The following is a 246,539-nucleotide window of genomic DNA, read 5'->3' as shown; positions in this document are numbered from 1 at the left end:
GCACACACATGCGTGCGAAACACCAGTGAAGCCACAGAGAACGGGCAAAGGGAGTTTCATGGTTCTCTGCTGCTTCACCTCCAGAAATTTTTCCACATCAGAATAAGAAAAACTCCCTGGTGCCTGGGAGGAGACGAGCTGGGTAATGAAATCCTGCTCTCCAGCAGCTCCTTTGAGCTGCTCATCAGCACCGTGCCATCTCCAGCGCTAATTGCTGCTTTCTTCAGTCTTTAACTAAATGAAGGCATTTTGAAGCCAGCAGGTAGAGTTGTACATATCACAGGGATCACCAGCCTTACTCCAAACTCAAGCAGACCCTACACCCTTCTCCCCACGAGCAAAAGCACTTGCAGTGGGAGGCTGGTGTCTCTCCATAAAGCCTGGAGCCAATTTGCACACGTGTGTGCTACTGGCTGTGCTCGCTGCCTCTCACCACCACTAAGGTTGTCCCTGCCGCCACCGAGTCACCAGCACGGCCCAAGCATGGGGCCAAAGCTGATGGAGAGGCCCCAAGTCAGCTCTGGGCGAGGCCCCATCCCTCGGGAGAGGTGGGACGGCTCCGCAAAACGTTTGCCATGCAAAGCCCCCTGGAAAGGAAAAACCCCAACCAACACCACCCTCCTCCAAACGGAGAAGCAGCCTTTGAAGGGTGGCTCATTTAAAAATAACGCTGTATACAGCTCAGCTTCCAGATCAAAGTCTGTGGCTCTGAGAAAAAAAAAAAAATCATTTTTTTTCTTTCCATAAGAGAACCAACCTCACATGCAGCTGCACTAGCTAGTAAGCTCTTCTGCTAGTAGAGTGTTTGTGGGGGTTTGTCGTTTTTTTTAGCACCTCTCTGAAGCTTTAACAACTAGTACAGACAACAAGCAGTTTATGAAGCTGTCCCTGGGGAGGGGATGAAGCATACACTATGCAGCCATGGCAAAGAGAGAACAGTCTTTACAAAAAAACCCACAAAACAAAACCAACACAAAACAAACAAAAAATCTAAATCCATGACTGAATGACAGAGTTGCTGGAGCCAGCCGTCCTTCTCCAGCACGTTGGCCCCAGGCAAGGTTCCTGCCACAGCTGCCATCTCCAGGTCTGATTTATCCTCCATCCCTTGCACTCTTCACATCCCAGCACGTCTCTCAGCACACTTAAGTATTTTAACATCAGACAGCTTTTGACTGCAAGAAGGTAAATGGGACCAAGGGATGGAGTGGCGAGCTGGGACAGCTCTGCGCTGTGTTTACAGGGGCCAGGCCCTGGGAACAGCAGAGGTGACTCAGGCTCAAAGGCTCGTGTGAGCTAGAGGCGTTCCCCCCGTGCCCTGTTCCTGGGAACACAAGGAAAGCGGGGGGCTCTCACACCAGCTTTTAACAAGTTACGTGTCCTCCTGGCCTTGCATGATCCAACATAACCACTGGCACCCCCACCCCCACGGCTGCCCGTAACTAGCTGCCAAATCCCATTATAAATTTCTGTCTAAATCAGTCGTGTTGACTGCAGTTATGCAAAATATCCCTCAGGAAAACGGCCCCGGTGTGCTCACAGCCAGACCAGGCTGTTCTGACTCTACAGAGAGATTATTGATCTAGCATGGAGCCAGGGAAGGACACCTACACCTCTCACTCCAACTGCTCAAGGCTCTTACAAGTGGAACTTTGAAGAAAAACAGGCATTTTTTGTGCACCACTCCATAGCTAAGTACAATGAAAGCCATCGAAAGCAAAGCATTAGGGAGGCAGCAGAGATCTAGCTATTTTCCTCCTGCAAGCACCATAATTACAGGAGCTAGAGAAGAGGCAGGAGCAACTCTGGAGCAAACACAAGAGGCGCCAGGCAGCCCAGGGGAACAGGGGAGGAATCACAGGGCGTTTGCAAAGATCTGACTGCGGAACAGGGCTGCGCAAACAGAAAGGGTATTTGGCTACGGACAGCTTCAGCGTGAGCATAACTCTCCCAGTTTCCTCTGGGGAAGCTCAACACTCAAGCTAAGACACGAACCCTACCGCAGGCCTTCAGGTTGCACTGCTTTTATCCCAGCTGCTCTCTTACAAGTCGCTCAGCCCCACGCTCGGATAACCGCCCTTCGGTACGCACGCATCAGCTGTTTTCTCAGGAGCACGTACGCAGAGCAAGGCTGCTGTGAGGGACTGTCGCAAACACATTTCCACCTCTGAGTGGCCGAGCCGAGCTGTTCCAACCCACTGACCTCCCATTAGCTCTGCACGCATGCAGACAACAAGTACGGGCCCTCAGCTTTCACAGCCTACTTCTCGCTCATGCCTGGCTCCACATACCCCATAAACACACCCACGTAAGGTTTCTTAAATTCAACACAACTCCAAAAACCACTGCAAAGGATGGTGGAGTCCTCCAGCTTCTGCACAAAGAGGTTTGGCTGAAGCAGGGTATCCCACGCATTCCCACTCAGGGTTCACGCTCTTCAGGACGCGGACGCAGAAAAGCTGAATGACCTGTCAAGCGGTGGTGCGGGAGCAACAGCTCCTCGGAACTCACTCAAAACAAGTGTCTTCCATCAGCACCTCTGCATTTGTAGGAGGCTGGCTGGTTCTTCTCCCAGTGGCGGTTTGAGGAAGGGGCTGGTTGGGTAGAGCAGAAATTGCTTAATGGAATAGGAACAATTATGAATGGCACAAGCCGAAATAAAAAAAAATGCATTCAGAGTGTCTTTAATCATGTAACACTAAAACTTCTTTACAGTGTCATGGCAATCTACACTTCACCATCTGCTTGATTTTTGTTCTGCCCCCATTTCTCAAATACAGCATAAAAATGACATTTTAAAACAGAACACATGGCTGTTTCTACAAGACTTCACTGCTTCAAGTGAGTATTTTTTGCCTGTTAGTCTTGTATAAACTTCTTAGATCACCAGAATTCTTTCTTTCCATACGAATTTTAAAAGATAAAGCTCTCTCCTCCCTACCCTCAGACCTTCATGACATTACTATGTGTGTCTTCTGGTTTAGGACGGCAGCTGTTCTTCCAGGCTCAGTATGCACCCCAGAAATGGAAAGTTGGGGGGGAAAAAAATATATATATAATGAGTTATTTTAGGAGTATCTGAGCATATTAAAGTTGAGAGGCTAGCTAGAAAGATTATATTTGGGGCAGAAGGATGCATCAAGCATCCATCAGGGCTTTGGAAGATACTCTGCACTACATTACACACGGAGGGATTTTGTTATGGACCATCAAAGAAACTGTTGCTACGGAAGACAGAAGAGACGATCTTTCCAGTGGAATTAATAGTGCCTTCGCTATCCGAGCTGGACTCCGAATCACTGCTTCCCGAGTAGGCGCCCAGGCCAGGCAGGATCCCGATGCACACAGCTGCTGAGGGGCAGTGGACTGTGGAGCCTCCCACTGAGCTGCTCCCCAAGGGAACGCAGGATGGTTTTTCTGGAAGAAAGGTACCCCAGTCAAAATTGAGAACACCGGAAAGGGCTTTTCTTCAGCTCAGGAAATGCCGCGTGTCGTTCACCTGCTATTGCCACATCAGCAGCCGATGATTGCAGGATTTAATTAAAGCATAAGGCAGCTTTATGCTGCAATAAAGCTATTCTGACAGGAAGGACTTGCTACCTCAGGGGATTTTTTTTTTTTTTCCTCATCACTAGCTTAAGCCCAGCTCTGTGCTGGCATTACAGATTTTTATTCTAAAGTTGTCAGTTTGATGCTTGTCAAATACTAAACCCACTAAATAAGAATAAATAGCTCTGCTTTGTGTAATTGAATATTTTTTTGTGATATAACAGCATAGTTGGGGAAAAGTTTTATTCCATCGCTCTGCTAGTCAACGTCTCCTATCTTCCACGGCCAATTAATTATTTCCAGCGTTCTGAAAGTTAACTGAACAGAAGGAGATTCAGGAAGCGCCTTGGGTTGTCATTACACAATTGCAGCTCACCCTGCTCATGTCAGAGTATCTTGACAGCAAGTCAATTGCAGCCCTGACAGCTAAGACTGAAATGCAACTTCATTTTTCTTCTAGTTCCCCATAATTTTCCAAAACAAATTGGTTTCAGGATGGACAAGATCACAGCACAAAAAGCTAAGGGTGGAGGTATACAAATATATCAAATGCTGCGGTGAAGAGGAAAGGGATGATGAGTTTGCCACGTCTCCTCTTGACAGGACAAGCACTAGGCTCGAAATGCAGCTCTGGAGGCTCCTCCTATTAGTTATCAGGTAAAACTCTTTAAGGGTAAAATTAGAATATACTGCCTAAGGAGGGTGCACGATCGCTATATGTGGAGATTTCAGAGCAGCTTAGACAAACATCTGTCGGGAACAGTTTAGGCAGGGAACAGAGTGACAACCTGTAGAGGCCCCCTCCAGCTCTATTTTCTATGCAGGCTGTCAGCGCCTATAGTTACCATTTCTGCTGTTTTAAGAGAACACAGTGACCGCAGTCTGTGCTGTCTTGCATAATGGAGGAGCAGAAAAGCAAATCCTCTATCAGACTGAACAGCAAGTCAGTTGCTGTTCAGGTGAGAGACAGACTGCTTCCCACACGCAGAAATCAGGACATACCTTGATTCTTTTCGTCATGATCAGTGTCTAGTTTCAACCTCTTCACACTGTTACCACCATCTGAACTGTGGAAAAAATAAGAAAGTGTCTTGTTCCTCATAAGCAACCACCTAATTACTGTGAAATTAGAGTCACATCTTTGCCCCAAATGCTACAGTGAATGTCGGCAGGGTCCCCTGATGACCATCAGCACTTCTGACTGCTGTTAACTGGGGCTCCTCGGGGACATACAGGATCCTGGAAAAGATCAACACCTACACTGCAAGTATCACCCGTTAACCTGGGAAACGGAAACATGCCTCTGGCAGTGCAGGTCAGACCTCTTACACAGTAACCCCGACCTGCCTCCTCAGCTGGAAGCACCCCGCAGAGCACCAGGAACAACTGCCCGAGCTTCAGCCACCCCACACACCACCAGGCTTGCACATGTGGATGATTACCACGCCTGATGGCGCAACATTGGTGTCTTTCCCCTTCCAGGGTTTCCTTCCCCTCCTTCGAGCACCTAGAGAGCCTGTTCTAAAATATCTAGAAATCTTGCACCCAGTAAGAAGCCCAGTAGGTTTTACAGCCATTCACACATAGCCGTAGTGTCTGAACTGAAAAAAGAAAGGGGTCAGTTTTGGGTTCAAAGTGGTGCTTGGGGAAAGGAGCGTCACTTGGCCTTCTGACTCTTCACAACTTCTATAGCTCTTCCTTGTCACTGCTCAGTTTCTTTTCCTCCCTCTTGCATGTTCCCAATCCTAAGCCATCCACGTAAACAAATGCTTCCCAGCTTCAGCTGTGATGAACTGAAGGGATGAAGTATGAGCATTTTTATGCATTAACTCTTTTCTGTCCCTGTCAGAACACACAGTACAGATGAAAGGTTATTCTGCGTGGGGAGGCTTTAATAGTAATACATCCTTTACAGGAAACTACAAAGCTCAGAGAACAGATGTTGAACTCACGCTACGCTTGGTTTTGGCCAGTTTGCAATAAAAGATAAGACAGCAAAAATAGAAGACCGCAAAGCAGATCAGCGATGGCACTGACATGTCAGTTAAGATGCTCTCTTCAAAAAGATGCCATCTGCAGACTTCAGATCTGCCATTAAGCACATGCCAGCTCCTTCTCTGTGTCCTACTGGGTTAACTGCTAGTAGTTACAAGAAAACAACCCCCACATTGTTGGCTGCTTGGTATCAGTTCAGGATTCTTCTTCTCTGCCCTCCAAAAACCCAAACAACTACCCAACCCCCCCCACATCAGGTGGTGGAAGCACTTACTTCAGTTTCCAGACATGCAATTACTGCTGTACTGGGAACTAAACATCACCCTACCAGATAAGCTTCTAAAATAATCTCTCGTTCTCTGGGACAGATTCAGAAACACGGACTGAATTTCTAGATGTCAGTAATCATCTTAAGTATTAGACGACTCATCTGTGGGAAAGGAGTCTGGTCCCACATGCCTCGCTCCTCCATAACCTGCAGCACACCAGCAGCTGCGTTTGCACGCCGAGATCAAAATAGCAAACTGATCACAAACCCAGGTGCCATCTCCCCGGGATGGACAGGGTGTTGATGTGTCGCTGCAAATCAGCGAGGAACGAGGGGAGTTTGCCTGATGCCCTCAGGATCAAATCGGTATGCAAAGCTCTTGTCTCGTTACCTCTGTCTTCCCCACGCTGCCCCCAGTAGCAATTAAAACAACCCATTTTAGACACAGATAAAATCGGCTGGTAAATTATGCAAACTGGAATGAAATCACACAAGTGAGGTGACACTGATATCTACAAATAGAGATGTAAAATAGATTCCCTCTAGATCCCCGAGCAGGATTGCCCAAGCCTGGCAGTCTAGAACGAAGAGCCTACCCACTTACTTTACACACGCTTATCTATTTGAATTGCTTCATGTTTTTCCCACAGTTTGCAAGAGCCTATAAAACAAGGCTGGTCTTTTCTTATACCTCCCCCCTCTTTTCTTTAGGGCTAAGGTTCACGCCTCACTCTCTGGAGGCAGTTTTGGCCTGCCTCCCTTTACACTGCTAACCGGGTTCCGTTCCTCGTGAATTTATAGAGGTGTGAAACTAACCTTCTGTGTTTCACAGCTCCTGCCAACAGCTTTGCCTGAGAGAATTTGTTCTTGTTTTCCACTGACTTCATGGGCAATTTCTTCTCAGTTTCCTTCTTTGGGTCCATACTGACTCCCACTTTGGTGAGAGTGCTGTGAATTAAGGGTTAAGGATCAACCGGGAAGGAATGGAGAGAACAGACACTTCCTCTCTGATATATTTAGCCAGCTCTGCTGACAGCAGCGACCAAAGTTCATTCACATATTCTATCAAAATAAACTTATTTGTAATGACATATAGCTGGCACCTTTGACCAAGACAGAAGAGACTTCACCCGCAGGGTTCGGAGCTCTCAGGTATCAATACCAGGTCTCCCTGTAAAGACATCCAGGCAGCAGACGAGGAGCTGCTTTTCTGAAGTCAGAAAGGCACAACACACAACACATCCAGCACCCATAAACGTACCCATCGTCCTGCCTTTTTCTGAAGGTCTTTGAAAGGTAAAAGGTCAAACTGGATGAAACCCAAAACCAAAAGGAAAAAGGCAATGCAGTACTTTCCCCCTTCTACGGGGATCGACACATTTGTAATACAAATTTGCTGTTTCAACCCCTAATCCTTACCAAAAAACCAAGTAGCAGTACGTGGGCTCACTTCCACTCCTCAAACCCTCCTTTTTGCTGAGCCCAGCAGGCTTCAGCCGCCTACTAGAGCAAAACAGTTCAATTTTCTGTTTTAGTATTTATCGCTCTAACTTTTCAGCTCACCTCTTTGTAAGGGCCACAAGGCTATTACTGCTGGTTTGAACACCAGCCCCAAGAGGAGACAGACCTGACTGGGGTCCAACATTCACCCAAAAAGACTGCAACTACACAGAAAAACTACATAGCTTAAAACACTATTAGCAAGGTGGGAGGCAGCTGAAACCTTTAATGAGGTGGAGAAGCTTAAGCAGGTTCTCAGACAGGATAAGGAGGAGCTTGGTCTGTTATTAAGACACACACACACACTCTGCACACAGACTAAACCATCTCCTGCTGTGGCAGGATCTAGTCCTGTCCCTGGTAACGGTTAATGTCCAGCTGTACCTGATGAAGCGAGGTCCACCAGAGATCCTGTTTGTTAATGAGGTGCCAGTGGGGTCACAAAAGCTTCTGCAAAACTATTAAACTGCACATAGCAAAGGCAAATCAACCCAATTTAAAAGGGTATTTGTTTATAAACCTAAATCTAGCTTTCTAGCAGCTTCTCTCTGACTACAACTCCACTGATCAGGAGACACAACCTCAAGCTGCAGCTTCACAGGCTCACAGTTATTGCAGATAACTAGTGGATAGTGAATTTCACATTAATGGACAGTATCTTTGGAGTCATAGGGGTTTTTCCCCTCTGAACACCTCCAAATCAAAACCTCTTACACCTTCCTTTGAAGTGACACACTCAAAGTCTCCAATCACTTTACAATTAGGAGTGCTCAGATGCCATGCCTATATGATTTTCATCAAGGATACAGCAGTAACCCAGGCTGCTCCCTACCTCAACTGAAAGTCTTCTCAGCCAAAACCAGACTGTTCAAGCCTATTTATTTTTTAGGATGGCACAGGAGTGCCATCCTGTGGCTATCAGAAGCAACCAGAAAGCTCGTTGTGTTGAACACACTCTGATGTCGCAACACACGATTTCACACACTTGTGTACAATTTAGGTTCATTTAGGTTACCTTGTTATATTCTAATACCACACTACAAAAGCCTGGCTGAGGAATACAGCACTTTTCTTTAAGGAGATACCAAATGACAGGCTTTTCAGTGCCACCCAGGATGCCAGTCTCCTAACACTCCTCAACTACCAGAGACAGAGCACGTTTTTAAACAGGTTTTATGTGTACAGCTGTCATTAGCAAATGTAATGCTATTCCTAGCCAGGAAGTGTCCCCTCTCAGGAAGACTGTATTAGAAATAAACCTCTCAATCTTAAATGTCAACAGCATTAAAAAAGCTGTCCTGCAGGAAAGCCTGCTCCTTGGAGGGGGGACTTGTCATACATTTACATAGGATTTAAGAGAAGAGAATGTTGCTCTTGAACACTTCTCAGAACTGGCTTAAAAAAAACTATCTGTAAATCTTTAATCACTGTCACAGCAGCGGGGTCTGGGTAGGGTGAGGAGCAAAAGAAACTAGTTGTTCATGTAGGAGGAAGTAAAATTCCTATGCATCCATGCATAGGAATTTCTTACGCACAAGAGCACATTAAAATATTCCAAGGCATGTTTATCCTCAAGATACATGTTTTCATGATTGTTCAGCCTAAAAAATGAAAAAAGAAAAAAAAGCTCTGTACTTGAATATTGACATAGGTTTTACCATGAAATTAATGCCTCTGGGTAGATTAAATTGGATGTTATAGCAGGAAAAAGACCAAATAATCAAACTCACTGGGTTGACATTCCTCTCATTAGTTTGGAAAAGCACTTGATTCAGTACCTATAGATCCAGCATGTTTACCTAGTACCCATTGTTTTTTGTCACTGTAGCAATAAACCATTAGTAACAACACGCAAATGCAAAAAACAGTCCTTGAATTTTAAAAGAATATCACCAAAAATTTCAAACACAGATGAGCGATTCTACAAGTTACTCTGAGGTTGCTTGAAATATTATGGTTAAATAAATAAGAAAACCTCAATTAAAAAAAGGAACTGAAATGGGCAGAACTTCTCAGTTTTTCGTGAGATGAGGTGACTATAAAACATTTTCACTCCACCTCATCAGCAATAAGTTCTATAGTTTAATTTACAGCAAAACTTCAGATACAGAGCCAGACTAAGACTGCAAAGCGTGATGTTAGATGTGCCTGTATGACTTGCAGAAGCCCAGATCGGTAAATTCAGAGATCAGGGTGTTGCGTGGCTAATTCAAGACAATGTAAGAGTCCCTCCGGGCAAGTATGGTTCATCCCTGGCGTATGTGACCTAACTAGAGCTGTCAGCTGCTTCCACAGCACAATCTTATACTGCACATCCCTGCATCAGCCAGACCCACAAGCAACCATCACAAAAACTAAATATATCCCACTCACAAAAGCTAAATATATCCCACGAACATCCTATTATTATATCCAACAGATCTGAAAAATATTCCAAATCCATCAGCCAACTACAGCCTAATTCTGAAGTAAAAATAAATAATGCATCAGTATTGCTTTTTCATAAACGCATTACTCAGATAACTTAGATGCTCTTCACAGAAGACACACTGTAAGTTGTAAATCATTAACTAACACAAGGTAATGCAGATCTTTGTGGCATTAGTGCTATTCAGCTTTATTTGCTGACTGGTTTTGGTCACCTCCTTGTGTCCACAAACTCTTTCATTTATACTAAAGCATCCTTGAGAACTTGTGCTTTGTTGATTGATGACTTAACAGCAATGGTTTTCATTAGGAGGCAAAGAAACCATCAGATTTTGCACAGATTCAGTAAACCTCAAAAAACCCCAACGTTTAGCTAAGCACCAAAATCCTCAAATCATTCCAGCCTCCCTTGACTGGCAACAATTAGAGAGAAAAAGCATCCTACATCATTTTCTAGCACATCTTCATGAAGAGTTGGTGTTCAACAGCAAAGCCAAACTGTCCTGCTCTTAGTTCTGCCTAAGAGTCTGCATTACCCCCAGCAGCTGCGTTCCCATGGGCACTGACTTCCCAGGAGAATGTCAGCACATCTGCACAGCTGGTTGACTGAATTTCTCATCCTGCAGTTATCAGCAAGGAAGAAAGCAGCTAATAATTCAAGAATAACAGAGAGAACAATTCAAACATTATTTCGAACAGGTACATTAAAGCCAGTAAATTTACAGTTAAAAACCAAACAACAACATTTACTTTCCAATAGAGGACAAAGGCAAAAGATTAGAAGTAAAAGGTTGTTTTTCTTTTATGTTCTCTTTCTCTTTTTAGCTATGGTATTTCATGCCCTCAATAACAGAAAAAACCCTACTCCAAACCCAACTCAAAAAAAACCCCAAACAATGGGGAAGGGGAGAAGGAAAGAAAAATACTGAAGACGTGGGGTTGGAGGAAGAAATCAGACATCACAGTGGGAGATCCAATAACAACATTAAAAGCTACCACTGCACATGTTCTGTAAAGCAGCTTTACAGAAAGAGTGCCAGTAGCAGCTACATGTCCAGTCTCTTAACCTCCTCTACATAACCACCAGCCATTTTAATATAAAGGATATTCTGTATTCATTTAGTTCTTTCAGCTCTTCTTCTCTTCGTTGCTTTTCTAGTAGCTCTTGCTGCCGAGAAACCTCATCAAGGAAATGCGTCTCATCTTCATCTAAGCCTCTTACCATATTTTCTGAATGGAAAAGAACGCACACTGATAAGCTAAAACCACTCAAGGAGTAGCCACTTATTTTGTATTACTTCACCAGAAAATGTTCTGAGAGAATGGTGATTTCAAACTGCCCCACAGACACAGGCAAGCGCCCACATCTAATGTATGACACTTCTAATACTGCCGAGGTAGAACAGCGTGCACGGAGTCACTGGGAACGTCGGGAGTAGAGCCCTGGGTGACTGAGTGAACTCCAGCAGTCACGCTGATGTGCCGAGTAAAGGGTACAAAGCAAACTCCACAAGCTGTCTGCTAGATTCCGTAATGAAGGAGTGAAAATACTTCCCAGTTAATGATACCGGATGCTAACAAGCCGAAAGTCTTACACACTCAAGCACACAAACTACAACAAAGTAACACAGTTTGAACACAACGCTATTACTACAGAGGAAAGCAAGACACAATTCATGGGAAGCCATGAAATGCTATTGGACTTGCTGGTATAATTACGGAGAATCGACCAAGCAGTTTTTCTGCAGTTCTGAAATGCCATTTGGAACAGGTTACACAAAACAAGGAATAACCAGATATATTTGTGATACTATATATCCACATATATATCTGACATATTTGTTGTTTCAGTTTCAGGTACCAAGTTTAAGCCTGTCTCTTCAGAATCTGCTCTGAAACCAAGCAATAACTGGAAAAAAACGACATTACTTCTCCCCATAAATCTTGCCTCAAAATAGGAAGCACATTTTCTTAAAGCAAACAATTAGTAACTTATCTGAGATTAACATCTGTTTAAAAAAAAAAAAAAGGAAAAGTAGAAGCAAGACAATTCTTAACTTCCAAATAAAATTATTTCTAAACATGCTACCCTACTTTAAGGAAAGTACACACCAGTACAGTAGGAAGGTATTTTATTTTCTGTTCTGCTATGTTCAATGTCTCTCAATCAAATGTTTTATTTAGAAAGGTAAGGTTTTTTTTTTTTAGGATGATCAAGACTTGCTGTTCATAGTCATCCTCAGAAATCTTAACCCAAACATCACCTTTAGTCTTCATTAGAGTTTAACTCCCTAAGAGGATTTTTTAGGCTTTTACATGAGGTGGCCTTTTTTTTTTTTTTTAAAGTCTTCACCCACATAGTCAAGTCCTACTCACTTTAATGGCAAGCTGAGCAACCCATTCACAATGATAATTGGCAAGCTTCTATCTAACCAAAAAGCTCCAGAAATCAATTATTATTTGAGATAACTTTTTAAAGGCTGAGCCCTACCCTTTCCAACTACAAGAAAGCAGAGCTCATTCGTAAATCTTTAAACAGTAACTTGTAGCATTCACTACTAGTGCTGAAGGCCCCCTTGAACAGCCAGCAAAAGCAGTGAAACTGTGGACACTTCTTGAAGCGAGTGACATGAATTAATTTCATTCTCCACCCGCCTGATCCGCAAACTAAGAGAAGCGGCCGTAGAGATCCTTACGGCTGACATTACTGGGATTCCCTACTAAACCGTCGGCAGTAGGTTTTGTGCTCCAGGTTAGCAGTCTCTGTTACCCCACAAGGATTGCCTCAAAAGCAGCAGTTGGTTTACTTCTCGGTTACTCCCTCTCAGCGATGCTTCTCACTCCAGTACTTGGTTTACAAGTTTCCTGAACTCAAGGGAAGATGTTGCAGATCTAATATAAGGCAGCAAGGGTAACAATGTAGACAGTTATTAGAAGCCTTTCCCATCTGGGTTAACAGCAGTCACTTTTCTGGTGGCTACCTGGACAAGAGTTGCTTAGTCTCATCACCAAAGATGACTCGGATCAGAAGTTTACTGAAGTAAACTGGAAACTCTCCAGCTGGAAAAAATCCTGTAGGTACAGATGGAGACTAACGCATTAATGTTGCTATCTGTACTTTCCACTTTTCAGCACTAAAAATACAAGCGAAATTTAAGAGACAGAAAATAGCTTCCACTTATCCTTAGCTTGGTTACCAAAATCGTTCAGAAAGAAAATTCTTAAAGTTGCATTTTAGAGAATACTAGTATTATTTTTCATTTTAAATGCTATAACATTCTACTAAAGTTATTTTACTTTGAAGAAGAAGACATTCTTGCAATGCTGAATAACCCAGCAGAAAAAAGAACTGCTAGTCTGTATACTGTTTTTTATCTACACAAAAGCTTTAGAGTAACTAAGTTTGTGTGCTTATGCAAACGCAATTCTTCACAAGTCCCATCATCAGTTCTGACTGATCAGAATGACAACGCACTAACCTCGCTTTCTACTCCTCCAAAATTCCCATGGATATTAAAAAATACTTACCAACATTTTAAGGCAAATTCAAGCATACTAAGGGACAAATCTTGTCACAAGTGTCAAATTAGGTTGAACTTTGATGAGGTAAACTAGCGGTCCACAGCCCACCCAAGACTGATCTTTAGTTAGTCAGTTCCTCCCACTTACCTGCTCCCAAAGAAATTTGGCTACAGGAACGATTCTAAGACAACGTACTACAAAACGGGAAAAGCAATCATGGCAAACAGCAACACACGCGATAGCATCTGCAGGGCAGGGAGCTGTTATCTAACGGAACTCAAAGATCGTGCCATAGTTAAAAGTAAAACATAGTTTTGTTGCGTGTTTCTAGACAGAATTGAGTTACGTGAACTGAAGCTTAAAGAATGCAACAGTCTGAGGGTGAGGCTTCCAGCTAAAGAACCAAAATTGATCAGAACCCACCTTAAAATGGAGTCCCACAGTATCATCCTCACTTCTCTTTAGATAGAGCCCATAGCTCCCTTTTTCCCAAAATGGCTGACTAATAATTTTCTAGTTCTCATTATCATCTTTGCACTCAGCAGCACATATACAGGTTGATACAATGCAAAGGATTTTTCTATAAAACCAGAAATTCAAATGTCAGTAGAAATTAGGTTTCCATCTCATTAGAAGAGCTAAGTATCTACTTTTTGAATCAACTCCTGTATGTTTACTTCTTCCAAATAGTAATCTTGAGCCTCAAATCATTTTTGTGTCAATTAATTACAGCTTGGAAATGTCACAGCTGATAGAACGGGATTTCTTTTTATTGATTCAGATAGGATGGTCTTGTGTTAAACCACGAGTTCAAGAGCCACAAAACCATGTGACATTTCCACTTTTCCATGGATTGGTATCAGGGTTTTTTTTTTATTTAACATGCAAAATAGGCCTAGTATTCCACACTTTACAGGAATTCAGCTTTAACTGCAAGCAACTTTGAGTTTCACATGTGTGCAGCACTGTCTCGGTGCCCACAACAATACGCTCTCTGCGGGAACATCTACCATCCTTGAAAAAGACAAGATTTCAATAATACTTTTCTGAAGTTTGTTTATCTCTCAGAGAGGCAGACAAGACACACAGATATGTCCCTTCGCCAGATGTTGTATACAGCTGTTGCACACGACACTTTGCTGGGTTTCGGTTCAAAATAGTAACCATTGGTGCTTACTGAATTTGAATTGCTCCTCAAACTCCTGCTGCTTCTTTTCTCTCTGTTCCTGAAGTCTTTCATACAACGAACGTGGGTCATATGCCTCCTCCGGGCATTCTGAAAGGAAGGAACAAATCAGGAAATGAGACCACATGTTAGAAATACTAAATATCCAACAGTTCTTAGTTCCTTCATGTAAAAACCTTTTGAACTTGCAGAATACAAGCTACTACTTTTTAGTTCTGTTTTCCATGAAAGTGAAACATTGTCCAGTCTCTTTCCTATAATCATCCCATACCTTCTGGATCCTCAGGTTTTCGGACCTTTTCCCATTCCTCTTGCCTTCTCTTTCGTCGCTCCTCTAGCTCCGATTCAGACACAAACCTCTTGTTAATCACAAGGTCAGCAGTACCATCTCCCCCATCCATCGTGGAACAGCCCGTCCTAAAAACACAATATGAAAGACATCAGGGGCCTGATTTCACTTGTCAGTGCATGAGACATTACTACACATCCTGAAAAACAGACCCACAGCACTTATAACTTCAGTTCTCTAAAGACCACTACACAGCAAGTACTAATTGAGATACCTACTCACTCCGTAACTCTCAAGACTAACAGCAGCATCTATTACTCGTTCTTTACTCTTTTTCATAATTATGTCTTCCCTATTGTTTGTTTGCCTCAGGCTCGTTTTCTAAGAGTCATATTTTAACGGAATTTTCTCCACCGCACTAGATTTACCTTGCTTAAATAATTAAATAAATAAAAATACATTTTTAAAAAAACCCCACACCTATTCTGACATCCTTTTATTTCAGTTCTTACAGCTCTCTGCTCTGGAGATAGGAGGATTTGACACTTTGCCTTCACCTTACCCAGGTTCTTTTCACCCATCCTGTGAAGTCTTGAGAAAGCTTGCCCATTTTCAATGATTTTAATACATCTTTTTGTAAGTGCTTAACAGTAATATTTCAGAAACTAATCTCTCTAACCTTCAAAAGCATCCTGCACCTCTTTGCAGCTCTGGGGAGATCTAGGCTTGGACAGACTATGCTGGGGGGCTGTCTGTCAGTTCAAAAGGTGAGTGAAAGGGAGAATTCCCTTGGGCTAAAACAGGGCTGGGATTAGAAAACAGGAGCAGCCCCTCCTCACACAGTGCACCCGCCCTCTGCTTCAAGAGAGCCGAATATTTGAGTACTGGCCCGGTACACATTTCAATACTAGGTGCAGGGTGGAGATGCTCCAAGGTGTCATCCTAAGAAGGCAACTCCTGGTCTTGACACCTGTAAGCCCAGGATAAAACAACTGCTTGTGCTAGTCTTATCTGGCTTCTTTCAAGGTTTATTCTGCCAGCTCCATACTAGAGAACGAGGCATTAATGCCTATTTTTGTTTCTTACATCAAGCAGGTATACACAAGTACAACAAACACACCATCGACAGCTATCCATTTAAAGTCATGGTAACCTCATGCTTTTTTCTAGTTTCTTCTTATTTCCTTGGTATAACTTCAGCAAGGGAGGAGGAAGGGATGCAGTAACCCAAATAACAGAAGGAACCACTCCTGCAGGAAGCAGAGTCCTGAAATTCTTACAAAAGCTAACGCTTTTGTGGGGTATTGTTTGTAATACAAATGACAAACAGAGGTCTTCGGAGAAATCCAGCTCAGAGCACTGGACAAATCTTTGTTATAGTAGGATGCATTCTTAAGGTGGGAATTATCAAGAGAAGACAAGAGAAAAGGATTCTCTTAAGAAGTGGGGAAAGAAAGGGTAGACCAAGGGCTAGAGATTTTATCTTTTTTTTTTTTTTAATTTTTCTTTTCTTTGTTTCTTTTTTAGTATTTAACAGAAATCCACCCTAAGAGGAGTCTGCTTTCCAGAAAGCGCCGAACACCTGCCTTTTAGAGCGTCATTTCTGAAGGTGGTTCGAGCTGGAAACCTATGGAGAAGATGAAAACTGTGTCTCCCTCCTGAATACAGGTATAATCACAAGGCCAGCCTTCCAACCCAGCTGCTTCATAAACAAGATAACCTGGTTCTCCACCTGTGTCATTGCAACCTGTCCATTTAGAGAGGAAACAAAAAGTTCCAACGCAACGGTGACAGTCATAAAAACAGAGAGAGGGATTCAGCAAGGGCGCAGGATCACTAAAGCTTTCAACTGCAAACCACCTGCCTTCTGGTCCACCCAGCTCACTCAGACAATGTATTTTAAGATACCTGAAGTGGATTAAGGTTTAATTATGACTTAACGTGCAGCTACAGACTTTTCCCTACAATCCTGGAGACTGGTGTCTGATGAAACGCATTTCAGCAAATAACAACTTTACTGACAACTGCATCCAAAACGCGTACAAAAGCGGGGGCGGGAATAAAAGTCAAGCAGCATTGCATTTAAGTACATTTGCACTTAGAAAATTGGTTAATCTTGCTGTAGTCTTTGCCCTCAAACACACACAAAATCTTCCAGGCCAGACAAAACACATGCGATTGGAAGCAGCCCCCTGTTCACCTATTTTTTGTCATGCCAGTGAGTGATACGCCGCCGTCACCGTAAGTGGCAGCAGCACGTCACAGCTGTAAACGGCGCCTTTTGGTACGACCAGCTGGTAACATTCTCAGGACCAGAAAAATAAATCTCCCCAGCCCTTCCCTAGGCTGGAAGGGGATCTAGAGCAGCGACGACGCCTTCGGTACCGGCGCGCAGCTCCCAGCACGCCCAAACCTCCGTTAAGCGACGGCCCCTCCACCCAGCGCCGCTATAAGCTGGGGCCGCACTCCCGCGCCTCTGCGGCACGGCCGGTGAAGCGCTGCGCACCGGGCCTGGAGCCTCCCCGCAGCCGGAGGCGAAGAGCCGCTCCCCACCACGGCGGGGTCAGGCTGAAACCCGCCACCGGCAGCCGGTACCCGCTACTGACGGTGCCCGAGTGCGCTCGGAGCGGCTGAGCCTCCCGGGCACCGGGCTGGGCCGGGGCCTGCTCCCAGCCCGCGCCGCCGAGCCCTCGCCCTCCCCGCCACCCCGTCTCTCTGCCCTCCCTCACCTACTGGCTCCGGGAGCGGCCCCCCCCCCCCGCGGTGCGGCCTCCGGCCCGGCCCGCCGCGCTCACAGGGCCCGGGCCTCTCCGCCGCTACACGCGAAGGGCCCCGCACCGCAGCCACGGCCGCTCTTCCCCGCCGAGCCCCCGAGCCCCGCCGCAGACCTCCGCGCCCCGCGGGGCTCAGGCCACCGCCGCCAGCAGCACGTACCGCGGCCGCCGGCCCGTCACAGCGAGAAGCGCAGCCCGGCCCAGAGCGCCGCCATTGATCCCTCTCGCAGGCCCGCCCCGGTTCGTTCGCCGCACCGATCGCCCCGCCCCTTCCGCTCGCAAGCGCCAACCGAGTGAGCTCTTCCTTTAGGCGACCCTTCCCCCCCCCCAACAGCCAATCCCCGCTGCTCTTACGGAAGGCAGAGGAGCGCGCGGAACGGCCGCGCGCATGACAGGCGCGCGAGAGAGTTGGCTGCCAGGCGACGTCAGGGCGGCCCCGCGCCGCGATTGGGCGAAGCGCTCGGGCCGGGGCCGAGGCCGGGGGCGGGGCGGGTCGCCCGGGAGACGGCGGGGGGCGGGGCCAGGCGGGGCGGGGCGGGGCCGGTCGGTGTGTGGCCTCCATCTTTCCGCCGGGCGCCGCCGCGGCACAAAGGAGCGGCGCCGCCGGGGCGGGGGGGGGTGCGGGCCCCGCGGCGGTCCCGGGGCTGCTGGCGGGAGGTAAGGCAGGGCATAGGCGGGGCGGGCACCGCCATCGGGCAGCGCCCGGAGGGGCGGGCGGGTGGCGCGGGGCCGGGGCGGAGCGGGACGGGCACCGGGCTGGTGCTGAGGGGAAGGGGACAGCGCCGAGGCTGGGCTCCGGCGGCGGTGGCGGGCCCGCTGCGCCCGGGGCCTTGGGTCGCGCAGGGGAGGGCGCGGTGCTCACCCCGACCCCACCCTCCGCTTCCCCGGGAGCCAGGCGTGCCGCCGGGGCAGGGTCCCGGCTCGGGGGGAGGGCCGGGGGGCTGCCCGGGTGCGGGGCCGGCCTGAGGCAGCGGCCCGCGGGTGCTGCCCTGGCTTCGGGGGAACGCGCCGCCTCGCCGGGGTCACCCGTAACCCCCCCGGGGGCTGGGGGGGGGCAACCAGCGGAACCAGGCGGGGTGGCCACGGCCCGGCCCGGCCCCGCTTGCCTTGTGCCCGCCCGGGTGCTCCCGGCGCTGCGCATGGATGGAAGCCCCGGAGCTGGTGAGAGCTGGGCTGGGGTGCGAAGTTAGGAGTTCGCGAAAGAAAGCGGCAAAACTTGGAACGAAACGGGGCGGGGGGGGGGGGGTGCAGGGGTCGGGCACCCCGAGCCCGCCCTGTCCGGGGCCGTGACAAGTTTGTAACGGCGCGTCCCGGGTGCCGGGGGATCCTCCTGGTACTCGTATGACTTGCAAAACGAGGGCTTGGCTACAGCGGGATGGTGCGGGTTGGCTTTTGGGAGGCAGGGGACAAGATGGCATGGTGCTCTGGGACCTCCTGGCAGCTCAGAAAGGCTCGGGAGGATTTCCTTGAGCCCTTGAATATTTTTATATTAATGTAAAATGTCAGAATCCTGAAAACTGTTTACCGCTCTCGCTGTAAAAAATATTTCTGCGGAGCAAGCGTTCTTTCTTTTACGGAGAAAATATGAAGCTGTGGAGCGAGCTACCAAATGCAATTCTTTATCTCGATCTTTTGTTTTGCGTACTTGGGCAGTAGATTAGGCAGTGGCACCTTTCCTGGCAGCATGCTGCCCAACGCTACGGTACTGCTGCGCTTAGTTCAGCGCTTGTAAAGCGGGTTTCGCTGTTCGTATTATACTGATATCAAGCATGCATTTGTCTCTTAAGCCCTGTGATTCTGTCCTGCCGATCACTGTTTCTATCTTGCATATCTTCATTTTTCCCTTTTTTTTTTTTTTTGCTCTTTCTTATCCTCTGTCGTACAGCAGTAGGTACAGTGTCCCTTCTGGGTAGAGTCTTAATGGACATCCCGAGAATGACTGACTGTAGTCGTCTTGGTTTTCATTTTCTGTTTTGTTATTTCAAAATCTTGCTCCGAATCTCTCGGTATCCACCCCGAGCCCAGAGTTCATCTTGGTGCTCAGCCTGCGTTTATCAGTATTTCTCACGCGGTGGAACTTTGGTCCATGGGCAAGCATGGACGCAAGAGCTGCCTTTTCTCTTCTAAATTTATTCAGCCTTCTAGATACTGCATTGTTTTCTGAATGCTGATGTGTTTGCTGGGGTTTTTTCTCTTTTATGTCTGTGTCAGTATTTGTTTTCTTCAAGATAAGCAAGAGATATTTTTTTTTTTCTGCTTAGCACTAGTTTTGCCTCAGGTTTTTAATTTTTCTGTCCTTTGTCTTGCAGTGAATCCATTTGTTTGGTTTGGATTTTTTTCTCACGCTGGTCCTTAGTTCAGTTCTTCTGCTTCACTCATGATTTTCTCTACATCCACCAGTGGTATGAGGTTATTGCCATGTAGAGACTTAGATACATTGTGTACTCTGACTCTTCCCCTGTTTGCTTCTCAGTATTTAACCCTTTGCTATTTCCCTGCTACACTAGACAAATCTCTTGGCGGTTCTCATCACCTACGAGCCATCCGAAATACTCTCGCGTATCTTGTCTCCTCTTGGGAATCCTGTGTTGGACTGTGGATTTCTGGAGGACTGTGCATTCTCAAAACTTGTCATATCACTTTAAGAGTCTAGGATGCTGTTAAATGTATTTTTCTTTTGCATTTATCCAAATGCAAAGAATTGATCTGTTCTTTGCTCTGGTCTAAATCCGGCCCATTTTTCTGCAAGTGCTTTTGCATGTGTCTTTGTTCTCTGCCGAAGCCCACTCAGCAAAAGAGGTCCTTTCTCCTGCTGGCACCCGTTCCCGTGTCCCTTCCTTTAGGACATTACTGTTACTGTTTTGTGCCCCAATCTCTGCTGTTTGTTCTCATTTATAAGTCTGGTTGAATAGGTTGTGTATTTCTCCTGGTGTGTTCTTTTTCAGATGCGTGAGGCACAACAGTAGCTACGTGATCGCTTCTTGTCTCTCCCTACTTCATCCAAACAGTCTCTCGAGGTTCCTGCTAACTCTAAAAGTTTTCAGCATCAGCTCTCCATCACTTGTGTAGGAAGCTCCTCCAGGATATTTAATGCCGTGTTATGCATCGCGCACGGCTCTTGTCATTACTCTTGCTTTTGCTGATGGTTTATTAGCTTAGCCTCGGTTATTTACCTACTCTTAGATTGCTTATACATCTAATTCAGCTAGTCCACACGCCTCCCTTATCTTAGCTGTCATATCAGTATGTGCTCCCAGGTAGGTGGGGTTATTGGTTTCCTTGAAGTCTTTAATTTTCCTTTTCATTTAGCTTCAGCCTCTTATACGTGGAGTTTGACTACAACACTTTACGTTAGCCACTCCGGTATCCTACTCTCTGGCTTCTTAATTCAGTGATCGCTCAGTGTCTCCCTTAATCTCACAGTTATCTTGTTCTGTGCCTTTCTTAATGCTCATTTTTTCTCTTGGAAGGGATGCGATGGTTTTCTGCACAACTTCTCAGTGCTTTTCCTTGGTATGTTTTCAGTATTTTCACATCGGAGCTCTTGGCTTTCAGCAGGTTTCATTTGCTGTGAGCCTCCTGGATGGGCTGGAATAGATTACTTACAGTATTTTGGTTCCTTCCTATAAAGTAGGACATCTCTCATACTCTGTCAGGTGATGTCAAAGTCCATTTCCCTCAAGCTTTTTGCTTGTTTGTTAAAATTAAGGAATAGAAGGGAGCTATTTAGTAGCCTAAGCAGTAAGTTAGTGATAAAGGTGGCGATTTTGTCATGGAATGCTTACTGGCCTGTTACTCTTTAGGCTTCTTTGTTCAAATTTCCTTTCACATCAGCATCTCCCCTAGCTGATAACGTATTGTATTTTGAAATGTCTCCTATTGGTCTCTAAGTCACTCAGATGTGTGGTGGTATCCTCACAAAATGGAGCAGAGCCCGTCACGTGCACCGTTAGGTTTCCCTCTTGACGCAGAGGCAGCCAGCTCAAATGCTGTCACCTTGTAGTAACTGGAAGGCAAGCTAGCGTGATGAAGCTCATCCCGTTCTGCTCCGCTGTCGGTATGGTGTGCTCAGCATTTTAAACTGTTTGGTTTTGGGGTGGGTTTTTTTTCCTCTCCTGAGCTTATGATTGCTCAGTGGACTTTGAATTTATTCCTTGCTTTAAAGTAGCACAGGCAGAGGTGCTGTGCCGGCATTTGTTGTCTTTCAGGTATCTCGTTAGAACTGTGTTGTGTCATTTTGTGCTTTGCATTTCCTCGTGTCCTGACAATACATTTTTGTTTTCCCTTCCCGCTTGGTATGCGGTGACTGTAAGGTTGGCATGGCGTGGCAGTGCCTGCATGTCTTTGTTTCCTCTTCTATTCATCATCATGTCGCTGAGGTCTAATATAAGTCAAATATTCATGCATGATTCACTAGGTTGTGTGACTGACCAACGCATCATGATCTCTTCAGCTGTGTTTGCGGTGGTCGGGTGCCCTGATCTACCACTGTTGTGGCCAACTTGTGCTTCAGACCTTTACCCAGCTCTGCCATGGGAACTTTGTCTATTTGGTGGGTTTTGCCCATTCGGTAGGGATGCTCGCTGGTTCAAAGTCTGGGCTCGTCATTTATTAATGTGTATTTATTGCCTAGGGTTCAGTGAGTCGCTGTGATCAGTCACAAGAAATCCATCCTTATCCTGATACATCTGTCCCTTGGAGAATTAGTGGTTTCTAAGCATGCAAAGCACTTGCAACTGTAGTTATTTTTCTCCCTTTTTAAGGCTTTTTTTGCTATAGGAAGTGCTTCACTTTTGCTTTAAGCTTCTGAATATCTGAGTGTTTTGCTGGACATGAGGAAAAGGACCCGAGTTGAGGACATCTTGATTTGAAGAATTGGCGTGGCTTCTTGGATTGCTTGCTTCAGTGCGTGTGCACAAACTGGTAGGAATCTAGATTGAATCATAGGTTAGAGGACAGTCGGTGAACTACATGCCAGGAGGCTGTGCCACTCATCTGTATTTTATACCTTTCTGGAGACAGTGGGACGTGCTAGAAAGTGATCTCAAAAAAAAAAAAAATCCAGCAGATATACTGATGTTCTTTTTTTTTATTCGTAAAAGTAAGGCTATCTGGTGGCGTGGAGAAGGCTGAGAATTCTTCACTGCTTTTAAAAACATTCACCTAATGGTGAATGAAGAATAATGTGTGTGTTTGCACTCAAACGCTGGTCACCCTAGAGTGAAAGATTTATTAAAAAAAAAAAAAAATTGAACAATGGGTGACTTCTCTCTTTAGAGCTTTTACCCCTCTGGAACTTTTTGTGAAGTAGTATCTAAATATAATTATCAAAAGAGTTTAATCTTGATTCTCCTGAAATTCCTCACAAAGTTATTTGGGAGAAGCCCCAGGTGACTGTGACTCTGTGTTCCTGATATTACAGGTTCCTGAAAGCTTTTTAAATTGTTCTTAAGCTTTCCACCTCTCTTGATGTGCAGCCATAACAAACTAGAATGGGTACGTGCTCTCATTTAAACCATTTTTAGACCGCCTTGTGAAACACGTACACGCCTGTCTCTGTGCCATGTCCTAACCCAGCTGCGCTGGTCTGAATTATCTCTCTGTCAGCCAGTCCCCTTCCTCTCCTTGGCCATGGAGCTCCAAAACCCACTGACCAACTTCCTCTGAGTTTCTTCATACAGGTGGATGCCTTAAAACACTATAAAAAAAATAAAATACTACAGCTCAGTGGTAGGAGCAGGATACCTGTGAGACCCAGAGTCCCCAGCTGTGCTGCTGACAGAAGTACTCGTTACACGTGGTCACCTACTCAACACCAGGATCTCTCCTGCAGCGTGTTTTCGTGTAGCAGGGCAGACAGGAAAGGTCCGCAAGGCAGAACCAGAAGAGACAAATGGGGAGAAATGAAGTTGGGGGGGTTTTGTTTGTTTTTTCCTCTTTAATAGGTGAGATAAGGGGTTCCAGTGCCCTGCCCAGAGCCGCACACCGAGTTCTTTAGACTTCAGCTCTGGAAGCCCCGCACTGGGGATCATGCTTCCCGTGAGTGCCTGAGGCAGGTTTGCTAACCTAGTGACCTACATGTTATATTTGACTCCGATGGCAGTCTTCTGAGCAGCTGTTGTATCCGTTTACCAGGGGAAAGAGAATCAGAAGGACATCTCTTGCAGTCCCGAACTGAGGCTAGCAAAGAAGAAGCTGCTGGCTTTCCATGGGTGGCAAGGAAGGTCACGAAACTGGCTCTTGGCTACAGGCACCAAAAGATCGGACCATTCTCCGATGCTGTTTGAATTAACAACAAGTGGAACTTTCTTCAGCCTGTTTCCTGCTGTGCTGTTAGGTTTTTCGTGTTTGAGATGATAACCAGTGTCACGAAATGACAAATTTGGTGAGGCTGAGAATGGGAGGGTCTAGACATCGTCTGCTCTGTGCTTTGCTCTCCGAGGCAGTTGTCAGACAGCCGACAACGCGAGCTTCCAACTGAGGCATCGCTGAATTTTTCAGCAATGTTATCAAAATCTTTCACACATCCAAAACTGTTTTCAGTGTATTGTATGCATTCATAATAGCTTAGTCATGCCATCTAGCTGGGCTCCTTTCCGTGGTCTACAGCAGGAGGCTGCTCTGCCTTCTACAGAGTAGTTCTGTACCTAACCTTCCTTTGAAAATGAGCCCAGCTCTGACAAACTGGAGAAACAAAAGCACTAAGATTAGTTGACAGACAAGAAAAAGCACGACTCCGGGATTTCACCATTTGGGCTCTGTTATACAAAGGCAGTGGTTTGCTGACAAGAATCTGCCCCTGCTTCCTGCAGTCCCTGCTTGTAGCGTCTTTCCATCGCCCCCGCTGCGGTCACTCAGGTGCCTCTGTGCTAGCCTAGATCTGGTTCCCATCGCAGGACTGTACTGTGTGCCTGTTTGAGCTGCTCGGTCTCTTGATTCGTCCCTCAAAATGCTTCTGTAGTTTATCTTTTGTTAATGTATGAGGTGCTTTAAACTACGTATGTGTTACTGCAGTTTACTACAATGAGTTGATCTCCCTGTAATTTAGGAGAACTCTTTCGTTAGTTTCTGGATAGTAATACAGGTAAAGCCCTATCCTTTCAAAAATGGGCTATTATTAAATTTACTAGAAAAAGCTTTATAAAAAAAATGCATTGTGGGGTTTTTTTTTGTGTTGCTTCTTTGCAATTCTGCTCCTCTGCTTGGTACCCAAAGAGTCCACACTTTCCTCCCAGTACTCTCTCTTCTGGAATTTCTTGGTCCTTGTTTTTTTCTTTTCCCAGTTTTGAATCCTGGTATCTTGAATGTTTTTTGTCAAAATTCAGCGAATTTGTTTATTGTCCATAACGTCTGTAACTTTCAGGGCCACAAGGAAGATTAACTTGCATTAACCGAAGGATTTATTTATAAGCCTCTGAATGAATGTCTGTGCCAAAACCTAACATGGTATAGCTAATCAATTCTATTTCGTGTGCTTGTATCCCTTCAGTTTGTAGGATTAGTGTTCCCTGCCATCTGCGGGGCGTTATCCTTATCTTCCTGCCGCTTCTGAAGCAGTGCGTTACACTCTGCTCCTTGGGCAACGGCTGAGCTCGTTCAGCTCTGCCACGTCAGCCTGCTGGAGGCAAGTCTTGTTCAGCTTCCCCCGGAGCTGTCAGATACCACTATCTCTTAAAAAAGATCATTATCTCAGATGCGTATTCATCTGCCTGAAAGCATGGCTTTGTCTCTGAAAAGAAACGTAATGACTTGTCTGTAGTTTGGGGAGGAGGGAATGGGGAAGTCCTGTTCCGCTGACTGATACCTGCGTTGCATGGGTGGTTTAGACGTTTAAAGCGTTAAAGCGGAGCTGAGGTTTTCTGAAGGTCACGGTACAAAGGACAGTTCCACCAAAATGCTCATGAGATGAGAAATGATGACCTCTGAGATGGGGAAACTAGGAGGTGGTAAATGCTTTGGTTTCTCTTTCAGAAAGAGCTGTAGCAGAACAGTCTGTGATGCTTGAGGAGCCCTGAGCGCTGGTGTCGCTGCGTCCAGAAGAAAGGGAAAACCTGGGCAGGGCAGGTGTCTCTTTACCAGGCCTACTTCAGAGACACTAGTTTAAGTGAGAAAGTGAAAAAACACTTTAAATCCATGTTGCAACTTCAGTCTTCCTCTACCAGCTTAAAAATAGACTTAAGAGAAGTAAAAATGCAAAGTAGTCCAATGTTCAGGTGACTATAAAATCTGACTTTCATAGTCAGTCTACAGAAAAAGAAACTACTGTGGTGGTAGTTAGTATCTGCTTCTTCTTTCTCCCTTGACTATTATCACATCAAGGCGAAGAAGAGATCAGATCCTTCAACTTCTCCATGTTTCTGACAAAGCTAGAATTACCCAGAGAAAACTACAGGGTTAAAGCCCGTTTTTTTTTGTGTAAGCCCTGCACAACCCTGGGGGTTTTCACTGAGAAGCGCTTGGGCAGAAGCTGGAAAGTTTGGAAACGTGATCAGTCCCTCTTGCTTTCTGTGAAGCAGGCACACTCAAGGTCAATCTGCTTCCAGTTTAGGGTGCTCTTACTACAGCGAGAAAGCAAACGACCGTGGCAACGGCTTTGTCCTGCGGATGATGACACACTGCATGCCAGTAAATGCTGTTTCCCATTGAGTTTTGACACTAGTCTTAACCCTCCGGGATATTTTTTAAGAAAATAGAGTTGAATTAGGGGTTTGCTTCAGATTACACAAGATAATGTTTGGTTACAACATGCAAAAGAACTAGCACAGCATTTACTGGCTCCTTCTGAAGCCTGCGGTCCACTTCTTGCGTGTGCTGCGTGGTGGCCACGCTGGACACCAAGTAGCTCTTTCTCTTTAGTTGCACAAGTTGTACAGTTGGGAGGTTGACCTCAGGTCTCAATGCGATCTCCTGAGAAAGTCTCAATTTCACGTTATAATTGTATTTAATTTACTGGAAATTCTTGGGTTTCATCACCTACCCCGATCATTTCAAAGCCGATACCCTCTCCATCTTACAAGAGCTTGTAGTTGCAAACAGGCTTCTTCCCTCTCTTATTCCTGTATCAAAGTTGATTATCTTGCAGCAATTCATAGCTGTTTCCTCCTTGTGGTAGTTTGAACTTTTCATCCAACTGCCACCACAAGTATTTCCATCTCTTCCTTTTTAGGAGCATCATTTCTTTGGGAAAGAAATGCTGAGGAAATATTTCTAATTATTTTATCTCCTTAATAGGAAGCTGCTGCCCAAAACTCTCAGTTTTGCATTCGAAAAACTGAAATTCGAAAAACTGTCAACTTTACAGTGTGGTTTGCTGACTGAGCTCCCATGTTACTCTGCTCTTGAGAGGAGAAATCGCTGGTCTTACTCTTGTACCAGTGGCAGAAACTGGAAAAGTGGTTCTAGCAGCTGAAACCCTCTCTACTCACTTATGTGCATGAGGGTTTTTTGTTTGCCTGGCAATGCACTCCATTTCATAGAAAGGAGAGGCATTTTCCATCATGAGACAGTATTATGGTTGGCTGTAACTGAATATTTGAGGGGATGAATCACCGACTCTCGGGCTGCGTATTGCAGAGAAAATGAGCCTAATGCCACTTGGAGCTGACTTCTCCATTGGCGTGCTCCATCGGGTGATCGAGAGGAGGCCTCCCTTGGGGAGGCCGGGCATCCGCGCTGCCAGGCAGGTGCAGGTCCACTCCAATAGCATTCGTCTCAATGGCTGATGATTTCAGCTTTCCCACTTGGACTTCCCGCTGCGGCAGGTTGGTCACTCTGTGCGGCGTGCAGCTCCTTCGTGCGTCCGCACGCGTGCTTGGGCCAGCCAGGAGAGCAGCTTTGCTGTGGTGGGGATGGTGGAGGAGCGCGGGGACACGGGAGGCTGCCGCCGCAGGGCTCCGGGGGTGCCCTCGCTGGCCTCCTCCGCAGGGAAAGCGTCCAGCTCAGATGACCGTGGTGATGGCTTTGTCCTGAAGATGCCAGTAAATGCTGTTTCCCATCGAGTTTTGACACTAGTCTTAACCCTCTGGGATCCGGGGCGGCCGTTCGGCGAGTGTCCCGCAGGTGCTCTCTGGTGTGAAGAAGGTGGTGTCGCACACTGCCGTTCTCTGCTGTTCCTGCAGGATCTGTTCAGAGAGAGATGTATCGGTGCCAGGTACTTCTTATAGAAGAAAAACTTAGATTTTGATCTTATGTTTGGCAATTTCCTAGTCCTGCATCCCAAAGTAACGTTCAATGGTCAGAATTCAGAGTAAATGGACAGTCCTGCCTGTCGAAAAGCCGGTACGGGCTGCTGCCTTTGCCATTTCTTGCACTTAAAAATGTGCGGTCAAGCTCTTATTAAAATACCATTTCAAAGTAAAGTAAAAGTGTTATCACTTTTATAAATCTGGCTGCTGTTGTGAACAGCTTTCATAGTTTTATCACTTCCTAAATTTGCCAAAAAATATTCCTTGGGCAAGTGCAAAGCTGATGGGATGGGGCTTTCAGGCACACATTGCAGTGTAGCTGAATGACACAAAATGGAGCTAATCGTGGGGAAAAGCGGTCACAGCTTTTAACATGGAGGACCTGTTTTCTTTCCATCCTGTAGCTTAGCTCGTGCTGGTGTTTTCGTGCACAGTTGCTTCATCTGAAGGCTTTCAGTTCTACTTTGACTTGCACTAGTTGTTTAAGAAAATGGTGTTTGCACCGTGTCATTGTAGCCCTGACGGGAGGCAATGGGTTTCTGTTCTAGCTGCCTTCCAGGGAAACTTGTTCTTTCTCTCCTGCTGGTGCTTAGGTGAATCTTAGCCGTTAGCTCATAACGTATTTGGGTTAAAGTGTGTTTTGAGGTGATATTAGAACACAAAAGGTAAAAGTCACACGCCATACTAAATTCTCCAATAGCATAATTTTTAAGAAAACCAGTACACTTTGGTTAACGATTGGTCACGGCCTTATAATGGAAGACTGCTAAATTTTAAAAGCGGTTGCAGAGACTTAGCTGCGTAACTACTGAAACAGAATTCAAATGGATTATGAAAGATTAGTTCTTTTCCTTCGCTGTGTTTTAACAGCAAAACAAGCGTGCAGCCTTTGTCTCGGGAGACGGAGCTATCTCGGGCGAGCGCACTGGGAGAGAGCCTCTTTGTCTGTGATCGTACGCTTGCGGGTATGCCCAGCCGTAAGTATCTGCTGCCAGGTGGGACAGGAGGCTTTTCTTGGGCTATCCCGATACTGCTGTTGTGATATGCTTGTTCTGCTCCTTGAATTTTCTTCTTCTTTTAGACAAAGTTTTTTTTAAAAAAAACAAACCTTTCTCTTTTATTCGCACAATATTTGCAAGTGGTTTTGGGATTAAACCCCCCATATTTTTGTGTCCAGGTTTTGCTAAGAGCAGGGATTTGCAAAAATTAGGCTTGAGGTTAAATTTTAAAATTTCTTTGCATCTCTGAATGCAGAGATTGTTACCTCGTATTGAAACAATAATATATTTCACCTTTCATGGTGTACAAAGTGCTTTTGGTTTTGTGTGTTGGTTGTGTCACTGAGGTCTCCGAGTTTGGACAGAAGCAGAATTGATCACTCTCCTTGCTTGCAGCTCCCCTCTCTGCTGTATTTCCCCGTTCCATCCTGCAGCTGACCTGAAGTTTGATATCTCCGTCCTCTTCACCTCAGCAGTGAGAGCGAGGGAGTCAGGACAGCCACTGGCAGCCTAATGCTAAAGTCATGGTTCATTATAACATTGTAAAGCTGTCCTTAAATACGCCAGCTCAAATGCAATCTAATACATCACTGGTTTAAACTATTTTTCTGAAAAAGCTTTTCCTTTGCACTCCAGACGCTCTCTTCATGCATTCATGCTCTGTCCAGACAAGCTGGTTTGCGAGGCGGATCCGTAGCGATCTCTTCTACCTTATGTTCCTAATTATTGAGCCTGTCAGTTTGTTTGGGGCTTGACAATGAACTCTTTGTACGTGACAGTAAGCGGCAGCCAAGCGAACGCTGTCAAACTCGGCTCTTTAGTAAATAAGGGGAGTTTATCCTGTCATTTCTCTTTTCCCTTTATCTAATCAACTTTTATAGTGTACTTGCTTTTATTTTCAGCTGTCCCTACTTGAGGGTGATCTGGAGCAGATATTATTGCTTCCCTTCTTCCTCCTGTAAGCAGTAATTTGAGGGGAGGAGTCGGTTGCTGCTCTGCACTTGGTGCTATGGGCTCTGGAATACCAAGGCTGTAAAGACAGCTTGGGTTTTCTGTAGCTGTGTCTAGTCCTAAACCTAGTAGATGGCAAAATGGTTTTTGAAGCCGTGAGAGAACTTCCCCCGTAAAGGCTGAATTTGGCTGAAAATAACAGCCTGGCTTGACGGCATGGCGGGTGTAGGGAGGAGGTGGCGTATGGCTGCCTTGGAGGCAGTTTCCCAATGAATTGTTCTTTCTTTTCCATCTGTCTTCAGGGACCCTTCGGCATAGTTCCCAAAAGTGAAAGCAGAGTCACCCGTCATGACTCACTGCCCACGATAAAGGCTTAGAGTCCTGCTCTTCCCGATACAGCTGCATCTGTGCCCTGAAGAAGTGCAGTCCACTTCTGCTACAGCGCTTTGAGAAGCCCAGCTATTCCTGAACCAAACACACTTGAGGGTGAGTTGACCATAATCGTTCGGTTTTAATCATGCTTTAAGTTGTCAACCAGGAAAATCTAGGTTTCAATAATCAGTTTTAATCTTGACTTATGTCTATTTTTGTTCCCTTAGGTAGGTTCTAACTCATTGCTAATCCCTAAAATACAACTTTTCCATACTCCTTTTGATGACAAGGTAGATTCACTCTCTTAACGTTTTCGTAAGCTACAGAACAGCTTAATTCAGATTCTAAATCTGTAACAGTTTTAGTATTGAGTATTATGTTACTAAAATGCCCTTAAATGATAGGGTTTCATAAATACATGCATATTTTTTCCCTTAGGAAGACATGTTTTGCATTTAACATAACTAGCTCTTTTTTTTTAAAGAAAAAAACCCAACAAAAATAACTCCAAAATTCAACAACTGTCTCCCACACCCTTTGAAAATCATTTGAACCAGTTGTGATCTTACAGAATTCTGTTTAAGATCTGTGCAATCTGTATTGGCACCCTCACATCTGCTTTTGACTTGCTGACAGAGATGCTAACAGCTATACTGGCTGAGATGGAAGGACTCCAGAGCCTGGTGTCCCACCTCGTGTTCTGGTCAAACTGCTTAGAGAGTCAGGCAAGTGTGTCGTGATGCTGAAACCCTTTTAATGATTTGTGGTTTAGGAATTTCTTCAAGAAGTCAAGATCTTGTATTTTTCTGTAATTAATATCCCTTGAGGGACTTTTTTTTTTTTTTCCCCCTAGTTAGCCTTCAGTTAATTTCTTAATACTGAACTTTTCACTGTCCTAAAAGAAGATAAGGTACCTCAAACTGCAGAAGAGTCTGTGAGAGCTCGTTTGCGGTGCTTTTCTGGTGACAACTGTACACACAGAGACTTGCTCGTATGGCCAGTGCCTGGCTTCCCAAATAATGTTGTTACCACATGGCAGCCAGCAATTGCACGGCTGCCACTTGGCTTCCATGGTGTGGCTTCGTATACGAAAGGCGGTCACTGTCTTTGACTTTCTTTTAATTTTATGGTGCTACACATTAGCTGTTAAATAGATTATTTAATAATTGTAGAATAGTAATAACCTGTTACAGGATGTTCACCGTAATTTCTAGCTTAAATGCTAAACTTCATTCTTAAGAGAATAACATGAGTTTAGTCTTAAGTTATTTATTCTAGCATGCTTGAAGTGCATGAGTAGTGAAATGCTGTCTTTTGTAGGGCTTTATTTTAGTGAGACTTTATATAATGTTCTATAGAAATATACCCCGTGGCTTGAAAAATAACTTGTAACGAGGCAGGGGTTTGAAACCTTTTGTTCTTGCTAGCATTCTCAGTTCAGTGATTCTGTCCTACAATCCCACTTACTAATGGGCCTGTATTTGATCCAAACCATTTGAATCAAGAACAAAAGAATGGCTGAAACAGTCTTGGTTCCTAAAAAGGGAAGAGTGGCTTGACGCTAGATCCAAACAAGCACACAACCTGCACAGCAAACACCCCTTTCAAAATCCCAGTTAGATTTATAGGCATTAAAATGGTGTCTGTAATTCCTGTTTATTTCAGGGTTGGTACTTGATGCTTCTTGGGTGAGAATCCAGTTGATGTGGGCACATTCCAAAAAGATGTGTTTATGTGCAGATGGACTAAACACTCGGTTCACTGTCTAAATCTAATATTGTAGAGTCTGTCTGGAAATGATACTGAATATTCCTGATGTGAAATGAGAACCTTAAACATGCAGCCTTTACTTGGGTAGCTTGAGCAGTGTGTCTCTGTGTAGGGTAAAGAACAAATGAAACTGTTAATACTTACCACTTAGAGGGTAGCAGTGTGCTAGATTTAGGGACAAAGTTGTTCCTCTGCATCCAAAACCCATAGAAGAGCTGGAAAATAATAGGTAGTGTAGAAAGGAAGAGTGTGTGGGCAGGAGCTACTCACCCAGTGAACTTCCTACTCCTCCTCTTCCTTCCTCTCCCCTCCCTGCAACAGACTTCAGGTACAAACCTTACATTTCCGAGGTGCTTTATCCACCAAGACTGATTCTGTTTTCTAAAATAGGAATTCTGTTATTCATTAGAAGTAGTAACACTGACTCTTGTTTTGGGTTTGCTTTTTCAGACCTCCTTCTGGATGACCCATGTGTATTATAACCGATTATATCGGAAACTAAGTCTCCAACTTCCTATTCATTCCAGCTGGTAGCAACGCTTATAATGCAAAAAAATCACAATTCAGGATCACACAAACACTACTCTTAAAACTTTCTAGATGATTGTAGTTGCTTTGGTTGTGTTCTATGCTAGCAGAAGCCTTTTTCAAGGTTTACTGTTGACTCTAGAGCACCACATTCCCCGCTTACTGGGAGCCTTGGGGGCTAGCAATATGGGAAACTCGTGTGTTTGCCGTGATGACAGCGGAGCAGAAGACAACGTGGAATCTCGGAGTCGGCAAACGGAGAACAGTAGAGTACACGTACCTGAAGCAAGAAGCCACCCAAGGGACCCTGTCCGTCCGCCCAGGAGGGGTCGAGGGCCTCACGAACCAAGAAGGAAAAAACAGAATGTGGATGGGCTAGTACTTGACACACTGGCTGTAATTCGGACATTAGTAGATAAGTAAGTACCTCCTCAAGGAATCATTCAACATGAATGAAAATGTTCTTGTCTTCTCTCAAACTGTGACTCCATCCTCTCACCGATCTACACCTGACCCTCCCTGAAGCAGCCGCGTGTTTCCATCTGGAGGCTTAGGAGAGGAGCACCTTTCCTAGGTAATAGAAGTAGCTCCTGAATGCCCAGGTACAGACTCTTCCAGGAGCTGAGGAGCTTTCTCACAGTTCCTGTATGGGCCTACACCCAGGTGGGATGAGGAGTGTGCTCAGTATTTCTTACCTGGCATAGATACCCAGTTTAGGAAGCAGTGAATGCTCCAGAGTTTGGGAACTTTCATCCTAAAAATTGGTTGTTGTATAAGACTTCTGTTTTCAGGCTGTATTTACTGCTTTGGAAATGGTTAAGCAAAACGGAGAGCTTTGATCTTTGTTAGCTTGTATAAACAGACTGAGGTTTTCTTTCCAGTTATAAGTCTGACTACTTTTTAAAGACTGCATGTTGTGACTGTTCAACTCATGATCCCAGTATTGCATTCCTTGCATGCTCAAAGCATCCATTAAGGGTGTGGGGGATATTTATGGATTCATCCTTATTTTTATAGTTTTGTGTTGCTTTCTACAAAGCTTTAAAAGGACCTTCAAAATGATGCGTTAAGTTAGCTCATCCCCTTTTGGGCTACGAGTTGGAAAGGCCAAATCAGAAAGAAAAATGCTATTGTAGCATCACAGCTGGGGTTGAGTGGTGGATGAGGCTCAGGATAAGTGACCCTTGATTCATATACCTGCATCATTACTCTGGAATGTGCCTGCAGAGCAGGAGTTTGCCTTCCTGCTGTAAAATACTTTAAATGGAAGTACCTGGACATATATATTTATTTATTTTCTGAACATTTAAATCTAAGGGGTTTTTTTAACAGGTTTTATTTTGTGGTCTGTCTTCAAATCATTAAATTAAGATCATGGCAATTTTTTTTTGAGTCTCTCCCTAATCGCACATGCCTTCCCCTTTCCCCTAAGTTCAGCTTCTTAAGCTGTTTCACAATGCTTTTGTGCATAGTTGATCCTGTTCCTGTGGGTCTTGCAATCAGTTTTGTAATCATGTAAGCACTTTCCTATGCTACTGAGGGACACTAAGCAGAGTTATTTCGCTGGTGCTGGAATCCTCTTTCTGACAAATTCCTGAAAGCGACTGTATTTTTTTTTTAATACAGATTCCAGTGAAATACTTTCTTAGGCTCACATAATCACACAGGTTGGAAGAGGACCTCTTGACGTTCATCCACTCCAGCCTCCCGCTTAAAACCAAGTCTAGCAGGAGGCTCAGGGCCTTATACAGTCAAGTGTTGAACATCTTCAGAACATATAGATTCTCCACCTCTTTGGGTCCCTGGTCCACTGTTTGACCACCTCCATGGCTTAAATAAGTAAATATTTTTAAAAGTTGGAATTTCCCATGTTCCAACACATCCCTGTTGCCTCTTGTCCTGCTGCTGTACACCTCCGAGAAAAGCCCAGCTCTTTCCGCCCTTTACCATTCCGTAGTTGCAGACAGCAATGTGATTTCTCCCCCTTTCCACTACCCCCCCTTAAGGATGAACAAACCAATTTCTCTTGCTTCTGCTTCTATGCCGCGTTCTCCGGCCCTCAACCATCTTGGAAGCTCTCGGCTAGACACGCTCCCCTATAGCAATGTCTGTCTTGTCCTGGAGAGCCCAGAAGTGGGCTGGACTGGTATACTGGTTTCCTTGTTTGATATTAAGGCAGTCAGTAAGACACAGCTGGTTTTATAACACAACTACTATGTATTACAAGTTGTTGCAGATAAGACAAAGACCTACGGCTATGAATAACAGAGGGGTCTGTTCACGAGGCAAGCTATCTAAATGTGTCTGGAAAAAAGTGTGTAAGGAGTCTTTCTCCTAGACTGAAGCTAATGATAGCCCTTTTTAGATAAATAGGAACGCTCACTTGGGAAAAAAAGTAAAATCCATGTCTGGAAACCACAGGTTTCAGTGTGAGTGAGAGACTGTATGAATAAGTATGTTCCATTATTGCCTGTTCCCCTGAAGCCTAATTTGCAGTTTTGAAAATAACACAACTAAAGGAGATGGTAGGGAAGCTGACAAATCTCTTTAAGTCAAAAAATGTGCAAGAATAAAGTCAAACTAAAATGAAACCACGTAAGTAAGAGGTCACAAATACAGACTTCAGTGTGATAGTACAACCTGGAAAAGGAAAGATAGCAATCTAAAGAATGGAAAGCAAAACTTTTTCTGACAATTTTTTTTCCAAATTCTGTACTAGAAGTTAATGGATGGGGACACCGAGATGGATTGTAAATTAAGTTGCTATACTGTGATCTGCAATGAACAGTTGCTTTCCCTCTTTGATGTTTGTTTGGGGTTTCTTGTTTATGGGTTGTTTGGGGGGGGGTTTTGTTTGTTTTTTATCAAATCCCAAAGTTCAGACCTAAAACATACCTGACAACTGCTTTTTCCTCCCATACCTAGAGATAACTCCTTTCTAGAAGGACAGGAGTTAAGTTTCATTTCCTAGCTTCAGAAGAATACTTACTGATTTTTTGAGTTTATATGAAGTGCTGCCTTACAAATTAAGAAATTAGCAAAATGACTGCTTTGTTCCTAAATGAGGAAGGTGGGGATGTTTGGAAATGAAGTAGTTAAAATGGGAAATCGGTGGGACAGGACCGTCCTTTGCTCAGTGCCCGTACTGCTAACGCCTCCTACCCCTGGCAGAATCAGAAATCCGGCTGCGAAAAACTTCCTCCTCCTTTATTGTAGCCTTTACTTGTACTTAGTGGTTTTTTGGTGTTTTTTTTTTCTTCTTTAAGTCTTTACATCCTTTCTCTTGAGGTAATTCTGCTTGCATCATTGCACTACTTTTTCCTGCGGGGGAGATTAGTTTCTAGAAAGGCAAAGAGATGGGGAGGGGGGGAGGTGAGGAGGGAATATTTGTTTCCAATGTTGTGGCAATATAAAAATGTGTTTAAACTTCAGCATTTTCTTGTGTAAATATTTGAGTGTTAATTTTTTTTGTAAGAAAATAATGTATTTTAATCATATATCTTTAGTCAAAACTGAGTTTTTCCTCTTCTTTTATAATTAATCCCTCCAAATTAGGTAGCTTTATTATCTGCATGATTAATTGGTGTTGAAACTTTCTAAAAATTCATCTGTATTTAGCTTTTCTGGTTTCATTTCAGGATTGTGTGATAGAAATGGAGTGTGGCGCGTATCATTGTAAGCCTGGGGTTAGTTCACAATGCCTCCGTAGCGCTGAATAAAGCATTTAGGACGTGCTGCTGCACCAGCTTTTTCTGGATCTGGAGACGGTTACTGAGTAGGATTTGGAGACCTTATTTTAGGTGCTCTCCATGGCAGTGCCCGCTCAGATGAACAGATACGCACTGGTCTTGCCATCGCTCCAGCAAACTAGATTGGGGAACTGATTTAATTGAACTTTGTATGTTTTTCACATTGGAAACGGAATTGGGTTAAATATCGTCTGTTAAACTGCCTTAACTATTTCTTACGGCTCTTGTTAATGAGTGTGAAGTCTGTGATGGTGTTAGGTGGCTTGCTTTTCAGTTTTGTGGGGATTTTTAATGTATTTATATACTTAACAGAGAATTTCTAGGGGAAAAAAAGCATGTTTAAGCTGTGTCCCTTGTGCACTGCTCTTGGTTCGCATCATGACCTCGGACATATAGTCTCTTGTTACGTACTCTGAGGAACCTCACTAATGAAGAGCACTAAGCCTAAGCATTATGTTTAGCTTTTAGACATGCAGATATGGATCACCATTTCATTTATCAGCTATTGTAGATGTGCAGATGTTGACTTTAAGCCAGAAAAAGGCTGAAATCCCATCTGTGTCTCAGATCTGAAAACAGCATTAGCAGTCTGCAGCCTACGTGACTCCCTTTTGCTAAATACTTACTAGATGCATTTTCTGTGTGTTATCATTTTATTTGGTGTGTTATGTTGATAGTTGTGCATAAATTTTGACCTGTGTAATATCTCTTTCAGTGACCAGGAGCCTCCTTATTCAATGATCACGTTGCATGAAATGGCAGAAACAGGTATCAAGGCACTGTGTTGGGCGTTTCAGTTGTGACTCCAAAGCAAAAAAAAACCCTTTTCTTTGCGAAAAAAAACACGTACTAGCAGTATGCGTACAACCTGCTGTAGCGCTAGGGATGTGGGATCCAAAACACAGTTCTGCCCTTCAGAAGCTTCACTGGGCTCATTTGCCTCAGTCTTTTGAACTCTGTTGAACTTCCTACGTGAACTCTCCAGGAGCAGCCAACGGGTGGCTGCAAACACATTGTAATGGCGTTAAACTGTAAGCCACAGAGAATGTCCATCTGCAGTAAGGCAGAAACAATCCATGTGTGTATGTAGACATGGTTTAAATCCATGTGCTCCACTGTTGGCAAACAGCACATACTTTTTGTCTTGGCTTTTGCTATCCTTAGACCTCTGCTTGATTGATGTAGTTGTTCCAACCTCATCCCTAAGGAGTCCTGCAAGATGAGCCGTGTTTGTGCCAGGGCTGGTTTGTCTGTGTTCTCCCAGCTCAAGACCTCCACCAAATTTCTGGTTTAGGTGAATTTTGGTCTCTCTTAGTAGAGTTGGTATTGATCTTAGGAAATTTATTTCTATATCAAAATAAATTAATCAACCTGATGAGATATTACAGCAATTCAGTAAAATGGTTTTTTGGGGGTACATGCTAACAAAACTCAAACCCCAATATGTTACTGATATTTACTTGTCATTGTTGAAGGGAGCGCTAAGTCTCTTCGACCTCCCTCGCTCCCTCACCTGTATGCAGATACAGGCTCCATCTTTAGTTTCACTGTTAAGGGAACTAATTTCTTGTCAATCCAAACCTGTCTACTTTATCAGTAGTTTAACATCTTGGGTAGGTTATTGTTTACTTGCAAGTAGAAGCCCTTGTCTAGTCATTAATCAGTGAGAGTAGTTCCATCGGAAAGCAAACTTTCTTTAGACCACCAGGCATGGCACAAGCTCATGCAGTTCCTCTGAGATCTGTGTTTCTCAAGGGAACTCAAGAAGAGTGCTCTGATTCTGGCTAAAAGAAACACTTCTTTAGTGTCATCGTGGATGCAGCATTTAACACTTAAGAGTTGACATTGGACTCTGAACTCCTGAGTATCACAAAGTGCTTGTCCGTACTGGTCATGAGTGTCCCTTCCTGATACTAGTGGGAACTGAAAGATGCTCTGCCCTGGGCAAGAGTGTTCTCCAAGCAGTAGAGGTGTTCACTATTACCCAAGCTGCTGTAAACTTTTCTCCTTGAATTTAAACTTCTAAACTATGGCATGCTAAGACATTGATCTAAAAAGTAGACTGTTGGGATTTTTTTTTCCTTTTTCCGAGTGTCTGTAAACTCACTGGGTAATTTTGAGGAGTTTTCAACTTGTGGCTGTATTTTGACCGCTTCAGAATTGCAGTGTTAATTCTGAGTGTTACTTCTGTTTTGTGGTTGGCAGATGAAGGCTGGTTGGAAGTTGTCCAATCTTTAATTAGAGTTATTCCATTAGAAGATCCTCTGGGACCAGCTGTTATAACGCTACTACTCGATGAATGTCCACTGCCAACAAAAGTGAGTCTGAACCGTGTGTATTTATCTGTGGCTGAGTTTCAGTTCCTCAGGGTTGCCACACCCAGGAGAACTTCTGGGTGGGTTTGGACAGTGATGCAAGACTCTGTTAGCTGTTCTGAAAATGGGTGTAACTTGTAACTTTGAGTAATTTGTGGTGGCTTGGTATCTAATTGCTATTTAATGCTAGAAGTACTGGCGGGGTTGGGGGGGAGGGAAATAAAAGCTACATCTAGCCCGTGGGGAAGAACGAGAGACCTTTGGTCTTGAGCTGCCGTTCTTGCTGCCCTCTCCTGCCCCGCGGTGCGCGCACGCTGTGCGGTGAGGGTGTACAGGTGCTGCAAAATCGGTACAAGCGCTGCCATCTTGTTCTGGAGTTGTGAAAGCTGCGCATCTACACGTCACTACTGAATTTGTTCCTGCCCTGCGCATAAGGAATGCAATGCAAGCGGGCGTGTTAAACAAATTACGTTTGTTAACTATGAAATATCTAGGTACAGTTTTTGCAAACTTGAAATTCTTTTTTATTTTTTTTTTTTTTTACTGATCACTAATCTGTTTTTTGGCTGGAAAGATGACCCGAGGTGTTCATACTCTGTTGGTGTTGGTACGGGTGTCTCAGTGAGAGCCTCAAGTGCTTCAAGATGCTAACCTTTAAATGTAGTGATTGTACAGAGAACTTGTCTGTCTTCAAATGCTTGTCATGATCTCATTTCATCAGAAATGGATGATGACATTGCATCTTTCACTTATCAATCTACTTCTCATGCTGCCAATTTTCATTTTCAATTTGCATCGTTAGGGATATACATAAAAAGCTGGTGGCTTTTTGTTTTCTGTAAATGTGTGGGTGGCTGGAGAGCTAATCAAGCTCGCTAACTACCTGAAGTGGTTTTTCTTCCTCTAGGCTATTGATTAAAGTTATCTGAGACTGCTGAACAAGTTAAATGTTATATGATGGCTCTCTCAGACTGCAAAATTATTTTGAAAACAAAGCTGTGACTAGAATCTTTGCCTGCTTTGAAAAAGAAACCAGGAAATGGAGACCACTGTGAATGCTCCATGGGAAGGGTGATTTTGTATTTTTTTTTTATTCAGCTGTACAATGTACTTGGCAATCAAATGATTTGGTTTTTTTGAAAAGCCACATCACTTTTATTTAGGTACTTTAATTTTAAGGAGTTAGCTATGAAATAATTGACCTTAAGACAAAAAGAATAAGATGCCTGTTTCTAGGGTGCACAGAGGGGTTTTTTTCCCCGCGCAATCTCCTTAATTCACAAGGAGCTGCAGTTGTGGGATCTGCGGGTCACGTGCAGCCTAGTAAAACGTTTGCTGCTGTTCATTTTCTTTCTATTCAGGGTAAGTTTAAATTTTTGGTCTTAAGGGTTCTAACTCAGTGCCCTACTTCTGTGACGGCTGGAGAACAGCAGCAGGCTGTATTTCATTTTCTGTTATTGTAGGCTATGAAGGCCATAAAGTTAAAATGGCAGTGCAGTAAACTGTTTATTCTACAAAGTATTTAACTCAAAATAGTTGATCTCTGTGACGGTTCTAATAATGGCTAAAAGCAGTATCAGAGTATGTCAAGAGTCTAATTTTAGTGAGGCTTTTCCATTCCAAGTCCGGCTCAGTTATCCTTTCTTCTTTCTCTAGTCTTCCCCCTTAGTGTCAGTCCTGTTCATCAGTTCTGGTTTCATGGCTTTTCTTTTGGGAACGTGGAACTTTTCAGCAGTATCTCTGCACAACCTCAGACTCAGTGCAGTAAGCTGGTTTGAGTGTGGCTCAGAACACAATTCAAAAAAAGTATCTATTCAGTTTGAGCAGTACTCATTTTTTTTCTCCAAATGGCCTGCTGATGACTTCAACAGGAGGAGTTCTTCTATTTTAATTAGATTCTAGCCTCAGATTATGCAGTTTCAATCTGAACCAGCTGAAACTTTCATGAAGTCTGGAAAGTTGAGGGGCATTTGGAACTCTGCAGGGTGGGGTTCTCTCTGGGGGTAACTTGTTCTGGCTCTAGATTAACCCCTGACTCCTCTGAAAATGGACAGCCTGCTTTAGATCTATCTTGAATTTTATCCGTACTGTACTGCCTGAATGAAGCAAGCCAAAGCACTGCATTTTAGATTTATTACCCTCATCGGTTACTTTCTAAATTAATGTGACTACAGAAAGCCATTTCTGCTCTCAAGAATATCGCTTATGACATCATGTAAAGCTGACAGCATCCTAAATTTATGATGGAGATGTGGGCTCTTTTTTTTGGGGCACATCTATTTAGTCCTGAATTCTGAAGTCTAAACTAGCCCTTTTGTTTGGGAAAGGGTGTGAGTTTAGGACACTGGAAACAGATTAAATGGCAGTAGTGCCATGTGTGCTGATTGGTATTTGCCTTTGTCTACTATTCAAGTTCTTATTGCTATATTCACTTGTGTACATCCAGAAGTGTCCCGAATTGTTGATCACAACAATGACCAGCAATCTGGTAGTAATTTTAAAGTTAGAAATCTTGGGTATGTTGAACTTTTCTTCCCATCCGTTCTTTATTTTCTTCTTATCTTAAAAGATAGCCGTGCTGTCTGTAATAGGATGCTTACTTTAGTAATACAGTGTAAAAATAATTTCTCAACTTCTATTGGGTTGGGGGGAAACTGTGTCTGTCTGTAATGCTGAAAAGATTTCTGATTTTCTTCTTTTTTTTCTGTTTCAGGATGCATTACAAAAGTTAACAGAAATATTAAACTTAAGTGGAGCTGCTGCTTGCCAGGATGCTTGTCACCCAGCCAAACACCGGAATACAACTGCAGTACTGGGCTGCTTAGCAGAGAAGTTAGCAGGTAAAGTCGTGGGATTCTTCTGAAAGCTTGCGTTTGCTTACTGAAGCACCTTCTGCTTTAGCGCCCATGATGCAGACTAGTTCAGAAATGTTTTCTTAGAACTGAATAATGTTCTGCATCGAGGGGAGACCTTATGCGACAGAATCTACTGCTTGATTAAAACGTTGAACGCTCGCTAGCTTGGGGCTGAATGAGCCATTCACAATCCCAGTTACTTAAAAAGATAAATCCTTCTGATGCGTGGTTAGTGATTGTGGATCAGTGTTTGTTTATGGAATGCTGCCTTAGCACTGGTAAGCAGTCTTTTTCTCTAGACCTACTCTGCGTGTCTGTTACTGAGAACACGTAGTTCTTTAGCCAGTAGGCATGAGTATCAAATTAGTACTCTTGGAGGCTGTATTAGAAACAAAAAAGAAAGATGCTCTTTCCACTAAACATGTATTGTTCTATTGTAGTTAGCTGAAAAGATTCTCTCTTCTGTGTTACTTAACAGAAAACTGCTGGGATTCTATTTTAAGGTGACTTTCGGTATAGAACTTCTTATTCCCTGTCACTTCTAGTACCCTGCTGGAAATTGTTGATTAAGTTTCTTTCCTGCTGATGGTCATTTTGTGTCTAGTTTTTTGCTACTTTTTTGCAAGTGGACAGGAAAAGGAGGAAAAAGAGATTGTCCGGTATCATCTGATGATTATTAAAAAATAGTTTCAATATTTCTGTCAAAAAAAGTAAAGAACAAGGGCAGGAAGCATTTTTGTACTTACCCCCTGTTACACTCAGTCAAAATGAGATCCTGTATCTACTTTTGTCCTGGTGGTCATGGAACAAAGCGTTCTCACTGGATCAGCTCAGGCAGCAAATCACATAACGCTGTGCTGGAACCCTTTGCAGTTTGTAGATGCCGGAGGTTGGTTCCCTTGTATCTCTCTCGATTCAGCAGACAGTATTTCGGGGCTTCCCCCCCCCCCCAAATTGGCTGTTTGCCATGGTGCTGCTGCTGCAACTTGTGTAATTAATTATCAAGTAGGCTATATTTGATGCTCAGTTTTGCTTATTTTGGGCTACTGATAAATGGAGCTGGTCTCTGTACTTTGACTCTGGAGGTAAAGGGGAGCCAGTCTCTTTTTGGAAGTAATGAGCACGAAAATTGCTAAGCAGAGGCCGATGGAGTCTTACTTCAAAAACTCAGAAGAGTGGCTAGAACTCTGTACCCATTTACAGGAGGCAAACTGAATATGTTTGTAACTTGGCAGTAATTGTGTAATCATTAAACGTGTAGCAAATATTTGACTGGGACCAATGATAATTATTCTCTCTTACAGTTCTGCTTTGCTGCAAAGTTCTTAGATGTTCTGTAATTTGTTGCCTTGTGTTTAAAAGTTCTGTGCGATGAAGAGTGAGTGGTTGTTCCCTTGGATGGATCTAATTTTTAATATTCTTGTAGGTCCTGCAAGCATAGGCTTACTCAGCCCGGGCATATTGGAATATTTACTTCACAGCTTGGTAAGTGTCTTCGATCTCTTTGTGTGTATCCATACATAGCAATTATAATGTAACTTATTTTTTTATTATTATTGTGAAACATTAAAGTTGTGTTTGGTAAGAGAGCCTGTGGAATCTCCATCCTTGGAGATAATCAGAAGTCAGTAGGACAGGGCATTCTGCAGCCTGGTCTGCTCGAACCGGCTCTCGACAGGAGGGTGGCCTAGATGACCTGTGGAGGTCTCTTGCAACCTATAGCATTCTGTGACAGATTAACAGCTTTTCCTGTCCGTCTGTGCCGGGTATTCCTTAAATAACTTTTTCTTACTGCCCATGTTTAGAACTTCCAGTCCCATCCGACGGTGATGCTTTTTGCACTAATAGCACTGGAGAAGTTTGCACAAACGAGTAAGTATTAACCTGATGCTGCTCTTACCATTCACACTGTGGCTTCTGCTGCTTGATTGTCACTTGCTTCATCTGATAGCACATGTGAGCATGAGAGACTGGATTGGTGGGAACACATATATAGAAGAGAAATGTTTGTCCGTTTACAGGCAAGAAGAATATTTATTGCTTTAGTGACATCCCTCTATCCCTCAAAATCCTTGAGATACTTGCTGAGACTCAGTGCAGTCCTTCCCAGTTAGAAACTGCTGTAGAAGGACTTATGACATGAGGCCTTTGTCACTGAAATAAATCTGTAGTAGAGGTGGTGAACAGCTATGATTGGGTGTTAGCAGGCAGGGAAAAATATTTATTGCTTTAATGACACCCCCACCCACAAACCCTTAAGAGATTTGCTGAAACTCAGCCCTCCTCAGCTTAGAGATTGGTACATAAAGACTTGTGACACGAGGTCTTTGTTACTTGAAATAAACCTGTACTAGAGAGATGGAGAACAGCCATGATATAATAGTCGTGGTGGTGCAGCTCCATGCTGAGAAGTGGTATATCTGAGCGCTAAGGTAATTCCATGTCTGCTTGGGGAAATGGTTTCATGCTGTTTGTGATGCTGAGGTTTAAAGGGGGGGTGTGTGTAGTTCTACTGTATTTGTAGAATGTTACTATTTTTAACTAAACTTATCCCTTGTTTATAGCAATTATTCTTTTTTGCTTTTAAATTGCAGGTGAAAATAAAATGACAGTTTCTGAATCGTGCATTAGCGACCAACTGATCTTGCTGGAGAAATGGACAGATAATCCAGACTACTTAAAACGCCAGGTTGGCTTCTGTGCCCAGTGGAGTTTAGACAATCTGTGTAGGTATAACGAAGGGATGGATTCATTTAATATTAATCACTTCTCCAATGCGACAGAGGACTAGTTTGTGTTTTGTTTTGTATAACCACTTATTGTAAATACGTCTGGCTGCATTTGTAGTCACTTTTCTTTAAAAAAAAAAAAAAGGCAAATAAATCCAGTATAGTTGCATGGAAAGGAAATTTTGGCAAGGAAAATATTTGTGAAAGGAATTGGTTTGTACAATGAAAATTCTTTTTTGCACCGTATTTCCTGTAACCCATGCTTCAGCAGATGTGCTGAGTAGCTAAATAGTGCAGCTCTGTCTGTGGAACAGCTGGATGACTGACACATCCTGGTGACACTGTGACCGTACCCCAGTACTGCACTGTCTCAAAGAATTGCTAAAGACCTTTTAAAGTAAAAATACGGTCTTGTGATCAAAGTGAAGTGTTTGACAAAGCGCTTTACCAGATCTATCCTTTTGGATGACTAAAGATCATTAAATTCGCTTGTTTAGTTGTGATTTCGAGGGTGCTGCAACTCTTGTAGTTTCTAATGCCAGTTTTGGATAAATTGGGCAAAACGTCTTGGACTTTATGGGGCTTTAACCAGCTGATGGAAGGCCAATGTCAGTTGTGTTCTGTAAACATCTGCAGAAGTGTTGTAGAGCCTTTGGGATAGATGAACGGTCCTAAGATAAGATCTCTGATTTGTAAAGTAACGTGCACGTGTCAGCAATTTGACACCTGGCAAGATAAAGGCTTCTGATCCTCCCGTGTAAAAAGGGGATGCAGGGAGAAAGCTGCTCTGGCTCAGTTCAAGTTCATCACCTACCTGAAAACGAGAGGGTAAAAACCTTTAAATCCCTGTTTTCCCCTTCTGCTGCCTCCCCCCAAAATCTTTTCCACTGTGGTGAATCAGAAAAACTGCCCAACTGAACACATAAAAGTAATGGTAAATCCTGAAACAGTGGCATCTTGGTATGAACTTTGGATGCCTTATCTTTGCCTCTCGGGTTTCCTGGAAGTAGTAATTAGACTGTAGGAGCTCTAGTCAGAGGTATAGGCTGTGCTCTGCTGTTTAAAGGATATTTAACACACAGCGTATTGGAAGTGATGCTGTTTTCACACAGACAAAATGCCAATATTTCATTCAGTTATACCAAAAATTAACTGGATCCTAGAGAGATTGATTACCACTGTGTGAACTGTTTAGAATAACATTTTGCTGCAGCAGTGACTGAAACTAGTTTTATTTTGCAGTTTTAAAAGAAGGCAGGCAGTTTACGTATGAGAAGGTTGACTTGACCAACATTAGGGCTATGCTGAACAGTAACGACGTCAGTGAATACCTGAAGATCTCGCCACATGGATTAGAGGTAGGATATCATTTCATGATTTCAGCCTAAAAAGGACTCTGAATAAAAAGGCAGGTTTTAACTATTTTTGTTTGCTACTTGCTCCTGTGATTTCCTGGAATGCATCAAAGTTCTCTGCCAGCTTTGTATGGAAAACTTGCTTTGTCAGAGGGTTGTAACATCGCTACACTGATCTCAGTTGTAGAAATGTTCACAGTACAGTAACACCTGTATCTGTGCCCCAAAATTTCAGAGAAGTGAGGAGGATGCTGAAGAGTCAGCTGGCTTGTGACTGAAATTGTTCACAAAGTTTAATTTCTATTGTTTGCCCCGTCTAGTCTTGAAAAGCCCATAGCAGTAAGATTTTTGTCTCTGCCATGTGTTTTGGTTTTTTTCTTTGTTACTTTTTCTGAAAACTTGTTTGACTACTTACAGATTAATTTTCATGTGACATGAAATACCTCTGTGTCCTTCATACCAGGAGTCAGCTAATAACTGATGACTTAGGTTTTCCCAGCTTGGTTGTCCTAGTCTTTAAATCTTTAAATTGACTTTGTCAACTCTCTCCCTTTTTTTTTTTTCCTTCTCTTTTTTTTTTCCTGTGGCTTACCACTGAACAATTTTCAGTCTTGCCTACTTGCTAGTTTTTGTGACAATTACTGCTATAGAGAGAGGTCACTTTCTGCCTTAAGTGCCTCTAAAATTATGATGGTATATTCTTATATGCAGGAAACTTGATCCAGGGAAGAAAGGGACTTGTTTGAATGCTAAACTTAAATCTGGTTTGGTTTTGGTAGGCTCGATGTGATGCCTCATCCTTTGAAAGCGTTAGATGTACGTTCTGTGTCGATTCTGGAGTTTGGTACTATGAAGTTACAGTCGTTACTTCAGGAGTGATGCAGATAGGATGGGCTACCAAAGACAGCAAATTTCTCAATCATGTGAGTACATGTAATGTCATCTAGCTGATGACGTAACTTCAGCATTTTTCTACTTACGACACCTATGAAAATAGCTGTGGTTATTCTGTGCTAGTAACTGAGCATTTACATATTTCCTTCAATTTTTCTGTACCTTTTGTGAAGTTATTTCTCCGCATTTAGCGGTACAAGAAAAGGCCGTAGTCATTGCTATGGACTGACGCTGTTTGCACAAGTCATGCGTAGCAGCTAGCAGTGACAGCTTGTAATCTACTTGCTGTTGTCTGGAACCTACAGGGAAATGGCTTATTTCTTGTGGCTTAGTCTCCTGGAAGTTCTTTAGATAACAGCAGTGGTTACTGTCTGTTGTTTTGGTGAAGTAAACAATTGCTCGCTGGGAACCAGCAGATTATCATGCACTCAATTTTACACAGGTCACCAAGCAGCCATTTGATTACCCTCTTTAACATACTTTCCTATTAAATTAACTTTCATAAGGGGAATAATTATTTAAATTGACTCTGGGTTAGCATGGTATCATTGGATCTGCTGGTGGCAGCAATACGGTATGGTTTGGGTATGTGAAAGCTGCTTTTTTAATTAAAAATCAGGATTACAAAAAGATTAAGCCCTCTACCTTCTTGCCTTTATGCTGATAATACAGAATAAGTATGCTGTCTTATTTTATAGTTTGCTTTGCTCTCCCTCTCATCCAGATAACTTGGTATCTAATTGTTAATTCTAAGTATTATTCTTCCTACTTTCTACTTTGAAAATTAGGAACTTATTAGCATTAAAGCAAAATGTGCCATGTGCACGCAAAGTCCAAACCTAAAGTCAAAGAATAATCTCAAATGTTAGTACAGATGTAACTAGGACTTTTTACATCTTCATGGTAACTCTGTATGGCTGTTACATGCATGCTGTAGTATATTTGCTTGGCATTTCCATAATATTAAGCAAGCGTAATGATTACTACCCAAAAAACTTGCCTGCTTCAGCCTAGAGAGGACTTTCCGTGTTATCAGCCCTCCAAACTTCCATTAAAGTTCATTAAAATGCAAGCTAGAATTTTAGTACAAGGGGCATGTATGGCCAGAATGGAAATACAGCGCTGGGATTTTAAGTTGACACTTCTACTGGCTGAGCTGGAGTAAGTAGTAACTTAGCCTTACTTTATTGTTGGAATTGCATGGCTTTCTGTTCCTACTTGGAATTTAATTTAGGAGAAGAAGAATATGTGTTTAATGTAGAGATAAGCAGTTAAAACTGCTCATTTCTGAGTCAAATGCAGAAGCTAATGTGAAGATAGATAGGCCAAACACATAGAGTCTTAGAATCATAGAATCATTTTGGTTGGAAAAGACCCTTCAGATCATCATGTAGAACTGTTAACCCTGGCACTGCCAAGCCCACCACTAACCCATGTCCCCAAGCACCACATCTACACGTCTTTGAAATCCCTCCAGGGACGGGGACTCCACCACTTCCCTGGGCAGCCTGGTCCAGGGCTTGACAACCCTTTGGGTGAAGACATTTTTCCTAATCTCCAATCTAAACCTTCCCTGGCACAACTTGAGGCCGTTTCCTCTTGTCCTGTCGCTTGTTACTTGGGAGAACAGAGTGACCCCAACCTCGTTAAAGTAACTGTGAGTAAATATTGATGGTGGGGGCTATGAGAGAAATACAACAAGGAGATGAAACAAACATCAGTGGCGAGACCCCAACAGGACTGGGAGAGTAGCTTTTCTCACCATTTAACTTAAGTCTTGCTTTCTTCTAATTATTCACGTAAATAGCGTTGTTGTCTGCTGGTGTATAACATCCATGTATCTCTACAGCACAGCCAAAGTCCAGTCCCACATTTCTAATGTGGAATTGCAAGGGTGATTTCAATTAAAAAATAACCAACCAACCAACCACGCAAAAATACCACACAGACGTGTCCTGAGCACAGGCATTGTAGACATTCAGGGTAATGGAAACTGTTTGAAATAAAAGGCCATGTGTCTGCCTCTAGACTGTTAAGAGGTTTAAAAGCTTTTTCCCACTTACTGTTAAGGAGCTTGGTGTACATGCATTTTTCTATCTGTGCTTCCTGTACGAGGTTTGAAAGTCGGAGATGTCGCATCTCTGAGCAGGATGATTTTCTGTTGGTATGATTGTTTTGCTGGTGGCTAAATGCTACTGGTGTCTAAGTTCATTGGGTGTCTACCTGAAATACAAGATACTATCTTCTGGGTACGTCACAAACACAGAGTAGCCATATGCTCTTTATTGACAGCATGTGTAACAAAAAGCCTAGTCCTAAATATGACATTAAACACCCATTAGCTGGGCTTAGCTTTAATTTGGGGCTTGTGTAATCAGATGCTGTCTAGTATTTGCACTCCAGACAAACCATGCTGAGCACAAACAAGTTATCGTCCATAAGGTTTTTGGGTTTCATGCTTGGGTTCTGCTACAACAGATTCTTCTTCCAGCCTGAAACTTTCAGGTTGGCATTTGTCTTGGACGTTGGGACTATCACTTGATGACCTTTTCACAAACTGAGGGAGGCTGGCACTCAGAGGGACACAGCATACAACAAGTTCAGCAAAGGGACTGTGGGCTGTTCTCTTTGTGTACTGTATGTTCTGGTGGCACTTGGTATCTTGGGGGGAAGGTATTACGAGTCTGGTACTGAGGATTCGAGATAAGGGAGTGGTTACACTTCTGTGTTGACTTTTTAAGATGAAAAAAGTTAACTCTTTGGGTACTAGCCTTCTGGGGTTTTTCAAAATATTTTAATAGGAGTGATTTGAGCTCACAGAGAATGAAAAACACTTTGGAGACACTATCCCCTTCTTCGGCCCTCCTCACCCCAGCAAATTCCTTTTGATGTGAAAATGAAACTAAGACTAGTTTGAAAAAATTATCTTCACGGGGGTGGGAGAAACTCTTTGTGCTCTTGGATGAAAGGTTTAGTTGAATAAACTTTAGCCCTTCCGTGTGAGGAATGGCTGCAGACTGACATGCTTTTCTTTTCCTAAAGGAAGGTTATGGCATCGGGGACGATGAATACTCTTGTGCATACGATGGCTGCCGGCAGCTGATTTGGTATAACGCCAGAAGTAAACCACATTCCCATCCCTGTTGGAAAGAAGGTATTCGGTCATCTTCTGCTGTTTATATGAGCTGGATTTCTGCATTGGATTTTTTCCTTTTGCAGGTGTCTAGAAAACAGTTTGTTAGTAGGTGCGAACAGAGCAGTTACTGCTTTATCCTGATGATAGTAGCAAAGGTTTAATAATTATTGTGCCTTTACTAGTATTTACAATGGTTTAAATGTACAAAGAGGGCACCACACTCTTGTTCCACAATCTGTGTGAAGAGAATCTTGTTGGTTGAATGCTTTTTCTTTTCATAGGCAGAGTACAAATCATAGCACCAACTAAAGTTGCTGGACATTGAATCATAAAACTTTTTTCCAGAACAGGGTTGAAATCTTCCTTTCTGGGTTGAAAGAGTTATTTCAGAGAAGGGAAAAAACCTTGATCTCTGAATTAGACTCTTTTTTTCTTTTTTTTCTTTTTCTTTTTTTTTTTTTTTTTTAAGGAGGAATTGCACTGTCTTGGTTGCTGTCCAAACAGTTATCCAAGAATTTAAAGTTCTGTTCTTGATCTCAGCTTTGAAATCTTGGTAGGAGTCTGTGCATGCCATGCTTGTGTGAACTGTGCCACTTTCTCTTCTGTTAAAAATTTCTCCCATGGATGACTAAATTAAAACACCTCTTAAAAATAAATAGCACGAGCATATTAGAAACTTAGACTGTAGGAAGTACGTGTCCCGAGGGTATCTTCAACGGATGTAAAATAGCCAAGGAGAGACAGAATGCAGCTCTTCTCTGGCTGTGGCAAATACTCTGCAATACTTCTACAACTTGGTAGCATTAATGCTGTGGCAGACTAAACTATTTAAATTTTTTACTATTTTGTCCTGGTTTTTTTTCTTTAGTTACTGTTTGTATCAGTGTTTCTTCCTTTATGCTTTTGCAGACAGTTCTTTTAAGTGAGACAACTTCTAGTGAGACATGATACTTAAAACAGTAGCTGTTTCAGCTGTTGGCATTTAACAGAACTGAAATCTTTAAATTATCTTTGTTTTGCATGTAAGGAGACACAATAGGATTTCTACTAGACTTGCAAGAAAAGAAAATGATCTTCTATTTAAATGGCAACCAGCTTCCTGCCGAGAAGCAAGTCTTTTCGTCTGCTGTGTGAGTATGCGCTCATTTGGAAGGACAGTGACCTGTGTGGATAATTGTTTTAATTACATGAAGTGTTTCCCGTTTGAGAAGTACATTCATATTTGCTCACCTGAAGCCATCATTAAGCGGGTTTCCCAATTGAAAGTTGCTTAGAAATGAGTGAGAAGGATGTCATTTTACAGGTGGATTTCAGGGTCCAAAATAAAATAAATACTTTGGACCTTCCAAGGGTAGGTTCAACTCGATGTTTTCTACTGTCACACTAGCACAGCGTTGAAGTAGAATGAGGCTGTAGCAAAGATGAACAGATTTCTAGTAGTGCTTGAGGAATTTTTGATCTTTTGAAAAATAAAGGCTCAGTTCTGTAAATGCTGAAGAGTTCCTATTAACTTACTGCCGTTCACTGGGGCCAGCTCCTGTAGGACCATATTGAATGTTCAGGGGAAGACATTGCTTGGTAGCATTACAGAAAGGTGTTAGGCTTATTTTGCCAACTCTGTTAAAATTCACACATGGCTCATTCGTCTGACTCTCATGGAGAAGTTCAGCCTTCTAGTTCTGAAAAGATAAGCCAGTGTGATACTTGAGAAAGAAGCTTCCTATGCAGCTTAATTAAATGTTACAGTACTTTGTAAATTAATACTACTGTGCTAATAATTTCATTCATGTTTTCTCCTCAAAATGAAGTTCAAGATGCAAGCAAAGAGTAGTTCAGTTGAAAGAGCTGCAGAGTATCTTTGTATTCAGCTCGCAGTGCTCTGTTCTTCATGTGGAGTATGTCATTTATATACTCAACAGATTCTGTTAGTTGGTTAGAACTTAGGGCATTACTCAACGCGGGCCCTTTCAGTAAATAAAACTGAAAGAGGTGGTAGTTGTGGTGTTTTTACAAGGTGTGTGTGTGCAGACAAGCCAGCTGTCCTGAGATAATCCTGCAAGGGTGAGGAGGAACAGATGGGCGTTGTGCTAAGCGAGCTCAGACCTGGGTTCATCCTGCACGGTCCCACACAACAAGCGTACAAGAGTTGCACGTTCCCCAGATTTGTGCCCGCTCAAATAAAGCAGTGGGAGCGGTGGGCATGGATGTGCCCCTTGCTGTTGGTACTGCTCCTCACAACGCTACTGAACAGCACTCGTTTGGAAGAAGACGACTTCTCCAGCGCTGAAGGAGATACCTGAGCTGATCACTGTAAAGAGGATCAGGTTGTAGGCTGTTCAGATGTATGTATCTGCTCTTAGCCTAAGTGTGACTAATCCTAGTTGTAGAGTAGACAGCTTTTATTGGCTGACTCAGTAGTAAATTCGGATAAGCCCTGATAGTAAATGCAGAAGTTGAGAACTAAACAAGGAACCTATGTGCAGCTGAAACTGGATGTGTCAGAGGTTTTTCTCCCGATCAGCTGTAGAACACTCCTATTGAAGGAACTTGCCTCTGTTTCAGGGTATATTTCTGTTTGGTAATGGTGTAACACGTCTGGAAAGTTGTTTGTTGTTTAAACCATTCTAAAATGTCTGTTGTCCATCATATTGCAGATCTGGCTTTTTTGCTGCAGCTAGTTTCATGTCCTATCAACAATGTGAGTTCAACTTCGGGGCAAAACCTTTCAAGTACCCACCGTCAATGAAGTTTAGTACCTTTAATGATTATGCCTTTCTGACAGCGGAAGAGAAAATCATTTTGCCCAGGTAATCCTCCTGTCTAGTTTGAGTGTGTTTGCATATGAAGAAATAAAATGCTTCACTTCTGAGTTGCATAGTCTGATGTTGTACTGGGCAAAGTAATATTTTATGGGGTCACACCTCCATAGGTGCCTTTCAGAAAAGGGTTAGACCATAGGCTCCGGTGCAACTTCATGTATGTACATTAAGCGATGTACAACCAAAATCCATTAAATTAAAATATTTTTGCAATATTAAGCTAAATTAAAATTAACTAGTACTGCACAGTGAACTGTTTTTAGTATAAGTGCCTCCTGCCACCTAATGATTAGGTTTTGGTTGAGGGAGGTATAGTCTTAATTAAAAAAAGATGTCTTATTTAAAATTGACCTAATTTGTGATGTTGGCTGCATGGAGGTACTGAATGATTGTAAGACTGGAAGCTGTCCTTCTTTTCTGATCCAGAAGAAAATTTCCCCATTTGTGAATGACAGTACCAACAAAAGTTATTCACACTTTAGAAGTGCTTTCCCACCTAAATATAAATCAAGCCAGATAGAAACAGGTTTGGATACATTTTTCCTTAACTTACCAAACTTCTGGCAGGAATGAAAACTAATAGCTTTTCTGCTTTAGGTCATTAGTAATAACGTAATTTACTGAAACGTGAATAGTAACAGTATGCAGTGTAATCTGGGGATATATAGCCTGCCCCAGATTCGCAGCTTTGTCTAAAGATGTCCCTTGAGTCGTGCTGATGGATGTGGCTGGAATAATCTTTTCTGGGGGTGTTGTTGGAGGTGGGTGCCCCTGGCTATAATAAAATTGAGAGATGGGTTTTGAATTATCTCGCTGTTCGATCAAGTGAATTAGGTACTTAAGTATCTGGTGTTTAAAAAGCAAACAAAGAAATACCTTACTCCTGGATCAGTGTCACACATTGGCAAAGTTTGAGGTTTGCGATATTGTGTTTATGCAGAGAAAATCAGATGCAACTTGCAAGACCCTTTTGTATTTATATATTGCCAGAGTAATTTACACCTGCTTGTAACTGCAGGTGCTTTAAGTGAGTGTCTGATCTACCCCCTTCAGATGACGGGTTAGTTATCATTGCTCAGCCCCCTTTTCAAATCAAGTCTTCTCCTGTCTTATTAATAAATGTCGTGCACTTGAGGGCTTTTGCCATCTTTTGCTGATGATCAGATGTGACTGTTACTGATGTCACTCTGGCACTACTCTTGCAATGTTTAACCAGGAGCTGTTGTTTGCTTGTGCCAAAAGGTGTAGGGGGAAACTGGGGGAAACTGGTTTCCTGTTGATGTCTGACTGGAGAAACTTGGTCTCCTGCGTTACAGCCTGTTTAACGTGTGATGACACTGAAAGGCTCTGTTCAGACGTGGGTGCTGCTGCAGTCTGAACTGTTCAGAAACAATAAGCCAATCCTAAATTAAAAGATAGCTTTAATCTGAAAAGCGATAGGAAAAAGGGCCTGAGTGGAACCTAATTGTCCATCATAGGAGTTACCAGGTGTTGGGGCATAGTCTCGGGTAGCCATGTCACCCTGCCATTGAACAGTTTTGTCGTGTAGTGCATGTGTTCCAAATTTGAAATGTCTTATTTCATCAAATGGGGGATTTTTTTCCATTTACTCTCCCTTGTAGCAGTTGTCATACCAGGCTGTCAATTTTACTTTCAATTTCTATTCCTTTACACTCAGTTACAGCATTATAGGGTTTCTGAATTTTGTTGATACGTAGGTTTCTGTGGTTTATTAGGTTTTTCCTTAACTCTTAAAAGTACACAGATACTAAAGAGCAATTTTTTTGAAGTGTTCAGCTGTGGGAGCTAGAAGAATTGTAATCTAACAGCCTCTTTGTCCCCTTCTGTCAGACTAGAATAGGGAGTCGAAGGCTGTTTTGAACATCTCTGGATGTGTTAAGCCTTTTTTTTGTGGGAAGTTACAACTGATGTTTTTCAGCAGTAGTATTGAGTAGCATAGGCAAGTGTTGCATTGGACTTGATGGAATACTCAGAATAGTTATGAGTCTATCATTTTTTGAGTCAAACTAATGTGTGTGGGGGGGGTCTCTCTTTCTTCAGACACAGACGCCTGGCTTTGTTGAAGCAAGTGAGCATCCGAGAGAACTGCTGCACGCTTTGCTGTGATGAAGTAGCAGACACAGAACTCAGGCCGTGCGGACACAGGTAAAACCTTAAAAAAACCCCAGAACAAACCCAAACCAAAAGAAACAGGAAAATGTGTTTGACACTCAGCTTAGGTGAGACCAGATGCAGTCCCTGCGTATCTTAATTGACTCCACAGCATAACAGAAATAAGCCTTCCTTGTAAGGACGTGGCAGAGGTTAAGCACAGTATTCCCACCATTCCCCTCAGCCTAGACCTGGGCAGATTTAATCCCTAGTGATGTGTGTGTGTTTGTGGTCGGGGAAGTACTGTGCTACCAAGTCTTAATTCCCTGATATCAAAGGTTTTACTGATGAGTACTTGTTTAGTACTGGTGCTCTGAAATCCAGATCGCATGAGGAGGGCAGAAAATTCATTATAGACTCAAATACTCATTAAATGTTCAACAAATGGATTGTCTCAAGTCACAAATTCATCTAAAAGCTAAAATTGGGTCAGCAGTCAGAGTAATACCATAATAGCACTTCCCTGCATTTAAGCAGCCTACTAGGAATTTAATCCAGTCAAGTCTGGTTCCTTAGTGTTTCGAGCGCTCGTGGAAGCAGTCTTGCCATGGGTCTGGATGCTGCAAAGATAGAAAGGCAAGAGACGTGCCCAGTGTGCCCTGACAAGAAGCAGAAACGGCTTCACACTGGGCACTGCTGTTCTCCAGATCGGAGAAGTGTCAAGATTAAGAAAAGCGTCCAAGTGTAATCCTGACCAACTGCACTAGCAGTTTCAGGTCTGTGAGATGCTGAGCTCCTCTCAAAGCCTGTGGATCTGCAACACCTGACCTGCAATTCCTAATCTCCATGCTGAAAGACCTAGCCTGCTAGAAACACAGTCAAGATAACTAAACTGCTTAGTGCTGGGATTTTTTCCATTTAGTTTTTCATGCTGTATATGCAGGCTTTAACAGATTTCTCTTCTCCTTCAGTGACCTGTGCATGGAGTGTGCCTTGCAACTGGAGACCTGCCCTTTGTGTCGACAGGAAATCCAAACCCGAGTCAGACAGATCTCTCACATTTCATGACACAGGTGGAGAAATACCACAGACTTGTTTTTAACAAACTCCAACCAATACCGAAAGGGGAAAGCATCTCTAACAAATCTTTACGCACATAGAACCATAGCCACGGCCAGATTTCATGCTAAACTGTAATCTGTTTATAATTAAGCTATTTCAAGTTGCCAGCGATGAGAACCAGTTTCAACAGTAAGGAGAGCTGGTAGGTCAGCGTGCTATGGCTATTGGTTCCTCCAAGCAAGACCATAGGAGAGTGTCTCTCTTCTGCCCCCTTTCCTTCTCGCCTGTCGCAAGTGCTGAAAAAGTTTGCACTGGAAATATGCGTACAATGCATTTTAGAAAAGAAGAGAAAAGAAATTTCTCCTAAAACAGGGCTGTTCTGTCTTGTGCTCAAGAGTCTCGATTTTTGGCAGAAGTCAGTACTAAAAAGAGAATGCCAATTTTTCCTGTTTGATGTAGCCTCCTGCTGGTCAGAGACTCTGTATCTTCCGACAGTGGATATTAAACTGCTCAAAGACTTAATCTGTACACGGACTGATTTGAAAAGACAGTGTGGAGACTGTAGAGAAACTCACATGTTTTAATAACTTGGTGATTCCAAAGAATGTTCTGATTTGTTTTTAACCGTTAAAAGATCGGTGGTATTTTCAAGTACATAATGTTTCTGATGCTTTTAACTTCAGTACCCACATTTTTTTTGTGAGGATATAATTTTCAGGAGGTATTCTTAACTAATTATTATGCTGGACTGGAATTAATTTGATATTCTGGGTATTTTTTAAGGTATCATCAAGCATCTTTTTTAATCAGTGTTGTTTTTGAAAGTTATGTTCACTTTGGAAATATTGAGCTATCTTAAAAGATTGGAGGAGAATTTTGGGCCAGTTTATTTAAAAAAAAATGTTATTTGGATAGCAAGTTCAGTCTTACTCTGTAACTCTTGAAAAATGCACCTTGCTTGCCATGTGTCAGTCCTGCTCTGAGCAGGTTTGGGGTCACACTTCATATTTGTGGTAGGAATCATACAGTGGGAATCTCTGTTCCAGTTTAATTACACGTTTGTGACGTTTGTGTGTTAGGATGCATTTCAGCAGGCAGCTTTTGACTGTTTTACTAGGTTTCTACAAGGAATCAGGGTTCACAGCTGGTGTCAGAGTAGCACAAAAATCAGTGGAGTTATGCTTATTTTGCACCAACTGAGGATATGACTCAGTCTCTTCCAAGACTTGTACAGGTTGCTTTTTTAAATTATCTGCCTCTATAGTAGAACTTTACTAATTCACACACAACTTACACCAAAAACATCCCACTTCTTGGCAGTGATTCAGCAGCAGAGGCTGCTGTAGTGAATTCTCATGCTGCAATGTATCTTATTTTTAAAATTGTTCATTATCTTATTGTACTATCAAGTATTAACAAAGCAGAGCTGAAGCTGCTTCTTCCTACTGAGCACTCCTGCTTCCTGCTGACTTAATGAGGAGCCGAGAGCTCTGCACACAGGTCCCAGCATCAAGCTCTCTAGCAGCTCCTTTTGCCTTCTGCCTTGGCTAACTTGAGGGTGCTGAATTTCATCCAGAGATTTAAAAAAAAAAAAAGTGTCTCCATTGAACCTCTGGAGTACAGTGTGTGAATTAGGGAAGTTCTGTCCATCGTTTTTCTTGTTGACTTTTTTCCAAATACAGACTGAATCCCAAAATGGAGTGCTGGTTAGTCTTTTTGCTAAAATTTGAATGCTCTTCCACCTTGGACGCCTGTTTTGATTAAAATCAGACTGGCAAATCTGTGCTGGGGGGACCTCGCTCCCTTGCTGACTGTACGCTACCATGTTTTGCTGTACTCCACGTTGCCAGTCAGGGCCGAGTCCCTCCCTGCTCGGTGCTGAAGGAGCAAACATAACACCATCACTGCCACGAGGATCTTAGACTCTCAGAATCACTTGAAATGAAGTTTTAAATGCTTCCAAATGCAATGATGCAAAGATACAAACCATACTTAGGAAAGAAGTGGGACAGAACCATTTTGAACTCTGCCTTAATAGATTCTAGTAACTTCAGGGCTTTGGTTTCCCTGGCCAGGATTAACTGAGGTAAAATTTTCAGAAGTGCCTAGGACTCCTGATTTGTATCAACTGCTGTATGAGATTAAGCTCTTAAGACCCGGGTCCACAAAGGCTTCTAGGTGTCTGGTGTCCCACTGAAACGGAGGTGACCCAAGAGCTTTTGTGGACACGGGACTAAGTGCCTGTGTTCTTTGTTGAAAAGATGTGAATGCTTTGGAAAATTTTGCCCCAGACCGTCTTCCATGCAGCTGGTGCTGGGCAGAGGAAGCCGATGGCGCCAGCGAAGGGAGCTGTGTTGCAGAGAACTGTCCTGTTCATTTCACAAAAGGGAAAGACTATACAATTCGACTGGCTTCCTGCTGAAATCCATGACGATGGGGGCATCTTTGTAAAGCTCGATCCTCCGTGAGCGGCGCAGTGCCCGCCTAGGTCCCTGCACGCCCAGAAGCCTCTGGGGCAGCGGAGGGGAGGCAGTGGCTCTGCAGGCCCTCAGGCGGGGAAGTGAGTTGTAGCAAATTTGTCCGTTCAACAATAAAAACCTCTTGAAGGCTATTGGTTGTTCTTTAATTCTTTCGCTTCTGTTGGGAGCCGGGGTTCGAACCGTTTCGGTGCTGGAGGGTGAGGCAGGCGGCACAAGAACACGAAGTCAGCTCTGAGGCGTGCCTGGCTTCCCTGTCCGCTGTGAGGGGAAAACCTGCTCTAGTAACGGCGGGGGGTTGCTGCGTGGCTCCTAACGAGGCACACGATCTATGTTTTGTTTTTCTTTCCTCCCGAGGACAGCCTCCTGCTGCCCGGACACCAGGCTCTGCCCAGGCCGCCGGGGCCAGCCCTACGCCAAGCCCGACGGCCCACCATGGCGGCGGGCACCGCCTTCCCGCCCGGCGCGTTCTCATTGGCCCTTCAGGCTGTGGGCGGGCTCTCCACGGCCGTCCCTGCTTTCCGATTGGCTGCGGGTGGGGCGGAAGGAAGGAAGCGTTTCCCAGGAGACAGCCGGGCCGGAGGGGAAGGGGCGCGTGTCGGGGAGGCGCCGCTGGCTGCCGGGCTCGGTAGGTGCGGGGCGGCCCGGACCCTGCGCCCCTCTCCGCGGCCGGTGACACGGGCCAGACGCCCGCCTTCCTCGGGAAGGGGGGGGGGGGATTGACGAGGGCCGGTCTCCTGGGTTCCATTCGGGGCGGGAAGATGACGGCTCGGTCGCCTGGGTCTCTCTGAGGAGGGGCAGGGCTGGGGGCTTCGCCCTCCTCAGGGGCCGGGACTGAGAAGGGGGAGGCGGGGGTCACGCTCATCCCCCCTCTGTACTACAGAGTTGGCTCCCACCCTGGCGGGCTGCCCTCAGGGCTGGCCTTGGGTGTCGCCCAGGACGGGTGGCGGGGCAGGGTGTCCCCAGCACGCACCCAGGGGGCCGCCGGCCCGTCCTCAGTGGCCATGGGTGCTGTGTGGTGGGTCAGCAGGGCACAGGTCCCGTGTGATGGGTCAGCAGCTGCTCACAGCCGCGGGCCTGGCCCGTGGGGCGGCTGTCCAAAGTCTGGCCCGCGAGCTCTCCGGGACACACTGGACCAGGGTGGCATCTTCATCTTACCTGGCTTTGTTTTCTTGTGTCTTTATAATAGTCGGTCATAGATGCTTCAGGAGAAAGGATGTAAAGGCCACCTTTGCAGGGTTTTGCAGGTGTGTGTAGTTTTGAGCCTGCAAATAAAGATAATAAACGATTTTTAAAATAATCTACATTGCAGCATGAGAACTCATTGCAGCAGCCTCCGCTGTTGAATCACTGCAGGTGTGTACAGCTTTGAGCTTGTTCTCTGAGTCTGCAGAGAAAGTTCCCTGAGAGTCTGGGTTATTACAGAAAAGAAGTAGCAGTAACTTCGGAAGAATGTGATTTTGAAATTCCTACGTTTAGAAATTAAAAGGTTCTCCCCTGATTTGCTGTTTGAAAAGCGTATGGTAAAACAATTGCATTTGTATTAATGCCAAGTCGCACATTATTCCTTAGTGTTTTGTCCTAAAAGAAGAAATAACCACTAACAGCAGCAGTATAGCAGATTGCCTCTCCATGGTCTGGTTATGCCATAATGATGGAGACATCTGACGAAGAAAACTTTGGTGTGGCCGTGTAAGTACACTACGTTCTAGTCATACTTTTGATAAACTATTTCCTAGTTAAAATATTTTAACAGGAATATAATTACAAGAATGAATTTACACCACTTATTAACAGATTGTGCCTCTTAGGAGAACAAGGGTGCAGAACGCAAAGCTCCAGGAGGAAATAACATCATTTCAGAGTTTAGATGAAGTCAAACTAAATATGAACGGGAGTGTTGATCTCCTGGAGGGTGGGAAGGCTCTGCAGAGGGATCTGGACAGCCTGGATCAATGGGCCGAGGCCAACTGTATGAGGTTCAACAAGGCTCAGCGCCAGGTCCTGCACTTGGGTCACAACAACCCCAGGCAACACTACAGGCCTCAGGAAGAGTGGCTGGAAAGGAGCTGGGGGTGTTGGCCGACAGCCAACACGAATACGAGCCAGCAGTGTGCCCAGGTGGCCAAGAAGGCCAACAGCACCCTGGCTTGTATCAGGAATGGTGTGGCCAGCAGGACCAGGGCAGTGACCGTCCCCCTGTACTCAGCACTGGTGAGGCCACACCTCGAGTGCTGCATTCAGCTTTGGGCCCATCACTACCAGAAGGACATTGAGGTGCTGGAGCGTGGCCAGAGAAGGGCAACCAAGTGGTGAAGGGTCTGGAGCACAAGTCTGATGGGAGCAGCTGAGGGAGCTGGGGTTGTTTAGCCTGGAGAAGAGGAGGCTGAGGGGAGACCTGATGGCTCTCTGCAACTCCCTGAAAGGAGGGTGTAGCCAGGTGGGGGTCGGTCTCTTCTCCCAAGTAACAAGCGACAGGACAAGAGGAAACGGCCTCAAGTTGTGCCAGGGAAGGTTTAGATTGGAGATTAGGAAAAATGTCTTCACCCAAAGGGTTGTCAAGCCCTGGACCAGGCTGCCCAGGGAAGTGGTGGAGTCCCCGTCCCTGGAGGGATTTCAAAGACGTGTAGATGTGGTGCTTGGGGACATGGGTTAGTGGTGGGCTTGGCAGTGCCAGGGTTACAGTTCTACACGATGATCTGAAGGGTCTTTTCCAACCAAAACGATTCTATGATTCTATAACTGCGATGAGCATTGCACCAGATACCTCTTGCTGAGTAATCAAAATAAACATTACCTATGTAATAAAAATTGGGGGGGGGGGTGTTAATTTTAAATTCAAAATTTCTCTTTCCTTTTCAAGACCATATGTTGTCACGAATTGTAAGAGGAGATTATCTCTCTGCGTTTGAATACGCTCCTTCTAGATGTGTGAGACTTTTTACAGGTGCCTTCAACCAAATTGTACACAGGTAGATACTAGGACGCTGCTTCACCCCACATTTGTCTGGCATACTCTTCTCCTAAAGCTTGTGTGCCGGTGCCTCTGTTGGTCTAGTTCGTAGATTTGGTTTGTTTGTGATGTTCTGCGGACTGAAGGGCCATGGGCTCCCTGGGCTTCAGCAGCACGGGTAGTGCTGGCCTAGGCTAGGCACGACGAGGAAACAGAGGCTTAAACCGCCGGATGGGTGAGCGTGTGCTGCTTCGTGTGTGTAGGTGCAAGGTGTGGTGTATAGAGAGATGGAATTGCTGTTATTTTGAAATGGTTAAAATTCCACTATTTGCCTTACAGGCTTAAAACAGGGTGTAAATTAATACTTTAATTTTTCTGTTGCTGTTAGAATAAGCTATAAAACTAGTAGTGGCACTTATTTTGGGGGGAAAGAAAGAGTGGCAATTATCCATAGCGAAGTCTCCTGCCCTTGCATGTGAATGGAAAGCGATGAGCCCTATTGCCTGAAGTGGTTAAGTGTGATGCTTGGGGTTTGTAATGCTTCCACTGTGCGGTGCCAGCTCCTCTCCTGGCAGTGTCCTGCCCTCTGTGGAAGAGCACACTTTTCCAGTCCCTTGGCTCAGCTTTGCTCCTCTCCCAAGGCTTAACAGATCAGAAATGTTGCTAGAACATCACTTGGTGATCAGACACCTTTTTAAAACAAGTATCTTTTCATTTTTCCTGATCAGAATGAGCTCTATGGCTCATTATAATTAAACTGTCAGTTAAACTGTTGTTGGATTACTTTCACTGGACTGTTATTCAGTAGCAAAGTAACTTTAATGAGTTTTTTAAAACTTAGTCTGTGAAAGCGTTCTGCTCTGGTTACTAAAGAGAAATTTGAAAGAGGAATAGGCATTTAATTTTATTTAAATTTAAATGATGCTTTTGATGATCAAAGCTGATTTTTTTTCTTAAAGACAAATGTCCTATGAGGTTTGTTTCCCTCATGTGTGAGAAAACCGTGTCTTCCATCTGCTGGAGAATATAGGAAGAGCTCATCCCCCACTAAAGATGAGCTCTGAATGCCAAGGTCAAGGAGATCCTGCGGTTTATTTGTTGTGTGTGAACAGGCTGCACAATAATAAATTTAGGAGAGGGATCCAGCGTCCTGAAATGCTGGTACCAAAGGTTTCCTCACTGGATGACTTCAGATCCACAATGGTGTTTGATATTTGCTCATGATAGAATGACTTTAGGAGATGATGCCATTTATTTGTAGCATGCAGGGATGTTTCTTGCATGAGAAAAATACTGACATTTCTTCAGTTACATAATACTTGTGTATACATTGAGTTTAAGTGGTTCCACAAGAGACAGTATTTTAAAATATTCTCTAGAGTGGCAAGAGTTCTGTGATCACCATGTAGAGTTCCACAGGGAAGAGAGCAGAAGAAAACCTCGTGGCAGCAGCTGGGATTTGTGGGTTGGAAAATGCTTAATTTGCTGTTCTAATTACACTCTTTACATCCTTCTGCACCAGGACTGGAATTACCTTGACAGTAATGCCAGTAAAACAACATTTATTTTTTTTTTCAATTAGGCACCTTACTGGGGGGGGAAATACAGTAGAGGCCTGATGAGAATCCCCATGAAGCAGTATTACTGTCAGCATCCTGGATTAGTTTGTAGGTTGAAACTAGGAAATTATCCACTTACCTTGTAATTACTGGGCTTATTTGTGCTTAGGCTTTTGTTAACACTTTAATTTTAACTTTTATTTCTGCTGTGGTTGAAATGTGTATTTATGCGGTACCGTCTTTCCTTTCAGCTCCTCCCCTTCTGATGCAGAGTTTGATGCAGTTGTTGGGTATCTGGAGGATATTATAATGGGTAAGCTCTGCAAGCAGTTAGAGACAGCAGGATGGGTGCTAAACATATTGCAAACTGCTGTTCTGTTAGCAGACATACAGAGCCAAAACAGCCCCTGCCTGCTTCATGGAAGCTTTCCTTCCTCTGTTCCATGACCCCAAACCTGGTAGCGTAGTAAAACTATGCACAAAAGTCTTTTGTGTGCTGTTCGCACAACAGTGTGCATATGAGTCTTAAAAATTATTCCCTGTACCACTGCAATGCACTCCTTCATAGACAAACACTAAAGACGTTTGTAAATCTCACATAGAAATCAAAGCTCTCTGGAATTTTTATACCCTTTTATAAAGGGGATATGAGACACTGTGAGAGGAGCCTTCCCTTCCCCAGCTCTGCCTCAACCTCTCCTATCCTGCTTCTCATTTTCTTAGGAGCTGCCATGCTTTGAGCAGGCAATTTGCTGTAGTGCCTAGCTGTTGCGACTGCAGGCACCCTTTGTAACCTGCAATATAAAGCGCCCGTGCTGCAGTTTAAGCGTGTTGTTCCTTGTCCTGCCTCTGCTGAACACAGAGAACAGTTTATTTCCTCTGTTTCTGCAGCAACATTGCATAACTGGAGGTGGCTGTCATCACGTCTCGCCGCTTTTCACTTTTTGAGACTATCCTGAGTGATTTTGTAGCGTGTAACTTGTACGTATGCATGCATACAGTTGTAACGTGGCAGCAGGAATGTCAAATGGCGCCGATCTCATTGTGTGAGCTTAGGCAATAAAAGGTGCTAAATTCTCAGGACTGTAATTTTAACTGAGAAGTCAGTGTGTGCAAGGAGTTAGTTTACAAGATGCCAAAAGAGAATTCATGCTAATTGGCCCTCAGCTGCTTCATAAGAACAGCATTTAATCTTTTTGACCACGTCCTTCCCAAAGAGATGCAGATTCTGCAGCCTCTGTTGGCTGGTGATGTATTTGAATCTGGAGAAATGCCAGCAGAACTAATTTTGAGTGTGTGAGGGTTTAGAAAGCTGAGAGTGGTGTATTTTAACGCCGTGTGTAAGTAAACTTTATACCTTGTCTGTTGAATTCAGTGGTGAGCTACCACATTCATTTTTATTCTTGTTTCCTTCGACAACTGGAAAAAAATTCTTCAGCAATTTAATCTGGGAATTTCACTAATAGTTTTTAATACAAGGGGAAAAAATATTTTGAATTCTTGTAGGGAAGAGGTATTCACTTTATGAAAAAATACAGATGTTTTGCAGACTTGAGATCCTGAACAAAAAGGAGTTCAGAATAAATAACCTTATTAATAAAACATAAAGTCTGTGGACTTTTTTGCTAATACTAAGTGTAAATGAAACTTAGAATAAGTAATTGTAGACCTTGCTAGGTGGACGTGTTCATCCCATCCCATTCTGACTGCGGGGCTGCTGTCGGAGTGCAGGCTGATGTGGGCATCGCATCACATCACATCCCTTAACTGAAGAGGCGCTGTCTCAGCCTCTGTCTTCTCACAGATGGGTCAGGAGCGGTGGCCCAGCAGCAGCTGCCGACTGCACGTGTGCAGCGCTCCGTGGTTACAGCAGGGGAGCAGAGGGCGAGTGAATGTGGGGTTTGTGTTACAAAAAGAATGACTAAACTCCTAACTGTATGATGTGTTTTTGTTGTGGCCCAGATGATGATTTCCAGTTAATACAGAGGACTTTTATGGAGAAGCACTACCAGGAGTTCGATGACTCAGAAGAAAACAAGCTCATCTATACTTCTATTTTTAATGAATATGTAAGACACTTTTTCCTATTTTTCATATGTATTGTTTGTTTGTTTGTTTGTTTTTTTTAATTAAGCCAGGAGCAGGTCCTGTAATCCTCCCTTTATAAAATACTGGGTTTATGGAGCAGAGCCAACATACAGCCTGCTGTACTGCCTGCTGTCTTTTTCTGAAGCACAGTCATCATCTGTGAGCAAGAAAGATATTTTCTGGACCTCTAGGTTCCTTTCTCCTTGTTTCACCTGAAAACTTCTATAGATGTTTTGGAAGTTGTGTAACTCCCTTGAATAGAAATTTAGCCTATTGCTGTAGTAAATAGTGTGTTTAACATGTGTGCGTATCAAAGTCTGTTCTTTTCCAGTTGTATTATTTCGTGTATTGGACACTTTTGTTGAACACAATTACGTTCTTCATGCGAAGCATAATTAGGAAACTATACTAGCTTACTGGACAATACCATTACATGAGTTAAAAATAATTTGTAACTAGATACAAATAGTCAGTGTTTGTTCTCACCAATATTCCCAGCAAAAATGTTCAGCTCTGTGCCTCAGTGGTGATGTGAATACTTGAACTAAGGAAACTGCAGTTGTTTGCCCAGTAGGACAACAGAAAGTGTCTGTAAGGAAGATGCGCTGTTTTGAAATCTGCTCCTGACATTTGTCATGATGTTATAGGGGTGGTTGGTTTGGTTTGTTTCAGATCTCTTTAGTAGAGAAATACATCGAAGAAAAGTTGCTTGATCGGATTCCTGGTTTTAATATGACTGCTTTCACAATGTCATTGCAGTAAGTCTCTGCTTTGCTTTTGTTTGGGGGGCGGCTTGTGTGCCTCTCCATTAATTCTTTTTATCTAGATTAAAGCTAAAGTTTGACAGCTGTCTCTTTAGAAAGAGGTTCCTCTTTAATTATTGAAAAAAAAAAAAAAAAAGTGTTCACGCAGGTAGTGACTGACCACTTTTCTTGCCTTCAGCATGTCCTGCTACTCTAAATTTCTGAACTGTCATGCTGAAATATTTTGGGTTTTAAGGGGTAGGAAGAGAAATCAGAATGAGAACACTGGAGGGTTTTCATAATCATTATCACTTTGAAACCAGACCCTTAAAAGCTTAGGTCTGGTTTATCCTTTCCAGGCTCTGTGTTAGACACTTAAGTAGCCTGGCAGTCGTTCAAGAGTCGTGTGACAAAATGCCTTTATTGCGATTCTCGTACAAAGCTTTCAGAGAAGAGTTTGGTTTGTCTTAAGCTTTTTCATTTGGTCACTTTAACTTAACCAACTTCATGAAGAGATCACTTTTGAAAGATCACTGGTTTTTTCCCTTGAATAAGAAAATCAAGTGTAATTGGGAGCTGAATATCTTAAAATATTTGAATCAATTTAATTTTTAACTTTTTTTTAAAAAAGACATTGGGACGTTACTATGAATGCACATAGTACGCTTAGAAAATAGACTGTTTAAGGTAAAGCTCCTTTTGATAAGAATTAAATAATTAAAAAAAAAACCCCAAAACCAAATCTTGATGATTAAGAAAATCTTGTTGAAATATGCTCATATGGGAGCACAGAGTCTTTCTTCCAAAATGTTCTCATCAAAAGTCCCCTACCAAGTATCGTCAGTGCAGCCCCTCATTCGTGAGGAATGTGTACGAGCATTCTGTGCCTCTCCTCAACCTTTCTCACCTTCCAAGGGACCCTCTAGCTGTTGCAGTGCTCAAGATAAATAGAGATAAATGCCACTTTACTGTTACTTCTGTGACTTAAAGGTCAGTTTCTATGTCTGGTTTTCAAGGACTGATGTGTACTCTTAGGTCTTGGGTTTAGATAAATGTAATATATTAATGTACCTGGATTAGAACTACTGCAAAGTAGTGTTTGGCTGAAGTTTTGCTTTATGATAGACATTTGTGTTTAAATTTTGATATTGTTCTACTTGTCCCAGTATCCTTTTTGACCTCATACCATTTTAAAATAAAGAATTTTTCCCACACAATTTTCTAATTGCCCAACTTTTCTCTCTATAGACAGCACAAAGAGGAAATGGCAGGTGATATATTTGATATGCTTCTCACATTTACTGACTTTCTGGCTTTCAAAGAAATGTTCTTGGATTACAGAGCTGTAAGTATGTCACGTTGTTTATTTTCACTGGCATAATGGCTGTTGGTTTTGTGTAGCTCTGCCTGAGAGTACCAAAGGCAGTGTTACTACAGTAGGTAGCAGCATTTATTCAAAGGCTGTACAGGGTTGAAAGGAAAACAACTTCACTGAGTGGCTATTTAAACTCAAAATGCATATTTAATAATTTCTAGAAAACATGAATGAAGCTGGCATATGGAGCAGTTCTTCCAAAACACACGCTTTCTGCATCTTTGAATGTTGGTTTCCACCTGAACACAAGGGAACACATTTTCTCTGGGTGGGTCCCAGAACCCAGGCACAAGGTTGCCCAGAGAGGTTGTGGAGTCTCCATCCTCAGAGATACTCAGAAGGTCCTGAGTGGGGAGTCGGACCAGAGATCCCTCTTCCCACCTTGAGCATTCTGTGATTCCATGATACGGGTCTGTTTGTTTGGGGTTTTTTCTGCAGCCAATCCAAAAATAGCTTTTTAAGCTTATTCCATTTGTATTTCTCCTCCTCTCTATCTGGGCTGGAGAAACAAACAAACAAAAGTATTAAGGTTTTTGGATGAAACACGTGTAAACGTTCTCCAGTGTCTGTCCAGTCACATTTTAGAAAGGAGCAAAAGAGTCAAAATTGTTGCCACAATTATGTCCTCTGCCACCTCCCCCCACCCCTTTAAGTTTTATGAAAATAGGGGCAGGTTGAGGAGAAAGAGACAATCCACGTCTCAGAGGCAGGAACAGTTTCAGTTGAGGTTTGCACCTTGGGTTCACCTGAGGCAAGCCACAGAAGTTAGTTTTCTTTGTTCGTTCCTTGGGTCCTGGGTGAGCCTGCTGCTGGCCGTTCTTGACCAGAGGGAAACAAGGCTCTGCTCTGACCTCAACTACAGCCGGCAGAGCAACAGCAACCTTACTCTGCCATTTCCTGCACAATCTCTTCTTGAAGTTTGAGTTCACCTACAGATACAAATAGGAGAAAATAAATGCTCTACTAGGCATTTTCAAGGCTCGCAGCAAGCTGCGTGCAATTATTGATGCTCAGGTAACATGTAGTTTTATATTAATTTGATGTAACAAACAGAATATTAATTATCTGTTTCATTTTTTGAAGTACTTATTCCAAAACAGCATTGAGTCAAGGATTTCTTTGTCTTCCATTTTTCTAGGAAAAAGAAGGTCGAAGTCTGGATTTAAGCAGCGGGTTAGTGGTGACTTCATTAAACAAATCATCAATATCCTCCTCCTAGAACAGCTTGTGCACTATTTTCCTTCTCCAGAGGAGTGCTGCTGCTTCCATTTGGACATTAAAGGTCATGAGAATCAAGGTGCTTTCACACGATGAAAACTCACTCACCTGCAGAGGCCTGATCCGAGAAACGTCTTTGTGAGTTCTGGTTGCTGTTTGGTGACCACAGAAGATGACAATTTCAACTCTACCGGAGTAATTGTTTTTAAGAACTACACAGTATTTGCACACCAGCCTAACTGTTGCACAGGCTGAGAAGCCCAGCAGACTGAGAGGACAGTAAATAGGGCTGTGCGCAGGTTGTTTGGGTTGGTGTCTTCACCATCTCCCCAAAACACAGAACTTTTTGGAATCAAGATGACAGTGTAAAAAGAGTATGTCCTTCCAGCTCCTGGAAGGACAGGTGTGAATGCGTAACCTCCGAGTTCCTCCCCATCAATGTGTTGTTGTTTGGGTTTGTTGGTTTTTTTAAATACTTTAATATGATTTTAAGTGCTACAGCTTTCTAACGGAAGAATATGCTTTGATATGTAGATGTTCTACCATAAGATTGCCTCTCAGCTCTGACAGTTGATACGTTAGCGTGTAAATCTGTTTGCTCTCTGGCTTTTGTAAGTCTAATCCTTAACATGCAAACTTCTCTGATTCACTTTTGTTCAGGCCCCAGCTATTCCATGTTGGGAAAAATAACCATGATGACCTGAAATCTGTCCTGCGAATGCAATTTCTGACTTTTTTTTTTCGACAGAGGCACGGCTGCGTTAGTTCTAGGAGTACAAGCTGGATGGTAGGTTGGGCAGAGACGTGTTTACCACCATGTCATTTACAGCACGCCGTTAAACTGTTAGCGACGTGAGTGCAGCAATGCATTTTTCCAGCATCCGTTGAAAAAAACGGAGTGACGTGGTGGTGCAACTGTAGCCATAAGGCTGTGCATCTCTGTTGGCGGTTGGAATTAAACAGGCTGGTGAGCAGAACCCTGGGCTCTGTCCTGCCGCAGGGCAGATGCCCTTCCACAGCAGTGAAGGTGTTGATCGATGGCCATCACCTGATGAGAACCTACCCCAGACAAAGCAAAAATATGGCCAGGTCAGGACAAATTTGTGTTTGTGGACAAGAAATGTCTTACAAGAACAAAGGAGATGAAATCCTGTTGCTATTGATGTCTAGCAGTGATTTCAACAGTACTGGGGTTTTGTTCTTCAGCTGAAATAGTTTTTGGAGACTAGTGAAGACTCCTAGCCGTGCAGGCAAAAATCAGCAATACTTGTACTACAAAACATGAGAAAATCAAACAGCACAGACCATAACAGCTTTTTAAAGGCTGGCTAGCAATGCTAAGTGTAGTGCCCTAGTATTGTCACTCTGTATACCAAATTTATGAGTGCTGCAGTAGTTGGTCACATTAGGTTTCTAGTATGTCGTGCTCATGGCTCTGCAGTTTTTTGTCTGCAATTATTCTAGTGTGTTGAAATCTCCTTCGTAAGTGCACACATCCAGATACATACACACACGCTAGCCTTTAAAATAAAAACAACCCGAATCTACCCCTTCAGAATAAACATTGGGTTGTGTTTTTACTACAGACTCGATGCAGCTCCCCTGCCCTGTGATTCCTGAGGTTAACATCGGAGGAATACAAGGCTTAAATCTGGTTGGGTTTCCGACGTCAGTGTGTGGGCTGCAGTTCTTCCGTTAACTCCTTACCTCTTTTATAACGGTCACTTTTTCATGTCGGGAACAGATTTTATCAAGTTTTAAAAGAATCCTGTTGATGTATTTTTATTGTTGAGCTAAAATAATTATTTGCAGCTAAAACTAAAAATATCCCGGTCATTTTTATTTTTTTTTAACTGAAAAAAAGGTTTCATTCTTTAACAATTGTTTCAATTAATTACTGAAAGTAATGGCCATATAAGTGAATACCGCAGGCAGTTATATTCTGAAGGGAGTTCTGTTGTATTTTAAGCAAGGTCTCCTGTCATTTCAGACACTACAAGGCATGGTTGGGGATGAATTCTTATTTTGACAGGGAACCGTATCTCGGTGTTTCCTGCAACGCCTTTCTGCCTCTGTGCCGCTCCCGTCTGTGTTTTCTGTGGGCTGCAGTTCCGAGAACTCATCCCCAGTTCGATGCATTTTCCATCAGGCAAAGGGGCTTTTTAAAGAGATTAAATTTCTCTATGTAATGGACTGTCGGTGTGCAAGGCTGACTTCATGTCATAACGCATGAAGAGGTTAATTTTCTTACTGATTTATATGTGTGTATATATAGAGATAGTTGTGGAAACGTGGCCCACCCTTTAGCTCCCTGAAAGCCAAAGGCAGGTCGGCCAGGGCCCGCCGTGTTTGCCCGCTTTTCAGTTCACACCTTCCATTATCGCACTTCACTTTCCTGAGCCTCTGCAGACAAGCTGCTAAACCTTTTCCCCTGCAGACCATGCCGTAAATTTTCCAGCATAGCTCGCTGTGCACCAGCTCTCCTGTGTAGAAATATCCGGAAATAAATTGAACTTGTTTCATGTATTTTTATTAGCTTGTGCGAGGAGGGTGCGACGGGCAAAGCTGCTGTGTCTGGCTGGGATTGGATTCTAGTTCTGACAACTGCCAGCCCGTGTCCCCAAGAAATAAAAGGTGCATTTATCATCTGCAGCGTGGTGCTGTGTTCTCCCGAGGGGCTGACCCTCGGTGTGTTCCCAGAGCATTTGCAGACGTAGCTTTTGAAGACTAATGGGCAAAATCGACTTGCCGGTTAATAGGCGTTCCTGTTAACTCCATGGCGTGTGCGGAGGAGGGAGGACCTCAAAGCCTTGGCACCTCTCTCGCGTGCCTGCAGTTTTGGATGTGTGCTCTGTGTAAAGCAAAGCACGGTGAACCCTGTGGACGAACCCCAGCGGGAAGGGACAGTCCCCTCTGCTCCGCTCCGTGCCGTACATAACACCTCCTCCCAGGACACATTGTTTTATTGACAGACTTCAGTGCTGGATTTAGGAAGATTTTTATTTAAAGCATAAAATTTGTGCTTCACGTTTTTAGAAATCAAGACAAGAATAGTTTAGACTTTTTCCTTTGCTTAGCCTACATCCTCCAGCTATGCTGCTGGTTATGTATCGCGTTATTAATTGCAATTACTTACACTGTAGCTACGAATGAGCAGAGACAGGAGCCTGGGCTTGGTTTAGTAAATTTTAGTGCTGGAGTGTGCCGGATTGGCTGAGCCCCCTCAGTGGAGCTGCTCCACTGGATGAACCCCAAGGACGAGTCCGTGTCCTCCCGGCGAGGCTGTCAGTGGCAGCGCCGGTGGGTTTGTGCTGTGGGTACGTCAGCTGGAAGCATCACCAGAGACCACAGAGCAGCGTCCACGCGACCCGGCGCTGACCATCGCTGCCAGCACGGGCTGGGCCACGAACGAGACCTGGTGGCGTGCGAGGCTCCGAGCCACCAAGCCTGGCGTGAGCTGACCCAGGGCGGCCGACAGCTTGTGCTTCGCTCTCCGCTCCTTACACGTGGTCACTCACCTGGCTGGTGGCCGCGTTGCTGCCGAGCCCTTTCCAGGCGCGGAAGCTGAAGAAGGTGCTCACCCCGTAGGCGATCATCGCAAGGCAGGCGAAGAACTGGAAGAGGAGCACACCCTGCGTGTGAGCACGGCGGCTGCCCTGGCCCCGCAGCCCTCGCCTGCCCGACGCTACTTACGGACGCCGCGGCTCTCCGGTTGTAGTCCCACTGCCGCCAGGACGTAGGCTGGACAGCAGCCGCACATGTTACGAAGGCGGTGACGTACAGGACGGTCGCTGCAGCGTTGAAGATCATCAGCTGGGGAAGGCAAAGAGGACGTGATGAGGTCTGGGCTCAGACTCGTGCATGCTGGGATGAGGCTGTTTCACGTTCCTCTCTCTTCCCCAGGAGAACTGGAGGAAAAGGCTCTGGCCCCCCCACGCTGGGAGCAAACCTCAGGTTAACATCTCATTAAATGCACCCCAGGTTGTGCTGACAGGTCTCTGGTTGACACCACGACCGCAGCAGTGACGCGGTGGCTGTAACTTTCTGGACTGTTTCCCTGTTTTGAAAATGTTCCAAGCAATTGAGGGGCAGAATGAAACAATGTCATTGTGCCAAGTGCAGGGGACTTTGTTCCATCAGCCCAGGAGAGCCTGAAGCCCTGGTCCTCTCCAAGCATCTCCCCAGGATGTTTCCCCACTTGGGACCCCCCCCCTTGCTCCCTCTCAGCTACGTACCACAAGGGGCCAGGGGATCACGTAGAACTTCAGCTGAAGCTGCAGGAGGTAAGTCATGAAGAAAAGGAGCGTTACTATCCAGAAGAAGATGGACACGAACATCACCCAGCCGTATGCCGCGTGGAGGTGGTACGTTGTGTCGGCGATGAGAGCCCACACCAGTAAGCCGAGCACCTGTGGGGTGAAACGGGGAAGGCGTTCAGATGATGGTTCTGCAGGTGGGACGCAGAGCGTCACCCACGAGCCCGGGCTCACCGGCACCTATGGCACTTGGGTCACCCTGGCTCCGGCAAAGCAGGGACACGCGAGAGCCGGTACAGGGATGTCCTGCCAGGCGGGACGGGTGAAACCTGGGCATCCTCGCCACCAAAGTCCCTTCTCAACCAAGAAGTCCCCGTGCCCAGGGCCAGTCTGTGCCAGTGCTGGCTCAGTGTTAGGACCTCTCATGGGCTGGATGAGAGCTGGACCTGTGGGGGCTCCTGGGGGCCCAGCTCAGCCTTGGTCTCCCCCAGGTGCAGTACCAAAAAAAAAAAAACCCCAAAAAAACTTCTGTTTGGTTAGGTCCAGTCAGGTCTGGTCTGGCTGACACCTCCTGTGTATACAGCTTCCAGGGCTCACCTTTCACCGCTAAGCAGGTTTAACTGCGTAGTAATTGTGGCATCGCGTGCCTGCAGAGTGATCCACAGAAACAACAGGTAGGCGAGTCTGTTCCTGCGTCTGCTCAAGGAGGACTAAGCAGCGCCAGGGCAGAGCTGTTTTCTCCCCTCCCGCAGGGCAGCGGCAGGGAGCAGGTTTCTGCCCTCGGCTCCCTGGCAGGCGGCGATGGAAGAGCCCAGCCCAGGTGCTGTTGCATTTATTCTGATTTTTTTTCTTTCCCCTCCCTGTGCTGTGTCCACCCCTGATCTTTGGACTCTGGAGAAGATGCTGCCCTGCTTCACCCGCAGCGATGGATCCAGGGAGCAGCCGCCTTCACCATCCCCTCCCTGAGGAACTCCCTGGAGCAGCAAGTTTGTGGGTATTTTTTTACTTAGAAAGCCCCTAACCCATGATGGAGCACACAGAGGATGAGACACCAGCACATAGCGATGGGGCCTGGAAAGGGAAGGCTGTTGCAAAGCAAATGGCGCTTTCTGTGATTTGCCCTGTTTGTTCTGCAGCCTCAACCGCAGCCCAGCACCGAGGCACAGAGCCGGGGCTCCGGCTGCCAGCAGGGTGCTGGTGGGCTCTGCTTCACCATCCTTCATCACCTCCCAGCTGGACCAGAGCAACGTAGGGAGCAAGGAGGCTCCAGCCCTACACCCTCCACATTCCCAGCACGACCAAACGTCCCAGGGAGATGCCCATGGCAAGGCGGGGGTGAGAGCATGTGCCCCAGCTGCAGTCGTGACGTGCTCTGGTTCCCAGCTGGGGTTGGGATCTCTCTGGGCAGAGCCAGGTGAAGCCGCTGGCACCGTCCGGCTCCTGCGCTCACCTCCGCTTTGGCGGGGAACCACAGGGTTGTCTCCCACCGGTGGGGAGGAGAAGGGCTCTTTGGAAAGCCGCTCTGCCCTTGCAGAAGCCTGTGTCGCTTATTGTCACAGAAGAAACACAAAGGCCTTTGTCCTACCCAAGTACAACGCCCTGGCGCTCGGCTGCCCCGACAATGCCTCCTTGTCTGTCACATCCATTCCTAGCGCTCGTGATCACAAAATATGTGTTGGGGAGAAACATGTATAGGAAAAAAAAAACAAACAGTGAGCTCCAGGGGCGGGAGGCGGCATGTGTGAGCTGCCCTGCTCTGGCTGCAGGGGGGGAGAAAAGCAGGAGCCCTCGGGGGAGAGGTTTTGGGGGGGTCTCGGTGGACAGGAGCTGGGTGAGCATGTTTAAGGGGACGGCCCCAGCAACAGGCTGGAGAGGTGGAACCAAGTGTGGGGCTGAAGGGTCCCTTCCGCTGATCTCTGTTCCATCTCGCTTTCCTGATGCTCCTGCGAGACACCCCTGGCAGCATCCTTCCCCCACCCTTCCCTGGGCGTTTGTTCCCTTGTCACAACCAGGGGTCAAAGTCCGGAGCAAGCAGCCAGGTGTACCCAGCTGCTTCACAACGGCTGCTCAGGGTACGTCCCGCTGCCGCCCCCCCAGCGCTGCCCGGGGGAGAGGGCACAGGCAGCGGGGCAGCACCGTGGGCAAACACTGGGGCAGGTCACACGTGGCCCCGAACACAGCCGAACTCCCACTTCTACGTGCGCACATTGCGCTCAAGGTCCCGGGTCCCAGGAGAGAGCAGCAGCAGCAGTTTATTCTGCAGTTCTCTGCTATGCTGAAGCAATGGAGAGGTGATGCTGTTGCTGGTTTTGACAGCGCAAAGACCCTCGGGCTTGTCTGAGAGCGGCCGCCAAAGCCTGACAGCTGGGGAGGACAATGTGGAGGGCTGGAAGTGCCCGGGGAACGTGAGAGTCCTGCAGGCGTCCCAGGAGCAGCCCCAACACACCTCGTTTGGGGTCACCGTGCTTCATACAGCTCCTCTGGACCCTGCCAGGGGCTGTGGGTGCCAGGATGGGACCCACTGGCTCGTGCCCCGTGGGGATGCCCGTGTGGAGGATGCCCGTGTGGATCGGGCCATGCCCGGTGCTGGGTACTGCCGGGCCTTGAGCCCAGTTACAACCAGCAAAGGGCGTGAGGACAAGCAGCCAAGTTTTCCTCCGGCTTTAGAGAGGGAAGGAGGAGAGAGCGGGGCTGCGGTGGCTCAGGGTTAGGGGTTACCGGGGGTTGGAGAGCGAGGATGGGGCAGGGATGGCAGCCGAAGGGAAACCTGTTCCCAGCCAGGGCAAGGAGGAAAAGCGTTCAGAGCGGGTGATGCGCCCGGACGGCCGCTCCCGCAGCCGAGCCCCCCCGTCCCCGGTGCCCCCTCCCCGGTACTCACGAACTGGGCGACCATCAGCCCCCCGAGCGGCGAACGGAGGAAGGCGCCGTCCAGGGCGGGCAGGGCGGCGGCGGAGCCCGGGGAGCCGCTCCGGGTCCGTGCGGTGCCGGGCAGCCCCGCCATGCCGCGGGCACCGGCCCCGGCCCCGGGACGCCTCCCGCCCCTCCCCGGGCGGAGCGCGGCGCCGGCCCCGCCGCCTCCCACGGCCGTCGCGAGTGGGTCCTGCCCATCCCCACGCACCGGGCCGAGCCCCCGCAGCTGCCCCAGCCCCCCCCCCCCCCCCCCCCGAAGGATGCCGCGGTCCCTCCTGCACCGCCCGCCGCCCCAGTACGGCCCCGTCTCCCTCGTACCGGGGGGCCCAGCACCGGAGCCCGGCGCTGCAGGGGAGGCCCCACGGGTGGCAGGACCCCCTCCCTGCCCCCCGGCAGTGCTCTGCCTGAGGCAGCCCGGACACCGCTCCCGCTCAGCCCGGTGCCCGCCAGCCCCCCCGGGACCTTCTCGCGGTCCCCAGCGTGTCCCGGTGCCCGGGGTTGTTCCTCCCCGGGGGCAGGACTTCGCACGACTCCTTGTTGAATCCTGCAAGCATAGAACGGTTTGGGTTGGAAGGGACCTTTCGAGGTCACCTAGTCCAACTCCCCCTGCAATGAGCAGGGACATCTTCAACTAGGGCAGGTCGCTCAGAGCCCCATCCAGCCTGACCTGGAATTTTTCCAGGGATGGGGCGTCCACCACCTCTCTGGGCAACCTGTGCCAGTGCCTCACCACCCTCACCTTCAGGACGTTCCTGCCGGTCCGTATCTCCAGCCTGCCCAGGTCCCTCTGGATGGCAGCACGACCCTCTGGAGTATCAGCCGCTCCTCCCACTTCGGGGCCATCCTGGGGGTCACCCTGCCGAGGGTGCGCCCTGCCCCATCATCCCGGTCTCCGATGAAGATGTGCAACAGGACCGGCCCCAGAACCGACCCCTGGCGCACACCGCAGGGGGCCGGGCTCCAGCTCGAGTTCGTGCCCGGAGAGCAGCAGCTCGTCTGGGAGGATTTATGGGAGATGGTGTCCAAGGCCCTGCAGAAGTCCAGGTAGACAATATCTGCTGCTTTCCCTTCGTCTGCCAGGCCGATAATCTCATCGTAGAAGTTTATCAGGTCTCCTTCCCCGGGAGAAGCCGTGCTGGCTGCTCCTGGTGATTTCACCTGCCCGGGGATGGTTCCCGGGGGTTCCCCCGCCTTCCCGGGGGTGGCGGCGAGGCTGACCGGCCCGTAGGTCCCCGGCTGCCCTTTGGAAGGCAGGACTGACACCCGCTTTCCCTCGGGCACCTCTGCCGGGTCACCGGGACCGCTCCGGGACGATCGCGCACGACCTGGCGGTGGCACCGGCCGGGCGCCGGGGGAAGGCGGCGGCGAGCGGCCGCTGCCGCGGCAGGTCAGGATGGCCGAGCGGTCTAAGGCGCTGCGTTCAGGTCGCAGTCTCCCCTGGAGGCGTGGGTTCGAATCCCACTTCTGACAGCTCCCTTTTGCGCCACCCGGCGACTGCTTTTTGCTGGGGGGCGGGAGCCGATTTAAAAAAAAAACAACCCCACCCCACAACAAACCAACTTCCCCCCCAACCCACTGCAATGAATTACTAATTAACTTTAATTAAAGGTAGAAGGCGAGTGTACCGCAAAAGAGTTGCAAGTTGTCAGAAGTGGGATTCGAACCCACGCCTCCAGGGGAGACTGCGACCTGAACGCAGCGCCTTAGACCGCTCGGCCATCCTGACAGCGCTGAACGCCGTTGTCCGCCCCGCGCTACAGCACCCACCGCCGCCGCCGGTACTGCCCCGGCCCGGCCCGCTCTGCCCCGCTGCCGCCGCCGCCCCCGAGGGTGTCGTGGGCCGGGGGCGCGGGGCCGGGCACCCCCGGTTGGGCTCCCCGGGGCTCCCCCTCGGTGGTTCCGTGGCCGCCGGGGGCCGACGCCAACCTCCTGCCAGGCCGGGGAGAGGGGCCGGCGGCCCTCCTGCTCGCAGCGGTGCCGCTCGGAGGTGTTTGTAGCTCACTCCGTACCCGGGCGATTGGGACACATTCTCCACGGGCAAAAAAACCTCCCAAAGACATAAACTTGCTGTCGCTGCCCCGGCCGAGTCTCACAACCCCCGCTCCCCACACAGGAGAGAAACCGCCGCGGCCGTGCCCTGGGGAGCAGCGCAGCCGCCCACCAGCCGCCACCATCGCTCCCGCGTCCCGAAGAAACACCCGGGGAAGCCCCGCCGGGAACGGCCCGCAGCCCCGGCCAGCGCCGGGCACCTCTGTGCTCCGGGGCCCGGGGGGAACCGGGGAGGGCCGCGGCCCGGCCGGCACAATGGTGGGAAGCGGGAGGCAGCGTCCCACGCTGGGCCGGCACCGGCAGCGTGAGGAGAAAGGAAGGCCGCGCCCCTTCCCGCGTACACCTGCTCGTTTATTTATCCCAGAAGGTGTCACCGAAATTCGGGAATAAGAGAAAACTCCTTAACATCGATTTAGCACGAAGAAACAGGCGTTTCCTTTGATTGCAGCGCTGGGTGTCAGGAGGAGAGTTCCTCACCTCAGGCACACCTAATGCTGGTTCTCTTGTCATATTTATACACAAGTGTTACAAAGATTACAAAGGGGTACACTCCCCGTTACAATAATTAGTTCATATTTCTTCACCTAGTATGCAAACTAGAAGGCCTGCTCAGTTCCTTTCTCCGCCTCTCTCTTTTGCGTAGGTGGGATAATTCGGGTGGGGGGCTCGTGGGTGGGTGGTCATGGGGACCCTGGCCCAAATTACCTTTCCCCTAGTTTCTCAGTATTTCGGTGTTGGCAATTGTTTGCTATACGCCTCAGGAAGATAAGGATGTTGCTGGAGGCAATTAATGTCCTCCCTTTCTGCAAAGTCTGTCCATAAGGACCTTGAAGTGTCTTGTAGCTGCTCCTTTTTCTCATGAGGTGTAGCAGGGGCTCATTCTACAAATCGTTAGCCTTCTACCTAAAGTAACAATGAATAGTTTCTTATCGCATATAATGCAAGTAGGCCTTTGTTACAGGCCTATCTTCTTGGCTACAAAGGGACCAGAAGTAGCCGACAGTGTCCCTCTGAGGACGCGGTGGAGACGACTCTTCGCTACGCGGGCCAGTTGCAGAGAAGTCGGCACCTGCATTTCTCCACAGAAAAACACGAATCCTCCCAGCACCTCTCGGCAGCTCCTGCTGCTTCTCCCGAGTATATTCAATATTGGGTTTATACGAAATGTGGTATTACGTATTCTGGAGTAGGGAGGACTGCCAGGACATCTGGTGTGCGGAACCAGACCGTGCCGGGATGGGAGGTGGCACCTGGTTGTGGCTGCGTGTTCCAGGCAGAGCTGCTGCAGCTGGAACCCCCCCAGCCGCTGCTGAGCCCCGGAGGGTGACGCAGGGCCCGGGTCTGGCCACCGGGCACGCACGGCCCCGGGCTTGATTTAAGCCTTTTCTAGAAATGGCTTTTGCTTGAAATACTGTAGCTGGCAGTTTGGGGAAAAGATCTGTACTGAGCCTGCCAGCAGCTTCCTACCCTGCCTGCCCATGGGAATGGCTCGGAGGAGGGCTCAGAGGAATTGTTCTTGGTCATCTTTGCATGAGCTGTCGCTATGAAAGCAAGCTGGGAGAGCAGCCAGATGAGGGAAAAGTGAATGGGGGGCAGAAAGGGAAAAAGCCACATCCAGAGCGACATAAACAGCCAGCAGACAAAGCTATTTTTTTAACTTTTTGGTCATTCCATTGTCCTGCGGTGAAAGTCCCAGCAGCCTCCTAGCAGAGATGTTTATCTGCATCCACATGCTGCATCTCAGCGACCAGGAAATGATACAGCAGCACTGAAATCATCTCCTCCACGTGGCCCCTTGAGATGTGGGTCCAGCTCCTGTGTGGGATCCGCAGGAGCCTGGGACCTCCACGGGCTGGGCTTGGCCCAGGAGGTCCCTCGCCTGCCTCCGGAGGCGTCTGGGGCCCGCAGGGATGTCGGCGTTTGGGAGCCCCGGTCCACCCATATTGGCTCCGAGTTACTGGCACCCAGTTAGGGGATCTCCACGCGGAGACGCTTTGGCGGGGCAGAGGGCTAATTAACTCTGGGGCGGAAGCAGCAATTTTGAACGTGGGTGCTTCAGCCAAGGAAGTAATAACCGCCGCATGATGGCATTGTCTGCTGCAGGAAGAGGCAGAGGCCCTTCCAGCTCAGGGAAACTCCGCAGAAGCATTCCCAGGGGACAGATTGGGGTGCGAGCGGGACTCTTTCAAAGAGTAGGAAAGGATGCGTGTCCCTTCCTCGGGACACTGTCACCTTCGGGCCGGCGGGGTCAGTGGGGGGCCCTGGCTGCAGGGCAGGAGCTGGGGGCACCTCGGGTGTTTGGTGGTGTTGTTACCGGCCATCCGGTGAGCGCCCAGGGGAAGCGGCGCATTCTTTGCCGGTGGGGAGCTTTCCTCTGGGCGGATGCGGGCCGGCGGTGGCCGGGGGCTCACAGGGGCCGGCTGCAGCACTGCCCTGCACCCCTCCCGCAGGGAGCCTTTGCTCTAGCGCTTTGCCAGTGCTGCCCCATCCCCTGTGCCACAGCTCTGGGGCCCTTGGGGGGGGGTCTTGCTGCAGTCGGGCTGTTCCCTAAATTTCATCCTGCTGGCCCGGAGCAGGTGAAGCTGTGGTGCTCCAGAGGTGTGGGCCAGGCTGGACGTGGAGGACACCCGTAGGGTCCAGCGCAGTGAGAAGGGCACGGGCACATCAGCCCTTGCAGCAGATGGTTTGTGTTGTTTTAGCACACGGGTGTGAGCAGCGCTGCTGTCAGTCACAAGCCCGGGTTTGAGATCAGCTCTGTCCAGGAGGGGGATTTGTTCCCCTTTTTGGATCCCAGACATGCCTCATCTCTGCTTTCTTCACTTCTCCCCTGCTGCCTCCTTGGGTTGATGTGAGGAACCATGGCCCAGAGCAGGAATCTCCCTTATCCTTACCCCCAGAAACCCCTTTGTTAGCTGTCCCCAACACCAAAATGCTAATGGCCAGCACCTGTAGCCTGTTGCTCTGTTAGGAGGTGAAGCACTGCACTGACCCTAAAAGGACACCCCACAGCCACCACAGCTAATTGGGAGCCCAAGGAGCTTTTGCATCAGGTGGTGGGGCAGGCGTGATGCTCCCAGGAGGAAAGTTTGGGTAAGGCAAAAGCGTGTTTTCCTGGGACCAAGCTAATGAGGGAGCAGGTCACTAGTGGGGTTACGACCAAAACCCAGCGGGAGCGTGGAGGATCTGGGCAGAAGCAGAGGAGAAGGAGACACCCTGTCCTTACAATGTGGGGTGCGGAAAAGCTGAGGTGGGAGAGAGGGAAGGGGTCTGGTGACTCCCTGGTCTCTGTGGAGCCAGCAAGGCTTGAAAAGGGTGAAGAGCCTGGGCAGGGAACCTGTGTCTGGGTTTGTGTCCCTGCCCAGCCCCTGTGTTTATTACTGTTAGTTCATTTAACGGCTTGTTGGGTGCTGGGAGCCCTGTGGGCTCCCGGGGGAGCTGTTTGCTGCCACTCACGTCTGTCCCAGGCAGCCATGGGGAGCTCGGTGCATGGCCGAGGCCTGGCAGAAAGAGCCGCCTGAATGAGCGGGGTGACAGCTCTGCTCTGGAGCGCCGTGATGTCCCGGTTCTGTAGGACACTGTCAGGGATCTGAAAGCTCGTGGTGCGGGAGGGCTCAGCGCAGCGCAGGGGGTGCCAGCGGCCCCAGCGCAGCCATGTCTGGCAGGTCCGAGTGCTGCACTGGAAGCTCCTCTTGCCCTTTGGGGCTGGCACGAGGTGCCGCCGGCTCTCACCGAGACACCGTTGGGGGTCAGCCCCAGCAGCACCACTGCAGAGGGGTTTTTCTGGGCCTCTGCTTCACCCGCCGTCATGGCTTAATGATAAGGTCATGTCAAACTGGTCCCGCAGCCGCTGTTGGAAGGCACACACACAGCCTTCTCCTGCCCTGAGGAGACGGGAAGAGGTGAGCCCTTCCGAGAAGGCAATGAAGAGAGCTGCTTCTGGTAAGCTCCTTTCTTGGACGCTGGCAGCATTCGTGTGTAAACATGTTGGATGGAGAAGTGGGAATGTGGAGAGGGGATGACTGTGCTGGCCCACGCGTGCTGTTGGATGGTCCTGAAGGGCTGGATCTGCGACAGGCAGGATGTCCCTGCGCCCCTGAGCGAAGGGCTGGGGCCAGGACCTGGCCATCCCGGCCAGGAGAAGGACTCCACGCAGGACGGGGGTGTTGCTGGCACAGGCGCTTGCTGCTGCTGCGGGAGGGAGGGAGGGATGGGGGGGGGTGACTGGGGCTGCTGCAAAGAGGCTGGGGCCTGGCCCTGGGTCTGGCAGAGGTGAAAGTGGCCCTGGTAGGACCCTTTTGCAGGATGCGAAGGAGAGGAGACCCCCCGCCCCCGTACCACCCTGGGGTGATGCACGGCACAACCAAGAGAGCCTGGCACCAGCTCCTGCAGCAGCTGTGGTCTCCTGCGGCACACGGAGGTTTCTGTCGTGCCCACCCTGACCAGACCTGCTGCCGCTCTCCCCTCTCTTCCCTGCAGTGCAGTGGTGAGAGACCACCAGTGGTGGGGATGGTCGGGTACTCCTGCATCATGCCAGCTCTGTGGAACTGTTGCCTTCGGGGCCTGCAGCTTTGCAGAAGGATTGCAACATCAGGATGTCTCCCCAGCTCGGCGGGGACTGGGCAGGACCAGGGCCCCGACGTGCTCAGGCAAGCCCGCTGTGGAGGAGTCCTGGCACGCTCCTTTCCCTTATCTGCAAAGCTGCCCCAATTTCATCTGTGCCGTCCAGGCACGTCTCCCCAGAGGAACCTTCCCCGTCCCCTGTCCTAGGGAAGAGCTTGCGCCCGGTAGCTGCGCTGCTCTGCGGGGGACAAGTGACTCTTCTCTGTTTAGAAAGAGCTTAACTGTGTTGCAGGCTAAACAGCTCTGTGTTTGTTTCTTTGCACGAGATGTTTTCAACCAACTTAAATCTTGTTTATTGGAGCAGCCGTTGCAGTCCTTGGGAGTCTCCACGGGACAGTTGCAGGATGAGTTGTCCTCAGTTCTGGCTGCTCCGGCTGCCGAGGAGAGGCACCGATTCCTGTATGCGCCTTTCCGCGTAATGTCCCACCGGGATCAGCCACCAGCTTGCAGCTCAGATCGGGGGGAAAAGCCGCATCCCGCAGCCCGGCTGGCTTGGGATTGATGGACTGGATGCTGACTGGTAGCTGTGGGCCGCCTCACTGTGAAAAACATGGAGCATTGGCGCTTTGCACTGCGCGCTGGAGCTCAGATTTGTTCATATTCACAGGGAAGGAAGAAACCATTGTGTTCAGAGAAGTGAAAGCCTGTGTAATGTCCTCTGCTATTTTCGAGAACATTTTCTACTTAAAGCAGTTTCCTAAAAACACAAGCCCTGCACTGGTTGATACTTCCCAAATAGGAGTAGTTCCATCTCCTGCAGAGACGCTGGCTGCAGACAGCCCCAGACATGTGGTCCTCATTTCCTGCCTTTTTCTTTAATGTGACAAAGTTCAAAGTCGTGCAGGGCCGAATAGATTTTTCTGGGTCCCTGGTCAGTTAATTCTCTCCCTTATTTACACTAACAGCTCAAGAGCTCTGCATTAAGCACAGGCTGAGGGCATCTCCACAATGAGAGGCCACCTTTGGCTCTAAGGAACCATCTCCTCTGTCTGGCACTGGTTGCCTTGGCCAGGAGAGAGGATGTTGGGTTGGTTCTGGACCACTCTGGGCCATTCCGCCCAGTGCCATGTCATTGGAAAAGCCATCGGGATTTCTCCAGATTGAAGTCTGGGAATCTGGTCCCACACGTTGGGGACCGGTGGCATGCGCTGGCCTCATCGGCGGTACATGCACCACCAGTCTCCCACGTCCTGGCTCACAGACCTTGCTGCACATGCACTCCTCCTCAAGAGAAGCTGGAGGAGCCCGTTTCTGGTGGGTGTGGAAGCTCTGCCACAGTGGTGGTGCTTGAGCTGCATCGAGCCTCGAGCTCATGGGCTGCGGTAAAGGGGGATGGTGTCAGAGCGGCGGCCAAGCTGCCAGTCCCACCGAGAGGTGGATGTAGCGCAAGGATGAGCTGCCACAAGGCAGCTTGCAGCTGGGAGCATTAGTGGGGGGGGAAAGAGAATCTCACCATGTGTCTGGAGTTGGAGTCCTGGGTCAGCCTGTCTCTGCTGCAGCATCAAGACCAGCTGGGTCTTCCCAAAAGCTAAGTGTCCCTGCTGCCTCTTTGCAGCAAGCCTTTGGGACAGAGATCATGGACACCATTGTGGACAGCAAAGGATGCTGTTACTACTTGCTACCAGGGGTGCTGGGCTTCCCTGCTCCAGGAAGACCAACTCCTGAGGTCTTGGAGTTCCTGAACAGTCCATGCAGTGGAAGTCATCAGCATTCTCATCTGATTAGCTCTGGCATCTCTTTCTTCCAGGTAAGGTACAGCCTCCTAGGTCTCACTGACTTTTCCTTTTTCTCCAGTCACCACCTGATTTCCAGGAACAGTAACAAGGAGCTCATAGTCCTTCTTGCACGAGGAACCAGGAGTAGCCAAGGATCTGAAATTTCCAGCATGGAAAGTCCCTGTAGGAGACAAGCCATGTTCTGGGGGTGTTTTCTATTTGTTTACGACGTAGCCCTTGTTCTCTTTGCATATTTTTTTGCACATTGCCTTTTGGGATCATGTTGCTTTTCGCTTTCAGGAACAATTCTCCTGGCATTACTCATACATTCCTTCCACGTGCACAGACCTTGACCTTGTGCATAGCTGGAGCACCAGCCTGTGAACAGCCCTGACAAAGCTGCAGTGGGTGCAAAATGTTGGAGCTGCTTTCATGTCTCTCAAGATGGGATCTGGCCCTTTGGCTAGCGGTTTGGAGCAATAAGCCAAGCTCCTGGCTAATGGTTGCCAGTGAGCATCTAAAGGTTGGGGTATGGCATCAGACCAGGCTTCTGATCATGCCTTGTGCTGGCACCAACATCCAGTCCACACCAGACCTTGCTCTCCCTTTCTCCGCAGCACAGCCAGCTTTAAGTAGCAGGACATCCATCCTGTCTGTCCTTAGAGCAGAGCAGGAGCTGGAGCCACACGGCCCCGACTCCAACCTCAACACCGAGCTGTCTGGTGCGAGCTACAGAGCCTTTTTGCAAATGCTGAGGAGCAAACCTGGAGCTGCGTTGGATGGCCCAGCAGTGCAGAGTGCCCTGTGCTCCCTCTGCCCACACTCCACAGCAGCTGCACGGACCTACATTTGCTCATGTGTTTTCCTTGTCCATGTTTCAGGTCAGCCTAAGGGCCTTCATCATTCATACTACAGTAATAGGGGGGAAAAAAGCCCAACCCTTTCCCTAGTATCTTCTGCTTTTCTTTGGAGCTACACCACCCCTTCGCAGAGCCTTTGAATGCTAAGGGCAACCTTGAGAAGCTTCCTTCCAGTCCTCCTAAGAAAGAATGGGGAAGGACTGTGATGAGCTGCCCCAGCCCGTGGTCTTCACTGGAAAGATGTGATGTTCACGGTGGGCTTTCTTCCTCCTTGGTCTTGGTCTGCTTGGTTTCATTTTCATACATTTTCTTAGCACAGTCTGTGCTCCCTGGTTCCCAGCTACTCAGTTTTTCTGCTCTTTGTTTCCTTGAAGGCTGGTTGTCCCTGACTCGCAGGGTTGCACACTCCATTGCTTGGGCGCTGTGATTTGTGTTTATGGATCAGGATGGCTGGTGTCCTCCTCCACATCGCAATTTAATCTACCATCCCAGACCTGCCCTGAATAACTACCTGCTATTCCTAGAAACTAAACCAAAACTAAATCAAATTAAGACAACAGCAATTGCCTAGACACCTTCTATCGTAACTAAAGAATCTAAAATCAGCTGAAGCCAAGATGAGCCCAGAGAAGTCCTGAGACCCTTCACTGTCAGATCAATACAACACAGATTCACAGACTGGTCGGGGTTGGCAGGGACCTCTGGAGATCATCTCGTCCAGCCCCCTGCTAGAGCAGCATCACCCACAGCAGGTCACACAGGACGGCGTCCAGGTGGGTTTGGAATCTCTCCAGAGAAGGAGACTCCACCACCTCTCTGGGCAGCCTGTCCCAGGGCTCGGTCACCCTCAGAGGGAAGAAGTTTTTCTTCATGTTCAGATGGAACTTCCCATGTTCCAGCTTGTGCCCGTTGCCCCTTGTCCCGTCACTGGGCACCACTGAGAAGAGTCTGGCCCCTTCCTCTAGACACCCACCCTTCAGATATTGATAAGTGTTGATGAGATCCCCTCTCAGCCTTCTCTTCCCCAGACTAACCAGCCCCAGCTCTCTCAGCCTTTCCTCATACCAGAGATGCTCCAGGCCCCTCCTCATCCTCACAGCCCTCGGCTGGACTCTCTCCAGCAGTTCCCTGTCTGTCTGGAACTGGGGAGCCCAGACCTGGACACAGAACTCCAGATGTGGCCTCACCAGGGCAGAGCAGAGGTTACAGCAGAAATATCTCCTGGGCTACAGCAGGTCCTCTGACTTTGGTTTTTTCAGTGCTGCAAGACCTAAAAGAAGTACAGTAGGCAGCTGGCACTGGCGTGCTGGAGGGGCAGATGTGCAATGGGACGGGAGGGGGGCGTAGGGAGTGACAATGCCAGCCCAGGTCTGTCACTGATCGTTGGAGCTGCCCACTGCCATCGCAGCTAGTTGCTGTGCCTTTGCGTCCTGCTTTCGGTGGGAACTGCAGGGCTTGCTGATGGCTTAGACTCACGCCGCCGCTGGCACCCGAAGTTTTGCTGTGTCCCACCAAGCCACACTGAGGCTGCAGCTGCCCTCCACCCTCGTGCTGCGGGGTGTCCTTCTGCAGATCCCACCGCCGAATCCAGCTGCCGAGCTCACTGGGACAAGGGGAGGGCTCTGAGAATCTCCTGGAAGAGTCGCCTACCAGGTAAAATCACCACCAGCCCAGTCCGCGCAGAAAAAGCGGCTGCATTACCCTGCCAAAGCGCTGTTTGTGCCTTAAAACACCACCACCTGTGGCAGGTCGTGCCTTTGGCAAACAAAGCCCTCGCCCTCGTGTTTTACGTGCGTGCTGGAGCCCTTGCCCAGTTTTACCCATCGCTGGCAGCAAAGCCTTTGCAGAAGCAGGAGAACCTGTTTCTTCAGGGCAGATGTGGGCGCGTGTGGGCTGTGCCATCGCTCCCAGCAGCCAGGGTGCCCAGGCGCCTCGGGCAATGCCAGTTCCTGGAATAAAAGTTTCCTGTAAGGCTCTGCCCAGCCCGAGATATCAGGGTTTGGGGAAGGGGCCAGAAAACATCCCAACAGATGCAACAAGTTCTGTTCTGGCTGGATCAGACAGACTATTTCAAGGTCTTAATTTTTATTTATTTTATAGGTTGAAATAGGTTTTATCTTCTATTACAATATAAGCAAAGGCTGAAGTTACAGTCTGGGAGTTTCACCAAATGTTTTAAAAATGCACCATATGGAAACCTGGGGATTTTCACTCTTTAGGAGTAAAATCCCAACTGGAACTGCTGGAATTTCCCACAGCAGAGAGAAGCCACGTTTCCACGAGCCCTCAGAAAACTCTGGGGAAAAGATTTCGAGGGCAGCCACGCTGCCTGAGTCTTGGTCTTATCTTTATCTTTCAGATGAGGGAGTTGACAGTGGAAAAATGTTATTCTGCTGGGATCCCAGATGAAAGAGAAAGTAAGGGTGCAGGATATGACCGCTCTGTTGTTGTGTCCACACCAGAGCTGGCTTTGTGCTGGTGGGAAAGCCCCCCCAGCCAGGCTGGTTGCTTGCAGCTCTGGGGGCCTCGTGCTCCTGCTCTCAGCATCAGCAAGAGCCCGACGGCCGAGACCCTGCCGTATATCGAAGTCAGGGCTGTAGTCACAAGCACCCGCCACAGACAGCGTGCCCGGGGAACGAGGAGCTGCCTGGGGAGACTGCGGGGTCCCTGCTCACCCCTCGCCTTGGTGATGCTCCCAAGAGCCAGCCTGGCGTGAGCTCACCGACCTAGCTGATGAACTGGTAATCCTGATTGATTAGCAAATTCCACCTCTTTTGGCCTAATGACCAACGCTGCTGCTATGAGATGGCTGCCAAAAGGGAAGGGAATATCTGCTCTTGCATTTGGGGTAAATAATGAGGTTATCGTGTAATGGGGAGCTGTGGGCTGGAGGTGGGGAGGGCTTTACAAGCCTAAGGACAGTGGTGCCTGAGCACAGGCCGTCTGGCTGAGACACGCATCGGTGGGAGAGGAGGATGGAGCAGCCCACTCCTGAAAGTCCCCGCCTGTCAAGGAGGCAGGAGCTGCCCTGCATGCACTTAGGAAAGCTGATCTAAGTGTAGCTGGGGAATTCCAGGAGCCATCTAGCTCAGGAGCAGGCAGTATTCCCTCCCCTGTCCCGCTCCTTTCTCCGCCTCCTGTCGTCACCGAGACGGATGCAGGGGAGATGAATAACAGCTGAAAACCCGTCTTGGGGCTTCATAATCCTGGAATGACCTGCAGCAGCTGTGTTGCTCCAGAGGATGCCATAAGCAGTCGGGAGCAGGAAATACTGCCTGTAATCCTTCCCTGCGTTCCCTTCCTACTGCCGACCACGGGACCATGAAGGCCCTTTGTCTCCAGGTCCTGTTTGTGCTGAGGACGTTGTGCCTGGTGACCCTGGCTGAAGGTGAGCCACAGCTCCGCTTCCCACCCCCTGGGCTCCCCAGGGGAGCAGCCGGGATCACGCCCGGGGCTGGTGAGCTGTGCGGGGGGAGGCAGGCGGTGCCGGATGGGGCTATGAGCACCGAGAGACCTTCGTGGGCTGTGGGAGATCTCGTAGGAGTTTCTGATGATCCGTAGTAGAAAAGAAGCGTAATGTGCTTCTTTTCCCCTTTTTTCACATCCCCTAGGGGCATGCCGTGGGGGCAGACCGCAGTCTGTCCAAGGATGGATGTCTGTCCGCACAGGCTCCCTCCCATCGCTGCGAGGCTGGGGGGGGGGTGCTGTCGCCTGCAGCTCTAGTACCTGTGCAGTGTGCGTGCGTGCATGTGTGTGTGCGTGTGTGCACAGGTGGGACACGCTCTCCTGTTCGCTGGGCAAAGATCTTTGCCTGCTCCAGGGTGGTGCTGAGCGGGGCCGGAGGACGGGCAGGAGGTGGGTGCAGCTCTCCCCGGGGCTGTGCACACATCAGTGATCGCTGCCCAAGATAGTAATTAAGCAGGGCGGATTGCCAGGCTGGCAGCCAACATCTCAGCAGCGCAGGTAAAGCTGGACTTTGCCCAGGATGAAGGGACGATCTGTTCGCACCATGGGAAGGGAGAGGGGCAAGGAGCCCTAAAGATCTGTGCCTGGTGCTGCCGGGTGGGAGGAGTGAGGAGAGCAAGACGGGGATGGAGCTTCTTCCTCCCCTTCACACCTCCGGGCAGGTTCTCGCCTGAGTAAAGCGAGCAGCAGGGATGCCGGGCTGCTCACCCTGCCGTTTGAACCTGCTGCCTGCTCCGGCACTGCCTGGCTCCGCTCGCCGGCGGCCAGGAATCCATCTCCTCTGGCTGGCTCTGCAGAGAGAAAGGCTGGTGGTGCTCCCTGCCAGGGTCTCCTGAGGAGACAAATAGGTGCTGCTCCCAGGAGCGGTGCCTCCAAGGAGTGGTGGTCCCAGGTGGGTAAACTCGCAGATCCCAGGTGTCCCGGAGGTCCCTTTGGCAAAGATTCAGATGCAGCTCGGAGAAGCGGAGCTGTGTGCCCCAGAGGAGGGGGAGCACCAGGGCTGGCTCCCTGCGACACCACTCTCTCCTTGGAGGGTGCTTTCCAAGCTCCTCCACTCTGGGAAAAACATGCCCTGAGCTCAGCTCATTGCAAACCATTTATTTGTGATGCCAATAACTGGAAAATCAGTTGATAATTATCAGAGAGCCCTTGGGAGCAGTCCCTGCCCACTCCCTGCCAACCACCTCCCCGACTGTCCGCAGGGATGGATCTGGCCCTCTTGTGCAGTGCCTGCTTGGCTGAACAGTGCTCCTGAAAGTGGGGGACACCAGCAGTATATCCTGTGGCTAATGAGAGTTAATTGGGAAGTCGGTCATTCCTGAGTGGGTATTCTTGTCCCTACAGTGCCACAGACGATGTTATTCTGTGAACAAAGAGTTTTGCTTTAGCATTATAGAGACTGGAGATTGAAATGTGCTGCTGTATAGGGGCCACAGGAGCATTTGCTTGGGATTTCTGTGCAAGCCTGGGTTTCCCCAGTAAATGGATCAAAAGAGTTGAGGGCGTTCCTGGCGCGATGCTCGTTCTTGCACCGGGCGGCTGGATCATTCCCAACTGAACTGCATCAAATTCATCTGTGAATCTGAGACAACATTTTGTAGACACTGCATGATCTAATTCAGACTGCAGCTCCTTTCTTCACAGGGGGCCTCGGGTGAATCAGGGCTTGTTTTTTTAAGCCTTGCCCCCTGGGACATCAGAAACAAATTGCCAGGCTGCGTTGTGCAACTTGTTTCTCCTCCTCTCACTTGGCAAGCGCCTGTTGTTGGAGGCCGGAGGTCGGTGCAGGAATGAAGGGTCCCCAGTAGTGTGACTGGCTTTGACCCCTGAAGGGGTCAAGTGGGGGTTTATATTTGCACTTAGCAAAATGAAAACTGTATTTTCCGGTGGAAATGGAAAAGAGATGTTTGGTGAGAAACTGTGCTGTGGCGCTGGGCTGCTGAGACATCTACAGGAGCAATGTGTCATTCACCAAAAGCTTCTTTCTCTGCACCCTTTCTCTGAGTCCAAGCGGTGTTCAGAGACCACGTACCAGCAAACAGAGGCTTCCCTGGAGAGGAAGTCCCACAGGAGGAGGAGATATGTCTGACCCAGATAAGGAGAGGACAGGCATCCTGCCCTCTGGTCTGCGCTGCCTGCACTAAGAGCCCCTTGGTGATGGTTGCAGCAGGTCTTTTGGGGGTGAAGAAATGTGTCTTCTGGGTACCGTGCTGAGAGCAGTCCTCCTGTGACCCGAAGGGGAGAGGACCTGCAGGTCCAGGTGCACAAAGGACCTCCAGCCGGTGCCTGCCCATCCTGTAAGGCAAGCTGCAGCGGTGTCCCAAGAACCCTGCAATATTCACACGGCTTTTTTTTGCTGGTTTTTGGATATCATCTTATTGCCTGTTTGGGTGGTACAAATAATCGTGGCCCTGATGGGATTTGTCTTCACCTCATTTTAGCAGGGACCGGAAACTTTCATGGCAAGCTTTGGGCTCCTCTTCCCCAGAGAGGGGGAAAAAGAAACAGTCCCAGTTTTTATAGTACCTAATAAGAAGCCAACATTTAATATGTTGAAACTTTTATTTCAGCTCAACCCAAAGCACTTCTGAAGTGTTCAACCGAGTGCAGGAGTTTTACATCTGAGATAGCAGCGAAGCGGATAAGGAGTTACCGGTGGACCGAACCCCAGTGTGCCAAACAAGCTGTCATGTAAGCACTGCCCCACTGCTCCCCCTCCGCCGCCGTGCGCCCTCCGGCACGCACTGCGGTGAGCCATGCCCTGTCGGCAAATGCCTCTGCTTTGGAGCAAGGAGCAGTCGAAGCAGAGCCAACGCTGGTATTGGTTTGAAGGGTGGGTGGGGTTTTTTTCCCCTGTTTAAAGACCAGCAACCTCCAAGTGAGACCGGGGGCTCGCGCGCGGAGCGAGACAGGGATAAATGGACGGGGAGGGGTACAGGCGGACGCACTTGTGGGCAGAACGGGGCAGCGGAAGCACACAGGGCCAGAGCTCGCGTGTTTCTGTGAAAGCACGTGTTACCTCTGGGGACAGATCCAGACTTGTGAGCTTGTCTGGAGATGGGAAAAGCTCCATCTTTTTCCCCAGGATAATTGTTGTTTTCACCTTACCCTGAAGATGAGGCACCATCAAGACCACTTAATTGCAGCTCAGGAGGTGCCGAAATAAATAATCCATCCATCCAACCCAGTGGTGGCTTGAGAGAGTCGGTGCTGCTGTCTGCATGCCTTCCCTATCAGGCTGACCATCTGCACCAGTGTTTTCTTTATCCAGTAAGCGATCCCTTTTTATTTTCAGATTTATTACTCTGAAGTCCTTGGAGATGTGTGCAGATCCAGAGGCAGAGTGGGTGAAGAAGATTGTAAAGAAACTGGACCAGAAAAAGGCCACAGCCTGCCCACTGCCTCCTGGTGCCGCTTCAGCAGTGGCACCAGAAGAACCTGGTGTTTTTCAGAAACATGTTGGTCTTACAGTAACAGCTTCCTCTCAAGCCACTGCTCCGACTAGTTTCTTCCCAGGGACTGGCACAACAGTTTTGGAGAGAATACGTGTTCCTGCTGCCAGGACGGAGGCGTCCAGCAAGTCCCCAGCAGTCACACAGGACACCACCCAGCTCCATGCAGGACTGTCCCCCGTGATGTGGGAAGTTGCTGCCCACTCTGAAGTCACTCCAGAAGCAAACAGAGACTCCTTAAAATCTCCTGCACCTTCAAAAACTTTTGGAGCAGGCATAGTCTCCAGCCAGCCCACCCCATATCCCACGGCTCTTGCGCATGGCTTTGACAGTGCCGTAGGATCTACAGAAGAACCTGTAGGACATACTGCAAATGCTACGGCTGGTGTTCGAGTCATGACTTCTCCTAGCTCAAATTCAGACCCCACGGCCAGTACTAAAGGATCAGACCATCCTGTACTTCTGAAAAATGAATCCCTGGACCCTACAAGTGCAACAGCCAATGCACCAGATGCTGCTCCTAAGAGTTTTAGCTCAGATCTCCCCTCCATCCTGGGCAGCATGGAGATCGCCACAATCCCGGCCTCACCAGTTCCTCCAAAGAATACTTCGGTTTCTACTCCAAACTCCACAAACGCCACAGACAAAGGTCCTTCTGTCCATACCGACAAGGTCATCGGTTCCTTTGCAGATGCTTTTGGTACTAGAACATTTGGTTATTCATTGCTTGTAGGAAAGCAAGAGCCTTCTGATACGTTAGTTTTTACTAGTCAGGCGTTCTCAGGCCAAGCCGGAGAGCAGGTGACTAAAGAAAGACCAAGTGATCAGCCGCTTCCCACCTTCCTGTCAAGATCTCAAATGCTCTTTGTCATCCCATTTTCTGTGGTAGGTGGTCTGCTGGCTTGCAGTATTGCTGTTGTATGGCTATATCTAAAATCTGGTGTCAAAACAGGAGAAATGTCCAGAGAAATGGTACAGGGCTTGCTCTACCAGAAGGGGGGACATCAAAATGATGTCTATCCGATGGAAGTAATCTGAATGCTTTATGGCCTGGACATTTTCGGTCTAAACTACATGTGTGTTGCTGCAGGAAAGCTAAGTTTATGCTAAACTAGTGATCAGCAGAAAGCAAGGCAGGGAATAAAAATACCAGAGAAAACTGGGGTTTTGGGGTTTTTGGGGGTTTTTCGGTTTTGTTTTTGTTTCTTTTTTTTTTTTTCCCCCAGAGCTGAACATTCAAAAATATATCTATCTAACACGTCATTGATCAATGATGGTATTTTGGTAAGACATGAGAGGCTTTTTTTCTTCTGGCACTGTTACAAACAAAGGCTGTTGCTGTTCTAGAGCTGCTTGGTGGCTCTTTGCCAGCTGGTGGGCAGAAGTGAATTTCCAAATTGCTGTTGGGAATTTTTCTGCATTTCATCATAGCCCAGCCGAAAAGCCACCCACTCAGCCACGCTCCGGGACTCAAGCTCAACCACGCTGAGCAATCTTAACACCAAAACCACACAATTTGCACTTAAATTCTCTGCTGCTTCTTTCTTTCCAGTTCAGGTCGCTACTCTGTCAGACCAAGACTGACGCTGGTGGTCAGCTGGGTGCCGGTTCCCCCTGGGCTGATCAAATACCCCATTTACTCTTGCCGGAGACACAAGGGGTAGTCTAGCTTTTCAGACAGAGGTGACGAAAACTGCATCTGATAAGGGGACTGAAGGTCATTGCTACAGATTTCTCCTTCAGAGGAGCAGGCAACCCACAATCTATCTCCTCCTTGAAATCAGGCCACCTTTATCTCCAACAGCTATGGGCATTTCCTCTTGCAGATTTAGTCTGAGACCTGGTTCTTGGCAAATCAACTGCAATAAAATCCTTCTGCCAGCTGATACGCCCTGTGTCTGGCTGCGTCCAGTGCCGGGGCAGGACAATGTGGATGAGCCTTTGCGAACAGGAGAAAAGGAGAAGTCACCCAATGATTTTGCTGTTCCTGTGATAACATTGGAGGGGTTTTGCTGTTCTCTGCAAGCACAAAACCCAGGAGCTACTCTCCTGGAGGAGCTAAATGCAATTCTGGATTTAGTCATATAGGAATTATGCCACCACAGCAGACATACCATCCTTCTGGTCCCATATTCTCTGTAGAAATCCACAAAAAAAGCATAAAATTCCTGTTCATGTCCTACACTGCAGCTGCATTTTAGTTTTTCCTTTTTTTTGGATAGCACTGACCACTAGGCTATTAAAGCACTGTAACAGCACCAGGTTTTTTTTTTAAACCCAAATTGGTCTTGATTTTTATACATCTAGATGTTGCTGTATGTAAGCCTTACCTTTTCTCTCTGGTCAGTTCCTGAAAGCCTTTGTTAAACATTGACTCCAGCATGAATTTTGCTGGAGCATGCAAAGGTCTTCATGATACGACGCTCTGTAGGTAGAGATACATGTCAAGGGTCAGATCCTCCTTTAACCAACCTCAGTGGATCAGATCCTCGAGTATAAATATGCACGTAGAAAAAAAAGAAAGCAAAACAACCTAATAAGCAAAAATGATGGGCCAGCTGTAAAGCAGAGCTAGAAGAAGGCAGCTTATTAGATCCATCAGATTGCACCTTCAGCATCCATCCAGCCCTGGAGGTGGAGAGGATAGACTGCAATGGTGTTTGGTTTCTGCCATCTTTCAGTCCCTCATTTCTGCGTATTGTTGACTTGAGAGAGGGGAGCCAGGGATTCATCTCGGGCTTTGCAAGTACGGAATGCAATCAGATTAATTGTAATTAGGAATTTGGGGTGAAACCCCACCTTGTGCAGCAGCACTCCTGTGCAGCCCAGCTGTGTAACACTGGCTGGGGTTGATTTAAGCTGAAGGAGAGGAGATTGAGATGAAATGAGATATGGGGAAGAAATCCTTCCCTGTGAGGGTGCTGAGGCCCTGGCACAGGGTGCCCAGAGAAGCTGTGGCTGCCCCTGGCTCCCTGGCAGTGTTCAAGGCCAGGCTGGATGGGGCTTTGGGCAACCTGGGCTAGTGGAGGGTGTCCCTGCCCATGGCAGGGGGTGGAACTGGATGGGCTCTGAGGTCCCTCCTGACCCAAACCAGTCTGGGATTTACCTGGGGGGGGTAAATGAGGACCTGTCAGCACCACCTCCCCATCCACCCCGCTCGTGCACAACTGGGGTTTGTAGCCTCACAATTCGTAGGATGGTGTGCTATGGTATTATTGTTATATGAAACACTAGAAATGTTATTTTTGTAGTAAAATTATGTAGCCATTTTGATGCATGTAATGTCCTGTCCTTGCTACTGGAGCTAGGTTGCTCTCCAGGCACTACAGCAAATGGAGCAGATGCTTGTCTGGCTACGGGTGAAGTCCTTGGCCTGGAGCGATGCTGGGGAGATGAACGTGCACCAGGCAGATGTGATCACTTTGAGTTCCACCATGGTATTTGTAAGGACACCGGTTTCACCTCCACAACTGGCTCCCACCGCCTTCCATCTGCTGTGGTCATGCTGGCAGGAGGAGCTGCTCCTCCAGCCTGGATCCGTCCTTGTGCTCGCCTTGCTCCCCGTCCTGTTCCCAGGCCGCGCGCCTGCACCCCTCATGGGGGGCAATTAAAACCCAGGGCAGGGCCGGTGTGTGTGTGGGGGGGGGGGGTCGCTGTTCCTCCTTGCTTTACGCTGCATGATGGGCAGCCGGGGGGGCACAAGGTGAGTGCCGGTGCTGAAGGACGGAGCCCATGGGTGTCACCGGTCCCTGGGGCTTAAAATGTCATTTGCTGTAGAGCACAGTCGCTGTTACAAGGCTGATTCATTTGTGTATCGAGTATATACGAGTGTGTGCGTGAGATATATGTTCTGTACCTTTTTTTAGAAGTAAAAGTAATAAAGTCCTTATGTTAAACCTCTGGTCCTTGGGGCGTTCAGCCCAGGGTGGGGTGACCGAGGCCGGTCCCCGCAGAGCTGGGGAGGTGAACGTGCGTGGTTAAGCACGGCGGGGGTGTCCCAGCATCGCCGAGGGATGGCAAAGCTGGCACTGCTGATGCGGCTGGGCTGTAGCTCCACCCCTTCACTGTTTATGGGCTTCGATCTTGCGAACAATTTGCAAAGAATATTTTTTTCTCACAGTGAGTCACATTTCCCGTCCTGCTAAGGTGATCCTGGGAAAAAAAAAACAAAACAGCCGGGTTTTTGTTTTGTTTAAGCAAAGCCACAATCAAAGAAGAACCCACAGGAAACAAAGGAGTCTGTAAGGGAGCAAGAAGCCAAGGGCTGAGCTAGGACCTCTCCCACCTCAGCCAGGCTTTGGGCTGCTCTCGCCTGCTCCTCTCGTGCTGGGGAGGAGAGGTGGGAAAGGCAAAGCAACGCCACAGCCAGTGCCCAGGGACTCGCCCGGAGTGGGAGCTGGAAGGAGCAAGAGGGTCAGGGATGATGACCTCCTCTGCGTCCCAGGAGCCCTCGTGCTCCGGCACCGCCGGTGTGCTGGGAAGACGGTGAGGTCTGTGAAAACATCCCCCAGATGAATCACCAGGCCAGAAAGATCAATTTTGAGATAAGCAGCTCTGTGAAAAGAAAAGCACTTTTTTCTTCTTTTCTTTTCTGCTCTCTGTTATGGGGAGGGGGCGGGCGAGGGAGGGGAGGGCTGTGTAAACAAGTCAGCCCTCAACAAGATGAATCATTTCCGACACGCAGAGCGAGCCCAGGCAGCAGCGTGGGGCCGTTCAGGGGCTGCGGCCCCGGAGCACCAAGGGAGCTTTTGGATGCCCGGTCCCTCAGCCGGCTGCTGGCACACGCTCGCTGGCTTTGCTGCTGCTCCCTGGCTTCTCTGTGTCTGACAGTGCAGGGAAAGACCTTGTGCGAAGGATGTCCAACCGTGTCCATCTTCCTGTGTGAGAAGCTGAAAAGTCCTTGATTGCTGGGCAACAGCTAAAAGATTAGTGTGTTATCAACATTATTCTCATCCTAAATCCAAACCACAGCACTGTACCACCTGCTGGGAAGAAAATTAACTCTATCCCTGCCGAAACCAGCGTGCTCCACCTGGAGGTCCATGGGCTGCCTCAGATGTAGATTTTTGGCTCAGGAGAAAACTGATGCCAAGTCTGTCATGCTTAGGTGGCACAAGGCTTGCAAGGTGGGACCTGGTGTGCAAGACACATGCTTCTGCCTCGAGGTTTCCCCCCAACAGGAGACAGGGAGCCCATGGTCATGGTGGGCCCCTTCTTGGCCCTTGCTGACCCATGACTTTGGTTTCCAATTCTACGTCAGTGCAAACCATCTCCACCGCTTCGTTAGCCAGCTGATTGACCTTATAAGAACAAGGAGTCACTGGGACTCCATGCAGGCTCACCTCCATGCCTTCACATCCCCACGGGATCCATCAGATGGCCTTGAGGGCACTAACTGGCCTTAATAACCCTGACCAACTTCACATGCAGATAGACTCACACACCACACCACCCCCCCACCCCCCCACACCTAAGGCCCAGAAGCCCCATTTAAGCTCAGGTTTGAGCCTCTAGTCCCTGCTTTGGTTGTGTTGTAAGAGTGCTGGTCTGAAGTCCTGGCTCTGTCCCTCTGTCCTGGTTTTGGCAGGGATAGAGTTAATTTTCTTCCCAGCAGGTGGTACAGCGCTGTGGTTTGGATTTAGGATGAGAATAATGTTGATAACACACTGATCTTTTAGCTGTTGCCCAGCAATCAAGGACTTTTCAGCTTCTCACACTGCCCTGCCAAGGGGAAGGCAGGAAGTGGGGAGGGGACACGGCCAGGACAGCTGACCCAGACGGCCAAAGGGATAGTCCATACCATATGACGTCATGCTCCGTATAGAACTGGGGGTGGGCTGAGAGGCACAGCAGCTGGGGGCCTGGCATGGCGTCGATTTTGGAGTGATGGCGTTTGTTTTCCCCAGTCACCGTTGCGCGCGGTGGAGCCCGGCTTTCCTGGGGGTGGCTGAACACCTGCCTGCCGTGGGACGTGGCGAGTGAATCCCTTGTTTTGCTTTGCTTGTGCATGTGGGCTGGGGTCTTGTTTGACTTGGGGGTCATTGGCTTCAGGTGGGAAGTTGTGCTGTTCATCACTTGTTTTGTATTTATTTTTATTATTATTATTTTCCTTTTTGTGTGTGTCCTATCAAACTGACTTTATCTCAACCCATGAGTTCTCTCACTTTCACTCTTCCGACTTTCTCCCCCGTCCCACCAGCGGGCAGTGAGCCAGCGGCTGCGTGGTGCTTAGTTGTCAGCTGGGGCTAAACCACAATACCCTGTCTCTTGGATACACCTTGGACCTACACTGTGGGTATCTTCTCACTTGGATGGATGGACTCTTTGGTGTTGTAGCCCTGTCCCCATCTCCTGCTGCTGAACAGACACCCCCTAACCCTCCCAAATGGATCCCGCGTCTGGTTCCTCACTTTGGTGTGGCTGGGACCACTGATGGACCCTGTTACCAGCACCCCCATGCTCAGACCCTGTAGGACCTCACCTCACTGGTGAGGACACTGCCAGTGCTGGGCTCGCCCTTGGCTCCTGGCTTGTCCCCTCTCCCTGGGACCTGCCTGGACCTGGCACTGAGAGACCTCTGCCATTGTCTTCTCCAAGCCCTGAATTCTCTCCAGGGTGATGTGTGAGGAGCACAGTTATTCCTGACACTGCTGTCTCCATCCTCTCTGGTTTGACATTTGGATTGTGACTTACGAAATGTCTGTCCCTGCTCGGTGTGGTGGTTTTTCTATGAAATGTTGCATAAGCACGCTTATGCTTGGGGCAGCCTCTGGTCAAGCTAACGTACCACTACACTTTTCATAATGCTGACTGAGCAGAATGGAGGATGTCCCCTTGGCTGTTTTGGCTCCCTGATTGCGCAGCCGCAGTTCTGCTGTGTGGCTGTGGTTCTTCCATGCTTTGCATTTGCTTAAGCTCTGCTTTTATGAGGATTGCGTCCATGTTCACGTCACTGGAAGGGCTGCTCATGTAGCTGAAGTCACCCCTGGGTAAACACAGACGCTGTCAGGACTCTCCGGGGTCTTACCTCTTCAGTGACCATCTTGGGTGATGGAGGAAGTTTCATTTCTGAAGCACCCTTGAATTCTGCCAGGTAAGCTACAAGGCCACAAAGCAAACAATAATTAAAAAAAAAAGAAAGAAAGGAGAGGAGCCCCCCAAGGAGGGATGTGATGTCAGCCTGCCAACTCAGACCATAGCTGGCACAAACACTTTTTTTAATTACAATATCTAGGCACCTTGATGTATCTTTATCACATTCTTTCAACTGAATTTATTTTCCTGATTGCTGGGGTTTGTCCTGATCAAAAACTAAGGAACAAGTACATTCATAACGCGTTCTGCTGCCTCCTTAGAGTTATCAGGACTAAGTCTGTTCAGAATTAAATCACTAAGATTTCAGCTGAAATTGCTTCCATGTCTTACTGTTTTTCTGTCATCACAGCTTTGCTTTAACAGCTGAGCTGAAGCAGCTCTCCACTGCTGCCTTTAACTCCAGGAGCTCAAAAAAGGAGGCTGAAGTCCTCACCAAGCACCGGTTCCTGGGCTGGTACCTGACACAGGAGCCTCTCCAGCGCAGAGTCTCCCTTGGGAGCAGCAGCTCCTCCTGACACCCCAGATCCATCCTTCACTTAACCTTGCGACAGCTGGTCAACCTCACTGGAGAAAAATGGGAAAAATACCTCCTTTACAGTGCATTGCAGTGCCAGAAAACTGGCATCACATACTTTTTTTTTTTTTTTCCCCTCTCCCTTAGCAAAGTGGCAGCTTCCAGTTTCTGATCCAGGCGCGTCCACCCCTGACTCTCTGCTTGGCCAGCATGGTGAGGGCTCCCTGCCTGGCCGCTCCGCATTCCTGCTCGATCCCCTGGGCCGGTGGGTGAGCTCGCCCAGCGACTCAGTGCAGATAATCCTTGGGGAAGGGCTCCTGGACACATCCTTCCTGCAGCCTCCGTGTCTCGTGATGCCAGGCAGGACTTACCGCACAGGATGTGGCTTGGATCGCCACCTTCCAGTACTTGGTGGTCCCCAGTGTCCAGCGGTAGGAAGCAGGCTGTGGAAGAGGCTCTCGTTTTCCTCTTTTTAAAGTGTCTTTCCAGGCTATAGGACCTGGGACGGTCATGCCTGGAGTCGCAGGGTGAGCGCTGGCTCCGGGAAGGACTGAGAGTGTTGCCTTGGGTTTGTGATTGTATCCCGAGTCAACCAGAGCTTCAAAATGGACCCGGGGACACCCTTGACTGAGCACCCCAAAGAAATGTGGAGGGGCTTTACACTCAGAAAGGTTTCAGCAGAAGGAAAACTAGAAGGGTTCATATTGTAAATGGAGAAGACTCAAAGTGACCGGATAGAAAAGAAGGGAAAATCTTATTCCTCACCCTCCCACCGCCTCCGTGGGGATGGGTTTCAGGCACTGGGTGATGCTCAGCCACCCCTCTCCCGCCTTGGCAGCCCAGCCGCTTTCACAACGCAGAGCCCGTCCTCTCCCGAGCAGCACCGGGAGCGTGTGGCGGTGTTTTCCAGCAGAGTGGGGTGGGCTCAGCTATTCGCCAAGACCCCATTTCCAAGCGTGGGGCTTGTTCTGCCCAGCTCCTGCCTCCCCACAGTGGCACGTTTTCTGGCAAACGCTGCACCTGAGGTGGGCCCAAGCTCCCTCCCTCCCTCCTCTTGCAGAATCAAGAGGATGCTGTTTATTTTTTCATGTAAACAAGTAAATTCTCCAGAGCACATTCAAATTAAAAGGGAACTTGTGCCAGCAGTGGGACTTTCCAGAACTCCTTGTTTAATGACTGCACATCAGCTTTTCCCTTCTCAAAAAATAGAAGAATAAATATCAAAGGGTCTCCAGGGAGTTGTGCATCATCTGGCTGCGATAGCGATGTCTCAAAAACTTGACAAAGGGGAAGCAGAGCATCCGAGGCCATGTCCTGTCCATCCAGTCTCTTTCCTGACCCTGGCTGCTGGGTGCCCCTGTGCTTGTTCAGCCACTGGCACTATGTGCTGCCCACCCGAAGCACCCCGTGTAGCTGAGGAGGAGTTGGGTGAAGCCCCAGGTCAGGGGGAGACATGCCATGGACTTGCGGCAAGGCCATGCCTATCATCCCCAAAATCCTTCTGTGTTGCTCAGGGTCCAGCTATTGGATGGTGGCTTTGCCCCAGGGTGGTTAGGGCAGGCCATGGCTGCAGGGGAACCTGTGTTCCCCCAGCTTGAGGACATCTGCCATGGGTATGACAGCATCATGCCACCTGCACTTGGGGGTCCTGCTCCTATGCAAGACAAAAATGCATCAAGAGCAGCGATGTGGCCCATGCCCTCAGCTCAGCGTTGCCAGCTTGGCTGCAGCTCGCAGAGTATCATGGCCTCCAAAAGGCTGTCTGCTGGGACGATCTCCATGGGATGGGAGGCTGCTCTGGTCCCAGCAGCCATGGCCCAGTTGGGGGGAGGCTCCTGGAGAGGCATGCAAGTCTGCAGGAAGGGAGCCTGGGGCAGAGCAGAGGTGGGGAGGTGGCTGAGAAAGGAAGGGAGCACCCACAAAGCTGTGAGAGAAAGGAAAGATGCTTTTGGAGATCAGCAAAAAGGCACGAGGAGTTTGTTACAGCCCAGGGAGACACTGAGTCGCTGGGTTGAACGCACGCAGGAAGGAATGGCACTGTCCTTAGGCGTTGTGGGACCTGTTTAGAAAAGCTTTATTTTTAGTCCTCTGGCAGCTACACAGCAAGGGTGGCCTGATGCCAGGTCCTCCTGGGCCAAGTCATGCTTCCGAGACGTGGGAACTCCATCTCTCCACAAAAGCTGAGCCAAAGCAAAACAGCTACAGGGTCTGAGTACGTACCTTAATCATTCCTCCAAGGCTGGGAATGGCCTTGGCATACCCTGCCTGGGCTCCTTCTTGAACCATCATCATCAGGAGATGTTTCTCCTGCAGCTGGGGTTGAGGAGACCTGGGCATGACCAGAGCGCTTAGCGCTGGGCGGTTTTCTCCCAAGTTTTTTAAAAGATACCCAGGGATGAGGCAGTCCCAGGCATAATGTCCTGCTCCAAAGGAGCAGAGGGTGGCTGGAGGGCGGCAATGTGAAGATGGGCTTGAGGTGGCCCCTTGGGTAGCTCACAGAGGATGAGGGGGGATTGTGGTGCCCCAGGGATCTGCACGGGACTCTGCTGCTCCATGCATTCATTTACAGCCTGGAAAAAAAGAGGGAATGGGGGAAGGATAAGTTCAAGGCAGGGGCTGGGCACGATTGGCAAGGACCTGCAGAAGGGTCTGGTGAGGAAGAGGGAATCAAACACATTGGGGAGAAGCTGTCCCCAGGTTAACACCGAGAGGCTGATCCCCATCTGCAACACTTTGCTGCAGGCTTCAAGGCTGCAAAGGGATGGAAGATGTTGGAAGAAATACCCAAGAACTTTGATCGTCAACTTTTCCTTCCACTTCTGGGTCTGATTCGGCCTCCTGCCCGACCCTGAAGCCAAGGGACTAAGCCAGCCTCATCTGCATGGGAGGGCTCAACTGCACCCCCTTCCTCTTTCACTCCATGCTTCCCAGCTATAAACAGGGACTTTTTTTTGGTGGAAAACTTGTGCTCCTCTCCTTAGGAACGGCATGAAATATGATGCAATTTCTGACAGTATTTGACATCCTGCAGCTTTCAGGCTGCAGTGGGCTGGTGGCAGCAGCAATCACTGCCTTTCTGCTTAATGCTCGCCAGTGAGTTCACAAGCCATCCAACCATCTCCGGCATGTTTATGTTGTGTCTGGGGCTAAGTGACTTTACAAAGCCAGGCTTTGCCTTTCCTATTGCTGCAAATCCCGTCTCCGTGGGTTTGGGAGCCCTCGAGTTCACGCCTCTGCGGAGGAGGATTTCACTTCCCTCGTGTGGCTTTCCCACAGACCCCTCTCTATAACGCAGAAGTTGCTGAGGTCTGCTCAGTCTTTCTAGGTATCATCTTGGTCAGTAACCCTGGAGGTCACATGTGATATGGAAAGCCCCTTGGCGGAAGAAAACATACAGGGCTTTCACTTGAATTTGGTCGAAATTCTTTGGAAAAGGGCTAATGTGGGGAGGGGGGTGAGAGGATAAATTGCTGCACCTCTTTGCCTGAGCTCACAGTTGAGCTCCTCCGAAGAGGCAGAGCAGCCTGCAAGGAAGAGCCCTCACACAGCCACCATGCTCACTGCAAGGGCCGTCCTGGTGCTCGCGATGCTCCTCATCCTCTCCCCACGCTATGATACAGGTAAGGCACCTCATGGGTCACCGCTTAGGGGCATCCCGCTGGGGAGGTCAGGCAAGAAACCCTGGTGTGGAGCGGGGATGGTGCTGCTGGCAGGAGGAAGAACCCCTGGTCAGGGCAGGGCTGCACGGTCGGGGCGCAGGGAAGGATGGAGACTGGTCCAGGGGCTGGGTGGCTTTGGCAAAATGGCTGCAGGGTGCTGGCCGATAACCTGGAGCTGCCTCCTGCCCCGGGATGGAAGGAGAGCACCCGGGGCTCCTCATGGCAGCATCTGCAGAACTTGGGGGATGGTCCTCCTTGGGGAAGGTCTTAAAGCCTGCTTTCCAAAACCAGAGTTCATGGTCTCTCTTTCTCTTCTCCAGCCCCTTACACCCCGGTCGAGTGCTGCTTCAGTTACGTAAAGTCCCGTCTCCGGATGGCTAACCTGAAGGATTTCCACACAAGTCCCAAGGAGTGTTCTTCTCCAGCAGTTGTGTAAGTCCCAGTAATTTCCCCACTGCTGTGCTATCATCTCCTGGGCCACCACAGGTTCAGTTTGTCCATCCCATCTGGGAACAGGACCGGGCCTGGTCTGCGTGGCCTCCACAGGTGGCTGTGTTCCAGAGGGGAGGACATGACTGGCCACTTCTACAGGGCGGAGTTAAGGACATGAGTCCACTGCAGCTCCTGAAGCCTCTGCCCAGGCTCTAGAGGCATTGGGCTGCTGTAGGACACCACGTCCAGCATGCAGGATCGAAGGGAAGGGAGGATGGCACGGACACAAGTGCAATTATAGCTGTCATTTCTCAACAAGCTTCACCTTTTATCTCGGCAGGTTTGAGACCAGGAATGGGACCAAGGTCTGTGCAAAGCCAGAGGTGACTTGGGTGGAGAAAGCAGTTGAGATGCTTCAAAAAAGGAAAGGACTTAATGCCCCATGATGTAGAGCGGGTGCCCTGGTTCAGGCTACCCAACGTCCTGGTGGGAAGGACGGTTTATAGTCATCCTCCTGGAAAGGCCTGCGGAGGTCCCCAGTGTCGGGGGGATGGCACTGACTCCCCAGAGCCCTGCATCACGTCGTCCAGCTGGGCATCAGCTCCCAGGGTGCTGCCGGCCCTGCCAGCATCTGCCTGCTGAGCACAACTGCAAAATAAAGGTTTACTTCATGTGGTATTGGAGAGTGGTGTCCTTTCTTCTCCTGACCCCAGCAGCGGTGCTGCTGCCAGCTGGTCGAGGCGTGGGGCTGGCCAAGGGATGGGGTGGGATGGGGGGGGTCTTCCCACTGCCTCCCGAAACCTCGTGGGTCTCGCTGGGGTGGGCAGGGAGGGGGATGGGAGGTGCTGCATGGATGCTCTGGGAGTTTGGGTACTTGCTTCAAGGGGACCAAAAGGGGCTGAAGATATGTCTGAGGGCATTTGGGTGCAAAACTGCCATCAGTTTTGGGCTTAGAGCTTGTCCCTTGCATTGCCCCGTGCATGCCATGCCTGAGCACAGCCACGTCTTCCCAGGACTTTAGTGTATCTGAGCTGGGCAGGTGGAACAGATGGGTTGCTGAAGCAGATGAGGGATTCACCCACGTGCAGCTGTGGAAATCCCCTCCATGCCCGGGGCACGGGGAGCTCACCAGTGATCCCTGCCAGGGTTTTGGGAGGGGAGGAGGCTCAGAAGGGCGAAAGTGAGGAAAATTTGTGGGTTGAGATAAAGACAGTTTAATAGGTAAAGCAAAAGCTGTGCAAACAAGCAAAGCAAACGAAGGGATTCATTCACCCCTGTGCCAGCAGGTCTCTGCCGGGAGCTGATGCCGGGAAAGGTGGATGGAGGACCAGGACAGAGGTGAGGCCTCGCTCGGCCCTGGCTCCCCCAGGTGATGGGATGCTCGTTGCTCTGGACTGCTGGGCACGCTGCGCTCACCCCTGCGCGGTGCCGGCTGGGCGTCCCCATCCAGCCGGAGCCCCAGGGTCTGGGCTGCATCCGTGCCACAGCTCTCAGGAGAGGGCACCAAGACCAAGAAAACAGGGTGTCTCCGTGGTCTGAAGGTTCCTGAAGAGTAAAGGCAACAGTTTAAAAGGCTTCCTTCAATCTGAAATACCTCCTGGTGCCCCCCAGAGATCTCCACCTGCCTCCTGGTGCCCAGGAGACCTCTGGATCCCAGACCCACATGGGCCGGCCCAGCCCCACAGACATCCCACCTCTGATGCCCTCCAAGCAGGGTCCGTGGGACCGGAGAATGAACACCGCAGGGGGACTTGGGACCCCAGGGCAGCCTTTGTACTTGTATATTCAAGAGTTGGTTTTCCTCTGCTTTAATTTCTTTCTCTCCCGTGCATTTGCATTGCTGTCAGCTTTATCTCTTGCTTAGTAATTGCCCACTGCTTAGGCACATAATCTCAGCACAGCCAGCAACAAACTCAACAGACATGTACCTTTACTATTATAGCCAGTGTGTGTGTGTATATATATATATATTTGAACAACATTTTGAGTACATTTCCAAACCATCCACCAATGTCTGGTGTCCAACCCCACCCATAAAAAGGGTTGGGTTTTTTGGTTTGGGTGTTGTTTTTTTTTTTTCCATTTTATGAAAAGTCTTTAAGTGGCTTTGGATTGTCATCACGTCTGTGTCTATTCTTTTGTCTTGGTCTACACAGAAACAACAACTAGTTTCGATGAGAGCACAAGTCCCTCCTTTGGCCTCTAATATCTAATGCTAATTGGTTTTGTATCACCATTTGTGATTTAGATTTGTCCTTTGTAAAGTCTTTTTACTATCTACCATAGCATTTGTAATAAATAATTTCCCTCGATGCATTTACTGTCACCTTTTCTAATGCTATTGTTCCAGCCATGGCAAGGAGGCTCTGGTGAATTTATGAAAGTTGGTTGTTGTTATAGTTTTGCCTTTTCCTTTTTGGCCATGGTTGTTGGTGATGAAGGCTTCCACCAGAGGAGGGTTTTGGTGGCGTCAGTGCCAGGGACCAGCATCCCCAGCATGCGAGTGCCTTGTGCTCTTCCAGCTTCTTTGCATTTATCATATGCAGAGGATTCACATACCATGTTAAACTATTAATTTTCATGATCACTCACTAAAAAAATGACACGTTGCATGAGTCAGACAATATTTCCCATCTCTACATTGGTTGTTTTTTCTGTGCCTAGCCATTTTAATTTCTAAAGTTGGGTTTTTTCTTAATCAAAAAAAAAGTTCTATTGGAACAATTATAAATTATAGCGAGGTTGCAGTTGGTCTGGACACCAATAAAATCAGAAAAGCCTTAAAAGGGAGTGCAGAGCTCGGCACATAAGGTTTTCTGTGTGAGGAGATGTTGGCTGGAAAAAGCCATTAGCTCAGTTCTTCCTTAACTGCAGCCTTTTGCTTTTAACCCGCATTGAGGAAGTGGTGTGACCTGGTGGCTCGTTGGGCTGGAGGGTCTGTACGTCGGGGATGAGGTAGGAGCTGCAAAAGGGAAGGTGGGAGAGCCGGGGGCGATGCAGAGGCTGTAGAAGGGGGCTCGGGGGTTGTGTATCGCGTTTTGTTCCTCCAGAGCCCTTTCCTGGGGAACACGGCACTAGAAACTAGCGGTGCCATGCCCAGCTCTCTGCATGGCCACCCTGCCACCATGCCAGGCCACCAGACCCGATGTCCTGCAGACCACATCTTCCAAACCAGAGTTGTCAGCACATTTGTTGTATTTCCTTCTCCTTTCTCCTTCCAGAGAAGTCACACAAACATGAGCCAGTCTTCAAGGAAGTCTATTTCCACCTTTCTCCTCTCAGAAGCCCTGGCTTGCCCCATCCCCAAGCCACAGCCAGGTCACGGCTGCTGCTCCCACTCAGTGTCAGCCCACGCGGGTTCCCATCAGGTCCTCACCACCCCTTGCACGCAGACCACAGCTGCATCTTGCCTTCCTGGGAGCAGATCTCTGCATGGAAGCTGGGCTGATGTCCACCACCATGCCATGGTGCTGCCATCGGGGTCTGTGCCACCCGTCCCTCCTGCCCTCGGGGTCCTCTCTGGGGACTGGGATGAATTTCTTGGGGTTCTGGTAGGGTTTCTCCCGTCTCCCTGCAGAAATGACCTGTCTGTGCACTGATGACCTGTCTGATGATCACAAGCCCCCATCCCTCTGACCTTCTTTCTTCAATCCCATCACCAGAGTGGCAGAGGCAATGCTTGGGATCAGACCCAGACTCTCCTCAGACACTCTGCTGCTGTTGCCCCATTTCTTTACCTTCTATAAAGTCCCCTGAACCCACCAAAACCATCTTTGCTCCTGGGTCCCTCCTGGCTCTGTCCAATGCGTCTTCTCCTGCCTGAGAACACATGTCCCATCCCGTCCCACCCCACCCCATCCTATCCCATCCCATCCCATCCCACCCCATCCCATCCCATCAAGTGCTTCAGCAGGTCACTGCCTAACCCAGGGCCAGGGTGGTTGGGCAGGCCGGTCTGGGGAGGACTCATTAGTCACTCGCCTTTCATGACCCAGACAAACGAACTAAACCCGTTAATGACCTGTTCCTGCTCAGAGATTTTGGGTTGTCTCTTCTGTTAAAAATAAACAGGCAAGCATTAAACTTGATGTCTTGCATTCACAGAAAGTTGCTTTTATTCTGCTTTCCTGGGTAGATTTCTGTTCCCCCAAAGCTTCCTGGAAGCCCCTTGCAGCCTCGTGGCTGGGCCTTCTGCAGAAAGCAGAAGTGGCTTCCTTGCTCCTTGGCCTCTTCTATCTGCTGCTGGACGTGCCCCCCAAAATAAACAACAGAAATCCCCACATCGCTGGGAAGAGGCTTCGTAGAACAGGTCTGAAATGTTTGGAAAAGTGGTTCAAGTGGGTGGTGTCAGAGGATAAATTATGGCGCAGGGAGAGGTAAAGCCACAGACACCGGGCAGGGTGGCACGAAGCAGGACGGAGGAAGAGCCCCGACGCAGCCACCATGCTCGCTGCAAGGACAGTCCTGCTGCTCGTACTTATCTTCACCTCCTCCCTGCACTGTGCCACAGGTAAGGCACCTCCAGGGCCACCGCTGCGGGTCGGGGCTCAGGTCCCCACTGGGGACGGTGCCGCTGGCAGGAGGAGAAACCCCCTGGCCGGGGCAGGGCTGCACGTCCCGGGGTGCAGGGAAGGGGGGAGAGGGGGGAGAGGGCACCGGGCGGCCTCAGCAAAGCCGGCTGCAGGGTGGTGGGGTGGGGTGAGCCGTGTCCTTGCGAAACAGTGAGGTTGCTCTGCAGAGGAGACCTCAGGGGCGTTGGGCAGATTTGCAGGAGCTTGGAGGAGACTCTGGCCAGCGGTGCCCAGGTCTCAGCTGGATGAGCAAATGCTCGGGGCAGGGATGGGGGGAGCACGTGCAGCTGTTTGGAGCCTCCCAAAACACCTCGCAAGTTGTGCCCCCCCCCACCTTGGCAACCCCCCCCCCCAAACCTCGTCCCCAGACCGAGCACCCTGACCTCACCGTGCACTTCGGCAGCTGCAGCGGTGCGGGCTGCGGGGTGCTGGTCCCACGCCGTTCCCCTCCCCAACTCTGTCCACGTTTCCCAGTCCTGCGCTTGCTGGCACGAAGGGAAACGAATCCCCGGTGCGGGATGCTGGAGGAGCTGCTGAGAAGCTCCATGTCCTCTCTCCTACCTCCGATGTCCTGCCGTGTCACTGTCCGGCGATGCCGTTAGTTGCAAAATGCTGCCAAGGGTGTTCACAGTGTCCCTCCCTTCCCTTCCCAGCCTACTCATCGCCCACTGAATGCTGCTTCGAGTATGCGCAGAAACCCGTCCGACACGTGCAGAGCTTCTACGAGACGCCCAGGGACTGCTCCTTGCCTGCAGTTGTGTGAGTACCCCGAGGGTTTGCCTCCCACCCCGGCACGGCTGCACGGTCACCCCCATCCTGTCCTGCCCCACAGACAGCCCGGTCCCAAGGGGGGAGCACATGCCGGGGGGGGCTGTGGTGGGAAAGTAGCTGAGTTGGGGTGGGCAGAGGGGGGGAAAGCAGGGTTTGGTGCTTTCTGCCAATGCCAGGGGTCTGGCACAGGCTGCTGGAGATGGCTCCAAGCCTTCATCCAGGATGGGGCTGCACACAGGGAGGGGAGGGAAGAGCTCGTGGTTCATGTTTTCACTCTCTTTCCTCACTTTCTCACTGCAGGATTGTGACTGCCACTAGCGTCACGATCTGCGCTGACCCCAAGAAGCTCTGGGTGAAGAAAGCCATGAAAAAGCTTCAAAGGAAAAAATGAAATCCTCCTCCTGCCATCCACCATCCCACTCACCCATCCAATCCTCCCATCTCTGGAGGGAGCAGACGGCACTCGTGACACTTCTCCAAAGGGTCCTGTGGTCGTGGGTGCCATCACTGCAGGTGGAGCCAGCCCATACCCCGGCGGGACACAGCGGCATGGACCAGCCGGGCACCGAGTCCGTCCCAGCGTCACTGCTCTGCCAGGCTGTGCCCAGCGGAGAAAATATTTATAATAAAGACTCATTTCCACAAGCTGCTCTTTGAGTTTTTCCTGGTTCTTCAGCCCCAGGGGCAGATCCTTCAAGCCCAGGGCATGGTGTGACCAAAAACCCCCTTTGCCATGGGCACGTGTCTCTCCAGGCTCTGAGCAAACTGCCAGGTCACAGCGTGATTCATTGGGAATGTGATAGTGGGACCAGGTCTTGACCCATAGGTTAAGGCCACCCATCGGTGAGATTACCTTTAACCATAGGTAAGCCTATACGTCCTTGTCCTTACAGCAGGCGCTCAGCCCCACAGGCTTTGCAGGAATTCCAGAATCAGGTGGTTGAGAGTGGAGGGTTCAGGGAGAAGACACTGATCTGCCAAATCCAATTGCCTTGCCAGCTTCCAACTATGCTGGTGGCCACGGCAAAATAAACGAGGGAGGTGAAAAACAGTGTCTGCCGTGCCGGGAGGGTGAGGAACAGGCTCACACCAGGCTGATGGTCCCTCATCTCATGGGAGAGGTGCAAAGCAGACAGGGGAAACCCTCAGAAAGGTGAAGGCAAGAAGTGTGTGCGTGCCACGGACTGATCCTCAACCTAAAGCTTCATCAGTGCTTCGTCGCGATTAGAAAACAGGGCAGGGCTGTATTTTGTAGGATACTGAATGCGGGCAGGGGACGGGAAAAAGCATCACCTATTTTTGCCCATGAATCACTCAGTATCATGGGATGAAGCAGTGGTGGAGAGGAAAGCTGAAGCAGGATCAGATTTTGGGGGACAAACATCTCATGGGTTGTGCTTGGCTGTTGATAGACACAAAGTTTTAGGTTACACCTTCGCAGCACGTAACACCAGGGACTGATGGCTGGTTTATGTTCTGAAAGAAAAAACGGGTGTGCAAGTAGCCATGCAAGGTGGTAAGCTCATGGACAGACACCCCTGGCCTGTATTGCAGAGACGCTTTAAACATCTTACTTACTCAGCAGCCTTCCCCAATCGTTCAAATTTGAGGGTTCCAAAGATTATTTCTCCCCATATTGTTTTTTAAACACCACTGAAAATCAAAATCACATAGGCTCACAACCAGAACATGACAAGTGGACGACACGATGCTCAAGGACAAAAAGCAATTCTTGCCACGGTGCACAGTGAATCTGGACAGTTTTGACCTGCAAAAAGAGCCGCGCTGACGAGACGTGAAAGGTGTTAGAGGATGCTGCTGCCAAAAGGAGGTGAGGAAGGCCAGCAGATCATTGGGGAATGTTAGGGGATGACACGTCGCACCCTCTGTGAGAAAAGTGGTGGTGGAAATGTGGGACAAATGCGTCTGCCCACGTTACAGAGCAGCCCCTGATGAAAAGAAATGATGATGATGGTTTTGCTAGTCTCATTAGCAAAATAAACCGACGCTCCACCGGGCACGCCAATGTTGTTCTCGAGGATTTTACCACGATGGCCTGTTCTGGGCAGTGGGGAACGGAGTTGAGGTGATGTTCAGGATTCATCCAGACCCCAGGTTCCCCCGCTCGGGGACGTGAGCTGCCAGGTGGGAACGTTACCCAACGCGTGGCATCAGGACCCACGATGCAGGAGGTGCTCCAGGCCAAAAAGACGACGATTAGTCATTTCCAGGCTCTGCCCTAGGGGTTCGGTCACAAGCGTGCAGCAGAAGTGCCCCTTTTTCGCTGTTTCTGGCAGGGCTTAGCAACGGTGGGAGAAGCAATTTTGTAGAAAGTTTTGCAGAACAGCCATCACGTGTCACACCGAAAAAATCTTACAGCAGAAAAATCTATAGGTGTTGGCAGCTGCTGCATCGTGGACTTCCCATAACTACCCCTTATCAAAGCTGGGTAGGGCTTACCTGGAAGTCTTACCAATAATTGCTTATTTCCTTCTTATTGTAGGTGAGGCAGCAATTCCCGAGCCAAGAGCTGCCCCGACTGCCGAGGGACGCGGCGACGGCAGGGACGCGGCGATGGCAGGGACATGCTGAGGGCAGGGACGTGGTGAGGGCAGGGACGTGGCAAGGGCAGGGACACGACATGGGCAGGGACCTGCTGGCGCCTGCTCACCCCTGGACGGGGAAAACTCAAAGTGGAGCCAGCTCATCCTTGTTGGGGAGCGCCCAGCTCCTCCCGCCGGGTCCCAGGGCTGATGCCCCCCGAGCCGTGGGGCGTTGCTGCCCACCCGGCGTCCTGCCCGACGGCTGCCCACGGGGCAGGCAGCCCCCGCTCCGGCAGGGCCGGACCCCATCCCGTGTCGGAGAGGACACGAGCTGCCGCCTTCCCCAGCGAGCAGAGACCGACAAAGCACACGGCTCCACGCTAGCTCTTGCACATGGATGTGTATTTTAATAAAAATAATTCTGTCAATATACAGCAGAACGTCGATTTTCTTTACCATATTTCCAGTATATTTTCATAGGCTTTTTCTCAGTTAAAATCCCCCCCCCTTCCCCTTTTTGAAGTTTTCATGCGAAGCGTCAGGTAACTTAATTCACAAATACTAAGCTTAGACCGAACCAATGTGCACAATTTGTGTAATGTCCGCGTAGCCGATGTTGTACCAAAGAGGAGAAACCCAAACCGCCCCCCCCGCCCCCCCCGAAGGCGAGGAGGAGTCTGGAGCGGCAGAGGGGGACGGACGGGGCTGTCGCAGCCCAGCGGCGGCCGTTCCTCCGGGACTGGGTGGAAACCTGCAAAGCCCTCGCACCCCACGCTCCAGCTGAGCGTTTCATACCTGAGTTTTGAGCAACCAGCAGGAGCCGGTGAACTGCGCGGTGGGCAGGTCCCGGGGTCTGCACCGCCGAACGCGCCGCGTGCAAGAGCTTCAGGTGCCGGCGGCCGCCTCCTGCCTCCCCTGGCTGCAGAGCCATGAAGAGCGTGCACAGGTAGGACCGAGAGAAAAAAATCCCAATCGAACGCGTGCGCAGAGTCCTTGGTCTGGAAGAGTCACCACGAGTCACCACACTTGTATTTTTAAAAATTTCTTTAAAATTCAGATTATCCCCAGAGCTGCTGCTGCTTCTCCTTTCTCCAAGTTTGAGCTTGTGAGAAGCCCAGCCTGCAAAAACCCTGCGCTCCCTCCCGGGGGAAGGACGCGGGTAAAGCCCCCCCGAGCAAAGGGGTCAGAGCACGAGCCTGGACCCAAGTGGAGCGACCACAGAGAAGGTGGCTGCCTGGCCAGGGGAGGGTCAACAAGGAGCAGAGGTCCGCACAGCCTCCAGGAATGATTCTGCGGCGATGCGAGTGTAAATCCCACACGGGACTCGGCTTCCTGCGAGCAGGAGACAGCTAAACCTCCCTCTCGGAAATAAAACAGCTGGTAGGACACGTGCTCCTCAAGCCTGGATGAACCTCAGCTTGCCAGGCGCTGCTGCAGGCTCTGAGCTCTGGTGTGGGGCGCAGGGAGAGGGACAGACATGCCACGTTCACTCATCCATCACCCACCACTCTCGGTGCAGGGAAGGATGGTGGACAGCAGCTGGTGCTTCCTTGGGAAGAGGCCTCCAGGCTCTCAACCCGCTCCCCTTTCCTCCCCACATCTGCTGTAGCCCCAACACTTCCTGCAGCTCTCCGATCTACACAGATGAGACATGGCTCAGCTTTTGGCTCCGAGCACGAGCTGCTGGCCTGCAGTTCCCTCCATCACTCATTGTCCTGGGGCAGCAGAAGGGTCCCAGCAGCACACAGCATGTGGTCCCTGCCACATCCCCCTTCAGCCCTTTTGCAGAAACATCTAGGGAGAGAGGAGGTACCAACGCCAGCTCTCTACAGGAGACCTACTCCCCTCCGGATCCACCTCTCAGGCTGCTCTAACACAGGGCAGGGTTTGAAGGAAGCTGCTCCTTCCGCAAAGGGAACTCTTGGGTGGACCAGGACCACCTTTCCAAGGAACGTTGTTCCTTCCCTCATGCTGTGACCAGCTCCATGGGGTCTCACTGCGCCCAGGACTGCACCCTGCTTCTTCAGGGCAAGAACTTCCCAACACCGTGTGGTGCACCACGCAGGTCGATGGCATTTACGCACCGCTACGTAGCCTGGCTCTCACGGTTCACCTTCTCAATCAACCCCACGATGGCAGAAGGAACTCTGAAACTGGCACCTAAGCACCACGTGCCACGTGGGTGTTACGGTACCAAGGCACAGCAGCATCACAGCGATCCAACGAGGTTTGCTTTGCTGGAGAAGGGGACGGTTCACCACGCCTGATGCCTAAGGAGGAAAATGATAAATCCAGTCCCCAGAGCTAGTTACAGCGGCTCTGCTTGTTCCAGTTGTTCAAGGGAGCCTGAAGAACAAAGCTATTTAAAGAACGGTAAAGATGCCTTAATAAGACTGCGTGAAAAATAAGGACACGGCTTGAGGTTGAGATGTCACTGTAAAAACCCAGAAGGCAGAAGGAAGCAGATGGGAAAATCCTAGGCGTGCGCAGCCGCGAGGAGCGACACTCCCGGCGGGGCCTGATCCCCACACCAGTCACAGCTGCGTCTCCCGGGGTCCAAATCAGGTCGGCAGCAGCACGGCGAGCACCACCAGGATGTCGGAAATAGAACGGGGCTATCGTACCGACAGCCACACCTCTTCCACGTGTCCCAGAGCAATGAGCTATGGTTCTGGTAGACATGGGCTGGAGGGGAGGGAGAGCAGCCGCTGGACAACCTCTCCCAACAGCTGGACGTCACGTCCTTCTCCTTTCTGCTGGCCACAAGCAAAGGCTTAATTTCTAACCAGACTTCAAAAGAACGGCAGAAGTGCAGCAGCCAGCCCGGCTGCAGGCTGACAGATCCTTGCAAGCCCAGGAAGAGGACTTGGATTTGCCACGTCCGTGCTCAACAAACGCCTTGTTGGCATGAGCCACAGAGCTGACCCCGGGTCCCAGAGCAGCTCCCGCAGCGCCAAGCACTGCAGATACCACTTCTGGTGTTCACACGGGTGGGAGAATACGGGCACTGTGGGAGGCAAGGGAGCAAGAAGGAAGACCCGGTAGCAGTAAGTCTTCCCAAGAGAAGCTGGCTCTGAGAGCACATCGAGGGATGCGTGCGAAACAGACGGCTGCCCCCCCCGCTCACAGGAGAGCCTGACCGACCGCTCACGCGACCCTGGAAGTCTGGAATCAGTTTTTGTTAAACACCTGAGAGGATGGGATCACAGAACAGTAGGAGGAATCATCTGGAACAAGATGGTACCAAGAGGAACCACAAGGAACAAGATTTGGCTCCCCAGCTACACGAGAGATGTCCACAAACTGGAATGCATCCAGCGGAGGCCACCAAGACGGTGAGAGCCTGGAGTACAAGGCGTACGAGGTGGATACGCTTCCCTGAAACACTTATCCCAGCTACTCCAATGCCTCCAACTCCCGAATCAATCCCTGGTCTCACTCCAAAGTTCTCCCATCTTACTGTCGATGTGACTGCTCTCACCCACTGCTTGTGACTACAGCACGGACCCTTGGCCATGGTGAGAAAAGCCTGGCGACGTAAGTCAGCTCCACGAAGCTCCCTCTGCAGAACCACTGAAGGACACTTTAACCAAGGCTCTGGGTCTGGAGTTCCCAAAATGTTAACAGGCAGGGCACTGGGCTCCAACCCAAAGCCCATGATGTGCAGGGCTGCAGTTCACCACCCCTGAAAGCAGGTTTCCACCAGGTCCCCGTGAAACGTTATCCTTCTGAGAGGCCCTGCTGCAATGCGGAGTGTGAGGAAGGCAGGTGGAGTGGGTGGTGTCCAGAGTAGACAGCTTGGAGGGTGCTTCCCACTGTGTAGGTTACCGCTCTTTGGTGGTCACACTGGGCTCATCAGTTGAGAGTCGAGGCCCTCTGAGCATGCAGGCACGGCAGGGCTGGAAGAGGTTTAGTTGGTGGAGCTGCGGCATTTCACATGTCCTGGGGAGGACGCCACGGCTAGAGAGCCTCTCCCGGGGCTGCATGGTGAGAAATGTTTCCTGTGAGCAGTGTCTGGCTGTGGTTTGGACACCCCTCTTCCAGGATCTCAAGTCAGCCCAGCAGAGCAACCTACGGGTCACCCTCATGAGATGGAAGTCCTACGTCCAATGCTATCAGCGTGATTGTAACGCTGGGCCACAGCTGAGACCTTCTCGCCCTCACCCAGAAGCGTGAAGCCAGCAGTTTCTGCTAAGGGCTCTCCAGTTGTTTACACGGTTTTACTGCAGGACTCTTGGGAGAGGTGACACTGTGAGGGATTGCCCAGATGAAGAGGAGTCTTACCTGTTTCTGAGCAAAGCACGAGGCACATGGAATAACAAATCCCAAATCACTTTTGTGAAAGTAATTTTTAAATTGTATGAAGCCTCTGGTTAGGTGTACCACCACATTCAAAGTTAAAGATCTCAATTCAATTTAGTTCTGTTTTTTCAAATGACCGCAAGAATTCAAACCAAGTCTCAGCTGACAGAAACCATCAAGGAGCACCCAGGGACACTCAAAGATCAAGAGGCTTTGAAAAATAACCTGGGAAAACCAAGTCAGAAATGTCATCTAGGAATCAGTGGTAGGTTGAAGCCTGTACCTCCACCACACACCACAAACACGTTTCTCTTCTCCACACTGAGTCACGACTGCGTTAGTCAGAATCTGAGCACAACAAGCAGAAACTGCTAGTCAAACTGCAAGAACACTTGAAATAAGAAAAAAACAAAAAATCAAGCAAGGAACAGGTATGGGACAGATATGTCACAGCAGAAAAGCGTTTGCGCTCCCCAAAAACCAGAATCAGGACACCAGGTACAAGAGCTGGCGAGCTGCTGGCAGCAGCAATGAGTGTGGTTACGGCTGCGAGGCCAGTTAGGAACTGGGCGCGAGGGGAAAGGGAAAAACCTCAGCCTAGCGCTACTGCGTCCAGCGCACGAAGTGGAAAGCATCGCTGCTGTCTGGTCCACAGGGATCTACTGCCACCACACGATGCACGTCGTCAGTGGCAGGAGCAGTGACTCAGCCCTGCTACGTCCAATTAACCTTCATTAAGACCGTGGCCTCTCAGCACTAACCATGACACAACCGCAAGATGGTTTCTACCGTGGGGAGGGTGTCCATGAGAAGCCAGAGAGACCATCACACCACGCAGCTCCTGGCACCAGAATAAGCAGGCATCTAGGAGCATCTCTTGGGGTTTTTTTGTAGTAAAAGGGAAACCAAACCAAAACGAATGGTCTAGGATAGTCAGCACAGCTTTGCTGAGAGACCAAGTGGGGCGTTAACGTGACATATGACAGAGACTTGGCTTAAATCACCACAAAGAGAAGGAACAAAGAAAACCAAAGAAAACTCAGAAAGAGATGAAGATGGTGCTGCTACAAAGACGAAAGAGAGGTCTGACTGCAGCCAGACAGCAGCAAGGTAAATGAAGACCAACAGCAGAGGAAGTCGCCAAATGTGAAAGGCAAAGCCAGGTCTAGAGTGTTCCCAACTCAAGAATCCACATCAGCCCTAAGCCTTGGTCTAAGAAATGGAGAGCCTGCAGAAAAACGCCTCACCAGGCCAAGTTCACACGCTGCCTTAGGTCCAGGCACAGCACCGGGGCACGATGGGTTAGGCTGGGCAGCCTGGCAGCTCCGGCATCACGGGCTCCAGAAAAGACGCCTGCCCACCGAGTCAAACTGTCTCTGCAACCGCAGCGAGGCAAGGGCTGCAGGCTGGCGTAACATCCGTCACTGGGACAACGAGCAGAGTTGAAAATCAATAGATGAGCTTTCAGGCACACGAGCTGTTCCCCAGAATTGAAACCAAAGCCCCAGATTTGCAAGTTAAATTCTTCTGCTTAGTGCAGTCCTCTGCTCCTATCTGCCTAAAGAACGGCTTCGGTCTGCAGAGCTCCCTCTGCTTTTTTCAATTCTATGAGTTCATCTAATAAAAATATCCCCTCCATCTCTAAACCTTGTGGTGCCTGTTTTCTTAGACCACCATGGCTCTAGAACTGCTTCAAAACCTTCACCAGAAGGTAGCGAGAGGCATTCCCAACCACCTCCAACGCCATCGGCACGTTCACTGCCACAGTCACCTTCTGCAGCACAGGGGACACCTCTGCCCCCACTCTGCCTTCATTTCAGACCTCGTGTCCCAGCTGCAAATCCTTAAAGCTCTGGGCCACCGCACAGAGGTCACACACCACCTTCCTTCCTTCCATCCTTCCTTCCTTCAGTGGCACACAAGCTCTCTCACTGACGGAAGCCCCGGCACAGGTTAACCTCCATTTTTAGGGCAAACTTACCGTAGAATCATAGAATCATTAAGGTTCGAAAAGACCTCTAAGATCATCGAGTCCAACTGTCAACCCAACACCACCATGCCTACTAAACCATGTCCCGAAGTGCCACATCTACATGGTTTTTGAACACCACCAGGGATGGAACTTCAACACAAGCTGTTCGTCTTTCGCTGACCCTTCAAAAAAATTAAAAATTTCAAGAAAAGCCGTAACGTACATGTTGGGTCTGGGCTCCCCGGGGTTCTCTCCACAGCTACAGACCTAAAATTCATTTGGTGCAGAGTTACAATTCCTCCCGTGCACCGGGGTGACCCTGAAGTCTCCCAACAGTACGCCAGAGGATGCAGAGCCCGGGGTGCCACTGCGCAGCCTCACCATACACGCTCAGAAACGCAGAGGGTCTGAATGCCAAAAGCTTAGCAGCACTTCAGTCCACGGGCCTGATACCACAGCAGGGACACGTTAGTCCATCTTACTTGGAGGTTACTCACCCACAGATCCTTGCTGGTCACTTTTGGACCTGAAACTCAAATAATTTTTGTAGTAATCCTTAAAGAAACACTGCTGCTCCCTTCTGAGTGGCTCAGACCTTACAAAGCCAAGACTGACCGTAGCCCCGGCTCAGACCTTACAAAGCCGAGACTGACCCTAACCCCAGCTCAGACCTTACAAAGCCAGGACTGACCCCAGCCCCGGCTCAGACCTTACAAAGCCAGGACTGACCCCAGCCCCAGCTCAGACCTTACAAAGCCAAGACTGACCCCAGCCCCAGCTCAGACCTTACAAAGCCAAGACTGACCCTAACCCCGGCTCAGACCTTACAAAGCCAGGACTGACCCCAGCCCCGGCTCAGACCTTACAAAGCCAAGACTGACCCTAACCCACAACCTGATCTTGGCATGTGCTCCCTGCAAGGGTGAGCACAGTCCAGAGCAGTGTTCTCACGACACTTCCCAAACTCAGCAGCGCTCATCCAGCTCAGCGTTACGCAGGGGTCAGTAAATACCGTGATTACCGAGTCTCGGTGACACAGCCCTCCTACATGGAGAAAAAGGGGGATCTGTGATTTAACACAAAAACCAACAGCCCAACCGGGCAGCAGCCATGGATGTTTCCTGCAGGCTAACGTGACCTGCTTTACCAACACAGCGGGAGATGGCTTCATATTCGCCAGTCCTGTCCCTCTAGCTGCTGCGAGAGCTGGATTTACCTATTCCTCAGGGCTGTGAGATGCTTCTACAGCATGGCCACTAACACAGGCAATGTCAGGGCTGCTACTCTTCCCACTCACAAAGACAAGTGCTGGAGAGCCTTGTGCTCTCAGAGAGGTGTGCGCCCTGAGGGACCAAGCTTCTCCAACTCCCCTCATTAGTGCGTGATGGGACCTACCTCACCAGGTCTCCTGCGGGGCTGTATGATGCATATGGCTGGGACCGAGTCTGTGGGCAATAAATACATCAATGACTTTGTGGAGGTGGAAGAGACCTTTTTAATAAACAGGTTTCAAATAAAATTAAAAAAAAAAAATCCCTCTGAACTGCCACTGCGAGAAGAGTTCAGGTAACTAGCACAGAAGATGCTGCTGTATGTGCACGATGGAGGGAGAAGGGAAGAAAAGAACAAGCTGTCACCAACTTGATGAGCTTCCTCAGTAAATCAGCAGAAACCAGCTCAGCAAAACTCTCCAGATAAAATACTGGTGGATCCATGAGAAACAACTCAAATCAAAACAAAGAGAAATCCCTACATCGGAAGGTGCTACATTAGAATAACCAGCGAAATACTGAGTGCCGCTGGAGCCGCAGCAATGGCAGGGAGACAGGTAAGGTCTGCCAGTCGTTCCTGGGGTCAGGAACAGCCACACAGTGAGGGACTCACTCGATCCTTTCACGGGCAGCGTGTGTGTGTGTGCTAGAGGGGGTGTTGGTGGCAGGGAGGTCAGGCTATCGAACGAGGTGGTGGTGTAGAGTGGCAGCAACGGAGGGTGAAGGGCAGCACTCAACGATGTCAACTCCATCTTGCTCTGGTGGCTAGTGCAAATAGTCGTCTACTCTGGCAAAGGAGCAGGAGCCCAAGCCCACGCGAGCCATGAGCCGCAAACACTCCGAGGCCTGGCCCAGGGCAAGCATCAGCGGGGGCTGCTTTGGCAGGTTCTGAGATTCTGTGGGGGCAAAAAAAGAAATCCGTTTAGAAGAGGCATCCTGGCTGCATGCCGGCTCACCTGCACTCGGGTCCCTCTCAGTCCCATCTGGGCACCAAGCCCAGCATCCCTGGCAGAAGCCACTGGCTCTGGAAGGAAGCTGCTCCCGAGTACTGCTGGCTCCACACAGTCCTGCCCACCCATGGCAAGTCCCACCTGGGGCCACAGCTCAACAGGGCCTTTGAGAAAGTGCTGCTGTGGTGGCCAGAGTAAGAAAAAGGCAGTGGAGCTCCTGCTGCCTCGGCATCTGCCAGAAAACCCTCAAAGCATGAGAGATCAAAGCCTGGAAGAATAAGGAAAGGCTGGACAAACTGGCACCCAGTGAGAGGCGACCTCTCCATCTCTCCCACTTGTGCAAGTCTACACACTAGTCCAAGCCCCAGACAAACCCTCCGCTTGTTTTCAACTTCATGTTTGCCGTGTATGCGAGAGGGAATCCTCTGCTGAGCTAGACCAGGTGTCCTGCAACCTGTGTGACGAAGCATGTTCAGACACCATCTTTCATGTCTCCCAGGTGACAGCCCTCAGCAACTTGTCCATGCACCTCATGCACCGGCCAAACAATGGCCAGAGCTGACCACCCTGCCGGACACCTGCCCATGCCGACTGTCAGGGGAAGGGACTCTCCTTCCCAAGCCCTACCATTATTTCTGTGCCTTTACTCAGACAGAACAGGAGCCTTCACGGGTTTGTCCATCAAGCTGTTCCATCCCCCAGAAGATAATCTCCAAATCTCCTTCTGGCACACTCAACACGAGGTGCACAGACCCACCAGGAAATACGTCTGGGCACGGTGAGCTGGCCTGTGCACAGGAGACAGGCGTGGGCTTCCCAGACAGAGAAGCTGTCCAGTGGACAGTGTTTGGCCAGCTGTGGATGGACTGAGCTAGACTAGGCCTGCCTAGAATTAATCAATCCCCTTCTTGCAGACTGGTGGCATAACTTCATTATCACTACACCCATTTCACCACCATGGAGCTTTCTGTAGCTGAAGATACCAGGAGGGTCAGCAATGACATGGCAACTCATTGATTGCAAGCACAAGCCCTCCATCAGGGAAAGCTACTGCATTTACTACAGTAGGTTTAAGGCTGGAGAGTAAACTACAAGAAGCTGTTGGGCCAAGGAAGATGCTTGTGTAATAAAAATGGAAGAGCAGGCATAAACACTGAGCTCTAAGGACACGGAGGAGCGCATGGGACTGCTCATACCTGGATCCAACCATGATCCATCCTGCTGACACAAAGAGCAAAGCTCATCAGAAAAAGGGGAGCTGTCTTGCTAGCTGGAGAAAACCAACCAATAACCGATCTCTGCACAGAGCGGGGCATCTCAGCACAGTTAAGACCAGAAGGGAAAGAGCAGCAGGGCTGGACCGTTACCACAGCCCCGATTCCAACGCTGGACCGCAGGCAGCCAGGCTCTCTGGGCTCCAGCAGGCACTGCACATGATGGGAACATGCAGAGGCAACGCTCGAAGGGAAGACAGACCCTGCCTGCATTTCACTCCACACGTTCAGCATGAGCTCAAAGGTAACTGGAATTACGGCTCCCCTCTGCTTTAGAGCCAACACTGTGGAAACCGGCTTCACTTTGGAGCTGCTGCAACAGAGCAACTGCATTCCCTGCCAGAAAGTAGGACGATGCCAGGACAAAACTCTGCCAACCCAAAGAGCACGGAAAAGAGCCCTGGTAATGCCAGCAAAATGATTCAGGTGGGTTCAGAGCAAGAAGGAAGAGGGGCAGGAAATGCATCAGAGAGATCTTTGCTTCTTCAGAAAATCCTAAGGAGCATCCTTGGAAGCAGCATTGAGGAAGACTCAAGGAAGGGAGCCAAAAGCAGATCAGATCAGGAGGATCTGCTGGCTTCCCCCATCTCCTCCCATCCTGCATCACTGCCCTGTCAGTCCCCAGCAAGAGAAAGAGAGGCAAAAGCTAAACACAAGGATTTCTGAACTCTTCCTAACACAGGCTTGCCTGCCAGAGGACAGCCCTCGAGAGCAGGTTTGTCCAGTGGCAGTGCTCACATAGGAACCAGGTCTTACCCAATATAGCACTATTAAGAGCAGCACACACAGGTTCCCTCTGGATCGGGTCCAGCTGTTGACCAACGGGGCAGTTCCAAGGGTCTGAGTAAGCTAACAAGCTAAATGCGTCCTGCGTGAGAGAAGAGAAAGGCACAGTAAGGTCATGCATGGCTGCAAACACACGGGAAAACCGCCAGGTCCGTCAGCCGGGGCACCTCCTGCCATCGCCAAGGTGACAGGCGCCTACCTCCTGAAAAGAAATGGCCCTTTTCTTCTCAGCAGTGAAGGACCCCAGTGGGCCATCAAGATAGTGGATTAAAGGGGGGGCCCCCTCCACCTGGCAGGGGAGCCAGCACAGGAAGGCAGGCAGAGTGTCACCTGGAGAGAAGAAGAGCGAAGGCAGGCAGGAACTGTGTTTCTTTTCTCCTGTGCCGAGAACTGGGTCTAGATGCTCTAAGTTCACCGAGTTTTGACCTCTGATCCCCAAGCAGGCCCCTTCTTCCTCACCAGGTGCAGAAGCCGGGGTTGCCCAAAGCTCTGCAAGAGGACCCGCAACCCCGGCCCTGGCGCAGAGAACCGCTGCGACGGAGCACAAGGTCCAGGCTTACCTGAAGCATCTTTTTGTGCACCGTGTTCTTCCCGTATTCTCTGCAAAGCTGCTCACTCAGCATCTGCAGCTCCCGTCCAAACTGGATCATTCGTTCCGTGGCAGCGTGGTTCCCTCCACAGAGCTGCCTCTGGGGACAGCTGTCTTCTAGAGGAAAGGCAGTGGAGAATTAACAACCATCCCTTGTTCCCCACCACTGCCCACTCTGTGTCACGCTACCCATGAACTCCTTCCCCTTCTGGAGCAGGCAGCTGCTCCCTGCTCTAACTTTATCCCAGTGGAAGCTTTTCCTGCACTGCCACAGCCAGGCGTGGTTTTTTCAGAGCCCCAGAGATACTGGGAAAACTTGAGCTCAGTTTGTTTAATGCCTGAGGACTACCTACAGATCAAGTATTCTGATAAAATCACGGCAGCTTGCAACTCCAGCTGCGTTACCCCTTCATGTGTGTCGTACAGCGTACACAGCACGGAAACGCCTGGTCTAACAAATCCTGGCCTCACAAAACTTTCAGTAGAGATGCCACCACCAACAACCTCCCAGTATTAGGTGGCCAAATAACTGGAGGAATCCCCAGTTTCAGAGGTGGTGTCGCTGATTCATCCTCTCCCTCCCGGCTAAAGCACCCACAAACACAACACTTAGAGCTGACCACACTGCGCTGAGGACACTTTGAGCCTTGCACAGCTCGGTTCAGTTCCTCAGCTGGAAGAAGCGCCAGGACTGCTCTGAGCTGGAGTTCATGACCAGTGCTGAACAAACCTTTGACTCCTATCGCTTGCCCTGCTCCACTGCTGCGAGACTATGGAAAGCCAGACCTAGTTTTAATTCCAAGACAGATTCATCTTCCTGGTGAAACAGATATCTTGAGAACTTCATTCACTGGGGTGGGGAAAGAAACCCAAAGTACATGGGTTTTCCCCACAATCCAATCACAACTTTAAGTCTCAATACCAGCTAATTCTATTTCCCTTTTCCCCTCCCGCCTCTGAGGCCCTACCCATGCTGGATTCATCCGTCTGCAGGATCTCTTCATGTTTGTAGGTGCCATTCATTATCCTGGTGGATGAATTTTCCAGGACTCCATTGGGGTAGTGCTCAGCCTCCATTTCCATCTCGCTGTCACTGAGGTGAAAGGATGAAATAAAGGTCAGATATCTAAATTAGGGAAGAAATGAAGAGCTCAGATGCCAGCAAACAGCAGCCAGACAACAGATAACATACTAACATACTAAACAGGAGGGAAGTCTTGGCCACGGTAAGCCAAAGTTGCAAAAAGCGCAGTGCGGAACACACAGGGGCTCCAGGCTTAAACGTTCAAGACAGCAGTCTGAATTAGATGAGAATATCTTGCTGGGACTTGGGCTCTACATTTAAAAAACAAATCCTAAATCCAGCTTTATCAAATGATCCTGGACAATGGTAATTGAGTCTGAACAAGTGTTTCTCACTCAGTAATGTGCTATACGGCTTTCAAGAGGTCCTGATAGAGACTACAAACTGTCCTGCAAACTGTGCTCAGCACAGTACTCAGAGGAGCAGTGCCAGCTGCAATTAGCAAGAGATTCTCCTAATCACAAGGACATCCTCTGCTCCAGCAGGGCCCCGGGCAGCCCTGCAACACCAACCTGGAAAGTGAGCCCAAAGGAAGCTCAGTTCTCACCACGGCTCAATACGTTCCACACTCCAGTAAACACAGCAGTAACTCTACCGCTCTCCTGGACTGTCTATGCCTCCTGGGAGAAGGGAGGCTTTCTAAAGCTCTGACTTGCTGTCACAAGTACGATACAAATTACTGTTGATTCAGAGGCTCATCTGGAAGGAGCTGGGCAACAGGTAGAGGGAGCCAAGAAAAATACTCGAGAGGGCAGTGCACCAACCCAGTATTCACTGGAGCTGCTGCCTCACCCCTAAAGGGCGGGCAAGCTGCTTCGAGCAGTCATCGGCTGGCTGAGGCAGGAGCAACGGCTCAACGGCAGAGCTTCTGTGCAAGCTATCGTGTTGGGCTCTGACGGCATCAGTCCCGTGGGACAGCTCAGTGTTTGAAACAAGAGCATCATAATATTCCTTAGGAGACGAGCCTCCAAGCCTGGGCCAGAGTAGGAGAACGGGAACAGGTTTGCATCTGCTGGGAATAGTAGTGACCTTGTAGATAACAAAGAGTTACTCTGTTGTTCAGAAGAGCAGGAGAGATGCCCTTCAGAAAGCAGACTGAGCCTTCTCCCACCATCTCACCCTCCTCAGGCATCTATAAAAGAAAAAGAAATACCTGGTTTCTTGGTTACTCGTACTACTGTGCTGCTGAGATTTGGTAGAATCTGTAGAATTGGACTCAGAGTAGTTCACAGATGAGGGGGAGGAGGAGGAGGAAGATGAAGATGATGAACTCAGCGTTGGGTATTTACTGTGACTCTGTTTGCTTTTTGTGGACATGACTCCATTGCTACAGGTTGGACTATCTGCTCCTGAAAGTCACGAAGAAAGGGAAAAATGAGACCAGACTGACAATATCACTCTATTGTGAAGTCAACAATTTAGCAAGAGAGGAGGTCCCAAAGGAAGAAAGTAAGAATTAAATCATTAATCATCATTCTTAAATTCAATGGGGTTTAGAGAAAGCACAAATGAATGCGGAAGGAACCGCACTGCTCACCAGCAACATCTGAGCTTAAGGAAGCTCCAAAAATGGGCTGTAAATAAAAAATCGGCAGAAGCAGCTCACATAAGCACAGAAATTATTGTTGAAATAGGAAGTGTGGATGGTTTGTAAAGAAGTTCACAAACTCTCTTCTCACAAACCCAAATATTTCTCATAAACCCTCTATCACAGAAAACTACGAAAGCACAGTTGAAAACTGGGCCACAAGAATTCTTTGCAAGCAGAATTTCCCAGGCTTTCCACAACCTATCTTGTATTAGGCATATACTTGATTCATGCAACACTTGGCAAATAACAACAACCCTCTTAAAAATCACAAGCTAACTTCTTCATTCAGGAGAACGGACATCAATGAAAGGAGAGCCAGGCTTGAAATCTCATTGCCCCCCCCAGCTTCCCAAAAGGGGGGAATCACGCTCTGGAACTCACTGACACAGGACACAAACCTTCGGTCATTAGCACAAGTTTTATATGGATTCAAAAACGACTGGCTATTAAATACCAAGACAACGGAAAATCATTAGGAGCTCAAATAATGTTTTGGAAAAACCTCACTACGGGCTTGCCTTCTTCCTATATTCTTCCCTAGGCAACCAATACTGACCACAAGTTCTTGACTAAATGATGTGGCCCGGCATGGCGGCTCTCCAGAAGTGATGGTGATGTATCCAAATTCATCAGCTGATCTCACCATTGTATTTATAGCTAGGGAATTGATTTGTATTTTTATCCCAACAACACAAAGATTCAAACTACAGGCCGTTTTGTGCATTTGAACAGCAACGACGCAGTAGACTGTGCACGACAGCCTTGCTTAATCTTTGAAACAGGCACTGATGAAATTATCACTATTTTGAAAGCACAAGGTCTGACAGAGAGAACTGTGGAAGGTGGAGTCCCATGTATGGAGACAAATATATATGAATGCTGCTTTGTGTTGCAGGTTTTTTTATGTAGGCATCTCCCGGCTGAAAAGAGGTATCAACGAGAGCTTTTATGGACTGATGGGGTCATTCTGACTACCTAGTCAGAGAAAGATACCCAGGGTTTCTTGCAACACAATATAGGAAAATAAAGATACTGTCTTGGGAAGGTGAGTGGCAGCTCGGAGGCGTTCTACTAATTGTCTTCCTTCCCCGTCAATGTTTGCCTGTCCACAGTTTGTCACATGCAGCAGCGGGAATACCGAAACAAAATGCGCTCAGAGGCTGCGAGCAGCTCAAGGCTCGGTGAAGCAGCTCGGCTGTTTCCAGGGGCTCTGCGGGCCATAGTCCCTGGCCCGCCCCATCCATCCTCAAAGCTGTCGTCAGTAATTACCAAGGGAAGACAGCTTGGGTGTCTTGGTTCATGTCGTTCTTTCCACTTCAAATCCTAAAGTTTCATTTTTGCAAACTGCAGAAAGTTGATGCTTCAGGGTTTTGCAGGTACAGAACTGTTCCCTTCTCACATGTTTAGAGCTTGCAAGGTAGAGTCCATGGCAGAAGGAGAAGCTCCCACACAAGGCATCCCCCTTAACCTTTTGCTCCGTTGGCCAGAACAGTGCTTCTTCTGCTCGATCCTTACTGGAAAGCAATTCTTTTGCAGACTCTAGGGTACAGGAGGCTTTGTTTTCCAGAGCTCCTCTTACAGCTCAGTCAGTGAAACACTGAGTCACTACTGGCTGCACTAGAAGGCCACCTTCAAAAGCTTCCTTATTCTGAAAAAAATCTGCTCTGCAGACAATTATCTGTGGAAAATAACTAATGCAAACCCAATTCTGTAATAGTACAGACACCCAGGATAACAGTATGTCCTCTCAGCTGGGTATCAGAAAGGAGCAGAGCATTTCATAGAATAATGCACAGAAAGTAGCAGGTAAGGGACAGCAGTCACCTTTAACGTTTGCTCTTCTCACCAGGAAACACAGAAAACACACTTACCGGTACTATGCACGTGTGAGTTGCTTGATCCATGTCTAGGACTTAAGCTGGGGGACCCGGGGTAACTGTCCTGGGATCTGGGGCTGCGGGCACTGAAACAACGGACTTCACTGTCTGTCCCATTCACCATCTCCACAAACTGCCGACACCTGATTTCATAGGAGGGAAGAAGGAGAAAAGGGTGCGTGACAGCCAGGATGCTCTGCATTGAGGTTTTTTGAGTTAAATTTCTTGGCTTTGAAAAAGACATTTCAGACTCCTGGTACCTTTGTATCGCGAGTGCTCTGACAATGCTATGGGAGGAAGGAGTTCAGAACCTGCAACTTTGATGCTAATGAATGTTGAGATGTTCCCAAAAAGCAAGTTTATTTCCATTGTGCTAAGAAGAAACTGTTCCTTTCCAGCATGCTTTCATCTCCACTACCTTGCAGGAACTCCAAAACTTGACCGTGGGTTTTTTTTCAGGGACATGATAGTAAATCTGCCAAACATCATAGTTCCCCCACTACTCCGTCAACCTAGAAATGCTGGCGGCCAATGGCAAATAGACAAGGAAGGGTAAAAAATGCAATATCCACAGTGCCAGGACAGGTCCCTGTTTAGCTTTGCTGGGAACTGTCCTTACACATCCCAGGAGGGTGGGGAGAGCCACTCTGTATGGCTGGCAGAACTGGGACACACAGGCACTTTTTTCCTTTTACTCTCTACCCCAGATAGCCTTTTCCATACATCTGCCTTTCTAGGAACCTTCACAGTGACTGCCCTGTGCTCCAGTGTTGCAAGAAGACAAGTAAAGGCCATCTGTGAAGGAGTTTCTGGCGGTCTGCAGAACTAAAATTTCACCCACCTCTGCCTGCCCTCCTGAGGCAATGCCATACTGGATCTGAGCAGCAACAAAAGGGCTACGTCTACATTGCTACAAGCACTGTGCAAAGGACTGAACCGATGTCCTCTCCCACCTGCTCCCAAAAGGATCTCAAACAGTTTGAATTCAGACCAAGCTGTGCAGCCGGACTGGATGGCTGGACAGCTTCTGTCTTCTCTCCTTCACCTACACATTTCAGCATTAGGGAGTATAAAGCTATTCATACTTACTTTAACATGAAGAGCAGGTTGGGGTTATGTTCTAGGAGGCCAGGATAGAGCTGCTGGGTGGCTTCTATAGCCTCTCCCACTCTGCCTGCTAATACTAGCTTCTGTATTCCTGAAAGCAAAAGGAGACCTATTGACACACAGGACTGGCCAACAAGAATGGCCAGAAGAGTTGTCTCACGTACGCCACACAGCTCCCCACTATCACCTTGCACAAGGGCTAGGGAGAACCGGGGACCGCGTTCTGTTTATTATGGATTAGGATGAGGAAAAAGCCTGTGAAAATGAGGGAGAATCTGTTAGTGGCTCAGAAACACCAAGAGGATCTGAGAGATGAAGCGGGTGTGCTGGGGTGGGGTGTTCTGGGACTTTAGTCCTTCAGCCACAGAACTATGCAGCGATGGAAAAGAAAGCAGGACATGACAGCTGGATGGGAACAAGGAGGCTGCTGGGGAAATGCCAATTTCAGAGGGGAATCCCCTAGGTCACCCCCACGTTACATCCTCCAGCTGGTCCAAGATTACTGTATGGCTGACCACCAGATGAACAGAGCATTCTCAGAGGGCCTAAACCACAGCACCGTACCGCTTCCCCACTATCCCCACCTCTAAGCAGAAGAAATTATACCAACAAAAGAGGGTTCCTGCACATCCCACCTCAATGTACTGCCAGAGAAGTAACCTGAGCCTCAGTGAGGATGTGGACCTGTCAGCTAGCTCCAGGGATCAGCTAGTGACGCAGCTAGAAACAGCTCAACAGGTTGGATGTTTCTAGGAGGCGCAAAGATACAAGCCATCTGTCATCCTGGGCGTTCACGTCCCAGGTATGTTCCTTGAGTGGGTCAGAAGACACAATTAAAGACTCAAGGCAGTCACTGATCCCCCCCCGCCAACACTCAGGAAAGCTGCTCATCTACAGAGGTTTTGTCATCTACAGAGGTTTTTTCATTTACAGAGGTTTTTTCTACAGTTTGGTTTTTTCCTAAGTGCACTTAAAACTAAGAATGCACTGCACTTCCCTCTCTGTTTTTCCAGGACTCCTTACAAACAACAGAGAGGAGGTTTTGAATCGCCTGTGAGGTGCTTTGCGGGCGGGCTCTGACTTTCCCAAGCCATGAGCAGCTGGAGGCCCAGCCCGGTGATCCTCATTAGCGACCCCCAGGAACAATCTGCAACGACTTGGCTCGGCTGCCACTTCTCAGGGGCTATTCGCCTGTTACCGGAGCTAAAAGCTAAAACCAAAGACGCAGCTCTCACACCAACATGTGCTTCATTTCGCTGTTTCTCCTACTTGCACGTCCGTTTTCACGTCTCGCTGCCTTTGACAGCTCTCCTCTTTGCCTTGTTTGGCAACTCGCACAGATGTCACCGCCTTTTCTATTTCCCCCCTCTTTTTGTTTTCCCATCTGTGTTTTCCTCACACCTTTTATTCAAGCCCCAGTTTCAGAGCTCTGCATTCCTTCCCTCCATCTGCCTTGTCACCGGTGCTCAGACGAACGACACCGCGCTGTCTTGCATCCCTCCCGTAAGCCTTTACCAATTAAACCCACGCCAGCAAGACCACTGGCCGGGGTCAGGGTTGCGTAACGCATGACCTGGAAAGCACAAAGCCCATCAGCACTGACGGGCAGCGACGACAAGTTATTTTGGGTACTAAGCAGAGTCCCCAGATGAACCCGAATGCTGGCTAAGCGTACGTAATGTATGGAGAACGAGCTACAAAGGGACGTGATGCTCCTCGTACATGACAGTCACATGAGAAATGGTTCACAAAGGGAAGGGAAACGCACAGAGCAGGATGTAGCCCGTATTTGACAGTCAGGAGAATGCAGAAAACACACCAATGTTCTGTGACTCTGCAGTCAAGCCTGTGAATAGAAAAACTAAAGAAAAGGAGAGCGGGAGAAAGCTGCAAGCCTTATTCTGCAGGAACCAAAAGCATTTACAGCCTTACCGACTGAGAGATGAGCCACTTTGAGAGGAAACAGCGGTAACCAAAGCAGACACAGAATACAAATTCTTTGCCTAGTGCGAGCTAAATGCGTTGGCTGTGAATCTGCAAAAACCTCAGTATGTAAAAAAAACTACCTGAAGACAAAATACGCGAAGGGACTGGAAGACTCGTTAACTCCGGGAGCTGTAGTCAAAACACTGTGTCTGGGTCCCTGCGACCATGGTAATGACACTGCCCCTGGGCAAGAGACTGCATCGAAGAACCCAAACCCACAGGGATCTCTGGGGCACAGTGACCTCAGTTCAGGTAAAGTCCAAGGCAACCTTCTATTCTCCACCGATTTGGCACTACCTCCAAGAAAGCACCTTCTGCCCTAGATATTACGTTTAGCCCGATGTGTGAAACTGCTGGACTCAAAGCTGAGAGTCGCCTCACCTCTTCCAGCGTTCAGCTATTCATTCTCAGCAAGACTGAGGAAAATGAACCACACTGATCAGAAAACTCAGCATATTCAACCCTGCCAGGCAGGCAGGTCGTTTTGCAGAGCAGGAAGGCAAAGGGAAAAGAACGGGGCAGTTCTTCAGGCAAAGAGGGCAGAGGGGACACCGTGACGATGGGCAAAGTGGTCCCCAAGCTCTGCTGACCCACAGGCAGCAACACTAAGTCAGCAGCGTGCTGCGGACAGCTTTCGACTCTCGTGGAGTAACTTTTCTACTTCCACGGCACTTCACTCCTCTGCAGAGTCCCGAAGGTGACACGTGGCCAGTGTGCCACGCTTTGGGAACGACCACCCCAGAGACTTACTTTGTCTATTCTTTATTGAGGTCTGTTCTTCCTGGATTGTGGTGTCTGTGACTCTGGCAAAGGCGGTGGCTGTTGAACAGTACCCATGATGAACCAAATACGACGAAACCATACTAGAAAATAAGAAAAGACAAACAGATGAAGAGGCATTGGTAAAACAGGGTAATCACACTGGAGAGGAAAAAAAAAAAAAAATTCAACACAACAGAAGTTGTAATTTCAGTGACCAAACTCAGCTTGCTTAGGACATAACCGGGGTCCTACTTCTGGGTCCACACAGTGTAAATTTACAAGACAGGCACCTCAGCAAACAGGAGGGAGGCTCTAAATTCACCTTACGGGGGGGAAAACCAATAAAATAAGACTCCCAATGTATACACGGTATTTATTTATTTAATGACTGCTGTCCGAGGGTCACTTGTAAGTGCTCAGTACTGTGTAACTACCAGTACAGACATAAAATCTGAACCTCAGAGAGGCTCATGGCTTTCAAGCAGATCTCAAAAAAAAAAAAAAAAAAAAAAAGAAAAAAAAAGATTCTGGTCCTGAATTTCTTCCATCACTTATTTTGCCAGCAATTATATCTCTGGTAGTTGAATCTCCTTATGAATTCTACACATTCACAGATACTTTTATCCGCTGATTTACAAAAAGTAGACAGTCAGCATTGATTTTACAACATTAACACACTTTTAAGTTGTATTTTCAAAAAAATGTTGGGGGGGGAGGTACTATCTCTGTCAGAAAACAAACACAACAAAAACATCTTTCTGAACAGACCATTTCTAAAGCATTTGTGCCGTCCCAGGATATGGTGGGGAAATGTTAAATGCTGACTGGATTTTAACAAAAACCTGAAAAGCCAGCATAAGATTTCAAAGTGATGAATCTCAAAATAGGCTTCTTATGACGAAGTCCAAGTCTGACCAAGACACAGCTCAAAATACATGTTCCACTGAGCTACTGAAGTACTTTATGAGTCAGCAACAATTTTCAGGCGTAAGATTGTAAGCAGGTGTGTAATTTGAAAAACCTGTTTTAAAACGAAGTGTTTCTGAGCAGTGCGGGTACAAGACATACCCTCTGCCCTTGGCATGGCGTAGTAACATCCCTCCCTGCGTCAGGCACCGCAGCCAGGTCGCCCTGGCTCAGCCAGGCTGAACACAGCGATCCAGGCTGGCAGGAACGGAGCGGGGAAAAGCCAACTCTCGCTTCAGGGTAGTTCAGTAGCCAGAGTCAGAGGCTTCACACTGCGAAGACGTAAATGCTCTACAAAGCCCCATAAAAACTGAGCTCCTCCCTATGCCACGACTGCCCGTGGCATCACAGGATGCGTCCCTGTGGGTACACAGCAGTGGTACAGGCTGGGCACCATGCCAGGCTAATTTTCAGCAAGGACTTATCAGTTCTGTGTCTCAGCTACTTACTACAGCAGTGCTGCACCCTCTCAAACATTGAGCGGCATGTTTGCATCCAGGGGTACCTCTCCCGAAGTTCTGGGGAACATTATCGCACTCCACTGTAACCTACGTGAGACGTTCATGCAGACCACAAAAACCTTTCAGAATCCCAAGCTCTCCAAGGGAACAGTTTTTACTGCTTGGGAGCCAGGGCTGAAACTTGTTGAGAGCAGAAGAGCTCAAATCGCAGGAGCAGCAATCCCGGTGCTGCAGCTAGGGCTGCTTCCCTCCCCTTGAGTGGCCACGGTGGTAGTGGAGAGGCTTGTACCGTCTGTGGCTTTTCTTCTTCAAAACAGAACTCAACTGAACACTTCTCTGTACAAATTACATGAACTTCTCCTCGTTCTGCATGGTACCACCCAGATTCTCAAATGAACAGTACAAAGTCCTCACGTTTTATCAGAAAAAGGGACCTACACTGTTCCTCCTCCCATAATCAACCACACCAGCTGATCTCAAGCCTCAGATGATTCCTACTCAGATTCTTCATGGCAAGAGCTAAAAAGATTCAAGATTCTGTAAGACTGTAACAACACACAAAGAAGATGAGTTATCCATGTGAGTCCCTTGCAAGGTTTCAAGTACTTGGAAACCTTCTCAGATCAGCCTCTGCAGTGACAGCATATCCAGCAGTGTAACACAGATGAATGCATGATGTGATGCATCTTGTGATGCTTAATTGCACAGTTGGAGATTAAATCATAGAATCATAGAGTCACAGAATTATTTCAGTTGGAAGGGACTTCATAGCCCATCCAGTCCCACCCCCTGCCATGGGCGGGGACACCCTCCACTAGCCCAGGTTGCCCAAAGCCCCATCCAACCTGCCTTGAACACTGCCAGGGAGCCAGGGGCAGCCACAGCTTCTCTGGGCACCCTGTGCCAGGGCCTCAGCACCCTCACAGGGAAGGATTTCTGCCTCACATCCCATCTCCATCTCCCCTCCTGCAGCTTCAGGCCATTCCCCTTGGCCTGTCACTCCCTGCCCTTGCCACCAGCCCCTCTCCAGCTTTCCTGGAGCCCCTTTAACAGGGACTGGAAGGGGCTCTAAGGTCTCCCCGCAGCCTTCTCTTCTCCAGGCTGAACAACCCCAACTCTCTCAGCCTGAGGTCTCCACAGCAGAGGTGCTCCAGCCCTCGCATCATCTCCGTGGCCTCCTCTGGACTTGCTCCAACAGCTCCATGTCCTTCTTGTCCTGGGGACCCCAGAGCTGGACGCAGCACTGCAGGGGGGTCTCAGCAGAGCGGAGCAGAGGGGCAGAATCCCCTCCCTCGACCTGCTGCTCACGCTGCTGGACACACGGCCCAGGACACAGTTGGCTTTCTGGGCTGCCAGCGCACATTGCTGGCTCATGTTGAGCTTCTTGTCCCTCAAGACCCCCAAGTCCTTCTCCTCAGGGCTGCTCTCCATCCATTCTCCGCCCAGCCTGTAGTTGTGCTTGGGATTGCCCCGACCCATGTGCAGGACCTTGCACTTGGCCTTGTTGAACTCCATGCAGTTCACACAGTCCCACCTCTCCAGCCTGTCCATGTCCCTCTGGACGGCATGCCTTCCCTCCAGCGTGTCGACACACCACACAGCTCAGTGTCATCAGCAAACTTGCTGAGGGTGCACTCGATTCCTCTGTCCGTGTCACTGACAAAGATGTTAAACATCACCGGTCCCAGAACCGACCCTGAGGAACATGAATAAGATACTACGAAACCTACCAAAGCCACAGGACAAGGTAACATCATCCCAAGAGCTCCAAAGGAGCTCCAACCTAAACCAGCCCTACCACTAAACATGAGGATGAGCTCTGACTTAAGCCTGCCTACGGAGAGGAGGAAGATGGGAAAGATAATGCTGATTCTCAAAAAGAAGTCCAAATGAGGTATGAAGAAGTCCAGATCGGTGACCCTGACACCTCCACCATGCACATCAGAGGAAACAATTCTGGAGAACAGAAGGAACAAACAAAGGGATACGTGGGTTCTATTGCAGAAGAATCAACAGCTTTGTAAAGGGAAGTCAGGGCTCTCTGATTTGGGGACATTTTTGGAGGAGACTGGAAGCAGACAGAAGAGATACTTTGGCAGTCCACTTGGCTGTCCAAAGATATTTCACGGAGTCTTTCAGGAAAGCCTCTCAAAGAAACTGTGTTACCATGTGATAAAAGGAAAGGTCCAACATGGCTAAATATTCAGTTAAACAACGGGATGGCAAAAATGATCAGTTTTATCAGGGAAAAGAAAAAAACCTCTCTTGTGCTGCAGGAGCCTGTGGCCTTAACATATTCATAAAACTAAGCTTGACAGACCAGTCCTCTCAGGTGCTTTTATGTCCAAAGATGCAGGGCATACACTTTTTTTTCTGAGTAAGTTGCCTTTTAAGCACTAAAACCTAAGTATTTCCATGTTAAGTATCAATGAACCTCTTCATTCTCTCTGGCTGCTAAGCAAGCTTTCCAAAAGCAGATCCTGTCTTTCCACAAGAAGCGTTGCAGAGACTGAAATGACCCATAAAGTCAGCAATCCGGTACATTAGAATGAAAATGAAAGTTCAAGTCAACAACTTAACAAAGTTTTAAGTCTCTGAGCACATCCACGCTGAATCGGACCAAACATCCTGTTAGCCCAGCACTTGTACCTCCCAACTGGCAAAAAAGGAATAAGGCACAGATTAAACGATAATTTTCCCCATAACCCTTCCAGCTTCCAATAATTTGTCAGATACTTTCTGTTCTAGTGGTGGTATCTCGTCGCATCGTAGCTCTGAAGGATATTTTTCTTTCTAATAAGGTCTCCAGTCACTTTTTGAATCCGTTTCATGGTATCTTATGGCAGAGAGTGTGGAAAACCCCCTCCTTTATTTTTTCTAAACGTGCCATCTAGTTAACTTCACTTAATGCCCTTTAATAATTCTTGCAGTAGAGAAAACAATGAACAATTGTCTCTTCAGCGCCTTCTGCAGGCTATTCAAGACTTTTTTTTTTTCACACTCCTGCCTTACCCCTCACAATCGGTGCAATGATTCATCATAACCCAAAGACCTCGTTCCTTCCTGGAGGGTCCCTTCTTCCCAGCCATTTCGGAACACCCTCAACACCACAGACACCACCCACACACGTCCAAGCCTCTCTACAGCCTCCTCCTCCCAACCGACAATCCCTTACCCACTCATTCCATCTCTTGTCTCTCTTACAAATGACTCATAATCCACATGGAGACATAGTGTCCCTTTAGTTTGCAGCAAAGGAACTTCTCAAAAGCCTTTTGGACTTCCAAGACAAAGACAGCAGCCCAATAACTCCATCCAGGTGTCTGGTGGGTCCTCTTTGCAAAACCCATGTCCTATTTCTCCACGTGCCCAATGCATCTACCCTTCAGTAGTGCTTCTATGGATTTGTCCAACCCAGACATCAGGGTTCTCTCAGCCCATCGCTGCCTGACTCTCTTCTGAACCCCTTCACGAAACATGGCACCATACACACCATCCTCCCCTTCTCTTGACCCAAGAGAAGGCAGTTGGGAGAGCAACTCTGTTCCACAGCTCAGCTGTGTTCTCCTGCAGCCCCCTTAGGACTCTGGGTAAATATCTGATCCCAGAGACTGACTCCACTTCCCCTCACCTATTTCTTCCAGTGCTTCTTTGACAGACACAGCCTCTGCCAAGTCCCTCACAGAGCAGCATCCCAGCATGAGAACCTACCTGATTTCTGCACATGCAGGCAAAGAATTCAATTGGATATGGTCTTATCTCCCCCGAGGTCTCTTTTTTATACTGCAGTCCTCTACAGGACCTACAAACTCTCTGGCAGGGCTCCTGCTCCTAATTTTCTTGAAGAAAGATATTATTACTATTTTCAATAGCTTCTGCTAGTTGCTTTTCAAAGTGTGGGCATGAATTATCCGCAGATAAGTACATGCAAGGCTGGCAGAAACCAAGAACGGTCACATGTACGCAGTTATCACTGCATCTAAGCCTCCTGGACGACAGTCACCAGTAAGAGGTGTTTAGGGAAAGAAGATAATAAAAAGGTGAAACACAGAGCTCTCCCTAACCAGAGATAGAAGCAACAGCCACAGACTTGGGGGGTTTAAAATATAACTATGGAATTGGCCTCCGTGAATTACTGTGAATATTTAAATGTATATCTTTTAAAATCCAGTTATACTTAAACCACCACAACTTCTCGCAGCAGCAAGTCCCACAGTTTCATATATTTAGTGGAAAAAAAAAAATTGTTTTTAAGCCAGAAGGTGCTTTTTCTCTAATTCTTGTGTTTTGAGAAACAGTGACTTATCACTTTCTAGTCACGCTCTTCGTGGTGTAAATGACTGACGGACAGCTACAGTCCACCTCCCTCAATTACCTCTTGCCAAGCTGGGGAGCCTTAGTCAACTCTGTCTGTCTTCAGGCAGAAGATACTCCTGACCTCTGATAACTCTCGTCAACTGTTCTCATCAAGTTCCGCTCAATCCTTTTCGCAATGGGGAATGCGTTCAGTATTCATAAATTTAGAAAGTGCCATAATTGTGTTTTCAGTTAGGTTGGGTTTGAAGCCTTTGGTTTAGGCTATTTCTTGCTCTTTCATTTCTGAATTCAGCTGACTTACATACTGGCTTGTCTCCTACGTTAGAGTTTTATGGTGTCCTCTCCACTCCCCTTCCCCCAGTGCATCACCTCAAAGTGTATGTTCTTCCATTCCTACAAGCTTTCATGCAGTCTTTGGCTGAAAACTTCTCCCATATCTTTTACATTTGAAACAGCAGCAATCTACACAGGAAAGACTATTAAACAACAAAACAGAGGGTAAAACAATTTGAGCAAAATGCACTGACTGGCAATTTTTGACATAAGAAAGCATAAATTAGCATTAAAAAAAAAAGTATTTAAAGCTTAAGAGAATAAAAGAAGCTGAACACCAGAGCAGTGACTTACTTCTGCAGCATGGCTTGCCACTCGCCTAGTCTGTCTCCTATGGGAAACCGCTTAATGGTGCTCTGAATCTTCGCTCGCCACTCCCTCATGTAGTCCTCTATGTCGAACACAAATGGCTGCTGCCCAAAGTTGGCATCAACTATCTCTCCTGGAGTCTGGAGACCCACTGTAGGGTAGAGATTTGACTGGGAAGGAAGAAAAAGAAACTGACATTAAACCCGGCTTTCTCTTTCTGTTTCCAGTTCCATGGTTTGGTAAGAGAAAAAGAGCTGCTCTTTAAATTGAAACATGCAATGGAAGAGGAAGGGGCAACAGCCCTTTCGGTACATCTCCAGGAACCCGATGACCTATTGTGCAGTTACAAACAGTTATTGTACATAAACCAGAGCAACAGGATCAATCCCCCAGCAGCCTGGGATCAATGCCACGACGGCTGTCCATGGCGTGTCCACTTTCTGGCTTAGATTTCTGCAATTTCTACCAAAGTTCAACAGTCAGTAAATAATAATAATGGGGGGAAAAAAATGAAAGGAGCATCATCCCAATCAACAGATCCACATGTTCTCCACTGTTTGCACTGAATTCTCTTATTCCTTGGAAGCTGCTGTCAGAGTATTTTACATCTTTGATGAAAAGGGAACGGATGGTAGTGGAGCTCTGAGGTTAGGTTTTTGACGATCCCAAGACAGCATGCCCTCCACACAAGAAATTCCACTACTGATAGATGAATTTCATTTTAAGAACAAGCATATGGAGCCAAATGGGAGCTCTGACACCCCATCCTGCCCCGAAACACGGGGAACAGAAAAGGTTACCACTGTGAAAACACCTCCGAAATTCAGGCAGAAATTCAGCTTCCAGAGAAGATGATCTAATTGAAAACAGGTGGTAAAAGTCTATCTAGAAGTTCTCTGAATTCCAGCTATTTTAAGAATAAGCTTATGGATAAGAATTGAAGCCCTCAGCTCACTTAAATATGGGAAAAAGAGAAAGGGCATCACAAAAGGTACAGGCACGCCTGGTTCTCACTCTGGATCGCATTTTTTAAGAGCGTGTTCCATTCGCTGTCGTGTTACCTTTCTGCTGCACAGATTACTCCCCTGTTTGCAACACAAACTTCACTAATCCTCCGCTTTGGAGCATCTGCTGACAGCCTGAGGTGTAGGAAGAAACCTCTCTCATGGCACTCATGAACTGTTAGGGGTTGGGTTTCTTCCCTTTGCTCTAACACACTGGAGACCGACACAGCCAGACACCGGACACTGGGCAAGGCACGCAGAGGCACGTAAGGAAATGGAAGTCTGGGAGGTGCCTGGTTGAGGTGTCTTGCTCATGGTTGAACCCAAGTCAGACGTTAGATTGGTGGAGGAGCAGAACCTCTCTCTCTAGGTTAAATCAGCAAGAACTACTACTGGTGGTTAGACGGTCATCCTAAAGAAAGCTAGGATGATTCTCTACTCCTCTGTGGCAAGGGCCATGGGCTTTCCTACAATTATCTGGAAAATTTATTCAACTAATTCCTCACTATTGCAGAGACCTGAGATGTTGGCAATGTCATTGATCTCCCCTTGAGACCTACTGTAGCTGTGGATTTTATTTTTTACTAAAGGTACTAAGATTGTTACGAGGCGGAACTCAGCAGAATCCTGATGACATTGGCAAAAAAGGGAGCCAGCGTGTCGTGGAAAGCGATTCTTCTCTCTGCTTTCACTGGCATGGCTACAGCTCAGTACTGTACTCGGTTCCCTGCCTGCACATCCTCATCCCCAGGACTAGAAAGACATTCCCAAATGGGGTCCAGCGGACTTCTGCTAGGATGGTCAGAGGGCTGGAGGCGCCTGGCATACGAGGAGAGGCTGAAGGAATTAGCTTGGAGAAGGCAAAAAAACCTAACTGCAAGTCTTCCACTCCCCAAAGGAAGGCAATAAAAAAACGACGGAGACATTCTTCTCAAGGGTGCTCAGTGAAAGGGCAATGGGCACAAGCTGCAGCCGGGGAAATTTTGATGGGTCATAAGGAAGAAATTCTTCCCTGAGAGGATGATTAAAGACTGGAATAGCTTCCCAGAGACTGCAGCATCTCTGTTCTCAGAAATTTTCAAAGCTCAACTGGATAACGTCCTGCTCCAGCTTTGAAATTATTGAATATCAAATAACAAAGAAAAAATGAATCTATAAATACAGTCTGAGAATGGATGCCAGAAATCAGGGTGATTGCTTCACTGCTGACTCAGCCCACCTCCTCCTTTCCCATCCTCACACCAAGGAAGTCACTGGGTTAGAGGTGTGCAAAAAAAATACAGCATGATAAAGGAGGAACTAGCAGAGGAAAATGTTGTACTTAAAGTCAGTCTCACTTGTCTTTCAGACCTAGCTGACAAGGAAATAGCTCTACTGAGGGATCAGATCGTTTCTACAGTCCATGCTTTAAACTTCTTTATTAACGGAACTGTTTAGAATTATGAACCCAAGGACTTCCAAAGTCAGGAATCAGACCCCCAAAATACTTGGAAGTTAGAAGTAAAAAACCCCAAGTAACAACATATCGTGTATTTCTCTGCCACTTTTGGCTACATTCCTCTTTGAGGGGAAGCTGCCTACGGCCATCTTGTCCCAAATCACCTCCCAGTTAAAATTCCATTTTTCACATGTGGGCTCTGTTCTCTCTGTTTCGCAGCTGTTGGGAACCATCAGATTACTCCCCTGTTTCGCTGCTGTGCAGGAACTGTCCTGCCACACACAGGGAGACATCATCCCGGAGCCCTCTGACCAGGCAGATGCTTCCCCTGCCAAGTTCTTCAGGCCCACCTTCCCCGTGACTTCTGGACCACCCCTCGCCTCTGATGTTGGTGGCCAGTTGCTCATGACCCCCTAGTTCATCTTGACTTGTATTTTAACCTCCTGCGATCCCACCCTGGGCTCTTCCACATCCTGCTTTTTACACTTCCTATCGTTTCAGCAAACCAGTAGGCAGGATAAACCTGATACGGGCTTGTGTAAGAGAGTTAGGCCTAAGCACTGACTTAAATAGGTGAAAAAAAGGGAAAGCTCCCTCTGTGGGATATTCATTTCTATTTGCAAGCAGTTATTTTTTTACTTACTTCAACCCGTCCTAAGCCAAAATGCGATTTTTTTTCCCCTCATTGCATATTTGTACAGATGCAAATGCTCTTTAGAGGGAACTGAAACAAGCTGAAGCAAATGTGCTTCACCATGTGCGAGAATTATCAGAACAAAATGTGGTTTTCAACTAAAAGTTTCCATTTCAACTTCCTAATATTGCAAAATATTGTTTTCATCATTTGCCTCTGAAAGGGGAATTTTGCATAAGCACTTCGAGGAAACAATTTCTACCTCAAGACTTCTACAGTCTCTGGCAATAGTCATTATATTTACATCAAACGTCTGTCTTGGGTTTGGCATCCCCTTCTTCAGGAAAGGGCTGTAACCTCAACTGTTTGGAAGAAGAACTAAGAAGCCATGGATCAAGGGAGCAAAAACGGCCAGAAAAGGACACGGAATATACAGGCGTCTGCAAGGGGGAGGGAAGAAGGCAGTAATTCAAGGGAAGGATATTGGAAGAGGAGGATGGGAATGATGGAAGTCGGGTGCAGGCATCCTCATGATGAACTGCCAACACAACAGCTGAGCCATTTAGCACACAGAGAGGAATGTCCAAAACTCCCACAGAGGCAGACGTCTTGTGTCCTTGCTCGCATCCAGTTAGGGGGTGAAATGACCCAGTCGAGCTTCTCTCGCCCTCTTTTTAAAGAGAAATTATCTCATGGAGGATAGCTCTCAATAGTAGAAGGTCTATAGGGCATCCACTGTTCTCCTTCCTGGCCCAGAAAAACAGTGTCATAGATGAGCTGCTGCTGTAAAAGCCAGAAGCAGATTTCCACAGAAAACAGCTCAGCAAACTGGATGGCAGGAGGCACAGAGACACCGTTTAACCACTGGAGGCTCGGCCACGAGGCATCAGGTGAATAGCTGATCCCAAACCCCACCTGACTGGATCTTCCTCCAGTTTAACGCTAAACCAACATTCCCCCTGCACAGGAGACACAGACAAACAAGCATGAGATCCTGTAAGGATGATCTGGTGAGGTCAAGAAAGAGCGGGATGGGGGATGCCCTGCGCTCAGGAGGGGTTTGCATTCAATCTCAGCGGCAGTGCAAGACCCCGCTGCTCAAGAGCTCTTCTGCCTGGTCTGCTTCCCCAACTGTTCATCCCCCATTTGTAACAGAGGCTCGACACCCGGGGGGGGGAACAGCTTCCAAGCGCACGTTAAACGTAGACATCAGCCCACCGTGCACTCCTGCACCAAAGGGATGCAAGTCACGCTACGCGGGACAGGTACAGCCAAATGCGTGCAACGCGTTAGGTGGCAATGACAAAACAACGGGAGGCGCGTTGGATAGCCGTTTCTGATCAGTAAGAGCCTAAATAGTAATTATCTATCCCAAAATGAAGATTGCTCTCATCTCAGAAAGAGAAGCGGTCTAGCCAAATGAGAAGAAATTAGAAAGAATATGTTGTGAATAAATTGTGAAAAAATTAGAAGGAATATGGTAAAACTGTGATTGCTAATGTAATCTATACCCAGAGGGGAAAACAAAGAGCACCTAAAATGAAGGCATATATCACAGAAGCGCCTCCTTGCTACGGATGCAAGGCTGTCACAAGACCTCACTCCAAAAGGTTAATATTCATGGACAGGTAAAATATTCTTTTACTTTAATAAACTGTTTATTGGACCAAGTGAAATAACCCACACAAAGAGGGTTTCTGGTTTGGAATACACTGCGACGTTACCAGATTCAAGGAGGCTAGGAACAAAAAAAAAAAAAAAAAGCTGTACTGACAGCTGATATGAGAAGGCAAATTAAATAACTGGAACGTCCTTCAGCACCGACAGTGGCTGGGATGTGGGAGAGATTCGTAAAGCCGTAAATCCCACTGGGAAGGTGAACTGGGAGTGCTAGTCATTATTTGTCACAGCACAAAAATTAGAGGAACAAAATGAATTTTTTGGCGGGAGGTGCCAAACAAAGGAAAGCAAGGTTTCTTCCACGCAACGTGGAAGTCAGCCCAGAAAATGGATCATTTTGGAGGCCTAAACAAGTTATGGAAACTAAGAAATTCCTCAGAGGACATTCATTTGGAGTTATTAAGTACAAAGACAAGAGTGCAACCTCAGGGACAAGAAGTTCTATGTATGAGAGAAATGGATGCAGTGGATGTGTTGGTCGATGCCTGACCTGGTTTTAGCTTCTTTTCCTTGTCCAGGAACACGTAGGTCTGAAAAAGAGCAACCACTGTTTTGTTCGTGACCCACTGTGAAAGTCATGCTTTTGTCAGACCCGACTAGATGTTATTGCCTGGTGTAACTCAGCTGGCGGCACTGCACTCAAGAGTAACTCAGTACCGGGGCTGGTGAATCAGAGGAGTAACCATCAGCCCTACGCGGGTGCCAAATACATTCCTCCAGCAGCTCCATGAGCTGGTTACTCATCACGGGCAGAGGCTTGACAAAGATCTGTGCCATGAGCCAGCTGAGCCTGACCTTCAGGCTCAGAAATACCCTTCCCTAACCACACCACGGCAAGGCAACAACTCCGCCACGGCTGCAAGACCTGGCTGAGACAGGAAGAAGCTGAGAATAATATCGGCAGGTATTTTTGGGCTCTGTGATGATGGGACATGAGAGGCCACTCAGTGACTTTGCACACATACTCCCTGCAGTCGAAGCTGCGTTTGGAAGACAGTGACCTGTAACGAAGTCTGAATCCTTGCTTTAATTCCAGAAGGAGCAACATATTCTTAGGGGTGGTGAGGGATGAGAGGAGGCATGTGAGTAGCCCACAGCCCCAGCCACAGGATTACAAAGTTCCAGCAAAAGGAGCACCCACATCATTCAGTAATACACATTACCATTTAATAACAGGGCATCAAACTGAAAAGAAAGAATAATCACACCCCCACACTCTTCCCCCTCCCTTCTGTTTGCATCCTTAGTTAAAATACTGAAAATAGGTGTACTTACAGGGAGGTCTGTAAAGGCTATACCTGTGGGGGGAAAAATATTAGAATTAAAAAGACAAAGGATTTTTTTTTTTTCCCCTGCTTGGCTACATCCTTAACATGCTACAGAAAGTAACCGCATTTCAATAAATCCCAGCTCTGACCCTGCATTTCATGACCTGTTGTATCTAGACTTAACTTCCCTCCCCAGTCCCCTCCTCTGTCAGGTTTTGCATCTGGAGAAAGGTTCAGGGAAAAGCCTAAGTGTTTCAGACATCTCTCCCAAAAATTTGATTTTCTACAAAGCAGCTCCTCTTTTCTTTGCTTCTCCCTCCGTTACTACGAAGGAGTTAGTTTTCAAGACTCACTTTGGCTTTAGAAACAGAGTTTTACTATAAGGTTGCTTCGGTTTAGGCTGTAACTAGTTCTTCTCACCGGCCAGAGAGACAGGAACGAACATTCATGCTTCGCTGGGGAACAGCCTTGCGACAAGACCGAGCTGCAGCCAGGAGCACCTGAGAAAAACTGTGCGAAGAACAGCTGCATCCTCAGCTACGCTGCTACAGACCCAAATATAAGAGCTGGGGGGAAAAAGGCGTATGGTTTCCCTTTTCATTTACATTTGGCGTGCCAGGGAAGAGAGATCTGCTTAAGCAGAGGCAGCCACTGCTAACGGAGTTGTGGCCTCGGCTGGAGTCAGGGTCCCCCAGGCACAGCTCTGCAACGCTCCGCAGCTGATGGAGATGTGAGCTTCCTCTTGGAAGGAGGGTGCCTCTCCGTCCCTCTCCCGCAGCGTGCGTCCCTCCATCCGCCATGGGTGGGAGCCAGCGGCCGGGCAGGAGCAGGGCGAGATGGATGAGCCAGCGACGGCAGCTCTGACCACAGGTTTTGGGTCGCTCTCACCAAAACAGCGCAGGGGAAACTGCTGCCATGCCCTGTTTGCCTTATCAGGCTGAGCTTAACTCACGTTTTCAGCTAACACTTCAGGAGTCAATCTGGAAGCTGCGGTCTTGCCCCACGCACGCTCCCAGCAATGCTTCCTGTCCCCAGCCAGAGGAAGGCTGGTACCCACACCAGTATGCCCAGTTCTTGCACACGTCCCACCCCCCAGCCACGCAGCAGTCCCTTCTGGGTGGCAGTGAAAAGCAAAAGCACCTCATTCTCTGTTTTTAATGTTAGGACTATTTTAACCTGCAATGTAATGTTACCAGATCAGCCTGAAATGGTAATTTAAACCAACTTTAGGAGTCAACATAGAAAGAAATAATTACTATTCGAAACAGCAGAGATCCAAAACCAAGCGCTTGGAAAATATTTTACTAAATAAATAACTGATACGGTTTAATCAACATCAGGGCAGTTTGGACCTCATCTGTTGAGTATCCTCTGACAACTGGTGTAGCTGTGCAGCTGGGAGCTGCATCCAGCACAGGGGCAAGCACACGGTTTTTGAGTGGACTGCAAGGTAGGTGGAAAATTGGCTGGACTGTCAGGATCGAAGGGTTGTGATCAGCAGCTCAAAGTCCAAGTGCTGTCCCTCAGGGATCGATGGTAGGGCCAATACAGTTTCACGTCTTTACCGACGACCCGGACGATGGGACAACGTGCAGTCTCAGCAGGTTCACAGATGTTACCACCCGTGAGAGCGGAGAATACACTGGAGGTCATACTGCTATTCAGAGGGACTTCGACGGGCTGGAGAAATGATCCAGCACAAACCTCATGAAGCTCGACAAAAGCAACTAAAGAGCCCTTCCACCAGGTCGTAATATTGCCAGAAAACAGGACAGGCGGGGGCTGAACGGTGAGAAAGCAGGTCTGCAGAGAAGGATGCAGGGGGTCCTGCTGGGTACCAAGTGGAGCAAGAGTGTCCTGGTTTCAGCTGAGATAGAGTGAACTTTCTTCACCTTCATTGGTGCCCAGTAACTCCAGGCATCACATCACCTCTCCTGTCCTGAGTGACCACCATAACCGATGGGAGCCCAAAGTCACAGGCTAAATGAACTCAACGGACATTTTGTGGACATTTTATGGACATTTTGAAAGAGTGGTTCATAGACTAAGGGAATTATATCAGCACATTGTACTATACCAAAGGATGAGAAGGGTGGTGGTGGTTAATGAGGATGTATTGGATTGTGTGGGACCTGAGCATGACGTAAATGGTATAGAATACGGGGTGGATAATGTCCTGCTTTCAGCTGAGAGGTAATTTTCTTCATAGTAGCTATTACGGGGCTGTGTTTTGTGTTGGAAAGAGTGTTGATAATATAGAGGTGTTTTTAATATACAGACGTGTTTTTTGTTATTGCTGAGCAGTGCTTAGACAGAGCCAAGGCCCTTTCTGCTTTTCACATCCCCCCGCCAGCGCACAAGGAGTTGGGACGGGACACAGCCAGGACAGCTGATCCAAACTGACCAAAGGGATGTTCCACACCCTATGACATCATGCTCAGTTTATAAGTGGCTTGGGGAAGAGGAAGGACGGAGGAGGGGGTGGCGTTCAGGGTGACGATGTTTGTCTTCCCAAGTAACCGTTACGTGTGATGGAGCCCTGCTTTCCTGGAGATGGCTGAACACCTGCCTGCCATGGAAAGTGGGGAATGAATTCCTTGCTTTGCTTGCACACGTGGGTTTTGCTTTACCTATTAAACTGTCTTTATTTCAACCCACGAGTTTTCTGACTTTCACTCTTCCAAATCTCTCCTCCATCCTGCCGGGGAGGAGCGAGCGAGCGGCTGCATGGTGCTTAGTTGCCAGCCGGGGCTAAACCACAACACGGAGTCAGCGGTGGCTCCTCGCAGTCAAGCAGGTCAACCACAGGCTGGGCTGTACTAGTACGAGTGTGGCTGGTAGGTTAAAGGAAGGAATTTCTTCCCTCCTTTCAACACTGGTGAATCTAAACTTGGAGTATGATGTTCACTTCTGGGCTCTCCCATAACACGACACACAGCAAAACTGGAGTGAGTCCAGCAGAGGCCAACAAGATGAAGAAGGCTACGGGAAATTGGGTCATTCAGTCTTGTGCAGGCACTTGTTGCTGCCTACAACTACTTAACGGGAGGGTACAGAAAAGGCAGAGCCAGACTTTTCCCAGAGATGCGTGGTGACAGGACACAGGAGGCAACAGAGACAAGTTGCAGCATGGGAAATTCTGATTAGATATTAGGGGGGGGAAATTCAGTATGACTGTGGTTAAACACTGAATCCGGGGACCAGAAAAGCTCCCTAGGGGATCTCTATTCTTGGAGACAGTAAAAACTTGATGAGTTTCTGAGTAACGTGATCCAGTTGGTCCTGCTTTCAGCAGGGCATTGGGTGCATGGCCTCCAGAGATTCCTCCCAATGAAAATTACTCTATGATTCAATAAAGAAACTTATGTTGTCTTCAAATTAAGGCATTTGTATGTTTTGCACCCTCTGTTACGTAACTAAGACCAATAAAATGCTCTATGTGTACAGAACTAGATGTGTTCGCAAATATGTCTATTTGGAGACTTCATCCTGAAGCGGTACTGCTACACACCGGCGTCCAACAAAGTCAACAGCAGAAAGCAAAAAAAATCACAGCTCTAACTAGGCAGCTGAATTTGAAACTGCACTCATTCTCTGCAGCACCTCCAAAGCCTGGATCCAATTTAAAATAACAAACTTCATGAATTTAATGACATAAGAACTGGACAGGTCAGGAAGCAAAAGTGAGTGTGTGAAGAGCCTCTCCTGTAAGTCCATGACGTTAACCTGATCATCAAGGCAGTGATATAAAGACATTAAATGAAGGCTCAGTGCTGGGGGACAGGGTGATGGACACCTTCCCCTGTCATCTAAACAAAGGACTTTAGCCTTTCTGTGACTAACATGCATCAATACGCATCCCCATGCAGCATACAACATGCTTGTGGACCTTCTAGCCCAACTCTGACCTTCACCCAGCAACAATCATCCTGTCTGCCTCACAGCTGGCCATTTTCTTCACAACACATTTCAGAATTCAATTTGGACAAGGCAACATACATTTGGGTGATGAGCCACAACACTCCATTTCCTACAGGCAGGGTACTCCTCCAGCATCTCTTTAGGTAATCGTAATTCAGAGATTGCAAAAGCAGTGCTGATGGACTGCAACAAGCAACAATACGTTCAGCAAGATGGGCATCTTGAAGAGTATTCTAGCAAATGTCAGCCCATGAAATACTTGAACATTTCTATGACTTGCTGCTGAGGAGGAGCGCTATTAAACGCACACAGCTCTACACGCTCTTGGAAACCGTTATCCAATCCAGCCACTTGGGTAAAACTGTTACAGAGAAACCAGGCTGCAGCCAAGTTTGATATTTTGCATTCATTTTAAATCTGCTTCATCTTTAAAGTCTTGTTTTAAACCTCCCAATGCTCTTGCTCTCTGCAAGCTTGGTTTGAGGACAAACCTGTTAAACCTGGGCAAAGCTGGGATGGACATCTGCGGCTCTCTATGACAAGCAGATGTCTTCATTATCTCTGAGGTTCCTATTAATCTCTAAACTGGCTAAGAACGGGCATTGGGCTTTACAGGTTAACTTGGTCTTTCCAAGTGCCTGCACTAGAACTCAGACTACAGGAAGTTTTCTATGCCAAGACTTCAGAGGGTTGCACTCTTTTTATAGCCCTGCTGCTCCATTTACCTTGGTCTGCTGTCAAAGTCTGAGATCAGAAACGCTCCTACATTCATCCCTGGGCAAACTCATCCACTTAATCCCAGCAAGCTGTAGCAGTCACGTTCCCTCACCGTGTCCTGTGTCCAAGAGTCTCTGCTTAACAGCCCCAACATTTCTCACATTTCTCCCTCTTTCTCTCCTAATTCACACTCACCACACTTCTAGCCACATCTCATCGTGTTTTTTACTGCCAGGACTCTGCTCAGAACTTGTCGAAAGCATTTCATCAGCAGCCAGAAGATATTCAAGACATTTTCCAGAACACAGAATTAAGACTACATACGATGTCAAACACTTTTCACGTGGCGTCTCCAAACAAAGTTCAAGACTTAGCTCCAATCAGAACATCCAGAATTTGTGATGGCCAAGAAAACAGTTCTTATACATTGCTCCTCATGGATCTGATTAAATGGAAACGTATGTAGAGAATGGAAGATGACAGTTAAGCAACAGGAGAAATTGCAAGGAAAACAACAGGGGGTGTCTAATTAGCAGATAAAGAGGAGAGGATGAAATGGTGACGAGAGAAATGGTGACAAGAGAATATCATCTACAGGGAAAGACAAAGCTACAGTAATTCCATTAAAAGCGAGACAAATGCAAATGCCCAGAGGCAGGGCCCTGAAACCCTGCTGTCAAGCTAATTGGCATCACAAAGAGCTTGATTAGTCTCATGAATATTTTTTATATCTGCAGTAGGATTACATAATGACCTAATTTCCTAAGAGGAGAGATATACAGCTTCAGCGGCTTTGTGTCAGGGAGCATCAAGAAAAAGCACTTTCATCCCCTTCCTGGTATATCTCGGGTTTACACGACACAGAAATGAGACTCTCAAGCACCATGAAATGTTCAGGATCTTCATGGAGATGCTTCCACTAGGCCAGAAAGTGTTCTGACTTTCAAATAAATCACTGCTCCTGCCTCTGTCTGGTCTTGGTTCCTCTGCCGAGACCTGCCTCACCCCACTCTCCCATCTACCTGTTCAGCGCTGATGAGAAGCGGCGTTAACAGTCTTACAGGGCTCAGACACCCTCTCCTCAACATTCAACGGGAAGCACTTCTCTTGAATGCTGTGCTTCACTATTGATGGCACAAATAGACACTACTGGTCCTTAACAAGAGTCTTCCCGGCTGTGGTCTTCATTCTGCTTTTGTAAAGACAGTAAAACGTGCCAGCAGCTTCTGGGGGGGCCAGCCCAGCAATGACCAATCGTCTGTGACTTCCGAGTACTTCCAGCACCGTCTCTTCTAACCCCATCATCTCTCCTCTCTGAGTACAACCACTATGCCACTACAGCTGAAAGAGGAGCGGGTACACGAATGAGCCAGTTGTGAACGCTCAGGAGAGTCTCCTACCTGTAATTTTCTCTTACATCTCATGTCTTGTACCATACACCTGAAGAGCCCAAGAGGAGGATACCCAGGAGACAGCTACGCCTGTAATCTACTGCTGTTCTCTAAGCACGGTGTAATTTAATTCCATTCCTTTCCTGTTTCTTCCCACTGGCATTGTTCACCACTGGGCTAGGCTGCTCCCCAAGGGACCAATGTCAGATCAGAAAACACAAGCTTTCTACCCAAAAAAACCATCTCTGAAGGAAAAGGAACGCTAAAACTCAAGAAAGGAAGACCAGGCAACTTCATTGCTGTAAAGACCTCCAAATGTCCCAAACAAACCAAATCTCTGAGCAGGACACCAGGCAAAGACCCAGAGGACAGTAATGACGAAATGCAATACAGAAGTTCCTGAACTGTGCTCTTTGTTTGGCTTCATCTGCCCAGACACAACACGGCCCTGGGAACAGAACAAGGACGGAGCAAGGGACAACTTTTCAAGCGAAACCTCTTCTACTCTGCAGACTCCTGATCACTAAAAAGGAATTAAACTTCAAATGAACAAATTTCTATTCATTAAACAGAAGACCTGGCCTCTTCCCAACTGTTACGCTTTCGTTGTGATGAAAAATAACAGCACTGGCACGCTAAAAAACGGTGAAGCTGGAAAACCACCCACTCAAATAAAGGAAAACAGCCAGAGGAGCACAGCACAAACCACTATACTGCTTCTGTGTAAATACCCACTAAAAATCAAGGACAGCAACTAAAAGGAGAGATTTTGTGAAATCTTTTTAACTGTTTCGGCACCTTAGTCACTGTTGTATGGTGAACTTGTCTCATTCCTAAGCAAAAGCTCCCGCTCTACACCATCAACTCTTGTTTTCACACCTCTACTTGTCTTCCTAGTACCGGACTGACAAGGGCAACGTCCACAGATTATGAACTAAATTTAGAATAATCCAGCTATTAGAATTCTGGGCAATTACCTAAGACTTATGGACTACTAATGACTCCTAGCATCTCCACTAGTGACTGATCTTGCTAGGTAGTAAGCCACAAGTCTTCACTAGGAGTACCCCAGCATCGCACATGGTCTGGCTAATAAATAGTTGTATTTTCATAAAAGAAACACTCAACTCTGAGAAGCTTCCCACTGGGCTTCTGACTGAGGCTCCATTTATAAAATTAGAATGTTAAAAATGAATCTCAAAGGATGCTCAAAGATTATTTTTTCTCCATTCAGGGCTGAGACCTCTTGAAATGTTGCAAAGCACCAGGACTAGTAGGTGAATGCATGGTCACAGAATCACTCTAGAATGCTTCTCAGAAGGCACATGCCTCATTTCTAGACAACCATGCCCTCACAAATCAACAAACAGTGAGCATGAAATGAGAGGAAAACTGAAAACAAATTTCCAAAAAAAGTTCTGTCCAGGCACCAGGCCTTCCTGCACCTGCCTCAAAGGAAGGATCTTCCTTGGGATTCGAGGGTGAAAAGCCCGCATCTCAGATCCATCTCTCAGCTATACCTGTAGCATAATGTGCTGCTTTCACAGAACCACAGACTGGCTGAGGTTGGAGGTACCTCTGGAGGTCATCTGGTCCAACTCCTCTGCTCCAGCAGGGCCACCCAGAGCTGGCTGCCCAGGACTGTGTCCAGGTGACTTCTGAATACCTCCACCGATGGAGACTCCACCGCCTCTCTGGGCAATCTGTGCCAGTGCTTGGTCACCCTCACAGTGAAAAAGTGTCTCCTGGTGTCCAGAGGGAATCTCCTGGGTTTCAGTTTGTGTCAACCCCTGGGTTTCAGTTTGTGCCTGTTGCTTCTGGTCCTGGCACTGGGCACCACCAAGAAAAGTCTAGCTCCATCCTCTTTGCAGCCTCCCTTCAAGTATTTATATACATTGATGAGATGCCCCTGACCCTTCTCAAGGCCAAACAGACCCAGCTCCCTCAGCCTTCCCTCCTAGGAGAGATGCTCCAGTCCCCTAACCACCTTAACGGCCCTTCGCTGGGCTCTCTCCAGTATGTCCGTCCCTCCCTTGTATGGGGAAGCCCAGTACTTTTCCCAACAGCTCACCAGAAATTATGCACTCTCCAGACACACACTGCACTCCAATCCCACTCCTTCCTTCAGCCCAGCCAGTAACTCAAAACGACTTTTGTTCTGATAAATGTTTTGAGTGGGGTATTTTTCTACCAGCTGCTTCATCTCGAATTCAACGAAGTAGAATTGACACAGCAAGGAGAAGCAAAGGAAAGGAGTGCCTGTCCCTACCAAACCAAATGAATTCCAGCACAAAAAGTGAAATGAACTCATCAAAATTTACTGCGTGTCTTACATGACAAAAAAACATGACAAGAATTTATCTGAGATGGAGAGTATGTCATCCAAGGGAAAGACATTTTAGGTGAAAATGGCCACAACTTTCTATTTTAGACAAATCAGATACAATGGATGCCTGGAAAACATCTGTGAGATATTCCTTTGGGTAAAATTCTGAACTCCTTAACTTTAGGGGAACTACTGAAACAACTCTGGAATGAACCAAGTCATAGGTCAGTGCTTAAGTAAGAGTTCTTACGCTGAATTAATGTCTGGCTTTGGGAATGCTTGGCCCAATGTGTTAAGGCTTACAGACAGACAAGTCCCTTTAGAAATGAAAAGACACTGATACAGTGGCTTTGTGGGTAGCTGAATAATACACTGACTGAAGTTCCCATCTCTTTATTTCCCTGCTGCCCAGCCATCAGCCATCTTATCCACCACCACCCCCAGCTGGGCAGTACCAGAGGAAAGGACTAGAAGCTGGGGATGCAACCCTGACCTACCTTAATACATCGAGCAGCACAGAAACCATTTTATGTGCTGGAAGTATTTATATCTTGGAGCCAATTTACAACTCCTGACTGCTGCCGAGTGTGCTTTTTCTCTCTCGTTTCTTAAATCTTACCCACAGATGCGGGATAAGAGTTATGCCACATGCAAAGTATTCGGGTGAACAGCAGCGAGAGCAGGGCAGGAGGCAGGAGCAGCTCTCTCCCGAGAACACCTTTCTTTACTTACCTAAACTGTGGCCATTTTTCGTGTAAAAGCAGGTATTGTTGATAAGGTTGACACAGCAGCCGATCACATCTCCAGTGGTGAACGTAGGGCCATAGGGCTGTCCTGTCCCCGAAGAACAGAAGGAGTGCCCATCATCACCGTGGTACCCATAAGAATGTTTATCCCATCCTGCAGAAAGACAAAAGGACAGGTCAGGTCAGGAATGACGCCAGTTTAGCAGAATGACACGGCAACACCAGCTCTCAGGACACAATTTTCTGGTAGGACACAATCACATTTTGATTCCCACTCCTGACCCATTCCAGTATTAATTTTCACATGCCAGTAACCAAAGATAAATTAATGGTCATTAATCATAACACACCATTTGGGTTTCAACCTCAATCTTTAAGAAAAATAATAAAAAAGAATAGATTGCCAAAAGTCATTTTGACGAAGATTTTTTGTTTTTAAAAAAACATTAAAATCCTGTTTCTGGCTTATCTTGCCTGCGGTGAAACAAGCTCCTCTTTGTAAAACATTTGTGTTTCCCACAAACACAATCTTCCAGCAAAAGCATTTAATAAAGTAACTGTCAGCCAATTGCAGCTTTGTCCGTACGTGCTGCTCACAGGTGTAACCGAATGGCCAGAGGCACTTTTTGCACTTCCCTTCTAGGAGTTCGTAAGGATTTCTCTGTTCCCCTTGGGCAACAGCATTTCCCGTTCTGTGGACAGCTTAACACACAACCCTTCAATGTCAATCGGCAATTTTCAAGCGGTTGTTTCTAACGTTAATATCTTTTTTTTTCCTTCTGCCAGTAACACTGTGCCTAAAGCTGGGCTCAGGGACAGCACCCAGCCCACTTGGTCTTTCCTACATCTGGCAGTAATACCATTATTCCAAGCTCCTGGTTTTGTTCTAATTTAATTCTGTTGTAGATTATTTTGTTAATTTCTTACACTTAGAAATGCCAGGTACGTCTGTGAACTATGGCAAAGAAGAGAGATTAATTCATCCTTTAAAAGCCGAAGTGTTCTTCAGGCAACACAATGGTCTTCTCTTTTCAGACTCTTATTTCCCTCTTGTAGAAGCGAGGACACTGCTCCCACGGTTGTGGCCACAGAACGATTCAGCAAATGCCACCTGAATCTACTAACCCATGAGACAGACACAGCATAAGTTGTCTTTTAAACAGGTACGGTCGGATCCTTAGGCAGACCATGCCGACTGAGGCGGAAGCGAGAGAAGGTGCTTTGACCACCAACCGACCTTATACAACCTAAGGGTACTGCAGAATCCATTAAACACGGAGCAATGGTTTTGGCAAAAGGACTGCAGAAGAAATGCAAAGATCACAAGAGGAGAGGGGTTAAAAAGTAGAAAGCGTGCGTCCTGCAATGAGGCAAAAAAAAGACGGAGTACACTGCAAAGCGCAGAGAGGAGTCCTGTGAAGGTGGGCTGGAGCACTTCTGCAAGCCACGATTTTCCTACAAAAACAACAACAAAATGAGGGCACTAGGAATTTAATCCGGTCAAATGGTGCTCAGCTACATGCACCCGGGTATCTTATCATCAGCGAGACCCACATGCTTGGGGTTTCTCAGAAAAGCATGAAACATTTGGAGCATGCCCAAGGCCCTCCGTTTATTGCACCACATCACATGAATGCCAACAGGAAAGGCAGGGAATGGAGCAAGACCAAAACATGCCAGGGTCCAAGATTTGGACCTCAGGGCAAAGTCTGGGAACAAAAGGTGTGAAGGACTCCTAGCAAACCCTAGTCTAGAAATGGTGTTAAATCCCACACACCTACAGGAACAGACTGAGATGTCCCAAGAGTCAGCTCCGTCTTCCCGAGGACCAGCTCCAAACAAGCTGTTGACAGTAGCACCAGTCCTGTTTAATATCTTCATCACAGAGAGGGACAACAGCACAGGCAGCACCCTCAGCGAGATCAGAAACGATGCCAAATTGGGTTGCCAAAAACAAAGGACGGACTGATAGAGCCTCTAGAGTCTGTTGTCAAACTCCCACTGCTAAGGCTCCATCCAGTAAAAATATCATCGAAATATTGCATTTTTAAGTCTGGCTCCTTTCCGCTACTCCTTTTATTTTCTCTGCTGCTGGCCTGTGAAGGCCATCACTGATCTGATTTTAGTCTCCCCAACACTGACCTGTACCGCGTGTCAGTCCAGAACTTCTCTAATGAAGCTGTTTGGCAACTGGTGATAACTCTAATCAATTTATTTCCTAAGCTACTTACTAATGCAATCCAAATACAAACCTCTAACTCTTCTGCATACAAAATGTTTCTGGCATCATAAAACATTTAATAAAACTCTATCATCAATTACATCTAGGTAGCCAGATGATTACGCATCACGCACCAGGTAAGGCTACCAAAGTGCAACAGCGTGCCCAACCGCGAGGACAATTCCACAAAAGACTTGTGCCAACACAGACACGACAGTTTCTGTAGTATAAGGAAAAAAAAGTTTCATTGCATGCAGCTCACGACCGATCCTACTGAAAAATCCTCCTCCTGCTCCTGTAAGACTTGTGCTTCATAGCGTCAGCACTTGCTGTACCACCAAAGGTGGCGATGAGCTCCATGAGAAGTGACTGAATTAAAGGCTTTCAGGCCAGTGTCAAGACCGGCACGAACTGCAACAGTGCCTGGAAAAAGCTCGGTTTGAATTTTATTCTCCACAGACAACCAGTTGAGGAAATCTCGTCCACCCAGCACTTTGCTGATGATACACAGAGTTAACTTTTTCAACTCAAATACTGTGTATGTAGTGCTGCATCTGGACCAGACGCAACACTGTTTTACACCTGGGCTGTCAGCTTTATCAAATCACCATGGTCATCTTACAAAAACAAGCCAGATTTGAGAGAACTTACTGTACTTGCCATAAACATAAGCTGAGTGGCGTTAATTATATGCCTAACCTTTAGTTATTTATTAATCAAATAATGTATTTCTAAAATTCTGCCCAGAATAAACACGAGGGTAATGGCATACAGGTCATTCCAGCACTGGCAAACTTCAGCCAGTCGTCTGAAATTTCCTAGTAATCTAAATTAAAAATAACAATCAGCACTTCTAACGCTTCCAGGTTAAAGTTATCTGGGGCTGTGGATTTAAATAGCGTATCCCCATCGAAAGTGTTTGGCGTTATCTCCAATCACCAGCACAGCGGAGAGTAACTCATCACATGTATTTTGCAAACACATCCTCCAACTTCTCTCCAAATACAAAAACACTTGCTGAAAACTTGGGACTTTCCTGCATCATTAACAATTTACTATCGCCACCTAGTAATAGGTCTATGATATTACAACCTTTTCTTTGACTCCTACGACACTATTTCCACCTCCAGTTACTCAATAGCTCCTTCCATCATAAAATCTGACGCTGCTTTAACACGGGCTGAATCTGACCTCCTATATGCCTTTCCCACACTCACACCTGCAAATTCTCCGGACGTTTTAACCTCTGTACCACCTGTACTCCAGTACTTGTGGTGAGACCCAGAAGGAAGAGACGAGGTGTTACCTGCGTGTCCTTGGAAAGGCTGGCCATCCTGGGATATGGGGCCAACCCAAAGATCCTCTTCAAGAAGTGAGACGGCGTGAGCACAGGGCGTGCACGTATCACGCTCTTACTGACCAGCGTTACAACCACCCGCAGCACAGACATACTGAGCTGGACGCAGATTCCGTGCACTTAGTACTCCTCAAAGGATTTTCTTGCCACTGAATTGACCGATCCTCCCTTAAGCACACGTAAGCATTCCTACCATCCACTGGATCCTGCAACAAGGAGGTTTGCAGCGTAACTGCAAGCTGCATGAAAACGTGCCTCCTACCACTCATATTTGATACCCTGTGGCTCTTGCAGTGGAGAAGGCAGCAAACTATATATTCAGTCTCTCCAAAACATACATATAGACCTCTCGGAGATCTCCCATAATCATCCCTCTTCCACACTGATGACTCCTGGCTTATTCAGCTATTCCCTGCATTTCTGACCATCATCACCTGAACCTTTTCTGGATTTATAGTGTTGCTTTTGAGAATGGAGACGAAGGTGCACCATGGAGAAAGGAAGCAGGCTGTAGTTGTTCTCTATACTGTTCCCTGTGAGTTAATCCCAGCATTTTCCCCTTTATTATGCTTTTCACCACTGAACTGATGTTGCGATGAAGCTATTGTAATCCGTCCAAAACACATCATCACTCTTGTGACCACACTCTCTCTGCGCGGATTCTCATCCGTCATCTCACTGCCGGAGCACTCGGCCTCGGCTCACTCCCACAGCACTTTCACCTTCCTCAGTGGCTCGCAATCCCCAACAGCTACAGCCGTCCATCCCGGGCTGGCGACGTGCAGGCACCTCTTTCTAAGAAAACCCTGGGACTACCCATGCATGAACAGTTTCTGACCCGTAACTCATTCCAACAAGGCTGTGGGGTTTAAATAACATCCCATCTCAGTCTTCTGGTGATGGCAGTTGACCAAGTCTAAAAATTCTCAAATGCAAGTGTAGATTCCTTACAAAATTTCAGAAATCTAGACAAGAAGATTGAAAAACATGTTTTTCTATTTCTTATAAAAAGTCGATCACGGACCCCCAAACGGCCATCCCCTGTGGACTGAAATCTAGTGAGCTAGAGTGGCTGGAGGGTCCGGTTAGCACGCTTCTCTCATTCTTTCCTCTTCCTTTCCCAGCCTCTCTTCAAAAGCACAAAATCATTTTAAAGACGGGTGACAGGCAGAGAACAGAAAGGATCTGGCCACCTGGCCCACAGCGGTGGTCAAAGCAGAACCTGCCTCCTGTTTTCACTATGGCTCATTCTGAAGGCAAGAGCACTTTGAACATGCAAATATACAGGCAGAACCACTCCGCAGGTAGGACCTCAGCTGTTAGTGAATAAAAAGAGGTTAAAATGCCATCCCCTTGAATTGAACAGTTCAACTCCCAAACCCAAAATATGTGTGTGGTCTTTATTAGCAGCCAGACAGATGCAGAATAGCTCAGGCTGTACAACCAGAGAATGGGGAGAAAGAAAAGCAGAGCAGGCCTTGGGAGGACATTTCTATATGTTCAGCACCAAACTGAAGTTCTGTCTGGCCTGCTAACAAGAAAAAGCAGATACGTTGATCTTCCTGGCAGACTATCTTGATCCCAACACACAGAAAAAAAAAAGAAAAAAAAAGAAAAAAAAACCCCCACAACCCCAAACAGCGAGCTCCATTGCTGCTGCCTGATAAACAGGCCAGAATTATGCAATGCCAGACCACGTGGCAGAAAAGACTTGAGTTAATTCAGGACACAAGTTATGGGACCAGCTCGTAAATGCTCACTCCTACTCACTCCCTACTACCCCTAACTATCCCATGTGCATCCCGGTTCAATCCCACCTTGCCCATTCAGCATCAGCCCTGCTGCGCTCTTGACTTTTTGGGGAGTTGTATACAACAGAGGCAACGCAGTGCAGTAGTGGACACTACCAAGAGCAATAGGTCCTTGCCGGCCTGCTGCTCCTTCTGCAGAAGGATGCAAACGGATGACATCCCTCCATGCATCAAGATTCAAACATTCCAGGCTTGTCAGTGGATACAGGAGAACTGGGAAGGCAATGTTGATGGGGATCATGGAACAGATGGTTGTTCTGCTAGGTTACAGCCTGACACCTCAGACTCTTCCTGCTCTGCCACTTGCCAGGCTTAAAAAGATGGCAGGCAGCTGGACTCTGCCACTGACACATGGCCCGGTCCCTGCCCGTGCACATCCCAGGGAGAAATGTTCCACTGGAGCTCAGCCCATCCACTCAAAGAATCAGCACCTGATGCAGAAGGTGCTGCAAAGGGCAGGGCCTCGCTCACAACAAATTCGGGGGTAAGCTGGCCTGTGATCAGGAAAACCTGAAACACCTGAAGTAGTAAGTGATGCTGGTGAAGTACGCATTTGGCCATATGCAGAGGAGACAGAAGTGCCTCAGAAAAAATCTGAATGTTTGTAGGTAGAGTTTGTGTCTGTTGTATCCTGAGTAACGTGAGAGTTTGGAGGCTTGTTCTTCAGGACAGACCCCAGCAACTGCTCCACACAGAACCCTTTGCAGTGTCTGCATCTTTCTAGATTTTACCTGTACCTACTTTCTTTCTCCTGTATTTTGAAACACTTTTCACTTTTCTCCTCTCCCTGTTCTTGTCCAGTATTGTGCCTGGGGCATTCCTCTGCCCACTCCTCTGGCCAGCCAGCCCAGCATCCCACAGCTGCCCATGCCAGGACAAGTAGTGTGCAAACACCAGCCGCAGAGGGACAAGAACTTGTGTCAACACGCTGCAATAAACCAAACAAAATCATTTTAATAAGATTTATTGAATCCAAAGTCCAGCAGAAACAGATGTACAAACTTTGCTTCTGCTTGGGGAATGGGACACTGAGGGTGGAACCAGCTACGGAGCCCAGAGTCCCTGCTGGACCACGTTCTGGCCGGGGCCGTTCCCGTGCACCGTGCTGCACAGGCTGCTGCTGCTCAGCCAGCTCTGGGTCTCTGGCAGCAGCAGAGCACGACGTCAGTGGAGGGGAAGTACATTAAACTGAGGCTGGGCAGATGAACACAGTGCAGGGAGAAGTAGGATGTTGCTGTTCAGAGTTGCTTCTGCAACGTGCTGGGCAGAGCAGTGCCAGGCAGGGACAGGGAAAGGTAAATATGGGGAAGAAGCACTTACCACAGAAGCAGCAGAACCACCCTCTATTGACTGCCCTACCGTCCTGCAGTGGCCTGGGCTCTGCCGGTGGATGTGCCTTTGGTGTACGTCAGCCCAGAGCAGTGAAAGCATGCCTGTGCCCCTAGCAAAGGCAAGGGCGAGCAAGCCCCTCTGCTCCTACAGCCTGAAAAGCTAAATGCCTGGTCAAGAAAAGCCTGTTGCCCCAAGAAGCATCTGGGGTGCTGCAGCATCTCAGCCGTGGTCCAGTTTTACAGCCTTGAGGTCATAGCAGAAGTTGCACAAACATCAGATACTTGCATGAGAGCAAGGAGGTTGCTTTGTTTTTCTTCATGCAACCATGCTTCAGCATCAAATCAACTCTCACTGTTGCAACACATGTTTCTGTTTCCATATCCCGCCTAGAAAAATGGCTGCTCAGTGGCCACTGTGCTATAGATGAAAGGTGGTGGGAATAGGGGAGGCACGGTCCTGGCATGGAACAGGTCTAGGTACAGTCACAACACCAGCTGCAGGACAGGAATAGGACCAGGGAGCAGCGTGCTTAGTGTATTACAGCATCTTCCTGGCAGGACTTCAAGGGTCTGGACATCTGCCCAGAAAATGTCAAGGAAAAAAAGTAATGTCCCTAAAACCCACATACTGCCCTATAGACACCAGCAAATGAAGAAATCCTACCTAGTAGCATCCCAATTTTTATCTGTGCGCCTTCTTTCTCTTAACAGCTTCTACTTCATCTGCAAGGTGGCACGATGACTTCGAATGTAGTAGAGGCCCAAACACTGTACTGCAGGATCAATGCACATACAGAAAATAAACCCGCTTCACCTCACGGAGGACAAACTTCTTAAAGTAGGGGTAGGACATGCTCAGCTCTCAGTCTTTGTAGCCTCACGCCGAGTCGTGTCCAAGGTAAGGGCGCAGTGCACCACGCTGCTGGAGACATCCCAGTGAGGGACCGCTGTCCAGTGGCCACCCTCTCACCCCAGTTCCCAGCAGACTGATCCCAGGCCAGTTTGGCCCCTCAGAGCCACACCAGATGATGCTAATCAAATCGTGCAGGACTCTTGGCAGGCCTGGCTGTAGGTCTGGCTCACAGGCTAGTCCATGTGAATAAAATACTTGCGCTTGCCACAGTAAAAGAGACAAAGCTCAGATCAAATCCTCACGGCAGAAGGACTTAAATGCGGCAAGCTTCCAAAGACAAACAAACAAACCAAAAAAACAACAACAAAAGAAATCACAGCATCTCTCTCATATTAACAGAGAGCAGGAACAAAAGGACACAGTGACCCACAGATCAAAAAGACTCCAAGACAGCCAGCTAAAAAGGCCTGCAAGTGTTTGGGAGTCCAGCAGAATGTGGGTGCCAACAAGCGTTGCCTAATCCACCACAGAGACTATAGGCAGAAAGCGACACTGTAAAAGGTCCTTTTTAACAATATTGATCCGGCATGGCGATTTTTAGACCAGATCAGCAGCTCCTACCATTTGACAGCTGCTGCATGAGAAATGGGCTTCAAAACAACATCAAACCACAAGCTATGCTTAATTCTATAAAGTGACACTACCCATTGACTCATAAAAAGAAAAAACACAACCAGAAGGCTCTGGATGGCTGCAACACGGGCAATACCTTGTCAACAGGAACGGCCTGTTCCACCTGCCCCAGAGGTCTGACAACAAATTTGTCATTTGTCATTTCACTATTATTTAGCATGCATCTCACCACAGAATACACTAATCAAGATAAAAATCCAATTTCCTTGAATGAATAAAGATGGCAAGACCTCCTAATTTACAAGCTTGAAGGGTCATCTTCTGCCAGAGTCAGAACACGATCTGGTCTTCCCCATACCGGAGGGGTCAGGACAAGCTACAAGCCATTCGTAGCCCTGTAAAGAGCACAACATCGCTAAAGCACAGTTACAAAACAGGTCAGTGCTATCGACAAAGGCAAGGCTCAGAAAGCTCTCCAGCATCATCAGGTCACCACTGTACTATTGTAGCTATTACAGTCCCTGACCCTCCACATTGAAGAGAGTGGGGAGAAGTGCAGGGGTGCAAAACAGTGTAGGACAGGGATTAAAAAAAAAAAAAAAAAAAAAAAAAAGCTAGATGCGGAGTTTTGCCATTTCATAGACACATAGAATGATGATCATAGAATCCCAGACTGGTTTGGGTTGGAAGGGACCTCACAGCCCATCCAGTCCCATGGGCAGGGACACCCTCCACTAGCCCAGGTTGCCCAAAGCCCCATCCAACCTGCCTTGAACACTGCCAGGGAGCCAGGGGCAGCCACAGCTTCTCGGGGCACCCTGTGCCAGGGCCTCAGCACCCTCACAGGGAAGGATTTCTGCCTCACATCCCATCTCCATCTCCCCTCTTGCAGCTTCAGGCCATTCCCCTTGGCCTGTCACTCCCTGCCCTTGTCACCAGCCCCTCTCCAGCTTTCCTGGAGCCCCTTTAGGTATTGGAAGGCCACAATTAGGTCTCCCTGGAGCTTTCTCTTCTCCAGGCTGAACAACCCCAACTCTCTCAGCCTGAGGTCTCCACAGCAGAGGTGCTCCAGCCCTCGCATCATCTCTGTGGCCTCCTCTGGACTCGCTCCAACAGCTCCATGTCCTTCTTGTCCTGGAGACCCCCAAGCTGGATGCAGTACTCACCAGAGCGGAGTAGAGGGGCAGAATCCCCTCCCTCGACCTGCTGCTCACGCTGCTGGACACGCAGCCCAGGACACGGTTGGCTTTCTGGGCTGCCAGCGCACATTGCTGGCTCATGTTGAGCTTCTCGTCCCTCAACAGCCCCGAGTCCTCCCCAGGGCTGCTCTCCATCCACTCTCCGCCCAGCCTGTAGTTGTGCTTGGGATTGCCCCGACCCACGTGCAGGACCTTGCACTTGGCCTTGTTGAACTCCATGCGGTTCGCACAGGCCCACCTCTCCAGCCTGTCCAGGTCCCTCTGGACGGCATGCCTTCCCTCCAGCGTGTCGACACACCACACAGCTCAGTGTCGTCGGCAAATTTGCTGAGGGTGCACTCAACCCCTCTGTCCATGTCTCTGAAAAAGATGTTAAACACCGCCGATCCCAGTATCGACCCCTGAGGAACACCACTCGTCACTGATCTCCACTTGGACTTTGAGCTGTTGACTGCGACTCTTTGAGTGTGACCATCCAGCCAATTCCTTATCCACTGAGTGGTCCATCCATCAGATCCATGTCTCTCCAATTTAGAGACAAGGATGTCTCTATTAATCTATTTAGAGGCAGGGGCAAAGAACAACTTGGATACAAAAGCTTATCGCATACACAGGTTTCAAATCTCATCATACTGAATAATTCACATTTTCATTTATAGGCCAACTTTTCAACTTTTAGCTGATGAGCAAGAACATCGTTATGAAATATTAAGACACATTCAGAAAAATCTTGCAAGGTAATGGGCAAGAGTCATTGTACAGAGACACTGAGGCAGAGCAGTTAAATGACTCAGCCAAAAGTGACGGTAGAGCTCACTACAGAATGCAGGCGGCTATCGCCCAGCTACTACTAAAAACAATCACTAAAATGGTATTTAATGAGGTCAGAAAGTTAGGAACAAAACACATTTATATAAACACAAGACCTTATGAAGAGCCAAGTCTTCCAGAACCAGCGCATCTCATGATGTTAAGGGGTTGCAATGAGGTCTTCTACATTTTAAACTGAGGTTCCTTAAATACTTTCCACATCAATTAAGGTAAAGCAATAAGGTTTTATCCATCAGTAAAAATAGTTGCTATCCATCGGTTTGAGTTGTAGTGAAATTTAGGGTTGTGTTGATGTTATCTTTTAGCTGAAAGGCTCAAATAATAGGTACAGCCACTATAAAGATTTTTTTTTTTTTTTAAATCTGAAAAACAAGCAGTGCTGATTACAAGTCTTGCTGACAGCTAAACTGCCGTCTCTAAATTGCTAGTCAACTCTTAACTGCCATTGAGATTACCTGGATTGTCCATAGTGTGTGCTACAGCTGGAGATGGAACCTGGGATATTGGGAAAGGCCAAATCACAAACCCCACCATGCAACGCCATCTCCGCTCCGCTTTGGAAACTCTTTTCACACGGCACAAAACCAATGCAACCTGCCGGATGACAGAAAGCTCCACGCAAAGGCAGGCTCCGGCGTACCCGTATCGTACACTCCTGCGAACACGTTGCATGAGAAGAGCGCAGAACCTCTACGAGAAGCCAGCCCATTGCCAAAAGAGTTACGGCACAGAAATTGGGGCATGGAAAAGTGCAGGACAGCCGTACCCCTGAGTAAGAATCACTTCATCACTTCTTATTCACCCACACTGATCCCTCCGCACTTAATAGCCAGTGGAAACACTTTGATGAATCCTCCAAGGCCAGGGTTACTGCCTTGAAATACCAATTCACGGTTTTGTTCAGCTTGAGTGATGTGGCTAAGCACTTTCCCAGATATTCCAGGCTGAAGCATGGGTACTGAAAGCTCAGCTTTCAGTTGGCCTCCGCCATTCAAATCTGAAGTCTGTGGACCCAAAAGCTAGTCTCATTAAAAAGACCAAAAGAAATGAAAAAAAAAAAGAAAGAAAATGTTTAAAAACAACAGCTCCCTAAAAACCTCACCAAAGGGCTGGCAGCAGCTTTTCTGGCAGCAGACAGCGCAATCAATACAAGCAAACACATGAACTGAAGGGGGTCTGAAGGGGGAAAAGGCAGTAACTTTTACTTTATACAATCCTAATTTTCACATCAATAGCCATAAATAAAACATGAGATTAAATTTAACCTAAATTCAGAAGGTTATTCACTGCAATTCGGTGGTTCAGGAGCGGGTTTCGTTACCCTCCAGCTCTGAACACATCTGATAGAGTGTCAGGTCTGGCCACATTTGAGGAGTGTCACGTCTGACCTCATTTGAGGACTTGATCATCACCGCTCTGTTGTCACTCTTCAGCGAGCATCATTCAGTGCACCTCAGCTATCTGCCCGACTCCTCCACGCCAGGCCAACTCACCCAGTATCAGCTCTTAGCAGAAGGCTGATGTTTTAAAACGTGTCCCACCTAAACAAGTTGTGCCCAGCTATGTGCAAGATAACCTAATTAGAGGAGGCACACCTAACGAGCAGAGCGCAGGAGTGCGCGGGGATGGAGGCTTTGGCGGCCATGAGGGTAAAGAAAGAAATCGCACATACTTCCAGGTACAAATACCACTGCCAGTTCAGATTTCTTGTTTTGCTTATTCTCAACAGTTTATAAAAACCAGGCGAGTCCATCCACTATAAGGTGTGATCCTACACACCGCGCTTCAGCACCACAGCTCCAAAAAAACCCAAGACCTGTTGGCAAGAAAAAGGGAACAGTACATAAACTAACACAGGAATTTGTGCATTTCTTGCACTTCCTACACATCACGTTCGTAGTGGCAGTTAGTTAAAGATCTACCCAACAGGATAGCTCAAGCTTCCTAAGCTGGACTCCTCCATGCCCCTACAACTTCCCTTCTGCGGGTGTTGCAGACACCCGGCTCTTTTTCCAGTGCTGACTCTGGGTACACAGAGGTGAGCTGAGCACCTCTGCCAGGCTCTATAAAAGCTGTTTCCTCAGACAAGACCGGCCACATGCAGCACACCATGCCCAGGCCACGGAGCAGCAGGAAAGATAAATGCTACTACGCTGCTCAAGACCAAAAAACTTGCAAACTACAGATTTCAAGCGAATACGCACGTTTTAAAAGAATGGCTGATCTGAATTCAGGTTATTCAAACGCCCTAACAACACAATCTAATATAAATAGCAATTCACACAACGTGTATTTTATAACAAAACCATCACAGCCATCCTCGTACACAAATTCAGTCTACAGCCTTCCGCTCCCATACCACAATGCATCCACACACAGTACACCCAGTTAAGTCTTTGAATCGTATACTGGTAAGTTTTAACTTTGGATGTCTCCAAAATTTAGATCTTGCAAATCCAAACTTTGTCAGAAAGCCCACTCCTGATACGTGAAAAATCGAAGAATGTGGAAGAAGGAACTTCCAGTTCTCCTAGGAGCTGAAGATGGGATAGGAATGAATTCGTAACAAATGCATGGAATCCATTTCAATATTTGAGCTGGAATCTTCATACAAGTTCAGGCGACCTCAGCACATAAACTGGGATCTGAGAAAACTGACTGGAAAGCGAGAACGCTTATGTGGGATGAGAAGACGACGAGCAATTAAGTGGAGCTCAGCAAACCTTGATTGGTAGTGGACAGGTCAATCAGAAAACACAAGAGTCACAAAGATATGCAGAACTTTTTTTTTTTTTTTTAAATAAAGATCATACAATTTTGAGAAAGAACAAGCTTTTTAAAGGGTATTTACGGATCTGCAGAGAGTAGGAGGAGGAAGAAAAAACAAGATGAGGGTAAGTTAAGTAACACCAGAGGAACTCAGAGATCATGATTCTTCAACACAGATGCAGCAGGACACCCTTGGCACATTTAAAATTTGGTCAGGCACTGCATACATGTAGAATTGAGGGTGAAGATGAAAAAAGAAACAATATAAATGGAACAGATATGCCCAGAATAAACAGAAAACCAGTATTTCTCAGATGACTCTCCTATGATGAAGTTCTACATACACTGGACACATGAAATTGATTCCGGATGGGAAATATTCTTACACAAAAAAAAAATATGATGTGAAAGCTTAAGTTCAAAGGAAACCCTTTTGTTTTGTTATAAACACTCCAAACTTTTTATCCAGTTTTTTGGCATGACCTTCATTTGGACTTAAATTTCAAAAAAAAAAAAAAATATCACAAGCTATTTTGAAAACAGCACATGGTGCAGCACAGTAAGAGCAGATTTGGAGAATTAAACAACCAGTTCCAACCAGTGTCAGGACATTATTTCCCCAGTATGAGGGGTTTTTTAATGGGCATGGGTACCTCGCATTACTTAGGCTTGTCCTGTGGACTGAGTGGTTATTAGCGGCTGGAGTGCATTAACTCTGATCCGGGAGTGTATCCCCCAGTTCAGTTTGGAAGAAACCAGGGCAGCACAACTGAAGATGTAAATCAAAGTTCAAAGTGGTGACAACCAGGAGATTCACTTCAAAAGTACACCCCACTTCCAAAAATAAGACTTATGTAGACAAATCCAAAAGGCTATGACTTACAAGGCCAAAAATCTTAAATCTATTGTATCTTTTTCTTGGCAGTGTATGTTTATTATCCACCACTGTTCTAAGCTCCCCAGTAATCTTCCCCGAGCCAGATGAGCTCTCGAGTGGTGAGGAATCCCTCTAAAAATAATCCATCCTGCACAAAAGGATCACGGATTCCGGAGCTGAACCAACACGCTGACCCCCTTCGCTCTCATTTCTTCCATTACGCAGCACCAAAACCTGCAATTTCTAAACATACTACTAACCCCTTAGGATGTTGAAGACAGATACAAATTACATTTTCAGGTCAAAACCTCGTTAAGTTGGCAGCGACAAGGCTACCCAAGTGAAGGTTTTGGAGCAGTTCTCGGGCTGCTTTGTCCCCTCAGCTCCTGCTGAACCTCAGATTTTTGGCATTGCTAACTGCTCCCAAGTATTTAAGCAAGAGGACTCTTTCCCAGATGCTCCACTGCATCTTGCTCAAAACACATTCGTAGGGTTTGCTCAGCCTGGGGAGGCAGAGACAGCAGTGCTAGGATCGCAGCCCTCCTGCAGGCACCGCAGGTCGGAGGCGCTCTCTGCTTCCATCTTTCACGTTTCTCTATTTTGGAGTGATTAACAGCATCCTCCTCGATTTATAGTCAATGAACTTCTGGTGGCCTCTGCTTCAAACCACTGGACTCCTCCACAATACCTGTTCTTTGCAAGAAGTCACTGTCCTTTAATTTCAGGTAACTTCCTCCACTACCACTAAGAATTTCTGTAGATGCCCTCATCCCTTCATGCGCTAGGATGTTAAAACGCCACGGCAAGCACATATACATCACAGCCTCTTTAACATATCACCAGCAGTGGACCACATACAGCCAGAAGGCATTTGGCCCAGAAGTTTCCCAAGATAAGATTCTCCTCCATTACCCACACCGTGATCTTTCCTCATGGCACCCTTCCGTAGCCAGAGCAGCATCCACCACACCAAGACAGAAAGCGCTCTACCTGTACTCTGCAGAAGCTAATGAAGATCATTTGGACTATAAGGCATCAGATAGGTAACAGCAAACCAAGCATATGCTTTCATTGACATTTGTTTTCATATGACTGAATAAAACAAAGCTCAACGCAAAAAAAATCCAATCAAGTTCAAATACCACCTTAACTAATCACCAAAAGAGAGATATCCAGCCATCATCACCAAAAAAACTTGAAAAACGGAAGAGATCAGCTGGCCAATCTAGCTTCAACTCAGTATGCCCCAGCAAGATGCCCCTCCAGAAAAAGTCTCCATGATCAGTGGATAACTTTAATTAGAGGATACAGTCTTTAATTAAGGTTTTCAGTATACATCTTAGGTAAGAGTAATATTTATTTCTATCAAAAATAATCTCGGATCACTGATACCCACGCGTTCCTGTACATTAAGGTTTCACAGAGGAGTTGTTTCAACCTGCACTACCTGTGGGATCAACTGGGCCATAGAACAGATCCACGTTAACAACAACTCCAAAATCAAGCGGTGCCCCCCCACCCATTATTATTAACCCAATTACACGATCCAGGTCACACGCAGCCCGTGTTGTAGCAAACTGGTTTGCTAGGATAAATGAGAGGGTACCAGCAGCGTAAGCAAGTTTGTGGATAGGAATTGGCACAGCCAGCTGAACAACTGCATGTGTAACGAAGTCCTGGAGGTGTTTCCATAAATAGTTTTGGGGGAATGCACAGCTATTTATTATTTACTTAAAAAAAAAAAAATCAGTATCAACCCTCTATTTTCCTTAATCTGACATACAACAATTAATTGCCATCCTCTATCATTTATGCAGGTACTAAATAAGCGATATCTTTATGAAATTCCTTACAGGTACTACAGTTATCTATATGCAAATCACACACCAAAACTAAGATCTGGGTACTATTCAATCTGAGTTATACTTACTGCACAAATAAAATAAAATTCCCGACAAGTTAAATCTCCTCCTGGCTAGCAAGGGGAAAGGTTTAAACACGGAGTGGCAAGCAGAGTTGGGTTATACGCTAACTCTACATTCAATAGCTCCAGCAGGACATGGTGTAGACGGTATTGCCATTGCCAATCTAGCACAAGTAACGTCAACAGATCCAAATTGCCGTAAAAAGTATTCAATTACTTGAACCAAGTATGCATTTTAGTACCACTTTGACTAAATTACTCAAGTAACCACTTTTATCCCAAAACTCTATCAAACAGGACTCAAAGGTTTCCATGGTGCTTAGTCCTGAAGAGAATCCAGCAAAGTGTGAGTAGAAAATACAAGGAAAATGAGGACCAGAAGCAATGATCAAGTGAAAGCAAGTACTGAGACTCCCTCTAAGAAATCACGAGGCTTCTTCCTTCAGCCATTCCTGAATGATCTGAGCGGTTTAACTAGAAACCTCAACCGTTCTCCATGAAGAGCCACGGCAACACTAAGAACAAGGCGGGGGGGGTAAACTGAACGTCTCCATGCTTCTTTACAGCATTAAGCCTTCCTTATGGATACTAATGGAGGGGAGGAACAGAATTCAGGTTTTTCCACGGTTCCCTACACACTCCAGAGGCATGAGTACCTTTGCTACAACCTGCTGTGTGCTGAGCACAGAAGGCAGCCTGCCCATGTTGGCTCGCTCAGCCTTGACACATGACTGGCAGCAGCTTGGACTGCCACTGCTTTCTCATCTTCTTTTCCACCCGTCTGCCTTCCTAATGCACCGACAAGTTGCAATAAGGATAAACTACATCATTAAAATTATATCTAAATGAAAAGCAAAACTTTTATTTGTGCTATTTCCTCAATGCAGCAAACAGAGTTACATCTGAAAAGTTACATCTGAGGTGTATTTACCAAAGAGACGAGGAAGCGCAAGCACCATTGTATAAGACTTTACTAAGACACCGTATGGAACTGCCACATGCCATTTTGGTCAATTATTTTTAAGGATAGTCCTGGAAGAGCTTTGCAGAAGGACAAATACCATAAGGTATTTTAAGACAGAGCTTGATCAGCTGCATAAATAGTGAAACAAACTTAACAGAAATTACTCCTAAAGACAGGAAAATCAAGCTGGGTGTCCAAAATGCTGATTTGGCCAGGAGAATTTGAAATCACTATTTGGTTGTCACATATTGTTCATATATTTCATCCCATACTTCAAGGCTGGTTGCTCCAGAAGCCAAGGAGGAAGGTCATTCTTTTCCCAGTTAACCATCTAGCTTCTCACCTCCCCCTTCTGCTTAAGCCTTAGAGATTGCTGAAAGCTTGGCAAGGATTTTCCTTTGCCCTTGTCTGCAGCGTGGGATAACAGCCTCTTCCTGGACTTGCTCTGAATTTTAATGTTTTCTTTTACTATAGGGAGTAAGACACTGGTGCTTGTGATGCCTCCAGTGGATAGAGTTTAGAAAAGGTCAACAAGAGTTGTCACAAATCAAGAAAACATTACAAATTGGGACAGGATAAAGAGCCAGAGATGTTTGGTCTAGAGAGAAGACCACAAAGCAGTGATAGAGGTGTTCATGTACACAGCTACAAAGAGCAAAGAAATTAATTATTCTCCACCTACACATGATCCAAGAGTAAAGGACTTGGACTACATGGGATATTCAGCTTAGTCATCAGGAAAAGTTCCCAACACAAGGACAGTGTTGGAAAAAGTTGCCAGAAAGATAATGAAAGACTGGTTTAGATACACACCTGTCAGGCAGGACTAAGGCATAATTGAATTAGCTTCAGATCAGATAATTATAGAAGATGAGACCTCACCAAATCATGATATTTACCACTGGGACTCAGTCTTTTAGCACAGGTCCTTCATTTGTCATTGCAGTCACAGAAAGTGGCAACCTAAAGCATAAGCTGATACACGGAAATTAAGTTCTTTAATCACATTTGAAATAGGAAGATCCCCTGGCAATCACAGCAAAACCAAAACCAAACCAAAACTGGCTAGCAGGAACATCTGGAGGTCTCTAGCCAAACTTCCTGCTTACGGCAGGGTTACTTAAGAGTTAGACCAGGTTGCCTAGAGCATTGTCCAACTGAGGCTGAAAACCTCTTAGGATACAGCCTCTCCGGTAACCCATGCGTAACTCTGATGGGGAATAATGTCTTATTTCCCATGAGAATTTTATTTGTTGCAACTGGTGCCCGTTGCCTTTCTTCCATGTACTGCGGACCTCCAAGAAGAGCCTGGGTCCATGTTCTCTGCAAGCTCCTTTAGATAGTGAAAGGCTGCTACTAGATCCCTTCTCAGCCTCTTCTTCTCCAGGCTGGACAAGCCCAGTTCCATTAGTTTCTCACTGGTTCCTTCAATACAACATCTATCCAGTCTCCCTTCTCCGGTCCCCCTCCAAAGGGAGCGCACCTGCCTGAAAAACGCTTGTAAGCATCCCTAGGGGAGAAACCAGGATCTTTTTTCTCTCAAAGGAAGGACCAGGAAGACAGATTCCTCAACAGCCTTGCTCCCCTGCTTGCATCTCCTCTGATACCTTGCAAGATAAGCTGAGAAGAAATAAAGTCCTACCTATCAATGTCGACAGAAACCTATCAGCAAGAGGAGAATGCAAAGGAAAGGAAGGGATCTCCAAAGAACACTAAAACTGAAAGCCCGTTCATCGTGTTGGGGGCTTACAGAGGAGGACGGATGGCTTTCACAGAGGAAGGGAGCATGGGGAAGTCTTATTTCCCAGTGCTCATTTTTATTTTATCTACATGGCAACAGAAAAAAGATCACGCACAAGGACCCTTTGCTGAACAAAGGCACAGGACAGTTGGACAAATGGTTTCTGGTTTTGCTGACCTGGCTTAAGGTGTTACAGTCCCAGAAGCCAAACCCCAATAACGGAGCAGGTTTCTGTACCCCAAACTCTGCTGGTTTATCTGGCCGCATGCTAATTCAAGTCTATAAAACCTTCTTGAAGTTGAAAGCTTGTTCTTCAAACAGGGAGTCTGAAGCAGGCAGAGAGTGAATAAGCCAAGCAGTACCTTTTTATTTGAAAAGTAAGGTAAAAAAATAATCAAAGTTCCATAAAACAAAACAATGGTGAGTGAAAGCTGGCACTCCCTTTAACACGTGCAATGCTGCATAGCAGGGCAAGTCAGTTATTAACCAGAGGGTGTTTAAAGTCTCTAAAAGTGATTGGTCAGATCCTATCTACGCTGTTTCAGAAACTGAAGCAGGGCATGCCTACGGGTATGGTTTCACAACATTTTAGGCTGAATTAAGACCTTGCTGCTACCATAGAGAATCATCCCTCCTTCCCTCTCTCCTGGCTGTACGTTCCTGCTGGGTCACCCTCAAAGAGCTAGAACAAATGAAACGTTATGTCTCAACAGCGTGAAGGACTTGAACCAAAGCAGAACACCACACGCAGGGGAGAATCATCTCCAGCATGCACATCTCATCCATATTAAAGACAGGGTCACCTATCTTGTCCATTTTATGAAGGTTAGGTGAAACCTGTAACAAACCACCAAAGCATTTTCAGCTGGGCTTAGAAAAACTTACTGGATTGAAGGCTAAATAATTTAAAGAAAGAGTGTTTCAGATGTTACGTTCAGGATGCGAAGGTCAGAGCATTGCTCCACGAGTTCTGAAGGAACCAGCCTGCCACCACCCCAGCACAGCAGAGAAGCTGGCAGGTTCCTGCCAGGCCTGGCAAAGGAGGTGACAACTGCCAGAGCCAGGAGCTTGCACAAGGGAAGAAGAGGGACTGTGCAGCTGCAGGGGGAAAAGGAAGGGTCAGGTTTCTCTCCTTTGATGACAGTGAGTTAGACCAGTTCAGCTGTAACATGTAATTTCATCCTCAGATACCAAAATGCTGAGCACACGTGAAAAAAAAGTTGTATCTGGGGAAAGAAGGGAGTAGACATTTCAATAAAAGCCACTAGTTTAAAGCAGAATGGTTATTAGTAAGTGTTTTAAATGCCCTTTAAAAAATAAAATAAAATAAACCCCACAAAACCATCATCACGACATGTCAGGGTCACAAAAGTTGGCATTTCAATACAAATGCCACAGTAATTCCAGACCTGCTGATTGAATTTCAAAGCACAGCCCACAGAAACCTCGAGTCGAACTGGGACAGGGCGCTCTCCTTTTAAAAGCAGTCTCTGTTCGCAACGCAGAGAGGGGTAGTTCACGGGAACGCTCAGGTTGCTCCAACCACACTTCCAACCTTCAGAGAAAGCTCAGCACTACCCCCACCAGCACCGAGCTGGGCTCGAGCCAAAATAAATTTGGCATAAAGCACAAATGCCCTGAGACTTGGAACTGGATATGGCCAAAGTGTGTGTTCTCAGGGGGGGAAAGGAGTTTGAGACAGAACCCAGCAGCAAGACTGTTCTTTGATTTAGGGCTGATGGGGTGCCAAGGATCCCCACTGAAAGCGGGAACAAGAAAGGGACCAACTTTGGCTTTGGGCTCCCAAACCACTACTTCTAGTGGGTCACATATGGCCCTGCCAGCACACCGAGTGAAAATTGATCTTTTAAAGCAGGAGTGACTTAGAAAGGATCTAAGGAGAGAAACCTGGCAGGGTTTCAGGTCACAAAAAGTTAAAATTACACTTTGACGTGAAGCCAAATCAAGACTCCAAAGTCTGTCACTTCTTTGTGAGCTCTCGCTCACCCTGTGCTGCGAAGGACCCGGTAATGGTTAAGCCTGATATATGTTTCTCACTTCAGTTACTTGAGCAATATACTATAAAAAAAAAAAAAAACCAGTCTCGTTCTCCAAAAGCCAGAAAGATAATTATTGAGCTGTAATACAGAGCCATGCAGTTCATTTTACACAGATGATGAGAGATGGACCTAACTATGCCCGCAGAATCACTCTTGGCAGCATAATCTGCATGTGATCAAACGACAGGTTCACAGGATCAAATTTGTACAATTCATTGCTAAATAAGCACATCTGAAGTCTCAAGTTCACTCTATGTTTTATTTCACTCAGAAAAGAAATCCACATTCACCACATACACCCTAGAAATAATAATAGTATACAGGCACTTTGATTCAAACTGGCCACAAAACACTGCCCATGTAGCTCTTGGGCTTTAAAGCCACTTATCAGAAGTGGTTTGGCTTATTTTTAGTCTCTAAAAGGGGAAAAAAAAATATGTTGGCTGTTCAATTCCAGGACAGCACACCTATGATATTCAGTACATATCATCCCAGGTCAGTATTCAACTGTGTTACATATATATGTATCTGTGTTATAATCCCAGGAAAACCCTAGGTTAAACATAATCTAACCAGCAGTCTACAGGCCAAGTCTACAGGCCAATCCCACCTCTTTCCATGGCAGAGGCCAGAGAGCCATTTCTTAAACAGAATGTGCTCCCTTAATAGCCAAACAGCTCCACTTCCAAGCAGCCAAGCACTTCAATCCTGGGAAGAGATGATGGGACTAGGCTCATGCTTCACCTTGTGCATGCACACAACTGACTTGGGTCAAGAGGATTATGGGGAAAGAGAGCACAGAGAGAGAAGGAGTCTGAAAACGGAGACTTCTATACCTGCTGACACCAGATCATCTCAATCTAGACATTTCCTACCTTTTTGCAACCAAGTATCACTTGAGAAAACTGGCAGTGTCTTACCTTCCTCCTTCCCTGCTCTACTTCTGAGTGGATAAAGACCTGTGACCTTAATTCTCTTTCCAATGTGTGTGTTGTAGTTGTCATAACCAACCATTAACAATTACAGAATCGTAGAATCATTCAGGTTGGAAAAGACCTTTAAGATCGAGTCCAACCACGAAAGTCTGCAGTAACTGTTACAGCTTGCAGTAAGATGCAAATTCTTTAAAACATGGGCGTCACTGAAACCATTCTTCCAAAAGGAGAGTGTAGAATAACTAAGGAGGGAAGGGACCTCCAGAAGTCACCTAGTCCAACCCCTGCTCAGAGGAGGTCTGGTTAGATCAGGTTGGTCAAGGCCATGTCCTGCTGAGTCCTAAATATCTCCAAAGTTAGAGGTTCCACAAGCCCTCTGGGCAAATCTGAAATTACTGGAGAAAAGGAGATGCAAGGAATGCTGTGCCCGAGTCAGACCAACAGGTCTTCGGACTTGCCTCTGACAGTGCCCAAAAGACAACTCTCGAGGTCAATCAAACATGATCAAAGTGGACCCTGGAAAAGGAAAATCTGCCTGCAACTGTTAACCACAGCTGTGATTTATGAATGGCCCACACGCTACGCTGACATTGTCACTAAAACAACAATGCTTATTCTTTCACTGGTGAAATTTTAATTTAACTCATTAACTAATGCAATTAGCCTACAATTCCAAATTTCTTCTCTATCAATGCAAAAGGTCCCAAATGCTCCATCGTGCACTCCAAGATCTCCACGCTTCTCTTCAGTAACAAGACAAGGCAGCTGGTCATTGGAAAATTCAGCAGCAGATTTACAATTAGAAGAATGGGCACCAGAAAGTTGGCTATTTTCTGAAATGACCCCGGCTGTCTTAGTCCCCTTTTCATCTTCTTGCTGAGACTCCGTCTGCAGTCTCAGCAGAATTTCAGAAACACAGCTATACACACTTCAGAAATTTACAACAGAGCTACAGAATCACGTATTTTGCTAACAGAATAGCGAGGGATTTTGCTCCAATGCTGCAATATTTTCTCTTGGAGGTTATGAGGGGAAAAAAGGAGCACGTTCCGCTCTCTGAATATGCAGGTTACCAGTGAAGACGAAAGCAAAATCCTCACCAAGAAGTGAATTCACAAGGGTCTCAGTGCTAACCCTACAGAAGCTCTTCCTTTTGTTAGGATATTCACAAAACCTTCTCCTTTGGAGATACCAAGATGCATAATAAGGGTTGAACACACATTGCAGCTTCAAAGCAACTCCACCAGAAGTAAATCACACCCAAGACCAAAGCAAGCCCCCACCACTGGGAACCCACCGTCATTCCTTCTGGCACTTGAAGAACATTTACGTTCTACCAAACAAAGACAACTTCTAGTTTCAAACGCAGCTGAAAGAATTCCTACTACAGAGGTCACTATGTTGATCTAAATCTAGAAATTCTAGTTTTACCTCATAAATTGGATATTGTTAAAGAAAGATTACTAATTATTTATTTTTAAAAAGAAGCTACTTAACCAATTCAGAGGCTGACCTAAAACCAAACATTTCAAACGAAGCAAAAAAATATTAAAGTGGAAATACCACTCTATCACATTTTTCTAGTTTTTCGGTTGAAAGAGGGAAAGAAGAGAGGACAGACAATATGACAGGCCAATTATCCTGTCATTTTCAGGTTCTTTCATGTAAATTTGTCAAGTGGGATAAACACATTAAATGTCAAATTATTTTGCTACTTATTTTTCAGATGCAAAGAAGAGCTTGCCTATCTGAAAGCTCATCATCTTACTCATTAGTTTATTAGCAATTACCCATTGCTCATTAGTTTAATATTAATTTCTACTATCTGCTAAAATCATCATGACTACATTAACAATACTAGTAACTCAATTAGGATAACACTCAATAGTTTGCAACTTCCAGACGTAAGGTGCTTAAAGTCATGACATTTTATTAAGAGAAACACACATTCGCTAATTCATATATATAAATTAAAATCTTTATTTCAAATGAACATTTACTATAGACTGTAAGCCAAACCAAATCTTAACAGTGACTTACCAGGAAGCCTGTTCATGTTGACCCCTTGAGCAGAAAGTCCTATTCCCATGTACCTTCAAAAAAACAAAATATCAGTCAAGTACAGAATGGCCAATCCACAAGATTTCCTGCAGTAGAAATACAGAAAGGAAAAGAAAAAAAACCCAAACACCATAATCCACTAATCATTTAAGGTAAGAATGCTGAAATCATGAAAGATTTTTTACTTTTTTAGTCTTCTCTTGAATCCAAGGTAAAATGTCAGACTGCTTTAGTGACTGACAGCTTTTTGATATACAATTACAGCTACTCCTTAGCCCTTAATTGGTAGGAAAAGGACTGGAAAACAATCAGCAATTAAATTGCTGTGTTTGGGGGTCTCTCCATGTATCAGAAAAAATATTTGTATAGGTGATTAACAAGAGAGTAAAAAAATTACATAAGGGCAGATGTAGTATATGTGAATAAATGTCCGTCTAGCCTAATACATTGACTCCAGAAATAGCTGGCAGCAGATGCACGGGACAGAGCAAACAGTTGTACTTTCCCAGAACATTCTTTCATTGTCCAACCTATTTTACACAATTTCCTAAGCAAAAGGTGGTCTTTCTGCATTTCGCACCCCAACAGGTTTTCCTCCATTAATCCAATCGCTTTCTGAGCCTTTGTAAGCTCTTTGAACAGACAACATCCTGCGGTTCCACCATTCAGTTACGGTCCAAACTAGTTTCGCTTGGTACCTGCATTTTCAGAACTGGAAGAGCGGAATAGCATTTCTCCGTTAACTTTCTCAAGGATTTTAAAGCCCTCATTCACACCGCACTCCCCAATGGTCTCTTCTCAAGGTTGACTACTCCCAATCTACTCCGTTGTTCCTCATACGGAAGCTAATCTATACCACTTAATACTCCTGCTACACTTCCAGTTCTGTATCTTCTTTGAGAAGCAGGGGGAAACCAGAACCGCAAGCATCGTTCACAACACAAACACACAGTGATTATCACAGACAACCATATAATGATGTTCTCCATTTTGGTTTCTATTCCTCCCCCTCCTGGTTTCTATTATTACATTTCTTTTTTGACTGCAGATGAGAACTGAGCTGATTTTTCCATGGAACAAGGACACAAACCGTAAGAGGCAGCTCCGAGACCATTTTCTATGTCAAGTTTGGATTGTTTATTCTCCCCCCCATGAGAACCATTTTACATCTCTCCAGCCTGAACTGCATCCTTCATTTTATCACCAGTCACCCGGTACTGTCAGACCATTCTACAGGTCTTCACAGTCAGCCCTTGATTTTACAACTCTAGGTAGCAAAAATTATTATCTTACTATTAATTTCACTTCTGGGTCATTTATTAAGGTAGCAAAGATCAGAGGCTTAGCACCCATCCCCACAGAAACCCACCGGTGAACATGCTCAGCTGGAGGGAGGCGAGTGGCCATGACACACACACACCGACCTTTCATTTCTCTGCCCCCTTCCCTACCCGTTAGCTAACCGTCTAACCCACCATTCAACCGCACGAGCTCCTTCACTTTATCCCACGTTTCCTTTACGTCCCTCAAGAATTTCTGAGACTGGACCTTGCCAAATGGCTTTTGCAAATCCAGGCAGACCGATCTTTACTGCTGCGTTCAACAGGACTGTAAGGTACGGCCAGGCTCTTCTTCCTCACTGCAGTATTTATGCATATACTCATTTTGTTTGTTCTATTTCTATTAATTTGCATGGTCTGGAATTCTCTTAATATCTCCCGGAATGACAGAAACCCCTGCCCTGCTCAGTTTGTCTTTAACAAACTTCCACAGTTTTAGGTTACTGCGCTTTGGAATTAACAGTTACTGTTGGGCTCTTGTTCACGTAAAGGTATAAATCCAAACAGGCCGCAGCCAGCGTCCTGCTATTCTTTCACAGTACCGCCTTTCTTCCTGTAGCTTCCCCGACTATCTGCTCCATAAAACGTTAACCACGTCTAAAAATATTATTTCAGAATTGGACCCCAAAGTTACAGGCTAAGTGGGTTAAGTCTCCTGCAGCAAGTGCTGCCTGTTTTTGACTTCTCCATCTCGATTGCTGTCACCACCCCAATCAAATAGCATGGAAATGGTAGTAACAGATTATTTTTTTTTCTTGTTTACATAGGAATTTTAATCCATAGAGATCTATAAGTTTATAGATCTTAGTCTATGATCTCCTTAATAAATAGCACCACAACTTCACAAGCATGGCCAACTCTGTCTTTCTCTACACTTCACATCTTGGTGGCATGACCTAAAAGAGGGGAGATGGAGATGGGATGTGAGGCAGAAATCCTTCCCTGTGAGGGTGCTGAGGCCCTGGCACAGGGTGCCCAGAGAAGCTGTGGCTGCCCCTGGCTCCCTGGCAGTGTTCAAGGCCAGGTTGGATGGGGCTTTGGGCACCCTGGGCTAGTGGAGGGTGTCCCTTCCCATGGCAGGGGGTGGCACTGGGTGGGCTGTGAGGTCCCTTCCAACCCAAACCAGTCTGGGATTCTCTGATTTTAAACACGTGAATCCCAGTTTTACAGTGCTTTAAATTAAGTCAGTCCCTTCTTTAGAAAACATGCTCTATTTCAGAAGACCCTCAGCTTCCAGAGAATCTGGACCTCTCCTCCTCAGACCAATTCCTCAGCAACATACCAGAACTGTTCCTCCTCACTTCCCTTTCTGGTACTGGGCAAGGCCCAGAACTGTGCAAAGGTGGGGAATAGCAAAGGTCCTAGTTTTCAACTTCCTACGTAATGGTTAAGAGTTTTACATACAGAACTTTTTCTGCTCTTCCCTATGCCTTCAGCACCACAGGGACCACAACCATCAGCTCATGCTCAACAATTCAGCTCTCACCATGCATAAATTATGTAATTACACAAGCACCAGGAAAGCGTTAGTGTTTGAAAAAGGAAATAGTAAGAAGACCGCTTAGAAAAATACCCAAAAGAGGGAGGAGGTGGAAATGAGGAGGAGGGTGGAAAGACCAACATGATGAAGCAGTACGATAAGAGAACTACTTCCACCAGCCACATCCTGGGCTGTACCAGTAAGAATGCAGCCAGCAGGTCAAGGGAAGGGATTTGCTCCCCTCTATTGAGCACCTGGGAGTATCATATTCAGTTTGGGGCTCTCCAGCACACGGGAGAGTAACGAACTGGAGCTTGTGAGTGCAGCAGAGGCACCAAGGCAGTCGAGGGCTCAAGCCACATATGTATGAGGAGAAGCTGAGGGAAACGCGTTTGTTCAGCCTTAAGAAGATGAAGGGGAGATCAAAGTTGTAAAAAGGAAAACGCCAATTAGACATTACTAAAAAGATTTTAAGCACAAGCGTGATCAAGCGCTGGAAGAAGGGCCCAGAAAAGTTACTGCATCTCCACCCTCAGAGATAGGCAAAAACTTGACTGCACGTTGTCCTGAGGAACCTACGTACCTTTGAGGTTGGCCCTGCTTTGACTGGGGAGCTGAACTGGATGACCACAGAAACACCGTTTCCAACCTAAATGATTCAACAGGATCTTGACTCAGGACAGTTTTGCTGACAGGCAGCAAACTCTCGGCTAGCAGTGCATAAAGCAGGCTATCGGCCAAGCTGAGAAAAGACAGAACTTCCTGAGGCACACACATACACCGCAAGCTAAGTCCTGATCTGATCGTACCAGCTGAACCCAGCTTTCTTCCTAGTCTTCAAGCAGCCTAGATCATCCAGAAAAGACTGTGTGTTCCTGATCTACAGAACAACCCTGAACTCACAAACAAAACATGCCATGATGACTGCTGCCTGGCACATTGCCTCTTTGGCCAAAGGGCTCCTGAACCTAGTGTTCACTTGAAGAAAAAAAGCTACAAGGAAGGTTCTGTTCTGATGTAGAGATCTCAAGGACAGAAGAGACTTCCAGAGAAAGCACTATGTGATCTCCCTCCTTTGGATCCAAAAAACAAACCACACACATCTCTTTCTTCTCTGTAATCAAGACTTTTTAAACATCACACCCCACAGTTAATGGCTCAGCTATTTCATTCTTTAGATCTCTTGAATGAAGACCAGATAACCCCTAAAGATTTGTTCCTATATTTTATGGATAAACACCACTATTAACCATTCAACAGGAGCCAGAGAATCATTTAAAAACAAAGATTTGCATGTGGTTTATTGACAAATGACATCTTTGTTGTATTAACTCTTCAACTTGAGCCAGATAATCCTTTAACAGCAAACACTGGCATTTGGGAGCCTCTAAACATTCCTACTTTTTCAGAGCCCTTCACAAAAAGTTCTCCTGAATCATCCCTTGGTTTTACAGACTCTCCAGCTTGCTCCCCACCCCTGATGGTTTGGGGGGGAAAAATACTCCTTTAACATTTCAGAACTTGAGCCAGAGGTCCCTCAAGTCATTTTGGTCAACCTTAGTCTTTTTTTAAACTTAAAGTTTGTTCTTTCCATTTTTCTCACCTAAGAAAATTTCAACTTTTGGAGGACATATCGCCATCCTCTCTCACCCTCGTGCTTAATTATGTCAACTCTCAAGTCATTTTGAGTCTCTCCAGCAGTTCACACACATCTACACTGATTATCCAATATGATCACAGTTCACAGCTAGAACTACATTCCAGGTCTACGTTGCTTCAGGGAGCAGCGCAAAGTGCCACCTCTGGCAATAGTTCAAGCCTCAGGGAAGCTGTGATTCAAGGGCCCAAATTGTTTGAACACACAATAAAGGCACCATCTAAGCCTGGTGCAATAATACCGGAGTGCTTGGTCCTGACTCTGGCACACCCGAAAAAAACTCAGGAAAAGTCTGTCAAGGAGCAGACCACTCAGTTACTCTGGCAGAATGATCCCCACCACCCTCACCTCCTCACATTAGCAAGCCCAAGGCCTCCTGGATTTGCTGGCAGCTGCCAAATTTGGTTCAATGAGCAGGATGTGCCTCTCGGCACAGGGAGTGTTTCCCATGTGCTGATCTATTTGGCCAAGCCGAAGGTGAAACACGGTAAAACTGTGCCCACTTGGTCTCCTCTAGCGCAGCTCCATCATCTGGTGGTGTCAGCTTCCTTAATTTCAGTATCACCCAGCACGGCCCCAGGGCCACAGGGCCGTTGGCCAACTCCATCCCTCCTTACTTCTGCACACAACCTTGGTGCACAGCTTCGTCAGAATCATGGCCACAGCATTTTGATGGCTTCCGTTCTGTCCCCACCCCTTGTCGGGCCATTGTATTGCATCGTCACCATGAGGGTGACAATACTGAGCAAACTGCAGGAAATTACAAGAAATAACATAACTGTTGAACTTGGATAAAACAGGTCGTCTTCCACTTCAGCTTATCCTGCTTAACTTTATTATTTTCTATGCAGATTCATCCTCCCCCTTTTGTGTACGGCAGCAACTCCCATGCACGTAACCTAGGGCAAAAACGCATACAAGAGTATCTTTCCATTTTCAGACAACACAGCTTTAAATTAGGACTAGAAGCTTGTATTTTTATAAATAGCAAGTACTACAAATCCAGAAATTCTAAATTTAAGATTACACTGTAATAACACCTTGGAAATGTGTCACTGGGAAAAAAAAAAATCAAAACCAAACAAACCAACATGACCACAAGCCTTCCTGGTTCACAAAATTTTGCTCTTCACTTTCATTTAAAGCTTAAGACAAACTTTACAAATAAGACCATAATGACTGTGGAACTGTACACAGAATTTGCAGCTAAACTAAAATAAAATGAGACTGTCTCACGATGCTGGATTTCAACTCCACAATCTACAGCTTATACCCAGAACTTCTAATTGTCACATACTTGATTGCTGTTATTGTTTTAGAAGATGCTAGCTACTTTGCTTTCCCCTTCTACTATCAATTAACACATCAGAAGTGATGAATGAAATAAGCTTTGAGACCTACAAAGCCTCAGATTTAAAAAAAAAATTGCTCTGTTCTCTTGAAAATTGAGAGGAAAAAAAAATTCATCTTCAACTGCACCACCACCAAAATCATCAGCTGCTTTTCTGAACTTCTTGGTGCAGAAGAGCTTCTCACTTCCTCGATTCCAAATGCTCCAAACCAGTTTAGTGCATAGAGTGAATTCAAAACTGGTTAAAACAGTATTTGTGGGCATCATCAAGCACAACCTACCACTTGGGTTTTTTAAAATGAATAAATTATAACATCCAATATTACTCATCATCAATGTCTACAGAGTCTGCCTGCCTTCCTCGGCACTGGGTTTGGAGGTTTCAGGTGTGGAGAGACTCCGTATGGGGCATCCGCTATCTGGAGCCCCTTCCTGAGGGGTTCAAAGAGGATACACAGCGAGTGAAGCACTGATACAGCAGTACGGAAGATGCCTAAGGAATGTTAGCACCCACTTTTGAACAGGAAAAAAAATTATAATCTTTTCTTAGGGTTTTGGGTAATGATACGTTTAAGTCCATTATCCATCACATGTAAGATGTATACCTTAGCTAAAGCCATGGAAAAGTGACCTCTCAAAACCACCTTCTCAGCAGGGAAGACTGAATACTTGGAACTGGCCCCCCACCCGATCAGAAGCTTCAAAAATGCCGCATCAGTAGATCAATTCCAAATAGAGCAGAGCGACAAAAATAAACACAGACACATGCTAGTGATTCAATCAGAACAGCCTTGTTTCCACTTACAAGCAGCCCCGGCAGTTACCATAGCACCAAATTTTTCCAGACTCCTACCGCACCTCAGCCCTGCCCAGTTGCTTTTTAGAATCTGAACGGACTGAACCAGCCACACTTACCGCCAGTCACAACATCGGCTCTGCCTCTTTTATGCACGCACTGGCTCTCCTCGGCCGCAGCAGATGAACGACGGACCTTGGTAGCGAGCCCTCATGCCAAAAGATGCTGGCTCTGCACCGCACATGACCAGCAGGATTGCGAACATTTTTCCCCTCTAGATCTTACAGCACCATGACCATGGTAAGAATAAATTCAAAGAGACAAAGCTGTTTGGTTCCCTCCCCCAGTTCCCAAGTATTTCAGCAGTAAACATCAGCGTGTATGCTGCTACCCCAGCACAGTGAGGTTTAAATAGGATGGCATTCCCTTCTGGCTCCTAAGAGAACTTGCGTGGTGGATTGTGCAGTGTAGATATTTTCAATGGTGCAATTTAAATTTGTATATTTAAATATGTATTATTTTTTGCTTCTGCCAATAAAAGACTTTCCCTGGAAAAGTGATGGAAAGAGCCAAAACGATGACTGTACTTCTAAATTAAAATTTAACTCTTAAAGATACAAAAGGTCTCAGACACACTGACTCAGCCAGGAAGCATTATATATTGCCACCGGGACAGGATTTGACTAACCTAAATCCAAACAAAGGGATCTCTTAAAGAGGCCGGTTTAACTGTTACACAGTCGTACAAGTAGAGGAGCGCACCGACAGCCGCGTTTGGTCTGTCCCCAGAAGGGGAATCCACCCATGTGACAAGCAATTCTTCGAGTCAAACGATGTTTCTTCGGAACAAACATGATACCCACAGAGCCTGCCAAAAAGTCAACGCAAGAGAAGTTTTTTTGGCTAGTCTAAAGCTACTTTGTGCGAGCAGCCCACAGAAATCCCCATGAACCCAGCAGAAAAACTTAAGAACAGACCTGCCCTCTGACAGCAAGTAGTAATGCTCAAATTCCAGCACTTGCATCTATTTGGCTTTTTCAAGTGCAGGAATGAAGAACTCATTTGTTGGGTAGCACAGAGGAGAACACCGCAACAGAACTCAGGTATACCTGTAGTTTTTATTCTTCAGTTTTAAGGATCCCAGGAGCAACGAACATCTCCCTTTGAATGCCTGGAAAGCGCCCAGCCCTCAGGAGGCATTGCTATACGCAAAATAAATAAAGGTGGGGCAGAAGGAGGGAGAAAGCAATTAGTCCGTGGTCCTAGCTGGACCAAGGCAGTATACTTTAAACAAAGAAGGAGGTATTTCTTTACCCAAAAAGCTACAAGACATTCTCCAAGAAACTTAAAAAGAGTACTCATCTCAAATGTTAGTTCTGACAATTAGCACAGCAGATTTATTAAGGCTCTGCCATGAAAAGAATGATATTATGTTTCCCCTTTATTTATTTCTTAACCTGTTGAAAGGTACCAAGTCAGGATGGTGAAACAATCCATGCCGCTCCTCTCTCGAGTGCCTGTGAAGCTTACCTAGAAGGCAGACAAAATTCACCCCATCTGAAAGCTGGGGAAACGAACATGAAAAAAATACATTGGTTTAGCACTGGTTGGCTATCTAATGGTCACAAGCCTAGAACTCTTCTTTACTGTGCGGCATCACCCTGACACAGAGGTCTCTCCTTACAGCACGCTTTACTACGTATGCCGAGATACACCGAGGCCCAAACTTCAAGAGTTAAAACCAGAGACGTTAAATTATTTGTTTTGCAGGCCACGACTTCCCTTAGAGCAGTCATCCCCTGCTCAGTAGTGAACTAACACTATCACGAACACACGGTAGAAATTCCTGGGATGGCATTTTATTACGTGGCTCAGCCAAGACGAAGCAACGCAGCTTAGCCACACGCTGAACCTGAGATGTTCCTCTCTTCCAGAGGTGGGTTTGTGATTCAAAGGCTTGCTGCATCCTGTGTTTTTTTCTAATAACCACACCAATCTGGCAGGAATCCTGTCCTCCCAGCTATCATGCAGCCCCGCTCTTTCAACACGCAGAGTTAAGTCTAAAATAATCAAGCGAAATTATTAAGTTAGAGATTAAGAATACACCCCATCACACTGGTAGCACGTCAGAGACTCTCCTAGTCCCTTGTGCAAAGCTCCGAACTATCGTTCTTGTTGTCTGAGGTGGGCCCTGGCTTCACGCCAGGTTTAAAGAGTGGTGAGAAATGATAACCCATATCAATTTACCACCTGAAACCGCATTGTCACGGCGGGGGGGGGAAGGAGCATGTTATTTAAGGCAGTGAAAAAACAAGTTACATCTGTTTAAAAAAACTACCTATGGTACATAAAATACTGGATTCCAACAGTCTCTGACTCCTCAGTCTAACAATAAATACTTTGGAACTATTTCATAATGGAATATAACAAATTTCTAAAGTGGAAGCAGTTCTGGTTTTATTCATGGATATTGTGCTGTTCTGTAACTGCTTCAGAAATAGAACTGACAGGCTCCAGAAAGAATCCCAATTCCTCAAGCGGAGGTCAGTAAAAACACATAATGCAAGGCTGAAAAGAAGTAGATAAAGGCAAGAAAATAAAATTCTTAAGAGCTCATTAAAAACAGCTACGAGTATCCTGAGGCATGGAGGACTCCACTGCACATCAGCCCTTCGAAAGGCAGAGAAGCTCTAAGAGCCCAAGAGCATGGAAGAGAAGGTGAGTGAGCAGAACAAAATTAAGAGGCAGCAATTTGGTGACATAACACATCTCCTCGGTCTGTTTACGAGTGACAAAACTAGAGAGGAAGAATAAAAAACTATTTTCGGTAGACCTAGGTGGCAAATTCCCAGCTCCCTTCCAATTTTAGGATCACGTTCAACTGGTATCTGTCAGCTATAGGAAGGGCCAAATCTGTCCCTTTTCTGTGTTACCTTCAGGAAGGGAAAAGGTCGATGATGTAGATTAGCAATATATGTAGGAATACCAAAAGACAGAAAACACAGATCGGAGATGAAGACTTGACTTGAGCACCATTTAGGAAAGAAAAGGTGTAATACAAGCCTCACCAGGTGAAAATCCCCTCTAGGATCTGGCCAGAATAACTGACTTCTCCACCTGCCACCCCAAACACCACCACATCCAACAGGACCCCAAACCCCGCAATGCACCGTGGTCGAAACCAACTGTATCCGAAGCTAAGGTGTCCCACCACCTTCGTGTTCCAACTTTTGATTTTTTCACTCCTGATAGCTGACGTGTTCTCTAAGTACTCATAAAGTTCATACAAACCATGTCAGTGGCAAGCACATTCAGTCTGGGAACAGCATAAAGCATTACTGATATTAATTCTCTGATTATTTATTCTGGTTACACCCAATTGAATAAGTAGAATTTTTGTTCAGCTTGTCCTGCTGATTAACAAATGCCCTGTTCAGAGTTGCTGAAAATTTTTATCCGATATATTAGGGAAGTTAAACAGGTTTCCGGGACTGCCAGACTAATCAACAGGCCATTTTTCCTGGTGGGAACAAAGCCTAGAAAACAGTAAAAATAAAAGACACTGGAGTACTACAAATATCTAACAGAAAGGCATCCTAAAGAGGGCAAGTCATATAAAGACTGCAAGTTTCACGCTGAAGACTCATCTTGCATTTCAGTCCATCCTAACAGGCAGCATCAAACAGCAGCTCGAGTTCCTGTTTTCTCCACTAACACACGGGACCAGTGTAAACGCAATACCCAAATCAGAAGCAAACACTCTGCTGCCAGGTAGCTAGTTCTCTCAAGAGAGAGAGAAATTGCCTAATTTGCTCTGGTTTAGGCTTCGATCAGGAAATTGATATTAACAATTCTTATGCAAGGAGGATTTACCTGCTAACACAAGTTATCATGAAATTACAGAAAAAAATTACTGCAATATTTACATAACTATCTTTTTTTAATGTAGAAAACACACTACAGAAAAAGTAACGCACACAAAGTTTCGACAGATGTATTTCTGAGAGAAGAATACTTTCTCTTGAAAGCAAAAACAAATACCCAGAGTTAGGGAGAGCGCCGGGAAAGCAACCCACGGGGAGCCCACAGCCCTTTACACGCTGCCACCTCCACATGAGGAACCACGGCTAGATGTGGAGAGCACCAATACAAAGAACTTGTAAAGAAGAAGGCAGATTGTATCTCCGGGTTTGAAACTGCAGTGGGGAAAAGGAGATCCGGTCTTATACCACAGGTACACTGTAAACCCCGTTCCTAGAAAAGCCGTTAAGAAAAAAATCTGGGGGTGCAGTCGCGTAACACCATTAAGAGGATTCAGCTTCCCAGGGTCAGTGGCTGAGCTGAAGAAAGAGTCAAGCTCCACAGCAGTGATAAATTCTTTAGCAGTTCATCACCCCAGAGCTTCCTAAGTGAAGGAAAAGTTATATATAAAAACTCTACAAAAGTTATGCAACTTGAACAATGTAATTATTGAGCAGAGAATTGCTTAGATCCATAACCCTAGAACATTTAAACAATTAGTTCCCATTATTCTATGATTTAACTGTAAACATATTCTGAAGAACTGAAGCGTAATAATGCTTCGCATATTCTAAAGATGTTAAGTTGATTTTGCTAGAGTTTACTTTTGCCATATTCCTCCTTTTCTATAACAGATATTCAGAAAGAGTGGAGGGAGGAGGAAGAAGAAAAAAAACCAAACCCAACACACAACTTTTCCTGAAATTTTTCTTCTTTACTGGTCAAAATCTCACAACTCTAACTGGAAGGGGAAAAAAAAAAACCCCAAACCACCACCAAAACACCAAACCCCAAACAAACAAACAAAAAACCCAGAACGAAGTAATCACAGCCTGAAATCTGGGAGATCTCAGACTTCAGACAAAGCGCGCACATCACAAGTGAAAAAGTCACATATCATTACTGCCATTTCATTTCCTAATTCCACAAATTATTTTAATGAGAAATTGATAGGCTACCATTACAACGGATGGGCCCGTGACACTGCTATAAAGCACTGAGTTTCAATTTCCACTTCATCGATTTTAAAAAAACCCCAAAATTAAAAATGTTATCAACTGCAAATCAGATATTCCAACCTCACAACTTGCTTTACATTGAAACAACTGCTCTCAATTATTACTCCCTTTTGCAAGAGTTTAGCAGAACAACGACAAAGAATAATAGCTCATACGAGACGCCACCAATTAACGTGAAACCTCTGCAGAAAATGAGAGTATCTCTACACCTCAGAGCACCAAAGCACAGCCAGTCAGTAGCTGAGCAAGCAAGACTGTTTGCACAGGGGAACAAGGGGAGAACTGTTTACTGAACCTACCTGGGGGGATTTATTTATGTGTTGGTCTGTTTAAATGAATGTCTGTGGAACAGCATAAATTCAAGTAAGCAGACATACCTGCAAACAGAAGAACAACCCCCTCTCTGTGCTGGTTTTGGATTCTTGGAAACCAGGATGGAAAAAATAAAAAAGGGGGAGGAAATCAATTATTTACAGGCTTATCAGATACAAATAAGGGATCACAGAGCACATGCAGACACTAGAAATCCTCAGTTGCCCCAGAATATTCCTCAGCCTTCCCTACAGCCACATCCAGACACGCGTGACGTTACAAGGCGCCCATGGTATAACCAGCCCACGGATGCACACAGACAACCGTGCCGTTAAAGCCACCGACGGCAGAGCGCTTCACGGACAGGCCTTCTATCAGCATCTGGAAACCATTAGAGCACGCGCCTGAAAGGCTTTTCAAAGAGCGCTCACACTCACCATATGCTGAGGAGAAATGGAAAGTTGGCAAGGAGAAATGTAAGCAAGGAAGAGAGGGGCAGATTACTTGTTGCTAATGTAAAGACTGCTAAACAACTAACACATCTGACCTTTATTTTTCTTTTTCGGTCAGAGAGAAACTAAGCTATTTTTAAGTCTGAGATATGGTGCACTCGTGTAAGAAAGCTAAAGGAAGATTTTAAATAAACTACGGTATGGAGTAAGCTAGATTAGCTCTTTGACCGCTCTCCTCAAAGTACTCTTTCCTCCCTCTCTCAGAAAAACGCCCACAACCTAAGCTAGCGCTCACCGACATCTCTGGACAACGGGCCGCACATCTCAAAGCAACCGTGAAACAGTTCGAGCCGGTGCTGGAAGGAGGAGGACATCAACACACCCTGCTGCCCATGTCTTCCCACCTTCCCTGTTCTGTCCTTCAAGGTCTCCTCTTCCCCACTTAATGCACAGAAAGCACTGTATCAGGGACTGATCCAACAAAAAGAGAGTTAACATGATCCAGCTCATTACACAGTCACTAGTGCTGGCACAAAGGAAAGGGTTTAAAAAAGAAAAACAAAAAAAACCCAAAAACATCATGTCAAGAAGAAAAGCCAGACTGGCTCTTTCGGCAGCCTTTACGGCTCAAAGTCCTCACAAAACGGCCTGGCTGTCCTGGCACCGAGGGCTGTGCCGCCTCCATCCCCTCTGCTCTCCTTTGCACAGGACGCGCGGAGCCACCGTGGACAGGCGGCAGGCTCTGCCGCTGCCGAAGAGGTCGGGCTGGCTGCAGAACGCCAGCACACCAAAGCATCCATGAGTCCAAAAAGCAATTACCAGGAAAGACGGCTGTCGACAGCAAACCGCCACTGCAAGGGCAATCCGCAGACTGCTGGAATGTCTTTCCCGGGAGGAGCTCAGAAATGGAGAAAAGGCTGCGGGACAGGTGACTTTTTGCTAGAATCAGGAATCTGTGGGGTGTCCTCCCCAGCCTCACTCCATCACAACCCACCGCGTGGCTAGGGGAGGTAAAACAGGTGAAGAAATTGAAACGGCCATCAGGAGCAAGCACTGCCACCCACGAGACAAGCCACCTTGCCACAAAGAGGACAAAGATGAATCGTCCTCCTGAGTCACAGCAGCCTGTAAGTTGTGGGTTTGACTGCCCTACCCTGATGAGTCTTACACTGTTCCTGTTTACCAAGCAGAGAACATCTAATGGGGAAACAGAAGCTGCGAGATGTGCTGACAAATCAACAGCAAACAGAAACACGTATTTGAGAGAGAGAGGGTAAGAGTCCAGCGCTTCAAATATAACTAAGGTTGAACTGTTATAAACACCACCGTGATAAAAGCATGAGTTATTTGTGGCAGCTCAGAACATGAGAGTCACGTACATTTCTGCCAGTCTGTTCATCTGAGGAATGCTGGAAGCAAGCCATCCACAGAACCACAGAGAGGTCTGGGCTGGAAGGGACCTTGGGACCTTCCTTCTTCGTCCACTTGCCCAAAACATAAGTAACTCTCCAAGTTATATTAGGCAGTCTGGGGCCTCGCCCAGGCAAATTTGAAGATGGAGATGTCACAGCCCCTCTGGGCATCCTGTTCTGGTCCTTAACCATTTTCAAGGGGAAAATTTCTTATGTCCAGTTGATGTTTCCCTCACCACAACTTGTGACCTGTTGCCTCTTGTCCTTTTGTTCCAACTGACAACACTCAGGAGACACGTGCACAATGGCTCAGGAATTAAGTACCCAGCGAGTCCTAAGACAAAACTGTTTAACGACACCTTGAATGGAACTAAGCGAGGGTTGCTGCAATCCTACCCTTCCCTCTCCCAGCTCAGCCCATCCCTTTATTGACTCACCTTCAGCCCGCGTCAGGGAGCAGAACCCTGAAAAGTAGTCCTCAAAGTTAAAAAAAAAAAAAAGCAGCCAGCAATTTCTGACAGTGACGTCAATAGATTAAATCATCATCATTATTTTGATGTGGCCAGTTTTCAAGCAGTTATCTCCTGGAACCAGCTCACCATAGGACCAAGCCACAGATGGTCAGCATGAGGGAATGCACAGAAACACGTGGCAAACGGAAGGGCGGAATCCCACAGCCTTGCCTTGTATCATCCTAAAGCGGTGTGGAACCACTCCCTGTGTGTTCAGCATAGACAAGGAGGTGAGGAGAGGGCTGCAACTAGAGACTGTAAACTAAATTCTCCTCTAGGCTCCCAGGATAAGAATCAGCTCCCCAAACAAATATTGGCACAAACAACAGATCAATCTACTGACAGATCTGATTTGTTACGTTACCAACTGTAGCCTGGCAGCCTCCCCTCTCCCAGAACAGAAAAAAACAAAACAAAAACCACAAAAATACCCCAGTAAATAAACACGACCTCTTATCAACAAAGACTAAAACCACCAGGATGAGAAATGACCACCCTTCAGCTAAAAGTAAATCTCAGTCACCGTTCTTTAACTCAAAGGATTGTGGTTATATCTCAGTGCACGAGCAGTGGAAGATCCAAAGCTAAGAAAGGCTGATAAATCTTAAAAGTTTCTTAAGTGCACCAAATGGACTTTTTGCATGCTGTACTTCCTTGGAAACATCCGCCAGTAATCCAAGCTAGATTTTACTGATGCCAAGGCAAAAAAGTCTAGCGATGGTAAAGGGAGAGTTTTCATAAATCATTTCATTTCCTTCTTTAACAAAAGCACCTTTACGGACCAGGTGTGGTAAAGGGCAGGGGAGAAAAACAATGCGAAGAGGAAGCTTTTCTGCCAGCTACAGGCGCAGCGCCGTGGCAGTCTGAAGCACCTTGTCTCTGCGCGGCTGCAGTCCCTCCCTCTTCCCTTGCTGGCTCTGGGGTTTGCAAAGCCCAGCAGAGAAATAACCTGCCTGAAAAACAGGGGGAGGTGAGGAGGTTTCTTTTTACTGCTAGGATACAGTGTGGTGGGAGGACACAAAGGAGAGAACCACTGGATTTAAATCACCTTAGCCCCATGGAAGTAACAGAAGGGGGATGTTAAAAGGCGGTACCGACACCTCAGTTGTCTCGATAGCTCAGGTTTCTCTACCACGGTGACATCGCCAAGCCGGAACTGGCACAGTCTGATGCCAACTCAAGAACAGCAGATCGCATACGGGCAACATCTCTCGTCAGGCTGCAAAGAAGTCCTCATGTGAGCTTCAGGATTCATACGTAAAAGCCACTGGGAGCTTCTGTCCTGCTTCTTACCTGCAATCTTAGTTTCTGTTGTTCGTTAGCAACTGTCAGCATCTAACCAGAGCGTAGAGTGCTAGACTAACAATTTATCAGCACGGAAAGATGACAGCTTTGAGTTGTTGAGCAAAAAAATCAATCACAACTCCTCAAAGCACACTTCCTGAAATTCGTTCCGCAAAAGTATTTTGAGTAAGTCTTGTTTTGAAACCTGATCGTTCACATTTTAAACCTAAATGTGAAAAGCTATCTCAAACTTCAGCAAGGGGGACACAGCGAATAACACCACGTGATCCTCACCTCACCACTCCGTACAGCATAAATAAAATAACAATTTACACCTGAAGCATCCACTCTGGATACGAGCTCAGAAAAATTCCTCTTCCTCTCCCCTTGCTAAAGGGCTTCCAGCTGAGTTCCTAGGGACATGCTCTACCACCTATGCCACTCGAAAACTTCCTTTCATTCCCTTCGATCCCTTCTTTAGATTTCCAGACTTTTATTCCTTTAAACTGAAGCCAGCATGGTGTAATAAACCCTGGAGAGCATCCTAAGAAGCAGGATGTCTCTGCCACAGTTCACTATTACAACGTACCAAGCCTCCAACCGGCAGACTTCAAACTTTAAAGATGAGACACACAAAAGTACCTTCTTAAGTGACAGATGGGCAGCAGCTACAATATAAATTCACAATTAAAAATCCCCAGCACCACAGCATGCAACATAAAAATTGGAGTACTTTCTACCAGGAAAAGAAAAACAAGGCACAGAAATGGCCGAGACATCAGACAAGCTCTCCGAGGCTCACCGCTGCACTGACTTTGGATCGTAGCTATCAACACCTCATGTTCGTGTTGCTGTAATGTTAATATACATGGCTCCGTACCTTTGGAAGTATTCCTGAGAATTGTAATTATAGAATACAGTAAAAACAACAATAGAGAACTCTGATCTTGGGAAACAAGCAGCAAATTCCATTGTGTCGCTGTAAGATTGATCTAGAATGCAGTAAGGGGTAAGTGCTGCTCAGTGACCTTTCGTAACGTGATTTCTTTGGAAAATTGTCTGGAAGTTCACTGTAAATTATTTCCATTTTAGCAGTTGCATAAACTAATCAAGTGCAGGGTTTCAAAATATGACAGACAGTTAATCGCCAAGTCAGTGAAGTGGAAGAATAAAGATGGTCATTTCCCCGCATTTATAAAGCGTTCAGCCCCGCATCCACCTCTGCACAGATAACCTAGTAATTATTATCAGCCTAAATGCTGCACAATTCGAGATCCTTTGCAAATCCCTTCACAAATAGGCCAGTTCTCAACTCAACAATGACAGCAAAAAAATTCAACAGTGAGAAGTTAGGACTTTCATTTAGTTTTTAGTAGGAATGTTTGCTGCTCTGCCCTAAGACCCCTAAACCAGCCAGAGTTCAAACGATATTCTTGAAGGATTAGACTGATTAATTGCATTCTATACCTGTGTGGCTTTCCCATCAGCACAGTTATACCTGCCATACTCATCCTTGAGCAATGCAAAATGCCAAACACACACACACACAGAGCAGGCTGATACCTTTATATCGATTAAAAATTAAATCTACACCAGCAGTAGAAACCCAGACCTTGCTAGAAATACCCCTTGATGGCTTTCCCACATTTCCCAACATCTTGAATATTGCTTTAAAGGAACTCCACATACATCCTGGTTCAAAATCCTGCCCAATGTAGCGAGCGCAACACCGGATGAGATGCAAAACCCACTGCCCGTTCAGTTCGCTGAAGTGCCGCCTAGTAAGGGATGGCTGCTTCGAATGCTGTCGGCAGGATTTGCTGCTTTTGCAGTTCTTCCACTTGCTACCGTTCAAAGGAGTATAGACAGACAGGGCAAATGCAGTCTCAACTGCAGCCTACAATATTAAATATTATCACAAAAAACCTGATTTGACCAGGAAAAATGTTTTGCTGGTTCCAGCAGTCTCCCAAGCTTCCACAGTTGTTATCTGTCACGGCACTCCGTGATGCGATCTATCCTGAGACAATGGCTCGAGTCTAAATTCAGATCCTAGACTGAAGTAGCACAGATTCCAGCCTATATTCACAATCATCTCATTTCCCTCACGTTGAACGTCTTTTCCTTGATCATGCATTCGGGGATTCTAAAAAAACAGTCTCACGAGTTCTCCTCCAGTGCTCAAGTACCGCTATGACTACTCTTCACCAAGCAAACATCTCTCTAACCGTCCAAAATTAAGTTCAAGGTTCCTCCCTTCTACTTCATTTCACTTCTGATAATTCCCGAAATCTGTGTGACCAGACCTAGCTAGCAAGAGGAAAAACTATTTGAATGTACATTACACCGGAGACCTAAAGTCTCCTAAATTTGTACATCTGCCCGTATCAAACAGCACAGAAAGCAGCTGCATAAGTGCCTCTACTTCCAGTGCGTTCTACCACAGTTACATCTAGTAACCGAGAGAATCTAACCTCCTGATGTACCTGCCTGTTACACCCAGCAGCCACGGGACCTCTCACCCTTCCGGAAAGGAGGTCAGAGTACAGCAGAACAGCTATATACACATCACCAAGCATCAGATTCAAATAAAGCACTTACCCATCTCTACCTTTACTGACGATCTTCACTTCAAAGTAATAAATGCCGCAGGCTGCGGGTATAGGGTGCGTAGCCCTGACCGAGGCAGCATCTTTGTGATTTTTACCGTGACCTGGGAAAGAACAGAGCTGTAAGTACCGATGGGATTTGAACTCTCCCACGTTTTGACCTAAACCACCATTTTCTGAACACAGCGGGGATCTGTTTCGACAAATATCCAACAGTTTAAAGCACACTTTTCAGGGAACCAGAACGCACAACCCTGCGCCGCCACCACGAACGTTCCCTACGCTACGAGCACCCTGGTTTTTCCTTTGTTTTCACTGCAAAGTCACTGAGAAAGACTCGCGGTACTACCTCTCCCCCTCCCCACGTATATAATTTGAAGACCAACGTACCCGAACAGAAGACAAAAATGATTACACAAGAGGGGAATGACATCAGTGTTTACTAACCAGGCAGGAAAAGGAATGATCGGTTCTCCGCTGGGTGGTAGGGAGAACAGCTTCCAATAGCGAGCAAGAAAAACAGCGGTGCGATTCCCCGAGTCCTACAAGTCTGCGAGCGTCTATTTTCCGTAAACTGGAGGAGCCGAAGCCCCAGTTACGCGGCGTCTCGACGCCATCCCAGCCCCGGGCCGGGTTTTAAGCAGGATGACGGGGTAAACAGGCGATGTGGCTACAGCGAGCGCCCGGCCCGGGCTGGTGACACTGCAAAGCGTTATATAAGGCGGCCGCTCCGCCGGGGGACGAGCCCTCGGCTCCCGACCACCTCGGGAAAACCCGGCGCCTCCTGGGCTCCGGTCCCGGCACCCACGCCGGGCAGCCCGCCCCGCGGCCGGAGCTCGGCGGCTCCCCCCGGCCCCGGCCCCGGCCCCGGCCCCTTCCCCCCCCGGCGCTGCCAGACCCGCGGCCGCCCCGGCGGAGGCCCCGGCTGCCGGCCCAGCCCGCCGCCCCACCGGCCCCGCGGAGCCGCCGGGCCAAAGGACGCGCCGGGACCGCCCCGCTCCAGGCCGAGGCCGAAGCCGAACCCGGCGCCGCCGCCGCCCCAGCCCGGCACCTTTGTAGTGGACGCGCAGGTTGCCTTGCGAGAGGCCGATGTAGTTGTACTTGTCCTTGGGGCTCCAGGACCGCGGCAGCGGCGTCTCCTCCTGGTTGACGGCGGGGTAGAGGCGGCGGAGGCGCTGGCTGAGCTCCTGCTCCTCGGGCGGGCACGGCAGCGCCGCGTCCCCCCCGTGCAGGCTCCCCGCGCCCGCATCCGCCATCTTGGATTCGCTTTGTGTCACCGGGCGGGGAGCGAGGCCCGGCTCCGGCCGCCAGCCAATGGGGTGCGAGCGTGGCCACAATGGGGCCGCGCTGCACGACGGGAAACGGAGTCCGGCGCCGCTCCCGCCCGCCCGCCCCCGCGCTCGCTGGGACTGCAAGTCCCGAAATGCCCCGCGCTCGAAGCCCCGCCCCTCCCGTCGGCGCTCTGCACGCTGGGAAGCGTGTTCCCCCCCCGCCCCTCCGCCCGGCTCCGGTGGGCGCCGCCGGGTGCGGGACTCCCGTTCCCAGCGTGCTCCGCGGCAGCGCGGCCTCCAGGGGCCGCCCCGCTCCTGCCGGCGTTCGCCGGCCGCCTCCGCGCAGGGGCCGGTATCGGGCCGCCCCGCCACGGGGGCGCGCAGCGCCGTTCCAGCGGCCTCGCCCCGGGCCCGCCCGCTCGGCAGAGCCCTCCTCCCGCCGGGGCGGGGCTGGGCCGCGCCGGGGCCGCCGCGGTTGGCGAGCGGCAACAGCGCGTCAGGCGCTGCCGGGGCAGCTATGGCGGCACGCGAGGGGGCCTGGGGGGGGGGTGTCTCCATGGCGACGGGTGTAAACAGCGCGGGCGGCGCGGACTATGGCGGCCTGCCGCGCTCCGCCGGGCGGGTAAGGGGACGGCGGCGTCCGGGCCCGCGGGGAGAGCCGAGCCCTGCCCTGCCCTGCCTTTCCCCTCCCGCGGGGCTGCGGGGCCTCCCGGCGCTGCCACACGTCCGGGCGGGGAGGCCGCGGGCGCTGTCACCCCGCCCCGCCCGTCGGGAGCCGGCGTGGGGCCCGAGCGGGGGCGGCAGGGCACGGCTCACCGCAGCCGCCCGTCGGGGGGGGGGGTGCAACCGGGCGGTGGGGAAGGCTTTCAGGAACTGCTCGTGGGCTTCAGGACACAACGCTTCTGTCGCAAGGGCCGCCCTCGCTCACGGCGGAGCGAGGAACTTGTCGAGTGATTCCTGCGGTAGGCACCTCGCACCTGCGGCTGTTGGTAGCGGCTGGGTCCGGGCAGGCTGTGGTTTGGGGAGCGGTGCCTCTCCCGACTAGTTGTTTTCCATACCGTTCCTTTAGCAAAGCGCCTGTCCCCACCAGCAATACCCTGTTCCGGTTAGGTATAAAAGCCGCGGTCTCCTTTCGTTCCCTTTCCTGAGGGGGAACGATGGCTTCTGGCACACGGGTCTTTCCCCGCTTCTGAGAGCGCGGGGCTGCTCCCGGGGAGGCCGAGACTGGGCCAGGGCCCTCCCCGGCCCACAGACCCCGGCTCGGGGCGAGCAGCTCGGCGGCGGGACTGGAGACGAGGCCGCGGCGTACGGCCAAGGCGCGCCCAGGAGACAGGGTAGAAGATATAGAAGATAGCCGCTACAGAGCGGCTCCGGTGGGGTGTAAAGGCCCAGGCCTGAGCTTACGTGGAGCTCCCGGACCAACTGGCAAGAGGGTGCGTGGGTGAGGGTCTCGGCTGAGGCTGGTCAAGGTAACTACGGCCGGTCAGAGGCTCTGACGTCCGCCTGGGCTGCCTCGAAAGGAAAATTCTGGAGCGTTCGTGGCCAAACCTACTTTTCTCTGCGCGTCTTGAGCCTCTCTCCAGCACAGTGAAGGCCAAGTTTATACCCACAGATAGGTTTTTATCTTCGGATCTCAGACTTGCATGGCGCAGGTAGTCTAAAAGCATGTTGTCACTGCCTTGTCTGCTCGAGAGCTCCAACAGGGACAGTGAAGTCTACATTCATTCAAGAAAACATATGTGTAGTAAAAGCAACTTTTATTATATTGAAGTTGTATGTTTTGCACTCCTGGGAAGTACCTTTCATCAAACAAGCAAGTTTTCCTTGTTTCAGTTTTGCTAGCTTTCACAATGCTGAAGAAGCCACCGCTTCCCAATCCAGGCTGTGCCACGGCCCAGCTAACAATCTTTTTCACTCATGGGAAAAGTTCCAGGCGCTTCTTTTTTCTTCCCCCCCCCCCCCTTAACGTAGCTGTCTGGGAACAGGCACCTTCCCATTTCCAGGTGAAAAGCTGCTGTGGCTGGTAGCGTACTGATGGCCTACCTGACTGATGTGGCTGTAAAGGCTGCTGTTACCTTAACGTCCCATCCCGTGGGGGGAAAAAAAAAAGAGACAGACGCTCTTGGATGGTTACTGCACTCAACTTTTATGAAAGCGAATGGAAGCAGGGAGTGCTCAGTACTCGGAGTATCAAACTGGTCGTGAGTTTAGCTGCAGAGAAGAGGAAGATGCATTTCTGGATAGCTAGGGACCTTACTTGGTTTAAATGCATGAAAAGTGCCCTTCAGATTCTAAAACACAAGTTACAGTATGTTTAATGGTCTGTTACATACTGGAGATTTTCAAACCACTCTGTCGTTCTGCCCATAGGGCACTTCATCCTGCTCCTTGGTCCCGGAGCGTCCCTGGCCAGTGGAGTTTGAGCGTCTCAGGCATGGCTCCCACTTGCCGGTGCTTTTCCGTGCCTCCCTGTAGCCAGGCACGCAGCACGAGCTTCCGCGTGCTGGTGGAACTGTGCCACCAAAGCATGTCGCGCCAGGTACAATCCTCTCTTGTCTACGTCATTGTGCTGATAGCTAAGCAAAATTAAGAGATGACCCTGGGTTAGTTTTCTGCTGAGGTGGTGACTTAAAGCAGCTTATAAAGGGGTCTGATGAGCAGCGGTGGCAGCACAAGGTGAACAGCGGGAAGATACAGCTAGGAGGAGGAGATGGGGTGGCTTTTTAAGAGCAGTAAGCTGTTCGATCAGCTCCTGGTGTCTCAGGGAATCTCACCCAAAGGTGCGGTGCCTTGGGCAAGCCGACCCAGCTGCTTGGGGTTTCCGTCTCCATCGTCCCTGCCAGCTGCAGAATCGCTCCCCCACGTGTTATCATTTCAGTCGGTCTAAACTGCAGGTTTTCTCTCAGAAAACGGCTCAGAGAGTTGTCCGGCGCACGGCAGAGCTAACGCTGCCTGGACATCAGGAGGCAGCCTGGACATCATTTCTAGTCTAGGAAAGAGAGCTCCTGGTTCTATTTGTTCCATGGTTTGCTGTCAGGCCACTGTGCCATGGCACCGCTGCCACCCCAGGGAACCGGCTTTGCGGGCACTTCTGGGACCCCAAATCCCGGTTCCTGACCCACGGGTAACGGGTTTCCCAGCTCTGTTTCCAGACCCTCCTCTTCAGAAGAGCAATTCCTTCAGGCTCGCCCAGCCGCAGGGTTCCGCCTGGTCGCTCTCGTGGGCGCAGTAAGGAAAGTACCAAATGTCGTGCCAGTTATCGAACACAAATCCTGGAGTTCAGCTGCACCACGCATCTTTCCATCGGTCCCTCCCTGTACATTATCCTGTTGGATATTTTCATGCGTCGGGCACTTCATCTTTGGCTGTTTACCTCAGGTATATGTGAGGCAGCCTCTCAATCTCCACTGTATATTGAGTTAATTCTCTATATTATGAAGTTTCTTTCTTGCCATTGCACAGGACGGCTCCCGACTCTTCCTCTGAGGCTCCAGATTGCCAAACACGTATCAACCGTCTGAAATACATCCTGTCCAAGAAACGGAAGACTCCGGTGAGTTGAAGAATTCCAGTGAAACATCCAAACTTTAGCTAACTTGGTCAACTTTGAATCTTGCTGGAAGCCCAGGGACCACCCCAAGCTATTAGGAAGTCAAGCAAGTTCTAATCATTTTAATCTTTCTAATATATACAGATTTAAAATATATATGTTGCTGCTAACTCTTGAATTTCAGATTCAGATGTCATCTTTGTGAATTAATTACTGCATTTTTTAAGGGTGGAGGAAAGAGAGGAGGAATATGAATGTTGTTCTTGGCTGCAGCTTTTTGAGTAGACATACTGCCAAATACTGAGGTCAGAATTTGACCCATGTAGTTTTAAAAAAAAAAAAAAAAAGAAAAAAAGAAAATCTATGACTGCATGCTGTTTAATCATAGGATAAGGGCATCCTACAGGAACATCTGCTCCCTGGTATTTATCAGTCTTAGTAAATAAAATAAACAAGCATGGGAAAAATCTATATCCAAATTACGAGAAAATAAATTCCAGGAATGTGTATACCAACAAACTAATGGGAGGTTAAGGTCTATAAAAGTCATATGTTAGTTATTTTGTTGGGGGTTTTTTTTTCATTACCATTTTGGCTGTATTTCAGGAATGTGCCACTTCTGTGACAAGCCGTATGTGCTACATTAGCGCACGATCTCCAAGTAGTATTTCGTCCCTAGAGCCGGGACATTCTGTAAGCACTTTCCTCGTTGTCCTGAAGATTTTCAACTCTCAGCAAATTGGAATCGTACTGTTTCTCCAATGTAATCTTCCTGCTTCTTGCACTGGAATTAGGACAGTTAAACTTCTGAGGCTTTACGTGTAACCGTTCCAAGGCTTCGTCAGTCTGAAGTTTGGGGTTTGAAAGTCAAACCCTCCTGTTTGCCCATGATTAATTTGTTTTGTAAATTTTACATTCAGAACAGGGAGGGATTTGTATCGGACAATCGCATACTAATTATTTGGTTGTAATAATGAAGATAAAGTAGAGCAATCTGGCATAGCTAGCTTTTTTTCCCCACCAAAGAAACACTGAGAAAGTTCCAAGACAGAAATGAACAGACCCTTAAAATTAAGAACAAGATTTTGCTTTCAGAGGAGCTTGCAGTTTCTGAAGGAAAATTCATTTATCACGTTCTTTTTTACTGTTCCTCAGACCTAAATCTGTTCCTCAGACCTTATTTCATTATGGGCTATGCTGATGCAAATCCAGCTGGTTTGTGTAGGGTCACCAACCCGCATTTAAAACTCATTATCTAAATGAGTTAACGCAGCTCGCTGTGCCCTTCCTAGGGCACACCCCAGTGCAAAAACTCCCTAGTGGAAACAAGACCTAAGTCAAACCTGTCGTTTTGTGTTTCGTCTGGTTTAATGCAAAATTCGGATTTGTTTGTGCCATGCTTTAGTTTCCAGTGGTCCCAGGGTAGACCAAGAAATCATTTTTCACCCAAAGATGCGAACGCTTTCTCACAATCATGTCATCTAGGCAGCATGAATAGCACCCAGGAGATCGGTCAGAGGCGTTTAACAAATGGTACTAGTCTGGGAAGATGATTTCTTCAAAGAACAGAAAAAGTTTACTTGCTTTTTAGGCGTGGTCAGTCCTGGCTGAGGAGTTTCGGGGTACGGCCCTTGTCTTTCTGTCTGACTGTACTCATAGGCAGTTGTACTGATTTTGGCTCTTTGTACCGATTTTGGCTCCTTGCTGTGAGTCTGTAGTGCTCAGACGCAGCAAAGGGATTCTCTCCTTTCAATCTTAGCTTTCTGCTAGAGGCCACTGGTCCACCTGGCCTGCGTTTGCATCCGGACAGACCGTCCCAAGGAGTCCCAAACCCTGCCATGCCCCAGAGGAGAGACCGCCTGGGTGAGTTCAGCCGGTACCGCTGGTCAAGTCACCAGGCTTGCTGGAAGCAGTTTTTGAAAACCAAGACCTTACAGAGCAGAACCTCTTCCAGCGTTGGTAGAACAATGATGTTGGGTTACCCCACAAGAGTTCCGCACGACATCGTTGGTTCTGATGAGCAGCTCTATAGGAGATGTCGAGTATTTATAGCGAGTCATGCTTAGTATAAACATGACCATAAAGCACTATCATTTAACGATTCATTGACTGACCTTACGTAGGATCCCGTCAGGCCCCAGGTGCACCAACAGGCTCTGCAAGCCCTTCTCCAGCCCGAGGCGCCTGGGTGCCTGGGCTCTACACCGGTTCCGATACGGCACAGCCGGGTAACCTGGGACCGGGTGCTGTAAGAAGAGCTGTGTGAGAAGCCTTCAGCCCAGCTCACCCACCTTTGCTTCTCGCTGGAGCTACGCCGTAGCCGCGTGCCGCGTACCTCTCTGACCCTGGCCGGCTGACTTGACGTCCCAGCTTGGCGTCGGACCTTCCTCATCACTGTGGACTTGCCTGACCATCGCTGAACGATGGATGTCGCTGGCTACCATCAGGGGACCTGCTCTGCGACTCTTGTCCAAGTCCTGTGGCATTCCTCGTGCCAGGCTGGGCAGGTCACTGCTGTCCCTGCTTGCCAGGTCACTGTCCCTGCGTGCCTTGCTGTCACCCTGGGGGGTCCCAGCTCCCCTTCAGCACAGGCACCCAAACCCCCGGGGGCGGGAAGAGGTTCCAGAGCCTGTTGGTAGACTCAGGGCTCTGATGGAACTGCAGGACACAGTTGTGGATGATACAATAAGGATAACTGGGCTTTTTAGTTTTAATTCTGGCTGGTTTTAATTTGAACTATGGATGATAACATCCAGCAAAGGGACATTTGGCCTAGAATCTCCTGAGGAACCTAGAATCTCAGGATATGTAGTGTGTTATGAGTTCTTTTTTCTTTTTTTTTTCCAAACAGCTGCTTTCCTTGACACATTTCAAATAACATAATCAGTATTTATTCTTTTCTGACAGAGACAACCCACTCACCTGGATTTTCATACCAAAAAGCATTATGAAATTCTTAAACTCGAAGAGTAGTAATAGCAGAACGTCTTGAATAGATTTCTGCTCCATCAAGGAATCTTAAATCATCTACTGTATGCTTTGAGAGAATATATATGTGCTACAGTAAAAAAAAAAAAAAAATTCCTGCTGTGAAGCAATGGGCAGTAGGAAGAAAACCAAGATCCTTGAGCCAATTTATTATGAGTTCATTCTTACATGTATGACACACATAAGTTCATGCGTCCATTCTTTTCCTGTGTCTCTGCAGCAATAAACAGGTCCTTCGCACCATTCCAAAGCCACGATACTTGGAGCGACTGGAGTCCTACCTAAGGAAAGAGCTGCAGTCTCTTGATCTGACTAAAAAGAACTCTCAGGAGCTGAAGTTACAGGTCTGACACAAGGTTCTCTTAACTTGAAACTACATGCTGAGATGGATGACTTAAATTGGCCATCCAAAGGAAAAAGTAGAGCAGAAGAGTAGGCACCTACGGGTAGTATTGGATAAGTGGGGTTGCAGCTCACATCAGAGAACTTGCAGGGAAACAGTTTATTTATACGTTGGGTTGCTGTTGTTTGCGAGTTGTTGGGTTGTTCATATCTTGTGTTCTCCACATCTTCTATAACTGTTGCCATCTTTAAATCAAAGCCCAAGCCTTCAAAAAGACATGGTGATCTAATGTGGGTGTGAAACAGAATTTACACACTAAACTCCTGAAGATTCCTGCCTAAACCCGTAAAACAGCAAGTGTGTAGGTTCCCAAATTTTCACTGCAAAAACCTCTCATTTCTGAAGTTAGGTTTCTGCATGTGACAGGAAGGGGCTTTGTCATCGAGCTCTTGTCTGAGCCTAATCAGGATCCCCAAAATTCGTAGTTTCTAATGGGTCTGATCCTGGGGGATTTGTTGTGAGTGCTTGAGGACACACCTCATGGCCACATCGAGAACCACCACTTTAATTTAAAGCACAGATGGAGTAGGAGCAGCTACTCCTGTTTTTGTAATATCCTAATGCAATTAGAGCATTTATGCAGACCATGGGAAGTGTGGATTTGATTTACTCTGCACTAATTAATTCAAATTGTCATTCCCAAAGGAATCCTGTAGTGATGGGGAAAGAAGGTGGTAGATGGAAGAGAATGGAAGGAAACGATGAGTGACTAATAGCAAGAGAAAACAGAGGTTTCATAAACGTGGTTTTTCTTTGAAATTATTTTTTACTGTCTTACACGATGTGTTTTATTCTATGTAATAGTGAGATACACTCAGTGAGAACATTCCTTATTGCTAGTGAAGCCTTCCCATGGCCCAGGTACACCATGGGAGTGTTGGACAAATCAGCTACCTCTGAGTTCTGCAAAAATGGGCCACTGAATGTTTTCTCAAGCTTCTTTCTTCTCTCAGCCCTACAGAGAGATCTTTGAATTCTTCATAGACAACTTCAAGACCTACAAGCCCTTGCTGTCAGCTATAAAGAATGAATACGAAGTTACTTTGGGTAAGCTCTGAAGTTGTTGGAGGATTTTTTTTTCCCTATAATATTTTAGATTATTTTTTTAAATCTTCATCACATCCACAGTTCAGGCAACAGCAGTGTCTCAAGGTTTTTTCAGGGACAATCACATTTATAGTGGAGTGTATTGTACTAATATATTTGGATGTGCCTGATGTGGTAACTCGAAGCCGGGATTGCTCCTGAAACGCAGCAGGGCAGAGCGCTGAAGTGGCTGTTCCCTGTCCATTCTTGGTGTGCTTTAACCGCCTGGCACTCAGATGCCACAGCGATACCAGTACTTTGTAAACAATCACAGAGGGCTAGAAATAGGCTGTAACCAGGAGCTCATGTCACACTGGGCACCGAGCAGCTATCAGATGTCAACAGTCTTCTACTGGGACAGTCTCTTGAAGGATATATATCCTTTATCCCAGTACCGGTTACCTGGACTACCTAATCATAGTCCCTCAGTAAGGACAAAAATCTTTCTTTGTACAGTATCCTTCAACCAGGTAAATAAGTCAATTTTAATCACTGTATAAAAACATTTTTTAAAAAAAAACTCAGTTTCTTTCCAGAACTCTTTAGCAGACATTTCTGTGCTTCAGCTCCCAGAGAGAATACTGGTGTCCACGCTGAAGCTGATACTGTACTGCTTTCTGAGACTATTTTTTTTTTAAGCATTTATTTACTGTTTCCTCTGTATTGCTTAGATGTGGTATTTCCTTTTTTTCCTCCAAAGTCCCTGGATACCCAGCAAAACATATCTTTTATGATAGCTTTATTTTTAGAAATCAACTGAATGCCAATGAACAAATGTGCCATGGTAGCAAGTATACTCGAAGCTCTAAGAATAAAACAAACACAACTTTGTTTTTTAAGTTGGGATTGGGATCCTCCCACCTTTCTGTATATTGAGGTCAAACTCATTTTCCTAATTATGGACTTTACCTTGCTAACGAGGCCTGTGTGACATCCCTCCCCTGTTAGCTAAGGCTATGGGGTGGGGTTACCAGTAAGCGATTTCCAGGCCTCCTCCTCCCTGCCGAGCAGAGACATCAGCTTCCCTGCCTGGCCGAGGAAGCAGCGACCTCATCCACCAGCTCATAGCCACGGAAACACCACGGGCCCACGTCCCCATGGTGCCCTCCCGCTGCACCCGCTCTGCCACTCGCTGGACACCTCTATGAGCTGAGTCAACTCACCCAGCAGGAAAAACAAAAGACCGAGAGCTGCAAAGTTTCCTGTTGGTTTAGTGAGTTGAATTGCTCAAGAAAGCGTCTGTGCTAGGGAAGAGACAAAAGCAAGCGTCCGAGAGCAGAAAGGGTAGAAAAGAAAGAGAAAAGGAAGGAAATTCACTGATTTGTAAAATTGCAGTCCTAAGTACCTATCTTTATTCTTCAATTGTGTCTGACTGTGCTTAACAAAAATAACTTCTTTAAAATCTGAGAGAGCTGGTCATTCTGATGGCTCTTAACATCAGAATTATTATATTCTGTTTATAGTCCCTCACCACAGCGCTTGGAGTGTTAAGGTGCAGCTTTGGAGCTGATAGATGGGACAGTTTGCTTAGAGAGATGTCTCAGCGCTCCACCAAACGTACATACTCTCTCTGTAGCATTTCGGCTCCTTTTGAACCTGAAACTCAACCTCCTTTGCACCACAGTATTGTATTTCTCAGCCAACTGGTATTATCTTCGTAGTCTGATTTAGCAGCTTTGTCTTGCTCTGTTTTTCCTGCCCTAGTCAGAGTTTCTGTACTATCTCCGCCTGTACATCGATTATGGAGCTCACCACGGCACCCACTGCCGGGGCGGGTTCTCCCCTTAAATCTGCTAGCATTGCAACATGTTCCCAGTTCAGTCAGAATAACCTAGTTTGAAAAAAAAAAAAAAGCCAAAAATTGTGTTATTAAATGTTGTCCTAAAACTGTACTGCTTACGCCGCGTATTTAGCTGCATCATTTTGGCGGCGGGACGTTTGAAGTAGCTGGCACACGCGTAGCTGAGCACGGAGACAGAGAAGGCGGCTGCGTCTGATGGGAACGGGGACGTGCAGCGCTGCTTGCAACTCTCCGTCTTCTGCCAGAACTGGACATACAGCTACAGCTCCTTTGGGTGTCACGGTTGTGCTGAGCCAGCACTGAGGCTTTACGTCACTGTTTCTGGCGTAAATCCACGTGAACGTGAAGGTAGTAAGCGGAATTTGGCAAATATCACTGTGGAGGGTAGAGCCATCAATCCCTACGGCTGTTCCCTTGGGCCGAGATAAAGGTTGTGTTGCTGGGAGCTCTTTTAAGACAAAGCTGAGTGCCAGGGTAGCTCTTTGCTTCACAGTGATGTTATCACAGCCAAATCTATTTTGTGATTAAAATACTACTCAGGTCGCGACGTCCACAGAGGCTTCACATTCGCTCCTTTGCGGTGCTAAGACTTCTGGGTCCATCCAGCAATTCTGCGCGCAATGAGCTGCTCCGCAGCCTGAATTCTTTCTAAGTGGGAGCACGTCTGTCCTTTCCTGGCCTGGGGAGAGTTGGGAGAGGTCACGAGCGTGCTGATGTTCTCAGATGGCACTGGCCAGCATCCACGCTACGAAATAATCACTTTGGCAGCCAGTGAGCTGTTGTACTCTTAACTTCTGACATACTAGGCAGCTACAATTAAAAATACTATTGCACTTAAAGGGGTTTGCTTGTGGTCAGGAGTCAGGTGTGAAAGACTCAAACTACACCTTGCCACAAGTTTGCTGAAGTTTTAACGCGGAGTTCTTAGCTCACGCTCAGCAACCAAACAGCACGGCAGCAGAATCCCCATGGTAACGCTCTAATTTTTGCCATCTCGTGTCCCGACACAAGTGTCACAGTGAAAGAGTTTTGCAAAACCTTTGGTGCAGTTATAGCGTGGGAAGGAAATTCACACCCAAGTATAACAAGAAAAGTAGTTCCTGTTCTTAGATTTATGCAGGGGTTTTAACTTTTACAATGCAAAATCTGTTGCATAGTATTTCAACATAAATACCAGGTTTTATTGAGGAGGAAAATACCCTCCAAGTCAGATTATTCAGCATCCACCAGCATTTCTAGCCTTCTGTTCAGGAGAGGGAGTGAACAGCTTTGGCGAATAATGCAGTTATTCACAAGCGAAACAAGGCTTGCTCACAGCCTCATTTGAATCACACCATGTCCTGTCTTTGATCGTTTTATTCTCCTGGTGAAATTCCATCCAGTCATAAAACCGAGCCTGTGCACCATGGAGATGGCATCAGATGAAATTCTGCCACGTAATTGTAACTGGGATGTGGGACCCAAGTCAATTACTGTCACACGAGATTCCTCGGGTAAGCATCTAATTCAAGGTAGAGGGGAAGCAGCTGAGAGGGAAAAGCACGCGTTACGGCAGAGAAAGCCAAGAGGCGCACGCGAGTTCTTTACTAGACGTACTGGAGAGAAAGGCAAAAGAAGAGAGGTCAAGGCATACCTGAAAAGAGGGGAGGGTGGGTAGACAACACTTTTGCATGTAAAAGGTTGCAGGAAACCATGCGTTTGGGGAGCAGAAAGCAGATCAAAGTTCATGAAGAACGTGCCTTCACAAAAGAGGGTAGATCACTAATTAGCAGTTATCTTTAGCCCCACGTGCTGCCTGTGCTTAAATGGTGACAGCTTCCCGCCTAACGAAACGTGATAAAGCTGTCGGTGCTCATGTCCTATCAAAACCTTAAATACTCAAGAAAACAAAACAAAATACTGTTCATCCTTTGTTTTCCAAACCAGGATAAATGGCACGAGCTGAAATCAGAAATCCTTACGAAGTTCATATGCACAGCTGGATAAACAACAGGATGCAATCCCAAACGACACTACTCCATGTCCGTAGGCACTCGCCAGGCCAAGCAGTGAAAGCGCCATGTTCGGTCCCACTTCCCACCGGCGCTGTTTCAGGGTTGAATATCCAACACCCCAGCTGAGTAAAAAATTCAGGCTTTGTTGCTCATTGTGAGAACTCACCTCTGCTTTCTTTAGCTCATCAGAAGACGACAATTCGTGCCCTGGAGCCCCTGAAGGCTATGATCACAACCATGTCCGAGGAGTGCACCCAGAAGATACTGGCTCTGCAGGAAAAGGAGAGAGATGAAATAAATATGTTAAAGCAAGAGAAACAACATTTGTTAAAGTTCATTGACAACATGAAGGAAGAAAAGAGTTCTCTTCAGGTTCAGGTAAATTAGACAATGATGAGTCAACCGTTTCCCAACTTCAGTGGGCTGCATTTTGCTCCTCTGATCTCCTACCTCCCAGCGGCTCATCCTTCAGTGCCAGTAAAAGTTCTGGAGCAGACACTAAATGTCCAGCACGGTGGTGATGCTGGATCTTGGCCAGCTCCAGAAAATATCCTGTTCCCTTGGGACAGGCTGTGCCACCGCTGTCAGAAGTCTTCACTTGTATCTCTTGTCCTATCTGGCTCTTGCACAGTCACACTTGAAGGCAGGGGAGGAAATAGATCTCTTTCTGGTACTAATGTTTTAAGTTCTTACGTAAAATTAAGTGCGCTCTTTTACAACATTGTACCCTTAGCATCTTTAAATCTGTATCGTTCATCTTGCCGCCGGTGGAGTCGCGTTGCTATCTATAGGCAAGCTGAGTTAGGTCCTTCCAATTTAAATTACCACTTTACACAGTTCTTGAGCAGTTTCAGCCGCTCAGGCTGAAATGATACTCCTGTTGGAGAGCAACAGGAGCAGGGCTGCTGCATGAGGAAGGATGAGCCAGGAGCTTAGGGCCAGAGTCAGGACTGGAGACAAAACTGCAACAGACATCCAAAGGGGTCCATCCAGGAGAAGAGCTACCTACGACATCAGTCCAAGGTCCTGTGAGGGCACAGAGACCGGACTGGAGGCAGATACACCTACAACATAGCTCAACAAAGACCAAAAGCCTTGGCCTGAGCTTAAGCAGAGCTGCTTGGCTGTGGGCAGACGTGTGTGGGTGGAGGGTCCGGCTGAGGCTGAGCGGGACAGTTACGGGTCTTGGGGTCCTCACAGCTACTGTAGCTAATTCAGGAAGTATCAAAGAAGTGTTGGTTGGAAGGAACATCTAGAATCTCCAGCCCAACCTCCCGCATGAAGTGGAACTATCGCCTCCGTGACAGCAGATCAGCCGTGACCTTGTCTGGCTTGAGTGTTGAGATCCACCCAGGATAGTGATCCTCCACCTGCCTGGGCAGCCTGTTCCAGGGTTGTACCATCCTCCTGGTGAAAAATGAGCAGGAGGAAGAAACAAATTGTCCTTGTCACACAGCAATTCTGCTGTGGTCAGAGGTGTGATAACAGGATGAACCTGAACTTGTTTTCATCCACTAGTTTAAGTGGTAAAGGTGAAGAAGAACAAGCTTCAGGACAGACAGTGTAGGCTCCTTATTCATCTAGCTAGCACTTGGTGAACCTTAGAAGCTTAGGTTTCACTAGGTAGATCAAAATGCTTATAAATATTTCTTCCATTTGCAGTCCTAGAACTAGCCAGTTCCACTTGTTGGTGTTCACAGGTCTCAGTGCTTCACAGAGCCATAGAGAACCTTCTCTGGAAGGAGCAACCGAGAATTTATGCAGTTGTACTTGCCTTACCTAAGAGTAGGGCCCAGAATCCAAATTCTAGTTTGGGCTATTTAAGTTTTGCAATTTGCGTGAGGGAGGTTGGGAAAAATGATTCTGCTCAAACCAGAATTCCATTTTTTGAGACAGCCTTCAAATATTCTAGCTGTGACACGGTTAAATATTCAAAAATTCCTTGGAAAGATCCATCCAAGCTGCTGAGCTGTTGGCTGGTGGCAGCGTGGTTGTGGCTATGACGGCGTAGGGAGACAGGCAAACCAGCATGGCTACAGAGGGCTTGTATTTTTATGAGACTATCAGAATTCAGAATTCTCATCAGAATCGTCCTTGAGGTGCTAGCTGTCTTCTGAGCCACAAGGAAAGGAACGTTTTGATTCACTCCCTATCCAGCGGACCAGGCAGGCGTTGGCAGTGGCAGGGTGTGATCACGGAGTGAAAAGCACATCGTGGGAATAAGCTACGGTGTTACACATAATCCCAGTTCTTAGGCTTCCAGATTTCTGATAGTTGTACTTTGCCACTAATTTAAAATGCAATTAAAATTAAAAATTACAACAAAAAATTAAAAATACAGCACAAATACAATCCCTTGTTGCCACCCAAGATACATTTCTGTCACCAGTTCCAGTGGAGTAAGTTGGGAAGGGTAGCAGCTTTTTTCTGCTGTGTGACCAGCAACAGGGATGGAATATGTTGCTGGAAGGTTTCTAGATACGGGCTTACAACAGAGAAACGGTGTAACTCAGATCATGAAACACGTATAACTCACTCTCTAGAAGGCTAAACACTCAGGTGGAACACCTTTTTGCACACTACTTCCAAGTTTGAACCCATCATATTTCTATCCAGCCCATCCTTTTCTATAGTGTTATCACTTGCCTGCTCTCCTGCTCCAGTTTTTCCCATTATCCCACTCTCCGCTCCTTAGTTTCTGCTCTAAATCAGTCCAAGAGTTCCCACTCACGCTCTGCTCCCGATCAATTCAAAGCCTCTGTTTCCTGCAGGTGGAGCGTCTGCGGACGAGCGTAGCTGAGGAGTATGCTCGCTATCTCAATGAGTACGGTGCCCGCAAAATGCTTCTAGCAAAACTGAACGACATGTACAACGAACGGCTGGACAGGACACGCCACCAAGTCCAAGGTAGAGAGAGCAGGTCTCTGTAAGAACCTGTCCTGCACAGAGACGCAAGTGCACGGCCGTGGGCACAGCATCGCAGTAAAAATTTAGAGTATCTCTGAAATGTCTTCAGATATGCTTTAATTCTTAAAAAAAAAAAAGTTAGACAAATTCATGGCCAAAAAGTCCATAAATGGGTAGGAAAGGGAATAGGCAGGGATGTACCCGATAGTCTGAGCTGATGCAGTAGGTCCTTGCCTGTGTTCTTGTATGCTCTTGCTTAGCATAACAAGTAAATGGAAGGCAGGAGCTGCCCAGCGCAGAGGTTCCTTATGGTTTTTGACTCCAGCGCCAACTGTCAGCACGTGTTACCCAGCCACAGCTGCTGGCTTGGTGCCTGTCCACAAGGATGGACAAAACCGCTGAAATTCAGGGCTCAAAAATACCAGGCACTGAGGTTACTCATGGTGGTAGGGACCCTTTGAGTGCATGATCTCCGTTGATCCATAGTTGGGTCACAGGCACCCATCATGCTACTGCTGCTTGAGCCATTGCACCTGCCTGAGGCTCTCCGCCTGGGATCCTTTCCATTAATCAAAACGAAGCCCGAGCCTTTGAACACGTACGTGTGCAGGGGAGAGGGGCAGGACAGCGGGTGGGAATGTGAACGCTGCAATATACTCCCAGCTAATTAATAATAACAATACAGCCTACACCCATTCAGCTCTTGCTGACGCTTTCTGGGGTTATGTGGTCTAAAAGCTTAAATTAGAAAATTTAGAATTTAAATTTAGAAAGCTACGACTGCAGTTTTACTGTCATGAGCTTTCATCAGTGGCTGTTGCTTAAAGACGTCAAGGGTGAAGATGCGGTGAAGTTAACTTTGGCATTAAAGATAGCTCGGCAGGACCTCACCAAAGCCCAGGTGAAGCTGAACGCAATGATAGCGGACTACGGAGATGTTGTGCCCAGGAGAGATTTTGAATCACTGGAGAAAAAATACTCTGATTTACTTCAGGAGGTGAGCATAAGCTCCTCGTTTTCAAGCTATACCACATAAATACAAACGTAACGCGATGCTTCAGTACCCGGTTGGGACAGGGACTCAGTAAACCTAGAGCTCACGTTAGGGCATTTCTTTGTTCTTTGTACATGAAACACATGAGAAGCTGCTGTCTTCTAACCCCCAAAGCTCCCATTCGACTGGAACCACGGACTGCCTGAGCGCTCAAAATTAGTATACCATCACAACCCCCTAACATCAGGTTTAACGGAGTTAACACCACAAAAGTAATGCTAGCCCACAGATTGCAGCTCGGGAGCTACTCTCTGAAGTCATCATACGTATAAATAAATGAGCCAGGTTCACCTCACATACGTTGCCCGGTTTTGTCCAAACCACAGCTAAAAGATACTGCTGGCCTACTAACGCTTCTCTGCCTAGCTGGATTGTTGCCTTTTCCAGTAACATTAAACAGCTTCTTTGGCCTACCGGAACTCCAAGGTCATCAACCCAACGGTGGGGCTCACCAATGCATTTTCCAGCTGTGAAAGAACTGGACTAGGTTCCTCACGTCGTATCTGTCTGCTGCCTTTTCAGAATAAATGTTTGACTGCTTAGCCTGCACCGGAGATGCAGAGGAGCGATGCCATGTCACGCGCGGGACAGCAAAGGGACAGGGTCTGCTTCCAGCCTGCAGTGGCAGAGTGGCAGTGACCTGACCTCTAGAAGGAGGATGAGGAAAGAGAACATGTTGGATCCCACCACAAAGTTAGGGCACAGCTGTGAGAAGGGATGGATGAGAACCTCCAGGAGGGCAAAATAAAATGTATTACCTGTCTTTGTGCTTCGGAAAAGCCGTGCTGGGCTCTTTGAGATACGTTTGGGCCACTGGCAGCTCCGTTCCAGCTCTGACCGTCAGCACAGCTCGATCCACTGCTCATGTCCCCACATCGTGCCATAATAAATACCCACACAGCCCTCAAAACCCAGACTAGAGCTGTGATTAGGTGATCACGATGTAGTAGGAGAGCAAAGATAAATCATATGAAAAAGAAACACTTTATAAACAAAGTATAGTGGAGCTCAAGGGCATGCGTGTAAAAATTTCTAGAAGAAAACCCTATGTTTCTCCTGCTCTCTCTGAGTGGATTAAGATCTATTTTGAAACACAAAAACAGGTATAAAAGCCATTGACACGTTTTGCCAGATTTTTTTTGTAAATGCTAACAATAACATTTAACAAATGATTTATTTTTCTTCCAATCTAGAAGCAATTAGCCAGGGACAACTCTCCATAAGTCTTTGGAGTACACTGATGCTCACCGGAGCCGTCTGACAACAGATAATTTCCGTTACTCTTTTCGGTATCCTTTAGATGAAGACCCTGCAGAGGGATTTTGATCAGCTCCATAAGGAATATGAAACACTGCAGGAAATCCACAGAGAGACCGCAGAAGAGCGAGACAACTTCCGCGCCGAACTCCAGCAAGCGCAGCGCAACCGCACGCCCCGGCCAAACTGGGCAAAGTGTTCAGGTGCCAAACGTGTTTGTAGTGATTTGCTTAAGACAGCTCATCCTTAAACACTTTGCTACGGGGCATTTCTTACCTGCAACACCCCATTTCTCCTAGGTTTTTAGGCGGTGGGCTGGGAGGAGCTTGCAGAGTATTCCATTTTGCCTTCGACATCTTAGGAGACTAACTGGATGTCTAGAGATCTGTATCTATCGTGAGGCTCCTCGTGGGATTCACGCAAAATGAGTACGCGTGGGCAACGTTCTATTCTAGCAGCTCAGCGTCTTTTTGCTGTTGCAGAGGTGATTCCTGGTGGAGCTGCCCGGTGGGGCTGTCTGGCCGAGGGGAAGACCAGCGATCAGCTGGTGGATGTGCTTCTGGAAGAAATAGGAACAGGAGTGCTAAAAGAGATAAATGTCTTCCCTGGATGGGTACGTGCAAGCTTTCTTCTCTGCTTCTTTCCACTGAGATGAATTGGTAATAAATATCCATTAGGAAGGTGGGAGAATTGCTTTCACGGCTGGCGTCTTCAATGTTCACCTCCCTGCTAGTGTAACCACCAAAAACTTTAAAGCTAGGGAAACTCAGGTGCAACTGAGCTGGAAGTGAGAGGGAGCACACTGAAGACACAGCTGAATGACTTGCAGTGATGCCACATGAACCATCAGACATGCAGGTATTACCAGCGGGCTAGAGCCCCTTATTAATGCTGCACTATACGGCTGAGAGAAATTAATGGCCTCCTGCAGCTGAAAACTCTTGTCCTTCTGCCCCGTTCTCACCCCCGGTACTGGCTGCAGCACCAGGGAAGTACCCAGCAGAGCAGTATTCGTTTTTTCCCAGGTTCTCTGCCGATGAGATGAATTCAGACAAGTGCTAGAATGACTAAGAGTAAGTAGCAAGACTACAGAGCAGGGAATGACTCCTTTGCATGGCATCAGGAAGTTAATTCAACTCCCACTGTCCCATTGCACTGCACCCCAGCACCTGGGGAATCAGGAAACGATACAGGGACAAGGAAACGTTACAAGGATTCTTCACGTCCTAACAAGCACAACAAGGGTTTTCTCAGGGACAGAGGAGCATTTCTTTAGTCCTTCAACATCTCTTCCTCAGCCTTTCCAGAAGTTCGAACTGTTTGCCCTGCCATTCTGGGAAGGTGCTTCCAAGGAAGATCTTTCCTCTTCTATTTTTGCTGGGCAGAACCCCTCACCCAGTCCCATTTTGTCTAAGGACAAGGTCTGTCAGCTCCCTGCCACCTCGAGAAGGTCCCACACCTTCCAGCCACAAGCTCCACGCTGACCACAGAGCTTCCAGCACAACACAGAGGGCTTCAGCATCGCTCTGCTGTAATAAACAACTTATTGACTACAAACATATTACACTGGTGATGAGGAATACTCACAGCTGCCCGGACACAACAGGGACACATCAACCAAACCCACTCATGAACCAAGTTCTAAGTAGCGTGACAGTGGGGAACAGGCAATGTGGCCAGCGTGGGCCCCAGCTTGAGCAGGTCCACCCTGGAGCAGGCTGCAGAGGTGCTGACAGATGTGTTTGATAGTACTGGGATCGAGACCCACGAAAATGACTCGTTTTAACGGCGAGTTAGATGCTGCCAACACGGCTCTGGCGCTGCATCGCTGCCAGCGAGGCGAATGCCTTACCCGTATCTGTGTTTCTGTTCCATCACTTAGGGCAAAGGCGACACAGTGCCTGTGTACCTGAGGCACGACGGTGAAGTCAAGAACAAAAAACTGACTAAGAAGGATGTGGTGAACATCCTAAAGGATGTCTGGAAGGAGAAAATTGCACTAGAACAGCAGGTTTGTCCCATTTTCCTTCTCCACAAACAGCATTTGCTGTGACAGGCCAGTCTGGGAAGCCAGGGTCTCACCCACAGCCTGCCTAGCGGTTCACACAAATCGAGCTGCATAAAACATTGTCAGAGCAAACGGCCCCAGCTGGCGGTAACCCCGTGCCTGGCAGGGCTCCCCAGGGATCCGACTCACCAATTAGGACAGTGTCACGCGGATAACTGGAGCACCTCCATCCCCAGCCTAAGAGGCTTCTGCAGCTCCTGCTCCCGGGACAGCTGAGTCCCCGTGAAGCCCCTGATGCCCACCGTGGCAAATCCAGAGTTCAGGAAACCAGAAAGCAGCTCTGGTTGCTTCGATGGCGAGGGCTGTAAGCTGCCGCGGTCCAGCAGCTGCCGCAAGAGCAGCCGAGCTTGGGTGAAGACTCCTCCCCACGGCAGGGTGCCTGCTGCAGTGGTTCCTCCCGTGGCTAAATCAGCCACGCTCACGCGCCCGAGACCTCGGCTAGATCGGCTGCTGCTATCGTGGGGTGTGACGGTGCTCTGCAGACTGCCGTGCCATCATGGCTACGCAGCATCTCTTAGGTGGTGGAAACTTGGGCAACATCTGTGCAGCCAAAGCAAGGCCAGGGTTTTCTTGCTGGGTTGATTTTAACCCTTGCCAATCCATTATGAAGCTCCATGCGAGAGAGGAACAAGTGGCACTGCACGAAAAATGAGAACCAGGGGCTAAAAATAATTTTACCTTAATTTTTTTATCAATATAAAGTTTTGGTACACAAAACCCAAAGAATTTCCCCTTCTTTGTGGGCAAAGAAGGGTGGGTTGGGAGCGACAACTGGAGGCCCAAGGGGTGAGGTGTGTGTTCTCTGCCAAGGCAGACATTATGGGTTGCCCATCTGGGGCGATACAACTCAAAAAGAGAATAAAAGTGGCTGGTTAATTCTTTCCATGTCAGGGACAAGCGATGCCATCTCCCCAGATACTGGGCAAGCCCTGTTACTGTGCCTCCGTCACACGAGAGCCACCTTGAGAGAGGCAGAGTCACTTTACAGAGTTGTTCTCTTGAGCTAGAAGCCCAGAAACATCTCCAAGATCAGCCCAGAATGGCTTAATATGTTTTCTACGGCAGCTGTCTTTTACTTTCAGCTTGGTGTCCTGGGGAAATGGGGTCGCTGCAATCACTGCCTGGCTCCGCTTTCCTCCAGTAACTGCTTCCATTTCTCAACCCACGAGCCAAGCTCAGCTAAATCGGACAGAGGGGGAGCGCCTCGCTGGCACCAAGTCATTTCACAGAAGTAGGTAGGGGAAGAGAGACTTTATCGATGACCTCAGCAGCAGCAGAGCTTCATCATACACTTACCCACATCTAGAGCACAAACCTGGGAGAAACATTTTGAATGAGCTAATACTGGGGAAGACTCCAGCCAGCACTAGCACCGTGTGCGATCCCCGAGAGACAGAGGTCTATGCGCAGAGCTGGAATCAAACGGGCAGATTTGATTTAGTTCTGCTGCTTATGGGAGTTCCTCGCGTGTTATTTATCTGCAGACAGGGAAGCGCTCCAGTCTTCCCGAGTTCTTTCTCGGCTACCTCCAGAAGAAGTACGGAGATGCCGCTGCCATGGAATGGTCTTACACCCTCTACGAGAACATGCGACTCTGTCGCTCGAACCACGTCCTGAGCTCATTCTACGACGTACTCACCGGGAAGGTAGGCAACCCGCAGGCCAGTGCCACGCCTCTGCCCAGACACCCCTAGCGTGACCGACAGCAGGCAGGGAAGCGTTCCTCTGCCAAGCAGCTTCACCTCCCGTTCCTCCTGCACCTTCTCATGAGAGTAAAAGTAAACGCTGACCCACGCTAGAGAAGGGAACGCTGCATGTGCGAGACACGACAGGCTCCCCACAGAGCGGGCCCTATTTCTTTCAAACGCCTTGGCCTCATCACGTCTGCCCTCTCCAACGAGAGGCTCCTGTTTGCAGCACCACCACACAGGCCTGCTTCTCTCCGTAGGTCTCTCCTGGCTCACGATCTGTCCCCGTGTGTGTTCGTGAACACCAGGACATAGTTTCTGAACCGCAGCACGGTGCAGGCCCTGGCAGCCTTGCTCCCTGCTCCCCAGCGCCGCGTCAGAGCTGGAGAGCTCTGGCTACACGGCCGCATCTTTCCGCTTCCTGGGACACAAAGACACGCAGCCCCCTCGGGTCTTCTTCTGTCTTGCTTGGAAAGGGACAAGTGGCTGGGAACAAGTGTGACCATGCAGGCAGGGTGGCTGCCACCATTCTGGGGGATCCCGGGTGTGCCTCTGTACCTGGGGGTGCAACAGCTGTCCCAGATGTGCTGGGGTGAGCCTCTGCCCCAGCCCCCCGACACATCATCAGAGCCATTCTCACCGCCTGCCCTCAGAGCTCCTGCACGTGGCAGCAAGAACACTGCTTTGCAGCAAGTTGTTTGATACGAAACTGCTGTGTTGCTTCCATAATTATTTGTAAATCACGAAAAGCTGCTCAGGTAAAAGTTGCTTTAGAAGTGAGCACTTTTGCAGTTCTGCTTCCCTCTTGAAGGTGGTCCAAGGAACAGATGAGGCAGTTACTGACCTGTGAACCTCCTTCCCTGTTCCCAGGTGGGTGAAGAACAGTACCACGGCCAGAATCAGCTGGTTTCCAACCTGCAGAAGGAGCTGGCTGCCTGCGACAGCTCAAACAGCGGATCCCTGACCCGCGAGCAGTTCAGGCAAGAGGCCGACGGTTGCCCACCGAGCTCTGCCCGTGCCTGGCACGCGTCGGGTGTTGTGCCAGCGCAGCCCGGGGAGGAGGCTTCTCTCTTTTAAATTCCTGCGCAGGCAGCTGTAGCGAGTCTCTACTTGTTAACCTCTGCATTAGCCTTAGAATAACGTGAATACTGCAGGGTTTGAGTAGCAGCCCGAGAGCACCCTGGGGTGCTTCAGACACCCAGCGGGGTGGGCTGGCAGCCCCTGCACCCTGCCCCGGTCCCTGTGGGGACACAGGACCCTACGCAGTGCTCCCATGAGCGGTCACACAGCATTTCTGTGACTTTTTGTCAGTCTTCTCCCAGCTCATCGATCAGCTGTGCTGTCTTAAGTGTAACTGAGCACAGCATTTCCTTGGGCCGCGGCACCGGCCATCTCCAGCACTTCGCTGGGAACATGGCTCTGGTACAGATGCACCAACCAATTCGGTCTGGGCTGCCAGCAAACCCTTACGGTTGCATTCAGAGGTTCCCACGTGGCTCAGCACCCAACCTTCCCCTGAGCTCTGCCAAAAACTTTGCCCTTGTTTTGGTATCCAAAGGTGCGCGTGCTCCTTAAAATGCGTTTCCTGGGAAAGCAATGGATTTTGAAGATCTGGCCCACGGAATACACGCACACTCTGGTAGCCTAAAAGCCAGCCACACCGGCAGTGGTTAAGTGCTCGTACTGTAACGGCATCCACATTCTGTCCGCGTTGCCTGTCTCCGTACAGCGCAGCTGTGAGGGAGGCTTTTCCCTTGAAAAGGAAGGAGTCAATCCAAGAACTGGTCGATGCAAGCAGATACAGGCTGGACAGCACTGAAGACCTCATTGACTACGTATCCTTATTCAAAGAAGTAAGCTGATATTATTTAAGTTTTCCTTTTGATTCAGATCAAGCCTATTTTAGAGCTTTAATTAGTCTTATCAGGCTAATGAGGTTTATCAGACTAACAAAGTTGCAGGGCCCGCCACAAGCTCTAACAGCCAAAGGCCATCTGCAGACATCGGCAATGCAAGCTTGTGCCTTTTCTGGGATAGGGGTTTATCCATATTCTTTCTCTTTATTTCCACTTTTCACGTGGAAATTCCATTTCTAGGAGAGCAGAGTTATTTTAGTACGCATCAGGGGGCAACTCCTATCCAGACTGGAATGCACGTTCAGTGCTAACACACCTGCAATTTCTTTCAGGATGAGGAGGGGAACGCTGAACCTTTTGTTGCAAAGCTCAGGAGCCAGTACGTCAGGGAGAGGCGGGAGTATCTGAGAGAGCTGAGGAGCAAGCTGGGAGATTTAACGTAAGTATGGAGGGAAGGGGCTGGGGGGGACAGCAGACCGGGACAGCGCGCAGAGGGAACCCCGCTGCAGGCACAGGAGTGCATGCACTACAGAGGGCCCCAGCAGCGAATATTGCAGTAAATACCAAATATTGCGGTAAATCCCAAAACCTGGCTGAGCCCTGGTTTACAAAACCCCGCTCAGTTTCAGTTCCTGAGCCAAAGGACTGGATATGGCAGGCGGTGAGTAGAGAAACTGGTTGTACCGATAATCCCCTTCACTACCCGAAGTCTTGTATCTCAACACTCCTTGGGTCTCCAAAAACAGCAGTAAAAGCCTGTACATCCTCAGAGGCTGGTTCTGAGGAGTGGGAAGAGTGAACAGGACCGACAACTGCAGATTGAAAGAAATAATTAAATCTCAAAACAAGATAAACAAGGGGCGGTTCCTGCGTAGAAAAAAGCCTGGTGCCAGGCACCGAGCAGTGAGAACACCAAAGGTGGAGAGATGCCCACTGAGTTCAGTCTTGTCCGAGGTGGGCACAGAATGTAGCTCTGTAACAAAGGAGACCCCAGCGCACACGAGAGTGAAATTAAGGTCTTCCCAGTTATCACAAGTCTAACAGTTCCTAACTTCTGTTCAGTCTGAAGTTTAGTACTTAGCAGTCTTTGTTACAGGTATGTTTAAAAAGCAAAGGGACACTAGTGGAGGCAGAGGTAACAATACCAAAATACAGCTCTGCTCTGCATTTCCAGCAGCACAGATTCTCACCGCGGCACAAACACATAAACGTTCTTGTCACATACACAGCATAGCAGTGACCGAGTTGTTTTTGAACAGGGAGGTGAAGGCAGATGACCTGAAGACCGCCTTCTGCACCATCGACCCCGATATCGATGATCAGACGCTGGATACCTACGTTGGCCTGGCTTACCAGGTCCGGAGAGAACAGCCAGACCAAGACGTCGTGCCCACGGAAACTGCGCTTGAGAGACTGCTTGCTGGAGACGTGAGACGAGCCGGGCCCTCGCCTGGGGAGAGAAGCACGACAAGCCTTGAAGAAGAGCAAGCAGACTTCCAGGATTAAAAATAAATGGACTGTTTGATCTCCAGGTCTGGATGCCTCACTGGGGGGGGTCGGAGTTACTGCGCTAAATACTTCTTCCCCTGCACAGATACACACCTAGTACCTACCAGGCGAGGGGGTAGGCTAGCTTGAACTAGCTTAAGCAGCAAAACACTCCAGTACGACTCTGCAGCCTCGGCAGGGTCATTTCAGCTCAGCGAGACTCGCAGAGGGCAGTTCCCTGAGCCCCAAACACAGGCTTCACCGCGCCAGAGCACTGGGGCACCCCAGGGTGTTGGGGCTCCGCTTGCGGACTAACCACCCATGTTCTGACCATCACTGCTTGAACCTGAGGAGCCACCACCAAACTCCAGGCTGCAGCGTGGCTGCTTTTAGCCCTTTGGCCTCAGGGTTCCTCGGCTCACGGAGGGAGGGTTTCAAAGATACTTCTGCAAAATAAGGTGCCCTCAGCACAGCCAGGCTGCAAGTGAAAGGTGAGTTCAGCCCACACCAGGTTTGCTATCACGTCTGACCCAAGGAGACTTTTATCTTGGGGTAGCTGCTGTTGTCCAGTATGAAATCCCATCGACAGAAATTCAAGAGTAGGTTTAACCAAACTCTGAGCTGCAAAAGCAATCCAAGCACAGAAACACTGAAATCTGTCCCTTGCTTCAAGGAAGACACCACATGTGATTTTCTTTCCGCCTTTCCAAACACTGGCATCAATTAATCTCCTATTTTAGTGTCCTCCCTACCCAGCATATAGCCCTCTCCAGGGAGGGGAGTAAGAGTTCTTAGAACAGAAACCCCGCAGGAAAGCAGCTCTGCTCTGGTTCTGTCTAAATTGCCAAGTAAGCAGAGTAAACCCAAGAATCAAACCTCATTCTTTTTCTCAGAACATACTTTGGAAAGTAGAAAGAGGAAAGCTGAAATCAGAAGACACCTTCCTAACAAAGGAAGGCATCTTGCAAAAACTGTGTTTATAAACTGGACAGGCATCAGAGCCTGCGTGACAGAGCAAGTTCCACCCCGAGGGATGAGGCCCCTGGGATTTCTGCCGTTCCTGAACTCGGTGCTGGGCACCTCCAACACAAATCACAAAATACCAGGAAAGGAATGATAAAAGGACTGAAAAGGGAGACGCATCGTCTAGCTAGAAACCAAACATCCTAGCTGCAGGTATCTGAGAGGGGGAATGGTGATATGGCAAAATTCAGTACATCTAAAAGCACAGGGAGCTCAAACCCAGAGAAAGTGTCTGGGAGATGAGCATCCAATCTACAAAGCTTTTCAAGAAAGCCCCTAAAAGGGGAGCATTGGGTAACAAAGAGCAGGAATCACTCGTTTTGCTTCACCCTGAGGACTTCAGATCCCCAAAAGTTAATGGCTGTTTACAACGCCAGGTATCTCCTCCTTTTTCCCTTCCAGTTACATCGTTAGGACTTGAACAATGTGTCCCTAAAAATCTTGCATTTAGTTAACCCTGACTTTACTGCAGCTAGACACTGAACATGCCTCAATGGAAGCATCATAGAATTGTTTTGGTTGGAAAAGACCCTTCATCAGATCATCGTGTAGAACTGTAACCCTGGCACTGCCAAGCCCACCACTAACCCATGTCCCCAAGCACCACATCTACACGTCTTTGAAATCCCTCCAGGGACGGGGACTCCACCACTTCCCTGGGCAGCCTGGTCCAGGGCTTGACAACCCTTTGGGTGAAGACATTTTTCCTAATCTCCAATCTAAACCTTCCCTGGCACAACTTGAGGCCGTTTCCTCTTGTCCTGTCGCTTGTTACTTGGGAGAAGAGACCGACCCCCACCTGGCTACACCCTCCTTTCAGGGAGTTGTAGAGAGCCATCAGGTCTCCCCTCAGCCTCCTCTTCTCCAGGCTAAACACCAGCCCTCGCTGCCACCCCTCAGCTCTCAGGGCTGCCACCCCAACATTCAAAAAACATTTCTGGTGTTCTGATCTTTGACACTTATGTATCAAAATGACCAACTGCTGCATACAGATTTCAACCCATAGTACATCCAGAACTCCAGTACCAAATGGGAAGTCAAACACCTACCTACCCTTCCTTTCACCTAATTGTCACTGACTTAACAGTAGCTGTTATTATTACATCCCTTTACCAAATGCTGTGGAACATTCCATTATGCACACAGACTTAATATTGCAACGCACTGCTGCTTAATGGTTATTCTTAATATTAGTTTTACAGTGACAATGTAAGATGCACATTGATTATTTTTTTTCAGTTCCCATAAGGACTGCACAAAGGTTGAATGCTCAACAAGTAAACAACTACATTGCAAAGGTCAGAGTAGTGCAGTAAGGGGTTGGCAACACCGCAACCCACACCCACCACCTGCAGGCACCAACCGCTGCTTTGGCTGGGGCTGCTGCAGATCCTGGGCTGCTCTGAACTTCAGGGTGCTGTCACCGAGCAGCATCCCACAGGTGAGAAAGCCTGTCCCTTCTGAGCCAGCTCTTCAGTAATCTCATCTGGAATCTTAGGCTTAACGATACAGAAGAGGCCGGTGATGCTTCTGGCTAACCAGTTTGTTTTGGCTGTACCTGGCTGGATTTCTAGTAGGATGTCAAGGCATTCGGTTTGTGTCCAGCACACCCAGATGCTATTTGGTGGATACAGGTAAAACCAAGATTTTTTTCTGCCGTGAAGAATTTCATCTCACCGAACACACAGAACAAGAGACTGCGCTGAAGCTAAACCATGTCAAGTCAGGCAGTGCTGCTCACCTTCTTCTCAGCAGAAGGGAAAGACCAGATGGGGAATCTTACCTCTCCCCTCTCACAACGCTCCTGACCGAAGCCCCATCATCTCCTGCCTTCAGCCGGACACCGCTCAGGCCAGGCTCCCGGCGGCTGAGGAAGCTGGTTGCTCCTGTGTGTCCCAGCAGTGCGGCTGCAGGAGGTGGCAACACGATGGGGAGAAAGAGAAACCAGCAGGTCCCTGAGAGGTTCTCTCTGTAGAAGAGGATTCTCAGGGCGCTCCAGCAGCACAGAGAAAAGACGTTGCAAACTTCATTACTATTTCAGATCAAAATTGTCAAACTCTGGCATGCAAAGGTTTGAGGACACACTTGAAAAGTCTCATAATGACAGAAAATACACTTTTAAAAGTACAAGTTTTGCAATGTGTTCGTTCAAAGCAGTTTTTGAATACTGCGAAAAATCCCCTTTGTTGTATTAATGGAATTATGGGTTTTTTTAAAAAAATACTTGAAAAATGACTGACCTTTGTATCGGTGTTGCCTGCCAAAGAGATTTGAACCGCATTGGTTCTCATTTCCTTTGGCTTGTGCAAAACCTGTTTAACTTACAAGTGCTGCTGCCAAGCGCCGGGCTGGACCTCCAGTTCTTGCAACCGCGCCAGTTGGCTGTGGCTTTGGGAACCTGCACTAGTGCACGGCTTAATCCAGAGACCAGGATCTGTACAGGCAGCGGGATTTAGGACAGGGAGAAACTGCAGAGCGGGAGGCAGGTGGGTGCCTGCACAGACTGTCCCACCCCAGCAGCATCAGAAGAGGCGCCGGTGAGGTGACGTTTGCGATGAGCTTTGCCTCATCCTGACTGGACACGCTGACATGTTCAGCTCCGCTCTGTCCCGTTTAAGGAGGCTGCAAAGCAGTAGCCTTGAGCCATCCCTTCTTCACGGACATCTGGAAATTAATTCATCAACTTAAAGACTCGAGACAAAATCAATCAATTTAAAAGCACGATGTTTTTGAGTTCAAGACATGCTAAGAATTAGAAGGAAAAAAATTTTTCATTTTTCTCAGAAATTAAATAAGCATCATGTCTTACTCTGAGAATTACAGACTAGCTAAATAAAAGGAAACGACGTTAGGATGTCAGACTGATCCCCTGGAAAGACGCTGAAGAAAAACACGAGAGTGTTCGATATCCGTATCCCCCTCCAAAACTGGCCTGCGTGACAGGAGCACCCTCTCCCAGCTTGGGGACCACTTCACAAAGCCACAGTCCTTTGCAGCCAAAATCCTCGGCTGTGGCTGACCGCTCTCCTGGCGTGGTTTAGGCTCACCTCCTTCTTCCCAGGCTCAACTATCCCCTCACTGCCGAGCAGCACAGAGGGGACGTGGAATGAAGGGTTCTGGTCAGGCCGTAACGCTTTGTCCCCACTGCTCCTTCCTCCCGCTCTGCCCCTGGTCCCTCCCAGGGGATACAGCCCTTCGGGAGCTGCTCCAGCGTGGGTCTCCCATAGGTCCCTGCCAGCAAACCTGCTCCTACGCGGGTTCCTCGCCACGGAGTCACAGCCTCCTCCGGGCGCATCCATCTGCTCCCCTGTGGTCCTCCCTGGGCTGCCAGGGAACCTCTGCTCCAGCACCCTCTTCTTCACTTACCTCGGTGTCTGCAGGGTTGTTTCTCTCGCATTTTTCTCCTCACTCCTCCCTCTCCCAGCTGCTGTGCAGCGGTTTTACCTTTTCTTAAATGTATTGTCAGATGCACCACACAGCTCTGGCCAGCAGTGAGTCCGTTGTGGAGCTGGCTCTGACATGGGGGCAAACCACACACACAGTTAACTCCAGCTGAATCCAGCTCTCCTCTACCATGTGTGCACCCAAAAAGGTCATGTCTCCAATGGTCTTAAATTATTGCTTACTCATTTCCCATTTTATATATATAAAATATATTTTTCTATTTACACCAGTAAACAGCTGTGGTCACAGACGGCATGTGATCTACTCTTGACACAGTAGACTTGACTTGCAAGAGGGGGACAAAACCCCAAGTTTGACAGCCCCTGCTCTAGAAAAACACACAGCTCTAACAAGGACCCGCTGCTTTCCATAAGGCACTCTAACTTTTCTCCTTTGAGCAAACAGCTAGTTCGTAGGAAGAGGATCAACGTGGCTAAATGTCTGTTAGGGACATTTTGAACAATGCAGTGCAGTCGCCTTTCAGCTCACTGCCATAAGCAGCATTTGCATCATGCAGAATCCATGCAATATTTTATTTATCAGAGCTGTACAAGTATTCAAAGGTAACAAAAAGCTCAGGATAGTTAAATTACTTGTAATAGCAGTTGGTGAGGTCCAGCACACTGGCGTACAGCCACGGCACAACCCGCCTCAATTCAGGAGAACGTCCACCGACTGTTCATTGCCCCACCGGTTCCTTGTGGAAAACCGTCACACGGAGCAGTTACACGGAAGAGTTACACCAGCCCCTGCGAGCAGGCCACCTTCCCACCCACCCGGGCCATCGCTGCCGGGGGGCACGTTCATTTGCAGGGGATCACTTTATTTCCACTCACAGCAACCGGAATCAGGAGCTTCCTGTACTCCAGGGGGAGGTAACGCTCTATCAGCACGTGCAACGGCATCTTGTCTGTCACCAGCCCTTGCCTTTGTTCAAAAAGAGGAGAGCACAGAAGAAACGGAGAATTCTTAGTAAAAAGCATTTCTGTTCAAACTCAGTGTCAGAGTAAAGTTTTTAAAGTTTTCTTGCAGTGACATTTTTGCATTTAGTAGCTGAAATGCTGCAGCTGCTTGCGATAGAAAAGCTACAGACTTCTATTTGCAAGCAAGTTCCTTGGGTGAAGCACTAGGTCAGGGCGCAAGAAGCAGGCACCAGCTTGCCTACATGTGAAAGCGGAGCAGGAGAGTTCCTGCAGACCAGCTGCCCCCAGAGCTATGTGTTTATCAGGGTCAGCATGCTGGGCCTTACTGAAATATGAGCTCATGGCTGTTAAATTCAGCCTGCCTGCCACGGGAGAAATTTTACCATTTAAACACAGGCACAGAATGATGCAACAGAAGCAAATAGCTTGTTACCCAGCAGATTTTTTACATTCCCAATTGGGAGGTGGTTGGCATTTTCCAACTGTGCAGGCCATGGAATTTTCTAGCACACCATTTAGCTGACTGGCCTGAAAAAAAATCAGCATCTCTTGGTCTTGTAGAAAGAACAAAAAGCAGCATTTATTCCTGCTTTTCTTGTGGAAGGAACAGAAATACTGTTCTTATGCATGAACCAGCAACAATTCCTCACCAGTGGAGACCAACAATAACAACTTGGAATAATGACTTTAAATAAGTGATGAATTTGTTTCAGGTCCCACAGAGTTTCACACGAACAAATCCCTTGGGGTTTGGTTGCCGGACATCATCAGTTCAGTCGTGAGGTGGGGGAGCCGAGCGCACTCACAGGGCGGAGCAGCATGGAGCGGCTCCCAGAGCAGCTCATCCAGGCAGCCTGCGGGGTGTCCATGAGGCAGCAGGATGGGGAGCAGCACTGGAGGACAGGCCAGCCCTGGCCTGCCAGGCTGCAGCCCCCTTTTCCTGCTCCGGAGAGGAACTGTCACTTTGAACCCTCGGATTCAGCTTTTGCAGAAGCCAAAGAGTGGGATTTTGTTTGGAAGAGTCAAGGCACATAGCAGGGCACGTGAAAACGCTCACGCTCTTTCAGTTGCAAGCACTTTTAGCATAAAGATTGCTCAGGGGTGCAAATGTGCGGCCCAGCCTCGCGCTTAAGTTACTCTGCTTTTCCTACCATTCATTTCCCAGCCAGAACTGCTTCACCCTTGCACACATCCTCCTCCTCTTGCTACTCATTCCTCAGACTCCTCCTGCACTCCCAGCCCCTCACTGCTCCCTCTTGCCCCTCCACCGCCTTCACCATGGAGTACAGAAACCCAACTCCACAAATGCCCCAAGGTCACGTGGCATCACGCAAAGTAAATCACAAGATTCCACACTTTGCTGTGGGAACACTCCTAGTGCACACCCTGGCAATGACAGTCTTACCAGGCTATCGGAGCACTACCAAACACTACTACAAGTTAACAACGACCCTCCCTTTACCTTCTCATGAGGAGTTCCAGGTCAGCCATCTCCACCGTCTTCCTCCGTGCGTGGCTGCTGTAAGCTTCCAGATCGCTGCTTAGCTGCTTGAAGTATTTCTCAGAGCTGGAGGAGAATTGAGGAGGGAAATAAAAATCAGGCTGTGGAGCGCGTGAACTTCTGCAGGACCAGTTGTGCTAGAGCTGCTCGCTGTGCAGGTCACACACAGCCCACCAGGGAAAACTGCGGGAGAAGAAACACTCCAGAGCCACCCCGCTCATGGAGAGTGCTAACGATCTCTGCACTGTTAGCTAGAGCAGATTGTGAATGGTGCAATTTGTACTGGCTGGGACAAAACCCAGCAGCTCCTGCAAGGCTGCGCTGGTCAGATACCCCCACAGCAGGCAAAAGCACCTAGCACAGTTCTGTCTCATTTTAATCAGACCTCCCGTGGCGCTCTCAGCTGAATGGGGAGGACTGACAGCAGCATTCCTGACAGGTTTGTTATTTCAGGAGAGAAAAGACTGGAAAAAAGACTAAAAGGAGTGGGAAGAGGAGCAGTTTGTAGCTGCTTACCATTTTTCAACAATTTTGAATGCCTCCCTGGACACCGGCATTTTCACGTAATGGCTAAACACCTTCTTTATCAAACTGCTTGCAACTGCAGGCTCACATGTTTTCCTCCGTGACGCTCTCGAGCTCTTTGGAACTGGCTTAGCCCGCAGCGGCTGCAGGGGAGACCTTGGAGGGAAACTGAAAATTAACGTTAAATGAACAAACACAGGGGAGAGGCAGAGAGCACCAGGCTGAGTTTCAAGGAGTAAGAACTACCTCGAGCTCTTAATTCTTTCCCCCTCCCTATTCTTCAAACCCCTCACACTCACGAGCTACAGTTTGCAAACAATTCACAGGGCATTACGCCTGGGGAGAGGCGATCCAGGCTAAAGTCTTCTGAGCGTGCTACCATAACAATTAATCAGCAAACTATAGTTTTCTCCAATACATAAACGCAGTTTTCACTCCATCCCTGTAGTTTTTACTCTCGAGGAAAGCAGTTTGATGCATACACAGGCCACCTCTGCCTCTGCAGACAGGACACTCCCATCTGCAGGGTATGCTCATCAATTTTTGTCTGTGGACAAGAGTCACCAGAAGCTCTTTTGATACAACCTTCTTCCACAGAACAGAACAACTTCTACACTATTATGAACATTTTGTTTAGTGGGGTTTTTGGGGTTTGGTTGTTTTTTTTCCTTTAACAAGGCTGTAACTCCCAAAGGAAACTCTGTTTGCCATTCTAAAGAGGAAGAATTGTAACATGAAGCAGGGAAGTGGAATCCCCAGATACACTCAGCAGAAAAGACCTGGAATCTCACCGTAACACATGCGAAATGCAGAGGGAGTGCATGTATCACTTGATTCTCTCCCCAGCCCACCTGTATGTTTCTCTGTCAGGCCCTCATGGGCCAGTGGAAGAGATCAGCCCCTGAGATGTGTACATGTAGTAGTGAGACAGAAACACCAGTTATGGTTACTGTTTCTGTGCCTCACTTCACCCGTTTGTGAATGATTATACATGAGTGTTGAGTTCACAGGATCAGGGTAAAATTGAAGTTTAGGGACTGTATGAGACTTTGGTGTTTCTAAACTGAAAGTACTATGGCTCTTATCTGGTAGAGCTGTTCACAGTAGAACTGTACCAGTATAAAGAGATTATTTTATAGCAGAATGCCTTAACCATAGCTTTCACGTGGTTACTGCTCCAGTACGTACCCTAGAGTATTCCTCAGGCTTTTAACCCGAGCATTGCTACCTCAAGGAGCAAGCAGGCCAACTCAGGCCCAGACTGCATTACATAAAGTGTGAACAAACCGTGCGTTTTTTAACAACTTCCTGTGGTCTAGACTCTGAACCTGTAATTATCATCATCATCTGTTATCTCAGTACAGCTTGAAAGCCTGAAAATCTGCCTATTAATGTCCAGAAACTCCTATAAAGAATGCGTGTCCAAATACACGGACTTCTTTTGCCAACGAGGACCAGCACTTTCTACAGAAGAGTTAATATATACATTCCCATATATATATGTATATTCACACATACATACAAAAAGAGCACGTCCCAGTGCAAAATCCCAAAGTGAATCTATATTCATTCACTTCCACTTAAGCAGAGCATCAAAGGCTCCTTTTTCTATTTTATAAATATTATATATATTTGCACAAACAACTGACAGAGCTGGGCTAGGCGCTCTGCCCCGGCACTTACAGCCCCAGACACTTCTGCCAGGCCATGGCTGAAGGCGACGTATACTTACTTGGGAGCAGCAGGCTTTGCCAGATGCGGAGTTGACAGCGGTAGCTTGTAGGCTGCAGCACGGACAAACGTGGGTGTCTTCATGGAAACTTCTAGGGCAGAGAAAAGAGTACTTAAGGAACTGAACTCTGTTTTCAGAGTTCCTGCAGCAAGCAGTGCCGTAGCAGCAGGCAGAAGCCCAGCCAGCTTCCCACACATCTGCTGGGGCTGTGGCTCCATGGCACCCTGAACCAGTGTGACTGCTGGTTGCGGCGATTCCACCCACCCCACTGCCTGCTCCCCTCCTGCCAGGTCCAGCTGGAGCTTCCGCTGCAGCTTCTTTTCCCAGAGAGAACTTCAAAGCGGCAAGCTACCTCATTGCCAACCTGCAATTGTGGCAAATTCTCCTGAACACAGGGACAAGCAGAGCAACAAAAATCACGTTACAAGGGTCAGGCTGTAAGCATCACCCACGTTCACAGATTTCCATCCATTCCCTCCAGCCAAGGCTCAGGTTATCGTCAGTACCTCACCTCTGCTTTGCTGTGAACTACCCACAGCAGTTTGCTCCAAGCCTAACCTGCATCCTCTAACTTCACTCTTGAACTTCTTCACTTCTTAACAAGCGAGAGCAGGAAAGAAAACAACGTAAACAGAACTGAAATACTGAGCAGCTTCCTGTCTAGAGGAGGAGCCGTCACGGAGGGCTCCTTGCCTGCCAGTTTCCCTTACAAGCTGAGTGTAATCCAAGAATCCAGCAGATCTGTTACGGTGTGAACTTCACAACCCTCCCCAAGAGCCAGGACACCCACCCCATTAGAGAAGACAAGCCCAACTACTGGAGGCCTCAAGTACTACTGAGAGTTAAACTCCACAACTCAAAGGTCAGGGGTGTCTCAGAGAAAGCAGAGCTGGGTGAACTACCACGGTTCCTCATGTTAGCTTCTTCTCAAGAAATATTTCTGTGTGCTGGAGGGACGGAGCAGGGTGCAGGGGAAGGGACTAGTTATACTGAGGTTTCCGAGGCAAGTTGTGTGACAAGAGTGCATAATTTTTCATCTTTTCTTCCTATCCTTGTCCATCGAGAGCTGTAAGATGCTACTCTTACTGTTCTACCCTATCAGCAGGGATCTCTCCATCAAGATCTTTAACACAGCTGCATGAATAGATGGAAAGATAAGCACATTGACACACGATTGTCCACGCCCTAAGAACACCTACAGCTTTCCTCATGACTAAAGCGTACCAGTTCAACTGTCATCTCTGTGCCTTCCACACCGCACAAATACATACGGGCATTGATATTCTCATGCCAGTTGTATTTCCCCACAAATGCTCAAATCCTGGCAACTGGATTCTTTTAGCATGTCCTTAGTTCAGTCTTTTATTTCAGGGTGTATTGTACTTCGAAAGACTTTAAGACCAGCCCCAAAAGACACCACTAAAACACACTCTGGGCATTTTCAAACGTGGCCTTGATGGAAGAGAACTGTCTGATACGTGTGTTCTTCCAAAAGGCACGAGTGCTCTTGGGGCAACAGAGCAGACTGATGCAGTGTCTGAAGAACTGTTTAGAAACAATACTTCCTCTCTGCTTTCTGGAAAGCCAGCCTAGTCTTTTGGTTAACTAGAAAGGAAATGTGTAACTACATGTACAAAACATGGGGTTCTAAATTAGGTTTCAAATCTGGAGTCACTTAAATGGCTGTGGAAACAGCAGTTCAATGTGAGGACGTTAAAAAGTCAGCCTGAAGTTAGGAGTCAGGAAGGAAAAAATGCAGGATATCGCTATGACACTGTATAACACCATTTGCACTCAGTTTTGTCTATTTGTGCACTTCCATTACCTTCACCTCAAAAAGCACAAGATGATCCAGGTCCCTGAAGCACCTGATGAGCCAGTAACCATCTGGCCCTAGGAACAGGAGACCAGTGATGAGTGGTGTCCCTCAGAGCTCTGTACTGGGACCAGTGATGTTTAACATCTTTGTCAGTGACACGGACAGAGGGATCAAGTGCACCCTCAGCAAGTTTGCTGATGACACTGAGCTGTGTGGTGTGTCGACACGCTGGAGGGAAGGGATGCTGTCCAGAGGGACCTTGACAGGCTGGAGAGGTGGGACTGTGCGAACCCCATGAAGTTCAACAAGGCCAGGTGCAAGGTCCTGCACGTGGGTCGGGGCAATCCCAAGCACAACTCCAGGCTGGGCGGAGAATGGATGGAGAGCAGCCCTGGGGAGGACTCGGGGCTGTTGAGGGACAAGAAGCTCAACATGAGCCAGCAATGTGCGCTGGCAGCCCAGAAAGCCAACCGTGTCCTGGGCCGCGTGTCCAGCAGCGTGAGCAGCAGGTCGAGGGAGGGGATTCTGCCCCTCTACTCCGCTCTGGCGAGTACTGCATCCAGCTCGGGGGTCCCCAGGACAAGAAGGACATGGAGCTATTGGAGCGAGTCCAGAGGAGGCCACGGAGATGATGCGAGGGCTGGAGCACCTCTGCTGTGGAGACCTCAGGCTGAGAGAGTTGGGGTTGTTCAGCCTGGAGAAGAGAAGGCTGCAGGGAGACCTTAGAGCCCCTTCCAGTCCCTGTTAAAGGGGCTCCAGGAAAGCTGGAGAGAGGCTGGTGGCAAGGGCAGGGAGTGACAGGCACAGCCTGAAGCTGCAGGAAGGGAGATGGAGATGGGATGTGAGGCAGAAATCCTTCCCTGTGAGGGTGCTGAGGCCCTGGCACAGGGTGCCCAGAGAAGCTGTGGCTGCCCCTGGCTCCCTGGCAGTGTTCAAGGCCAGGTTGGATGGGGCTTTGGGCAACCTGGGCTAGTGAAGGGTGTCCCTGCCCATGGCAGGGGGTGGAACTGGATGGGCTGCGAGGTCCCTCCCAATCCAAACCAGCCTGGGATTCTATGAGAGCACGGAAAAATTTCTCCAACTGCCTTCTGCTACTATTGCAATAGTTTTCTTACCTTCACTCTCAGCGTCTTCAGCTTCATCCTCAGTAGGCACTTCTCCTGGACTATCGAATTCTACCATGATAGCCTGGTCCTCTAGTTCATCTGCTTGTTCAACAGCTTCTTTTAATGGCTTCATCCCAGATTTTTCAGAGGAGGAAAAAGCATGAGAACGCCTGCCCAGACTTCCAGCTCCAACACCTTCAACAATCTCATGCTCTAGATTTCCAGAACAGGAAAAATATATCACTGAAACAAGTATCATAGCCAAAATTTCAGAGCACTCATAAGAACCCAACTTTCCATTCCTGACAACCTATTACAATCCTATCTTCAAGGATTAGGATGTCAACACGCTAAACTAGATAAGCTAAAGCACCGATGAATCCTCAATTTTTCTCTCTGCATCTAGGTGTGCAGAGGTCACATGAAAAAAATAGCACTTGGTAATGTAGAGAAGCCCATGAGATTTGAGAGAATTTTTTATCTGAGCTCCTTTTAAATGAGCTTCCTTTAATAAGAAATTTTATCTGAAAAGAAGTCTTGCCAAAGCCTTAGTGCTGCATGTTGAACGCAGAAGACCAGGCAATTCGGGAAAAGTAACTGGGGAGATCCTGATTTGCCTACACACTCAGAAGGTCTCCAAATTTTATCAGTCTTTGCCTGATTCTGGAACTTCCACTAGTAAATTTTAATTAAAGATCCCTTCTGCAATTAAATATTTCTAAACACTATTGCCAATGCAACTTTGGTTTCCATTTGAGCAGAATGCAGTCTTTCAGCTTAAAAACATCAAAATTAGTTTGATATTTTCCCAGTATTGAGCCCAGGTTCCAGAATGCAAAGAAAGTTAACAAGCCTCTGTCCCAGCACTGATGCCAATAACGCAGCTGGAAAGGTCTTTGGCATTAGAGATAATCGTCCATATTAGAGGTTGTCCTCACCAGCTTCGGGAGAGCCTTGGTGTTCAACAATGCCTTCTGCTACTCCCTCTTCCGAAGGGGCCGTTTCTGTTTCGACTCTGGCATTCTGTGCAGTGGCTATCTGCAATTCTGCTTTTTTGGTCAGTTTTTTCTCCAAATGTTCAGAATATCCAGCATTTGCATGATGCTCTGCAGCTAAAATAGGAAATTCTATCATCAGTCTTACCTACAAAGAAAACCCCAATCAACCACCAGCATACAGTTTAACAATCGTGGACATTTACTCGGAATAAGTAAACTCAGCAAAGGGTATAAGCCATAAACAAGGGAAGCAGATGCAGTTGCTTTCAAAAAATTTTACACCTGAGAAACACACAACTTTGTTTGTTTGCTCTATAGCCACCTAATCAGGGTGCTTGTCAGATCCTGATGAAGGGATTTTACTTAACAGTAAGTAGAGCGCCTCCAGATCTGCCATCTCTATTCTCACTTTTGGTGATTGTTTGAAAGACCAATTTCTTTTCCTTTAAGTCCCTTTCCTTTCCCTGGAGTTTGTGCTCAGATTCTCCTCCCCATTTCCTCAGTTTTTCTGAATAAACAATTTTGGAAGAGGTACATTGCACTACGAAGAGGAGAGCACCTAGCAGCGGTTTTAATCATCCCAGACAAGCCTCTCGCAGGCAGGATAAGGAGAAATAAATGGACACAAGATTTGCACATTGTTAAAAACTTCTTCTACAGAGGTAGCTATTGAGGAGTACTTAAATACTGCCTTTCCCTACATAGTACAACTACAGTCAGTAATACCAATCTCACTAACCACTGGGCTCCCTACACCTACGCAGGGCACAATCTTGCCCAAAGTGAAGTGAAATATTAGCTAAGTTTTGTGAGAAGACAAAAGCTCAACTCAACATTAGGACTGCCTAAGGCAGATGGGCACCGGTGGATCTCCCATGCTACTGGTTCCCTGCTGGGATACAGTACTTTCCCAGTGGAGTACCAGATGCTATCAATACAGTCAAGCATCATTTTTACCAATTTCTTCACCTGTTGCTAGCAGCAATACCTCCTGAAGTTGGGTATAACCTGCCAGTGCTGGTTGCTCCTCTCTAGTCTCTGCACTGGCAGATCAGGGAGCTGTTTGTTTCAATTTGTTTGCTGAATCACCTCCTCCGCGCGGCTCAAGGCTTTGCTTTTTAAACTTCTCATATTTCACTCTCACAGCAATTGTCTTTTTTCCAGGCTGAGCAGTCCTTATCTTTAGTCACTCAATGTACAGCAACTGCTCCGTATATTTGATTATTATTAACAGTAAAACTGTTTTTCTCTGCACCTTCTCTAGTTCTGTTAAATCTATTTAGAGACGGAGAGGTTAGAACTGCATGTAGTATTTAAAAGATGAGCATGATAATCATTTCTACAGTGGCACAGTGACATTTTGTCATCTCTTCCTTTCGTAACAATTTTTACACATTATTTGCTTTTCTGACCATCCCCCAAGCTTTGAGCTGGTGTTCACAGAACTGTAACAACTCTGAATTGACTTTCATCAGTCCCAAGAGTCACATCCCATTTAAACTTCACACTCCACAGGTGCACCCATGTAAAACTAAACAGGACAAAAGAATCCAGAAAGATTACAGGTTGCCAACCTTACGCAACTGTAAATTTAGAGGTGCAGAATATCTGCTACCTTAACAAACTACTCTAGAAGAGCTGTTTAAAACAAAAGGCTGTATTATCATGATAAAAAGGCAATATAACTAATTTTGCTGATATGTTTTATTATGTGCAAGCAAGTCCTTACAGGCACTGCAAGGATTCAGTTTAAAATTCTAATAAGAACCAAAACTGCCGGTGCTGCAGCCAGTTCAGTTTCCATACTGCCGTCAAGTAATTCATGTGAAACTTCTGACAGGTAATTAAGACTTGGGAAAGCTAAACCCACATGACAAGGGTCTTCTCTTATTTCCAGACACTGTCAAAGGAACAATGGGAAAGACTTAAAAAGGATCCTAAACTGGAGTCTGGAAAATGAAATTCAACAAAACAGGAATTTGTGTCCGCAGATACCCAAAGCTTTATGTAAGGACTGGGTAACACCTGCTGCCCTCAGCATCCGTGCAGAGTTTTTACCATCTTATTCTAAGGCAAAAGGATTTCAGAGAAAACTGAGAAGGTGCTTGTGAAAGCAGGCAACCTGCATGACTTGCTCTCATCAGAAACAAGGCGGTATTAAGGCCCAACCTGCTAGTGACAATCTTTGTTAGTTAAGGGAGGGCAACCTTCAAGCCCTTGTCTTAAGAGATGCTAGTTAGTACTGGAGAAAGATAATGGCCAACATGGCTTAAATAAGTATTAAAATGTATATAAAAAGAATGGTTAGCCAGACATATGCCTTGCCAAGAGGGAGCTATTCCTCTTTCTTATGGGAAGATGAGCAATACTACGAACCTACCAAGAAATATGAAAATTTATTCCATTTGCAGTCACTGTGACTAAGGTAAATACTGACAAGAAAGCACACGAGCAAGTCATAGCCTACTTTTAGAAAGCTTGTCTGGAAATGCTCACAGTGTCTCTGATTTGACTTGAATTTATCTCCAGCATCTACTGCACAATGAAGTCCTAATTTTACTCTGCAAGTCACCTGAAAAACTCTTGAGTTTAATCTGATTAAAGAACTCCACTTCCTTGCAACACTGAAAGTGCTTCTTACCCTGTCTGAAAATCTCTTCCTGTTCCACTTTGTTCACTGTATTAACCATCTCTTCTTCTGCATCGCTTACATCTAGGTCTTCAATTATATGGGACACAACTTCTCTCAAAGATATGCTGAAAGATCTCTTAGGCTTTAGAGTGACTGGGGATCTCAAACATTTACTTGAACTTCTGGATGGCAAAGAGGAGCTCCATCTATTAACAGCTAGAAATTGAGAGCATTAACTTGCCCCCAGGATCTTTTTAAACTTTCTTTTTGCTTTCCTGGTAAGTAAAAAAAACCAACCAAGCAGAGAGAGGAATACACACAAGAAAATGCTCTTACTTTACTTGAAACAGTTTAGGGAGTTTGCATTGTATCTTAGGAACCAGTTGGGAAAGCCCCTGCAACTATTTTTCTGTTCACGCTAAAGAGCAACACTGACATCAGCCACCTTTGGTGAACCTGCAGAACTACGTAACCCTTAACTTTGAACATTAATGCCTGACAAACTCCAGCATCTTTACAATCCACTCTCACTCCCCTACCCTTCCTCCCATTTAATCCAGTCCCCTATTCCACGTCCTCCACATTCTCTATCCATTTCCCCTAAAGTGCCTACCATTGGACCCTTCAGAGCAATTAACCTTTTCCTGTTGATCTCTTCCCTTGCCCTTTCAAAATAACTTGTCCCACCAAACTTGCCACAGACAACCCTCCAAAAGCAACACTCCACCAGGAATTAATTAATTTCTAAGCTTTCCACAGCAAGAACTCTTCTCCAGGCTTGAGCAGTACTGAATACACCAACCATTCTTTAAGTATTGTTTCTGTGGCCCTTTTGACAAAAGATCATAAAAAACCTCAATGAAAAAGAAACATTAGCTGTCCATGCTTCATGGAAAGCATAAGGAGTTTGGATTGAAGAACTGCAGGAATATTATTTACTACAGCAGCTCCTGTCCTGGCTAGCCACCCCAGGGTCACTAAGCAGAAAATTTTAAGAGTTACAACCATGCCTTGGGGCCCGAGGAAAACGTGCTCCCATTACACAGCCAGGACAAGGTATTTACAGGGAAATGAATGCAGAAGAGACACCAGACACCAGGGGAAAACTGGCAAGTGACAGGACATGCAAAGCATTGGTGCAGAGTGACCAGGAAGGTGACTACCTGTCAAAGGGATTAAGGCCCTGGAGACAGCTAAGCGGTTAGCTGTGACACAGAAATCACCTTACCACGCTAAAGATCTACACTACTCACCTCACAAGACTCCTCCTGACTCCTTACCTCACTGTATTTCTGACCAATTTACAGTGTCCACTTCTGGGCTGCCCCCAGCACAAGAGAGGGATGGACATAATGGAGGCAGTCCAGCAAAGGGCCATCAGGACAGTTACGGGACTGGAGTGTCTCTCCTAGGAGGGAAGGCTGAAAGGGCCGAGACTGCTCAGCCTGGAGAAGAGAAGGCTCTGGGGGGGATCTATCTCATCAATGCATGCAAGCATCTGAAGGGAGGGTGTAAAGCAGATGGAGCCATGCTCTTTTTAGTGGTGCCCAGTGCCAGGACAAGAAGCAACAGACACAGACTGGAACACAGGAGCCTGTCTGAACATAAGGAAACACTTTTTCCACTGTGAGGGTGAATGAGCACTGGAATAGGTTGCCCAGAGTTTGCAGTCTCCATCCTTGGAGACAAGTAAAAGCCGCCTGGACACGGTGGCCCTGCTTGAGCAGGGGGGTTGGAGACCATGACTTCCAGAGGCGCCTTCCTACCTCAGCTGGGCTGTGACTTCAGATATCACCTGCTAAGCCCCAAGTGCTAAGCCATAGTACTCACTGCCAACCACCACCTCTTCCGGAACAGAAAGCTGCTCCACTGGGTTACTCCGCCGGGAATGATCTTGCTTATCTTCTCGCTGATTTGTGGGTGTTTTTGGAGATAAATGAGTGATTCCGTCAACATGCTCACGATCAAGGATTAAGTCCTCAGAATATCTTTGGGTCCTTCCCTCCTTTGTGCCCACACTGGATACCAGGCCCACCAGCCCTGCTTCCTCTTGAGCTGCATCAGAAATCTTGCTTCTCTGGGCTGAAGTTTTTGAATCCAATAGCTGTGGTTCAAGAGCAGAAAGCTTATTTTGGCTCTGTTCATCAAACCGAGGCTGAACAAAGAGCTCCGTGTTATTCAGCATGATTTCCGCATCACTCGTCAGCGGGGCTGTTTGAATCCCAGATGCTGTATGTGAATCCACAAGATAGTCCTCTGCTGTTTAGATAAAGTTTTAAAACCAGTTTTATGTGAGGACTTGCATAATTCAAGATTTAATTAATTCCACCAAATTTTATTCATCCTCCACAGATCAAACTTCAGCGCCCCAAACTTTCTCTACCAAACCATCTCCCCAGCACCCACAGTTATGGACACGATCCCAAACAGGATACGATTCCTGTGGTATAAATCACATGTGGGTGGAGCATGTATTTAAGTGCACAGAATCAAAGCAACCACAGATGCAGAACCTCATTCTAATCACGCCTCCAAAATTACACTGGATTTCTGCGAATGTGCCTTTAAATTATAAAATACAGACCACACTTCACTAACTGCTTCTAAAAATCACCTTCTCTAAGGCCCTCCCTCCTGCAACAGAAGTAACGACACAAAAGAAACCTTTTCTCTTCAGCATGTTCTGTTCCACTCCGCCTTCAAAAGCTTCCATGTCAATAGCTTTGTGACTTTTTGGCCTCCGCAGCAAGCCTCTCTTTTCAACAGTGTCTGGTGCGATCAAGGAACCAAGAGACATGCGAAGAGATCTGTAAAAAGAGGAGGCAAGAAATAGTTTTCTGAATTTACACACTCCTCTTTTACTCTCAGATTACACACATGGTGCCACTAGCTGTGGGACATTTCACAAACCTCTTAGCTGGGGTAAATTTCCCAAATGAAGTCCACATTAAACAAACAGTTTAATTTCATGGTATCACCTAACATCAGGATATGTATCCCAGAGATCAGGTAACAGACTGGTTTACAGCCTCCTGCCTTGAGGAGGCTGCAACAATACATCTCACAAAAGATTCAGGAATTTTAAATAACCAAAAAAAAAAAAAAAAGGCAAAACAAGCGTTTGAGAGTAAAGATGTCCTCTAGATGCTGGCAGGGTGGCAGGAGGACTTCAGAACAAGTCTAAGAAGCTGCTTAGTATGAGAATTCGCAACAAATACAGCTACCAATACACTGCAATTCTTATGAGATGGGAGTTGAGATAGAAACATGCAAAGGATGGGAAAAGATGTATCTCAATGTGCATATTTTGCATCTTAAAGAGACTGGTCATGTTCAGCTACCTCCCATCCCTCTCTCTAGGCAGCCAAATCAAAAGGGGGTTCGGAGGATTCTCAGATAGAAGTACAGAATGCAGCCCTATGAATCACCTTGCATGGCACCACAGGCAAGGGCTGCAGCGAGAAAGGTGAAATAAATTGCCAACCAGGGCTAGGATCATTAGCAAAGTACACGGGCAACACAGGAAAAGAAGTTCTTTGACTTGCAAAAAAGGTTTTGAAGTCCAGGGAAGTTGGACTAGACTGCATAGGTGGAACTGATGTGATAAGTCAATTAACAGGCAGAGATAATATTCTAAGGTATATTGTGTACTGATTTAATGCTGGAAACATGAGAACGAAAGGAAAAAAAAGGAATGATCCCAACAAGTAAAAAGAGGAGCAATTGTAGCAATACAAGCTGGACCAAGCTGGGCATGCAGTGCAGAGCCAGAGTTTCTGAAAATCACAAGGTATGTGGTGTAACACCTTCAAATTCCATCACCAGAGTGGAAGATGATTGTGTTTAGTAATAACACAGGTCTTAATTGTGAACTTATCTATACTGTTCTTCACAACCATAGAGGTGATGAACCAAGGCAGCTATAGTTAAAGACATTTTTGTTTAAACTCACCGAGCTAAAGCAGTGCTGTCCAACGTTGACTGAGCTAGAAAAAAAAATTGTGACACATTAGTTGAGAAATTACCTTCTACACAATCGTCTACAGGAACACCCCAATGGATCTTTCTCTCCCTAGAGTCAGTTATGTTATAATCCTCAAAAGTTACATTTTGGCAAGAACAGAATTAGATGACAGGTTCACTTTACAATTTCTTGTCTGCATTTCAGAAGGGTAATAAAACAGTTATTTCAAGATAATTTAATATGGCACATGCCCTCACACTCAATAATATTAATCTTACCACATCAATAGCAAGATGCTAGGCTAGGGCCTCAGTCACAACCACCCTTCAGCAACCCAAACCAAACATTAAAGCAGCTGGAAGCTTTAGAAGTACAAATAACTACTCCGCAGATTGCCGGGGAAACTGTAACTCAAACCTGTTCTACTCACAAAGTCCCCAAAATCCAAAAGCAGATCTGAAGAGCAGTGACATAATCACACTCATATTAGAAAACACTACAGCACACCTCCTCTGCTTTTACAGAGCTGCCTGCATCTTATCAGAACGTGTTCAGGCTGAAGAAAGTTGAATTTTTGACCGCTGGTGAGTCGGGGTGGGATTCAGCTCCAGCTTAAAATATCCCAACACAGGTGTGTCTGTTGCCCATGGCGACAAGCACAATCAAATGCGTTTACTTTAGGGTGAGCTGAATCATGGTCCAGACTCCAGTGACTGGATCTCCCCTAAACTTCAGGGGGACTTCAGTTACCTAGCGTAAACACAGACACAGAGTGACTACAATTTGGAGCTGAGGTACCAGTGTCTGTACCTTGGCGCTGAATCCCATCCCTGAATTCTACCCCAGTTGCTGCTGCCGATAGGGAACGTCAACCAAGGTGAGGTGTTCTATCTGCCTCTGTTAAACTGCAACTAAAATGGAAGTTATATTTACCAAATTTGCAAATTTATGTTTAAAGGGCAGATTTATCTCAATATAAAACTATTTCTTTTATAAAAGTACAAGACCTCTTTTTCTCAGGCAAGAAGTTTATAACTTATTTGATATAATTGCAACAAAATTATGCAGCTTGTTGTATTTTCAAGTTTCTGAAACTGAGGGGAGGACAGGGGTTGTTTCCCTTGGAGACACTTCAAAACTCAAAGAGCACCAAGTTGGAAAAACAGTCAAGAAATCATATACAGTCAGGGCAGAGCCTGCAACTTGGCTCAAAAAGGCTTATTTTAAATTTGATAGGAAGAACTTTCACCTTCTCTGCTATCCTCTTTGCACAAGATACTGCAGTCCTGCTCCCAAACGTACAACTGTCCAGCTGAGAAGCTACTAAGAACTAAACTGCAGCAGATGAAAATCAGTTGACAGCAAATGCAGCGCTGAAGAAGGTAATTTTTGACTGCAGCCTCACCTTGGTTCTGGGGAAGTCGTTTGTCTGCCGCTCTCTCAAATTCAGAAATGCTGAGTTTCTTTCTCTTCTTAGTCATATGGAATGTGGCGATAGACGTGTGCTCAGGAACAAGGTCTGGCAGTTGCATTTCCACCCTGCCAACACAAACCAAGCCTTTAGCAAAGGACAGCAGTATCACTTGGCTACCCTAGAAAGCTCCCTGTAATGTCACTGAAAAGCAAATTAACAGTTACTTGCCCTTGCTGCAGCAGAAGTAAGGAACTAATCAGTGATCAGCCCAGCAAATGCAGGAACATGTCCTTCCCTCCCACTAAATCAAAGTAAATTTCACAAAGAGAATCAAAACTTGAGTGTATATTCAAAACAACGGAGCTGAGAAAGATCAGACTAGAGGGAAAGCTTGGACTTCCAACAAGCTCTGTAGCGCTCTCCTCCTAACAGCACACAGGAGCAACTCGGTTTGTCAGTCATTACATGAAACAACATTAGGTATCACAAAGCACACTGGCACATGGAATAGACACATAATATCCCAGTGAGGCACTGGATGTGGCTTCAACATCACAGGAATGGTAAGGTGGTCAGGTTTACGGGTCTTTTCCCCACACAAAATACATTCTCTACTAGGCAGAAACATGGCTAAGTTTCATTTCTTAATAAGAGCATAACGTAAGCCTAAGCATTAGGATTTACTGGCTTGTAATGGGGAACAAATGAAAAGCAGCGGGGGAAAGAAAGATCATTGATTTTTTTGCATTTATCCTGGAATATGCTATTACAACTAGAGAAAGCAGTGCCTTCCCAAATTCAAGAAAGTTCACGTCAACTAAGGGAAGGTTGTGAGGAAGGACTGAAAACAAAAAGTTTGTATCTGTTTAAATTCAACGACTAGCTAACATATGGAATGTAAAACCCTGCAAAGATCCAATCATCTTGTCTTTGCAGTTAAGGCCAATGAGAAGCACATTCAAAGACGTTCAAGAACTACAAGCAAAAACCAGAAGGAACTAAAATAATATTGCTTTTTTTTTTTAATTTAAAAAAATCCAATCAAATAAACAAGCTACCACACTTACAGAAAATTCAGATGTTTTTTCCTCTACAAAAAAAATCAGAGGGATAGAAGTTTGCTTAATATTTTACATGACCCGTTTAAGGTTGCTTAGGGTCAACGAAAGAAATCACATTATTTAGAACCATCTATTCTGCAGTAAGCAAAACTGCGCACGAGTGTGGTGACAAAACTGGCTAAAGCAAATTAAGGCCTACCACCACTACTGGCTTTCTTCCATTTCCTAACAACGTGGAAGTAAACAAACCACACTTCCGCCTCTCCAATTCAATCAGGCCTGGTAACTTAAAGTATTAACAGAAGCTAAACACAAATAGAAGCAGCTGAGCCTCAGGCAAACCTCACCTCCAAACCACCCCACAGAAAGGAAGTTACCCCAAAACAAGGATGAGCAAGAAGCAGTAACACCATAAAAAGCTACAGCAGCCTGTGTGCTGAATACAAGACACAGCAGTCACTCGTTACACCTCAGTATCATCAGCACACGGCCTGTAGCCTTAGGGAGATCCGACAGCTTCTATTTTAGTTATCAGCCACAGACAACTAAGAAAAGTAGGCTTCCGTCCAGGAGACTTACTGCATCCAGCGCTTCCACGACAAAAAAGATGTTAAAAGTCTGCATTTAAGAAAAGGGACTAAGCACAAACCTGCAGTATTTACTATCCAGTCCCCTGGTCCCAGTGATTCCTATGTGACTTTTAAAGCCAGAGAGGTTATTTCTGAAAATCCCACCTGCCAATGCAATTCTGATCACCGAAACAGAAGTAAAGAAATCCCGCTTACCATTCCTATCACAGGAACTGCAGCTATACCTGGCAATGTAAAAAATAAAAGTAAAAATTAAAAAAAATACTTACGTGCTGGAAATCCTCTTCGATGGGAGTTCTGATCGAGCTTCTTCTGTTTCTTCATATGTAGATATCTGAGGTGCTAGAGGTGAAACTTGAGGTTCTGCCAACAAACCAAAACATTTCCTTTCCACAATTCAATCCAGCCAAAACACAGCAGTGTCAAATCAACACTACGTTCTGTAAATTACATTTAAGGAGTTAAAATAAAGACCCGGTGAAAACTATTTGGGTGAAAACTAGCAAGGCTGGCACGTACAGTGCCAAAGCCAACGGTGATAAACAGCAGCACGGGGGTCCCACATGCTGCAGCAGAGCTGAGCTGAAGTCTGCAACAATTTACACCTGATTCTACAGCTAAAGGCAGCAACAACTGTTACACGCTTGTTCACCAGGGTGAGAAGACTGAGTGAAGAGGATTTTCAAGAATCTGTTTGCATCAGTGCATGACCTGGTCTTTAAGACAGAGCTGTATCTCATGACCTCATTCGGCTGCCGCTGCAGCAATTCCTCTTTTACCTGAATCAGTCATACAACGGTCTGGATTTCTGTTCCGGATAACAGGGTAAGAATGATAGGCTATAAAAGAACACCTCCTGTTCTCAACTCCACCAAAACACTGTCCTTCTGTTTTCCCCCAAAAGAAGATACTTACGGGTCCGGATGATTCTCTTGAGCATAACCCGTGGCGTGTCATTGCTGAGATCAGGGAACACAGCTGGTCTCTGCTTCACCAAGGTGCTTCTGCCAGATTTCTCCTTTCCTGAATCAGATACGGCCTAAAGAGAAAAATCAGAGACATACAAGTCAAAAATCGTATTTTCATCATTAACGATGACTCTTAGCAGCAAAAGTATTCATCATCCATCTTCTAATAAGAATCTAAGCTAGCTAAGATGAAACATTTTCCAAATTCCCCAAAAGAAATGGGGCACGTTGGCACAAACAACGCTGGCAATTCATTCCTGGGCGGCAGAGAACTCACAACGGCGAATCATCGCGGGGGGGCGGGGGGTGTTAACGCACAACTCTCATCGCAGACAAAAGCCTGAGGGAGTTGAAAGCACAGCCCACAGCACAGCCCACAGCGCTTCGTCCCTCACCTAAACCAACCCGAAACGGGGAAACGGAGGAAAAACACAAGGGGAGGGCGAGGCTGTAACGGCCGCGGCTAGTCGGCGAGCACGAAATTCAGGCGCTTCCGCCCATTTTCCACGTTTAAAGGCGAGCAACGGCAAGGGAGCGTCCTCTGCCGCCCCGGCCCTGCTCCCAGGGCCTCGCTTCCCCCTCGCACCGAACGGGGACGGGCGAGCAGCACCAAGCCACCCCCGCGGGATGGCCGGTCCCGACGACTCCCCCCCCCCCGCCAACCCCGCGGCGGGCCCGCCGGACCCTCCCTATCCGCCACCTTCGCCGCTATCCGCGCCGGGTAACGGCCGCTGCGCCTGAGGCCGCGGCGGGCCCGGAGGCGGCTGTCGGCCATGGCGGGGGAACGGCCCTGACAGAGTAACGGCCGCGCCGCCTCCCGCCAGCCGCGTCTCGCGAGATCTCGCCGCGCGGCGCCCCACGGGAGGGAGGGGCGTGGCCTGCAGCGAGGGGCGTGGCCCGCCGCGGCGCCCCCCGGGAGCGGTAGTCGGCAGGGGCGGGGGCGCAGCGCAGTGTGGGGCGGGTAGTTCCGGCGCGGCGCCGCCGGCGCGGTGCATTGTGGTCCGCGTAGTTCCGGTGCGGCCGCGGCGGGCGGCGTTGGCGGGCGGCGAGAGGCCGCGGTTGGCCTTGTGGGAGCTGTAGTTCGGCGGGGGCCCCCCTCGCCCGCTCTCCCCGCCGCCGGGGCCGCCCAGGGGTGTCCCCCCCTCCCCGGGAGGCCGCCCCGCCATGCCGGGCTTCACCTGCTGCGTGCCGGGCTGCTACAACAACTCGCACCGCGACAAGGCGCTGCACTTCTACACCTTCCCCAAGGACGAGGAGCTGCGGCGCCTCTGGCTGAAGAACGTCTCCCGGGCGGGCGTCAGCGGCTGCTTCAGCACCTTCCAGCCCACCACGGGCCACCGCGTCTGCAGCGAGCACTTCCAGGGCGGCCGCAAGTCCTACCTGGTGCGGGTCCCCACCATCTTCCCGCTGCGCGGCGTCAACGAGCGCAAGGCGCAGCGGGCGGCCCGCCGCCCCCGCCCCGCTGCCGCCGCCGCCGCCGCCGCCGCCTCCGCTGCCGCCGCCTCCGCTGCCGCCGCGCAGGGCCCCGGTGGTGCCGCCGCCGCCGCCGAGGCCCCGGCAGGGGGCGCGGCCGAGGACGTGAAGCCCATCGACCTGACGGTGCAGGTGGAGCTCGGGGCCGGGGCGACCGCTGGGCCCGCTCCCGGTCCCGGGAGGCTACCGGCGGCGGCGGGGGAGGAGGGCCCGGTGGAGGGCGGCCCCCCGGACCACTCGTACTCGCTGTCGTCGGGCACCACGTCGGAGGAGCTGCTGAGGAAGCTGAACGAGCAGCGCGACATCATCGCGCTGCTGGAGGTGAAGATGAAGGAGATGAAGGGCAGCATCCGCCGCCTGCGCCTGGCCGAGGCCCAGCTCCGTGAGGAGATCCGCGAGAAGGACCGGCTGCTCCACGCCGCCAGCGCCGGGACCCGCAAGCGCCACGGCCTCTGAGGGCCGCCGGGGCCCGGCCCGGCCCAGGGGGATGCCCGGCACGGCACGGGGCTCTCCGCCCCGGAGCCTCTGCCACCCTCGGTGAGGTGCCCGGGCAGAGCGGAGTCGGGATGGGCTGCGGCCCCGCCGCCCCCGGCTCTCGCTGCCCGGTCCCTCCTGCCCCCCGACGAAGCAGCCCCCCAGCCAGGCACGCCCGCGCCATCGGATTCCCCTGCCTAGACGGGGCGGCCGCTGTCAACTCGGTGCCGAACCCCGTTATCGATCTGACATTACCCCAGAGCTAGCACTGTGGGCGCCCGCCGGCGTCCCGTCTGCGCCGGGCCCATCAGCACCCTCTCTGTGCCGGCAACGGCAGAAAGCGCTTCTAGTGTAGATGGGACCCGTGTCACCACTAAGTGGACTTAGGGTATTGGTTTTCAGCAAATAAACTCGCTGTGTGTGAAGTGAGGTAGCAGCAACACTACCCCCTGGAGAAGGCGTGTCTGAAAGCGCGGCTGGCGCTGTACCCTTCATAGGAATGAACAACGATGTCGTGTTTGGCCTCGCGTAGCAGAGGCACGAGGAAAGCTTTAGAAACCCTCTCAGGGTGATGTGTTTCTTCAGTAAATTACTGATGCCATAAAAGACTGCTGTTTCTAGCGTGAAAGAATCCCCAGATTAAAAAGAGTGCTCTTGTACTATGTAGTTTTTGCTTTTTCTGCAGTACATACGTATTTGTTACAGATGTCTCGATGCTCTCAACACTAGTAAGGATTACGATCTGGTGCAAAGAACCCTCTGGCATTTGATGGCTGTAGTTTATCTCATTGGCTTAAGAACTCCCTCTAATGAAACGGAGGCTTTGTAACACGTCGGAATTTAAATCCGTGGCTTTTGTTCAGAGAACCAGGCTGAAACAGAAGCAAAGCGAGTTTATCTGCAGTGGTTGCAAACCCTTGCTGTCTAATCCTAACCTAGTTGGCATGACTAATAATCTGTACATTAGGCAAGACCTTCCTGAAACGTGCTTGCGTGTTCTAAACTGAGATTTAAGAGTATTGTAACAAATCTACGTGGAATGAGTGTGTAGTTTCTGTTTCTAGCCAGCATTAGTCCCCTCACTTTCAGTGACAGGAAACCAAATCAACGTTGGCTAGAAAGATGGTGGAGTGAGGGTAGCAAGGCTGCCAGTCCAGCCTGAATCTGTACTTCCAGGTTAGCCGGTGGAACAGATGCCTCGGCGCTGAGGAGGAAGAGAGTATCTGGTCACCTGCGTAGCTCTGTGGCGATGCGCACTTTGGGGGTACGGCTTCGATAGCGATGGATGTTGAAAACAAAAGGCAGTTCACCACAGTGTGCCCATAAATACATTGGAGGGAGGAACGCCTGCGTGTCTTCCGGGCCTGTGAGGTCTTTCTCCTGTCATCAGAGTGCATTACACTTGCTAGATTGGAATGTCAGTTTTACTAAATTTTATAGAAGTATTTTCTAAATGTAAAATATCTTTAGTTTGAAAATATTGTAATCTTTGTAACACTGGCTAACGTAGCTTTACAACTGTCCATTTCGATACTCTGTGTGAGCGAACAAAAGGGCACGGTGTGATTTGGTAGCCGGAGGTTTAGCTATTGATCATGTAGCCCGTTCAGCTAAAGGCATCGGTTGTCACAGCCTGCTATGTGATGCATGGGTCATTTTTCTATTAGCGTGTGTACTGAGTTGGATGGTCGACCGTAAGGATACTACAGGTCTATTCACGTACTAAGTATTTCCCATTATTTCATTTTAATTTATTTTCTCCAATCTGATATGTAGCTCTTAACTTCAGCTCCGCGGTATACTGATTTTCCTGCGAGTCGAGTAAGCAGCAATTATTTTTTTTTTGGTTGGTTGGTTTGGTTTGTTGTTTCTCTTTTTTTTTAGGGAAGGCAGATACCTGCTACACCATCTGATTTAACATATGTAATTGGTCCAGCAGATCTA

The 246,539-nt window shown here is 47.7% G+C and overlaps 11 protein-coding genes and 2 non-coding genes across 27 annotated transcripts; 8 read left to right on the top strand and 5 right to left on the bottom strand.

The window, feature by feature from the left end:
- Nucleotides 1–2,668: 2,668 nt before the first annotated feature.
- On the bottom strand, nucleotides 2,669–17,790 carry PSME3IP1 (proteasome activator subunit 3 interacting protein 1). The gene is made up of 7 exons (XM_075765216.1): nucleotides 17,671–17,790; nucleotides 14,719–14,864; nucleotides 14,439–14,537; nucleotides 10,843–10,969; nucleotides 6,629–6,757; nucleotides 4,552–4,616; nucleotides 2,669–3,417 (listed from the first exon to the last, which is right to left on the bottom strand). Exons 2-7 carry the CDS (start codon nucleotides 14,846–14,848, stop codon nucleotides 3,200–3,202), a joined length of 768 nt encoding a protein of 255 aa, XP_075621331.1. The 5' UTR covers nucleotides 14,849–14,864; nucleotides 17,671–17,790; the 3' UTR covers nucleotides 2,669–3,199.
- A 254-nt stretch (nucleotides 17,791–18,044) lies between these two features.
- On the top strand, nucleotides 18,045–57,950 carry RSPRY1 (ring finger and SPRY domain containing 1). Of its 5 annotated transcripts, none has more exons than XM_075765213.1 (16): nucleotides 18,045–18,167; nucleotides 29,946–30,129; nucleotides 32,456–32,732; nucleotides 36,778–36,830; nucleotides 38,268–38,380; nucleotides 41,091–41,217; nucleotides 42,659–42,717; nucleotides 43,038–43,104; nucleotides 43,827–43,958; nucleotides 45,204–45,319; nucleotides 46,096–46,239; nucleotides 49,253–49,364; nucleotides 50,374–50,476; nucleotides 52,001–52,153; nucleotides 54,227–54,331; nucleotides 55,249–57,950. In XM_075765213.1, exons 3-16 carry the CDS (start codon nucleotides 32,500–32,502, stop codon nucleotides 55,343–55,345), a joined length of 1,614 nt encoding a protein of 537 aa, XP_075621328.1. In that variant the 5' UTR covers nucleotides 18,045–18,167; nucleotides 29,946–30,129; nucleotides 32,456–32,499; the 3' UTR covers nucleotides 55,346–57,950. The 5 variants fall into 5 exon arrangements, with proteins under 5 accessions (XP_075621328.1, XP_075621324.1, XP_075621329.1 ...); XM_075765209.1 differs by having other exon boundaries at nucleotides 32,236–32,732; XM_075765212.1 differs by lacking the exon at nucleotides 18,045–18,167 and adding an exon at nucleotides 18,463–18,688 and having other exon boundaries at nucleotides 32,236–32,732.
- Nucleotides 57,951–58,356: 406 nt separating this feature from the next.
- ARL2BP (ARF like GTPase 2 binding protein) lies at nucleotides 58,357–70,278 on the top strand. Its single transcript, XM_075765475.1, has 7 exons — nucleotides 58,357–58,444; nucleotides 59,389–59,508; nucleotides 62,580–62,641; nucleotides 64,291–64,397; nucleotides 65,089–65,174; nucleotides 66,408–66,504; nucleotides 67,673–70,278. The coding sequence occupies exons 2-7, from the start codon at nucleotides 59,468–59,470 to the stop codon at nucleotides 67,751–67,753; spliced, it is 474 nt and encodes a 157-aa protein (XP_075621590.1). The 5' UTR covers nucleotides 58,357–58,444; nucleotides 59,389–59,467; the 3' UTR covers nucleotides 67,754–70,278.
- A 453-nt stretch (nucleotides 70,279–70,731) lies between these two features.
- PLLP (plasmolipin) lies at nucleotides 70,732–75,113 on the bottom strand. Its single transcript, XM_075765836.1, has 4 exons — nucleotides 74,887–75,113; nucleotides 71,988–72,161; nucleotides 71,446–71,565; nucleotides 70,732–71,366 (listed from the first exon to the last, which is right to left on the bottom strand). Exons 1-4 carry the CDS (start codon nucleotides 75,007–75,009, stop codon nucleotides 71,253–71,255), a joined length of 531 nt encoding a protein of 176 aa, XP_075621951.1. The 5' UTR covers nucleotides 75,010–75,113; the 3' UTR covers nucleotides 70,732–71,252.
- Nucleotides 75,114–76,305: 1,192 nt separating this feature from the next.
- Nucleotides 76,306–76,388, top strand: TRNAL-CAG (transfer RNA leucine (anticodon CAG)). Its single transcript has one exon. It is a non-coding gene; the product is annotated as a tRNA-Leu (tRNA).
- A 173-nt stretch (nucleotides 76,389–76,561) lies between these two features.
- TRNAL-CAG (transfer RNA leucine (anticodon CAG)) lies at nucleotides 76,562–76,644 on the bottom strand. The gene has a single exon. It is a non-coding gene; the product is annotated as a tRNA-Leu (tRNA).
- Nucleotides 76,645–87,081: 10,437 nt separating this feature from the next.
- Nucleotides 87,082–94,975, top strand: CCL22 (C-C motif chemokine ligand 22). Of its 2 annotated transcripts, XM_075765323.1 has the most exons (3): nucleotides 87,082–87,550; nucleotides 90,198–90,318; nucleotides 90,923–94,975. In XM_075765323.1, the coding sequence occupies exons 1-3, from the start codon at nucleotides 87,484–87,486 to the stop codon at nucleotides 92,115–92,117; spliced, it is 1,383 nt and encodes a 460-aa protein (XP_075621438.1). In that variant the 5' UTR covers nucleotides 87,082–87,483; the 3' UTR covers nucleotides 92,118–94,975. The 2 variants fall into 2 exon arrangements, with proteins under 2 accessions (XP_075621438.1, XP_075621439.1); XM_075765324.1 differs by lacking the exons at nucleotides 87,082–87,550; nucleotides 90,198–90,318 and adding an exon at nucleotides 90,339–90,460.
- A 7,079-nt stretch (nucleotides 94,976–102,054) lies between these two features.
- On the top strand, nucleotides 102,055–103,451 carry LOC104633802 (C-C motif chemokine 3-like). The gene is made up of 3 exons (XM_010300115.2): nucleotides 102,055–102,308; nucleotides 102,668–102,779; nucleotides 103,120–103,451. Exons 1-3 carry the CDS (start codon nucleotides 102,242–102,244, stop codon nucleotides 103,223–103,225), a joined length of 285 nt encoding a protein of 94 aa, XP_010298417.1. The 5' UTR covers nucleotides 102,055–102,241; the 3' UTR covers nucleotides 103,226–103,451.
- A 3,259-nt stretch (nucleotides 103,452–106,710) lies between these two features.
- On the top strand, nucleotides 106,711–108,656 carry LOC104633239 (C-C motif chemokine 5-like). The gene is made up of 3 exons (XM_075765837.1): nucleotides 106,711–107,289; nucleotides 108,004–108,109; nucleotides 108,422–108,656. Exons 1-3 carry the CDS (start codon nucleotides 107,223–107,225, stop codon nucleotides 108,510–108,512), a joined length of 264 nt encoding a protein of 87 aa, XP_075621952.1. The 5' UTR covers nucleotides 106,711–107,222; the 3' UTR covers nucleotides 108,513–108,656.
- Nucleotides 108,657–118,409: 9,753 nt separating this feature from the next.
- On the bottom strand, nucleotides 118,410–194,883 carry RANBP10 (RAN binding protein 10). Of its 4 annotated transcripts, XM_075765207.1 has the most exons (15): nucleotides 194,589–194,717; nucleotides 193,985–194,239; nucleotides 193,530–193,641; nucleotides 175,273–175,325; nucleotides 151,713–151,880; nucleotides 142,633–142,655; nucleotides 136,587–136,771; nucleotides 130,204–130,316; nucleotides 127,450–127,558; nucleotides 126,355–126,503; nucleotides 124,046–124,241; nucleotides 122,777–122,901; nucleotides 121,780–121,925; nucleotides 121,190–121,301; nucleotides 118,410–119,105 (listed from the first exon to the last, which is right to left on the bottom strand). In XM_075765207.1, the coding sequence occupies exons 4-15, from the start codon at nucleotides 175,319–175,321 to the stop codon at nucleotides 118,975–118,977; spliced, it is 1,506 nt and encodes a 501-aa protein (XP_075621322.1). In that variant the 5' UTR covers nucleotides 175,322–175,325; nucleotides 193,530–193,641; nucleotides 193,985–194,239; nucleotides 194,589–194,717; the 3' UTR covers nucleotides 118,410–118,974. The 4 variants fall into 4 exon arrangements, with proteins under 4 accessions (XP_075621322.1, XP_075621321.1, XP_075621320.1 ...); XM_075765206.1 differs by lacking the exon at nucleotides 193,985–194,239 and having other exon boundaries at nucleotides 121,780–121,922; nucleotides 194,589–194,883; XM_075765205.1 differs by lacking the exon at nucleotides 193,985–194,239 and having other exon boundaries at nucleotides 194,589–194,881.
- A 172-nt stretch (nucleotides 194,884–195,055) lies between these two features.
- Nucleotides 195,056–218,991, top strand: TSNAXIP1 (translin associated factor X interacting protein 1). 2 transcript variants are annotated; one of them, XM_075765309.1, is made up of 17 exons: nucleotides 195,056–195,430; nucleotides 198,271–198,361; nucleotides 200,118–200,221; nucleotides 201,567–201,690; nucleotides 202,703–202,796; nucleotides 206,019–206,129; nucleotides 206,812–207,008; nucleotides 209,402–209,537; nucleotides 210,365–210,534; nucleotides 211,892–212,051; nucleotides 212,331–212,461; nucleotides 213,731–213,859; nucleotides 215,401–215,562; nucleotides 216,475–216,584; nucleotides 217,334–217,457; nucleotides 217,793–217,899; nucleotides 218,720–218,991. In XM_075765309.1, exons 1-17 carry the CDS (start codon nucleotides 195,402–195,404, stop codon nucleotides 218,964–218,966), a joined length of 2,226 nt encoding a protein of 741 aa, XP_075621424.1. In that variant the 5' UTR covers nucleotides 195,056–195,401; the 3' UTR covers nucleotides 218,967–218,991. The 2 variants fall into 2 exon arrangements, with proteins under 2 accessions (XP_075621424.1, XP_075621425.1); XM_075765310.1 differs by lacking the exon at nucleotides 206,019–206,129 and having other exon boundaries at nucleotides 195,057–195,430.
- Nucleotides 218,992–223,936: 4,945 nt separating this feature from the next.
- On the bottom strand, nucleotides 223,937–244,157 carry CENPT (centromere protein T). Of its 6 annotated transcripts, none has more exons than XM_075765257.1 (14): nucleotides 243,349–243,505; nucleotides 242,596–242,719; nucleotides 241,950–242,043; nucleotides 240,021–240,154; nucleotides 238,604–238,637; nucleotides 237,316–237,458; nucleotides 236,482–236,910; nucleotides 234,661–234,867; nucleotides 231,960–232,133; nucleotides 231,031–231,234; nucleotides 228,097–228,187; nucleotides 226,356–226,520; nucleotides 225,801–225,905; nucleotides 223,937–224,342 (listed from the first exon to the last, which is right to left on the bottom strand). In XM_075765257.1, exons 1-14 carry the CDS (start codon nucleotides 243,421–243,423, stop codon nucleotides 224,219–224,221), a joined length of 2,103 nt encoding a protein of 700 aa, XP_075621372.1. In that variant the 5' UTR covers nucleotides 243,424–243,505; the 3' UTR covers nucleotides 223,937–224,218. The 6 variants fall into 6 exon arrangements, with proteins under 6 accessions (XP_075621372.1, XP_075621375.1, XP_075621377.1 ...); XM_075765262.1 differs by lacking the exon at nucleotides 243,349–243,505 and adding an exon at nucleotides 244,029–244,157 and having other exon boundaries at nucleotides 224,079–224,342; nucleotides 226,356–226,532; XM_075765258.1 differs by lacking the exon at nucleotides 243,349–243,505 and adding an exon at nucleotides 243,827–243,968 and having other exon boundaries at nucleotides 224,079–224,342; nucleotides 226,356–226,532.
- On the top strand, nucleotides 243,676–244,720 carry THAP11 (THAP domain containing 11). The gene has a single exon (XM_075765263.1). The coding sequence runs from the start codon at nucleotides 243,813–243,815 to the stop codon at nucleotides 244,575–244,577; it is 765 nt and encodes a 254-aa protein (XP_075621378.1). The 5' UTR covers nucleotides 243,676–243,812; the 3' UTR covers nucleotides 244,578–244,720.
- Nucleotides 244,721–246,539: the final 1,819 nt, after the last annotated feature.

Source organism: Balearica regulorum, chromosome 13, assembly GCF_011004875.1.
Source record: "Balearica regulorum gibbericeps isolate bBalReg1 chromosome 13, bBalReg1.pri, whole genome shotgun sequence".
Taxonomy (NCBI): Eukaryota; Metazoa; Chordata; class Aves; order Gruiformes; family Gruidae; genus Balearica; species Balearica regulorum.
The sequence above is the reverse complement of the archived record's forward strand: the minus strand, read 5'-3'. Positions and strand labels throughout refer to the sequence as shown.

What these genes read in the sequence shown, in the direction of transcription:
- PSME3IP1 (XM_075765216.1), bottom strand. Translation starts at nt 14,848, where the DNA reads ATGGATGGGGGAGATGGTACTGCTGACCTTGTGATTAACAAGAGGTTT. An exon ending in CTAAATGAATACAGAATATC is followed by an intron (nt 6,758 to 10,842) that starts CTTTATATTAAA and finishes AATTCACAGCAC; the next exon opens with TCTCACCAAAGTGGGAGTCA. An exon ending in GGAGCTGTGAAACACAGAAG is followed by an intron (nt 4,617 to 6,628) that starts GTTAGTTTCACA and finishes TTTTTTCCACAG; the next exon opens with TTCAGATGGTGGTAACAGTG.
- RSPRY1 (XM_075765209.1), top strand. Translation starts at nt 32,386, where the DNA reads ATGATTGTAGTTGCTTTGGTTGTGTTCTATGCTAGCAGAAGCCTTTTT. An exon ending in ACAGCAAATTTCTCAATCAT is followed by an intron (nt 46,240 to 49,252) that starts GTGAGTACATGT and finishes CTTTTCCTAAAG; the next exon opens with GAAGGTTATGGCATCGGGGA. An exon ending in CAAGTCTTTTCGTCTGCTGT is followed by an intron (nt 50,477 to 52,000) that starts GTGAGTATGCGC and finishes ATCATATTGCAG; the next exon opens with ATCTGGCTTTTTTGCTGCAG.
- ARL2BP (XM_075765475.1), top strand. Translation starts at nt 59,468, where the DNA reads ATGATGGAGACATCTGACGAAGAAAACTTTGGTGTGGCCGT. An exon ending in TCTGGAGGATATTATAATGG is followed by an intron (nt 62,642 to 64,290) that starts GTAAGCTCTGCA and finishes GTTGTGGCCCAG; the next exon opens with ATGATGATTTCCAGTTAATA. An exon ending in GCTTTCACAATGTCATTGCA is followed by an intron (nt 65,175 to 66,407) that starts GTAAGTCTCTGC and finishes TTCTCTCTATAG; the next exon opens with ACAGCACAAAGAGGAAATGG.
- PLLP (XM_075765836.1), bottom strand. Translation starts at nt 75,009, where the DNA reads ATGGCGGGGCTGCCCGGCACCGCACGGACCCGGAGCGGCTCCCCGGGC. An exon ending in TGATCCCCTGGCCCCTTGTG is followed by an intron (nt 71,566 to 71,987) that starts GTACGTAGCTGA and finishes TGCCTTCCCCAG; the next exon opens with CTGATGATCTTCAACGCTGC. An exon ending in ACCGGAGAGCCGCGGCGTCC is followed by an intron (nt 71,367 to 71,445) that starts GTAAGTAGCGTC and finishes CTCCTCTTCCAG; the next exon opens with TTCTTCGCCTGCCTTGCGAT.
- CCL22 (XM_075765323.1), top strand. Translation starts at nt 87,484, where the DNA reads ATGAAGGCCCTTTGTCTCCAGGTCCTGTTTGTGCTGAGGACGTTGTGC. An exon ending in CCTGGTGACCCTGGCTGAAG is followed by an intron (nt 87,551 to 90,197) that starts GTGAGCCACAGC and finishes CTTTTATTTCAG; the next exon opens with CTCAACCCAAAGCACTTCTG. An exon ending in TGTGCCAAACAAGCTGTCAT is followed by an intron (nt 90,319 to 90,922) that starts GTAAGCACTGCC and finishes TTTTATTTTCAG; the next exon opens with ATTTATTACTCTGAAGTCCT.
- LOC104633802 (XM_010300115.2), top strand. Translation starts at nt 102,242, where the DNA reads ATGCTCACTGCAAGGGCCGTCCTGGTGCTCGCGATGCTCCTCATCCTC. An exon ending in CTCCCCACGCTATGATACAG is followed by an intron (nt 102,309 to 102,667) that starts GTAAGGCACCTC and finishes TCTCTTCTCCAG; the next exon opens with CCCCTTACACCCCGGTCGAG. An exon ending in TGTTCTTCTCCAGCAGTTGT is followed by an intron (nt 102,780 to 103,119) that starts GTAAGTCCCAGT and finishes TTATCTCGGCAG; the next exon opens with GTTTGAGACCAGGAATGGGA.
- LOC104633239 (XM_075765837.1), top strand. Translation starts at nt 107,223, where the DNA reads ATGCTCGCTGCAAGGACAGTCCTGCTGCTCGTACTTATCTTCACCTCC. An exon ending in CTCCCTGCACTGTGCCACAG is followed by an intron (nt 107,290 to 108,003) that starts GTAAGGCACCTC and finishes TTCCCTTCCCAG; the next exon opens with CCTACTCATCGCCCACTGAA. An exon ending in TGCTCCTTGCCTGCAGTTGT is followed by an intron (nt 108,110 to 108,421) that starts GTGAGTACCCCG and finishes TTCTCACTGCAG; the next exon opens with GATTGTGACTGCCACTAGCG.
- RANBP10 (XM_075765205.1), bottom strand. Translation starts at nt 194,793, where the DNA reads ATGGCGGATGCGGGCGCGGGGAGCCTGCACGGGGGGGACGCGGCGCTG. An exon ending in CCTGCGCGTCCACTACAAAG is followed by an intron (nt 193,642 to 194,588) that starts GTGCCGGGCTGG and finishes GTTCTTTCCCAG; the next exon opens with GTCACGGTAAAAATCACAAA. An exon ending in TAGCCTTTACAGACCTCCCT is followed by an intron (nt 136,772 to 142,632) that starts GTAAGTACACCT and finishes CTTCCTTCCCAG; the next exon opens with TCAAATCTCTACCCTACAGT.
- TSNAXIP1 (XM_075765309.1), top strand. Translation starts at nt 195,402, where the DNA reads ATGGCGGCCTGCCGCGCTCCGCCGGGCGG. An exon ending in TGAATACGAAGTTACTTTGG is followed by an intron (nt 202,797 to 206,018) that starts GTAAGCTCTGAA and finishes AATTCCATCCAG; the next exon opens with TCATAAAACCGAGCCTGTGC. An exon ending in TGTCACACGAGATTCCTCGG is followed by an intron (nt 206,130 to 206,811) that starts GTAAGCATCTAA and finishes TGCTTTCTTTAG; the next exon opens with CTCATCAGAAGACGACAATT.
- CENPT (XM_075765256.1), bottom strand. Translation starts at nt 243,423, where the DNA reads ATGGCCGACAGCCGCCTCCGGGCCCGCCGCGGCCTCAGGCGCAGCGGC. An exon ending in GAACATGCTGAAGAGAAAAG is followed by an intron (nt 236,911 to 237,315) that starts GTTTCTTTTGTG and finishes TTATCTAAACAG; the next exon opens with CAGAGGACTATCTTGTGGAT. An exon ending in CTGGAACTCCTCATGAGAAG is followed by an intron (nt 224,343 to 225,800) that starts GTAAAGGGAGGG and finishes TTTTGAACAAAG; the next exon opens with GCAAGGGCTGGTGACAGACA.
- THAP11 (XM_075765263.1), top strand. Translation starts at nt 243,813, where the DNA reads ATGCCGGGCTTCACCTGCTGCGTGCCGGGCTGCTACAACAACTCGCAC.